At 39.6% G+C, this 232,859-nt stretch overlaps 11 protein-coding genes across 40 annotated transcripts; 5 read left to right on the top strand and 6 right to left on the bottom strand.

Moving 5' to 3' along the window:
* Window positions 1-1,624: 1,624 nt before the first annotated feature.
* ociad2 (OCIA domain containing 2) lies at window positions 1,625-7,323 on the top strand. 3 transcript variants are annotated; one of them, XM_079475595.1, is made up of 8 exons: window positions 1,625-1,697; window positions 3,153-3,418; window positions 3,842-3,935; window positions 4,444-4,497; window positions 4,656-4,703; window positions 5,260-5,413; window positions 5,501-5,586; window positions 5,780-7,323. In XM_079475595.1, the coding sequence occupies exons 2-7, from the start codon at window positions 3,332-3,334 to the stop codon at window positions 5,583-5,585; spliced, it is 522 nt and encodes a 173-aa protein (XP_079331721.1). In that variant the 5' UTR covers window positions 1,625-1,697; window positions 3,153-3,331; the 3' UTR covers window position 5,586; window positions 5,780-7,323. The 3 variants fall into 3 exon arrangements, with proteins under 3 accessions (XP_079331721.1, XP_079331719.1, XP_079331720.1); XM_079475593.1 differs by having other exon boundaries at window positions 1,631-1,697; window positions 3,309-3,418; window positions 5,780-5,861; XM_079475594.1 differs by having other exon boundaries at window positions 1,633-1,697; window positions 3,083-3,418.
* Window positions 7,083-10,980, bottom strand: ociad1 (OCIA domain containing 1). 2 transcript variants are annotated; one of them, XM_079475591.1, is made up of 8 exons: window positions 10,765-10,980; window positions 10,137-10,221; window positions 9,969-10,022; window positions 9,686-9,733; window positions 9,448-9,580; window positions 9,081-9,304; window positions 8,754-8,909; window positions 7,083-7,877 (listed from the first exon to the last, which is right to left on the bottom strand). In XM_079475591.1, the coding sequence occupies exons 1-8, from the start codon at window positions 10,822-10,824 to the stop codon at window positions 7,837-7,839; spliced, it is 801 nt and encodes a 266-aa protein (XP_079331717.1). In that variant the 5' UTR covers window positions 10,825-10,980; the 3' UTR covers window positions 7,083-7,836. The 2 variants fall into 2 exon arrangements, with proteins under 2 accessions (XP_079331717.1, XP_079331718.1); XM_079475592.1 differs by having other exon boundaries at window positions 7,195-7,877; window positions 8,754-8,894.
* Window positions 10,981-11,574: 594 nt separating this feature from the next.
* Window positions 11,575-94,086, top strand: fryl (furry homolog, like). Of its 10 annotated transcripts, XM_079474820.1 has the most exons (63): window positions 11,575-11,911; window positions 21,507-21,582; window positions 49,941-50,155; window positions 51,580-51,633; window positions 54,051-54,190; window positions 54,722-54,818; window positions 54,988-55,067; window positions 55,389-55,469; window positions 56,457-56,625; window positions 58,007-58,099; window positions 58,426-58,524; window positions 58,846-58,947; window positions 60,498-60,542; window positions 61,364-61,467; window positions 61,649-61,757; window positions 62,072-62,158; window positions 62,426-62,597; window positions 63,481-63,613; window positions 63,897-64,004; window positions 64,292-64,526; window positions 65,091-65,255; window positions 65,364-65,450; window positions 65,541-65,809; window positions 65,943-66,150; window positions 66,922-67,046; window positions 67,167-67,224; window positions 67,387-67,478; window positions 67,677-67,849; window positions 68,335-68,495; window positions 68,580-68,690; window positions 68,768-68,922; window positions 69,013-69,112; window positions 69,250-69,418; window positions 69,501-69,769; window positions 69,921-70,061; window positions 70,187-70,355; window positions 70,594-70,678; window positions 70,773-70,885; window positions 70,966-71,116; window positions 71,194-71,297; window positions 71,406-71,588; window positions 71,954-72,149; window positions 72,761-72,882; window positions 74,058-74,245; window positions 74,778-74,872; window positions 74,973-75,604; window positions 75,717-75,985; window positions 76,075-76,215; window positions 77,883-78,083; window positions 78,198-78,359; window positions 78,507-78,581; window positions 78,665-78,841; window positions 79,715-79,909; window positions 81,343-81,510; window positions 83,979-84,364; window positions 86,234-86,444; window positions 87,711-87,860; window positions 88,123-88,221; window positions 89,181-89,249; window positions 90,236-90,253; window positions 91,081-91,191; window positions 91,786-91,979; window positions 92,138-94,086. In XM_079474820.1, the coding sequence occupies exons 3-63, from the start codon at window positions 50,036-50,038 to the stop codon at window positions 92,433-92,435; spliced, it is 9,273 nt and encodes a 3,090-aa protein (XP_079330946.1). In that variant the 5' UTR covers window positions 11,575-11,911; window positions 21,507-21,582; window positions 49,941-50,035; the 3' UTR covers window positions 92,436-94,086. The 10 variants fall into 10 exon arrangements, 9 of the variants coding, with proteins under 9 accessions (XP_079330946.1, XP_079330941.1, XP_079330938.1 ...); XM_079474815.1 differs by lacking the exons at window positions 11,575-11,911; window positions 21,507-21,582 and adding an exon at window positions 31,186-31,862 and having other exon boundaries at window positions 79,715-79,870; XM_079474812.1 differs by lacking the exons at window positions 11,575-11,911; window positions 21,507-21,582 and adding an exon at window positions 31,186-31,862.
* Window positions 94,087-94,235: 149 nt separating this feature from the next.
* Window positions 94,236-96,590, bottom strand: zar1 (zygote arrest 1). The gene is made up of 4 exons (XM_079474821.1): window positions 95,895-96,590; window positions 95,667-95,759; window positions 95,514-95,588; window positions 94,236-95,402 (listed from the first exon to the last, which is right to left on the bottom strand). The coding sequence occupies exons 1-4, from the start codon at window positions 96,570-96,572 to the stop codon at window positions 95,259-95,261; spliced, it is 990 nt and encodes a 329-aa protein (XP_079330947.1). The 5' UTR covers window positions 96,573-96,590; the 3' UTR covers window positions 94,236-95,258.
* Window positions 96,591-96,767: 177 nt separating this feature from the next.
* On the bottom strand, window positions 96,768-100,810 carry slc10a4 (solute carrier family 10 member 4). Its single transcript, XM_079474339.1, has 4 exons — window positions 100,733-100,810; window positions 99,296-100,069; window positions 98,795-99,005; window positions 96,768-98,068 (listed from the first exon to the last, which is right to left on the bottom strand). The coding sequence occupies exons 2-4, from the start codon at window positions 99,829-99,831 to the stop codon at window positions 97,532-97,534; spliced, it is 1,284 nt and encodes a 427-aa protein (XP_079330465.1). The 5' UTR covers window positions 99,832-100,069; window positions 100,733-100,810; the 3' UTR covers window positions 96,768-97,531.
* An 83-nt stretch (window positions 100,811-100,893) lies between these two features.
* On the top strand, window positions 100,894-102,724 carry LOC306904441 (uncharacterized protein). Its single transcript, XM_079474338.1, has 3 exons — window positions 100,894-101,203; window positions 101,388-101,727; window positions 101,810-102,724. Exons 2-3 carry the CDS (start codon window positions 101,397-101,399, stop codon window positions 102,457-102,459), a joined length of 981 nt encoding a protein of 326 aa, XP_079330464.1. The 5' UTR covers window positions 100,894-101,203; window positions 101,388-101,396; the 3' UTR covers window positions 102,460-102,724.
* On the bottom strand, window positions 102,723-123,744 carry slain2 (SLAIN motif family, member 2). Of its 9 annotated transcripts, none has more exons than XM_079474329.1 (10): window positions 122,982-123,695; window positions 119,884-120,026; window positions 109,849-110,019; window positions 109,121-109,291; window positions 108,692-109,033; window positions 108,423-108,596; window positions 107,020-107,100; window positions 105,142-105,180; window positions 104,355-104,562; window positions 102,723-104,271 (listed from the first exon to the last, which is right to left on the bottom strand). In XM_079474329.1, the coding sequence occupies exons 1-10, from the start codon at window positions 123,437-123,439 to the stop codon at window positions 104,205-104,207; spliced, it is 1,854 nt and encodes a 617-aa protein (XP_079330455.1). In that variant the 5' UTR covers window positions 123,440-123,695; the 3' UTR covers window positions 102,723-104,204. The 9 variants fall into 9 exon arrangements, with proteins under 9 accessions (XP_079330455.1, XP_079330456.1, XP_079330458.1 ...); XM_079474330.1 differs by having other exon boundaries at window positions 108,456-108,596; window positions 122,982-123,675; XM_079474332.1 differs by lacking the exon at window positions 105,142-105,180 and having other exon boundaries at window positions 108,456-108,596; window positions 122,982-123,744.
* A 341-nt stretch (window positions 123,745-124,085) lies between these two features.
* Window positions 124,086-133,348, bottom strand: anapc4 (anaphase promoting complex subunit 4). Of its 3 annotated transcripts, none has more exons than XM_079474041.1 (29): window positions 133,167-133,348; window positions 132,929-133,046; window positions 132,699-132,804; window positions 132,416-132,548; window positions 132,252-132,326; window positions 132,064-132,090; window positions 131,862-131,906; window positions 131,431-131,515; window positions 131,206-131,313; window positions 129,601-129,684; window positions 129,425-129,511; window positions 129,139-129,203; window positions 128,869-128,911; window positions 128,707-128,783; window positions 128,512-128,612; window positions 128,319-128,370; window positions 128,180-128,235; window positions 128,047-128,093; window positions 127,840-127,896; window positions 127,699-127,755; window positions 127,529-127,622; window positions 127,323-127,420; window positions 126,844-126,905; window positions 126,599-126,637; window positions 126,353-126,454; window positions 126,176-126,256; window positions 125,920-126,087; window positions 125,658-125,781; window positions 124,086-124,834 (listed from the first exon to the last, which is right to left on the bottom strand). In XM_079474041.1, exons 2-29 carry the CDS (start codon window positions 133,034-133,036, stop codon window positions 124,598-124,600), a joined length of 2,418 nt encoding a protein of 805 aa, XP_079330167.1. In that variant the 5' UTR covers window positions 133,037-133,046; window positions 133,167-133,348; the 3' UTR covers window positions 124,086-124,597. The 3 variants fall into 3 exon arrangements, with proteins under 3 accessions (XP_079330167.1, XP_079330169.1, XP_079330168.1); XM_079474043.1 differs by having other exon boundaries at window positions 124,440-124,834; window positions 126,176-126,202; XM_079474042.1 differs by having other exon boundaries at window positions 124,440-124,834; window positions 132,064-132,084; window positions 133,167-133,345.
* A 28,346-nt stretch (window positions 133,349-161,694) lies between these two features.
* palld (palladin, cytoskeletal associated protein) lies at window positions 161,695-207,521 on the top strand. Of its 7 annotated transcripts, XM_079475078.1 has the most exons (20): window positions 161,695-161,760; window positions 162,521-162,587; window positions 163,812-163,929; window positions 164,085-164,153; window positions 165,199-165,340; window positions 165,446-165,469; window positions 166,831-166,950; window positions 168,037-168,424; window positions 193,356-194,012; window positions 195,514-195,652; window positions 197,261-197,362; window positions 197,835-197,873; window positions 199,203-199,424; window positions 199,951-200,100; window positions 200,786-200,874; window positions 201,831-201,963; window positions 203,317-203,524; window positions 203,900-204,065; window positions 204,608-204,741; window positions 205,390-207,521. In XM_079475078.1, exons 2-20 carry the CDS (start codon window positions 162,580-162,582, stop codon window positions 205,548-205,550), a joined length of 3,069 nt encoding a protein of 1,022 aa, XP_079331204.1. In that variant the 5' UTR covers window positions 161,695-161,760; window positions 162,521-162,579; the 3' UTR covers window positions 205,551-207,521. The 7 variants fall into 7 exon arrangements, 6 of the variants coding, with proteins under 6 accessions (XP_079331204.1, XP_079331205.1, XP_079331206.1 ...); XM_079475079.1 differs by lacking the exon at window positions 197,835-197,873; XM_079475080.1 differs by lacking the exons at window positions 161,695-161,760; window positions 162,521-162,587; window positions 163,812-163,929; ... (3 more) ...; window positions 166,831-166,950; window positions 168,037-168,424 and adding an exon at window positions 183,919-184,102.
* cbr4 (carbonyl reductase 4) lies at window positions 207,119-211,914 on the bottom strand. 2 transcript variants are annotated; one of them, XM_079475087.1, is made up of 8 exons: window positions 211,725-211,914; window positions 211,148-211,321; window positions 210,589-210,773; window positions 210,089-210,240; window positions 209,317-209,437; window positions 209,021-209,154; window positions 208,561-208,695; window positions 207,119-208,450 (listed from the first exon to the last, which is right to left on the bottom strand). In XM_079475087.1, exons 4-8 carry the CDS (start codon window positions 210,231-210,233, stop codon window positions 208,272-208,274), a joined length of 714 nt encoding a protein of 237 aa, XP_079331213.1. In that variant the 5' UTR covers window positions 210,234-210,240; window positions 210,589-210,773; window positions 211,148-211,321; window positions 211,725-211,914; the 3' UTR covers window positions 207,119-208,271. The 2 variants fall into 2 exon arrangements, with proteins under 2 accessions (XP_079331213.1, XP_079331212.1); XM_079475086.1 differs by lacking the exon at window positions 211,725-211,914 and adding an exon at window positions 211,416-211,692.
* Window positions 211,915-212,103: 189 nt separating this feature from the next.
* On the top strand, window positions 212,104-231,757 carry nek1 (NIMA-related kinase 1). The gene is made up of 33 exons (XM_079475077.1): window positions 212,104-212,240; window positions 212,377-212,473; window positions 213,027-213,124; window positions 213,340-213,423; window positions 213,512-213,579; window positions 213,683-213,769; window positions 214,247-214,301; window positions 214,874-215,074; window positions 215,210-215,282; window positions 215,362-215,516; window positions 216,773-216,835; window positions 217,010-217,057; window positions 217,158-217,238; window positions 217,325-217,524; window positions 217,598-217,717; window positions 217,835-217,937; window positions 218,754-218,837; window positions 219,081-219,158; window positions 219,247-219,342; window positions 219,424-219,606; window positions 219,810-219,875; window positions 219,997-220,240; window positions 220,372-220,512; window positions 220,936-221,097; window positions 221,217-221,426; window positions 221,542-221,647; window positions 221,795-221,871; window positions 222,088-222,296; window positions 227,179-227,318; window positions 227,414-227,760; window positions 228,058-228,191; window positions 230,183-230,315; window positions 231,643-231,757. Exons 1-33 carry the CDS (start codon window positions 212,124-212,126, stop codon window positions 231,654-231,656), a joined length of 4,074 nt encoding a protein of 1,357 aa, XP_079331203.1. The 5' UTR covers window positions 212,104-212,123; the 3' UTR covers window positions 231,657-231,757.
* The last annotated feature ends 1,102 nt before the right edge of the window (window positions 231,758-232,859 follow it).

The raw sequence follows: 232,859 nt of genomic DNA, 5'->3' as shown, positions 1-232,859 counted from the left end.
ATTCCATCATATTTTAATTTTGAACTCTTCCAAAAATGTAAAAACAATATTATGTTTTTTTTTTTATTAAGAACATGACCTTGTTTTCTTTGCAGTATTCAACGTCTGCAAACACATCATTTTTGTTATTTTAGCCAGTTTTGTCCGGTTAAAAAAGCATTTCAGTTGGTATTTAGGATAAATGTTGTTACTAGTTCACAGAATGAAAGAAAATTTATCATTTTATTGTAACACATAATAATTACAAATAGTAAATGAGAAAAACAAAAAATAAAAAAATTTCTGCAGCTGTATTTATTCAAGTACAATATTACTGCGTCATGTGTGCTTATAAGCATCTGATAAATGACTCAAATGCACACGTTAATGGATCAAAATGCTCCATCTTTTGTCAAGTTTGGAAGGACAGAATTCAGTCGCAGACAACCAATCAAACTAAATATTTTTTCCATGTTTTCCAAGAAGTACTAAATGCAGCAAACCAAAACACACCCACAAGCTGGATAAAACTATAATTACACAGTGTCACATGCTGCATACTGATTTTCACAGGGACAGACATCAGTCAATCTGACGATGTGCTTCTGTACACTGGCACTCAGATGTGCTGTATTTTTTCTCTCTAAATAATCAAGTTCAGTTCAATAATAATTCACATCACCCTTTCAACCGGAGATGTTACAGGCCTGTCGGAGGCGTTTCCAATTTGTATAACCTTCTCTTGTGAAAGTAAACTCTGTGTGTACCTCAGGAAATTGATTGCATGTTTTACAAAATATGGCATCGTATGTATTGCTATATTCAATCCATTTGTATTCTGGAACTCTTTTAAAGGGATCCTTACCTCTTAAGAGACAATATCTTTTCAGGGAAATATATATATTTATGATGAGCAAGGCACCTTACCCCTGATTGCTCTGCAGTAATGTGACACTGTAAAAAAACTACTTGTAAGTCGCTTTGGATAAAAGCGTCTGCCAAATGAATAAATGTAAATGTAAATAAATAGAACATTATAAACCAGTTTAACCACTGGATAGTAGTGTAACATTAGTTATATATTAGCATAGATATGTCACAAATCCATTCACAAACTACATGTTTAAAATATAAGAACCAAAAGATAAAGTACATACAAGTACTCTGAACCAAATAATAACATTTCAAATGTTTGTAAAATAAGGCACCAGCTATTATTCTTGGCATGAAAGATTTTATTTGCAACTTAAACGATGTTGCAGATTGCATGTAGCCTATATATGTCATAATGTACAGTTCCACCTTGTTCCAACAAAAAAACAAGTTTAAAAATGATGTACACAACCTCTCATTTATGCTGTAATCCAACAACATTTAATACAGTGTCATTTGATATTAATGCATAACTGAGCAGAAAACGATTTTTTTATATTTTGAAGAGCTCTTAAAAGTCTCTCCACTTATTTGAAATGTGAAGGCGGGGCAGGTAAAGATGATTGACGGGCAGCCAGTCGACTAGAGCTGTTAGAATGCTAGGGGAAATCTGCCAAATATGGTAAGAGGCGTTACATTTCCGTCACACGATTCGACCAATCGGTCAATCACATCGCTGGATAACTGGCCAATCGTAGCTCACCTCGCTTTCAGAGCGACGAGTATTGTAAATAATCCGCTCGTTTCAGAGAGGCGTAGCGAAAAGGAGATTACAAACATGAACGGTATGTGGAAAATACAGCGTTTTTAAAACCTTAATTCGAGTATACACGTTACATTTTAGTCGTGTCATATAACCCATTTAAATGTCCATATGTTAATTAAAGAAATAACCCATTTAATTTTACTTGCTTGATTCCTCATTATGGCCACCCTTATCGTTTTTGTTTTAAGGGGACACATTTTCCTTAATTATTCTTACAATAATGTTAAGTCTTAGCCAGATCCGATGGAAAACATATTAAAAAGGGGTTAACATATATAATTAGAGTGACGTAGAACATTAATATTTGTTCAGTAGAGGAAAAAAATCATGGTCGGTCTTCCGCATGGCACGTGTTTAAACACATATAGACGATACAAAGGCAAATTAAAAGTGACTGTAAAAACGTTTATGTTCTGCTTTCTGATTTCGTGTGAAGAGTAATAAATGGCTCAAAACAAACTGGTGGGGCGAGGCAGTTTTAAAGACAACCACGTGACTACCTAGGAAGTGCAGTCTCCCAGGATGCATTGCACGCTGAACTTTATTATCATCAGTCTTATAATGTGCTTAATTTTTATTATTCTAATATAAGTCCCGACTGCTTTAACGTTTAATGCGTGCTGGTTTAACAAACTTCATTCGAGAACGGATGTGTTAGTTACCGTCAATGGAGTTTGTGCTTTGGTTGGTGTGGTTGTCACTCTGGCCGTGTCTTCATCAGTACACTCATGTTTCACCTCATATCGCATAAATCTTTCGCCTTTTACTAAAGATTTCCGTGGGGAGGAACACATTGAGTATTAAGCAATTTTTGCCGCCCTGCTTCACTGTGGGGTTTCTATCATGGTTAAAGTAAGAACAATTGTTACAATATAGTGTTTCTTTGACTGATATCTGAATGCACAAATAACGTCAGTCAAAAAACATGCATGTAGACAAACACACAATGTTGCTGACTACAGACTATTCGGTAATAATTTATTTATGAAGACTATCTGGGTACATGGATAATGTAGTTCTGTATTTATATTTATTTCTTCGAACAATATAAACAGTCAAAAGCACAAAGTCTTCAATGTTTCGCGTAAACCATCAACTGGAAAAGTTCAGTGTTTGGATCTCACAATAATTCTCAAGCTTTTTACCTGCATTGATCGCACACCGCATGTGGTTGTGTGATAAAGCTTATCAGAGAAGGTCGAGAATGTCAGACAAGGGTGAGCTCAGATTAATTTGGCAAATAAAATAAAATGAACACACTCTTTCCTGACATATAATAGTTACTGTTGTCAAGGTAAATTTGTGGAGGATTTAATCCAGCTATATTTCTTAAGTGGTCATTTTTATGCCTTGTTCTATCCACGCATCGCTAATGACCACGTTTCCACCCCACGGGAAAAATAGGACTGTAATACGCCGGACAAGCATGACATTGCATTTTGCATTGTGATTAAAATCACTGCATCCCTTCCAGTCAAAACCAAGGTGAACCCAACCCCTGGTTAGTAGTACAGACCATCATGAGACTGCCCCTGATGGGAGGTGCACGTAAAGAGCCAACGACAGAAGGGTGGAGCTCCATTAAAGTTTAAAGACAAACAGCTAACCGAGAAAAGTTTGTATTTAAAAGGGAGCAGGCAAGAGAGTATAAAAATGAATGAAAAAGATACAACCACAGAAGGAAATCCGAGTACTGGAAGCGGAGCTGCGGATGGAAAATGCAACAAAGCTGATTGGAAGGTAAGAACATGCTTTGTTAATTCTTGGGAGAAATGCAAGCAATGCCATGGTTTGTCTCTTATAGAGACGGGGTTTCCATAATTGTATAACTTCATACAGCAGTTATTGAACGAAAGAAGGTGGCTTGTTCTCTGAGATTGAAATGTTAGTTTATACAAAAGTTACATTTGCTAGTAGGTAACCTTATATTGTCTTGTTTCTTGTGATACAGAGTAGATGAGTTTTGATGCTTGCATCAACTTTATGGCCAGTGTTTTTACACATAACACATTAACTGTTTGGGAGTCTGATCCTGTGTATGTTTGAGATGTTTGATACGTGTTCTTTCTCTGGTTTAAGCGTCGCATGGTCATTGTTTAACTCTGTTAAAACCGTATGTCTGTTAGATTATTCTGATGTTCTCTGACCTGCTTGTTGTTACAGAAATTTCAGTGTCCCATATCCGACACACAATTTCCCAAAGATGACTTTAAGCAGATATGGAAGGAAGGTCAGAATGAGAGCTTCTGGTATAGAGGTAAAAACGCACACACACGTACTGAACACTCTTGCGAACCGGGTTTACTATCTCCGTATAAAAATATAGCCAACGAATGTTTGGTGTTCTGTTTAAAATGTTTGCTGGGCTTTAACAGACTATATATTTGGAGGTAGTTGGTTTGTGTGTTTTAGCCCATCCCCCATTCAAACTTGGATCAGGAATGTTTTCAAGAAAAGGGGTAATGATGTAACTGAGGCCCAGTGCATATGTTTAACTGGTATTTGGTTTAGCATTAGCACTGTGTTTGTGTTGGAGGAAACATGAGGTATGTCTGGTAGTTATCTGCAGCTGCTAGTGATCTGTTCAAAGCCAGTGTCTGTAAGGCTCCTATAGTGCCCTAATCTTAGATGCCCCTGCATTCACAGCTCAATTTAGTACATCACATCTGAATCATTGAAATGTTCCTCAATTTTATTTAGTTAAAGTTTCTTTAGGTAAGGAGTTAAATTGTTTCTTTGTTTGACCTTGTGTTATGTCTCCACAGCTCTTCCTCTATCTGTCGCCAGTATGACTGTGACTGGTGGCCTTATGTACAATGGTAAGACTCTGATGCAAAGCCTCATTGAAAGCTCATATGCAGTACGTGTATTTTTGATTCAGGCGTTGCATCAAGTGGAACAAAACGAGTATGCTTTAAATGAAGGGAAATTTTTCAATTTTTTGTAATTTGCGGTTTTATGCTTGTCTTTTTAACAGGTGTGTGGAAAAAGTCTAAGCGATTTGGGTATTTCCCTAAACTGATTTGTAAGTATTCAGTCGAGCTTGAAAAGCTTTTGATAATGTGAATGTATCGCTTCATATCATGTATAATCCTTTATTGTTCCTATACTTAACAATCTATTGAAATACAATGGCTAAACTATCTATTATTGAAATACAATGCATAAACTGTTGACTTGAAGTGATTTAAAATTCTGATATTTCTGACAATTCTGAATTACTCTGGTAATTTCAAACCTGTTTGACTTCTGCAGAACACAAAATACATTTTAAAGATGAAAATGTTGGTAACCGAACAATGGCACGTCTATTTTGTAGTCCCAAAACCAATGCAAAGTCATTCGATTTTAACAATATATTCATATCTGCATAACGGTAAACAACATTTTATACTATTTTAAGTTTCCTTGTGCCTTTTTTATTTTTTTACCATGTTGTAAAGCACTTTAGTCAACCTCGGTTGTTTTTAAATCGTGCTATATAAAAGTCATACAGCTTTGAAATGACAAGAGGATGAGTAAAGGTTACTTTAATAATATTTATTTTATTTAATAGAACTATCTATCCCTTCACATTTCAGTGGCGGGTATTTTAGGTTATGCAGTAGGCAAAGCTTCTTATATCCCGACGTACAGAGAGAAGTTTAAAAAACTGGGACTAGAGTTCAACAAAGGGTTTGGTCCAGGGTTTGGACCTCCTGGATTTGGACCTGGTGGCTTTGGACCTGGACATAAGTAAGAAATTGTGCATGCGTTCGGGAAGCTCAACGTGTGTGTGGATTGTTTGCTTGCAGGCTTTTGTTAATGTTCCCCTTTAAACAGGCATTGCATCCATGTGTGTGAAAAATGCAAGCAACAGGGAGCGGAGGCCGGCACAACAGCGCCTGATGCGCCCACTCAGAGCTGAGGTAAAACAACACGACACGCCTAAACACGCCCTTAGTTACACAATAACCTAGAAACACCTATGGATCTGCACACTATCACCAGCCCCCGCTAATGTGTATATGCCTGAACACCATACCCACTGACACCTGTTGGCCTACATACTAAACCAAGTTATTCATGATGAAGGTAAATGTGTTCATGTTTTTGTTACAGGGTCATTGGAATCAGGAGGACATAGTTCATTTCTTAATGTAATTAAGTGTTTTTTAAATAAAGAAAAAATTCTGCTTTAAAAATATGATGCAACAGGTTTTTTTGTACAGCTCAAATGGTAAAAGCATTGCTTTACATTTACATTTAGAAGACACTTTTACCCAAAGCGACTTGCAAAGAATTCAGGGAGCAAAAAGCGATATGTCATACAAGAGCAATAGTACGATAGGTGCTAATACAAAGTTACTAGTTTCAACAAAAGCTAGACCACTACCTGATGAGAGAAGAGAGAGGGTTAGGGTACATTTTTTGTGTGTGTAGAGCATTCACAGAAGATAAAGGTTTTAAGTAGTTTTTTTGAAGGTTGTGAGAGATGTGGTTGACCGGACCGAGTTAGGTAGAATCTTCAACCAGGAAGGAGTTGTGAAAGAGAATGAGCACGAAAGTGATTTACTGACCTTCTGAGAAGGCAATTCAAGGCGCCCCTCGTTTGCTGAACGCAGTGTTCTTGATGGGGTGTAAGAGTGTAGTAGGGTGTGAAAGTATGACGGTGCAGATCCATTGAATCTGATACAAGCTTCAACTGCATTAGCAACACCAAAGGTCCTGGGTTTGATGACGTTGAAAAAACCATACTGAAGTGTTTATCTTGATGAAACTTCGGACATATAATGGCCTTATGATAATATTTAAAACAAGTTCATATGGAAAGGACTTTTGAAATGAAAAATCCACCAGGGGGCGCCAAGACACAAATAGTTTCTAAACCATGCAGGTACTCAAGGCCAAAGACTGGGGGCACTACCAAGGGAGCCTCAAATGACTTTTAAGCTATTTAAATTATTAAAGAAAACTAAGTTTTAAAATATTTCTTGTTTTTGTTTATTTTTATTATGCCAGGCTTGCTATAGGGTAGAAATTGTGAGGGGTGTTCCCCATATATTGTTGGCAAACTGTGGGGGCCTTGAGGTCAAAAAGGTTGCAGCTGTTGCTGAACTACGCAATGTTAATTAAATCAAATGACATGCCTTTAATACATTAATGATGAAACTATATGCGTCTCAGACAGCAGTGATGGTTAAGCAGTAATCGATGGATTTGAAGAAACAACACAATAAGAATAATACTTCTATTATCCTTTTGGACAAATTAAATAAATTATAGTCTAAAAGTTTATCCAAAAATAAAAATTCTGTCTTAATTTATTCACCCTACAGTTTTTCCAAATCTGCAAGAGAGACCCAAAACTGTTTGCTATCCTATATTATTAAATGCCTTTTGTTCAACAGAACAAAAAGGTTTATAAAGCAATTTTTCCTACTATGGTATCAATGGTTGCCAAGAACTGTTTGGTTACAAAGCATTCTCCCATATATACATATATCGTTCTGTGTTTATTTGGAACTCGAGGGTGAGTAAATGACAGAATTTTACGGAACTGTTCCTTTAATTGTATTTTTCCTTTACACACAAAGTGAATTAGAATAAAGTATGTACATGTCTATAATTTCTTGTCTAAGCTCAAGATTTCAATAAATGACTTTAAAGAATTCTAGCCTATGACCAAAGAAGCATATCTTTATCAAAGATACTGTAATATTTGTAACATCATAGATGTTTATAATACCATTGATCCAAGTCCATTTCTGTTTTCATAAGATAACGGCACTGTTTATTTAAGCAACATTTCCAGTAAAGAAACTTTATTTCTGAGCGTATGGTAAATAATCCAGATATCTATTTTCAAACACGTAGACAACATTTTGTAATTAATTAAAAAAACATACACCTGTTAAAAGGATTAACCTTCAATCAGTTTACAGCAAGAAGCATGTTTTTTTTATGCAATCAATGCCAAATAGGGTAAAGAGGTTTATTCCAACAAATTTGCATACACTTTCACAACTGAGACTTGCTTCTAATAGTACAATCATCTCCAGTGTGAATTGGATCGAAGCTTTGGGCCTGATCTGGCAGAATGAGGCATGAATCCACAAGAGTCCCCACATCCTCAGATGTTGTCAACTCATTGAAATCCTTCAAAAAGTGTATAAACCTTATTCATCCCAAGAATCTCCGTACTTGTTCTTTTTTACTGCTGTTGCAAGACAGGACACAAAAACAAACATAATTATACTGGGGTGATCTTATAAAATAGTTTTAAAATAACCAAGTTTGTATATGAATATGAAACACTTCATATTACGTTAAAGCATTACATACTACAGTATAACTTCGCACATGGCTTATCTGGAGATAGACTGCCCTTGGTCACCTAGGGCTGACAGTGGCAGCATGTTTTATCCCATATAAGGGCTATAAAGTTACTTTGATCCACCCATTCTTATTATCATCCCGGAGCTGGTTATATAACCCAAGAGGTGACCCTGAGACTGTCTGTGAATAACAGTACTGTAACCACATACAGCTGCAGAAGAAATCAAGGGACCATTTTAAAGACCATTTACAGTTTGTGACATTTTATAGGTACAGTTTTTTTACTATTTATAGGTATGTGTTTAGGTAAAAGGATCATTTTGTTTCATTCCATGAACCACTAACAATATTTTCAAATAAACATATTGTTTCCATTTGCAGAAATGAAGACTGGAGAAACAGCTCAAAATAACAGAAAAGATACTCTGTATTTTGTCAGACCTTATATACTGCAAAGAAGTTCATATACACACTTTAATGCAATACAACAGTAATATTTGTACATGTATTTAGGCATTTATTTTTTATGTGATAACCTCAACAGTTAAGGTGTTTTGTGTCTTGTCATGCTGTTGGAGACTGTCACTCCTGAGGTTTGATTTTGCTGAAATTCATCAGATACTGGACTGGAATGTCCACAATACCTTATGCGAACTTGAATGGTCCCTTAATTTTTTCACGGCTGCATAGATGACTGGTGTGAAAGTCTTTACATTTCATAAAAATCAGTTTAAATATGCAGATTGTAGAATCTCACCTTCTTTCTTAAGTGATGCTACCCCAGCTTGTGGTTTTAGCAGCGTTTCAGCTTTTTGCGTGAGAGTGACCTCATAATTCTCTCTGTTTTTACTACGCAGTTCCTCATACAACACAGGCTTCTTCTTGGGCATATCATCATCTGGATAGGGCAGAGCTTCATGACAGGTGTAAATTACGATTGAACATATTACCAAACAGAATAAATGTAAAAAAATGCATATCACATTACATGGTGAAATTACATGTAACTGAGTGCAAAGATATAAGAATAGACAGAAGTTAAGGTTATAGAACTTGAATTCTTAGTATATATAGGTGGTGGTACCTTGAAGGGAAACGTCATCCCTGATGCCCTCAGGACCAGAATCACTGAATCCAGAACTGAAGGGGGTGGTGTCGTAGGATTGTGAGGGGCTGCTGTAGGTATAATCACTGGTGTAACTGCTGTATGACTCAGACCCAGAGCTGAGTTCAGACTGGAACACTGACTTAGAACCAGGCTGTTGAGACTCTGATGGATTTGCATCTTCAAAGTCTGATTGGTTGAGACTTTAAAAAACGTATCAGGTACAAGAATGTTATTCAATACTAATAATGTTTTATTTCAATAGATATCGTCATGTTAAACAATGAAAATATATATATATATATATATATATGCAAGAAAAGTGCAAAAAAGACATTGTTCATACTCAGAAGGCAAGTGATGCAGACGTCCCTGTCGCAGCGCCTCTCCAAGAGGGGAGTTTTCCAATTTCATAAACTTTCCTTGACAGACCCTCACGTATGACATTTTTCCACTTATGTATCCAAATGTGCCAGCAACTGCAAACAAAAATCACATACATCCTGAGGCTCTCTGGCAAATATTGCCCCCCACCTTCTGATTTAAGATGCTGTTATATTAGTGACTTTGTTCTAAATACTTACTCGCAACTTTGGGAAGTGAGCCAAATCTAGGCGATGGAGATAGAACTCCTGGGGACAAATAATAGTACAAAAACATTTCAGGGGTGAAACTGGGCTACTACAGAAGCCAAAGCTAGACAAGAGGTATCAATTAAGAACAAAAATGACTTAGATGACAACAGATGAAACAAATACATAGAATATTGTACACTGACTGATCTTTGGTACAGCCCCCATAGTGTTCTTTACACATCCATAATGACACAGTAACTACATACAATTAATATTATATAGAGAAACACACCTCTAGATACTAATACCTGAGCGAATGCCATAGCAACTGCAGAAAAAGGCAAAGCTACGAATAACAAGAGAGATAATATGTTACACTAGAGATCTCATAGGAGGCATGCAACTTTGACAGAATAGAACTAAAGAGATCATAACTTGTCAATAAAATTGGAGCACCTACATCTGTACCAGAAGCTTTCAGAATTACACTCTCTGAAGACACGCCTCTCTTCATCATTAGGCATATAAGCAGCCCCTGCAGGACCCTGTTAAGAAAAGATTGTGTAGCAAAGCTCTCTGAATGTTCTCTGTTAAATATGCAAACACACCATTTTTTGTGGTGTATTTTTGGTATAAAGAGAAAGTTCACCCAAAAAAGAACAATCTGTCATCATCATTTTCTCACCCTCAGTTTGTTTCCAACCTGTATAAATCTTGTTGTTCCGATAAACACAAAGAAAATATGTGGAAGAATGTTAGCAATTTTCAGTTCTGCAACATGATGTACTGCCATAGTAGGATATATATATATATATATATATATTATGGCTCTGTTGAGCACAAAATAATATATTTTGAAGAATTTAGAAAAACAAGCCTAGAAACCTTTGCATTTAATTTTCCCTGCTATGATAGTAGTCAATGATGTCCCAGAACTGACTTACATTCTTCCAAATAGCTTTCTGTGTTTATGAGAACAAAGTAAAATGAAAAGAAAGGAAATGACATGAGGGTGAGTAAATGATGATATTATTTTCCCTTTTGGGTGAACTATCCCTTTAAGAATAAGCCGTTAAGTAAGACTTTACCTTCCCGGATCCATGTGGGAATTGAGCAGCCGGAGTAGATCCAGATGATGCTTGCGACATGACTATCGTTACTGTATACAGTGCGATTAGAAAATCAACAATGCGTTTGCACTATCCATTAGATTACGCAGTAGGTTTTACAACTCAAACGGCATGACCTCCAGTCGACTCTTATCAGAAAACAAACACTTAACCCGGAAGTAGAAGAGTTAAGACGGAAGTACCAGAGAAGCACAAAAGAAAAGTCCTCCAACGAGCTTGGATGATAATTTGTATTCTCTTTTGATTTTTATAGATGTATATGTTATTTTATTCATGTTTGTAAATTCATATTTATAAATTAGTAAGAAAAAGTTAAGGCTAAAAATGTCCCGTACCAGGTATTAACCAAATACCAACAAAACAAAAGAACAACTTATCTCTCGGTTCAGGCACATGTTAACTGCAAATAAAATCTATATGTATATTTGCTTATCATTTATTGGTTATATTATTTTTATGTTCAATTATTTGCTACCGTACAACGTGCGAATACCTGTGTGCATTTCTACACACATAACTACCAACCTTTTGAGAAAGTATGACTATAACTATGATTACTGATTTGCATATATGAAGTGTGCACTAAAAATGAAACCTCATAAACAACATGGTTTTAAAAACATTTTTATTTATTAATAATACGCTTTTAAACAACATCAAACTACCACAGAACAACGTCCTCTCACCCAATCCAGTAGCAGTCTGCGTTGACTGATGGCTAAATCAGCCGATAGAATGAGTTCTGCGTTTAGGGTGCGTGAGGAGGGCGGGGCTTAGTTCCGCAATCTTGACAACGCGACTCCCCTATCAGAGGATCCGGATTGTCAAAGCCGTTAGCCAGCGCTGCTCCAATCTGATGGACAGGGAGGTGGGCACGTTGTCATTCGTCGAGTTTTTAGGTGTTTTGCGAAAAAAACACCGAGTAGATAACGTTTAAGATCGCGAATGCGGAGACAGCGGGATGAACGGTAGAGATCAACGGATGTTAGAGTTGTAAAGCTCGCGGCCGTCTCATTTTGTGGAGAGAATAGTCAACGGGTTTTCAGCGTTAGCGCGAGCAGGCTAACGTTAACTGACGAGGAAAAGCGCAGCTGCTCTATAAAAGGTAAGAGAGGCCGATTTCTGTGGATTAAACCTCAAATCACGGACGTTTGGTGCAAGACTGAGAGAGCGAGCTTTCACTTTTAACGCTTATCTGTTGTCTTATCAGATGTACTTTTCCTTTTAGGTTATTAGCAAACAGTTGTTTTGACCTGCATTTGAAGATGAGCGCAGTTTAGTTAAGTGGCTGGTTCACATAATCTAAAGGGCTGTTTGGCGAGACATCATATCTTGAACGTACTTGGCGATCATGTGTGATATGTGATCTTAAAAGCGTTGACTACTCAACCAAGCTCAAGTCTACATATCAGCCATTATGTAACTTTTTTATTGAGTGTTGAGAGTTTGTAAAGCGAGCGTGGGGTTATTAAACCCGAAATATACCTCGTAGGGAACATACTTGGGGGAATACAGTCGCAAAGATATAACGTATAAACATTATTTATTGAATGGATGCACATGTACAGTATGAGTTGCAGGTACACTGTTACCAAAATGTGTTGAAAACAAGTTGATTCTCGGAGTTCGGAGGATCCTGAGGTCCTCTTCCTGGAAATCAAATGATTTTGTAAATGTACTTCTCAGGCTTTATTTCCTCCTTGTGGGAAGTGTTGTTGAGTTATTAATACACAGACATTGGTTATTGTTAATCCAGAAACCTCTTTTTTCTCCTCCGTGCCTAATAAAATCACTTGAAAGGTTCACTTTTGTTTATTAGGTGTCTTATGCAAACATGCCCATGAGTCATAAATGATGCTTACAGCCTCTCGGCATTTGGTGCGACAGCAGTGTATTCAATAGTGTGCAGTGAGGAGTTCACACTCCTGATGTGAGCTTTGAGAGAAGTGTGAACATTCTGCTCTTTGAGCGCAATGATCGTACTGTGTTTGTAGTAAACAAAGACAAATGCAAGGGATTATTGCACTGATGTTCACATTTGTGAACCTTATTCTCTGGAGGAGGGATTTAACTCCGATTTAACCCCAAATCTTAACTGAGAATACAGCAAGGTTAATAATTGAACAAGCCCGTTACACCAAGAATTGGGTTTAATTGTGTTATACGGACATGATTGTTTTGTGTGGTTACTTTTCTAAATGATTCAACTTCAGGCTCTGTTGACTTTGGTCAGTAGGTCACCCGGAACAACCTAGCAACCACACAGCAATGGGCTAAACAACAGTCAGAATTGTGTAATGACAACCCACTGTTGCAACCCCTTAAGATGCACTTATTTTCTTCAGTAAATGTTAAAATCTATACTTTTTTATTAAAGATACTCGCAATGAAAATACAGTGGGCCATAGAGTATTGCGATCTTCCAATGAAATCAGGCATCAGAAAGTGTTAAATACATTTGTATTATGCGCCCTGATATTGTTACTTTCTTATATCAGAATATTGTGAAATAAATCTCCACATTATATTATCCCCCTTTAACGCAAGTGGGATTTGTCGGTACCTTTCAAGGTTTATTTTTCCTAATAAATGTTGCAAAGCATCCTGGTGACCGTGTAGTGTGCTTTTTGGATCGATAGCCTTGTAAATGGTCCCTTTTTAAGATTTGTTCCCTGTAATTCGCTGGAACTAATGCCTCGTGGTAATTAGTCCCACATAAATGAGAGATACAGTGCAATATGGTTGTGATCCAGAGGGATCAGTTTGTTATTTACCTGGACGGGGGAATGCATGAATTGTTTTGTCATCACATGTCTAATCATGCATTATAATTTAAATCTAGATTTGCCTGAGGTTCAAGTGTTTTTAGACCGTCCTCTTGTTTAAAACATTGTTAAGGGCAAAACATTGTTATCTACAAGTTAAAATGAAGTGTGTGGCTCGCTGGCGCTCTCCTTTTTCCCTCCGAGAACCTCTTTACTTTGTCATGAAGGAATGAAAATACCCCAGATAGTGAGGACTTTTCTATTTTTTTATAAAGCTGTATGAAGCTGCTTGTACAAAGCGGGGCCAGTCAGTCTGGTGTAGGTGGCATATTAATGCTCATGTGGGCATTTTGGAACTCGGGCCATACAGAGCATTTTCTTTACTAGAAATAAAGAGGCCTTTTAAACTTTTTTTTACTAGATCCGACGTAATGGTGCCATTGGCTCCCTGTGCCCTTTAGGGATATTGCATAAGTACGCATTTACTGAGTGAAACAGAGTCATGTATGCATGTATTTTACTTATGTCTACTTTGCTGATATTTGTTGCTATGATCTTACGGCTATGCCGTCAGCTGGCTCTCTGATGGTCTCTTTACACAGCAAAGGTGGCAAAGAAACCGAATCTGAAGTGGCGTAAACCGCGAAAATGTGTATTTACACGGACTGTTAAAGCAGCTCTAAAGGGGCATACATGCATTTACACTGGAATGTTATCATCAGGCACCTCACCGCATATTGCAAGACACCAATAGTTGTTTTAAAGAGCTAGAATTTCAATCCTTTCCCGGTGAGACCCAAATAATTTGCAATCCTAGGGCCGGGCATCTGTGCAAAAACATTACTGTCCTCACTGCTACTGTCCCCACTGCTACTGTCTTACTGTCCCCGCTGCTACTGTCTTACTGTCCCCGCTGCTACTGTCCCCACTGCTGCTGCTACTGTCCCCGCTGCTACTGTCCCCGCTGCTACTGTCTTACTGTCCCCGCTGCTACTGTCTTACTGTCCCCGCTGCTACTGTCCCCACTGCTGCTGCTACTGTCCCCGCTGCTACTGTCCCCACTGCTACTGTCTTACTGTCCCCGCTGCTACTGTCTTACTGTCCCCGCTGCTACTGTCTTACTGTCCCCGCTGCTACTGTCCCCGCTGCTACTGTCTTACTGTCCCCGCTGCTACTGTCTTACTGTCCCCGCTGCTACTGTCTTACTGTCCCCGCTGCTACTGTCCCCGCTGCTACTGTCCCCACTGCTACTGTCTTACTGTCCCCACTGCTACTGTCTTACTGTCCCCGCTGCTACTGTCTTACTGTCCCCGCTGCTACTGTCCCCACTGCTGCTGCTACTGTCCCCGCTGCTACTGTCCCCGCTGCTACTGTCTTACTGTCCCCGCTGCTACTGTCCCCACTGCTACTGCTACTGTCCCCGCTGCTACTGTCTTACTGTCCCCGCTGCTACTGTCTTACTGTCCCCGCTGCTACTGTCCCCGCTGCTACTGTCCCCACTGCTACTGTCTTACTGTCCCCACTGCTACTGTCTTACTGTCCCCGCTGCTACTGTCTTACTGTCCCCGCTGCTACTGTCCCCACTGCTGCTGCTACTGTCCCCGCTGCTACTGTCCCCGCTGCTACTGTCTTACTGTCCCCGCTGCTACTGTCCCCACTGCTGCTGCTACTGTCCCCGCTGCTACTGTCTTACTGTCCCCGCTGCTACTGTCCCCGCTGCTACTGTCCCCACTGCTATTGTCCCCACTGCTACTGTCTTACTGTCCCCGCTGCTACTGTCCCCTCTCCTACTGTCCCCGCTGCTACTGTCCCCGCTGCTACTGTCCCCGCTGCTACTGTCCCCACTGCTATTGTCCCCACTGCTACTGTCTTACTGTCCCCGCTGCTACTGTCCTCTCTCCTACTGTCCCCGCTGCTACTGTCCCCGCTGCTACTGTCCCCACTGCTATTGTCCCCACTGCTACTGTCTTACTGTCCCCGCTGCTACTGTCCCCTCTCCTACTGTCCCCGCTGCTACTGTCCCCTCTCCTACTGTCCCCACTCCTAATTTCCCGCTACCGAAGACATGGCAATGAATGACGTAGTTAAGAGAAGCTTTAATGGGCCTTCATTTACACTAAACATTAGCCGCATCAGAGTCACCTTTGATACTAAGTTCTAAGCATATTTTTGATATCGGCTTTCATGCGGTATTGTGTCTTTACACAGAAATTGAATCCACCACAGAGATGCCTCAACTCGCCTGTGTAAAGACAGCATGAGATTGCCAAGAAAATTTACCCAGCATTCCTCTAGATAAAGGACTCATATATAGAATGGCTGGTGAAACAGAAAGAAGGCTTTAAAATTCCCTGCATTCATACATTTGGAGAAATTGACAACCTTGTTGTTTACATGCACATTACCATGTTGTTATGTGGGTTTTTGTGCATCTGAATATACTTTGCATGCATGTTTTGTTTGTGTTGCTTGTGTCATTGTGTGTGTTAAAGCGGCCATAACTCAGACTGGTTCTGCATATCTCATGTTAATCTTACAGAATAGTATCGTACCCTTCAAATATCCGTGGAGTCTTTAGTTTGATCACATTTATAACATATAAAATCTGTACGATTATTTTTGAAAACATGCAACACATGTGGGGGGAGGAGGCGGAACTAAAGCATGTGTGCACACCTTGCCAACAAAACACAGACATCAGTTTCACCTACGGTTCAAGTCTGGCGTCTTTTAGCTCTTGGACTGCCGCTCCATCTATTAGTTTCAAACCTTAATGACTGTGTGGGAGTGTATCGAGCACAGAAATACTTGACCATTTCAAACATGAGAAGACAACATGTTATTATACAATGCATGAAACACTGTTGCATGGCCCCTTTAAATTCTTGAGGGCTACAGAGACGTCAGTGAATTATGTGTAAGATAAGGGGAAAACACTATAGAGCATGAAATACAACATATTAACAAAAGAATACAACATAAAAATGCGTTCTATTGTTTCCCTGTAAATAAGCAAAAATATTTTAGTTGAAAATAGCTTGAACCAAACACAGGAGTATGTTGTGAATCGTGAATCATGAAGTCAATGCAACTCACTTCTCCAAATTATCAACTGAGCATCACTCATTTCCTCATTGAACTGCAGGTTATTTATCATATGTTACTCCAGCCCAGAAGCATTACTGTGTTAATCTGCTCTATATGCCATTTTCCCCTAAAATGTAAATGTATTGAAAGTTTCTGGGCTAAATCAGTCATTTTAATAATCTTATTTGATAAAAACAGAGTCGTGCAGGAGGCTGGGACTGCTGGTGTAAAGGACTGCAGCAGGGGACACTCTATTGCTCGGCGATCGGAGTGCATTATTAAAGCCCAGGCTGCAGGTTCTGTCCGACCCGGTCCGATTAACTTCCTTTCTGTCCAGAGCCCAACGTGGCGAGCATTGTTCCCCCATTATTCATCACTGTGGCTCAAGTTTTCATCTCACGCATGCCTGCATGAGTTAAGATGAGGGATTACCCTTAACTCCTGTCAGCATGCAAGAGAGAAGGAAAGAGATTTATAGAGGTCAGATAAAAGCAGTAAGGATAGTTTATTTTATTAATAAAGTCAGTAGCTGCTGTCAACCTATACCGTCACTGCTGATTTTATAGTGCTTATAAAAGATCTAGCACACCTACATAGGTTCTCTACTTAAGTGAAACTGTTCAATCTTGATATGGACTCAGGGTCAAAGGTCAGAGTGGTGACCTTGGTGTCCCATTTATTTCCGCTGCCAGTGTGACTTCAGGGAACATAGTCTTGTGTTTTGCATGCATGTGTCCACCCATTTTCTTATCAGCTCTAACGGAGTGTTTTATGTTCTCTCTAACTATTTTACATAGTTGTTAAAGATGGTATGTGGAAAGTAATGTGTATCAGCTCATTTCTGTGATCCACCTGTCAATAAGGTGTGACTTAAGAAAACAAACTCTTATGGATGTGTTAGGTCATAATAATAAATATACAGTGCATTTATTTAGCTGATTGTGACATGCCAGCCATTTTATGGTGGTACTACGGGTGAGTAAATATGTCTATTATGATAATATGGTGGAACGCAAATGTCTCCTTAATTGTTTGTCACACTTGTATCCGTTTGAAAATCAAAGGCCCAAATTAAAACAATTGTTTACTGCTGTAACACATTAGGAAATAAGGGAAATGCCTAGTATTTACATATCTGAAGCGAGACATTGATCCACACCTCTTTGTTCATTGTACATCACAACCAGCACTTCCTGATCTATCACCTCTAGATCAAAGAGATTTTTTTTGATTCGCTCATGAGACCTTGCTCTTCCCCATTCTTCTGCATGTATGGGCGGGAGCTCAAGATTTTCCCTTTAGGCACTTTAGATCTGATGTCCACATCAGTCAGTGGAACTCTTGGCATTCCTCAAACTCACCTGTAACCATAGCCCCAGTTACAGACTTCTGTGAGTTTACACCTGTGTCAAATAATCATGTTTTGATGTAAGCTGTCAATCTAAATAAATTCATATCCGTATATGCATATCTGATAAGAATCAAGTCTTATTCAGCAAGTGTAAACAGCAAAAAGTGTAAGATCTAATCTCCAAAGAAAGTGTAAGATTTAATAACTCGTATTTCTGTAAATCTGTTTTAGGCTTTTGCATAGTTTTTTTTGCCTGTATTCTCACATAAAACGTAAACACGTCAAATGTTGTTTTACAAACAAGGCTGCACATGCCAGCCTTCTGCATTTCTGACACGGCTTCATTAGATGTAGTAATCCATTGCCGTGGTTAATGCTATACATTGTCATACATCCATGCTGTCTTTGGTGAAAGAAATTCATTTTGGACTGAAAGTGATGTTTTCTGTTCTGATTGACCAAACCCCAAAAGTAGCATTTTGTGGTCATACCTTGTGGACCGAATTGCTGAAAATTCAATATGTATTAAAACCGTTTCTTATGACCCATTTTTGCATCTTAGACTAATATTCAATATGCTATGTCATGAATAATATTATCCTTTCAGAAACATCTATCCTATTTGAGATTATTTTAGATATTCCAGATTACAGAAATATTTAACAGATATATAAGTAAATATTCTAGATGCCCAGGGAAACGTAAAGTGTGGATGTGGATGACTTCTTTTTCTGTCTTTGCACACTGTACATGTTTTATTCCTTTCACTGTGTCCACACTGTACACGACAGAAATGATGCGACATGACAACCTGCTTGTTCTTAAAAAAAATTATTATAATGTGTTCTAATGTCTTTTGTAGTGTCGCGTGACTCGTGCGTCCATTGTAGACACGGTGTAAAACAGTTGATCAATGCCTGTGAGCAGTGTGTGTGGGTTCTTAGCTCAGCTCTGGGCAGCCGCGTTTTCCTCTTGTTACTGCTTGGCTTCAGCCTCCAGCCCTCGGCCTTGCCAAAGAAAACAAGCCCCTCCTTGTCCTGGGAAAGTAGCTCTTTGTGTGTTTTCTACGGTGTTAGTTTTGTTATCATTTGTTAAGACATTTTCTGAAGAAAATTGTAGGTGAGAGACTGTGAACGTTGATGTGTGAGAATGTTCAGGGGTCCCAGACGTCAGGCGCTGTGTAAATGTGACCGTTTATGAAAGATTGACAGCCAAGAGCTGTGTGTGTGTGAGAATATAATTTTGAAGGTGAAGCGGTGAGTGACTAGTTCATTTTTGTGGCTGTTTCGGTGTAACAGGAAGTTACTTAGAGGGAAGGCTGCTTGTGAATGTGTGTCATTTAACTCAAGCGACAGTTGCTGCTGCAGACTAACTTTTCTGAACTTTCTGTATCGTCAGCGTAATGGATAGGCATTTCAAGTTATTTCATAGTAGTGAACTTTAACAACAAATAAAGAGTATTAGATTACTCTGTTAAAATTGACAAATATAAAATTTTATGAACATTACATCACTTGATTTCACAATAATGTAACTTCTGCTTTTTGTTGGGGAAAAGAACAATATGATATACAAAAATTACCAAATTGTTGTTATTGTCTTAATATACAGACCAGTGACATTATATATAATATACATCAATTTGTGTTGAACACTCTCATAGCATTTTGGGTAAAATTGTTGAAAGTTCATATAACAATTTGTGTTTTATTAACACATTCTTAAAACATTTTGTTTAAAAAAAACATGACGGCCAATAGGTCATTGATTGAACCAAGGGATGTTTGTGAGAATTTTCTCAATCGTTTATTAGATGAATACCGATGAACAGACAGGTTTACTGAAAGTGCTTTAGCCGTTGCGTGTAATTTCACCACATGCTGGTGAAACTAGGTTCTACTCAATAGTATGTAATGTACGTATCACCTTCTTATTTGTCTCTAAAGTGTGACTTTCAGACCACTTTGTATTGTTGCTCTGTCAGTAGTGCAATGTAAATGCATCTGAAAATCTGCAAAGTTGCACTTCAAACCTTTGTGTTACTCATAAATGTTCTCATGTTTGGCTCTTTTGTTTGACGTTAAGTGTAAATATGCTAAATTTCCTGCCCCTGTGATAAAGCCACATTGTCATTGAAGCACAGCAGAAGCCTTGAGTAGTAATTCTAGCTAATGAGACAAATATAGTCTACCTAACACTTAACACTCCTATAAATAAGTATTTGGCAGCATGTTGTGTTTTAGCTGCGGCCGCTCTTTCTGTGCTTGTGTACAGCATGCAACAAAGTTTACGTAACCTCATCTTGGACAAATGGATGAATGACCGGTGGAAGGAGGGAGGCGGTAATCTCTAGTGTACTGCCTATGTAATCCTGGCTCAGGTTCAGTCAGACGGCACACCCAAAGTTTGTTAACAGGCCATCTGATGCATATTGCATAGGATACTAGTAAGCATCTTCTCCATCTGGCAAGCTCTAATCTGATGGGCTGATTTTATGCGCCTTTTTTTGTCTTGTCTTGCTGAAGGTTTACCAGGTTTGTATTTAATGTTTCGTTTGATGCAAATGAACCAGAAATGCATTAGTAGAATTAAATATTTAGCTCTTTCAAATGATGTGTGGGATGCAGTCTGTATGTATTAGGCTACTTTTGAATAGTTTTGTATTCACTACCGTCTTTCAGTTGTTTTCTGTGCAGCCGTGTGTGTTTAATGTAATTTGTTTTAGATAATATGATTCCAATAGGGAGCCTCAGAGATGATGTTTTTTTCTAGGCCAACCCGGAAGTTAGGGATGCAATGGTTCCCTCGACCGAAAGCCTATGCAGTTTCCCCAAAGACATTTGGAAGATCGCAAAAAATAAACATAAAGATTTGGTCTTTCAAGATAATCTTTACAAATTAACATTCAAAGCCAAAATACAATAAGCTTGAAGTAAAAAGCTAATCGATATCATCGTCACCACCACCTAGCCTCCGACAACTCTTTGTAACTTTATTAAAGGGAACCCGGTTTATAGAGAGAGATGTATGGCTTATTGCATTATAATATTCTTACACTACTAGCACACACTACTGCCGATTCTCTTATGGTGCTTCAGAACTATTGGTTGCTAACATTATTCCAAAATATCTCTCTTTGTGTTCAACCGAACAAAGAAGTTTATACATGTTTGGAACATCTAGAGGGTGACTAATTCATGACAGAATTTTGGGTGGAGTATCCCTTTAAGTGAAAGTCTGCTTGCATGGGACGAAATGCAGTCATACCTGGTTTTGTTGGCCCACCAGTATTGCAGAGCAACCTGAAATCATATATTTGTGTGCTAAGCATATATGTCTGTGAGCAAATAACTTGCATTTACACATAAATGGTAATATTAGACTTTTATGAGGGATTTTTTTGCTTGGTGCCGTTTGAATGATTTACTTGCTCATTGATGGATCTGTCTGATTTGCTGCCTAATGAACCAACGCCTTCTTTTTTTTCTCTCCATCAGATTGACGTGACCTGACCTTGCTGGCCTGCAGCTCAATTTGACACAATCCCCCCTCCCTAAGCTCTATGGCCCTCGGGTATGTCTACCACACCTTTTCTTATGCTTCTGGTTGCTTTAATGTATGTTTATAGTATTTGTGAGTAGGGCTGTGCAATTAATAGAGAATGAATCGTAATCGTCAATTTTGGCCTTCATCAATTACAAAAACAAAAGAATCGTGGTAAACGATTATTGTGCTGCATTCCATTTTGCAAGGATCCTCTCGCTTCTTGTAGTATAAATCCACAGCACACCCTTTTCTTTACAGTGGTTCAGCTGTGCTATTTCTTTACATTTATTTTTCAGTTAAATTCAGATTTTAAAAGGCAAGTTTTTTTTATTTTCTATGTTGTTTTAAAGGTAAACGAGTAATCGTGTTAAATAATCGGATCTCAATATTGGACTAAATAATCGCGATTATGATTTGTGTCATAATCGAGTGGCCCTATTTGTGAGCGTTTAATTCTAAAACTAAAAATGATATTTTTCACGTATTCATCTCCCTTGATTTTATTCACATTTTCTTATGTTGCTTCCTTATCTAAAACTACTTTAAAAAAATTTTTTTTAATTAAGCTACACTCAAAAATATGTACATGCACTATAATGTCAAAACATATATATTTGTGACTTAGAAATGTGCAAATTCGTTAAAAATGTAATAAGTTCATTATATAAGTATTAATACCCTTAACTCAGCAGTTGGTTATAGCACTTTTATCTACTCAAATCTTTTTGGGTATGATTTGACAAGTTTTACTCATTTGGATTTAGCTGTTTTTTGCCATTCTTCTCCTCAGATCTCATAAAACTCTGTCAGGTTGGATGGAGATCATCTGTAGGCAGACATTTTAAGGTTTATAAGACACTCTTGCATTGTTTTAGCTGTGTGCTTAGGATCATTGTCATGTTGGAGAATGAAACTTTCTGCCATATCCGATGTTCTGAATGTACTGGGCTAGGTTTTCATGATCATTATCTCTGTATTTTGTACCGTTGAGCTTTTCTTCTACTCTGACAAATGACTCTGACCAGTCCCTGCAGCTGAACCCCCCCTCCCTCATCATGATGCTGTTTCCACCACACTTTACTGTTGAGATGGTATTGTACAGGTGTTGAGCAGTGCCTGGTTTTCTCCAGACATGATGCATGAAACTGAGATTCATCAGACCAGACAATCTTGTTTCTGACAGTTTGAAAGATTCGTTTTTGCATATTTCATGTTTTCATGTGTCTTCACTGAGCAAAGGCTTGAGTCTGGCGATAATGTTGCAGCAATGTTTGTCCTTCTGTAAGTTTCTCCCATCTCCAAATATGATCATGGAGCTCAACCAGAGTGATCATCAGCTTCTTGGTCACCACTCTAACAAAGACCCTTCTCCATCAATGGCTAAATTTGGACAGGAGGTCAGCTCAAGTAAGAGATCTGGTGGTTCACTTGAAGTGTAGAAACATCAACAAGCAAAACTAATGCTTCTGAGCTAAATTTCAAGTGTCCCAGAAAAGGGTAGTAATACTTGTGCATTATACTTATTTCAGTGTACTTATAAGTTCTCACAAATCAGTTTTTTAGTTTTGTCATTATTGTGCATGGAGTGTAGTTTAATGTAATTTGTATTTATTTAAAGGAGTTTAAGATAAGGCAGTGACATCACAAAATGTGAATAAAATAAAGGGGGATGAAAGGCATAACTGAACCTGGATTACTCCACAGCAGAGTTTGAACGGCATGTGCTTCCCCCCCCACACTGGGGGTTTTGTGGATGCTGAGTTGCTGACTTGAGTCGAGCAGAACTGTGTTGTGTAAAATCAGAATTGCAGAATGAATGTTACATCATAGCCCTATACTAATTTCTTCATAAAAAGACACTGCTGCTTGACTCTGTGCACAAGGTCCCGCGTTGTGTAAAGAGCTGGAACGTGTATCTCTGCATGATCTACATGTTTGGTCTCACATTGCAGAGGTTCTGTAGACGTCAGGTACGTGAGCGTCTAGCATTGATGGTTGTTGCCTGAAGGTTGAGGCTTTGGTTGCTCCCATTAACATCTGGAGGTTTTGAACCCGGGTAGTGTGGTGACCCATGAACCGGAGAGGTAATAAGATTCAGAAATGAATCACTTTATAGCAAGCAATTACAGGTTTTTCTTGTCAACTGTCTGTTTTGGTTTACTAGGCCTAGATTGTGTCGGTTTGTTGATAACAAACAAGAGATGTTAATAAGATTAGGAAAATTATAATAATTAGGGTCCGTGATGCGACAGCAGCACACGGCCGATCAGCAGCAGAGCTGACTGTACCACTACTACGGTACAGCAATTGCAATTTCAGATTACGTTATTTTAAATACATTCACAGGCAAACCTCTTCAAAAACAGATTATCTGTCTCTTACATTTTCACTTTGCATATTTTTAGTGCAATTACTGCCTGTCAGTTGAGTTTGTGACAAAACATTTTGCAGTATTTACATATTGTTTATCACTGCATAATATAATTCATTAAAATAGGTATACATTTTCGCATTTTGTGTTTTAAGGTGAATTAAAGAAAAATGATTCCCTATATATTTTATCATTGAGGATTTCTTTAAAAAGTCTGAAAATCTTGTCTCGTTCTCGTGAACCCAGTCTCGTGTCTCGTCTTGTCTCATGGGAAAAGTGTCTCAAGGCTTCAAGTGTTGAAACCAGTGTTCAAGCAAGCAGATTGATGACACTTTCTGCACATACTGATTTAAATATAGACAAATTTACATCGCATCATTTGAATAATATGTTATTTATTATAAAGTTAGCGATAAGGGGGACATGATGCAAAATATGTATTTGTATAAAAGGATTAGCCTCTAATATCTCTTCAGTTCCATTCAGAATGGCAGGCTGGTGCAAGTTTAAATGTAAGACCTCTGTGTGATAGATCCACAGAAACTGAGTGGGCTGTTTCTACAACACATTAGCCCTGAGTCAGCCAGTGAGGTGAATGAGTTGAGTTTGTTTAGTGTGTTGACTAAAGACCCTGTGAAGAGGAATGCATTGTGTGGGAACAGCGTGTGGACGTTTGCTTTCGAATGGTAATCTTTTGCTGTATTTCTTGTTCATTTTAGGGACATTTTACAATTGTACTTTTCCCATTTCTGTAATCGTGATCCAAAATGTAATTTAAACCTGAAAATAAGTAGTTTTCAATATTGACTTTGACCTTTCCACTATATGTGCTGAACACTTTCAAGTTGAAGGGATGTGCCAGTCGAACAAGTTCAGCCCTTGACCTCATACACAGTATTTATTTCTCAACTGATGACAGCTCTGTCTCTTGAAAAAAATCAATCCTAACACCAATAGTACGGTGAAAAGCGATCTAACTATGACAGGGCACATTGTTAATACACTAAATATGCAAAAGATCTTTAGATAGGGTTGTGAGCATTTCTGACTGTTAAACACAACATCCTGTGAAAAACCAGGGCTATGCAAGACAGGAAGTATGAATCAGGAACAGTCTGAAATGAACCAGTATTTGAGCAAATGACCATTTCCTAAGAAAATAGATGGCGGGCGGAGATGTGTGACGATACAATGGTAGGACTCAATACGGTAGACGGCATCATTGTTCTGTTGGAGAACCGATCCTGAATCATTCAGTGTTTTGATATCCGAGCATGGGACCAGTTTCGTTCTCTGTTTAATATGTGAGCTGGTTTTCCTGTTTTGCCCATGCAGGTCTTTGTGTTGCTGTACGAAAGCCGTGTTAAGCATTGTTCCTTCTGCTTCCCCTCTGACATTCCTGTGCTGATTTCAGTTGGGGGCTTTACATCTCTCACTATCCCTTTCTACTTCTCACTCACTCACTCACTCACTCACTCACTCACTCACTCACTCACTCACTCACTCACTCACTCACTCACTCACTCACTCACTCACTCACTCACTCACTCACTCACTCACTAACACACTCACTCTTATTCACACACTCACTCTTATTCACACACTCACTCTTACTCACACACTCACTCTTACTCACACACTCACTCTTATTCACACACTCACTCTTACTCACACACTCACTCTTACTCACACACTCACTCTTATTCACACACTCACTCTTACTCACACACTCACTCTTACTCACACACTCACTCTTACTCACACACTCACTCTTATTCACACACTCACTCTTACTCACTCACTCTTACTCACTCACTCACTCACTCACTCACTCACTCACTAACACACTCACTCTTATTCACACACTCACTCTTACTCACTCACTGACTCTTACTCACTCACTCTTACTCACTCACTCTTACTCACTCACTCACTCACTCTTACTCACTCACTCTTACTCACTCACTCTTACTCACTCACTCTTACTCACTCACTCTTACTCACTCACTCACGTTTACTCACTCACGCTTACTCACTCACGCTTACTCACTCACGCTTACTCACTCACGCTTACTCACTCTTACTCTTACTCACTCTTACTCTTACTCACTCTTACTCTTACTCAACATTGACACTCACTCACTCACTCTTACTCACTCTTACTCTTAATCAACATTGACACTCACTCACTCACTCTTACTCACTCACGCTTACTCACTCACGCTTACTCACTCACTCTTACTCAGTCACGCTTACTCACTCACGCTTACTCACTCACGCTTACTCACTCACGCTTACTCACTCACGCTTACTCACTCTTACTCTTACTCACTCTTACTCTTACTCTTACTCACTCTTACTCTTACTCAACATTGACACTCACTCACTCACTCACTCTTACTCACTCACTCTTACTCACTCACTCACGCTTACTCACTCACGCTTACTCACTCACGCTTACTCACTCACTCTTACTCACTCTTACTTACTCACTCACGCTTACTCACTCACGCTTACTCACTCTTACTTACTCACTCACGCTTACTCACTCACGCTTACTCACTCACGCTTACTCACTCACGCTCACTCACTCTTACTCACTCACGCTTACTCACTCACGCTTACTCACTCACGCTTACTCACTCACGCTTACTCTCTCTTACTCACTCTTACTCACGCTTACTCTTACTCACTCTTACTCTTACTCACTCTTACTCTTACTCAACATTGACACTCACTCTTACTCACTCACTCTTACTCACATACTCTTACCACTTGTCAACCATTAAAGGTCCAGTCAGTAATATTTAGCGGCAATGTTGTGAGTTACAACCAACCGGTCACTCCACCCCTCCGCTTCCTTTCGAAACACTACGATGCCTGACAGAACACGCTCTTTATACACCTCTAAAGACATATTATATTGCCTTTCCATCAATAGATATTCCCCAAAATGACCTTTAAATACAACACAGGTTGCGGTGGGAAGTAACAATGTTGTCAGCTGCACTGAACTCACACTCTGATATAATGCTTATATCAGTCACGCATTGGCATTTTCTAGCCACATTAGCTTCTGTTTTTTTTTCCACAAGATCCAGCTTGTCGTAGATTAATACGTAAAATGCCCTGCCCCTCAATACTATTTTTCTATCGGCGAACCACAGGCGGCGATAAAAAGATCTGACTATTGAGAGTGTTTTTTGGGAGCGGTGAATTATCCCTTTAACGTTCTTTTTTATGGCTATAATAAAGTGGTTTTATATGCAGAGAAGTGTATAAAATATGTGATGAAAGATTATGCAAATATTATTTTCTCACTGTTTAAACAAAGGCTCTTTCTCATGCAACACGTTCTTTCTGCTTTCCAGAATCCAGACAAAACAAACATGCTTTCATATACTTTCACACAAAGTGTTAAAAATGTGTGATGTGAGATCAGATCGGGTGCACCAGGGAAGGATGGTTACAGATACTGACAGAACGACCCGCATTCCACCTGTGGACAAGGAGGCCTTGTTGTTGGAAGGTGTCACTTTGTGCCTGACAGGAAGGCATAGCCCCAAACCTTAACCATATTATATCTTTATGGCTGTACCGTGCATATATTGATACAAAGAGGAAAAACATTTATTTTTTTACCTTTGTTTATTTTTGTCTTCCTCATGTTGTCTTTTTTCCAGTTCCTTTACTTATCCTTTAAAATGTAGATGACATGACATACTTGAAACTGTTTTTTATTTTTGTTTTTAAATCATACACACAGATCTTTAAATTGCTTTAATCTGGAAACTAGAAGCTAAATGTAAGTAAGGGCTGAGGTCATGGTTTGTGCCGTTTCAGATCATCAGATACAAAACAGTCAGGTGTGTCTGACAGAGAAGTGAAATTTAAAAAAAGCAAGTCAATACATTTTCAGAGGAATGTGCCATTATCTAATAATGGCTATATCGTTCTCTGTGGTTAGCTCAGACATGTCGGATCACATTCTGCTATTACATAATGTTGTAAAATCCATTTTGTTTACTATTTTGGGGTAATATAATTGTGTACGTGTGGATTTGCTGTGGTAGATGGGGATGTTTATCTTGAACCCATTGTGCATCTAGTGTTGTGGCACCTTGTCCGGTGGTTTGTTAAAATAGCTTTTAGGCACCCCTAGAGGGCAGGCTTGTAAAGAGGTTTGATGTATACACACACACACACACACACACACACACACACACACACACACGTCTCAGTCTGAACTTATTATTCTCATTTCCTTGTTTCTTAAGACTTATGTAATGTTCTTGGTTGGACACTAAATCTAATTTCTATCTAACTGTATTAACATGGTAATAAGTAGCACGCTGTAGATTATTTTGGCCCACATATATTTAGTTTTCTCACACTGGAGGAACTGAAACTCTATCATGGTTGGTCTGACATGTTCACACAGAGTCTAAGGGTGTGTGCGTTTCCTGTGAATCACTTGTTCACTTTTCCATTCTGTCGCTCTATGTACAGTATGCGCTTCTGGGTCTTGAATGAAGTTATGTTGGGCCACAGTGGTAACTGTTCTGTCTGTATGTTGCTGAGGTCATTTCCTCTTGCAGGTGGTGCTGTGGACGCCAAATTGTCGTACAGCAACAAAAACTGCCTTGCTGTCCTTTTGCTGCTTCTGCAGAACACAAAATATATTTTGAAGAATCTTGGTAACCAAACAACATTGCCCCCTATTGAATTCCACGGAATGGACACAAAAGCACGAAGACATTTTTTAAAAATATCTTTGTGTTTCATGGAACACCTTACCCCTTAAGGTTTCATCGCATTGGCATTACAATGGTACTGCTTAGTACTTTTTTTTGTTATTGTTTGAGGTACTGTTGTCAAGTTTTATCAATTGTAATTAGTGTTGGGAATCAAAAATCAATTCCAATTCAGAAATGAAATGTTAAGAATGAAATGGTGCTGGGCGGTATGATCATAAATGATATATATTGGGGTTTTATAGGGTATATTTCAGATTTATACCAACTGCAAAGTTTAGACTTCTTTAACAACTGAATAGCATGCAGTGGTAAATTGCACACATAATATTTAAGCAAATAAATAGAGAACAGCGCTCTCAATTTTTTTCTTTGGTAGCACCATATCTATAGTTATCACTCCCAACTTCAAGAGTTAGGAGCACCCACCCGAAAATGAATACCACCCTGCAAACAAAGGCATGTCTAAAAGACGTCTTTTCTATGTCGTTTATGACGTTAGGAGCAAGAATGAACGTTTTTATGACGTCTTCTGAACAGCTGATATTGATGTCCAGGTGTACTCTATAGTTGCATAGAATGGATATCACTTTTGCACCCGCAATTTATGTTGAAATTTATTAAACCACCATTATTGTGATCATAGTTTGCTTTAGTTGGGCTCTTGCTATTTAACCTTTATTACATAAATTCCTTCCGTATAGACAATGATGTTTTGGAAAAAGCACTGGTTTGTCAATAAAGAAAAAGATGGTGAAGTGAGGTTAGAGATGCTTTTGTGGTAGTTGTTAAACCGTAATAAAGTATTCAAGTTTGGTTATTTAAATTGGGCCATTCATGGGTGATGTGTCTAGCAAATTCACGAACGTTCAATGAAAAATTCACTGCGTCTCTTCTTTGAAATCAACACCTGACAATCTGATTGGTCAGATGGTCTAGTCTGCTGTGATTGGTCTACCGTGAATGAGACTCACGAGCTACAGTGTCTTGGGGGGGAAGAGTGAAGTTCTCGCAAAATGTAGTTCTAGCAAAATGTAGGCGGGGACTATATTAAGTGACTTACATTTTTTTCTAAGCCAATAACTTTGTTATTCATTCATCTTCGGCTTTACAACTTGGCAGACTGCTTGCATTCACACACGGCAACATTACACAGAGCATGAAATGTTATTTACATGATCTCGTAATAGGTACTCTTGAAATATATACGCAGATTACTGAAACCACCCGCTCGGCTAAATAAATGAAATACACATTCACGTTAATAGTACAGAACACAGAATTGTTTTGAATTACGTTTTACTTTTACTTTGAGCAACAAAACATTGTAAATGTGCAACAGTGAAATCATAAGCAACTTGAAATTCATGAACAACGTGAAATTTTTATTAAATAAAACAGATTTCTAAATTAAACTCGTGTAATGGCACCATCCCCTGGACGAGAGGCAAAATACGGAATAAAATTATCTGAGGCACCTGCGTTAAGATCCCCAAGTCGATATTGTTCCGTTGAATTGAAGATAGATTCAAATCGGAGAATCTATATTTTTACCCCGCCCTAAAGGTTGAAATCCAAATGTTTTACTTCAACTATGGAATCGAAACATGGAATCGATAAAAATGGAAACGATCAAACAATACCCTAATGGTAATGCAGTATATCGAATGAAGGTTGTGGGAGTTTGTGCCATTATTACGATGTCCACTGTCAGCGAAAGCAAACGCTTCATTTGAATATGTTTCAGTGAGTCAGCACAGAAAGACCTGCTTCATGCAAAACAGAGAAAATTTCCATCAGTTTACCATAGGACACCTTTGTATTTTGTCCAGATACCTTGAAAACTTTTTATATTTAATATATATTTAATAATATTTAATATATTAAACTGCTGTGACCTTATCCACGTGGCAAATTTAGTTTTGAGCGTGTATTCTTGAATGCACTTTGATTCTGTATTGTTGATTCAGTGAGCTGTCAAACAGGACAAACATGCCACAAACTAATTCTCCCACCGCCTTACTTCAAAGTGGAAGTGAAACCAGAACTTAAGTCTACTTAGGTCAGAGACATGTTTTTCTTTTAATAGTCTGTTCGACAACATTACGTTATTTTTGGTCTTTGGGGTTTTTGAAGAAAAATAGAGGGGAAGTTAGAGTTCATATTTTGTGTGTCATAGCCTGCAATGTTGTGTGTGGTGGGAAGAGTGTGAGGAGTATCTCTAGTTTATTGCCTGATAAAACTTATCAGAGCGTGGCAGCATGCTGAAGACGCCACCCCTTCTTACTTTTTGTTATATACTCCCTCGCCATCACTGATGGATGAGCCTTTCTCCCTCCCACTTTTCTAAGCATGAAAGTCTGGGTGTAGTTACTAGCAGCTGTGTTTTGATTGGGCACTCTCTGGTGCGTACGTTATCTCCTGTTGGACACGTCCATGCTCAGCCCCGATAACGCTTTGCACTCAACCTGAAAAGCTCCGCCCACTGTCATCAAATCACCACATCTTGCATGAACAGACAGGTAGTAAGTTGGTGTTTTGTCGTGGTTAAAGCTAAAGGAGATAACAACATTTGGATACGTTTCTGAGGAGCATGTAGTAAACAAACAGGTGGAATAGTACTCAGAGAACTTTGGATCTACAGGTGCTTCATTCCATCAGAGAACGGCTGAATTCATCTCCTCGGATCTTAAAGGCGACATTACCACACCACGACTGAAGAGCTCACTGTGACAGATCATATGAACTTTATCTTTTTTATTCTTGGTTCACTGTCTACTAATAACTCTGACACAACAAAGAGGAACTTGTGGTGAAGTCAGTCCGTGGTTTTGCCTGGGTGGAGGAGTCGCTCATCTGTCCGGTTACAGACGAGACTGATTCTTGAGAGGTGATGGTGGGTGGTGGAGCGGTCACTTTGCGCCTGCACAGGCGCCTGGACTGAAAGTGTCACAGCGCAAACATGGAATTCCTCAAGAGCCTCGTTCCCACGGCCATCTCAGGGGACAACGGCATGCCGGCGACGGACGCGGGGGGAGTGTGGTTGCGGGATACGGGCCCTCGCTTGCTGAGGATCAAACGTTTGGGGATGCAGCCTGTCCCACAGGTCAATAAAGAGGAGCAAGATGCAACCACCCCGACTGGGCGTCCGGTCGTACGGCTTCAACGACACCGTGGCAAAGGTACTGACTGCAGACGGATTGAAATATAAACATCTTGTGAAGAATAGTGGAGAGACGACTGTTTGTTTAGGAGGTGTGTGTTTAAGGTGTATGCTTGCACCTTATTCCGATGGTCGTTGGGCTCTGATGTAAGGCTAGAGAAAAGAAGCATATGTATTACAGGGTTCCCAATAGGGCTGTGCAATTAATCGCAATCGCAAAAAAATTGCGATTTGAGCACATGCGATTTCTAAACCGCACAAAGCTGCGATTTTATTAATTAATTTATAACTCAGAATACTAAAACTGTGTTGTGCGCATGTTTAAGATGTTAACCTATCAGAGCTCACTCTGCGAACTGCGCAAAATACGCAAAATACGACAAAAGCTGAGAGGGACAAGAACAGAATAGGCGAACGGGAGGAATCGATATAAAATATGGATGCAGGTCAGAATAAAAATGATTTGCTGTCAAAAAGAAATTCAACATCAGTCGTATGGGAGTCTTTTGGATTTAGGAGAAAAGATGTGTCAGAGAGCAAGCTAATCTGCAAGACCTGTGAAATGATTATTGCAACGAATCGGGGCAATACAACAAACCTCTTCCAACACTTAAAACAGCGGCATAAAAAAAACGATATGATCAATGCATGTCAACAAAGTCTGTCGAACCTAACAAAAGCACACAACAAAGCCAGGCTGAACAAGTATCCATTGTTGAAGCATTTGCAGGCGTAACGCCTTATGAGAAAGGCTCAAAACGCCACAAAGAAATTTACCGAAGCGATCTCCTATCACATTTGCAAAGACATGATGCCTGCGTACATTGTCAGTAAAGACGGTTTCCGAAGATTAATACAAACACTCGACAAAATATACCAGCTGCCCTCGCGCACTCATTTCACACGAGTTATTATTCCCGAAATGTATGAGAACTGTAAGGCAGGCGTTGAATGCGAACTCAAGCAGGTAAATACGCCAATACCACAAATATGTGGTCCAGCAGAACGATGGAGCCGTATATGAGCTTAACGTTGCATTATATTAATGAAAACTTTGAAATGAAAAGTCGATGCTTGCAAACAGCATACTATCCCGAAGATCACACTTTTGTGACAAGTTTATTTTAGGAATTTAGGTAAGTTAACCAGAAGTTATTTTATGTTGTCTGTTTTAAAGACATTTATTTAAAATTGTATTACTGTTAATACTAAATTATTCCATTGTGGAATGTTTTGTTATGCACTTCTGGTACATTTAGAATGGTACATGCTTGAAAAAGTAAAACAATTACCAAAATCGCAATTGCAATATTCCTTATAAAAATCGCAATGTGATTATTTTGTCCATATTGCACAGCCCTAGTTCCCAAGGGTCATGACATCTCTGGAATAGCACAGAATTTTAAATGTTCTATTGCAGACATTGAAGTCAGTGAATTTTATATATTTATTTTTAAAGTCATGTAATATCAGGGATTTTTGTTTGTCACTTTAAAACCCCCGGCATGAGAAAGATTCGCACAAAGTATCAAGCTATTTAATGAAACAATATGAATGTCGACCGTAATAGTACACACAAACATCTGGCAGGCACAATCTATTTGTTGACTGCATTTACATATCTTCTAGATGTTTATATGTAATCTCAGTGGTCTTTAAGGTGTTTATGATTAAGAATGTTTCATACAGACACACCTGTGCAATCTGGGTATTAAACTGCCAAAAGAAAAAACTGCAAAAAAACTGTTAAGACTGAAATTGGCAGTCAGAACTGGGTAATTGTTATATACGAATTGTTTGTATTTCGTGATGCCAATTGTAAAATTAAATATTTATTTCTGGAAAATAGTTGCTTAAAGGATTTAGTTTCTTTACAATTGAGGTAACATTTTAATATTAACATTTGAGGCTATTTGTTGTGTTGTATTTGTCATTTGTCTGGTCAAACTTTAAATTCTTTATTTTGATTTAAATTAAAAATGTATTCCTTCGTTTTCGTCCTTGTCTGCTCAGTACTCAGCACAACAGCGGCCTGGTTTTCCATTTATTATAGGTCATGGAAATTCAACGTTTTAGTTAGTGAAAGTCAGTGAAGTTTTACCTTTGGCTCAGAGTGGGGACCCTGGTTTCATTAGAGTCTAACTTAACATCAGTCAACAGAAATACTGAAGCTCAAGTCAAGGACCTATCAAAAAGCTACAACTGGAGACCAGAGGAAAATAAAGTCTTGTTTTTAGCTGTAAATATTTACAGATAACCTTAGGAAGAGTTTTCATCAACTCCCTAGATGCCGGTGTTTAATTCTCACTGCCTTTTTAGGGTGTTGACTCTGAAGCGCACCTGGCAACTTTACTGACTAGTGGGCAAGATCTCATATCACAATCTGAGCAGAAATTTGTGTGTTTTTATATAGAGATGCATTTCCACCGGTAATTTTCTTTGTCATATGTAATAATCTTACAGATACTATGTACAGTACTTAAAGTGATAGCTCATCCAAAAATACAAATTCTGTCATCGTTAACTCGCCCTCATGTCATTTCAAACCTGTTTGCCTTTCTTTCGCAGAATATAATAGAAGATATTTTGAAGAATGTTGTTAACTGGCACCCATTCACTTGCATTTGGTTTTGTGTGCATACAATAGAAGTCAAAGGGGACTGATGTTGTTTGTTACCAATATTCTTAAGAATACCTTTTGTGTTCTGCTGAAGAAAGAAAGTCATACAGGTTGGACATGACAAGAAGATGATTAAATGATAATGTAGTTTTCATTTTTGGGTGAACTATAAGTTTAAGTGAATGCAAAAGAACTGCACAGTCTTTTTGAATAAGAAAGGATTTTTGGGAATAATCTGGGTTATACTAACGCGTCAGGTGGGTCTTTCCCTCATGCATTAAAACCCTTTAACGCACGGCTAGCTGTGGATAATCCCTTACGTAAAAATAAATTTAGCAGTGTTCTTTGTTGAAAGGAATTGTTCACTTTAAAATTAAACTTTGATCATTTTAAGTTCGACCTTAACCAACAGCCCCCCGTTTAAGTCCATTACATTGATAAGAACCCTGGAAAGCTTTCCTCAAAAGCCTCAATTTGTTTTTGACAGAATAAATATACACACGAATGGCTAGTATGACACGTGGGTGAGTGAATTGTCATACAATTTTAAAGTGAACTATTATGAATTTAAATTGAATGGAATTATTCATTTTTTGTTAGGTCCAGCAAATCGCCACAGATCAATATTTAAAAGAATTAATTGAAATGCCTTGTAAAACCAATTTAATTTTACTTGAAGCATTATTTACTTGAAGTCTTATTGTTCAACCCCTCCAACTATAAGTTAAAACTTTTTACTATGCAGTCAGTTCTTGATGGATGAATTCAATATTGTTTTATTTGTAATGTCTGATTAGAGAAAGATATTGAAAGGGCAATGTCAATAGTTGAGCCTTGACTGGACATAGACTTGACTGAAAGATAGACTCTTGGTTTGTTATGGCTGAGGAGGAAGACTCTGCCGTTGGAGTCTGCTGTTTGTTGTCAAGCTCGTGAGTCATACTGGGATAGTGATGCAGGGTCATATAGGGTAAAATGAGCACTTTTGTGCCTCATGTTGGGTTGATGCAGCTATGACCACTCTTCGTTGTAAGTAGCAAGCAGGCATGCAGTGAAGGGTGTGTGATCCCCTGAAAGTGACTTCATTCAAAAAGCAAATTGGCCACCACACATTCAAACATGACAGAAAAGAGCACAGCCAGATGAGGAGTATTGCATCCGTCGAGTTCTGTATCCTTCGAAGATTCAAGTCAAGCTATGTTTGTGGGTGTTTAAACTGCACCCGGACCACACCTCGCTCGCCCCAAATTGATGAGTTTTGTGTGTCGGTAATTCGTGTTTTAAAGGTTCTTGCCAGGACACGCTCATTCCGTGTCTGTGTAAACATCCATATCCCAGTGTTGGCCAAGTCACTCAAAAATGCATCCAGAATGTCTGTGACAAATAAGCAAAACTAGAATTGTATGTTCTCTTAAAGTAGCAAGATACACCAAGTTTATCAGCAAAGCTGCTGGCTACTGCCTGTCACTATATTCTCCATTTCGGAATATTATTTTTGAAATATCATCAAAATATTGTAATTATTGGAAGCTATTTTTCCCTTGAAGTAAGCAAGCAAAATAAACAAATGACTCTTTGATTTTTATTGTTGACTTTGTAATAATTCCCTGGAGCTCTGGAGTCATATATCTAGTTATTTGCTTTGATTTGTTTCTGAATGGATATTGACTCAGTGTTGACACTGAGGGGAAGCGCCCGTCCCCAGCTCAACCTGTTTCTTCAGCTGCAAGGCAGATTTACAGACAATCAGAAAGACCTGCCCTGCTCGGCAAGTTATATAGTGATGTTCTGATGGGCTCTCAGATCACTTGTTAATATTAGTGGTGTTTTGAAGGGTGTTATGTTTGTTCTGTCTTATTCTATATGTAGCCGAGCGCAGAACACACCCCATTCAGGAAGAGGAAGGATATGGCCACTGTACTGTCTGTTCTGATGTCTAATAATATTGGTCCCCTCGAGGGGTTTCCAGGGTTGCTGATCTGGAAACAGTGATCACAAAATCAAATAGAGACATTAGCAGCCCTGCCACACCCTCTCTTCCTCGCTTTCTCATTGCTGTAGTTGATTAAAGTGAATTGAAAATTTGTCTTAAGGAAAATGCATGCGTGTGATGTTTTCTTTCAGGCAGTATGTGATTCGTACACAACTTGAAGAGCAGAAATGCAGGTTTAGGATATGCCACAGAAGTTAAGATCGTACAGTTAAACACTGCCTTTGCCAAAGCTGTCAAAACAACAGTCTTACACCGTGTCTACACTGGACCCGACAGAACTGCATAAGAACCCTTTATATTACAAAATTTATCCACACTGGAATCCAGTATGGAGAAAATGTAAAATTATAATGAGTTCTAATGCGTTTCTAATGTCTTTTGTCGTGTCGCGTCACGCTAGTCGTGTCTGGTGTAGACACGGTGTAACAGTGATGGATTGTTCCTTTACATTAGCAATAGTACAGCCCTTTTATATTTCCCCAAATGTAATTCATTTATTTTTCCTAAATTTATTTTTATTTTCACATGACCATGGGAATTTTTTTGTCATAGCCAAAAATACATTGTGTGGGTCAAAATTATTGCTTTTTCTTTAATGGCAAAAATGATATTAAGTTAAGATCATGTTCCATGAATATTTCCTATGCCGTAGTTTACACAGGACTGTTTTGCAGATTCCAGAGTTTTAAATTCTTAGTTGTATCTGGGGCAAATGTCGTCCTATCCTAAAAAAAGCTTATTCAGTTTTAGGATGAGGTAAAAATCTAAAGGTAAAAAAAATGTACCCTTGTTGACCAGGATCACATACAAGTACAATGTTTACAGTAACAGTGTAGTTTGTAGTATTTACTATAAACTATATACAACAGCATTTACTATAGTAAAATTCCTAGATGTTGTAGTGTTTTTGAACCTTACTCTAGTACAACATTATCAGTCTACTGTAGTTAATACTACAGAATGCAATAGTATGGGTATAGTATAATTTATTTGGATTAACTGGACTTTTATTTTGGCGAATAGTCGCAAAGACCTTTGCATTTCAGTCTATAGTGTATATGATAGTACACACAGAAAAACTGGATAACATATTTAGCATATGTAGGGTTATTGATGCTAGTCCATCATGGTATGAATGTAATTTGCTGTTAAATGCTACTTTCTTATTCATGCAAAATTCTGGATTTCTCGATTCGTCACGGATATCATAGGACCTTACGATATTAAAATGTTTTTTGTCTTTCCCTCTTTCTTTGACTTTCTGTCTGTTCTCTCTCTCGTTCATGACTCAGCTTACTGTATTTTGCAGCATTTGGTCAGTTTTGGAGATCTGGGGGCTGATGTGTACTGTAACAGCATCTGTGCTGACTTAAGCAGTGCTGATCAGAGGACTTGTTAGGCTAGCACGCCCACTGTCCCTCTCTTCCCAACACACTGGGTTTCACCACTTTTTAATAGTGTCTCTCTCTGCAGAGCCTGTTTTGGTTGCATGGTGCTAAGAGATGCTTGTTCCCAGCAAGGTGTGCAGCATCCCAGCTTACACAATGTCTGACATAGCGTTATGATTTTAGCTTAAATGTCTCGATTCTGACACCCAAAGATTTTAATGTTAGTTCATCCACAGAATTACTGGTAATGTTTATCTCAAATGAAAATTCAGTTTTTTTTGCTCACCCTTATGCTGTTTCCAAACTTGTTTGACTTGCTGACTGTACACAAAAGGAGATAATATAATATAATTCTGTACAGGGAGGTTTGGAACCGCATGACGGTGAGTAAATTATGACCTCATTAATTTTTAAGTAAAAAAAGCCACACACTTTGTTGTAGTATTTCACCTATATGGCGCTCTTTGATCTTATTTGCACTTTTATAGCTTTGCATTGTGGGAGTTGCAGTTTTAATGTTGCTTTTACACAGGGGAACCTGCTTTGTGCAATTTGCTGAAGGTTTTAGCAGTCTCTGATAAAATTACTGTCCTTATCGATTAATCTCTTTTTCTCTACCTCTCTCTCTCATTCACTCTCCTCTTTCTTTCTTTTTTGGCTCTCCTTTTCCCTTTGCTGGGTGCTGTAATGCACAGTACAGGAAATGCACTCTCACCGTGGCCTCGTGGGATTGCAGGGCCTTCAACAGACTGCCTGTCTGTCAGTGTCTATTCCCTGCGCACTGTCCAAAAGCACTTACAGTATGTCTTCTCCTGCGACATCAGCAGCCGAGCTTGTTTCATCTTTTTGCCAAAACTTGTATTATGTTTGAATGAGTTTTCTTATGAGGATCAGAATCTGGTTTAGTTGCTCTAAAATGGGATGAATTTGATCTGGTTTAAACTAGATTGGGATTGAGTTTGTGTTTTTTGATTTGGATCAGAATCTGGTTTTAGTTATTGTAAAGCAGGAAAAAGTGGGTTAATTATTATTTCTTTTTAGCTGGATACCAGATTACTACTGTAAATTGGGAATGGGGGTTAAGTAATGTTTTTTCTAAAAAGGAAAAAGAGACCTGTCTTATTTTCTCTTGTATATTTAGTATTGTTCTTTAATAAAGAAAAAGTACTTTTTATTCGAATACTCGATTAATCGATGGAATAATTGGTAAAATAATCGATAGCTACAGCCCTAGATCAGAATCTGGTTTCATTACTGTAAATTGGGAATGAGGTTTGACTTAATCTGGATCAAAATCTGGTTTCGTTACTGTAAATCTGGAATTGAGTAGCTGCTGCGACCATATATATGTATGTTGTGACCGTGTTGACAATAGAGCAACATTCCTGCTGTGATGAACAGGATCCCACTGTTTACCCTAAACTGTGTGCTTTTGAGCGAGAGCGATGGGGAGATGGCAGTCTTTAGACCATCATGTGATTGTGGAGTAACTTTATTTTAATGGGTGTGGTGCATGCAGGAACAGCCAGTTCTCAGCCAGTTCTCAGCCCTGGCTCTGTATTTTGGCTCTATAATGCAGAAGGACAAAAATTGGCGTTTTGAGCTCACAGTAAGTCATCCTTCCTTCATTCACCTGATCAGCCCTTATTTTAGTACAATAAAGTCACATGTCATTCACAGGAAGTTTAAAGTAACATTTCATTCAGTTTTGACTGACAAAGCTGTCAGTATCAAGCTTGACAGAGCACCTACAGCACAGTATTTTCTAAATGTTTTCAGAAATGCATTTTGATTGTATATCGGTTATTTGGTCAGGAATGGTCAACCAGCAGCTCGTAGTACTGTATCCACTAATGTGTAACAAGCTCCATATAATGTGTTTGTTTGTGCATGTGCGTTTATTTATGTTTATGTGTGAGTGTGGGAGTTAAAGCCCCGTGCTGCAGTCCACACAATACAGGCTTTTGTGCCCAGTGTTTGTTTACAATGCTGCCTTTTCGCTTTGCATAACTCCAGCAGGGAGGGACAGTCAAGTGATGGAAAGAGAGAGAAAGATAGACGGGTGGAGGGAAAGAAAGAGAGATTGTGAGTGGTATCGGTGGAATCTGTTTGTGTGCACTCTTTTATCTGGTCTCAGGGCTCTGGTCAGATGATGTCAGGCGCTAATGTCTGTGATTGGAGGTGGCAGGGCACTGAAGATGGTGGAAGGTTATTTTTGGGTCTGGTATTGTGGATTACCATGTGCTGAGAGTTTGTTATGGTTCAATGCATCGGCGTGCATTATGATGGATGTTGATTTACGAAGTGCCAAACGTGATGTAGAGCCGGCGTGTATTAATTCCATATTTGTGGGTTTCCACTTCACACAGTTGCTCCTCTGTTGTCCTGTCTGGCACATCAGAGGAGCAGATTTGTCCGCACCTGAAAACATGATTGTTTTTTTCCCAAGTTCTTTATTAAATTAAACAATTGCATTGAGTTTTCAATCACTTCTCAAAATAACATGTTGTTATGTTGTATATTTAAGCATCTTCACAAACAGTAGCCTGCTTAGAATTTGCCAAAATGTGAAAAATTTGTCATTAGTAAAGCATGATTAGCTCATGCTGTGATTTATCAAATGATGTGTCAGATCAGGGGCGTGCGTCATTTTGTCTGATCTCACTGGGTTGCTTTTTCATTCTTCTGTTAATAACCCAGACTGCCGCACCCTCTTCTGCAAGCAGGCATTGGTTACCTCATAGGTCAAGCATCACTTACACCAGCTGTGCGTGTGGACGTCAGTGCGTCAATGTAAATTTGCAAGGATATGACTTTTCCAAACAGTCGCCGCTTGTGCAATGTATACGTTGCCAACTTGAGGAAAATGTTGGTATTTTTAGAAACATGGTTTCTTTTTTGAACTGGAACCAAGTGAAATGTGTGTATGTGTTTAAGGGAACAGTGCAGCCAGAAATAAAAATTCATTCATGTTATTCCAAGCTGAATGGCTTACACATAATGAAAGTGAATGATGGTGTATCAAAGTAAATGTTAAGGGGAATATAGCTCCGGCAGTCACGTGACCTATTCTGTTTACACCGCCATCCTGGCAGGCAAGGACAGCCGGGAGCGACTATGAAATGAATGGCGCCAGCATAAGTTTCAAGGCAACAGAGTTCACTGTGCACTTTAATTCAAAAGACATAGACCTGCGCATAGCAAAACTTAACATAACAGATCCATATAATGCCGCCGGGGTGCTTTTAACGTGTATCAATAAAGAAACAGATAAAGCATAGCTATATCACTTATCTTGCAGGTTAAACATTCCCCAGAAACGTAATGAGCCTCTATTGAAGCCGTGGGTGGTGGTCAGACACGATGGGGTTGTGTTAGGAGCCTTCTGCGATTTGCACAGCTGGAACAGGAGAGTATTGCTCTCATGTGTCTTGTTCAGGATTTGGCAGCATAACGACAGAGAGGGAGAGATAGCGGTGACGTGTTTGTTAGCATGTTTTATTGCAGTTTACCCCCGATAGGCCCTGTCTATCGGCGGATTCCGGCTCCTTACTAATATGATCAAATAGTTGTCCACCATATTAAAAAAGTACGATTTGTAAAGTCTATACAGCGTTTAAAATTATTGTTTGACCACTGTCAATACCAATGCTACAGCTGCTCTAGCGCTCTCCTGAAAGCCTGCCAAAATGGGAGAGTTCATATTGCGTGACGTCAACCTCCGGAGCTGTATAGTTCAGCTAAAATTATAATTCTCTCATAACACTCTCGTACCTTTTTTTTTTAGCTAAACTCAATTAAAACTAAATCCATCACTATATACTTATTAAATTATATTCAAACATTGTATGTGTTGAACCCTCAAGTGCTGTTAATTACAACTGCATTAATAGTGGACAAATTCGGGCACATTGTGATTCCATTGATATTTTACATAAATCTCATAACACAATCTTTTTTCATTTGTTTCATGTTAAAACGAGATATGCATTTATTTAGTTTTTTGGTAATGTTTAACAAACTTAACACCTTATGTTGTAGATGTTATCAGTGAAAATTGTATCATTTAAAAGAAAACATTGAGGTTGGTAAAACAGTGCAAAGATGCCAAATATGCTTACAAACTAATTTGACCAACCCATAAGAAAGAGAAAGTGGGAGACGGAGTTATAATTTATTTGTAACAATATACACAACATTTCCAAAATATCAAGGCTCTCTGCTATAATAATCCTCTTTGCCATTGTTTTACTACAGAATGAATTGAAAACGTCACTGTCCCAGAGGTAGCAGTAGCAATGCGATCTTGCAGTGGGACTTTTATCTCACATTGAAGTGTGTATGTGCGTGCGTGCATGTGTGTGTGCGTACGTACGTGCGCTGCACAGTTCTTTGTTTATGCATGTGTGTGAATGTCAATGTTATTTGACATAATTTGGGAAAAACACTGTTCTGTAGGCTTGTGAAATTTATATTTGTGGGTGATTTGTTGTATGTTTATTGAAAAAAAAATACAAATAAATAAAAAGAATTGCTGTGAAATTTACTCATTTGCCATTAATTTCATACGGGTGCCCACAACGATTTTTATTTTCACCAACTTAACATTGTCGAATAAAGTTAAACCCTTTTGGGTGTGCTTAGGTGGAAAAATAGCAGAGTTTTGTACCGATCAGATTAAGAGAAAATACGTTATAAGAAAAAACAAAATCATTTGTCGCCAACATCACTTTATGTTAATAATTGAAGTTTAAGTTAATTCTATTGACATCCCTTGTCTCCTAGATTCCACTCTTGTTTTATACTCTCTCTCTTTCTCGAACAATTTACTGCAGTTGCCGGTGACGCATCAGTTTTGGTACAGGAAGTGTGTGTTGTGCCCAGCCACTGACGCGTGGAATAGATAAAGTGAGGAGAGAGTGAAAACGGCAAAGCGGTAGCTGTAATGACATGTATTTGAAGCGCTGGAGAGAAGCCAGAGCAGGCTAACAGCGTGTTCATGACATCACCCTCCCCTCCTATTCTGCCATTGAAACAAACGCTCTCTTCACAGAATGAGAGAGGGTGGGCACGAGAGAACAAGTAGAACCAACCCATACCGAGTGAATGGGAGTACAGGAGGGGATAAGTGCGGGAGAGTTGATTTGGGGTGGGCTTTAGGACCCAGCGCAGACGAGTTACGCGAGCAAGAGCGCTGCCGCTCTCAGCTGGGAGTCCATCCTCACCATTCTCTCTCCCTCAGACGCTTACACATTCCCAGAACAAAGTTTCCCTGCACACTTCGAGAGCGGCATCCTGGACTGGATGGACTGGATAATACTCCCGCGTGCCTTTGGAATTCCCATCTGAGGACACAGCATAGTCTTTTCTTTGTTGATTTTCTTGGTTCGTCTTTTACTCTCTCGCTCCTTATGGGCCCCTCAGAGCCCCGCAGCTGATCTGAGAGAGCGTGAGAGCTGGTACGCGTGACAACACACGTGCATTTGTGTGCGTTCTGCAGCATGCGCTTCATCACAAGCCCGGGCAGAGGCTGAAACTTTGCCCTTCTGTAGACGGCACGGGATGAGCGGGTGAGCAGACGCTTGGAGTACAGGAGCCAGCCGGACTGGCCAGAGGATCCAGTGCCTTCTTTTTACCCACAGTCCTCTGCTGGCGTCATGCTGAGTCTGCAGGATTCGGTGTTCTTTGAGATCAGCATCAAGTCTCTGCTCAAGTCCTGGAGTGGGAACTGTGAGTAACTCTCAGCGTCAGCGTGCGCTTTATGAAGATGAAACGCCTAGCTCAGATTCAGCTTTCACAAATTCATTACAGCTCGGGAGTCAGTGCAAGTGTGCTGTGACAGCCCAGCATACACGCCGCCGTCTCTGCATAGCAAGGCTAGGGCTGTTTGATGTCTTTCCGGTGGCTCAGTGGTTAGAGAATGGTGCTAGCAATGCCAAGGTCATGGGTTCAATCCCAGGGGATTGCACATAGTCAGAATCAAATGTATAGGACAATGCAATGTAAGTCGCTTTGGATAAAAGCGTCTACCAAATGCGTAAATGTAATGTCTAGTTTAATTAATATAGCATGTTTGTGTCTGTTAGGAGGTGTTTGATCAGAGAGTAGTGTTCATTCTACACATACTCTGTCAGAGGCACATGTGTAACAACGTAAGCACAGCCAAAGGGATCTTTATTTGGGACAGGGTGACAAAGCACTTGCATGAACTTTCTTTTGAACCGTAGCTGTGCCACATGGTAATATTGTTCACATTCTCTCTGAAGTTTCACGGCTCTTTTTGCAGTTCAGGTGTATCTGACTGCTCCATACGATTCATCTCCTAGCCCCGCAGTGTCTCTCTTATCTCATCTGCTCCTCAGTATAACTAGCTTTGTTCTCTGTCCTCTTTCCGCCTGATGACCCCTTTGAAGATCTTGGGTTTCTCATGATGTTCGTCTGATATAGGAAGTGGTGTGGCCAGTGAAGAGGCCGATCAATAAAAGGAAACATTAGCAATCCCAACGGAGAAAAAGAGCTAAATGATAGCACGTCGCACACACATATAGATACAGTATGCGCACTCACACACACACACACAGCATGTACTTTTGTTCTAGGACATGTGTATTATATTACTGCCAGTGTGTGTTTTTTGGAATCCTGCAGTGGTTCACACATTCAGCTCCCTTAGGTTATAGTATATACGTGTAAAACTTGTAGAATTACAAGAATTGAAAAAAGTATATTTATGGGGATGTACTATTTTCTACATAAAATCTTTCTACGTAATGTAAAGAGCATTCTTTCAGAATTTGATCTGGATTTCTTAATATTGACTCAGTTCAGTTCAAAAATGTATATCTCAGTAAAATTATGACACTATAATAAGATTTTGAGGCTTCAGCCTACATTTCACAGACTGGGTCACACATGTGCAGTTTCAACTTGTGATATAATATGACTCTTGACACTTTTTTTACAAATGTTTTTTCAACATCTCACAGTGTTGCCTGAGCATTTCTTAGTTTTCTTACTTAAAGGGGACAGTTTACACAAAACTAAAAATTCTGTCATCATTTGCTCACCCTCAAGTGGTTCCCAATCTGTATACATTGCTTTGTTCTGATAAACACAGAAAGATATTTGGAGGAATGGTTGTAACCAAACAGTTCTTTGCCACCTTTGACTGTCATAGTAGGAAAGATAACTATGGTCGTCGAAACTGCTCCTGAACTGTTTGCTTTTCTACATTCTTCCAAATATCTTATTTTTTGTTCAACAGAACCCAGAAAATGTTCCTACTAGTCAATGGTGGCCAAGAACTGTTTGGTTACAAGCATTCTTCCAAATCTAAACAAAAAAAAGTTATTTTGTTGTGAATTCATCAGAACAAAGAACTTGACTTGGGGGTCAGTAAATGAAGACCGAATTTACATTTTTGGGTGAACTGTTTTTGTTAAGCACCAAGAATACTGGCTGGTTGTAGATTTATTTTTCAACAAGATCATGTTTTTGTATTTATAGAGAAAGAATCATGTCTCCGGCCCAGCTGTAGTTTTTTTATAACCCAAAACACTTATGTTAACTTTCTGAAAGTCACTGCTGTAATTGTAGAGATACTAACACACAAACTATTTTAGAAAAAGAACAAAACCAGATTTTTAGTTCAACGTTTAAGGACCTTCCCATTAAGCCTTGCCGACTGAAAGATGTTCTGCACATGAAACGGAGTTGGTCTTTGGGTAGCTTCCCAGGAATGTTACTAAAAGTGTTGTACACCTGCATTTGAATGGCTATCAATTGAAAAATATGCATTTTACCCCAGATTAAACCGTTACAACACCTACCGAAACCAATCAAGTTTTGGGATTTAGCATATTTGGTGATTTTAGTTGAAAATGGAGCAGCCCTGAGTGACTGTTGACCAACTGTTCCCTCTACAGCCAGTAACATCCAGTGCAGTCACTCTGGGAGAAATGTCACTTGTGGTTGGCATGCAATACTAAGTTTCTCCCGCTTTTTCTCCTTCCTTTCTCCAATCTTGTGTGTTGGTGCCAATTCTCTTGCTTTGGGCCTCTCCATTCAAACAATGAGGAGTGAGACCTAGTTTCAAGAGCTGGCAACATTCAACCTAGCCGGTAGATTCTCTTTCCTCCACTATCTTCCCACTGTGGTCGAAGGTCAAAGGCATAACTTTACTGAATGCGAAGTGAGGCTATGTAACTGAGATGAATCAGATAAGTGTGTGTATCTGTGAATTGCTTTTAGAGGGAGACTCCTGCTGGAATCTGGGCAAGTTGAGACACCGCTGATATAATGTTTACACTTTATTAGTGCCATAGCAGATTAATCTCTCTCTTTCAAACACACAAACACACTCCATCACGCATGAAGCACCACCACCTGTTTGAAACAGCTGTAATTTTTTTAAGAGAACAAAGGTGGTTATTATTTATTCATGGTGGCATTTACTTGGGGTTGGCCACTTCATATGTTTGTACTGATCGGATAGTGATGTAATGCATCGTTGCATTCTGGACAGTGCCACAAAGCATTCTGCATGGGGTATGATTAGCAGGCATTAGCGTAAAAAGGTGCCTTTTATGGTCTGTATTTTCATTAAGATCCACATCTGTTATGGTGGATCTACGGTTTGAAAAGAATCTTGCTGAGCAAGTTGGGTGAAGTTAGATATATTATAAACTATTGCCATTCTTATAGATAGCTACCACATTTGGTTAAAGGGATAGTTCACCCAAAAACAAAAAAATCTGTCATTGTTTATTCACTGATTCATGTCATGTCCTGTATTTTGAGAAATGTCGAAGTGGATTTTTGTGCCCATACAATAGAAGTCAATGGGGGTCAATGTTGTTTGGCTACCAACATTCTTTAAAATCTCTTTGTGTTGTGCAGAAGAACGTCATATAGGTTTGCAATGACATAAGGGTGAGTAAATGATCCAGACTGCTTTATTCACTTAATATATATTGGACAGGTTTAATATTTTGATCAGGTTCAGAATGTGTAAATGTTGTTGTTGTTGTTGTTTAGGGTAATCTGAATTTGAGCATTGAACAGACAATGTATAAACAGATTTGGGTGAGATGTCACACCCTCCCTGAAGCAGCTGTGATCGGGAAAACATTAAGATGATGATCGCCACTGTCTGTGTTGGGCTTTAAATAGCTGTGATAATGTAGATGATGATGATGATGATGTCACTTAGGTTATTTGATCTCTGTGTGCTCTCGCGTGACAAACCACATCCGCATCGCTCAGTAGTGGAAACCATCCTGAATGCACGTAGGCCTCTGTATGCTTATGGGTCTAAAGAACGGTCAGCCAATATGACATTATTTACTATCATGTTGTTCCATATGCTGTTATTATATTTGTTTACTTATTTTTGTGAAACATAAACGGAAGACTTCTTATCATTTAACAACAGTTCGGGATTATGTTGTTCTTTATGAACTGCTGTCTCATATTTTCCTGTTTTGTTCCTTATTGAAAAGAACAGCTTTAACAACAACATTTGTGAATGTGAATTATATGAATTTTATTTTGGGGTGTTGTCTTGCTAGGGCTGCATATCGAATCTGATGTTCCGTTTCGATTACGATTCACAAGCTCTCGATTACATTTCTCGATTCGTGTCAATGATTATAGATTTAATCCTTAAAGAAACAAATCCTATAGATATTTTTAAAGATGATCAATAAACATGCAGTCAAATCTAAAAATGAAATGAAGTGCCACTAACCTGTATATTAAACTTTCTGGTACACTTGGGTATATTGAACAAGAACAGTCGCATACCTTTATCAAACAGGATCAGATTATTTTACATAAAAGATACAGCACAAGTATAACCTACATGTACAATTATAAGTGGCAACTAGTGCAATGCTTGCGGAAATGTGAAAGAAGAAAATGTATTCACAACTTGTGAGAATCAATATCAAATCGACCGCATTTGATAAAACGATTAATTTACGATAAATTAACCAGCCCTATTATTTACAGCAGGTGACAGTGATGAGAAAGCACGTAGAGCCCTGCTGTGCGAGTTCACTTGTAGTCAGCGAATCGGGTTTTGGGACCATGTGGTGAAGTTCAGGGTATCAGGGTGTCCTAGAGAATACTGTTTCCAAACAGCCTCAGCGTTAATGGCCTCCGTGTTGTGACTTCATTTCATGTGACTCTCTGCCTCATTCTGAGGCACAAATGTGTGCTATGGGGTCAGCAATGCAGCCCAGTGTGTCACAAATTATATGGCATAAAGAGGAATGGAAGGAGGATGAAGAGAGAGAGAGAGATTGAGGGGATGCCACACATTTTTCCTCTGCAACTTTTTTTGCTCCCTTGTTTTGCCTCATTGAGTGGAAAAGTACAACGTTTGAATGCCCATTAACAGACCTGTCAGCCAGTCAGAAGACAGGCCAGGGACTCTGTTAGGATGCCGGCCAATGAGTCGACTGTGACATCATAGGGACTAGGGGGCGATGCTTAACAGGAAACAAAGAATGAGTGTTCTTACATAGACAAACAGCTTCTAGGATGGAGTCTTACATGTGTGTGAATGTTTATGTTTTAGTATTATGATGTGGGGGAGTTGCTAGGTGTGACCCTGCATTCTCCTCTGAAAAACTCATAAAATTTCACAAGGCCTTTTTTTATTCATCCTCCTATTATTGTTTGAGCTTCCCCGGCATCATCGTGGTTTCCTGGGCAACCTGTTGGAGGCAAGGGTTGGGATTTCCTGATTGAGGTTAGACATGTGACATATACAGTTTTTCCAGTATTTCTTCATTAAGGACTGAATCGGAAGGGTGTGTGATTATCTTAATGTGTGATTTTGGGAAAGAATATGTCAGTGCTGGTTTTTGAGCCGTGAAATAACAATGTACCTGACATCATAAATATGATTTGGAAGTTTTAAAGCTGTCATGTCACTGCTGGTCTTGCAAGATGAGGCATTTTAGCTGTAGGCACAGTTCTGACATGAAAGCTCAAAGGTAGACTTAAACTGATAGTTCATTAAAAAAAGTATGTCTTTATTTGTTTACCCTCTTGTGACCCTTTCTTCTGTGGAACACAAAATAAGTTATTTTGAGGAATGTGCCATAAGTCAATGGTGGCCATGTTTGGGGACCGGTGTTCTTCGAATATCACGTTCTGTGTTCTGCAGGTTTGGAATGACATGGGTGTGAGTAAATGATGAAAACATTTTCATTTTGGGTGAACTCATTCTTTAAGTATTCTGAGAACCTAGTTTTGTCCTAGTTTTAAAGCATTGTTGCATGTTTCCTTTGCGGAGGGTTCAATCCCAGAATGAATAGTCCTCAGAAAAAATGCACCAAGCTTGAGAAATATTAAGTACATTTATATCTCTCTATCCCAAAAAAGTAGTAGGCCTAAAAGATTATCGGAATTTAACGTAAGTCATATTTTATTGGCATATCTTCAGACTTTATTGAAAGATGATTGGAATTTCACTTTCAATGGCAAACATGATCGATGAGATGGCATTTGATTTATCACATGATACGTGAAAGCTGTTTGTTTAGCATACTGATGCATTTCCATTGAACAGCCCGACCTCTCCGTTGGGTTCCAGCCGTGTTATGCATTTTTTAGTTAACCTTTGCACTGACCCATATTTGAGCTTCGAAGAGGAGTTTGTTTTCACCGTTCCCCTAGAAACAAACAAGTTAGCACAATACATAAAACAAATGAATGCATTGTCAGTTTGAGAACTTTTCTGCCCAGGCAATTCTTCTGTTTTTGTGCAAAAATTTTGTATCAACGCGCATATAAATCGTTCTCAGTTTTAAACACATGTTTGTCTTTACCTGTTTTACAATTGAAATCGTGAATGTTCCCCCTTAATTTGATTTTGAACAATTTGATATTGTCTTTGCTGTGCTTCATGTTCTTGATTTTTTCATTGGCGTTTCTTTAAGAGCGATTAAACCTTTATTCCAGCTCATTTGCACCAATCCATGTAACTGATACTTGACTTGAACTTGTGCTCAGAGATGTTATGTGCTTCATAAGCATTCATAATGCATAATGCTGACCCTCTCTCTTTTCTTTCTCTCTTAATAGCCTCCGTCCCTGTAAGCAACAGCAGTGTGAGTAGGCGAGGAACCTCCCCCTCGGCCCCCCCAAGCTGGGAGAAGCGTAGCATCCACCCCGCCACCATGTCCAGCATCACCATCGACCCGGAGCTTAAGCCCGGGGAATTCGTCATCAAGAGCCTTTTCGCAGAGTTCGCTGTCCTTGCCGAAAAGAAGATCGAGGTGGTCATGGCTGAACCGCTGGTCAGTATCTTAGGATCTATTGCTTAGTGTCATATGTCGTCACACTTACTTTAACTTGCAGAAGGGTCATTTGGACATTATCATGGTGTTGATGTCAAAAATGAGTGTGTAGTACCAGATATATATAATGAATAGGATTGATGAATCCGAAGAGAAGATCCAATAATGCTGCAGTGACATAGTGGCCGTATTAACAAAAGTATTTAGGATATCACTTCAACTTTATTTTGTATTCTATTGCACTGCATTTAACAGTGTTTCTGTAGCTCAGTTGGTGGACTGTGGGGATTCTCGAGGAATACATGTACCTCAGATTGCTTCGAATAAATGTGTTTGCTGTTTACAGTAAAGTCATGTAAATGTGTGGAATATAAATTTTGTGTTGAGCTTTCTGTTAGCCGTCACGCCAGGGGACAGTCAGTATGCTGTATTCAGACAGTATGCTGTGAGGCCATGTTGACTTATTTAGGGGAAAAGAGGTGATCGTGAAGGTTGTGTAACACATAAACACATAAATCCAGTGTATTCCCAGAAACAGAAGGAGAGGTTTGCATTCTTGAAATGCTCTCTTCTGTTCAATTCTTCTCGCCTTGCAGAAAAGCACACACACATTCTTTGCAGATTTGCCCTTAAATGCTTCCTCTCCATGTTACTTCTCTCTTCTTTGTGTGTTTACACAGAGGTACACGGACCGCTCTCTCAGTCTATACAGAAAGAGAAACTGGTAATGTCTATATCAGAGGGCTGCAGAGAAGAGCTGCTTTTTCTCTTTAACTGTGTTGTCCACTCTTTTGCCCATCAGCTCTGACTTTAAACTTCTTACTCTTAAAGTGTTTGTTCCACTGTAAAATATATTTATATTCATTTTCAAAATAGAAACAAGGAGTCATTAGCTTCATTCGAGTTCCCTTTGTTAGTTTCTCTCTTTGTCCTGGAGCTAAGCAGCTCTGACTGCATTTGCTGCAATACATATCCTCAGCAATGGATGCAGAGATGCATGTGTGTGTCGATTATATTATTATATTCTTATTATATTCATCCGATTATTTTCTGATTATTCATATCCTATTTGAATTCAATTGTATTATCTACATTTGGTTAGTTTGGTTTTGTGTATTGTAGAATCGTGAGCTAAGTGTATCATTACACCCTCTGATCTACAGTTCTTCTGCCCGGTGCGTGTAAACTAAGAAACATTCTGTTCTGATGCTCATTTCGCAAGCAACGGTTTTTCTTAAAGGTTCAGCAGTTGCTTTGTAAACTGGTAATGAAAGATTCTAGTATAACTCTTTTTGATGCCAAAGCTTTCATAAATAAAAACCTCAAGGGAAAAATATGACACCTTTCAGGGACATGATCTCTGTCATATAAACGGGTTTGTGGTTTGTTGGAGTAATGCTGGAAGTGTGTTTGTGTTCTTACAGGAGAAGCCCCTGTCCCGCTCACTGCAAAGAGGAGAAGATGCACAATTTGATCAGGTTGGTTGTGTGTGTGAATGCAATGTCAAAAACATCTTGTAAAAGTGGAAATCAGCTTTTTTGCTTTAATGATTTATCCGCTATACCTGAAGTATAAAAGAGGCAACTGGTTTTCACACTTTATGATGTAATATGGTGAACCCTTTGTGAAGGACCCCCTTGCGAATATGCATATCCTTCTAGGCCTATATATTTGTATGAATAAAGAAACTTGTTCGATAAATACGTGTGATAATCTAAAAGCAAAATACCGTTATGATTGTCGAATGTATAACCCTGAAGAGAAACATTTTCTTTTCAAATTTCCTTTACTGTATTGATCTTCATAGTTAATTAATTTTCATGATAGCTTTATAAATACAATTCTGAATATGCATGAAGCAAATAAAGAACCCCTGAACACTTAGACAATACAAGGTAATTAAAGTTCAGTAGACCGTGTCTTTTTTCTCTGAAACGTTCTGGGGACCCCTTAGAATCTTCTGGGGGTCCCCGGACCCGAGTTTAAATCCCATCGATCACTCACTCATTTCTGATTGTGCAGAACTTTCAACAGTGGAGCTGCACCAAAATGCTTTGTTTAGCAAAACCCAAAGCAAATGAGACATCATCCTGCAATAGATCCAGCCAGCACTATAAGACCCTTCGTGTGTCAGAAAGAATGAGCCAATGGGAATGTGCTCTGTATGCAGAAAACCACAGCAAATGTGTTTGTGTGTCTCTATGCTTTAGTTTTTGGTGTCCGTGTTTGTGCTAATGTTGCCAAAAACAGAATCGCTGTGTCATCCGCAGCAGTAGATCAGCACATGCTGCCTGGTATGCTTGTGTGAATATATGAGTTCAGGGTGTTGTAGTGTGTTTTCCAAATGGCATGAGGGCAGGGAGAGCTGTTACATCACTCTCCTTAGCAACATATATCATCCTGTCCAACATACACTTTTCTTTCCTGAACGTACATAAACGCAGTGGGCTTCGTAGTATGAGACCACATTGAATATCTGAGAATCAAAGTCCAATTTTAAAGTCCCTGTGAACCAAAAGTTGCAATAGTTTTTACTTCCATATTTTGACACTTTTCAGAGTGATATGGTAATTTGGAATTAAAAAAATAGTCGACGTGGCTTTCGTCTTTCTCTGCGATTTATGTTGCATTTTGAAATGGAACTGGCAGCAGACGGACAGTTGAAGGGGAGGAGTTAACGGATCCTCTGCCCAAGCCGTCTAACATGGGTCATTTACATTAATGTTCATAGTATATAGCCATCTGTATATATTGTTCATAGTATATACCTACTGTCATATTTTCATAGAACATTCCTACTGCAAAATATTTTTATAGTCCAAGCCCACTGTATTATATTCTCTCATACTGTATTCTGTATTTATGCACACTATATATCCTGCACTTGCTAACTGCACTTCTGGTTAGACCTAAACTACATTTCGTTACACTGTACTTGTATATGTGTAATGACAATAAAGTTGAATCTAATCTAATCTTAAAATGGATAGTCATTACAGGATGGAAGTGTAATTTCAGATTTTCAAGTTTATGAGGGGACACGACTTTTAAAGAGTGAATGACCCCCATTGATGAACAATTTACAATAGAAACTGCAATATTTCATGAACAAATTGTCGTTGTAATTTTTTATTTCACTGGGACTTTAAAAACCTAGAAGGTTTTTAGAAAATTCTCACCAAGGAACAATGACATTCCTATTATGTAAATCGGCAATCAAATGTAAGCAATTTTTTGACATTGACCTTGTTAACAAAAGCACACACTTTTACCATTACTAACACACCGGTGCAGCGTCTGGAAGTATTCCGTAAGTGATGTGTACAGTGACTGCGGAGTGATGAGCTGTGTTGAACCACAGTCGGCTTACACACATCTCCTCCACTGCCGTAGCTCATAGATACTGCGTGTGTAACGGCTGGTGCCAGGTTACTGCAGTAAAAGGTTGAGTAGCCAGTGGACGTATCATCCTACACCCATCTTGCCCTTACGACAGAACAGATCAATACCAGAATGTGCTCAAAGATGCTGCAGGCGCTTCCCTATGTCTTTCTGCAGCTCTATTTGGAAATCAAATGATATCCAAGAGTGCATTTAAAGGAATAGTTTATTGAAAAATAAACATTCCTTACTTCCTTGATCAAAGTGACTTTCTTTCTTAAGCCGAACACAATTCGAGCTATATTAAATAAAAGCCTGGCAATGTAATGACTGGGGTCCAGAGTTTTGACGATTCAAAATGTGCATCCATCCAGGTAATCTATACAACTCCAGGGGGTTATTAACTGTCTTTTGAAGACAAAAACAATGTGCTTTCGTGAAAGTTGTTTCTGAGGTGTTCAGTTGAGTATTATATGCCACATTACTGAGCAGTATTGCTGTGTTTGTATTGCAGTTAATAAGCTCTATGAGCTCCATAGCAGAACACTGTTTGCCTTCGCTGTTGCGGACGTTGTTTGACTGGTACAGAAGACAGAGTGGAACAGAAGATGAGTCGTACGAGTACAGGCCTCGCTCCAGCACCAAGTCTAAAGGGTGAGGAAAGACACACAGCTTCTCTTTAGCATCTCTAGCTGTCTTGCGCTCATGAACCACTCGTGGCATCAGGCCGTGCCCAATTATCTTCCTTTCTCTGTTTTATCTTGTCTTTAAAACTTTACAGACAGGACTGGCATGCTAAAAGAAATTTTAGTAACATTTACTAACCATATTTTGTTACAATCTTCAAGAAAGGTCGACATTAATAGGAAGCAAAATATAACCACATACATTGCGGTCAAGATGGGATTTGATTTTCCTCAGCCGGAGTTTTTTTCAACGAGAGGCAAATTGCTTTGTAATTTTACTAGATTTGTTTAAGTAAAACACATGTTTGCGTTTTACAAGATCAACATCACATTTGCAAATTTGCCCAGTTTTTTCAGGTTACACTAGTCCCATCCAAATACTGGGTTTTTTCTACCTTTTAATAAATTAAAACAAATGTATTAATAATTTGGCTTGCTACAAATGTGTTGTTATTCTACCTTGTGTATTCCTGTACTCATTTAAAATCTCTCTCTATAGAGATGAACAACATCGGGACAAAGACTATCTCCTGGAGCGAAGGGACTTAGCCATAGACTTCATATTTTGTTTAGTTTCAGTGGAAGTTTTGAAACAGGTGAGGTTTGTGTGTGTGCTTCATAGCCTAGGTGTGGTGTTTTTAAAGTTACGAGAGAGAGCTGTGTCAAACATGCATGGACTTGCTAAAACAATATCCTGGTTCGTGAAGTAAAACGTTGACCCTCACGTTACAGATGTGCTAATGATGTTGGAACATTTTCTTATAGATTCCTCTTCATCCAGTGCCAGACACCTTAGTACAAGAAGTCCTTAACCTGGCATTCAAGCACTTTAAACACAAAGAGGGGTGAGTTCATGTACACAAACACACCTTTTTTTATGCAAAATATACATGGCCAGACTGCACAAATGCAAACCGCGCATGCAGCTGATTCTTGAAACTCCCTATAAAACAACCTACGAGTTTTATCTCCTACAAGTTTATGAGCTGTCCAAGTGTTACCCAGCCCTTCTTATGGCGAACACTGCAGACGTGTGTCAGCTACAGTTACACAATCACAGTTGTGCCACACACACGCAGTCATAATATGTTTTATCGGGTGTGTTACTTTCTTGGTCATGTGCATTGTTGTGTTATTAATCTTGGATATCTCTGTTTGCTTGACAGGTACTCGGGCCCAAACACTGGTAATGTGCATATCATTGCTGATCTGTACGCGGAGGTCATCGGAGTCCTCGCCCAATCAAAGTGAGTTCCTCTTAACAGCTCAATCAAGTCATGCGTACAATTTTTCTTGTGTTGCACATTTTTGAAAAAGTGTACTTTCTCTCTCTCTCTCTCTCTCTCTCTCTCTATCCACATGGACAGGTTGCTTAAGGTCACATGACCATTTTTGCTGTTTATTGAGGTTAAAAACTTCCTTTAACCAATCTAAATGTAACTTGATGATCTGCTTAACAAAACATCAATTATGACATGATGTGTGTAATAATGACTCAAGATATGTATTTAAAAGGTTATTTAATATCTCCATTACATGTAGCCACAGGGAATAGAACACGGGATACTTGTCATTGTTTAATGCATACCAAACAGCAGAAGGTTCTACGCCATCCATTGAGGTCTCCAGTAAAAGCACACTCAGATGTATTTATTATCCTTTCAGAATTCACAAAGCCATCGAGCTCTTCTCTTTCTGTCACACTGACTCGCCTCAAGCTGTATACAGAGCTCTGAATGATTTGTACGGGCTTTGGACACGTTTACTGTTTCTGTAATTCTCCCCATGCCACACGCTAAGACTCCCTCACGGCTACATGAAACTGTCTGTTTAAGCTGTAATGTAATTTAGCTCTTCGCTGTAATAGTGACAGCCTGAAATTGATTTACCACAGTGCTCAACCTCACCTCATGTTCATGATTTCCTGTGTTGAGCTGCTTTGCCTAAGGATTGTATTTGAAGAGCCATTTTACATAATGTGATAAAGACATGACGCAATGACACAGATTCTTGTTTGAATTCAGATGGTTTTCATTACTGTAACAAGCATTCATGGTTAGAATTGTATTTGGTTTTAAGCCATAACTGTGACAAACAAGACATTCTAAAGACTGTAATATTTAGTCTATGACTAGTTATTACCTGTTATGGTGAGTCGATGAAGTATGTGTGTTGCTGTAGTGTTAAGAATGCGAAAGAAGGATCTTGATGGGTTTTGTGTGTTCTGTGTGCAGGTTCCAGGCGGTGCGCAAGAAGTTCATCACTGAGCTGAAGGAACTGAGGCTGAAGGAGCAAAGTCCTCACGTGGTGCAGAGCATCATCAGCCTCATCATGGGCATGAAGTTCTTCAGGGTGAAGATGTACCCCGTGGAGGACTTTGAAGCTTCTTTCCAATTCATGCAGGTCAGCATGCATGCATACCAGTACAGACGTATCCACACCTCTCCGTTTGGTTTTCTTTAAAATGGATCGAAGGTTTGGTCTTTTTTATGTTTCTGAAGGCGTCCACGTAAATGCCAGGATCCCTAAAGCACATTTTCCAACCCTGTAGTTTCATTTACATAGTCGCTGAATAATCATGAAGACTTTTTCGGAAGGGTGTTAATAGCTCAGGTGACTCCCTGTTAAGTGTATTGCCCTATGGACCTTAATGACAAGATTCAGCTTGTTTAAAATGATCATTGGCAGATGCTGGTGTGGACTTGAATATTTAGCAGTGACCAGTGAGGTGCTCATGGTGGAGATCCACCCAGTTTGTTGCCCTGCTTTAATTTGATCTAAACTTACTCATGAATAAGTCTGAATATAGCAAATTCAAGTTGGCTAGTGAGATGGTGCCTTAAAGGGACAGTGCACCTAAAAATAAAACTTTCTGTCATCATTTACTCACCCTAGAGTTGTTTCAAATCTGTATAAATGTATTTGTTTTCTTGAACACAGAGAGAGAGATTTGGAAGAATGCTTGTAACCAAATAGTTCTTGGCCACCATTGACTACCGTAGTAGGTAAATATTATAATTTAAGTTGAAGGTGCCCCAGACCTGTTATAAAGTACCCCAGAACTTCTTTGCTTTCCTTCATTCTTCAAAATATCTTCTCAATTGTGGCCAAAAACTGTTTGGTTACAAACATTCTTCCGAATATTTTTCTCTGTGTTTATCAGAACCAAGAAATGTATACAGATTTGGAGAAAATTGGTGGAGATGACATCATTTCTATTTTTGGGTGAACCGTACCTTTAAGGGTTCTTTAACGTTACATCATCCCAGTGAAGAGATGTGCAAAACTCTCTCGAAGCTTAGTGTCTCTGAATGAATAACTGGCTAGTCAGACTTAACCAAATATAGAAACCTAGCTAGCTAGCCAGTTAAGTTTGAATAAACTGAGTCTTGTCTCGTCTATTGTCAGTTGGACAGGACTCATAAAATCTCTTGAGTAACAATGTTTCGGGGTGGCGAGTCGACCTTTGCCAGCAGGAGTGTGTGGAGAAATATCTTTACATTAAACCTATTACAAGCTGTTAAATCCTGCACTCAATGCGTTCAGTTTAAAAAGCATCGTAATCCGGAGATGTTTTTATTGAGCCAGCAGCCGCAAAGAGATGCTATATTTTGTGGGCACTCATAATAGTCGTACGAAGTGCTTAATATCGGTGCGTGTTCTTTTGAGCTTAGTTACTGATATCATACATTTACAAGTTTCGCCCAACTTGTTAGTACTGAGATTTGCAAGTAATTGATTAAATGTCTTGTTTTGTGTGTTTGTGATGGTGTTGGTGAGACAGGAATGTGCTCAATATTTCCTGGAGGTGAAGGATAAAGATATCAAACATGCACTGGCTGGACTGTTTGTGGAGATTCTTATCCCTGTAGCTGCTGTAAGTACCACGAAGAGCACCGTTCCTACCAGTCTACCATCATTTATACTTAATACTGCAGCAACATGATGTGCATTCAGGATAAAATACATTCGATAATGCATTTTCAACTAAATTCTGGTCCTCAATTGTAAAAAAAAAACAAAGCCTAGCATTGACTGTTCTTCAGTGTGCATGACTCTACATGTTTTAAGAGATCTGATGTGAATTGAAACCGAATTTGTATTAAAGACAAGATGAAGCACAGCTGTATAGCTTTAAGTCATTTGTGAGGTGTGTACCTCAGCTAAATGACTCATGTGTCCGATCTTGTGTGTGTTCGGTAGGCGGTGAAGAATGAAGTGAATGTGCCGTGCCTGAAGAACTTTGTTGAGATGCTCTACCAGACGACCTTTGACCTCAGCTCAAGAAAGAAGCACTCATTGGTACTTTGCACTTTCCCACAATCCTTTGTGGTCTACATCATACTCCGGCATCTCTTTGCCTGTATGTAAAGAAATAGGTCACCCAAATATTCTGTCATAATTTAATCGTTGCTTTCCAATCTTGTATAACTTTGTTTCTTGGGTGGAACACATTCAGAGATGTCTGCTGTTTTTTCATGTAATTACAATGAATGTTAAATCTTTTGAAGTCATAACTTTATTTTTGGTTGAGCTTTTCTTTTAATGACTTTATTAATTGCTCCTCTTTTTCATTTTTTGTATTTATTTTATAATACTTCTCTCGTGCTTTTGTCTCTCCAGGCGTTGTACCCCTTGGTGACGTGTCTGATGTGTGTTAGTCAGAAACAGTTCTTCCTCAATAACTGGCACATCTTTCTTCAGAACTGCCTTTCACACCTTAAGGTACGTGTGCTCACATTCGAGTGAACCCAACATAATGACTGCCTCAGCAATGTGACGTCCTATGAGAAATCCCCTGGAGCTGTATAATTAATTATCTTGGGTCTTGCTAAAGGTGTATAAAACAAACACCAGTATGAGATGGGATATGAAAAAGTATGTTAAAGTTCAACATTACGTGCATGACGTTTAGGTGCTTTTATATAATACATTTCTATCAAATTCAGTTTGGATGTAAACATAAGCTTTATATTTAGCTGCTGGAAAAAAACAATGCATGCTTTACACAGATTCTTGTGCCTGGAGGCATGTTGGGTGGTTCACATTTAAGAATAAATGCCTTGGTTCTGTTACATCATGTTGGTGAAGGGTGTGTTGACTGCTTTTGTCTTTAAAATATCTCATGCTTATAGTATTTAATAATTTTTTTCTGTGTCAACCACTTTTTAAATCAAACTCCGAAACCTGTGTGTGTGTCTTTTTCACTGTCAGTGATTCAACTCCCAAGATGATCGTTGATTCTTTATGGTCTTCCTAACTTCTTTTCCGAAGTGATTGGTTTTTCCCCTTCAACCTACCATACTGTAAATTGTCCAATCTGATCATGTGATTCTTGCTGGTGTGTCAGTGATGCTTTTGGGATAGATTCCTGATGATTTGTTGATGGCTTTTTTAATTCTGCCCTTAATTACTGTTAATCCAAATCAGATGTCGGACTGTAGTGTGAATCCACTTCACACTGGTCCGTTGCACTTAAATCAGTTGAGCTATTCAGGGGCAAGAGGGAAGTTTTCCCCTGCGGTCCGGTGTAGCCCATTTAGCCGAGTTTTATGGGATTTGTGCTGTAGGCTCAGTGGTGGATAATTCCTCTCCTCATTGATTGATCAATGGTCTTCCTTTACAGTTCTGCTTGTCATCCTGATTTCCTTTCTGGTCTGTTCTAACCCTGCTTTTGTTTGTCCTTTCTGACCAATAGTAAGTCATAGTAGATGCCATATTTGATGTCATTTCATTTTTTATGTAATCTTGCACCTCCACTATTTTGAATTAGACTTGCTATACCAAGTTCAACCGCTCGATGTCAGTGTCCCATACGTTTTTTCCAAATGCGAAAAAGTTTCACAACCCATTTAACAAATTGTTTATTTAATAAATGTAACATACAACAACATAAAAAAATTTATACTATTATTATTAATATACAATAAAATAATAATATTTTAATTTCACTTAATGAAATTACGTTTTTTTCCCTAGATGCATTCGTCTTAAAGCATATAATACAGTATATCCCTAGAAGTGTTTGTCTTGTAGGACATTATTATCATTTTTAATAGAGGTCTTTATTAACGTTTGAATACTTGCAAACTTCTCTAGTGAATCTGACACTGAAAGTATTATGTTCCATACGCCCTGCACTTTGTTTTGCATGTTGTAGCACAAGTGCTGTTTTAAGTTTGTCTCTTGTTCTTTTTCTAACCCGCATGTCTTTCCCACCACCATCACCCTGTCTTTTGTCATCTTTCTTTTTCTGGCACGTTTATTGGCTCCAGATGCCGTCAAACAACAGCATCCGTAAGCAGATTGAGACCTTACAGGTGAGTTACTGCGGTTGGTTTGAGGGAACTAGCTTTGGTCATGTGATTGACCCGTGTTCCACAGGGGAGATGTTTGGCTGATCTCCACTTCCTGAATCAACTCAGTTGATGTTACTGTAGTTGTAAACTATGCTATTGTATCACCCCCTGTGGTTAGTGTTGGTCATTACACCCTTTACTGCTTTGTGCTCTTTGGTGCAGTTTTTTTTGTGTTTGTATGAGAGAGAGGTAAGAGACAAGTGCTTTGTCAGTGAATGGATTTGCCAAGCTGTGATGAGTTAATCTCGGATTCATTAGCAGGGATTTTAGAAGTCATACGTTTGCTCAGTTGCATAGATTTATGAGTCATCTTTCTGTGCATCAATGCAGTTAAAGCACAAATTACAGCTCATATTGACTTTTCAACAGAGTTTGGTGCGTCATACCGCTCATTAGCTTTGTTGTGAGCAGCCAGCGAACTATTGATCACTTATGATGATACAGATGAAGCAGCAGATTTTTATGAATGAAGCAAGCACATCTTGCAGAATTCAAAGGCTCACGCACAAAAACTCAAAATTTCTACCCATTAAAATATTTTAGAGCTTCACGTATAAACTGAACTTGACATTAAATGTATTTCAATGCTCATTTTGCCTTATTTTAAAATATTAGTAATCTTTAGCCCTCCTTCAAAGTCAGCTGGGGTCCCCTTGTGTGCCACGGCCCCCCTGTTGAGAACCACTGTATTAAGTACATAGCTTGTTTCTAGGACTCATGGGTTTCTGATGTTTGAAGATTGTGTGCATGTTTCCTGAATTGTTTTGTGCCCCTTCTATCAGAACAAAGACCCCAAAATGTCTCGTGTAGCACTGGAGTCTCTGTACAGGCTGCTTTGGGTTTACATCATCAGGATCAAATGCGAGAGCAACACAGCCACACACAGGTACACAAACGCCACCCTCAATAACACACATTTATGCAAAATCCAGTCGTGCACACAATAATGCCTAACACACAGACATATAAAATACTTTTTTGATTATTTCTCACATCATTGTAAATGTCAACATCACACATCTATTAAAATTGTCTCTCACTTGACATCATGTGTTTTTCTCTCGCAGTCGTCTCCTCAGTATTGTAACAGCACTTTTCCCGAAGGGCTCTCGTAGCGTGGTGCCCAGGGACACACCCCTAAACATCTTTGTTAAGATCATTCAGTTTATTGCTCAGGTAAACCAAACAGTTCAGAACAGCTTGACCGATAAGAGTGGGTTAACATTCATATTACACCTGCACTGGGTTATTTCAGTGCATTTAGAATTGAAAAGAAGTGAAAAGAACATTTTAAAGGAGTTTTCCAAACACTGCTTATGGGGGCAGTGTCAGGGTCAATGGGGCAAAGAGAGCATACATTAAAAGCAAGCTTGATTTTTGGCTTTTTGCTCTTTAAATAATCGTAATATTAATAATATTAATCTTTTTTTTTTAATTAAAAGGTGTTTGGATTTAACAAATTTCTCCTTGCGCCATTTTTCTTTCTGAAGGAACGCCTTGACTTTGCCATGAAAGAGATCATCTATGACCTGCTGTGTGTAGGCAAGTCCCATAAGACATTCACCATCAATCCAGAGGTGAGTACACACACACACACACATACAGTACACTCACAGCTATGAATATTTCCCTTTCTTCTACATTGCATTACCCGGTCTTGTTCTTTATAACGTGAACTGAAGCGTCCATTTTTATCCGTGTAGTGAAAGACATGCATTAGTACAAAACAATACCGATGAACATGTAAATGATGCATATAATGACCGTGTTGAAGGATTGATGAAAAGATAAACTAAGAACTAATGATCTCTCTGACTTTCTCTATTTTACGCTCGCTCTCTCAGAGGATGAATATCGGTCTGCGGGCCTTCCTGGTGATAGCCGACAGCCTGCAGCAGAAAGATGGCGAGCCGCCCATGCCGACCACAGGAGCCATCTTACCTTCCGGCAACACGTTGAGGGTCAAAAAGATCTTCCTCAACACCACACTCACAGACGAGGAAGCCAAGGTCATCGGTACGGACCCTTAATACTTTTTTTTTTTATGTGCATGTGAGCGTACGCATACAGCCGAACGCACAGCCCTGCAAAGTATACAGCAGTAACACGGTTATTGACGAATGCGCATTGGCACATATTGCAATACCTCTTCGGGCCAACAGGGGTCCGGTTTTCTTCTACTGAATCTATGCTTACAGGACATGGTTGCTACCTGGTGGTTAAACTAATTACTGCAAGAAACGGAATGTGCATTCACAACCTGCACTTACTTTGTACGCAAGTTAACAATAGTACTAGCCTACTATTCGGATGACGAAATTTGCGTCACGCACACTGTACGTTGTCCCTCACGTATACGTAAAAAGGGTACAATAGCAAAGCATTTACAGTTCTCACACAGCTCTCCTGAATATATTCTTTATGGAAGCCCATTTAGCCGTTCTATGATTTGTGTCTTGATTTTGAAGTAAAATTTGACATTTTATTTGAATGTTTGAGTTCACCGCTTTTTGTTTGTTTTCCATATGCGGATTTTAAGCATTGTCAGATTTCTAAAAATACAGATATTTTCCTCATAGTTTCCAGCAAAATGTTTGTTCATACTTTGTTTTAATTTTTGAAGCGATGATGGGTGACTACGTCTGGAATTTTGTTTGTGAGGACAGTATTTGTCATAAAAGACAAAAACGATCAAATGTAGACTTCTAAAGTTTGGGATGACTCACTTTAGAGTTACTTTTATGTTAAACTGTCGTTTTGAGCTCAGTGTTATGCCAGAACCTTGTCATTTCTGCATAAGAGTAATAATACCGAAATGTATGGAAATTGAGCTCTGTATGTACACTGTTGTACCGATATCGAGTATTAAGCTATTCTCTCTGTGTGCTTGTCTGTGTAGGCATGTCACTGTATTACCCTCAAGTCAGGAAAGCTCTGGATAACATCCTCAGACACCTGGATAAAGAAGTGGGGAGGTCCATGAGCATGACCAGTGTTCAGATGTCCAACAAAGAACCAGAGGACATGATCACGTAAGTCTCATCACAGATCATTGACATCAGTACGTTCAATTTAAAGGGACCGTTAACTCAAATTCTTTCTCAAACCCCCCCCCCCCCATTCACTTTTATTACATAAACACAAATCCACAGGGACATTGGTCAAAATATATTTGTATATTTTGGTAATCTATCCCTTTTACACTCTTTCTGATCATACTGTGTGTGATAGATGAATTGCATAACCTGAATAGATTTCATCATCATATGTATTGCTTTATCTATGAATAGCATGTTTATGTTTGTTTACCACTAGTGGGGAGCGAAAACCGAAGATCGACCTGTTTCGGACGTGTGTAGCTGCCATTCCCAGACTGATTCCAGACGGCATGAGCAGACAGGATCTCATCGAGCTACTAGCCAAGTAATGATCTCTGACCCCAATCCATCAACTGAACAAAGCCCAGATTCACTAGTCCTGCTCTAGTATGCATATGCTTACATCTACACTCATTTAACATTCACGGTTCGACAGAGGCGACTAGATTAATGTTAGGGATTAAGATTAACTCACTAACTTCCGTACGCTGGCCACTTCCCGTGCATAACCGCCATCTGAGTCGGACTCCCGCAACGTTTTTATGATCTCTTGACCTCGCGTCTGTTATCACTCACTAATATTTATTAAATTTATATGCTCCACTCTTCAAGATTGACCATCCATATGGATGAAGAGCTACGTGGTCTAGCGTTCACCACTCTGCAGGCTCTGATGCTGGACTTCCCAGACTGGAGAGAGGACGTGCTGTCTGGCTTTGTGTATTTCATTGTGAGGGAGGTGACTGATGTTCATCCCACTCTACTGGACAACGCTGTCAAGATGCTTCTGCAGCTCATCATACAATGGAGGCAGGCGATGCAGAGCAACCGCAGTCATGATTCACAGGTGAGTGCATATGAGTCATCTCGGAGGGGTTTGTCATGTTGCGTGTGTGTGGCTGTTTTTACTTTGGCCCTTCTTTTATATTGTAAAGTTGTTTGGTTTGCAGTGTGTGCGCAAAAACATTCTATAATAGCTAACAAGTACAGTTTTAGTTTTGGCGTGACATTTCCTGTTGAAACAGGAAGTTGGAACATATAGAGGGGGCCTTGTTTATGTATTTTTTTATTAATGATAGCTTTAAAAGGCGGTAGTTGTGTAAATCATGGACTGTGATTTGCTTTTTTGCTAGTGAGTTATAGGTGGCGTCAGGGGGAGGGGCATTCTCGTTCAAAGGGCATTTCATTGGACAAAAATCTGTAGAGTTCATGTAGATTTTTGTTCCATTTTTCTGGAGAGAGAAAGTTGTAAATCTGCTAAAAGTTATTTTTCAAGGGTTTAGAGTATGTCAACATTGAGATAAGGATAAAGCATCAAAATATTTTCTTTTGTTTAAAAACAGTTGTAGTTCTTAATGGATGCAATTTATTTTAGGTTTGACATGCTTTTGTTTTTTCCTCTCGATGTCAGGGTCCATGTTTGCCGCTAGAGAGATCTCCTCTCTGGACAGTTTTACATGTGGTGGAGGGTCTGGCTCTTGTCGTTCTGTGTAGCTGTCGACCTGCAACACGGAGGCTTGCTGTCAATGTCCTCAAAGAGGTTCGATCGCTACATGCTGCCCTTGGCATCGCAAAGGTAACCATCCTCTTCAAACGTCTTTCCTATTCGACTACATGTAATCACCCTCTTTATTAATGAACTCCTCATACTCGTCGGTTTCTCTTGATGTTTTCTCTCTATCAGGGAGATGAGGAGTTGGCGATAGATGTGATGGACAGATTGAGCGCTTCGGTTCTCGAAAGCTTCATCCACCTTACTGGGGCCGATCAGGTAAGACAATGTGCTAATGATACTGCTATTATTAAATCCTAATTACCGTTGTTCACCAGAATTACAAAATTGCGCTTGTCTTTGCTGTAGACAAATCTGCTATACTGTCCCAGTGGAATAGACCTTCAGACTCTGGCCGAGTGGAGCTCCTCCCCTATCAGCCACCAGTTTGATGTGGTAAGCCCCTCCCACATTTGGGTCTTTGCACATGTGACGCAAGGTCAGGACCCCTGGGTGATCAGCCTGTCCAGTTACTTGCGGCAGGAGCACCTGCCCAAACACTGTCCCTCTGCACTGAGCTACGCCTGGGTCTTCGCTTCCACACGCCTCCAGCTGCTCTCTCCACAAGTCGACATCAAGTATGTTTTCTAATTCCGTGTATTTAGCTTCTTTATTATCCACACATTATTATACAGTCTTATTTATATCTATTTATCATTTGTATTTTATAAATTATCATTTGTATATTCTGTGCTGTCTTTGACCTTGCAGCAGCCCCATCAATGCTAAGAAGGTGAACAGCATGAGCAGTAGCAGCGACTCTTATGTAGGACTTTGGAGGAACTATCTAATCCTTTGCTGCAGTTCTGCCACTTCATCTTCCTCATCATCATCCTCATCGGCCCCCGGCTCTGTTCGCTGCTCCCCGCCTGAGACCCTAGCGTCCACGCCAGACAGCGGATATAGTTATGATTCAAAGGTCAGATCATTACACTTAAGTGCTTGCTAATGCATTAGCATTGTTTTTGATACTGCTTATTAGCAACTATTATGCTGGCAATATACAAATATACCAAAACTTAATAGCAGAGCGGGTTTTTTTAAGCCATATTTCTTTAATGTGTGTGTTAGATTTGTATTGTCTAATGTACAAAAAAGTAAAAGTGTCTCTGATTAACACTCAAGTTGAAAACTTGTTGGACTGTTGGTTTTAGTGAAACTATAATGCAGTTACTTGCTCACTGCCTGCCCATGACTTTTGAATTTTTAAGTTTTACTTGTATGAAACATCCAGAAAGCCAGAGAGTATTGGTCCTTTGAACACTTAAATCATTGTCCAATGTCTCAAAATATGTGTTTTGTAACTGTACCGCTTAGCCCATCATCATCTACTGTATAATGTTGAATTCAATAATTAACATTATAACATAATGCTTCATAACATCTTAACCAGCAATTCAAGTGAAGTATCATGGCAGGCCAGATTTAAAGTTAATGAATGTTCCGGCCAAGATGCCTAATTTACATTATTTAAGAAGGATTGTCATTTCAGGGGGAAGAGAATTTTCAGATTTAACTGAAGTTAACAGATCTAAATGAATTTAAAACAAATGACCCATATTGATAAGCTATTTACTATAAACGCTGCAATTCATGAAAGAATAAGAATTGTCATTTTTAATTTCACTGGGACTTTAAGGGCGAAACTTTTAATGAGATAAACATAAAACATTTATGTTTGTTTGTGCAGATCATAAGCGTTCCGTCCCCCTCCTCCTTGTTCAAGCATGTGGTTCCTATGATGCGTTCTGAGTGCATGGACATCACTGAGTCTCTTGTCCTGGGGCTTGGCAGGACCAACCCCATTGCCTTCAGGTGCGTCTGCGTGTCTCTTCATTTATTGTCTTTATGAACCCATTTTTTCCTCAGATGTTGTTAGCATAAATGCTTCTGATTCTGTGTGATGAAGCTTTAACCCAGTGGTATGTCTTACAGAGAGCTGTTGGATGAGTTAAACCCCATCATTAAAGAGGCGCTTGAAAGAAGGCCAGAGGTGAGTTGACCCTTGACATCCAAACATGAAACGATATTTTATGATTTCTTGGGTATACAGAAAGTACTTTACAATTCATTTTTGCAGAGCACCAGAACTGTTATGTCCACCAAGACGTTGTCTAATAAATTAACAAATCAAATCAATCTTTTTTCTATGCAGAACATGAAGCGACGACGCCGTCGCGATGTTCTCAGAGTCCAGCTGGTCCGGATTTTTGAGCTACTGGCCGATTCTGGGGTCATCAGTCAGACGTAAGTCAAACACATCTCTTCTCACTATCTCAAACCTTAAATGAACCATTCCAACCCACTTGAAGATCAAAAGCATTTCAAACATAATGAAGACCTAGTGATTTTACACAATATGCCACTAAGACTGTTCACATGAATGGTGAATATAATTGACAGTGCCCACATCTACATCTTAATGCTTGTGAATTGTGTGCGTAGTGCGAGCGGTGGTCTGGATGGCGAGTCTCACTCTTTGAACAGCACGCTGCTGGAGTACGTGGATCTGACCCGGCAGCTTCTTGAAGCAGAGAACGACAAAGACTCGGACACGTTAAGAGACATCCGTTGTCACTTCAGCGCTCTGGTGGCCAACATCATTCAGAATGTACCAGGTACATGCAGTACACGGCTCTTGGCATACTATAAAGTAGAAACGTTTAATTTATACACGACAAGTAGCACTTAATAGTTCTGAATGAAGGACGGCTATTTTCTGAACACATCATCTTACACAGATTGACCAAAAAGATAGTTCACCTCCTAACTGTTGCTTGAGCGAGCCAATGTTGCCGAGGCATGATTGTCAGGATGCCCAAAATGTTTAAGTGATAGTTCACCCAAATATAGAGATTCTGTCATCATTTCTCACCCTCTTGTCATTTCAAACCTGTATGACTTTCTTTCTTCTGCTGAACACAAAAGGAGATGTTTTGAAGAATGTCCGGTAACTGACTATCTTCAAAATATCTTAGAAAAGTCATACAGGTTTGAATTGACAAGAGGGTGAGTAAATAATTAGTAATTTTGGGGGAACTATCACTTTAACTTGGCGAGGCCATTAGACAAACAAAACAAAACCAAGTGCGTGTTCCCTCAGTGCATCAGAGAAGGAGCATCTTCCCACAGCAGTCTCTGAGACACAGTCTCTTCATGCTCTTCAGTCATTGGGCGGGACCCTTCAGCATCATGTTCACACCGCTGGACCGATACAGCGACCGTAACATGCAGATCAACAGACACCAGTACTGTGCGCTGAAGGTAGGAGAACACTATTGTGGCTCACTAAAACACACTCCCCTTTAGCGTGCTGATGCTTGACGTTTCTGAGGTTTGTTGCCACAGGCCATGTCTGCAGTGCTGTGTTGCGGCCCCGTGGCCGATAATGTTGGTCTGTCTTCTGATGGATACCTTTACAAGTGGCTGGACAACATTCTAGACTCCCAAGACCGCAAGGTGACCGCACACACAACACAATCGCTTTGTTTAACCGTGCTTCATTTATCATGACCTGTATGTATTTGTGTGTTTAGGTGCATCAGTTGGGTTGTGAGGCAGTCATGCTGTTGTTAGAACTGAACCCGGATCAGAGCAATCTGATGTTCTGGGCGGTGGATCGCTGCTACACAGGGTCCCGCAGGGTTGCCGCGGGCTGCTTCAGGGCCATCGCTAATGTATTTCACAACAGGTGCATAACAAAAGGTTCCTCTGATGAATGTCTACAAACCAACAATCGACTGAATTCAGCTGAATCTACTTCCTTTGTGTTTTCCTGCAGGGATTACCAGTTTGACACTGTGGTTCTGCTGAATCTCATCCTCTTTAAGGCCGCAGACTCTTCCAGAGATATCTACGAGGTCGCCATGCAGCTGCTACAGGTGACTTGTTCAGGTTTTTGCAAATATTTCACATTTATGCATGTCCTGTACCACTCACGTACACAGTTCAGTATCGAGTATCGAGGCAAAGACAAATGAAATCAAGCCCAGTAACTTTTGTTTTGTTTACGTGTTAGATTCTGGAACCAAAACTTTTCCGTTACGCCCATAAACTGGAGATCCAGCGTGCTGATGGCGTGTTATCTCCAGCCTGCTCCCTTCCCCACCTGTACTCAGTGTCCTACTACCAACTCAGCGAAGAACTTGCTAGAACATACCCCGAGCTCACCCTTCCCATCTTCTCAGGTACATGCGGCATACAAACACCCATATGTACATTTTTGGAACTTCAGATTGAAATTCAGACTGACACTGAGTTTTATTACAGAGGTGAGTCTGAGAATCCAGACAGCGCATCCCGGTGGTCGGCAGGTGATGCTGCATTACCTCCTACCCTGGATGAACAACGTGGAGCTGGTGGACTTCAAGCCTTCAACACGCCGTCAAGAGGAGCCGTCCACAACAGAGGACGAGGACAATGCCCGTGAGAGAGAGATGATGATGGTAAACAGCCGTCGCTGGCTAAGAGGAGAGGGCTGGGGGTCACCGCATGCTACCACCATGATCCTGAATAACCTGATGTTCATGACTGCAAAGGTAAAACATTAATCGTGAATATAACTTTTACTAGTTCTGTACCCACTATCAAATTAAACATAATTGTAATTGTGATAATAAATTGGTAATAGTAATAAAAATGAATTTGTCTTCTTAATTTCCTAAATGTTAATGTTTTCTGTTTCTCCAGTATGGCGATGAGTTTGCATGGTCCGAGATAGAGAACGTCTGGACTACTTTAGCGGACAGCTGGCCCAAAAATCTAAAGATCATCCTGCACTTCCTCATCAGCATGTCTGGAGTCAACAGCGAACCGAGTCTCCTGCCTTACGTGAGTGTGACCTCTCTCAACCAATCAGATGGCAGATACTTAATACCTGAGCAAAACCGGCTTGTATTTCTGACCCTCAGTTCTTGTGTATAGTTATTGTGTATGTTTCCCATGATGCTGTGCAGGTGAAGCGTGTGGTGGTGTATCTGGGCAGGGATAAGACAATGCAGTTGCTTGAAGAGTTAATGTATGAACTGGAGCTGACAGAGCCTGTGTGCTCAGCTGTCACTCACATGGATAATCCACCCTACTACCGCATCACTTCCTCTTACAAAATCCCCTCTGTAACATCAGGTATACACACCTCAGACAACATTTATTGTGTTTTGGTAATGTAAGGTTGCATCGATGGAAATGTCCTCATCGATGCCTTTTGAAAATGGTAGTCCAGGAAACTCATAGATCAGAGAAATCTGTGATGTTGAAGTGTTTTTTGTAAACCAACACTAGCTGGTATTAGATTAGGACACAAAAGGCGAAGCTGATATTTCAGGCTCGTAGCATCATCACACTTGCATGTTGTTCTTTTTAGGAACAACGTCCAGTAGCAACACCATGGTACCCGGACCTGAAGGACACCACGACAGCAAACATAAAGATTCCAACATGGAGGACAAGTACGCACACCTCTTTTAAGACCCTGTGCTCACTTCCATGACATGTTACCATCAAACACAGTACTAAATGGACGATTTCTGTCTGTCTGTGCAGTTACACTCATCTGGACATCTACAGCGGTCTGAACAGCAATCTGAACAGACAACATCATCGGCTGGAGTCCCGTTACAGCAGCAGCTCAGGAGGATCGTATGAGGAAGAGAAAAGTGAGAGCCTTCACATAAACAAATGAGCTGTGCATTTGAAGACCCCATGAAATCATATATATGAATATTTTTTTCTGTAGGTGACACTATGCCTGTTTACGCTAACTGGCGTCTGAAGGTGATGGATCATAATCGGCCCGAGCCCCTCCCATTTCCTCCCACTGGCGGCTGCTGGTCACCTCTGATCGATTACCTGCCAGAGACCACCACACCTGGTGTCTCCCTGCACAGGTGATGAACACACATTCACCCCGTGAATCAATGTTCTCCTAGACGGCTTGAAGCTCAACACTGTGAACTCTTTCCAGGTGTAACATTGCCGTGATCTTACTCACCGACCTCATCGTAGACCACGGTGTCAAAGTGGAATGGAGCTCGTACATTCACCTGCTTCTGCACTCCATCTTTATAGGTAACACGCACATCTGTACACACACAGCAGTACACACACAGCAATCGGATTCATCACCAATTTCTGTTCGCTCATTGTTTTTTATGCTCTGTAAATATTTGTGTGTAGGTTTCGACCACCAGCACCCAGAAGTCTATGAGCACTGCAAGCGCTTATTGCTCCACCTGCTGGTCGTCCAGGGAACCAACAGCAGCGTCCAATCGCTGGCCTCCGTGCTGCTGCGGAACAGAGAGCTTAATGAACCAAGAGTCCTGACTGTGAAACCAGCGCTTCAGGAGTTCAACCTCACAGGTGAATTGAAGAACATGCTTCAGATTTTATGTGCAAGGGTAATAACAAATTAATTGTTTTTTATTCGACACGCTTTCTTTGAAACGATCCAGGTGTGAATTAAACTTTTATTGCACAAAACATTAGTTAAGATTTATTGTTGAAGGTCGTGAATTAGTTACATAAGCATTACTTTAATGGTGTTGATTTTAGAGGGTATATTAAACACAGTTACTGTGTAAGTGCTTAAACTATTAATAATTTAAAGACCCTCTGCTCGTAGTATTAAGAATAATGTAATGTCTTTCTCTCTCTCTCTCTCTCTCTCTCTCTCTCTCTCTCTCTCTCTCTCTCTCTCTCTCTCTCTCTCTCTCTCTCTCTCTCAGGCACCACAGAGCTAATGCCTGAATACCAGCCATCTCCGATGACAGATTCTGGCCTGAGCTCCAGCTCCACATCATCCAGTATCAGTCTTGGATGCTCAGCCCTGCCTCATCTCACCCCCACTCTTCTTAATGAGGTTGACCTGTCTGCAGAACAGGACGAGAAGGTCAAAAACCTCATCGAGTTCATCAGCTCAAGGTGAGATCCGGAAAATCTTACATTATCAATTCATGAGGTTTTGTTTATGCTGATGAGGATTTTGCTAAATATTAATGTATTATTTGTTTAATGTAGCATAATGGTAACAAATCCAACCGATAGGTTGCTTGTTCGAATCCAGAAAGAGCAAAGTAGTAATAAACATTATTCTTATTTCATATATTTTGGTCAATATTCTTCTTCTGCATTTCATAAAAAGTGTTTTTCATTCTCCAACTTTAAATAATAGAATAGTTTATGCAATGTGTTGGATCCTTTAATAACAATGTGCACCTTTGAGCCTGTTACCATGTTTTTATCCGTCTAGTTTTTGTGGAAACATTTTGAAAGTGTATTTATTTTTGTGTTATGTTATTGTATTTTTTCCTCTGCCTGCAGCCATGTGTAACAGAAGAGGGTATTGTTGCCTTGCATGTGTGTGTGTGTGTGTGTGCACTCGGTCTCATTTCTGTGTGATTCTGAGTGTGTTCATACGTAGTCGTTTTAATCAACAATGGGAGCCCTGTGAGCCTGCTGTACCTTTGTTATGTGTTTGACATCTACTTTTGTGTCACTTCCTGTCTCTCAACCTACTCTAATTGGTTTTATAGGAAACGAGGTCCACTGTGGAACCATGAAGATGTCTCTCCTAAAAACCCAAATATCAAAAGCGCTGATCAACTTAGTGTCTTCCTACGCCATGTTGTCAACGTCTTTAAGCAGACGCCGTCCGGTAAGACACTGCAAACGCTGTTACAGTATTTTCTGCTCTGGAATCAAATCACCTTTATTGTAACACTACAAAACCAACTGAAGTGTTGTGAAAACCGAAGTTATCGATGAAAATCTTTGGTCTGTTCTACATATACATACAAAAAATACAAACAATATACAAGGTTTTCTATACCCCATTAAGTTTGGCGGGAAATATGGGAGAAACTTCCGGTTCACTGTTAACAAACGCATTTCTGCTGTATTTCAAGTCATTTGTTTATTGTATAGTGTAAACTTACACACTGACAGCACTTATAAACTACATAAGCATGCGGTCCACTACTTTAAATAGGAATAGATGGTGATTTTAAAACTTGAATATTTATCAACTTTATTGATTCTGTTGTTGTGACCGTAAACCAATGAGCAATCAGAAAATCATGGAGGACAATGTATTTACATGATGTCGATTGTGTACTATTTAAATCATACCTTTTTTGGTATGTTGAAGCAAACTCCAAAGGGTTGCACGGGGTCATATCATAAAGCTGGCCATTAATAAGATAAACATTATCTCTGAAATAACTATGAGCACATTCAGAGGCCGTCTACACGAGACCGTTTTCAACAAAAAACGCAAAGATATGTATGCATTTGGTTGTCCGTTTAGACAGAAACTGTGTTTTGGGGGACTGAATACGCAAACTTTTGACAACGCGTCTCAAAGTGCAACTTTTTGAAAACGCCACCATTTTTCCAGTCGTAGGCGTGTGACGTAAACTGGTGGCGCGAGATCCGATTAGACTGTTTTCCCTATATATTTTATCATTGAGGATTTCTTTAAAAAAATTACAAAATAACGTCTTGTTCTGGTGAACTCAGTCTCGTGGGATAAGTGTCTCGTCACACCCCTAGCATGTAGTGCACTATTTGACACAATGAACCAATCAGATCAATCTGGCGGAGGGACAAACCTCTTGCCCATATTAGGTGTGGTTGTGCATGTTTTCACTGATGTGTGTTAACGTGTTTTCAATTCAGTTTGGTTTCATTTTTTTCTTGTTTTTAACGCAAGCACACAAACTTGTCCTGTGTGAACAACACCTATTCTCAACCTGCTTGTTTTATGCAAGGAATTTTATGATATGAGGTTTTGTTGGCTTCTTAACATGTATGTGTATGTGTTTTTATCAGGCTATCAGCTGGAGCAGGAACTAAGTGAAGTCGCTCTGCAGACCGCTCTGTCCTGCTCTTCAAGACACTACGCCGGTCGCTCTTTCCAGATATTCAGAGCGCTTAAACAGCCCCTCACAGCCTCCACACTGTCAGATGTGCTCTCTCGTCTGGTCGAGACTGTTGGAGATCCAGGAGAAGAGGCTCAGGTATGCTAGAAATGTCCAGTGGATGCACAACAGTGTTCAAGTATACGGATTATTTTCTTAAATTGAACTATTAGTTTACATTTCACCCAGATATGAAAGTTCTGTCATCATTTACTCACTGTCTTGTCATTTCAAACCTGTATGATCTTCTGCAGAACACAAAAGAAGATATTTAGAAGAATGTTTCTAAACAAACAACGGCGGTACCCATTGACTCGGTTTGTTTTTGTGTCTATAAAGTAGAAGTGAATGGGTACCCCTATTGTTTGGTTACCAACATTCTTCAAAATATCTTCTTTTTTGTTCTGCAGAAGATAGAAAGTCATACAGGTTTTAAATGACAAGAGGGTGAGTAAATGATGACAGAATTTTCATTGTTGGGTGAATTATCCCTTGAACCAAAAACACATTTTTGGTCGAAGTAGTGGTAGAAGAGATTTCTTCTAGATTCTTCTGAGAGTATCAGTCAAAGTGTTCATAAAATTATCAAATACTTAAATCGCACAATTCAATACACTTCTCTCTTTTTTAGGGTTTTGTTATAGAGTTGCTGTTGACTCTAGAGGCTGGAATAGACACACTGGCTGAAACCATGAAAAACTACGACCTGCTTACTGCACTCTCTCAGTACGACACATTACGGCACTATACATTATTGACCTCTTTTGTACATAACATTCTACTCTCCCAAACTTTTGTGCTGACACGCTGTGTATTTGTCCTGTAGGGCCTCCCATGATCCTCTGCATGGCACCAAATTTGCCAATAACAGAAAGAGTACTGGTCAGCTTAATCTCAGCAGCGGAAGTTTCTTGCACGCCAACTACAGCCACACTCGCAGCAACTCTCTCCGGGCCAGTCTGATGGGTGAACGCCTCGGAGACCGGCGCCGTAGCAACACACTCGACGTGGCCGACCGCTTGGGCGGCAGCCACGGTAACCTCGCCCGTACACGGAGCTTATCGTCGTTACGAGAGGATGGCGGGCGAGGAGATGGAGGAGGGGGTGGCGCTGGAGTCGGGTCTACTGAGGTGGTGCCACCCACCGACCCCACCAACCTGATGGCCACGGTGTTCTGGATCGCCACGTCGCTTTTGGAGTCCGATTATGAGTTTGAGTACCTGCTGGCTCTCAGGCTGCTAAACCGACTGCTGGCCCAGATGCCCCTGGAGAAGGCCGACAGCAGGGAGAAACTGGAGAGGGTTCAGGCCAAGCTGAAGTGGTACAACTTCCCCGGGCTGCTCACGCTCTTCCTGAAGGGCTTTACTTCAGCTGCAACACAGGAGCTCACTATTCATCTCCTCAGTAAACTCATAACAGTGTCTCGACACACACTTATAGACCCCTCACAGGTAGCAGGTAAGCTAGCTTGCGAATGGGAACTATACATTTTAATTGAATAACTTACGTTTTATTTGTTCATGATTGTTGTTGTATGGGGTTAAAAGAGAATATTTGTTTTTCCTGTCAGGTTTTCCTCTGAATATCTTGTGCCTGCTGCCACATCTGGTCCAGCACTTTGACAATCCCACAGTGTTCTGTAAGGAGACCGCCGACCGCATCGCCAAAGTGTGCGCCGAGGAAAAGTCTGCTACGCTGGCCAACCTGGCACACATGATGAGCCTTTACTCCACGCACAGCTACTCAAGAGACAGCACCAACTGGATCAACGTGGTGTGCCGCTACTTGCACGACTCGTTCTCTGAAATCACTTTTAACCTGGTCACTTACCTCGCTGAGGTGAGATACATCTGGTTCAAGTTTTGTTCTGTTGCACGCTTTATCAGTTTCATAAAATATCTCTTAACCTGTGACCTCTTGTGTTGTAGTTGCTAGAGAAGGGTCTCAACAGCATGCAGCAGTCTTTACTGCAGATCATCTACAGTCTGCTGAGTCACATCGACCTGTCTGCAGCACCGGTCAAACAGTTCAACCTGGAAATCATGAAGATCATTGGCAAATATGTGCAGGTGTGTGACGGTTGTCTACAGTTTACTGCTTTTTACTATTTATTTGCCTGCCTGTCTTTTGGGTCCAATATTAACAATCGCCACATAGTTTATTCACTCATGTCGATTAAAACCTGTATTTTGTCCTGTTGAACACAAAAGAAGATATTTTGAGAAATGTCTCGGTGGTTTTGTGACCGTGCAATGGAAGTCAACGGGTCTTCAGTTACCATAATTTTTCAGAACATTTTTTGTGTACTGCAGAAGAAAGAAAGTCATACAGGTTTGAAATGACATGAGGGTGAATAAAAAGTGAACATTGCTAGAGAAATTACTACATGTCTTCACCGATACCGATAGCTGATTATTCAGAGTGATATCTGCCAATATCGATTCGGAATATTAAATTAAAATGGCTTAACTTTATGAATGATAATAATTCATATAAAGGCTATATGACTATTTCCTGTTGCTCAGTGGTTAGAGCATGGCGCTTGCAATGCCAAGGTCATGGGTTCAATCCCAGAGATAGCAAATACTCAAATACAAACGTTTTGGAGCATGAAAGTAGCATTCGGATAAAAGCGTGTATCATATGCATAAATGTAAGTTTATTTATATTGAAATTGTGATGTTTCTTAACCTTTTTTATATACACAGCACAAATTCATTGCTTTTTATCAGTCGATACGGATTATTGGCAGATGTATCTCTTGTTATTACACAGTTATTGTGCAACAATAAATAAAATACTACCCATTTTTGCCTGTTTTCTACCTTCCATGAAATTGTATTTTGTGTTATTCACTTTTTCATATTCACAATATTTTTTTCATTTTGTCCAATGAAAGTGCCGTTATTTTGCTGTACAGTGCAGCTTATAGTGTTATTCAGTATAAGCAGGTCTTCATCTAAGAAACTGTCACAAAAATGTAAAGACTTTAAAGGGATATAAAATGTGAAGTCATTTAAAGGAATAGTTCACCCAAAAATTTAAATTCTGTATATTCTTTTTTTTCATATTACATTGTTCTCATAAACACAGAGGAAGATATTTGGAAGAATGCAAGTCATTTTCAGTTCTGGAACATCATTGACTACTACCATAGCAGGAAAAATTTAATGGTAGTCAAAGGTGCCCCAGAACTGTAAGTTTTCCCAAATTCTTCAAAATAAAGCCAAAAAAAATGTTCCTACCACGGTAGTGAAAGTATTTCCAGAACAGAAAATTCCTTACATTCTTCCAAATATCTTTCTCTATGTTTATCGGAACAAACAAATGTATAGAGTTTGGAAACAACCTGATGGTGAGTAAATGAAGACCAAATTTTCATTTTTGGATGAAACGTCCCTTCAATTTCTCATGAAAAATTGTTTTTCCTTCCAATGCTTTTTTGGGTTTACCTTCTCTTTGTATGTTTACACAGAGTATTGTGTGTGTTCAAATGTCTTTATCCGTCTCCATGCGTGTGGCTGTGGGTGCAGGGATGTTTGTTTGTTTGTTTGTTTGTTTAAAAGCCTGCGGGCCGGCCGCTTTGTGAGCCACTTTGATGAAACCGTGACCTACATCCTTTCTTTCTTTCATTGTGATCTTTATTAAAGGTTTTTGTCTTTAAGCCCCTCCGGTTAATTGAGGAAAAAAACAAAGGGATGCTCAAGTATTTTGTTGTTTGTCTGTGTGTTTACAGAGCCCGTACTGGAAAGAGGCCCAGAACATTCTGAAATTGATCGTGTCTCGATCAGCCAGTCTGGTGGTTCCAGATGAAGTGCAGCGCTCCTATAGCACAGAGTCGACTGGCTCTCCGGAGATCGCGTTCACTCGCATTTTTAACAATTCATCGAAAGAGCTGCCAGGAAAAACGTTAGACTTCCACTTTGACATCTCAGAGGTGCTTCCTTTTTCCATCTAAGAATTTTTTTTCAGACACTTCTGTTTTTTCTTTATACTTAAATTGTTGCTTCTGTCTGGTGAATGTCTATTTTTTTGTTCTGTTGACCCACAGACACCTATCATAGGTCACACGTATGGCGACCAGCGAACTGCAGCAGGGCGTAATGGGAAACCACAGGTCATTGCTGTGACAAGAAGCACCTCTTCGACTTCCTCAGGGTCCAACTCCAACGGCCTGGTGCCAGTCAGCTGGAAGAGACCTCAGCTCTCACAAGTATTGCCAACTATTGTTCACAGTTTGCTTTTATTGTGTAACTATCGCATTGTTTAAAACCAAAATACTTCAGATGCAAACAAATATTACCAGGTTTGTAGTAGTCATTACAAGTTTATTTCTGATGATGATATGTCTGCTTTGCAGAGGAGAACCCGTGAGAAGCTCATGAATGTCTTGTCTCTGTGCGGCCCCGACACCGGCTTGCCCAAAAACCCCTCTGTATGTTTTTTCCACAAAGACGTAACATTTTTTTATTTGGTTTCATATTCTTGCAGATAACTAATTGCATTTATTTTCTATAGGTGATATTCTCATCAAACGAGGACTTGGATGCAGAAGACCAGCAGACCAGCCTGATCCCCACTGTAGAGGAAGTGACACGGGAGGAGGAGTCACAAGCGGAAGATGCAGGAAGTGAACAGCAGTTTGGTGTCTTCAAGGATTTTGACTTCTTAGATGTGGAGTTGGAGGATGCCGAGGTGAGTACTGGTGATTTAGGAATGTTACAGTAACATAATAAAACTAGTGAGGTTGTGTGTTATAAAATAGCCAGGGGTGGTTCTTATTGTATTTCTGTGGTTACAAACACTTTCAATTTCATAATTTCTTTAAATGAAGAGACTGTGGGTGTGTGTGTTTCTCTCTGACCGTACGTCACCTGTGTGTCTGTGTGCCTCCACATTATTTCAGTGTCCTAACTTTTCCTAACACTGTATTGTCTTTTTCCCCTCTTCTGCCTCCAGGAGCTTCAGGTAAGTTTTTCAAGCAGAACTCAGGGTCAGTAAGCGCTGTGAACCTCAACTTCTCAGCGTTTTATTTCTCAACAAATGATTGAGCACTCGTCGTTCATCTGAAAATGTATTCCTGTTAGCCGATCTAGCGAGTCCTTTAATATTTACAGCTAAAGCAAGCATGCATTTCATTCGAATGTGTTTGCATATAAATAAGATAAACGTGTTTATAGTCACCTTGATTGGACATTTACACAAATGTATTTTGTGTTAATATACCCTAAGTTGCTCTGAAAAATTCAAATTTAGCAGCGCTTACTGTTGACGGATGGTTGAGGTCTGTTGAGGACGTATAATCAGGAGTTAAACAGCTGTATGATACTGTATGATCAGGACATTTTCTAAAAGTTGAACATAAAGCATCTCTTTCATACATTTGTTTAGTCATTTTTGTGTCGTTTTCCATCACTCCACTGTGCGTATTGTGTGTTCTGTATTGTGAAGTAAAATCTTTTTCTTTCCCTTCTCTATAATTTTATTCACAAATAACAATATAAAAAAGCTCAGTGTTGCTCACTGTTTTCCTCCACTCATGTCGCATATCTCCCGTTTCACCTGCAGGGGGAGAGCATGGACAACTTTAACTGGGGTGTTCGACGCCGTTCTCTGGAAAGCATTGATAAGGGTGACACTCCCTCGCTGCAGGACTGTCAGTACACCGGCAGCACGCCCAGCCTCATCCAACCAGAGGACACAGACGAATCATCAGAGGAGGAGGTACTGAGCGCTAGCCAGATTCTCACCCGCTCCAATCTCGTAAGTCCCCTCTCCTCCGGGCCCCCCCTCGCGGGCGCCCCGGCATGGTGTGTCTGTGTGCCAGATTGGGCTTAGACTCTGCCGCGGCATACCTAGGCGGGGTTAGGCGCTTGCTTTCTGTTCATAACCCGCACTTTCAATGTCTTAGACACTCCTCCTTGAAGCCAAGCAAGCTCTTAGCCCTTTAGAGCCCTCCTCTGCCACTTTTTGCATTTTTTTCATCAGGGGTAAGTATGGTGATGGGGACTGGTCCTTTTTATTTCTATATTTTGGTGGAGTGGAGTTTTTCGATCTTTTGGCCAATCAAGAGTAAAGGGAACAGCTCTCTCGCATAATTTTCTGTACAAGTCCAATTTTGATGTAGGTTCTTGACAGCATGATCTCATTACCAGGCCCTTTCAGAATCTATGCGGAAAGTTTCCCAGGTTTCCGCAGAATTGAAATGACATTCATTTGTAAACTTCTACACAAGCCCTGCGTCTTTTAATACATTTATTATTTTCTTTTTAAGGATAGTTCACCCAAAAAGGGAAATTCTCTCATCATTTTCTCACCAATATGTTGTCGCAAAACTGTATACAATTCTTGGTTCTGTTAAACACAAAAGAAGATATTTAAAAAAATGTGGGTAACCAAACAGTTCTGGGGCACAATTTACTACCATGGTATTTTTTTCAGTACTGTGGAAGTCAATCGTGCCCCAGATCCGTTTGGTTACCCACATTTTTTAAAATATCTTCTTATGTCACAAACATTCTTCCAAAAATCTTTCCTAGTGTATCTCACAACTTGAGAGCGAGTAAATGATGACAAAATAAATGTAATGTACGTGGAATATAGTACTCACAGCTCTATTAAATACACTTCAACGTGTACAAATGTGATCCTCGTCATTTTAAAAGGTATTTTCCCCAAAAAGAAATTGTAAAATCATCTGTAAACTCCACCTGGGCCCGCTCTTTACTAATAGTTTTACTGCATGAATGTCTCAACACAGACTTTACAGTGTTTTAATTTCTAACCTCAAATAATGTGTTAAACCCTTTCGCTTGCTATGAGGCATGAGCTACTAAGCTTTGCTTAAAAAAACGGATCGTTTAGATGCTGTTGAGTGAGTCATCTTCCTTGTTCTGTTTTTGTTCTCTCTTTTTCTACTTTGTACCCTGTACGAATTAGACAGAGGCATCTACAGAAAGTTGAATGATATTGGTCTTGCCCCTATCACCTCTTTCTGCTGGCATGTCGCATGATATCATGAAGGAATTATATATTAAAGTACAGACATTGCAAACCTGTATTCCGTAACAAGTTCTGTGTGCATGTGATATAACAAATGTGGTTTCCGTTTAGTTCAGGAATTTCTCTTTTTTTAACCACAAGAGGATTTCTTATTCTTCTCTCTTTCTAAATACTCATTTGTTATCTTCACGCAGCTTAACAGCGATTCTGCTACCGATGACGCCATATCCAATCACATGGACTCCCTACAGCAGTCCCAAGAGTCTTCCAGTAGTGTCCTGACAGAAGAGGCCGCACCCACTCTTCCACTACCCCGCCCAGACACCGCCCACTCTGACAGCAATAGCAGCCAGCTGCCTGAGGTGGGATCAATCAGGAGTCTTAACAAATTATGGTGCTCGGGTGCTTTTTAGCCATTGCTTTACGCTGTTTGCTCTCATCACGAGTTATCTGGTACGGGTTTTCTGTCTGTCAAGTTCTCTGTCGTTCAGTTGTGAACAGCTGTTGTGGCTTTTTAAAAGCACACAAAATGCTGCTGTTGTGTTTTTGAATAGCAGGCGCTATCATGTCCCTTTGTCCTCCCATCGTTTCCTGCGCTAAAAAACTGGCACACGTACAGAACATCGCTTTTCTTTTTTCCTTGGACTGGGTGTTGCTTTTCAGATGCCTGCCATCATTGACATTAGATAATTGACTGCTTTGTGGGCGGGGCTTGCTTGCTTGCTTGCTTGCTTGTGTGATTGAAGGTGAGATTATCATCAGGAGAAAATATACACCTCAGGCCTGCTGTGCTTAAACTACCTCAAATTTGGTCCCAGAAATGTTAAAAAGATGTTAACATTCCTTAAGCTTTGGACCTGCAAACTTGCTATCGACGGATCTTGAAATTATTGTGAGTATTAGTTAAAACTATCCCACCACAGGGTTGCACGGGGTTCAAACCTCTCGAACATGCACATTGTCTTTATTTCGACTATAGTTACTGATGGTTTTTACATTGACCGATAGCTGCCATTGGTATTAAAATATGGAATTAGACACACGGCTGTCGGTTTAACTTCAAGCAGCATCTTTAATGACAACTAAAAATGTCAAATCGGGGTGAGGTTGAACCCAGTTTTCTAGTCGAAGATATGAATTAACATAAACTTGTAGTTTTAAATTGCCTATATAAAATAAATCATAGGCATCATATAGTTCTTAACACCCTAAAAAAACATCTCTCTCATTGCTTTATTTAAATATTTATTTATATAATATGGATTTTTAATTACGATTTACTTTAATCAAGTCTTGCACATCTTTATTATTATTGAAAAAGATTAAGCATGTTATTGTCACAAACATGTATTCTAGTAAAAGGGAACAAAAAATTTTGTTCGTAATAGTGTTTTTTCTCACTTTATTTCTGAAATATTAAATATTATTTTATTTTTTTAATTTTGCGTGTACAACCCTTTTGCATAGACCGACTGACAGGCTTTAACCAGCTTTGACATGCTACTAACATTGTAACCTTACTATATGTATACATATTTATCATTACTATATGATTGTTTTATTCCACAATCATATGATTGATATTTATATGCCAAAAACTTGACCACCTTGATCATGTATCACCTGCAGTACAGTATGTCATGAAGTTTCCACAGGTCAACCCTCACATAATATTACTCCAATGATTCTCATGAAAGTAAAAGCGATGCCTGTTTCCCAGTCGCCATTCATAGCACAACACCCCTCACAATGATATCAATGAATGAATATCTTTTGATAAATGCTTACTCAGTTCAGCCGAGACCAGTTTAGTCCAGTCCAGTCATACCTCAATAGCAGCTCAAGGGCATCTGCTCCGTCATTCTCCAGCTCTTAGCGTAATGAGTCCAGATAAAACCATCGATAGTCTTATTCATGTGCTTGACCACCTCAGCCAAGAATGACTAAAAGCTTTCTGTAATTCCGCCTCTACTTTGGCTCCGCGCCACTTTCCCTTCTTCTGTTAATGCATTAGATTCATAAATAGAAACCTGGAGAAGTAAAAAATCTAGTTTGTCCAATTAGATGTGTTTTATTTTTTTCTTGCTCGTCTCCCAGAGTTCCTTTGAATAAAACATGAGGCTAAGACAGAACAGTACGTTCTCAGAAATGTTTTATCGTCACTTGGACAAATCGGTCATTCAGTTCTTTATTTTTGTAGTTTGTGTTTGAGTTTCGTTGTCAATTGTTGCATCCTAAATTGTGTAGATATAAAAGACCGCTGCACAAATTATAGCTTTGCTTTTTACAAGATATTAAACATTGCGTTATGAAACGTAGCTTGAAATTGATTTATTTTATAGTCATTCGCTGTTTAACTCTGTGCTCTCACCTGATTTATGAATGGAGATGTATTGGTTCATTTAATATAGTTCCTATGATGTTAAAGGTTTATTCATCTACGGGTCACATTTGCATCATCAAGCGAATGGTGAAGGATTAGCCTTTTGCCATTATTGATTTCTTTATTCTTATAATAGAAGCACCGAGCACGTACACTGTTGAGGGGTCATTGTGAGAGTGGCGATGTTTAAGCGTCCCTTGGTGATGTTCAGTGTGCAAGTAAATCAGGTTTTTCATACCTTAGGGGCCCAAAACAGTTCCTGGTACCGTCAAATATGATGTTGTTTCGAAGGCAAAGTGTCTATTTGTTCGATTCGGGTGAACAACCATTTAGGAAACACCATTTCATTCGGATTTTGTTGCCACAGTTAAAGTATATTATGATAAAAATACATCTTTTGCTTTTGCTCCTGCTCCTGACCGCCCTTTGCCATGTTTCCATCTGCAGGATACCAGTGTAACTACCGGCGATGAATTAAGCAGCAGTGTCAGTGAGGATACGGGGTTTGGTAGTGCCCCTCCTCTACCTTCAGACCCCCCTGAGTTGTGTGACTTACCTGACTCACAGGACCCTACCGACGACCTGGATCCTGCCCCCCCTCCACCGCCAGAAGTGGACGGCCCACCTGGATCTCTCTTTGAGGAAGAGCCGGCACTGCCGCCACCTGTTAAAGACTCTGCACTGGGGTCCATGTCCGATGAGGAGACAGGCCTTGTGCTGCCCATTCTGAACTCAGCCGCGGTTTTGGTATGTGAGGAGGATGTGACGCTGGCTTTGAAAGAGCTTGATGAAAGATGTGAGGAAGAGGAAGCTGATTTTTCCAGCATGTCCAGGTTGGTTTGTGATTTGGTTTTGCCCTCCTCTTTTTAGGGGTAGCTGTTGGTAATCACCCAGATGTTATGACACGGCTCCTGTCCAAAACTTATGAATGTACCTTACTTTCTAATGCAGTGGTTTTCGAACTTTTCTGTCAGCCGAACCCCTTTGATGAGTGATTTTCACCCTGAGGAAGTAAATATTTCAATCTTGAACTTCATTATTATTCATCTATTTTGAGGTTAAGATTAGTAGTATTAGGTATTAGTTGTCTGCTTCCAGTTCAATTTCGAAATGCAACGCTGTTTTTATACATCCAATCAAATCGCAGAAAAAGACTAAAGCCACGCCCAGCGTTTTTCTCATTCAAAATTTAGTTTCCCTTGGAAATGCCTCAAAATACGGAAGAATGACCGGATGTGATTTATCAAAATTTGAATGACACGGTCACTGTTTTGTTCAACGCTTACCTGCTTCACTGTGGAATGTGTGCATGAACCATAATTTGCTGGATGCAGTTCACTTAATGGCCTCCGGTATCGCTAATAACAAGGATTTTTGAATTCTAACTACACCCCCTTCCCTTACATGTCATACTTGTATTGGATGACGTAAGCTAATGTACATAAAACAGTCTTCTCTTTACTCCATCTGGGATGAATGTCTTTAATGAGAAGTGCTAAGTTGGACTGCACACATCTGCACACATACAAGCCATGTGAGGTGTCCAAGATCTTAGAACTCAGCCTCATTCTGGTTACTATGTATTGAACAATTGTGAAGATTATAAACAATCAAAAAAATGTTTTGGCAATAAAATGATGCCGATCATCTTTGTCAAATGTAAGCTTGCAAATATATTTCCCTCATTAATAGACACAAATCTATGAGCTGCTTTTTCATAAGATTATTTACACAATTTGTTCTACTTTACATAAGATGAGTCCTGTGCTGTTTACATAGTCTAGACAGGACTGTTCCAGACACAGGTGGTATTTTTCAGATCAGTTATTTCCGAAATATCTGTCAGGTATTTGTCAGGACATGTTGCTGATGTTCTGCTGTGAATAAGGTCGAGGTGGATTAGAACACTGTTTGGTGATATTGTATTTGGCTTCAGTGCTACTTGTGCCCAGGGACAAGATCCTTGCCATAAAAGAATGTAACATCGATGAAGTGCAGACACTTCGACTGCAGGGTTGTAGACCATCCGTAAGTCAGGCCGTCCTATGATCCATTAATACCAATTTGAAGCTGTGATTCAACCTAGTGGCTTTAATTTGATTTTGCTCATGCCCTGCGCACAGTGGGCCTTCCCTTTCTTTCCCTGTACACTTTTTGCAGCGAGGATCCATTTAACAGTAAGAGAGCCTGCAGGAGCGTGTGTGGGAGCCGCTCGCATACTGTATCGCCGAGCTTTGCAGCGAGTGGGGGAGGGCAGGGGAGAGAAAAACACAGCGCGTCACTCGCGCAGCGGGAGAATTTAGGCTAGCACGTGAGACGGAGAGCTCAGACGGGAACAAAGCGTCAGAGCAGGAAAACATTGAAGGGGAGAATTCAAGCGAGGATGAAGATGAAGGCCATGCCCTCTCCGTCCTTCAGCAGCACTAGTCTCAGATTCTTCTACTCTGTGTGCTTTGTCAAGCTTTTCGGCCCTACAGGCCTGTAAGTGTTTGTTTTATGTCCGTGTTTATGCAGGAGTTGTATTTATGCGCCTCTGCAGTGGATTTAGACTGTAGCAAAACTGCAAGGTGGGGGATCTGCAGTGGGAGAGGGAGAGAACAGCATGTTTCTGTTTACGTTTGTCCTTCCCGGATGATGTAACGTTGTGTGCGGATCCTCGTCTCTGCGTGTGGCTGAGCTGTGCTTTTTTCGTTTGTTTACAGTCAAGATGAGGCTGAAGCCGATGGATTTCCTGAACTCCAGGCCTCTCCACCTCCATCGCCCTTTCTCTCTGCTATTCTGGCTGCGTTCCAGCCCGTAGCTTATGATGATGATGAGGAGGACGCTTGGCGTTGCCATGTCAACCAGATGTTGTCAGACTCGGATGGGTCTTGTGCTGTGTACACGTTCCACGTGTTCTCACGGCTCTTCAAGGTGAGAGTAAATGAGAGATGGGGTGTATGTGTTTATTGGCATATTTGCATCAATATTATGTTTTTCATTTTTAACAAATAGGTCAATGACAAAATATGTTTCGATAAAAGCATTTTAAAATCATTTAAATGGAGCTAATGCATACGTTTGAGGCAGAAATAGTGCGTTCAAGTTTTGTTTTCAATGCATGTAAATGCCATTTTCTGAGGTTTTTTTTCTTCCCCAAAATATGCATGTAATGTCATTTACCCAAATATATACATCCAGTCGCGGAGAAAATTAAGAGAGGATTCCAAAAATGTATTTAATCAGCATTTCTAGATGTATTGTGGCCATTCCAGTTCCATGTCTGGAACTTAATCGAACTTTAATTCATCCAACAGAAATGTGAAAGACTGACAGCATGAAAAGACACATTAAAACTGTGATAGAAATCGAGGTTATCCCATAAAAATCTGTTTTAAACTTTTTCAAATACATGCATGTACAAATATTACTGTTGTATTGCTTAAAATTCAATATGCATTTGTTTTCTTTGCTGTATTTTAGGCCTGGGAAAATACAGAGCATCTTATTTCGACCTGTTTCTCCAGTTTTCATTTTCTGGAAATAAATGCAAAAAATAGAAACAGTATTTTTATTTGACATTTGGGAGGAAATCTATAGTAGTTCACCAAATGAAACAAAATGATAATTTTACCTAAACACATACCTATAAATAGTAATTAGTTTATTTATAAAAAATAAATTACATGTTTATTCTTGGCTATGCTTTTTACAACCATTACATTATGACCCTTAATCTAATTTATTTCGGTTTCTAAATGCACTAAAATGTCAATGAAGCATGCATTTTTACAATACATTCATTTATTGTAAATTGCAGCACAAATTGTTTTTCTATGTGAATTGGTCACCCGTTGCAAAGTTCAAAATATGTATTTTTGAGGCAATTCATGTTGCTCTGTTATAGCTTTCAGAAAGCAGAGGTGGTAAACAGAATTTTCTTTTAAAGGCATATTTGTGTTCATTTTCTATTGATCAAGGAAGCAGTTGTCGAGACATATTTCCAAATGATGTAAATTAGAACTCATTCAGGTGATTGTAAAAAGTAATTTTCTAGATTTTAAGTGTGAACTATCATCATTGTAGCTCCAGATGGTTTCGGGTAACCGTCCTTGTAATAGTGTACTGTAAGTTACTGTGTGGCTGAAGCATCATAATTACAGTTTAGCAGTGCTGACTTCATTCTCTCTTTCTCTTTAGAACATCCAGAGAAAATTTGACTCGATTACCCACACCTCAGTGCGCTTCCTCGGGGAGGGATTCCAGCGAATGGGAAACCAGTTCCTGAGCTCTCTAGAGGTCATGACCTCTTGCTCCCAGTGCCCTACGGTTCTATTGGATGCTGAAACTGTGAGTTCTGAATTTACCCTTGTGCAGCGCATACCTGATTACTTGCTTTAAAAGCAAGATCCTTAAGGATTAAACTTCCTTGAAGATGTTTAGTTTAGCTTATTTGTCTGCTCACGTCATTGTTAACTTATCTATCTGTAAGTATGCTTATTCTAGAAATTCTACTAATATTCTAACAATATAAATGTTGGTTTAGTTTAAAAGATGTCAATGTAACAATATAGATAATACTGTAAAATGTAATGTATACTCTGTGTTGTAGCTGGTTTCCTGTGGGCTTTTGGAAACACTGAAGTTCAGTGTGTTGGAGTTACAGGAGCATCTCGACACCTACAACAGCAAGAGAGAAGCAGCTGCACAGGTGCGGTCACTGTCTTGACCTGTTACACACAGAAATCACAGACTGACATCCGTTATAGGACACCAATAACCATTAGTACACATGTCGGTTAAGACATACCCCCTATATTTGCAAGACCGTAACTAACAAGGAGAAACTTCACTGCCTGTGGCATGTGTTGTCAACTTGTAATGTTTAAATAAGCAGATATGAATAAGGGTATTAGGATGGTCTCCTTGACATTTTGCAAACCAACCGGTTTGAGTTTGTTTAATAAAAACAACAGGTCATCAGGCTACAAAAACGTAAGAACTGTTCTCCACAGGTTTTCTTTAAACAGCCCTTCCTGTTTTTGACGGGGTTAAACCGAACACGCTGACAGTGCAAGCTCATAAACTGCTCTTTGACGTCTCTGTGCTGTTATTATTATGGCTAGCTATTAAATCATATCAGGACATGAGCTGATTTAGCCAGCGTTAGCCTACGTTACCGCCTGTCTACAATCTACAGCAGCCAATTTCCGTCCATGCACAATCACTAAGAATGGTCTCACAGAGGCCTTAAATCATTTAGCTGGGTGGACAGGCTACATGAGAGGAGCTGAGGAGGGGCAGATGGAATAGTGGCTCACTAGAGGACAGTAATTGGATGAGACACAGGCGCTGCCTCCAAAGCATTATGTCATGATCCCCCTTACCAGCCCCCCTCCCGGTATTTAAGACCCTCTTTAATTTGCTAAATAGCAGCCTTATTAAATTTATTTCACGCATGCATAGACTCACTATTTGTCCAATTACATTTCACACTCAAAGAGATTTCATCTGTCTTTTATCCATAACGGCAACATTTACAGAGGTGATTTCCCATCTGGCTTACCACCTGCCATTTACACACAAACAAGCGCACACATTAGCACAGAGATTGATAATTCTCTGTTATTATGATTTGCTTAAGTGTATCTGCTCTTTCCTTCCCTGCAGTGGTTGAATAACTGCAGAAAGACGTTTGGTGATAAAGACAGCGACCAGCGACCCAACACTCAATCTCAGGTACAAAACACTCTATTGCCTTCACACAGAAAAACACACCTCGCTGGTCACGAGCGTTTTTCTGTTGAGTTATTAAAAATCTTTAGACTATTAAAGGAATGGTTCACCCAAAAATACAAATTCTGTCTTCATTTAGGCACCCTCAAGTTGTTCCAAATCTGTATAAATATCTTTGTTCTGATGAACACGGAGGAAGATATTTGGAAGAATGCTTGTCACATAGAAACCAGAACATAGAAGTGTATACAGATTTGGAACAATGTGAGTGTGAGTAAATGATGATCATTTTTGGATGAACTGTTCCTTTATAAATACTTTTAAATATGTTAAAGCTGAAATATCGCTCTATATGTGAACAAATTGTTCCTTTTGAGTGACTGAGTGCATAGAAATACATTTTAACATTAAATGAGAAGTAAGGGAATACAGGATCTTTCCACTGCCTATAACATTCACACTACAGGCTGTGTCAGGTTATGTGAGAATATAGAGCAGCAGAGGTTAAATGAGAACATGCAGGACCTTTATGCTTCTCTTTTTCTCCACATTTATCTCTAGTACATGTGTTGGTCACTGCTGTGTCAAAAATGTATCTTTAATGTAGAAGTGAATCTAAAGTCAGATGTTGGGATTTGAAGATGTCACAAAATCTTTGCTTCAGTCTCCTGCAAGGGATATTTCTGCCCTTACATTTCTCTGTTGCTAAAACTCATTTATTCCTGCCTCTCATACACTTCTCGGTTTTGCTTACAACTTCTTTTACAAAAGACGTTACATGCGTTTGAATATAGTTTCACTATTATGTAGATTCTTTTGCCAGAATGCATTGCATGAGACCGCTATCTCCATGTCATTGTGTATTATGGGTGCACTGCAGTATTTCTCTCTTTATGGTGCTCTTGGGGTGTTATGAGCTCACTAATGTTTGGTCTTTCTCATTTCCTTTTGTTTCCTCTCTGTCGTGACCTGCTGTCCTTCTTGCTTAGCACATGGAAATGCTAGCAGTAAGTGGTTTATCATATTTGAGTGCCTATTCGCCATCCTTTCCATTCAGCCACACACATCTTCATTGTGATTCATTCCTTTTGCACCACATTTTCTAGTCTGTTATTTTAAACAATCAGAATTCAGAACCACCCCTGCCGTTCGTCTCTTAACACTACTAAAAACTTATGATAATCCATGATCACAATATTACTTGAATGCTTCATTAACGCTTTTGGTTTCAATGAGTATCCTTATGCTTTTGATATTAACCCGTCTACCCAAGTGCTTATATGCTAATGTATTGTTAGCATTAGCTTTTAAAATGTTTGATGGACTATTTTATGCACCGTGTCCATGGACATCTGAGCGAGGACAGGAAACTTAGCTTCATGGGCATGTTTTTGGCATGCTCTCTCCTTTATTCCCCTCTGCTTTCTCATGGCTTCAAATTAAAGATCACCAGATTTGGCTTCATTGCAGATATGAATCTATATAAAGACTATATATAAAGAAGATTGTTCAAATAAAACAATTCTTCAGTAATTCTGTAAATTATGATTTTGGATGAGCTAAATTCCTAGCAGAATTTTGTTCAGATTAGGGAACCACACATGGTACACACTGCATCACCTGTGGCATATAGAAGTACACAACTGAAAGAAGAACACGTGTATTACTCTTCCTAGCCCTCCTCTCCATGCCAGGACATTCATCCATTCTTTCCTTCTTCCATTTATGCATTCGTCCGATTTATCTGATCATGCTGTTTTGCTTAATGTGCAGATTATTAGAGACTCAGGTTGTTTAGATGATGGTATAATGCTATTTCTCTCTCTCTCTGTAGGAACTGGAGTTGTGTAGAAGATTGTATAAGCTTCATTTCCAGCTCCTTCTGCTCTTTCAGGCCTACTGTAAACTCATCAGCAGGGTGGACACCATGAAGAGAGAGGCCGAGGTCAGTCTGCTTGCATAGCACATACATCACAATGAGTGTGTACATGTCACACGTGCCCAACAATAATTTTATCCTAAAGTGATCATTTATCCAAAAATAATACAAATTCTGTCATTTATTCACCCTCATGTTATTCAAAACCTGTATATGACTCTTTATTGTGTGAAACATAAAAGCTATTTTGAGAAATGTCTGTTTTGTGTTTATACAATGGAAGTCAACAGGGCCAGTTTTGGTAATTTCCAACGTTGTGTGTGTGCGTGCGTGCGTGCATGTGTGTGTCAGAATGGGGGGCGTAATGCCTTTAGTGCAGTGTAACTTCATTATGCTCACTGAGAGAGACTGATGCTGAACACAGACCAGAGAAAAGCCATTCCGCCTATCATCTATCAATACTAACTCGCTTTTACTCTATAGACTGCACACAGTCGGTGCTGTATGCACTAAAAAACATTTGTCTACATATATAATACTGGTTTAAATATAGTTTGGATTGATACGGTTGTGCTATTATATATTTGTGTATTGTCGATTTGGTTTGGTTTAATATGCTACAAAGCATAATCAAATCTATGATGCATTAATGGTTTTCAGGTGACTAACATGTCAGAGGAGCTGGCCGTATTAGAAAGCTGTCTGAAGGAGGCGGAGTCAGTCGGTGATGGACAGGGGGTAGTGCCCGAGTTTGAAGTGGACCAATCAAGCACAGAGACAGCCATCCACTCACTCATTGAAAGTCTTCGAGCACGTGACTTTAGCACAGCCATCGCCCAAGTTAAAGCTTTCAGGTAACCATACACACATCATTATTGACAGATCAACAGTACATCATTCCGCTTGATTTCTGTTTTGCACCATTCACTGGTAGCCCCGCCCACAGGGACATTTCAATGGTCCAAGCTCTTCAGATCTCCTAATTCTGATGTTTATGATTCTTCATTTCCAGGTGCCTGTGGCCCAATGACATATTCGGCAGTGAGAAGGATGATGCCGTGCAGACCCTGCTTCATATTTACTTCAGGCACCAGACTCTGGGTCAGACGGGCTGTTTGGCCGTGGTGGGTCCCAGCAGGGATCTTTCTCAGGCCAGCGCTCGCCTCATGGAGCTCAACCTTCAGATCCGCGAAGCTCTCTGCCATGCTCAGACATACCCACAACAGACGCACATTCTCTCCCCGACTCCTGCCCCCCACATCCAGACAGAAATCGACGCGCAGAACACGGTCCTCAGTACCGGACTGTGAGAGATTCAACAGGTCAAGACTGGGAGCTGGAGAGCAAGAAGTGAACTCTCTTCCTTGGCCTAGAAAGCGGAGAGGGCTAAAGGCGTGTCAGGAGTTGGGAGATTCATTTAGACTTCACCTCAAAGGGCTAAAGAATGTCACATTAGTGACTCAAAACTTTATGAATACGCACGTCCCTCATATTTCACTCCCGCAAATCCCCTTGAGTCTCCAAGATAATTTAAATTCTCCAAATGTATGCTGCAGTCATGAACCATATGAGGGACACCGGGCGATAATGATGCTAAATTTGAAGAGGTTTGGTGGAATGACCTATGACCTCTGGGCGGTGGTGTCCTTGGAACGATCAGCATCCGTCTGCCTCACTTTGCACTGGGGCAGATGGTTGGACTTGGAAAGTATTGTGGTGGATCGGCGACGCTTCATCTCCTTGTGCTCATTGTCCGTCACAAAGACAAAGTGTTCAAAAGCATGCTTGAAAGAGAAAAGCCTGCAGCAAATATTTTTTTGAGAAATGTATTTTTTAACAGTCTTAGGTTGTAAATGTTAGAGTATTTAACATGTAAGCTGGGAAGGGGTGGGTCTGTACCTTCTGTATAAAGAGAGGTTTATCTGTTTAACTTTATTGATCTGCGTTTGGGAGAACTTTCAGCTTTCACCGGGTCGCTCTTACAAAACCCTTAATCTATAACCAAATAAGTAGCTGCCTGTAGAAATCTGTAGACTCTCGTGTAAGTGTGTGAGCAGAAGTGTGGGTGTGTGTGCGCGAGTGTGTGACATGGACTGATATTTGCACACCCGTTCTCTCATACATGCACGTTAACAATCGAGACGCACCGTTGAAGTGCAAACTGGTTGCAACTCATGGAAAATCAATAACTTATTTTACTCTGTATATATTTCAGAAAAATGTATAGTGTAAAAGCAGTATTTTTCCCTTGTACATTTGTGTAATGCACTGTTCAATCAGAGCGCGCTCAGTAGAGGGCAAAAACTAATGCAAAAAATAGAAAACTGAATAGCGGTTGGATGTAAGTCTCAGACTTAATAATAATATATGCCACCTTAACCTTCAATATTTCCCAATGAGTGAGCATGGCTGAGGTCAGAGGTCAGTCGTCGATTCTTACCTCTCTGATGGTTTCCTTTGCGCTCAGCCGAGCTTCCCATATGCATTCCTTAAAACCCACTGTGATCTCCGTGTTGGCTCCAAGTCCCCCGCTGTGGGGAAACTGGGGCCGGTGTTTGTTCATGTTGGCGCGGTCTTAACTCTAGACTCAGGGCTGCACAGGTTTGTGAGCTCTGCGATGCTTCTGAAAGGCATGTTTTGCTTGACAAAGTGATGTCCGTAAAGCTGTCGGAGCAACGGTAACCGCAAACGTGAGGGGGGAGGGGTCATTTAACCTGTCATGGCACATTGAGAAATAAAACATTCACTGTAATCATTCCTCAGAGAGCTCTTCCGTTGCTTGTTTGGTACATTTTGAATGCTGTTCTTAATTATTTAATGGATATATTTACCTGGAAAAAATATATTTTTATCTAGAAGTCCATTGGCCCTTTTCCCCTCGCTCACATTTCTTTTTGGTTTGTCTCATCGGATTTACCTGCTTTTCCCCTGTACTGTTAAATAAAAACCTGATAAGCAAGACCGTGGTTTTGTCATTTCACTATTTGTAAAAAGCATCAGCTTTAAGACAACCCTAATAAAAATGCATTAAATTTTTTTGGTTTTATGTTGGATATCTTTCACGTACAGTTGTGAAAAAATAGACCGTTCCAAATCAGTTTCTAGATCTATTGTGGCCATTTCAGTTGTGTTCAATAAAATATTATTTGAGGTGTGACAGCAATGTGAAAATGTCAATACTGTTGAAACGTGATACAAAAATCGAGGTTAGAAATATTACTGTTAGATTGCTTAAGTGACTGTACTTGTTTTCTTTGCAGTATTTGAGGCCCTAACAGTTCTGCAAATGGAATTTGGTTGAAATACTGTTATTGGGTCACAAAATGTATAGGTATGTTTAACTAACACCTTATTCAAAGTCAAAGAATGTCTCGGAATTTCTTCCACAGCTGTATTTGGTGTTGAATAGCATCTGCAAAATGTCTCATTTGAACTTCTCTACACAGCCTAATGAATGTTTTACGTAGTATTGGTTTAGTGTTCATATTTCTGTGGCGGTCTAAAAATAAACATATCTAAAAAGAAACAACATTTTCAGTACTAATCCAGAGTACATTCTTAACCCAGTCTCGTTTAATGAACGACCTGAATGAGGACCCCACAGGACTAAGCCAAACTTTAGAAAGTAAAGAATCTTATTTTATCGAATAAACCACAAGTATCCCCCCATACGAGTCAAGAGCATAGGCCTGATCCAAAACAACAAGACCGTTTAGATTAAAGATTTCATTTACAATTATGAAGTCATAAAATAACCGACTATTAATGCCATATTCAATGTAAAGCTTTCACCTCAGTGGGCTGTTAACCCACAGCATCTGGATCTACAGAATTGAGTCAACTTGACAATTTGAACCCATGACTCAGAAAAACCAAGCGCTTCTAACTATCCACCACACATACATGATTGTCTTCCATCTACACCTCTTTTGAAAGAAGGCTTCAGATCTGCTAGTAATTGCCACTTTTATTTTCCAGATTTTGTACCTACAGTTACTGCAAGTGCACATTTTAACGCAAAACAAACGTAAAGAAAACCTTGGTGACAGTGGGCATCTCCCCAGTTCTGCTTTTAGGCAGTTGAGGTGCAGAAAGGCTCAAGTGGACAATCTCAACAGCCAGGTAAAGGTGCGCTAGATGATGTATTTGAAGCTGAAGGTGCTGTCGCAGGAGAGCCGCTTGCCTTTGCAGCGCCCGCACAGATCCTGCCGGTGTGGTCTCTTCGGGTCCACGTGACGTGAGGTTATAGTGCACGTGCAGCGGGTCTTCTTACAGGTCTGCAATACATGTTCAGGATTTGAAAGTCTGCGACACAAACTATCGTTCTAGCGAAACTTTGACGTCAAAAGCCAACGTGTCTGCGCAGCGCAGTCGAACAGGTAGTTTACCTTGCAAGCGATGTCCTCCACGCGGTAGGGATTGAATGACTTTTGACACGTTCTGCAAAACTGCTTGAAATACACCTTTAAAAGAGAAAGAGTGTTTGAAGGTCGTTTGTGCGAAAGGCGCTTGGCCTTCCAGGTGTATCGACGTCGGAATACCTTGTTTGTGCCTTGGACGCACCACACGTATGCGCTTTCCCATCGCATGTTGCAGTCTTTGCAGTGATAGAAGCCGTACTTCTGCTCCAAAAACTACATTAAACAAGAGTGCAGAAGGGAATGAACAAACTAAATCCTACAATGGTTTTAAATGTCTGAAAACAAACACTACTAGGTAGACTACTACTGCCATTTCCATTTAAACCAACGCAAGTCATGTCAACTCACCTGAAATCTAACTCGAGCTTTTGACTTTGGTTCGTCTTGTTCGGGCTTCGCCGACTCGGTTCGGTTTTCCTCGTTCGCATCTGCCACTGTGCTCTCATCTTTCTCGGGACCAAGCGTTTTGCTGGATTTGTCCGCGCTCTTGACGCGCGCACAGTCTTTGGGTTCGTTTCTATCAGCACTCTCGACGCCGTCCGCAGTCTCCTGGATAACCGACTCGGACTCCTCGTCCTCGTTGTCCTCCTTCAGGAAGGACACTAGTCTCCTGGATGCGACAGGAGAATATACGGCTTGAGTGCGTGGAAACCGGACGCCGCCGCTGATGGGGCTCCCGGGAGTCTGGACCTCCTGCCGCCTCCTGCGCACAGCATCGCGCTTCTGGGCCAAAAGAGTGCGCGGGCCCAGAGAGCACTGGATGGACGCGTCGGTCTTCGGGCTGACCTGGACACCGATGTCTTTAGTGTTGGCTTTTCTCAGACGCGGTGTGAGGTTCGGGTTGATCTGAGACAGAATGGATTTCAGGTGCGCCCTGTGGTAATTGTCAAAGTAAGCCTCACCCTCGCCGTAATTGGCAAAGTATGCTTTCTGTCTCCAGCTCTTGAATTTAGGATACTTATAGGAATAAGGGTTGTAATTTGAATAAATATAGTTGTCGACTGTCTCGTTACCATACGTAGCCATTTTTTTCGCTTAGCCGGTTGTGGAAATCGACTGTGGCAGCTTAAGTAGACGCAGTGACGCATTGAGGTCAGGTGCGTAATTGGGCCCAATTAAGAGGTAAAAGATGAATCTAGGAAAACAAAACATCACTTGTGTGGCTTTTTGGCCATCATAAGTGCATAGAATGTCAATAATGGGTTTCGTACCAATCTCGGCGTGCCAAAATGTTTTAATACTGCTGAAGAATATAATACAAATATAAAGATGCTTGTCGTAAACATTTATTCATCTCACAGGGGTATTTTGATAAACATACAATATTTTCATTTTGATTACAGAGAAGTGCTGTGTTTTTGTTGCCATAATATCCTATCAGATTTTCATTTTTCTCTTTATTGCACCTTATCACATTTGTTCTGATCAGACACCGACATGCTTTGAATACTTTGAAGGCAATATTAAACTCCACCACAGTCTTCTCAGTTTTGAGACGATAAAGAGATTGTAATGCTCACTGCATGGGATATGAATCAGTCCTCTCATTGTTGCACAAAATGTAATCGAATAAATCACATTATTTTATTTACTGGTGTCATTGCAGTTTTCATTTACCTGCAGTTGCATATTATCTTACAAGTAGTGTACGATTTGCATCATTCCGTGACACGTGTCTTCACTATAATTTATTGGAATGAACGCACATAGACTTAACTTAGAGGTAAACATGGATACACGTTGTTGCATCTTTATGGCACTTGTCGTAATAGCTTGCAATGTCCCTCATTTGTAAGTCACTTTGGATAAAAGTTTTTTCTTAAGTTTCCATTTTCACAATATTCACAATATCAATAACTTTTGGCAATCGTTTGTTAAAATGCTTTGCGTAATTAATTCAATAGTGACAGATGACACGAATACATTGATAGACATATTACACAGGTCCCTTGTTCATGGTGAAAACCAAGTCAGTTGTTTTTCTCTTATACAGGTGTTGGGCTTCCTACAACATCTCGTGACTCCAGCATGATGACGTTGGGATCGCTCGCCGTTACCGCTCCATAAGTAAAATCGGACGGCACATCTTCCTCCTTCATTCTTTTGTAGCCTACATTAGTATCATCATCATCCTCCATAAGGTCCTGTTTATGCAACACCTCCCTCCTATACATGCGGTAACCCAGGATGAATATACCTGCTTCTGCTGCTTGGAAGAGCGCGTAGAGCAGAGGGAACATATACATGCCTCCCATCAGCTGCGGGGGGAAGGCGAGCTTTAGGATGGCCGTGCACAGCTGGACGTTCTGACAGCCTGTCTCTAAAGACACAGTCCTTCGGCTGTTTGGGGGGAGATTAAAGAGCGTCGCCAGGCCGTATCCTGCAGCATAGCCGGCCATGGGCATGAGGACCGCCACCAGGTACACGGAGGCAGGGATGGTGGCCAGCAGCTCTGGGCCCAGCATCGTTCCAGTCATGATGAAGAGCATCAACAGAGTGACAAAGATAGACCATAAGGACACCTGGAATAGGAGCACAGGTAAACAAAGCAATCTTCTAAATATTGCCAGGGTCACATTTTACATGTTATATTGATCAATTAAGTCTAGTGTTGAACACAAGCATATTTAAATGAATTTTTTGATAAACGAACACACATAAGTTAGGAAATGAGCAGAGCAGAATTCTGCATGTTTCCAAACCCACTTATGATGGATGAAATATATTTATCTATGGCCTGGGAAATACATTCTGAAAGGGGCTCTGTGTATGCTAGAAGAGATGAAGTGCGGGACGTACCAGTGACAATTCAGTACACTTTAATCCACTCCACTTAATGTAAACCCGCCAGCTTCATTTAGTGTCGTTATAGCTCCTCCTTTATCGCTTTATCGCTTTCTGCCCCCCCCCCCCACCACCCCTCCCCACCTCCTCTATCGCACAGTCGCCACTGTGTCTTTACCAGACTGTTCTCAGATAAGCTTAACTGAAAGACGGAACCCAAGCGCGCCGCTGACATTATTTTGCTCTCGGTAGTCGGGTTTTTACTTGATGGCAATATTGTGGACAACGCACCATATGCACTCCAAACAGGATATTTATAGATGACAAATAAATATTTTATATATGTTGGTTTTGTATTAGGCCTATTAGTGAACTTAAATGTGTGTGTTCTTTCTTAAATACTATAGGCTACATTCAACAATGTATCAACACTTAAACACTTAAGTTTTGCGTTTTCGAGTCACCTTAAGGATGATGTCAGCCGCTCGGGGGTATCGGTGTCTTATCCAGACCCCGATCCCGATGGGAATGAGCGTGCTGCACAGGGTGAGAATGATCGCGCCGAAGGGCAGCAGGTTCACCACGGGCGTGTTGATCCACGCACGACTGTACATCCAAAGACACAGCGGCATGAGCACGAGCGCAAGGATAGTGGAGGAGATGGTCATGACTATGCTGCATAACAACCCAACAAAAAGCAGAATAGGCTATTAACAAAGAAAATCAAGAAAGATGTATACAGATTTCTAATTGCGCATATTTCAGTTTATATTTACCATTTTTACTTTATACAATTTGATGATTTTGTAATTAATCATACAAATTATAATGCGCACTCATGCGCAATTTAGAAAATCTAAGTATTACAAATATGTAGTAAATGTTGAACATGCAACAGGTTTAAGACATTTAAAAGTAAACCTTTATGGGAAACCACTAGCCAGACTGCAATCGATTTGCTTTACCTGAGGTTCATCTCCCCGTTGACCAGAAGCGATAGGATGTTGGAGAGGTTGCCTCCCGGGCAACACCCACACAGCAGCACTGCTATAGCGGCGACATCATTTAGAGAGAAAGCCAGGGCCAGAAGGAAAGCTATCAGAGGCATAATCACAAACTGGCACACCACTGCCAAGAGAACTCCTATGGGCTTGCGAATGTGCTCGCCCAGTTGACTGATCTCCACCGTGCATCCAAGCCCCATCATGGTGAAGCACAAGACAAATCCAACAAACACATTTATTCCGTGACTCAGGGGTGAATCCCAGAACGCCACTATTATGTGAGTGGGCTCTTTTGATGGGGAAAATGGATCGGCCAAGAGCCCCGCCGCACTCAATGCAGTCCTGAAGGTGCTGACCACAAGGGACAACGGTTCTTCTGTTGCGCGCAGCCCTACCATGGCCGGGTTCTCATAATCGGATACGTTAAGAGCATCCACTGTGAAGTTAAGAAGCGCGGTGGAAGGCGCGTCGACGTTTGGCACGCTGGAGGTCTCCATTGCGTCTCCAGGGTACTGGAGCTCTCCAAAGGTCCTTCTGTTTCAACTGGTGTCCCCTCCTTGAAATGAGGAGATAGTCGTGCTGCTGCACGGTCCCCTAGCGGCGTGAGATCATTTTGTGTCTGTCACTAGTGACTGCAGGGACACTGGAAGTTTCAGCGCTCTGAGCGCACGGTTGCACTGGGAGGGGTTTGCCATAACGCGTATCAGCAGGCATCAGAGCCGCCACGCGTATTTGCTTTAAATATAAAGACATGTAGTTTAGTTCGTATTTGTCACATACGGGTCAACGTCTACGAACGTTTAAGTCAACATTAGGTTGTAGGTTAGTATCTTAATGTTTGAGGGGAAGTGAATACTTTGGGTCTTGTTAATGATAAAATATATTTTTGTTTATTTTAGTCTCTAATAAGCCTGTACAATAATTATAGGCTACGAGAATTATAAAGCAAATGTTACAAAATAACCTGCGTCGAGCGGCTTGAAACATCATGAACTGTACATAAACGACCTACTTTGTCCTCTATTGACACAAATCAGAGTTTTTCTTATGGCATATAAATAAGAAATAACCACATTTAATATAATTTTCTGACACATCGTTTCTGTTCCACAATGCAGAACGTTACTTTAAAAAAAAAGTTGATTATATTTGGCATATGTTGCATGTTGTGCTAACATGTTTGCATTAAGGGATTTCATTATGTTGGTAATCCGTAATTATTATTATTATTTATTTATTTATTTCAGACACGTAAATAATGGTCCATATTACAAAGAGAGACAGATAAACAGAGGACACACATAAAAAATAATGCATTTATCTCCTGGATAGCCCAAAAACCACACAATGTCATAATAGCAAAGTTCAGAGAAGCAATAGATTTCACAATTAGCCTACCCGAAACAATCACAATGAACCCTGATGTTTTTTAAGTATTAATAGTCCTTTAACATGTACATTTGTTGTGCAAGTTATGCATTGCGCAAGACGTGAAAACCATGAATCATTGACATGTATTGATCCAATTCTAGATTGTTATGAACCGTTCGTCATAAATATTTGCCCGTTTTACATGCAGATATGATGTTTTTGGCCAAGATACATCATTTATCCAATTTTTCTCAAAAAGTCTTATACACAGGAAAGTTGTTATACATTATTTGATTTTGGGAAAAGTCTTTTGTACTTTCGCCCTCGATCATGTCCACAGATGTGATGTGCTTTTAATATTTACACAAGTGACTGCTTTCCCCTGACTGTCCCACTTTCATGTAAAGAGTGCTGGAGTCGGACACGACTAGACACTGACAGGATATATAAGCACAATTTGGGAATAATCGGAAATCTAAAAAGCCGATATACTTGAAGGTAAGGTGTTGTGTTTATTGCACCATTTAGGGATAGACACGTTTTATTTTCAATGGACTATCCATTTCTATAAAAGACAGATTAGTTTAATTCTCACTTTATTGTGTTTAATGCGTCAAAGAGATACAAATTGAAGATTAAACTATAGTTAAACATTCTTATTAAACTCAAACTTTTTTGAAAGCTCTCAAAGATGAATTCCTGGCTCGTACGCGCGCTCGCGCTGATGGTCATTTGTTGCCATGACGCCCTCTCGTGTCCGAAACGATGCACGTGCCACTACAGCACCAAAACCACTGAGGTCGTGTGTCCCGATGCTGGTCTCTCTCACTTTCCTGAAAATGGACTGCCACGCAACACCACCTCCCTAACCATCCAATTCACCAACCTGAGCGGGCTGACCTCTCAAGATCTGAAAGCCACCCCACTCCTAGAGGAGCTGCATCTACCTGGCAACAAACTGAGCAGCTTACCAGCTGATCTTCTGAAGGATGTTCCTAACCTCCACACCATAGACCTCACAGGTGAGTGTGCATAAACCCATTCAATTTGGGTTTCAGTGTGGTACGTAAGAAGTGTGGTTTCTGACTCTCCCCATCTGCTCAGATAATGAACTGCGAGAGCTTCCTTCACAAGTCTTCCATCACGCTCCACTTCTTAACCTGGTGCTTAAAGACAACCGCATCTCCAGTATCCACCCAGACTGGACACCCATCGACAGCAATCTCACATGGTTGGACTTGTCGGGAAACCATCTTACGAAATTTCCAATGGCTCAACTCCAAAAATTGAATCACCTCAAGGTTCTGCACCTCTCGCAGAACAAACTCGAAGAGCTTCCGGTTGGGTGCCTAGATGCTCATCCTGCTCTAGAGAGACTTCATTTGGACCAAAACAAAATCGCAAACCTGGATGTGAAGGCGTTTAGCCACACGGCAAACCTGACTCACATTTTCTTGCAGAAGAACAGACTGGAGGTTGTGCCTCCCACAGTTTTTCAAGGGCTCTACCGTTTGGAGTTTGTAGACCTCCATGATAACAGGCTGAAGTCTCTGTCCCCCGGCACATTAGATATTAACACCAGTTGGGTAGAGTTAACCTTTAACCCCTGGCACTGTGATGACACAATTGAGTACCTATGGAGGAAACTAACCATGGAATCACTACAATCGGAGCCAAAATGTGCTTCGCCAGAGAACCTGAAAGATCGCGCTGTTGCAACACTTACCCGCAAAGAAATGGGTCTGCCAGAGTAAGAAAAACAAGTTTAGAGGATACATAATGAGTGCTTTTTGGTTCAAAAGACAATGGAGACATTTGCAAGATATTATACAATACAAATATAAAATTTTCTCTCTATATGAAGAAAAATGTTAATACAATTCTCACGAAGAGTTCTTCTAAAATATAGAAATTGTTATTATAAATGTAAACTGTCAATGTGTTATTAGTAGCAGTGAAATTATAATTGTGCTCCGACACATCAATAAATTCTGGACAATAAAAGACAGACAACACACCATTTTCATCTTTTATTTGAAATGATTTAACGCAAGGGAAACCGAGCATTATGTTTGTGGAGATATAAAAGTCTTTACCAAAAACAATCCACAAAAATGGCATGTCATGTATTCATGACCATACTAGGCTCCAGCATTCATCTAACGATATCTCAGCACACAGAGGCATCGCATCATTTAATAAATAAGCCTCTTATCAGAGCATAGTATTTAGTCATAAATATCAAGGGGCTTTTATAACATACGTCTGTTACAAAAAGCAAATATAAATGTTATCAAAGCAAATACAAAAATGAAACGCTAAAGAAATGCAAAGAACCCTGAAGTAAATTATGTTGGCAAAATAAAAGCAATTGGCACAAAAAAATAATTTCATAAATTATAGGCACTCATTTGAAAACAAACTTGCGCAGTTTCGATAGTATGCTCTCATGTGCAGTATGATGTCATCACCGATGTTGATGTAGTGTGTAATGTACAGTCATCACCAATGTTAATGTAATGTCAATCATTCTCTGGTGAGCGCCATTTCACTTACCGGCACTCGGAGAATGACAACAAATTACATGATCAGGATTTTTATCTAAATTATTTGTGCAAAACCACTACACTTCACCCACACAACATCATTTTATGACCCCTGCCAATGAGACAATAACACTTAGATATCAACTGATGAACAAGGTTTGAGTTTGACGAAACAACATTTGACCCAATTAAATAGTCCCAGGCTTAGATTAAGTGACTCTCCCATGAGTTCCAATGAGGACTGACTTACCGTCTCTTCTAAATCATCAAAAAAAGCATCGATCCCGCTGTCTATCTAAAGGGCTCGAACGTAATGCAGTAGTTCACAAACTCTGAAATGCATCCGGTATCGTTCACACATAAAAATGCTTTGGAAACGTAGCTTTGCAGTTGAGGTTTAACATTCAGTAAGAAAAAAGCAAAGAGAAAACTATGATATTTAAACAAGCATATATTTATAAGACCAAATACTGTTTGGATACTCTTTGAAAGAAATCTTTTAAATAATAATTTCAAATAAATAATATACCACATTGATATGAAAGACATTCGGACTGAATGCGATTGCCACGGAGTTGTCTGTCGCCATACGAACAAATTCAACATGACTTTCAGAAGCCAAAGATTGAACTTGATTTGCAATATCACTAACCACTTATGTTGTCACAGACAAAAAAAGCTTTTCAATCGGCTCAATTCATCTACGGTGGTCAGGGTGGTGAGGGACGTAAAAGCAGGATTGTGTATTCTGTTTGCTAGGTGAGTGCGCCCCCAAGTGGCTAAATCCCAGTCTGATTCATTGGCATTCTATGACGTCCAGCCTGCCTTCCACATCAACTCAAAGTGGACATCATCAATTGTTTTGAAGAATAAGTCTTTTATTAGCGGGGATTAAAGATGTATTTCTATAAAGTGCCAGGTTGTACTGTTTGTGCTGCTGGTTCTGGGCATGCTCAGTAGCAGCCCTCTCTCCAGCTTTCATCTCTGATACCACTGTATGTCCTTGGAGCTGGCAGAGACCTGTGGTGCAAAGAACACACTAAGTATATACACTTCACATCTCAAACGCTGACATCATAACGAAGCGTGTCGATTATCGGTACCTGCGCACAGGCTGAACCAGTTTGCTGCGAGGAACAGGTATACCCCCACCAGTGCTGGGGGTGGGCCGGGGCAGGCCGCTGCGGGGCGGAACTATAGAGCGCGTGGGCGTGGCTGTCCCTGAGCCATGATTAGACACGACCTTCATAGGCTGCCGGAGAGCCAGAGGAGATGGGGCTGCGGGAGTCCTCAACTTACTAGAAGAGGGCACTGCAGAGCAGAGAAAAACACAAGATGAGAAGAAGGAACAGCAGATGTATTTTGAGAATAAATAAAATATGGATGCAGATATTTTTAAATGGTAGTGATGTAATGGACTGAATAAATAACCCATGAGTGCTTTTATTCAGTAGATCTGTATCTGAAACAAGCTGTTTACATTTTTTATAAAAATATAGTGCAAATAAAAAAAGTCTAAAACCTGAAAAACAAATCATTTTTTAAATCTACATCTTAAACATCACAAAAATGAAATAAACACACAAAGAGAAACGTTCACAGACCACAACAAAACATTCACTTGCAATGATCACGATCAACACAACGTTGATATAAAGAATCAAAAACACAGCTGGTTAGTATATAATTGAATGAATAATGAGTGGATGGATTAAAACAGCCTTAATTAACTTGTCTTGTTCACTTTCCACAAGAGTCAAGTCAAATACGGACGCCTGAATTTCGGAGAATATAAGAGTCGCAATACAAACAAATCAGCATTCACACACACCAGCACAACATGTACTGTATTATGACAGCAGTGAGAAAGCTGAATCGGTGGATACTCACTAAAATCTGCTTCCTCTCCAAAGCAACACGAGAGAGGTACTGGATGAGAGATGGAAAAGAGAAGTTGGGTTTGCATGCGCTCTTTGTGTGTGACTCACAGAGTTATTTAAAGAAATAGTGCAGCTGAAAATGTAAACTTCAGGAAAATTAAAGATCGTTCCAGCTTCTATTTTCAATACAACAACAGTTCTTGGGATTCACATTGATTGAGCTGCATAAAGTGCTGTAAATAAGTCCTTATACGGCTTCATTTTGTGAACTCATGTGGTCCAAATGAACTGCTGCTGTATGAATCAGTTCTCCTTTAACATTCTCCTTAACGTTCCTTTGACAAAATAACATCATGCAAGTTCAGAACGAGGATGAGTAAAACTAATGTAGTTTTTCATAATAAATGCAATCGCAGTTTAACTGCAAAGTAAAGCTTATTTGCTTGTTGACACGAATCTGTTTGGACTTGCATGACATGGTGTACATGCACCAGAAGGGGGCAGACAAAATCATCTCTGTCATTGCATAACACATCTTAACACTCATGCCAGTCAGACAACCACCGTCAATCAACAAATCCACAACTATTACAGCACTCAATCACATATTTCATGATACATTTGAGAGGTGCAGTAGGGGTTGAAATCGCCGCTTTGGAAGTATAAGGTTCGATCCGCATTCAGAGCAGTTTCGAGATATTGAGCTTTACATTTTTTGCATTCCATTTGACTTTGCAAATACAACGTTTTTGTTGTCTCAAAAAGACCCAAAGTGTAAACAACAAAGAAAAAAACGTGAGAATGTAAATAAGTAAGAGAATTTTTGACAGATAAAACCTTATCATTCCAAGGTGAAGAAATATGGAAGGATCTCTTATTCCAATATGCAATATACTGCCTTTTAAACATTCTTAAAGAATCTTTGAAGGTCTTAAGGTCCAAACAAGTGTTTTCGCTCCTCCTCGTGTTCTTATAGAGTCCATTTGTTACCATTCGTGGCAGCTCTGGAGTACATTTGCACATTGTAATGATTTGCTTACGAAGACATTTCTTGACAAAATAAAAAACTCCTCCTGTTAAACATAATATTCAAATTATGTCATGACTAGTGATTCACTTCCACAATTCATGCCAGACCGCTTTCAGGTTCTGAAATATATATTCATTTCAAGATCGAACCTAAACGTCGTAGAATGATATTTACATGCTTATGTAAAAAAACAAGTCACTTCCACCTTTAAGGGCTATTTCTCCGGCTAATCAAAATTCCCTCATGTTTTACTCACCCTCAAGGCATCCTATCTGAATATGGTTTTCTTGAAGAATAATGCAGTCGAAGTTATAATACCACATATCATTTGACTTCCAAGATAAGAAGTGCATCCATCGATTAAAGAACTGCTTTGACATGGCTCTGTGGTCTTCTTAAGCGAATCAATGCGTTTGTTTAACGCTTTTAATGTTGATGTCTAGCTTCCGGCTATACGTGAACCAGTGGCTTGTTTTTCCGGCAAATGACGAAAGTCATGTTAAGTAAGGATGCCTTGAGGGTGAGTAAAGCACGAGTCAACTTTGATTTGCCGGTGAAATAGCCTTTTAAGTTATTGTTGCATTCCACAGCAAAACATATACAAGTGCGCACAAATGTATCCTTTTGTTCAAACACAAGTATCTCAAACAGACCAAAATGTGACATCTCCCCTGAGTCAAGAAAACAGCTTTAGAATCAACCATACTACAACAAATAGTCCCAGCAAGGGACCATAAAATACTTTGACAAACGTGTTGTATTATCTTCCATTAATTCTCGTCTTTCTCAAGGTCACCGAGGCTTTATAATGCTTTGGCTGTGATTGGCTGTGTCCGGGTGACCCCATCAGTAAATTACCTCTTAGGGACGTTGGGCTCTGAAGTCTCTCTTTTGGTTTTGGAGAGGAGCGAGTAGGTGTAGAGAACCTTTGGTGTGACGCTGAGATGAGACAAGCAGAAATTATGTTTTGATTTGGCAAATAGGATCTTGCTGCCCAGTGCCCACCTCCACCTGCAGTACCAGTACCTAATTTTCAACCATAACTGATCCATAATCAGCATTAACTTCAGGATTGCCGGGAAGAGACAGCCAACCAGTGTTGGGGATTAATTAAAGGCAGTGAAAGCCACCGTGCATGGGTTAGACAGAACAATGCTTCTAACCAGCAGCCACCAGGGGGAGCCGTATCCAAGAGAAAAAATAGATCCCAGTGTAAAGGGAAAGGCAGCAGGGCAGCACTAAGAACAGAATAAATCTAAATTCTGTATATCCAGACAACCAGCACCTCAGCCAAAGACGCAGGGTGTGAGAAAGACAAAGCATGCTGAGCAGGAAGGATCTGTTATCAAGGAGAGGAGAGAAGCCTGTATCTTTATACTCAACTCTAAAATCACGGAAGTCTATGCAGATTCGCTATGTGCACTGTTTAAGAGATTAATGCTGTTCACTCTTGGCCACGGAATAGTTTATTATATTTAAACAATGAAAATACAACGATTGAAGAGGAAAATAACTCCAACCTCCACAGTTTTATGTGCAAGGACTTCCAGTCTCAAATTTATTTTGAATCCACAAAGTTCCATCTGCACTTGTGTGCTTGTGTGTGTTTGCATTTAAGGGCACCATTTCGGAAAGTCAGGCTTTTAGATGCAATACCAAGATGCTGATGAAACAGTGAATAAAGGCCGTTGAAAGATTAAAGAGCCCCATCCAGCAAGCCAAGACACCGAAGGTGAAGTTAGAGTCAAACGTGTGTACAGAAAGCAGAAAATCTAAAGCCAGATCATTCTCTGAACTGTTAGAAACTCTCACCAAATATCAACATAATGTACAAAATAACTTGTAAAACAATATTGCATGAATTTAACAAGCGTATTTTTTGCTTATTTAAATAGATAGTTGTGTTTTAAGTCAAATGTCATTTTTTCACCATTTGCTTTATGTCATTCCAAACCTGTATGATTATCTTTCTTCTTCAAAACACAAAAGAAGATATTTGTAACCAAATAACTTTGGCCCCCATTGACTTCCACTGACAAAACCACTGAGACATTTCTCATAATATTTTCTTTTGTGTTTAACAGAAGTCGTATACCGGTTTTACACAACATGAGGATGAAAAATATATGACAGAATTTTTCATCTTAAAGAGAGGGACAGAGTCTGAGATTGTAAAAAACTAAAACATACATGTTTGTGTGGATGTTGATTGGTTGATTTGATAGATGAGTGCATGTATGTATGTGATTGAGAATACTCACTGATGAACTGAGTGTGTGTGTTTGTACACTCACTAGCAGACTGACTCTGGTGTCTGGGTGACCCTCCATTTGGCACTTGCAGATTTGACTCGCAGCTCCTGCTGTTTTTGACCGGCTCTGCAGTCGGTCCAGAGCTGGATCGTGTGAGGTTGGGAAGACTCCGCCTCAATTTTTCTGCATGTGCACACACACAAGGACAGAGAAATCATTCGATTTTGTCTCATACATTATAGCCAAGTTTTTCTGAATCTGATTGGACAAACAGCTACCTTCATTCTTAATGGTGTTGGTTTGTGTGTCATGGCCCTGCAGAGAGTGGCGAGGCTGCTGAAGGCGGCTGATGATTGGTTGAGGAGACGCACGGCTGTACTCTAACGACCGGGCAGGCGAGCGGGAGCGGGGCGAGTTTCTGGGAGAGGCGCCTGGGGATTGCCGAGGGGAGGGGCTGAAGCGGTTGATGGGCGTGTGGTATGAATGGTGGACCGCCTCCTCGTCATCGTCCAGGCTCTGCGCGTCAAGCTCTTGGTCACTCAGGGTTCCGCGCCGTAACGACTGACATGAAGAACCGGAGCTGCGACGAGAAGCTGTTGCAGCGTATTCTTGCCTCAAACCTAGGGAGAAAAAATTGATCTAGGCTATAAAAGCATTCTATATGAAAGCCTCATCTCTATTCTCCAACATCACAAAACATCACTCACTCTCCTCCTGCATGCGGGCGAGTATCTGCACGTCTGTGACATCATTGAGTTTGTACGTGGTTGATGAACCGACGGAGTCTTCATCCATCTCTGATGTGCTTAACTCACTGTCTACTGAGGACTGTGGGCTTACGGCCTGTGTGCTTCTGTCGGACGATCCACGTTGGTGACCTACACACACATACACATACAAACAAACATGTACTGATGGACAAAAATGTAATGCCTTAACGCAATGAATAATGAAAAAGTGAATAAAAATGTTAAAGGTCCAATGTCAATTTTTGGAGGATGCATTGACAGAAATGCAATATAATATACATAGCTATGTCTTCAGAGGTGTATAAAGACCTAACATAATGAAGCGTTATTACCTTAGAATGAGCTATTTCTATCTACATACACCACAGGTCCTCTTTCATGAAATTCGGCAACATTCTACAGTAGCCTTAAACGAATAAACTGCTCTACAGAGCCTGTTTCGTAAATAAGTTATCTCCTTCAGCAAAGAAGTGAAAACCTTAACCCTGTGTCAGCCTCCGTAGTGCTTCGAAAGGGAGGGGTGGAGTGAGCCATTAGTTGCAATACGCAACAGAACAACTAGATCCAGCTAAATTGTAAACATTGGACCTTTAAATGCCATCTTATTTCAAGTTACTTTGGACTAATGTGTCTGCCAAATAAGTAAATGCAAACTTTAAACACATAGATCTCTAGGAGGCGTTTACCTGCGCTTCCAGGCGGAACAAGCTGTTTGACGATTGGCACTCTGGATGGCGTTGAGGAGGGGGAGTTAAAGCCGCTGCTGTATGGACTGTTTGCCGCGTTTGGGCTATACGGGCTTCCATAGCTCACTTGAGGACTGTAGGAACTGTTGTACAGACTCCTCCGCTTATTTGCTGTTGAAGAGAAAAGCAAAAACATTGTAAGTGAATTTTAAACCTCTTGTAGGACGTGAGTAAGTGTTTTATGAAATCTTGATGTTCCTTTAGACAACATTCATAAAAAAGGAACAAATGATTGACAAGACCAGTTCTGTACATGACAACATAATACAATATAGAGGATCACAACCCCCATTCGGCGCACCACCACCACCACAGATACATTTTAAAACATGAATTGTTTAGACAATATGGTTCAAACAGAGCATACGACATTGCTGACCCTAATACAGAGCATCATTCTAAAGCCTGGCGAAGTGCAGTTTATTGGAGACAATACAGTCTATTTAGACTAAGAGTACAAAAGTCCACACACACAAGAGCTTTCCTCATTCATTTGAATGGGTGGCAATATCATTAACTTCCAGTCATTTCTCTCAATGCATCCATTCAGTCTCTATTGAAGCATGAGGCTGCATATGTTTATGATGCAGTCATATAGTCGGGCTGCAGTTAAAGGGATATTACACCCCAAACTTTAAATTCCTTCATCATTTAGTCAACCTTATGTCAATCCAAACTTGTGCACAACATAAAAGAAGATATTTTGACGGATGTCAAATATATATATATATATATATATATATATATATTACACGGTATATGCTTTGAACTAATATGGCAAGTTGATTTTAAAACGGTAATAAATAACTTAAACAACAAAAAAATATGTTTTCTACAATTATTTTATATCAGTTTTATGTTGCCAGGAAAATACTGAAAGTATTCAATACATCGCCCTTCCTAGACTGTGTGCCACTGGATACTCAAGAGGTCATTACCGCACATTTCCCCAGGACTCCTACTCTTCCTTCCCTCTTTCCATGTATACACCCCCCACCCTCTCTATTTCAAGCACAACAACAACATCATGCCCTCTGCCCTCACTTCCTTACAGATTAACCACTGAAGTGTTTAACTCAACACCATCAGCTGTGTTTACACATATCCATACACAATGCTGAGAGCTCAGATGCAAAAAAGAAGGTGTGCACACAGCTGCATGACTTTTTTGGATAACCTTATCATTATCATTTGGCAAACTTTCCAATAAACAGTAAGTTCTAGTATTTTCTTAAGTGTTTTACTTTTTACTCCATTACATTTCATAAATAAATGGTGTTTTAACATTTTAATCCTTGATTACATTAAAATCACAATTTTATTTTAATTAAATATTTTTCATTTTAAAAGTCGACAAAGACTGGATTTTGAATGTACTAAAGTGCTGTATAAAAGGTAAAAAAAAACATTTAAAATTTAAATATTAAAGCTTGATATATGCTTCACAATGTAGCAAGGTTTTTCTCACCAAGAAACGTACATGAGTAAAAGTAAAAATTCTCTATCTCTGTTTATGGACCTTTATCACGGTTGGAAATTGAACACCGGAAGTGCTCGTTGAAGCAGTGTATCGATTTTTTCCAGTTACGTCTTTTACAATAGGTCACCCCCTCCCTACATCAATATAGAGAGATTTCCTTCTGAACCAGTGCAAGGAGGGAAGTGCTGGTGAAACACCTGACTCTGTAATCAAAGAACCCAGTTTTATGTTAAGTAACCCATCATTCTTTTTCAAACTTCGCTCAGTATTTCACTATGGGAGACATTGCCAACTCCCGGATTGCACCCATATCGCTGCTATAACTCCTAGCTCCCAATAGGTACAGATGCCCCAGCTCCCACCACTGCTTGTGGCAAGGAAGGCTTGGACATGTCCAGTCTATAGATCCGCACAAAAGTATGTGGTGTGGGCCAACTTGCTGCCAAGCAAATATCACCAACAGAAACCACAGAGTAAGGCCCACGACGTAGCCATACCCCATGTGGAGACGGCTCTCAAGTCCTTAGGTGGCTGAAGACCCCTGTAAACATAAGCCAAGGATATAGCCTCCACGACCAAATGAGACAGCCCTTTGACAAGATAACAGCTTCCCTATATGAGAAGTGGCCCACAACACAAACAGTTGGTCACAAGATCTGAAACCCGCTGTCCTATTCACATACATGTAAAGTGCCCATACCGGACACAATGAGTTCAGCTTAGATGGGCACCTATACGCTGAGTCCACCACCTTAGGCACAAAAGCAGGGTTAGGACAGTGAGCCCTGTAGTGAATTGAAAACAAGAATAAACACTAAGTGATAAAGCATGTAAATTGCTCACACGCTTGCCAGTTACCAACGCTACGAGCAGCACCGCTTTAACAGACAGATACTTAAGCCCCAATCCTTCCAATGGCTCCAAAGGGTGATTACAAAGGCTTCGAAGACAATAGTTAGATCCCATAACGGAACCAATTGCCTAGACGGCCCCTTTCATAAATCTGCTTATTAAAGGGTGCTCCTCTGTCCTTTCAAATTAAAGGCAAAAAGCCACTAAAATATATCTTTAAAAAAAAAAGGAGAAAGAAGGGCTGGGGAATAACTGTGCATCAGGCTGCACACTGCCTCTTCCTCTCCCTCTCCTCTGGGTTTGGTAGACGGTTCTTAGCCACAGACGCCACATATCAATGCTTCCCCCAAGGCCCAGAGCCATCTGGTCACGGTCGCTAGCCAGTCTGTTGTCTGTGGGTCTCAGACCTTTAGCACCCACCGGTCTTCCACTTGCTGCTGCAAAGCCTTGTCGCTGTTGAGAGGCTGGTGGCGGCACTTGCTTGCATGGCAAATAGAGGTTAAAGCGGCCATTCTTTGGCTGTTTTCAAAGCTTTTATTATGTGTTTTGGGTGTTTAACGATGGATGTTCATGTTTCTAGTTTCAGAAAAGGCTTTGTATTTGACATATTTCAAGTCTATTGTTCACCGCTTTCAGTCTTCTTACAAAACCATTGGCTTTTTCCGGTTTGCATAAAGTCCCTCTATCCGAAACAATCTCAGTCTGTCGTTATTGGTTCCGTGCTTACAGCGTGTGTCTGAAGACACCCCTATGGCACATACCATATCAGCAAGCTTCCTCTTCTCAAGCTGTTGTGATTGGTCGGTCCCCCTCGCAGTGCACATGTATTCATAAACTTTAGCTTTTAGCAAGAAACAGTAACAATGCCGTCAACTTCACTTCATCAGTTAAAAACATTTGGATCGATCAAAGGATAACGGAGGTCTGCTAGTGCATGTGCAAACGTCATTCTTTGTTAGAGATTGCAATTTATTTGACCGATTGGCGGCAGACCGGTTATATTAATTAACACTAATAACAGAAGCATTAGTTTTGCCTTTTTATATTGGACCAAAGTTGGATAATAAAACACGCAGATTGACAAGGAGACAATTGCTATCAGGACTTCAAAGGACGTTTCATAGAAGTGTTTTAAAGGTATGCAAACACACACAATATCAGAACAGAACAGCTTTCACAGCCGATGTTAAAATCATGGAAGCTGTTATTTGACTGTTGATTATCTTTGAATGTGCGTAGATGAATTGTTATTACCAGCTGTAGGACTGTGATGAAAGTGAAAGTAGTTTAGCGCGTAGCTAAGACAAGTGTTTACAATCTCTGATAACCAAACACTACTCCAGCGGCTCTTCCTCTTCTCGAAGGAAGGCTGTGCCCCTTTTTCATTGTATTCCTTTTTGCGGAGGTTATCCAAAAACTGTAGGATAGTGACATCATGTACCCAGGAAGTAAAGGGCTGTAGTCCGATTCCAGCCATTCTCTGAAGTCCTTGAAAAAGGGATATCTCGCTTGGATTTGAACTTTGAGCTTTATCATTTTGCAGATATTATTTATGCTCTCACAGAAACATTACACACTAGCTAGCGTTTGGAAATTGGCATCACAGGGAATGGTTCCTTTAAAAGCCTCATTCTATCTGCTTCCTGAGGGTGCTGGTTTCCCTCACCTCCTTAAGGGCTGGACCAAACAACTTAGGGTCGTAAGCTGCATCCATCAACTCTTTTTCTGCGCGTAGCCCAAGTCCGACAGGTTTAGCCATAACGCTCTCTCACCTGGCACAGCCAAGCCCATCACGCGGCCACAGCCCTGGACCGCACAGCGGGGAGAGTGCAGAATTAAATCACTCACTACGCAAATCTCTTGCCACAGTTCAGGGGTCGGCGTTCCCGAACCAAACTGACATTCCATGTCTTCCAAAATCTCTGCTTGATACGCTGACAGTAAAGTTACAGCGTTCAGCGAACACACTGACTGCCTTGCATATTTATTCATCCTCTGATAAATTGATGCGGTCAGCCAGTCCATCTTTCCCAGAAGCAAAATCTGAGAGGAGGCAGAGATAGACTGCAACTAGGATTGAGGTGATAGGCCACTGAAGAATATACCACTGGGGTCTGGCCAACCCCAGCTCCCCTATCGCCTTGATCTCTACCATGGAAAGCCCTTTTGTGAGGAGCTTGCTCTTAAAGGGGCTATCCCAATACCAGGACATTTCCTTCATGCAAGCCGGCACGGCGGGCAAGAGCTGACTCTCTGCAGGCCCGTCATAAAGGTCCCTCTCAGTCCCTTCGACATCTTTGGCTGCGGGCCAAGGAAGGCCTGGTTTAGCCACAGCTTGTTTGCAGACCTCATGCAGGTTGCTGTCTACCTACAAGGCTGACTTGTTCGTGCTAGGGGGCCTGGACTGTTGGGCGGGGAAGAGGGAATTTTATTCCTCCTCTTTGATGTTGATTCTGTTATCAAGTACTCACCCATCATGTGGTTCTCAACTCAAAACGGTTTCTTTTATGGAAACCAGTCATGGGGTTTGAGATAAAGATTTTCAATCAAACTATAACTTCTAGTTCACCAGAAATGCACTTTCACACTTTTTTGTGTGCACACAATGTGCAGACAAATCAGGGACGATGAGTAAGAGAGTGCTGATGTGAGATCAGCTCTTTCATATCATTGTAAATACACTATAAAGAAAGAAACTGATCAAAGCGACACTTGGGCTGTAGAGCTCTTCAGATCTAAAGGTCTAAATAATTTATATGAAAGATAAGAAGAAAGACACACACAATGAAGATGAATCATCATACTGACCATTTGATGAAAATGATATTCTTGTATTACTTTAAGCAGTTGTCTGTTGTTCAGCCAGCAACAGTTATTTCCCAGGATCACATTCTGTTCACTGAACTGGATGTCAACAACAGCTTTCCTTTACTTTCTCATTATACAAACCACTGCACGAGATGAACTTTGACCCTCAGCTGACTGACAGTTATGTGCATGTGTTAAAAAACAAGCCAAGAGGGAGTTCTGTCCTCATCTTGTAGGGACTAAACCAAATCAGGATTGACACAAAGAAGCCGGGATCAGTAATGTTTAGACGACTGAAAGCCACTAACACCAGGACATCATCATCAAGGACATTTAGCATCATACAGTGTGTCAACAAAGGACAAATAAATATACAACTAACTCAATACAGACTATATGTATGAGGTTAATACTCATTCAAAATCCCTAAATAACTAATATTTTACTTAAAATTGATGCAACGTGTGTCATGTGACTGGTTTGGAGTACTTTCGAGCAGTCAAAAATAGACTCTAAAATCTAGCCTGAAACAACCTAGTCTCGCAAATAAGCTTCAAGTCTGGTAAACATGACAGCTACTCTAGCCAAAAGTATGTACAGAACGACACTTTACTTTAGAATAAATATTTGATGGATTTGACAGTAACAGATGCATATGAGATAAATCAGACATAGTAACCTTTTGAACAAACTGTGAATATCTCTTGTATCCTTATTTTTTTCAACTGTATCACAAACCAATATCCATTGTAGCATTGACTCACCAAAAAAGAATAAATCTCATTTTAATCTGCAATATATATCACCTATTAGTGATCAACAGTACAACCGCTTGTTGTTCCAGCAACAAGTTTTACTGTGTATGTGTTGAAGAGGCTGGTTTACTTAAAGAACTTGAAAACTAAATATTCTGCAAAGGTCATTTTACTTCGCATACAAAGTTTTGCATGGACAATAATAAGACAGCGGATCTCATTACAAGATAAGGATAGCTGGGATGTCTGCTAACCTCTGTCTGTCATTCACAACCCATTTCATTCGGCATAATGAACACACAAGGCTGTGCATCTGCCCGTATGAAAGTTGTTTTATGGGGCGATGAAAGGTCACCAGAGCAACACGGGCTGTTTGAGACAAACACAGAATGCAAACTCACAGTAGTGCAATAACTGAAGAGAACGGCTCATGAATAACAGCAACAGCTGAGAGCATTAGGAGCCACAGATGACACAAACAATAAAGATACTGAGGGTGGGTGGAAGAGAAAGAGAGACATGAAGAGTAATGTTTAAAGTGAACAGGATGAGACGGATCTGCAGAGGAGTGAACACGGAGACAGACGGAAGGAAAAAAGAGAGAACTGGTGAACTCCAGCGTCATGGGCGATAGTGGATTTGATTGAAGGTGCATAGTTGAAGTTACAGAGAGAGACAGAGAGATTTAAAGCTACATGCCCGAAGAAAGATGATTGTGCAGAAATCTCAGCTGTAAACAACCATAAAGGTCTCTACAAAATAAGCTGAACCTGCTGACTCACTGCATAACAATACTGTTCGAGATGTATAAAAGGTTACGAATAGTGTATACTTCAGTCCTTTTCTTTAAGCCATTAGAGGCATACATCTCATGTTTTTTATTTATATAACATATGTTCCTTACAATTGTGGAAAACAATGTCTAATACCTTAACATCATTTGGACCCTTTCTACTGTGTGGTGGGAAAATATGAAACATTTTAATATATTCAATTGCTGACGAAGACTGAGTTTAAAGGAATAGGCTAATACTTTACAATAAGGTGCTATTGGTTTAGTAAAAGCATTAGCTAACATTAGATAACAATGAGCGATTTAGTTTTTCAGCATTTATTAATCCTTGTTAATGTTTGGACATCGGGTTAGAAGGACAGTGACGATATGCTTCTATCATAAAAGTAATCCATATGACTCCAATTTTAACTCTTCGAGTTAAAAGATGTCTTCTAAAGCAAAGCAATACATTTGTGAAATAAAACAATTATTACTTTGAGCTTATTTAGTGATTGTTACATCACATTTGAATGTTGAACTATCCTTTAAGATGTTGGATCCTATTAATGAAAAAATGTAATATGGTCAGATATACCAAAACACAAACAGCTAATTTACAAACATTTGATGCATTCTCTGAATATCATCATACACTGAAAATATTGACCAGTTTTAAATACATGTATTAACACCAGGCAGAAAACTATATTTGGATAAAACAAGCAGATGCTTATTTCCTCAGTGGAACATGTGATGCAGAGGAAATCTAACTCTTTTTTTCTGTATTCTCCTCATGTCCAGTGAGATTTGTGACTATGGTAATGACCGTAACTTCATGGAATTGTTTGCATTTCTGAATGAAGTGAGAAGCCCCGAGATGGGTTGCCATGGCTAGACAAACAGGCCAAACCAAACACCAGACTACACCAGCAGATCTGACATCCAAAAGTTTTACAGTGCAACTAGTTTGTTAAGTCTAATTCTTCTCAACTTTACCCGACTTAAAACACTATATCAGTATATTTATAACAAACCCTTCTTTACCAATGACAAGCCTCAATTTTAAAAACATTCACCCATAAGCTACTTTAGAAGGTACCATATACTGCTACCTAGTTTTTGCAAGTCTTCACTAGCTGTCGGTTTTAAAAGGCTTGTCCTACATATGCAGCGTACTAGGTTTTGCCCCATAGCCTCTATAAGTCAATAACTGAACCTTTCTTTGGACAAGCCTTGTGACATTCAGATGATCTTCAGAGACACATTTTCACTGTAATATTTTTATACCAAGATTTACTGTATTATGCGCTTTGCGTAGTAGCTTTCTGACAAAAAGTACAACAAACAAAGTTCGACTCTGACTTGAAACGCTAAGACTGCTGAATCAGAATGTAAGTTTAACAGACTTTTTATCTGGAACCACTTGATCTGTGCAAACATGTTTTCTCCTCTTTTACTTTCACACAGCCGCACGACCGTTTTGAAGACGACAAATAAGAAGCATGAAGAAAAGGAAATGATCTAGTTGCAAAGGCCTGAAAGGTGTGGACACTCGGAAGACGACTTCCCATGCTTCCCACATGTGACATGACTGAACTTGCTCTTATCACACGTCACAAAGGTCTAGGGAACTATGGATGACTCATGTAACCTGGTAAAAGCGACACACACCCTGCATAGTCAGCATGAGGTATATACCCACCAGCAATGGATTTATAAGCTTTATACAGTCAGAAGTGAACAAGTTTTCATTTACTGAGAAATCTCTGTCTGCTTCATTCATTCAACAGAACAATGATCATTTATCAAGACAATGAACATATTGATTTCTGTGAGCTTCTATATAAATGTAATGTGAATATCATAATAATTATATCTTAAACAAACAGCTTTTCCCCTTCATGTAACATGGATTACATTCTACCGTCTGCTCCATAATGATATTACTAGCCCATTTTCAACAATGACATCATACGCTTGTATGTCTCTCACAATGACAAGAGTGATTCACGCCTGGAGCCGTTCCAAATGTTAACCAAAGGCTGATGCTGCAGATTGGATCTTTTAATGGAAACCTGTGATATATGAGCTGGAACGACTCTACTGTTGCCCAAATTGATGCCAGTTTAGAAGGCAAACTGAATTATATCAGCTAGAAGTTGTCATTGGTAAAAGTAAGACACAAAGGTGAGGAAAATGCTAAATCTGGAGTGGAATATAATCTGCTCTAATCTTTGTGTTCTTAAAAAAACATATTTTAACCCATAAAAATGAGCAAATGGATCCAATTGTATTTAAAAAACAATATTATGTCTTGGTTTATAGAAGTCGTGTATAAAATCACTATCACAAGTGCTATTGTTATATCCACATTATTGTGATAACCTAATGACATCACCTTACTGTTTAATACGGTTTAAATGTCATTGGGTGTTGTGAAAGCCTCAGTTGGTCACGTTTCAGAATATTGGCCTGTAGACACTCCGTGCGCAACTATAAAGAGCTGCTCAATTTAAGCCATGTCACATGGGCATACCTGACTAAAAACAGCCACAGCCTTCCTGACTTCAACTAATACTAAAGTGAAAGCTGTCATAACTCTTCTCTGACTATATTTAGAGGAGAAATGGGCTGATGAACGTACATCATGTGCTTTCAAGATTAAGTTGAAATGCAAGGCAGGCCAACTGTTGAAAACACACATACACGTGTTGGTGACAGACTGATCACAGCGTGAAAGTGGGGATGTAAGAAAATCAGAGCCAGAATGGAGTTTAGTGAAAGGACGAAAGTAGAAATTGAGAGGACATGAAGAACAGAGAGTGAAAAAAGGAAGCTGTATGTCTTAAAATCAACATGAATAGTTTCATATATGTTACCATTTAGTTCAGATGTATCTTTTCTCCACCTTAAAGCAGATTCAGAATACGCCAAAGCATATAGTTTTAGTTTCTGACAAGCAATGCAAAGACTGGGAGTATGTGAGTGGAGTGAGTCGACAAGGTTCGGTAATCACTCTAGCTCCACTCCGGGCTTTTCTCTTCCACTCCAGAAACTCTGTTCGGACTGATCCTAGAGCGAAAGATGACACAGATGCTCTGACTTTGCCAAGAACCCGTTCCTTAATCCCAGAAACACAAATCAGACTCCCCACCGCTCACATACTCTGGTGTGAAATGCCGCAAACACAGACAAATATCGAAAACAGTGAAACATCAAAGTTACACGAAATATCAGAACTCCTTTAAGCTATTTTCCTAATAAATTGACAAGAGTTTCAAATGAAAACAATGTGTGTGTAGTACCTGACATGGTTAGGTCAAGTCTGTGTAAGAGAGAACGTTTGGCAGACTCCATCTCAGGACTGGGGTTATCCAAAGCTTGTCTACACCACACGATTGGACTCAAGGCTTTCTGCAGAGGACTGTTCAACTTCGCCTCATACAACCTGCGAAAACACAATCCAGAGGTCAATCACATGACATAAACATGTTCTCATAGCATATCCTGCGCATGAAAATTTTACAAAGAGACATGCTAAGAGTGGAAGTTTGAAGATGCTTTGACTAACAGTGACCCATTCGCTTAAAGAGATTGTATAAATCACATTTTATCCAGTGTGTAATGTTGCCTTGTGTGAATGTAAGCAGTGTGCCAAGTTGTAAAGCCGAAGGTGAATGAATAACAAGTTATTGGGTCGGAAAAAAGGGAGTTGAATCACGCAAACGAGTCAGGCTCTAATCCGATTCGTGAACCACCGCAGATTTACATCACTACATACAGTCCCCGCGTACGTTTTGCTAGGACTGCCTGTGAAAACTGCACTCTTCGCCCTCAAACACTGTAGCTCGTGAGCCTCATTCGCAGTAGACCAATCACAGCAGACTAGACTATCTGACCAATCAGATCAGAGCAGGCTGGCGGAAAGGAGAGGACTAGATGAAGGATTCGCCAAACGAATCATTTAAGAGTCAGTCAAGAAGTAATGTAAGAAAAACTGCCTATTATGACAAAATAATAGTGTTTTTACACCATGTTTGTATGAAAACTTGTTGGACACTAGAAAAACCTAAATCAGACCTTAAAAATCAAGGAATATTTACTCTTTAAAATAAATGACCCAATAAAAGTTTCTCTAATGGTGCTTTTCCACTGCATAGTACTACACGGTACAGCTCACTTTAGGGTTTGGAGCTTTGCTGCTGTGGAAAAGCAAAGTGAGCCAAAGTGAAGCTTTACCGAGCCGGGTCTTACTAAACCTGACAGTACCATGTAGTGGAAAAGCGCCATAATATTCAGGATGAGCTGTAAACTGGATTGTGCACGCAGCACTTTAATATTGTGCCACCCCAGCAGCTTTGCTTAGTCATTGAGACCTGAATTAACACGGCTATACGGCTTAATATGGCCTGGCAAAGTATTGTACAGGTGAGGAGATTGATTGTTTGTTTAATATATAGCAAATATGGGCTGAGACAACATTTGTTATCAATATTGTCAGTCAGGTGGTGGAATTTGAAGTGTTGTGTGTTTTGCTGATTTGTGTAAATAACTTCCCAAGCAGAATTGGGCATCTTATGGCATGACAGTGAACTTGGCTTTATAACATTAACAAATGGAAGGCCTGACACAAACACCTTTTAATATTTAGAAATAAAATGAAATCCTGAATTGGAAAATGGTGGAGAGAGGAAGCGAGAAATGGGGCAGAAACATTAAAGTGAGAGAGGAAATATAAGAAGAGGGAATAGAGAGAAATGCACTGCATTAGACTGAGCTATTGGCAGCAACTGGTCTGGATCACCTCCTTAACAAGTCATCCAAAACATCTCATTAAAAGGAATGTGTATCATCTTGTTAGTCTTAACCTTGAGGCCAAACAAACAATCAAAATATATTTGGGCGTATTTACATACAGTAAATAAACAATCATAACCAATTCAAACATTTCATGGGTGAGTGATTCGAAAACTATATGAATTCTGCACCAAAACAAGATAATGACTGTGATTTAATCGTTTGTCAAACGGGTTTTCACAAACCATTTGCTCAGTAAAACTGGAGTTTATAGTCATGGCACAGAACCAGAAATCCTTTTTAATCTGGATGGCGATGGTAACGGAAACTGGCACTCGAGATAATCCCTGATGGTGAGAGAGGGAGAGAGAAAACAAGCAATTCTCCTGGAAGTGAATGAAATGAATTGATCTCCTTCTATGAAAGCAGCATTCACACACACACACAACCGATTTTGCGGGACTTTTGGATTACCGTTTGATCCTAGTCTGCTCGTGTCACAGGTTCATCGATTCGACACAATTATAAACACATTATCTTCTTATCTTGATAGAGGATTTGTGTGACTTAAAATAACAAAAGTCAAAAAGACAAACAAAACATCTTATCTTATCCTTCCGTCACCACGACTAAAGTGATTAAATCAATCATGCGCCTCAACGCTGTAATTAATTCTGATCTGTTTGGTTTGATACCAACATTTTCTGCCCTATCGACCCCTAAGTAAATCTGAAGATATTTCAGTGGTATAACAGGTGTTTATTATAAGCTCAAGTTAAGCTTGATTTGCTAGACTCAAGCAGTGCAGGGATTTCCCAGCATTCAAACCGAACAGGATCGTGTCTATAATATACCTCTGTAAATGACACAGACACCGATTACCGCAACCACAAACAATGGATTACACACGGACACTGATCCAGATGAACCCGTCCAAGACAATGAAGCACAAGCAGAAATATAGTGATCAGGAACAAGACATTTTTCATACAGTATGTTAAGATTTATATCAGACTCGGAAAAGTATTAAAATGAAATAGAAGTGAAGTGCCCTGTCATGCCCGAGGCCTACACAGAGACACAAAACGTGTGACTTTAATGACATCATTGACACAGTCACAGTGTCTGTCATCCAGAGCACTTATTACCCAAAATCCACAACATTGGGTGATAAAGAAAAGAAAAACAACCGCAACACACAATGTCTCATTCCAGTATTCAATATGTTGCTTTCTGCAAGAAAGGCGAATTTACGAATGTTATCTAGCCAGGCGAATCATTAGATTTTGGGACACAGCCATCGAAGGAATGACATAAGGCAGCAAGCTCATTAAACACAGATGACAGCCGGGTGAACATCAATGACAGGCAAGCATTCAATGGTTTAAACCGAGACGATCCACAGGGACAGTGGGGCTTAGACGACGCATTTAACGCAAAAATGCATCACCCGCATTCCTCCGGACTCTCTGGTCATTTGCTGAGGCGTCAACAAACAGCTGCGCTCGCCTGTCAAACTGTTTAACACACGGAGGGTGTGTGTGAATGTTATTCCTCTGATGGGGTGTTAACCACCTCTCTCCCATAGACGGACAGTTGTACTCACCAGCTGTCTTCCTCTTCATTGAAGCAATCCATGTCCTCCAAGTCGAGAATCTCCACCTCGTCCAATACCGAAGTTTCCCCGGCCTCGATAAAATCCAGCGAGTCGTAATAAAACGTTGCGCTCGTGTTGGAAGTGGTCATACAAGAACCGATGTCACTGTCATATCCCCCTCCGTAACTACTGCCGTGATATGATCGTCTGGGGCTCAGTCTCGAGTTCTCCAAAACACCGCTGAAACCCCTCGATCCGCCGAACCCCACCCCAGTGAACCCGGCGAGCCCCGCCGCCGCAGCCTCGTACCCGGCGCTCAGGGGTCTGTTGCTTCCACCGGAAGAGGAGGAAGAGAGCAGGCTGGATCGGCTCCGGAGCTGCTCGTTCTGCTGCTCGAGTTTCTTCACCAAGTCTTGAAGCTTCCGCACCTCCAAGTCCGCGTTTATGTTTGAGTTGATATCCTCCATGGTTAAACGTCCGCGGAGGGTTGCGCGTGTCAGGTTTGATCAACTGCCACCGAAGCCAACAAGTTAGCGACGCTTCGTCTAAAGGTCGTTGAAGGAAGAGCTGTCAACACCGCGATTTCAAAGTTTCTAATCTTATCGTCGTCATCTTCTCCGAGCGTTAGTACACACTGTGAGCTCCGTCGCCATCTTTACTGTCCGCCAGTCGCTGACTGGAAAATCTTTGAGAAACTAGGTGTAAGACGTCATGACGTGCCTCAGCGGGGACGAGCACGTTTTGGGAGCGACCCTTTCCATGAACGCGCACCACTACTCCGAAAAACCATTCAGTAAATATTGTTGTTGGTGTTCTTACGGATTTAACAAAAAAATTACTTTTTTTCAATTCAAATTTGTAACGGTTTAAATCAATCATACAAGATAATTTTCTGTTTGTTCAAACTCTCTTTTCAGGCAGGATCAGCTTTCTTTCTTTTTTTAAATCAAATTAAGCCTTAAAGGTCCAACATCAAACAATTCAACTGACAGGGTCTTAACTACAACAACAAATATTAGCCTGTCATTTCAGCCGTACTTATCTCTAGAGATTTTGTATCTGTCACTTTCTGTGGAATAAAGTACTGATTCCCACCTTAAATGAACATCTGCACCAGACAAAAATAGCACTTTAGAAATATGAACTAAACGTCATTGAAAGCATTAAATGTACGTTTTTCATACACGCCAGAAAATGTTAAGACAAAATGTTGACTAGTTAAAGAAGCGAGTAAGAAAACCAAGAGATCGTCGTTTGCCCTGCCACGAGAGTTTATAACCGTTGCAGAGATAAGATTTTCATCAGACAGGCTGATTTTCAAAAAAACTAGATCCTCTCTTATATGATAAGACAATTTTAACTATTTAAATTAAAACTGTGTGTTGTATACATAATCTACAACGTAGTACTCCTGATTGAAAACTAATACATTGGAGTTTGAATAAGACTAAAAGAAAACACTTCCACAAACGTATTTAACAAGCTTGTATTACTGTATACCAAATTCATTTATTTACACATGACATTATGAATGTTCATTAGATTCCTTTATCAAAATATCGTTCGTAGTATATAAAACAAATATCCAGATCTGACAATCATGGCATTTTTCTGAGCTGTAGAGGTCAGAGTTCAGAATCTTCCAGAATGTCCCCTGACTTTTGATCTGTCACCTGAGCATCCATAGACACTCCCACCCCTCCATGTTGTCCGTCCCCTGCATCGCTCTGCTCATTCAGTGTATCCTCGAGTCTGTCCTGGTCCAAGCTCATTTCCTGTGACTCATCAGCACGTTCTTCCTCTTCTTCTTCCTCCTCTGCATCCATCTCAAACACACGCACATGCCTCAGATTGGCACTCAGCTGATAAGAAAGTGGACAGACGATAATTTTAATGTTATATGGCAGCATTATTGAATTCCTTATTTTGATAAGACGCTACAAAGTAGTTCCAGGTTTGATGATTTGATTTCATTACAGTTCCATTTAATTTGTAAACATTTCTTTCCTAATGAGTAAAGGTGGCTTGAGCTGTTTTTAAGACCCTGTAAACTGGAAATTGCAATCGTTTTTACTTCCGTATTGTGACGCATTTCCGAGTGCAATGGAATATGGAATGAGAAGAATTGTGGGTGTAGCTTGTGTTTTCCATTGCGTTTGATTGGATGTAAAAAACTGAAGTTGCATTATGTTACAAAACTATTAGTAGACTGACAGTTGAAGGGGAGGAGTTAACGTCTAGGCCCTGCCCAAGCCGTCTAGCTGATGTCAGCTGAGACGGATTGCCACTAGAGGGCGGAAGAGCATTTTCAGATGTTGATAAAAGACTATGAGAATACAACGCTTTGAGAAAGAAACTTGACGAAACTTGAGAAAGAAACTCGATTGTTTTTTATCCTTTTAGTAATTTTCCAAACATATCAATACAAATATTTGCTACTAATAATGTAACATATTAATTGGTTCTTACAACATAAACATGAGTTTTGTGTCTTTAACGCTTAAGAAAAAAGTAAAGGATTAGCAAAGTGCACCACATTTGAGAAAAAGCTTTTTTGCTAATATTGAATATCATTTTTTTAAAATATGAACAATAAAGATATGGATCCAAAATAAAATAAAACGTTATCAAATTATTTGAAAAAACAACAATGCATTTGCAAATATTAAAAGTTTTGGAGATTACCACACAGGCCACTTTCCGAATCCCATTAACAGCCACATACTGAGCCTTAATGTTCTCAAGCTCTCTGCTTTGGTTACCCCATGCCAAAGCCTGGACAGGGATCCCTTCAATCTGCTGCTCCAGTCTGAAACAAGGGACATCAAACATTACATGTCAAGTTCTATTTAGGACTTGCACATGATGCAGCGAGTGCCAATAACCTGCTGTAAAACACAGCTAATCATACTGTCATTTATAACAAATAATAAAAAAATTGTTGTACCTGAGTGTGAGGTCCCATATAAACTCCTCCTCCCATTTCAAAGCAGAATGTAAAGGAAGCTGAGCGAGGACACGCATTTTATTCTCATCATCTTCCAGACTTCGCAATACAACCGTCAATGTCTCATCGTCATAGAAACGGGCATCAAGACAACTGTACAAGGAGTCACTTAAATACACAATTTTAGTCACACACACACACTGACACATTTACATTTTAAATAATGGAGATAAATATACTACAAAGCTTAACTTACGCAGGGGCTGCTGTTTCATCATCTATACTGGAATTTAGAGGAGTGTTAAGGTTAACAGCCACTAGACCATTAGGAATAGACCTGAAACATACATACACAGCTCATTACATAGCTTAATCATCTTCTAATAAAAAAGGAGGATATAACAACAACCATAAAAATAAACGGCATTTATACCTGCTGAGGTCTGTTGCTCTCCTCATAATATAGATTTTAAAGGGAGAGACTTCTGGCATGCAGAAAACTACATAATGCATACTGGCTTTTTTATCGTTCCACCTGCATTTAAACAGAGAAGTCATCATTAAAACTTTCATTACAAACTTTCATTATTAAGATTATTTTCATTAGTTGTAAATGGTAATTCAAACATTTAGTAGCCAAAACCCTGTTTGTATTATAGAGATACAGCTGGTCACTTACAGTGAAGGAAGTTCAAACAGCCGAGGTGTATTTTCTGAGCTAGTAAAGCAAATATGGTAGTTTTAGTTGTTTTATTATAATAAACATGAAGGTTCTGCCAATAAACAATATAGCATTTATTTAATTTAAACCATTAACACTACAAAATGGCAACAGTTAAACATGCTTTGAGATGGTTCAGTTTCATGATTTACAGGTTCATATCTTTGATTTATCATACTGCATGTATTTGAAACCTGCTTTACCCCTCAGGAACAGTGTACAATCTTAAACACACAGCTTGTTTTATTGAACGTCCAATGACCTCCTGAAAAACAAACACACACACACACAAAGACAGGCAGATGATTAGGAGATGCATTAGTGCTAAAGGAAAAAGTGGCCAGCAAACAGGATGAAACACTGCACTTCATATAGTTAATTCTTCTGTTATATATGACTGATGTAAAACGAGACCATTAATAGACAGGGTATGTATGCGAGGGAGAGAACAGAAAAATGCCTATTTGTTGTGAACAAGGAAATATTTGATATATTTGGGAAATGTAGCATTTGTGTACACTAACTGATGCCACACCAAATTATAAGGCTTTAAAACAGAACAGGAGTAAAACTGTTCTGATGTTTATGCGTCCAACCCCATCTGATATTAGCCGTGTCAACACGTGTTATGCCGATGTGTTTTTATCATCATTGTTTAGGATTGTGCACGTTAAAAACTTACAGCTGGTTTCTGTAAGCACAGATCAATAGTGGCCTCCATCATTTTCTTGACAAAGTGGAGTGACTTCTGCGGGTAGGTTGGGAAGAGCAGTGTACTGTCTGCGACAAACCAACACATAGATAAACACACGTCACTGCATTTCTTATCTTCAAAATGTCTTCCCCAGATTCAAAGATTAAATCGGAAAAAGTTTTTGGTGTAATAACCTTTTAGGTGAGTGCTGTGCTTAACAAACGTCACCCATTGGTTGCCCTCCAAGTTAGGTGGAGACACCAAATCTTCATCTTCATCCTTTAAGTACTGCGAGACACAGACCAAACATATTACACATACTGTACAGAAAAGTACACACATTCACATTTCTGAAGGTCCTCACCTGTCCCACTCGCTCAACGTTGAAATACTTCCCTTTCCGATCAAACAGCTCTTTATTCTGCAAAAAGCAAAGAACATGAGGAGAGCTTTATATGTCAAGATATTTCCTAAACATTAAATGAGGAATTTCGTATGTACTTACAGCACTAAAATGCTCTGAAAGGAAGTCAGCCACAAAAGCCAGATCTTTCTGGGTCATCTGTATCCAACAAGACAAAAGCACACTAATATTACCCAAATCTCATTGGTTGTCTACTATCACAGATCTCCCAATCTTCCCACCTGACCATTTTCTGCATCCACAGCCTCTCACTCTTTTAGTCTCATGTATGATTTATGATTTTCTTACCTTGTTAAGTTCAGGAGGAACATGATCTTCTGACATTCGAAGCATTGCTGCAAAATATAAAAACAGTTACAATACGACAGACTGCCTCAACTTGAATGCTAATGCTCATAAAGACACAAAAATCAGATCTTACCAACATACAGCCATCGGAAAAAGGCTTTGAAATTCTTCATACTTTTATCAATAACTCTATAATCGAGACAAAAAATTGTTTGTGAATAACTGTACAGAATACACACTCAAACCCGCAAAGAGATCAAAATTAAACTCACTGTAAGAGTTCACTGGCCTTCAGGGTAAAAGAACCCACTGCTACAATGGCATCTGCAGCAGATACATAGAGAGTGTTTACCCTTTTATTCTAGCTACCAAAACAGGCATACAGTAGTTATAAACATATTTTAATTAACGCTAAAATCTCATCTGTTTCACTATCAAAGATAAATGAATTACAAACATAATGACCCTCAATGGCGGCAGGATCCAGACCGAGAGGTTGAAATTTCTGTTTCCAGAGGGCCATTCCTTTAACCTCGCTCAGATGATACAGCAAAGCCTCAGAGCCACTGCAAGAACAGCAAAACACGCAATGAGTGAAAAGTAAAGATACCTTAAATAAGCTCCATGTATCTGCTTAAACGTTTTGTGAATTATACGCACCTCTGCAGGTGACTAATAACAAGTTTCTGAATGCTGGAGTAGGAGGAATCAATAGACTGACCCAGCATCTTCAAGCCCTGGGTGTTAAAAAATACTATAAGAACAAATGAAGCAAGTAGCTGCTGTATATATAATTCAGTGAACCTGTCCAGATAGATTTACCTTGACTGTGAGTTGATTCATGAGAAGAGCCTGAAGTTCAGGGCTAAAATACAAACAGACCAGAAATAAACATTCAAACTTTAAGTCGAATGATGCCCCCTGTTGGGAATTTAGAGTAAACACAAGCAGATTTCATTAATACCAATTAGGAAATAAACTTTGTGATTTCACAAGAATTTAAGAAAGACTTTTAGCAACGCGAGTCATTTATGATCTATAAAGTTTGTGATGTGTGTCCGTGTATAGGGTTTTAAGTAGATTTATGTCTACCTTGCATGGCCCCAAAGCAGCAGCTCTAGAAACTCATCCTGTACCTGAGTGCTTGTATTTTTTTCCTGTGAAACAAGATCGATCTATTCAGCCAGAAAGAAACCACACACTGCCTGCCACTAAAGACTGTAAAAATGGCCAATTACAATAATTTACATTCATAACAAAGCATAATTGTTTTTATATTAGGGTTGCCAATATAAAAATAAATCTTCACAGGTGCTACAGCCACTCCATGCATATCATGTACTTGTTTGTGATTGGCTAGAATGTGATGACCTCTAACCTGGACAAATTTAGTGAGACGGAGGTCCATCTGCATAAGGATTTCCTCCCACGCTTCACACATACAAGTGAGGGAGAGACGAAGATACTACAAAACAGACAACGAAACGAACAGAACAAATGTTTTGTGCACCATAAGGCAAGACTTCTTCAAATATACAGCATACAGACACTCACCCGTAGCAGTGTGGCAATGTGTGTGAACTTGCGGGCCATTTTGGTCAACTCGGGCAGACATGAAGAAAGCAGCCCGGTGTCCAACTGCAACACAGACAATTCAATATATCCACACATTCCAAACAATGCAGAGATGCCACCAGTGACCTTACAGTCCCAGCTGTGAATGAACCTGTTTGGACTTTGTTTACCTCTACCACATGCGACTGAAACAACAATAACATTCACATAATAGCATAATATCATACAGTATACAATGGAACCTAATGTGTGTATGAAGAGTTGTTCCTGTAACTCAACTGGTGTGTATGGTGGTCAAAAATCTGTTTGATTTACAGTAAACACACAAACTGATTCAAATGTATAACCTTTGGCTAAAAGCATCTGATAAATGTCATGTAAATGTGATAAAGAGGGTTTCTGGGATTCAGTAGTGCTGTTTTAGCATGTATGGGACAAACTTTTGCATAGATCCAGGGCTCTAGATTCATTTTTCCCACTGGCCGCACTGGTGTGACCCACTTTCTCAGTTGGTCGCACCAACTTACAATTTGGTCGCACCATTTTTTAAAGAAATCATAATGATCTTGCATGATGATCTCAGTTGATGAATCATCTTTTAAAATAGTCAGCTACTGCTTCATACTTGTGCTTTAACACTTGCGAGCCAAAAAATGTATTTGTTATATTTCAATATTTGTTATTTTATACAGGTGTTATTATTTAGTTTTATATTCAAGTTATATATTGGCTATGAAATGATCTGACACAAATTAAACCAGTCACTCTTTTCAATCTTTCTTTATTGCCCTCTTTGCAAAAAGCTGGAATTTTGCCACCGGCCTTCTTTATTTTTCCAACATAACATTTTATCAAATAAGCTAGCTCAAAAGTAACTCCGAACTAAATTGTAACATATGTACTTTACTACACATTGTCATAAATAAACTTTAAATGCTTAATCTTACTAACCACTCTTGTTAAATGGTCTAAGCACGCTTGTGTTCTGATGGGTTTTGTGGTTTGATGGGTTCAGACAGTGAGTCTCGTGAGTTCAGTGTTTGACAGGAGAGTTGTTTCAACAAAATGATTCGATTCAAATTAGTCTTTACGTAGCGAATCGGACATTAGCAGACATTGACGTGCTGTTTGTTTTTCACAGCTGTAAGATAGGGGAAGGAAAACACTTCACTGGATAGGATTTTTCCTTTATGTGATCTGCATGTGCGGAACACTTGTCAGGGAAGAAAATGTTTTTGAGCACATTCCCACCCAGCTGTAATTTAGGTACAAATATTCACCGAATGGGGCACGTGAAACATGGAAAACATGAATGGGAGAGAGACAGTTCAGAAACCGACGTGTTTAAATCACATTAAGTGTTAAAATAAATCTTTGGTGGGGCAATAATGTGTTTGACGCACTCACACCAATGCGACCCTGTGAAATTTTACCTCGCACATTATAATATTGCATTTGCAAGCATTTTGGTCGCAGTCTAGAGCCCTGAGATCGGAGAAAATATAGGAAAGCACCAGAAGATGCACAATGCTGACAATGACAATTGTGGGATGACAATGGTAACTTGTGAATTTCTGGTTTTACCTGTATGTAATGGATTTCAGGCTTGCTTTCTGTGGATCTCATCTCTGTAATAACAGAAAGGGACTTGAGATCACTAGAAAGTCCAAGACTACGACAAGTCCCTGAAATCTGAAAGATAAATGAAAAATAAAGAATGAAAAAAAATGCATCTAGACACAAAGAAACACAAAGCAGTAAGAGGTTGTAAATGTCAACCGTATTCAAAAAACTGTTTTTATATCTTACCCCATTCAGCGTTGCAATCTTATACAGCCCATACGCATACAGTTCTACAAATCCAGAGGAACCACCCACCACCAGAATGTTGAGTCTGCAATGCACGTGTCACACATCAATCAAAATGGAAATGTTTCAAGGGACAGTTAACCCAAAAATGAAAATTGTTTCATCAGTTACTCTCTTGTCATTTCAAACCTGTATGACTTTCTACTGCAGAACAAAACAGAAGATATTTTGAAGAAAGTTGGTAAGCGAATAGCGCCAGCACCCATTCACTTCTATTGTATAGATACAAGACCAATGCAAGTTTGCAACGTTCTTCAAAATATCTTCTTCCATACAGGTTTGAAATGACAAGAGGCTGAGGAAATGATGACAGATTTTTCATTTTAACTATCACTTTAAGCCTGACCGATCAGGACAAAGACAACACTGACCTCACGTCCCCCAAAAGGTTTGTGACTTCATCTGATTTCTCTTCACTGCAAAATGAAAAATAACACATAAGAAGAAAACAGAGCAAAGACGCAATCCAATGGAAACGCCCCACAAGCAAATTAACCAATCAAAATGTGAGAAGCATGACAAAAGAAAAGACAAATAATCAGCATAACAAACAAATAAAATCTGCATTCTTACCTAAATATCTTTGATGTTGTGCTGTAGCTGAACACATACGAGGCAAAATGGAAAGGCCATAAAAATAATTGCAAAAATGTATAGTTTGTCAACAAAACAACATGCACTGAAATAAAGTGGCTCAAGCGACGATCATTAAGTCCCGTGTAGGATAAATCATTTCGTAATGTATGACGGAGAAGTGTCACCTTTTCGGAAGGGTTGGTAACTTTGGAAGGAAACGGCTGGACTCATCCTCTGACTCGCTAAATGAAGACAACGTGCTGAATAAAAAAATAAAACAGATCAAACGGATTCACAAGACAATAAAGAAGAAAGAACGCATCTTTCCCTATGTAAAATTCAGACCCACCTGCTATCATCCTGCCCCTCCATCCAGTGCATGCAGGACACGGGGTATTCCACAGAGAACAGGTGGAGGATCTCTGCCTTCTCTGCGTCACACAGCACCACCTGCTTTGTGTCTCCCACACTGAATGCCAGGACTGCAAACAACAATTCGGTGTTAATACTCACATTGCGCTGACGTTATGTCATACAGCTGGATTGTTTTGATCTACAGCTAATACGATTGTAAAAATATGCTCATCATTTCTAACTTCGCTTTATATGCGCATAATGTCATATGAATGTACTTTTCCCATCAGGTCTCCAAGCCAGCGCTGTAATCTCTTTTCCCGTGTTTTCATTAGGTTGTAAGCTCCACACACGCTGGAAGTTTGCAAGGCGATGCAGGAGAAGCTGTAACGACAGATCAGTCTAATGAAGCCCCGCTATATCTATCGTTACCTGGCTGATCATAAGGAACATTACACACGTGGACCCCTAACGTCTATAATCCTCTATTGACAATTAAAGCCCCAACCTCTCCTGAAGTGTTAGCTAGGGCTATCAGGTCTCTTTTGGGAGACCAGGCCATGAACAGAATGGGGTTTGGGAGCTGTTTCTCCCCGACCTGGCGAAAAGATGGCATTGCTGAAACTCTGCGGAAGGAACGAGAAACAAGCGATGACCATTTCTGTGTCACACTGTCTTCTGATGCTTAACACACGTTGAAACACAAGATCGCTGAAAAACGAGCGTTTAAGACGTCATATACTTACTGGGTAGATGACAACTAACGGTAAACTTTACAATGCGTATCTTCTTGTTACTGCCTTTCAGATGTGTTATTGACTTATTACATTATTCGATGATTATTTGTATCGTGGTACAGTAAACTGACCAATGAACAGAAGACTCTGACGCGCCAGTGACATGCGGCCTACGGAACCACCAATGTGCCAAAACACATTTTAAAAAGGCGGAAATATAGTTTAGGAGCCTCTTCATCAGGAATCAGTTGTGAACATTAAAGAGAGAAGGAATGTTATAAGCAGAATGAAAATAAAACATTTGAATGGTATATTAAGATTTAAATGCGAATACTTTATAAAAGGGCTTTTATTATTGTTTATTTGTGAAATTATTATTTTATACTTTTAAAAAAAATATATATATTTTGTAAATGCTTTATTGAACATTTTGCTATAACGAAACAATGTTACAACAGAAACTTAACAAAGAAACACTTAGATTAATGAAAAGAGAGGAAAAAAAACATTTCCATAGCTCGAAACAGACAAGACAAAAAAAAGAATAATAATAAAACAGATCAAGAAGAAATACAGGAGAGGGAGTTGCACAAATAATACAAATAAAAAAATGACACATTAAATAGGTTGAAAAGCTTATAAGCAGTGCAAATTTTACAAGTCCTTTGTGCTTTCATATTGGAAGAAAACATAATTGTTTTTATTTGTGAAATTAATCTCTTGAAAACGTGGGCAATGCGTGACGTAAAGGTGCAGTTACCTTCCTAGTGTCCAAAATCGTTTTCTCACGTTGGTTTATCCTAGTGTGATGGTTTGCTGCTTCACCGGCGGGCATACCAGCCATGCTATCAAACAAACAAAACTTCAACATTTGTGGTTATTTTTGGTAGGTTTGGACGTCTTGCTGGTGAATCTAAGAGGACACTTGCATACCAGCATCACATGTTTGAGACCAGTATGCAAACTACAGAATGCAGGTTATTCGGAGGCGGGTGTTCAATATAATGCTTCCTACATTCATTCATGCGTGTTTGTGAGAGGAGAGTAATGCTTTGAATCAGTCAGTGCTTTGCATGTTTGAGCTGCTGTCATTGAGGCTTAACTATAATCAGTGGATTGATTGTTGAGCAGCAGAAATAGCTGTGTGTCAGTGTTTATGAAGTGAATGCGATAAGGGTCCTGAAATAGACTCAGCCCGCCACTTATAGACAGACACAACTGCCCTATGTCTCACTCACCTCTCTTAAACCACCAAACTGCCTATCGTTTCTTTTCCCCGGTAAACATGAACTTAGTTTCAAGTTGGTTTTCTTCAAAGCGAGAGATGCGTTTGTTCATAATCAGAGGAGCTGGTAAACTGAAGTGTCATGAAGCTAAAGAGCATGAAGCAGCTAAACTTGGTAGATCATAGTAAGCAGTGAGCTAACTGTCTGCCAATGGGACTCCTGAGCCTGTAAACTCTGTGATAGGAGATTACAGTAGTAGGACATTCATCTGTTGGGTTATCATTCCTATATAAAGTATGTGTTAATGGCAGGCTGTCTTAATGGGATATTTAAGGATTCATATGAGGTTAAATTAAGAATCTTTGCGCACACACTGGATCTGAAACAGCCATGTCTTCATCTGTAACATTATTTCATGTGTCATAGTACTGTAGATATAAATTTGCATGAAAGAATTTGCTATGTAGCCTTATGTGAATCTACAGTCTTTGGGGATGCCATCAGAAAAATCAACTATTAAAGGTGAGGCTAAGCCGCAGTACACTTATACTTTAAAATGTAACATGTTTTATTTGCTAAATGTATTGAATATGCGGAATAACATAACAAAAATGAATTTAACACAAGTAAGTGATGAGAATCACTTATATTCTTCTTAAAATGATTAAACAGTGCTTTGGTTCACGTGGAAGAGTTCAAAAAGTCAGGTTTGGGGATGTCTGCAAAATGCATTTACTTGTCTTTGGACGTATGTGTGTTTGTTTGATGTGGCGTGGGCACATGGATGCAACACGTTCCTGCCTCTCTCTCTCTCTCTCTCTCTCTCTCTCTCTCTCTCTCCCTCCCTCTCTCTCTCTCTCTGTGTGTCTTTTTTGCTGTGAAACCTGATCTAGGGGACAAATTTAGCGATGCTCAGTAAGCGGTCAGGGCCCGAGACAGATGGGACAGCAGGCCACTTTGCAGCCAAAGTGTAGCACTCAAACCGGCTCACCTTAGAGCGCTCCGACAAAGAAAACAAGAAAGCGAAACGAGAAATAGAAAAGAAAAAGACTCTAAGTAAAAGAGGCACATATTTTTTCCATTATCTGGCATATAGATCAGAAAAACTGGAACCTTCAGACGAAGAACCATCAAACTGATTTAAGGTAAAATAAGGCCTTTATATGTGTTTGTCGTTGCTTGTCTGTAATATCTTGTGTGAAAATCTTATGCGTGTTATTTGCATTTTGGTCATACATTAGTAAAAACAACTAAATTGTATAATTACAATATTTAAGAAACTTGTGAAATTTGTTAAATTGTCAAATGAATGGTGTACTGCGCTCTTTAGCATCAGTGTATATTTCAGTATATCCTGTTTTTTGTACAGCACACGTAAAATATATCAATGTTTTCTGCTGATTCTAAATAAGTGAATTCAACTGTACTTACCTACAATAGAGATGGAATATCAAGCACATTAATCTGTCAGTCCTGGCTGTCACAATTGTTTGGCCTGTCAGTTATCTTAACATTCCATTATCTATAATTCATCAATATAGAATAGCGCTGCCATAATTTCCACATACATAATGTAGTAAGAGAGAGTGCGTGTGTTAAAAAGGACTGTTGGTTAGGAGGTGGTTGCTGCTGTGAAACGCAGCCCTTGAGGATTAAAAATAACAACAGCTGGCCTGCAGGGCGCCATGACGGAGAGAAAGTCATACTGTCACGTCCCTTCATAAACACACACGCTCGCACACCTTTACATACAGCACCTGGTCAATTTATACAAACATTGTGTAAACAAGGTCGACACTAACAATAATTGATACAGCAACAGTGTATGACTTTCAATGGATAGACTATAAATAATAAATCTATATGTACAAAAAAACGTTTTACAGTGGAAATGTTCTGCACTCATGAAGTAGTCATAAAGTTTACAGGAACACATAAATATGTCTCATACATGCATTTTCCGCATATAACCGAGTTGAGGGTTGTTTTCTCAGAGACCTGATCTGTTGGTCGATGGGCTTTGCTGTGTTTTAGAAACAGTCCGGTATTAATGTTACACTAGTGTGCGGTATGTCAGACCAAACACTTTCCCTGAATTATGGCGACGGATCCTTTCCACAGGTTATTGAGAACACAATCACTCACTGTCAAGTTCTTCATTTTTGTTTCTGCTAGTTAAAGTGAAATCCCTGAACGGGGTCATAAAATCATGAAGTAGCCTTTTATAAATGAACAATTCTGTGTCTACAAGTACTAAAACAAACAGTCCAGTAGCCAATGACCCAGAAGACCCTGGAAGATCATTACCAAATGGTTCCATTTGCTGTGTAATTAAAAAATTTATGTTAACATTTAGACATAACACAAAATTACACAGAACAACATTACATTAATATAGTGTAAAATATCTAACATTTCTGTCACAAAACGTTTCCTTTCTTGTGTAAATATAAGTTTAGAAACGGTTCAAGTGTAACTTACCTCAGAATTACTGTCACCAGCGGGAAGTGACCGTCTTCTCCCAGGCAAAAGGCGTTTTTTGACGAGCAGAGCACCAGCGATTTAAAGGGGAAGCACAATTTTAATTAATATTGACACAAAAGTAGTAAAGGGGAGTGCTACACATAATTTGTGTAATTTTTCTACACATTCGTATTAAGAGTGTTTGTCAATGCTGGACAGCTGTGTCCAAAGTTATGTTACCCTGAGTCATCGTACGACAACTGCCCACTAGCTGTTTCTATTGTGTGTTTACACTAGTTTGTTGTGTACTATGTTTTTTTTTAAATGAGATGTATTTATGAAATAAATTCATGAAGGTGTCAGCCCTTGCCTGTGTCAGTTTTGGGGCCGCTGTCTTAGCACAATATGAACTTGTGTACGATACATTTTCTCACCTTTGTGCATTTTGGTTGTATATTGGTGCAGGATGCAGGACGGAGGCTGGAATGACACACTCCCCCTCTCTCTGCTAATGAAAGAGGCGTGTCCTCCAGTCGGAGGGTCCCTGGAGGGAGCTGGGAGCGTGGCTTCTGGGACACCTTTTGACTGTCAGGCTTACTTTGACTCTATAGCCGAGCTGGAGAGCGGGGACGGGGACTTTCCAGAACTTTCTGCTTTCCTCAGCCAAGACGAGATGAACCTCAGTTTGGACTTGGCCCAAAAGGCCATGAGTGACGCAGGAGACCCAAATGACCTGGATGAACCCCCAGTTCCCACAGAACACCTTCCCCTGTACTCGGAAACCAAAGACCACACCCAATCAACATTAACCCAAACGCCACAGTCAGCCGATGCACCATCGTGTAAAGTCAGGCCTAATCAAGCAAGCGCTGCACCTGAATCACCCGAGAAGTTTGTCTGCCAAAAATCTATCAAACCAGTATACAAGCAAGACCGTCCCCGACTAGTCCATGGAGGTCTGGAGCTCAATGAGCGAGCTGCCTCAACTAGCGAGTTCTGTAGCCGAGCAGCCACCTTCATTGAGGAGCTCTCGTCCATCTTCAAAGGCTCCACACGTGTTGATCACCAAGGTGATGATGACTCCTCTTCGCCCGACAGCGGCTACTTGTCTCCGAGGAGCCACCGGCTGGCCATGCAACAGGCTCAGCTGCCTTCGTCATCTACCTTTTCTTTAGAGCTCCAGCAGGAAGCCATAAACCAAGATCATGCTGGTGTTGGGTCGGATGTGGCTGAGCATCAAGGGCAAGGGGTTAGTCTAGATGGACCCATGGCTCCTCCACGCTTCACCCAGAAACTGAAGAGTCAGGAGGTGGCGGAGGGTAGTCCAATCCGCTTGGAATGCCGGGTGACCGGGAACCCTCTTCCATTAGTCAGGTACAATTATTATGATTCTAATCAAATGCTTGTTTCTTTTAAACACGTGGTTTTCGTAAATGTCAACGCAAACATTGAGGGTTAGTGGTGGTTCGGTTTACTATTGCATTGACAAAAATACAAAAATGTAAAAAGGTACTTGCCGACCTTCTCATTCTTTGTTTTATTACCATGTTCCATCAAACCAAAAGAGAAAGAGAGATATGAAGTGAGAAAGAGAGAAACAATGTGTGTATTCTTTTTATAGACAATAAACGCCGTCAAAGTGCTGGTTATTAGTAGATGGCTTACCCGCTGTGTGGTTTACTGAAAGAATTAGATCACTTTTGGTGAGGAATGAGTCTTATGAGGCAACCGTTGCTTGATCATTCTGGAATTTAATATTCTTCTTTCCTCCCAATCGATGGTTAAGAAACAAACAGATGCTATTTTTAGAGAATCCGTTGCGAGCCAGTGCAACCTAGTTGGTGGGCTGCCAGACTCCTGCTGGTGCATTCTTTTGAATGGAAGTTGCTCAATGATCTCAATGATTCCTGTAAATGATTTGACATCAAAAGTGTTTTGTTTTTTAGAACACAAATATAGACTCTTATCAAATTCTTTGCTGGTTAAGAATTCAAGTTCACTTGCCAACTTGAAACCATTTACTTCTTGATGGTCTAAACAGGAAAATGAGCTATACATGTGTCTTTTAGCAGTGTGGAAGTGATTAATTCCTGTTTTTTTCTCGTGGGTTTTTGCAAGGTTTTAAATCCATCATTGTCTTTATAGTTTGTGGCTAAAGAATGCACATGAGGGGTTGACATTGGGACTGAGCAGTACAGACCTGTGAATTTGAGATGATAATTTTAGAGTGTGTATGTGTACATTTAGGATATTCTTGATGGGGCATCTGCCACCTGAGATAAATGTTCTACATCATGACATTTGTCAAAGCTCACAGACTTTCTGTGTGGTCTCATTACCTACCAAAAGAATTAGTGTACAGCTGTTGTTTGAGGACAAATGTTTTAATACTTGCTTTTAGTAAACTCTTTTTATGGCTTAATGCCACCCTGGATATACAGTAAATCCAATATCTTCTGTGTTTATAAAACTGACAGTCTAGGACAAGACAAGTTATATAAATATGCTCTATAGAAAGTTTTAATGAACAGTTTCCCCCAATATGAACATTTGTTAATTTACTCATCTGCATGTCGTTTCAAACCTGTATGACTTTCTTCTACAGAACACAAAAGAAGATATTTTGAAGAATGTTGGTAACCAAACAATACTGGCCATCTTACACACCCATGCTTCTTTTTCTTCTGTGGAACACATAACAAGATGTTAATGAGTCTCATTCCCAATTCATTGTATGGACAACAATATCATAATATCTCCTTTTAATCCAGAAAAGAAAGTCAATTAAATTTTTATGTATGGTAGACATAGGGGCAGTTTCCCGGACAGGGCTTAAGGCTAGTCCCAGACTAACTGAAATGTTAGAGGTGTCTTTAACGAAAATAATTTACAGTGCAATTGTTTTGTCTCAAGGTGCACACCAGTAATGTTTTTTGTAAACATAACTTAAATATCCTAATTTAACTAAGGCCTAGTCCTGGTTTAAACTAATCCTTGTTCGGGAAACCGGCCCATAGAGTCTAGTGTATGAACACAGTCAAAGGCAAGATCGACAGTTTGTCTGAAAACGCATCTCTTCCGTCAACACCTGACCGATCCGTTCTGACTTCTATTATTCAAAAAAATAAAAAATAACTTCCAACTTTGCTCTGTATACTGTGGTAGGCTATATGAGACCAGTGCACTTATTCTTTTTGTTGTCCTCATGTTGTCCCAATTGCTTCAATCGTTTACCGCATCTGTCGGTTACTTTGGATATAAGCGTCTGCTAAGTGACTAAATATAATGTAAATGTAAAATGTAAGGACCCAGCACACACAGTTTTCCAACCCAGCAACATGAGGTAGTCATGCAGAAGAGGTGGATTTCTGAACGAGGATCTCTGCCCATGCGGTGGGTTGCATAATGAAAGGAGGCTGAAACACATTTTGGCTCAATGGACGTGGTGATTCGCACTGGAGCTGCAAAATCTTTTCTTTCTCGCTCTCCACCGCAACCGGGCCTCATCCTGTCAATATAAATAGTCCTCAAGCCGGCATGGAGGAGCCAGGCTCTGGAATGCTGGCCATGCCATGACTTGACACTTTCCACACAGCGGTACTTTCTCCATCTTTCTACACCTTCTCAGGGAGTATGTAGGTGTTGGAAAGAGAGAGAGAACACTACGATAGAGAGATATACTGTAGAACTACATAACAGCTTTAACGGATAAGGTCCTGGTGCTGGTGACATTGGACAGTGCTGTCAGTGATATTTTACATTTATTCTAAAAAAGGCCAACTAGTAGTTTGACAATTGTGATTCATTTAGCATTTAATCTTTAATTTTTGTTTCGGATTTAAAGGACAATAAAGTTTAAGGGAGACATTTTGTTACTAGTGTTTTATGAAGGTCTTAATCCCAATTCATGAAAACAATCTTAAAGTTTAGTTCTAAGGAAAACAAAAGTTGTGTCCTCCACTGAGAACTAGTTATGGATACTGTATTGGAAAAGCCCACTTATGCCTATAGATTGTTTTCTGTAGGTGTAGGTTATAAAAAATAGATTATTGATTGTCGGCTACATCTTGTTGTATGTGATCTGTAACTGATCTATGAATGGCTGACGGTGTGATTTTCAGCCTGTAGATGGGAGTGTTGCTTTTCAAGTTCGATTCAGCTTGCGCAATCTCACATAGACTAGATTAAGTTTATTTTCTTAGAAACCTGCACCTCTCTGAACATAGCGAGATACACTTCGTGTAAATACTGCGGTGATTACATACAGGTGTTAAATAACCCAGGGTTATATTTATTGTCACATTTTTCTCATAGTTTGCATAGACTGACTGAAGATAGAACAGATAGCTTGAGGTTTCTGGAGACGTGAAGGCGAACGCACACATTTAGACTTAAAGTTTACAGATCAGGGAAAAGCAGTGGAAGAAACCAACACTACAGTCGTTGAAATAAAATACATACGGTATGAAGGACCAAGAAGGAATTGAATAGTACTTGTGCTTATTCTTTGTGAAATATTTGACAATTTATAGGGATATATTGATCTTTGAATAGTCTTGGTAATTTGAAATGGCAATTTTTTTTATCGCCTTTTCCCCTATCAAAACCTTCACTATACTCTCATGTTGTGCATCTTTTGCACACTGCTGAGAAAAGTTTAAACCGCGCATTATAGATCATGATCATTGTGTCCTAATACAGAGTGAGGATAGTCTGTGTGACTGTGTCACATCCAGATCTATGATCTCATTTGTGTTTCTGTACACATATTGAGTAAAAATGGAAATTGTAACAGAATAAACACAGCGTGGCTCTGGTCTTCCTCTTAAACAACGTTTATATAAACAGACTGATGCACTCAGAGATCTGAAGTATCTGTTGCAACCATTGCCGTATTGAGATACTGTACATTTATTTCTCTTTCTGATTTGCTGCTCTAAAACCAATACACTGATTTGAATCTAATTGAAAACATTTTAAAAACACGGTTCACTCAGTATCTTCAATTTTATCGTCATTTATTTCCAATCATGTCTTTGCCAAGCCAGTGTCAGTGTCTGTCCCTCTTTTATTGTATGGACAGTTTTTTCCATGAAATAATAAAAGTCTTACTGCTTTCAAAAGGTGTAGGTCAGTACATGATAACATAATAAAATATATTATATTATAATATCTTTTGGCTGGATTTGGGAATAAAAGTAAAGTTATCTGTGTAATCCATTAATATGTTGTGGAAAGACTATGAAGGTTTTACAGTATTTAGTTACATCAGATGCTCAAAAAGCACACTCACGTCTCATTCTACAGTGTTTCAGTTTTCCACTTTCCTCACTTTGACACAGCCATGGGTGTGAATACATTCTCACGCACCCTTTTGAAATCAAACCATGTGAAGAAACTGCTCCAATTTTTTGGCATCTTCTAAATCTGTAATGACATCATCAGCATGTGTCAGCCCGTTGTCTGCTCTCACATCATAGCTGACTGACATCATTTAAAGCAGTGAGTTTATGCAGCTACCAGACTTCTGTAGGGGTTGTTTATTTCAGATTCATCCTTTACTGTGCCACATCCTTTGCCCATGACGGACTGCTGTCTGATTGAATCTTCTGTGTGTCAATGGAGAAATCTCTTTGAGAGATTCTCGATGTTACTCAGCTTCCGAAACTTTAAAAAGGCTGTTGTAACATTTGAATGAAGTAAAATAAAGACCTAACGGTACTTGGTCTAAAATAGGTTTTGTTCTTTGGGGAATCACTTGATTTTTTTCCAATGATAACAGACATTTGACAGAGATTGACATTTGCATAGAATGTTGATAACTGCTTGTTTGACTCGTCCTTTGGTGATCCGTTCTTGCGATAGTGACCGGATGACATCATCTCTGTTAGAAGGCAGCACTTCTTCCTCTTTCACATTCTTCCACTTAAACCATTAGCCCCAATCATTTGCAGGTGTGTGGAGGAAAGGGGTTCTGTAAACATTGGCTTTGGCAAAGAGGCTTTGTAAGGTGATAGAGGCGCCTCTTTAGTTGTATGCATCTATGAAGCCCAGAGGGGTTTTGGAGGTAGTGAGCATGTGTGTGTGGGTAAAGGTGAGAAAAAATTCCAGAAATGTAGCTTTCCTGTAGCTCAGTGGTAAGAGCATTGCGTTAACAACACAAGGTTGTGGGTTCGATCCCAGGGGGCAGACACCTATGTAAGATGTATAGGATAATGCAATGTAAGTTTGGATAACAGCATGTTTGTAAATGTTATTTGTACATTTTTAGTTACTGTCCTGTACTTTTAAACATATTTGTTATTAGTCTATATCATTGGCGCAACACCGGTGCACACTTTATAACCATAAGGTAGCTGAGAGATAATATATTGTTGCCGCTGTCTATAGCTAGCATGCTGTCGTGTCTCGTCATGAATGTGCTTAGTGCTTGTAAATGAAGACTAAAAACACGGACCACTTTACCTGATCGGTAGACATTGTTTGAACGACTTATCTGAGTCCGCTTTGTAAACAAACTCATTTGTATTTAGCTGCCAGAGGGAAATCTTTGCTACAGTTTTTATAAACGGACAATTCAGCTTATCAGCCACGTGGGGCAACAATGAGCAGGAGTTGCTTGTTGTCGCTTAAAAGATTTTCGTAACACCACCTTACAACAATAAGGTTGTATTTCATAACAGTTAATGCCTTAGCTCTCACAAACTTACAATGAGCAATATAATTTTTAGAATGTTTTAATCTTTGTTTATGTTAGTTAATGTCAAAACAATTATTAATGTTAGTTCATTAACTAATGTTAGCAGTTACGACCTTTGATTTAAAAAAAATGTATTAGTAAATGATGAAATTAACTCAAAATTAAAATTTATAAATATTGTTGAATTATTGTTCATGTTAGCTAATACGTTAACTCATTGTCAACAAAATCAACTTTATTATAAAGTGTAACCAAGATTGTGAATTGAGATTTTTTTCTATCAAATTTAACCCAATCCACATTATTTAACCTATGCACTTTTCATTCATTTACAGCTCTAAACGTTCATTGAATTTTAACAATTGTGTTGTATGTTTTTTATTTTTTTAAAGCAACTTTTGACTTTAAGTTGTTACTTAAATCAAACACAAATGAAAACTATTAATACTGAGCATTAAAAGGGCAACCCCTAAGCAAAACAATAAATTAAAAAAACACGACAAATTATCTTTCTTTATTTTTATATAATATGATTAAAAACTAATTTGTTTGATTTGTCATTCCTCTTATATCTGTGATATGATGTTATCTTTTGTAATAGATAATAAATCTTTATATTTCACTGGATGACAACAGTGGGATTACATTTTATCAGTCGAAAAGAATGTCCTGCTAATGTTTGGTAAGCTTATAGCTGCCAACTGCCTGCGTGTTTATCTGGACCCGTCATAAACAAACATAGCTCATCCGTGAACACATGTACACAAGCTTAGTTTGTACTCTGGTTTTCTGAGAGACTTGTGTGCGCACACACACACACCCTACACACAGCAGGAGGACTTGGTTCTCATTATAATAAAACTAATTGGAAACAAAGTGATGTGGAAGTTTTGTTCACCCATGGGAGCACCTTCGCAATGCGTGTGTAGCATATGCGCGTATTCATTACTTCTCCAGTAATGGCTTTTTCCCAGTTTATCACTTGTTTCCCTTGGGCATGGACTTTGATGAGGTGGCCAGGTCTTAGCAGGAGATCCTCCTTCGTACTTCTAAAAATGCCCCTTGCAGTCGCTAGCTTGGGTTTCCGTGCCAACATTCTCCCCTTCTTTCCCCCCTCTGGAGGACGATGTTGTAGTTTTCCTCAGTGCTTTTCGTGAATGAAGAGAAAGTTATTTAACTTTTCATCGAAAACCATATAAACTGAAAAAATGGTCATGCATGGAATACAGAAAAAGTCAAACCATGAAGTCAATTTTTTGCAGATGAGACCCTGATGGATTGTGTTTTGTAATCAAATCTGTATGCTGTTCCACTTCATAGAAGCGTAACACTACAAGCAATCCCATCATGTGACCACAGTTTGCTGTCACTCCAATGGGTCCTTCACACGACACCCACAAACATTTTCAACGAGAGTTGGTGCTTTTCTAAGGGATCACAAAATTAGCAAAGTTCAACTTTATCCAGCGGCAAAATGTAATGCCTTGTCATTTGTTACATGGAAGAAATACCTTTTACCGCTTTGTTGCTTTAGTTAACACCGGTAAGCACACAGCGTTCACTTTATGAGAGAATGTTTCATAGTTTATCCCTTTGCCATAAAAGCTGCCAGGGATAATTTTCATCCTTCTTTGGTCTTATGCTATGTGCTGTGGTTGAACAACCCTTTAATTGGGTGATCCATTTGTGTTAAACCTTGAACACCTGGTGATCTTCTTGTTTACTTGTTTCTTCAATGTCCTCAAAAGGGAGGATCATTGCTTTGTTTTTGTAAAATATCAAAACATACCTCAGCTGAAGTATCCTTGATGCCTGCTGCTTTTACAGAAGAGAGACCAGCTCGAGAGTGAAAGAGGATGTTTTTCTCTGTAACATTCTTGGAGTGAACCACAAAAAGCCTTGTCATGCAAATGGAGCATTTTCCATTTAGAATTGGAATTTGAAAGGGGCAGAAAAAGTGGGACGGGAGGAGAGAGATGGAGAAGCGTGGATATGTATGGAAGCATTCTGCTCGGGGAAAAGGTCAAATGCGAATAGTGAGAAGCTCAGAAAAAACGGGGGTGAAAGCAAAAAGGAATTCTTGGAAACATTTTGCTTGGCAGCGATGTGAACCACAACTGTCACTGTGCTAAGCCGCACTAACATGTGAGCCATGCTCTGAGGTTTGCAATCCGAAAAACACGTATATTCTTACATGCACTCGTCGTTGTTAAATGGGGTGAGGTTATAGAGGGCGGTTTTGTGCCAATTAAGAGTGATTATTTCACTTTAAAAGTATCACCAAAGTTACTGTTTGCTCTGTGGGAAAACATCTCTGTTGTATTTCATACCTGCTCTTGTTGGTTAACACTAGCGTGTAATTATGATGTCATCTCGTAAACATGAAACTAAAACTAAAGTGGGATATTCAAGTGTGTATGAGATTTGAATTGAATCACTGATGAAGTCCTACATCCCAATAATGGAAGTGCTGACCGAAATCCCAGCCCATGATAATTCACATTGTTGTATAGATATACGGTAACCAACAATCTGATTTGTGTGAACCATGTGACGTGCTTATGATGTCAATGCTTGTACTTGGTTTCTTAGGGATATTCTACATATGCAGATATTTTTATAATACAATTATAATCTGCTGTAAACTGATAGGCAGCAGTCAGCAGCCTGAGCATGACTGATAAGTCAGTACTGGAGAATCGCAGTCACAATACTGTTCAACACAGAGAGTAGAGGGGAAAGAGAGGATAATGATGGCATGAGACAGTCCATAAGGACAGTCATGATAATGACAAAAATTTTGCTTATCAGCGAGAGAGATATACCTAAAGACACACATATTAGGAATTGCAAGAACTTCCTTTTCCTTTAGTTATATTTTTCCACCTTAAATAATATAAGTTCTTTCATTAAATTAAATTAATTTAAACTGTAGATTAAAACACAATTATAACTTCTTTGGGAATTATGTTGCAAATAAAAGTATCTCAAATAAATCTAAACTGTTAAATGCCAACCTTTGACTAGAGTTTGCTGTTCTCGTGGCATTTTTTCATTCAACTTCTGGAAGTCTCAACCTGGGAATTTCCATCTATTCATGGCTCTTATTGGCAGTCTATTTTCTTCATTTTTTGGTCCAAGTTATCCATTTCAAAAAGATATTTTTTATAACATTTTTGTTTTCTAATAAAATATATTTTTTATTTTTTTAAATATTTATATTTAGGCGTACACATCGATATCATTTATTTGATTATTAGAAACATTTCCAAACTTTTGAGAAGGTAGTGTATATGCATATTTTATAATATTATATATGATATACATTTTTATTAATTTTAATATTCAAATTTGTATGATTTGTAATTAGAATGAATACCTATTATGTACCGTTGTTTTTTTAAATAACCCTAATTTTAAAATAATAACTTTAATAATAAGATCATTTGTTTTGTCAGTCACAAAAGCAACACAGACATAATAATGCTTGGCCTTTGTGGCCTTCTTTATAATGAATGTCACTATTTAACATTCAGATTCATCCTAAATAAATAGACTCTTAAACCCTCTTTTGCCCTCTAGGCCATGCATAAGTAGCGAAGAGGTCACATAGCGGCCGGTGTGAATGAGAGGAAGACGTGGAGAAAGGTACCTATGTATAAATGTATAGGATAATGCAATGGAAGTTGCTTTGGATAAAAGCGTCTACCAAATGCATAAATGTAAAGGTCATAGGTGGTAACCGGACAGAAAATACACCGAAACGTTCCAAACTCACAGAACTGTGGGAAACAGCACAGACACGTTAACTTCACACACTTGGTTCTGGTTCACATTCAGACTCACACACACTCATCCCGATGACAGAAGATGACGTAAAAAACACAAAGGTGTTAACAAAGTCTCTGTCACTTTGGCATGCTAAAGTCTGTTTGCTAACGCACAATTATGCACACTGACGTCCATTTGCTGCTGGAAAACATGCCGATGTTCAGGACATGTGGACCATGTATGGAATAGACAGACACACATTCACCAATCACGAGATGCAACGTTTGTGATACAACGTTTGATACGGCTGTTAGATTTGAGTGTTCCCGCATTCTTGCGTGCTGGCCAAACATTTACAGCTGTTGAACCTTAACCTGTTATCAGTTATGTAGCTTTTATCTCTCATATCTAAATACTGAACTTAAGCTTTGTTTGGATTTGTGGTATCAGTGCTGGGTGTTACTAGTTACTAAGTTATTAGTTACTGTAATTTAAATACTTTTCCATTGAAAATGTAAAGTAACGGATTACTTTATTATTTCTGTTATTTAATTACAGTTTCTTCTGATGTAATTAAACTAAACACTTTGATTGATATATGTGTGAACAATAGTGGAATTTGGTCTGTTAATAATATTACTTTAAGTAGTTTTATATCATTTATTGCAATGAAGTAAAAGAGCCGTTTCATGTCTATCCTTGAATCACTTAACTAATCTAGGTTGATATAGGACATAGAAAGTAATAAGTAATTAAATACTTTTTGGAGAGAGTAATTTGCACAGTAATCTAATTACACTTTCAATATGTAATAAGTAACTAGTAATACTAACTTTTTTAGAGAAACCTGCCCAACACTGTGTGGTATAATTATGTTGTGACTCTGCCATTGAAATTCGTTGATGTAAAAATCAGGTGTCTGTTACTGGGATATTGTATTTTTATGTGCTTTTGGGTGTCTGTGCATGCATGTGACTGCATGCAGGTGAACGTGGGTGTGTGTGGGAGCGAATGTGTTTTGCACTTATGTGAAAGAATGAAAGAAAGCATTAAATATGTCCAATGACATCATGGTAATGATGAAAACTGGCATATGCAGCAAGAGCAATATATTCAAGGGTGTGATGGGGTCCAAAAAGCTCATAGAATCACTCAAATTGCATTTTTACGGTATGCTTTACTACAGTACTGTGCAAAAGAAATTGATAAACAGCGTAGTCAGACAGTTATTTACAACTTTTGTTGTAGTGTGTCAGTAGTAAATAACAGTTAACATTTGAAAACTTTTCTTTTGCCATTATTTGGTATGCACAAGGAGTGTAACAAAAGCCGGTGCTACACATGGAGATCTGATCTCCCCATCATGAAGTCCATCTATTATTACACAAAGGAGGAGGAAAAGAAGAAACTACAGGTGTACCTAGCACAAAATCTGCTTTAAACGCAAAGGGTGTTGACTTGATTTAGTCAATAGTTGGATGAATAAAATTTATTTTTATACAATAAATATTTTTCGAAAGCATCAAAATTTCACAAAAGTTTTACACAAGTGCCTAAAACCTTTCACAGAACTGTAGCTTTGCAGGCAAGGAGTGCTGTTCATAGCTCTGACCACAGTGCGTTTTTAGTGTACATGGGATACATCTCAAATAAAAGTAAGCGATCTCCTACTCACATGTCAATCAATTATTGCATGAAACAAGAGAATTTGCCAGTTAGTAACACGCAGCGACACATCATGCAAAGCCTAGTCAAACAATAAGCTTAACTGAAATAGAAAATAGCATTAAACCATCACATTTATGAGATAATAAAGTGCATTTGAAAGAGACAGTGGGCCAATTGTATTTTACACCTGCACTTTATCAACATTTACAGTAGTAACTTATTGCCCCAGCTGTTGAAGATGAGTATACGGAAAGACTTCATGAATATTTGTGAGTTTCCATTTTATGTCTAAATGTTTTAATCCCCGATCAGATCTTTGCTACGAAACACTTTATGACATGATTACAGTCTGTTTATTAAACTGTCTAATGACACAGACCGCTTCATACATCCAACTCCACATTTGGTCATTTCATTTTATTTTATTCTGTCTCCGCTTCTTTTTTATCTATTACGCACGCACACACTACACAATTTAAAACCCCTCCATATTCCTCTTAATCGCTTTCTCTTATCACATCATCTCTTCCTTGTTTTATTTGTTTCTTAAGAAAATTCTTTCCACACTGCACATCCTTCTCCCCTCTATCTTTTAATCCTCCTCCTCATCTCCATCCATCTCTCTTTGCCTTTGAGTTCGCTGGGGTTTGACCGTAAGGCGCCCGGTGATGATGTCACAGTGGCAGGGAGTTTGTCTAAGAGTGTTCGGTTTCATCTGTAATGCAGGCTGTTAAACTGACCCCTCTGATACAATGACTTCCCCTCCTAAATCCCATCCCAATAAAACAGAGCATTATGGGACATTTGTTGATGGTCTGCCCAGGCAGGGGTCAAGGGTCAAGGGTCAGCTGAATCATTCAAGGCTATAACTGCTTAAGTCATTGTGCAAGAACTCACCGGAGTGAAAAGTAGGGCAGTACAGGAACAGACTGTATTGGAAGTGGTCAGATTACGACAGTTCAACGTGTTCATAGAGTTGAATGTGTTTTGGCTTGAGAAATAGTGTTTGCCCGGTTTTCATCGAGTGGTCTCGTGTTTAATAACATAACTGTAGGCGAGTCTACAATGAGTTCATTCATAAAACTGAGTCTTATTTTAAAGGGATGTGATCTGATATTAAAATAAAGCTATTTAATATAAAGTTGATGCATGTAAGGAGTATGTCATGTCAAACAGTTTACAGGACGTGTCCAACACAAACCAACAGTACCACCACATACTGAAATTCCTCATAAATTGTTCACAGAGAATGTTTTTTTGTCTATTTTCTTTGATTTACAGCAATGTAATTCTTATATATGTTTTCACAATTTATTAACATCAATTATGTTTTAATATTAGAACTACTTGAAGACAGGGAAAGTGAATTTAATAACAATTTGTTTTTAATGTAGTCTATGGGCAAAGGACATAGAGGCAGACATCTTAGTGCTTTGATATTTAGAAAACAATTACTTTGCAAAGTGTGTAACCATTATTTTCCTTGACATTCCTGCCAACATATACATTACATTTAGTAAATTAATATTAAAAAAAGTTATCTTTAGCATGCTGATTCTCTGTTTTGAGGTGAGTAAATGATGATATAATTTTGATTTTGGGGGTGAATCAATCCCTTTAAGATTATGTGAGTTTGTGAACACAATAATAAGGCAATGGTTAGAGGATATTCTAGAAAGTGCTGAATGTTCAGATAGATACAGTTTAACAGAAAAAGGTAAAGTCAGCCAAGCATGATTTTTGTAGATGTGTACCGTATGTGTGTTTCTATCTTTGAAGGGTTCTGCTTAACAGTAGATAGAGGAAATCTGTTAGATTTGGATCCGTCAGCTTTGTGGCTCATATACAGCCCATCTGTGTGTTTAACAACCTCGGGTGCCTTCATGCATACATTGATTTGCATGCGTGTTTGTTTAAGTCTTTGCTTTGGAAGGCTTAGTTGTTTCTAAAGCCAAATAAAACGAGTGTGCGTCCATATCTTCTCACAATGGAAACCAGCAGAAGGATAATATAATGTGTGTGTGTGTGTGTGTGTGCTGTTGTGGTAGGCAGATGTGAAAGAAAGTTTGTGTGTGCAGCAGAGCTACAGTTTTTTCCAGCTTATGATTTACAAACAAATGGGATCCATATTTCAGCCTCCACCCCCCACATACAGAACAGGAATTGGAATAAACGTTTGGTTTGCAACACTATAAAACAGGTAATAAAGACTGAGAGGAGAATTTAAACTATATTGTGTATCCACTATAACCTGTTGTAACACAAACAACTACATGCAGTTTACACAAAGAATCAATTCATTCGCTCAAAATCCAGATAAAGCTTGATCTCTAGTGCTGGTCTGTAGAAGCACAGTCTGCTTTTTCTCTTTCTCAGAGTTTTGCTACACTCGTGTATTTCACCATCATTCACTTATGTGTATAGTCGCTAGTCCTCATTAATCCTCATGCCTAGCTCTGTCTTATGTTTGTTTGACAGATTAATGGTTTGTTTGTTTGAGTACATGTTGTTTGTTTAACTTACCTTCAAGCATTTTAAAGGTTAGGGGAAATAGAGCTTGTTTTAGCTTGTGTTGTCTTGTCTCCATGATGAAATCTAGAAGTTGCCATGGTGATTGACAAAGCATCTTGAGATGATGCTGAGATGACTGCATGCAAGATGAGACACAGTCAAGAGAGAGACATCAACTAAATCATAATATGCAATATTATATGCATTTCATTTGTGCTCTAATGTGTTCTGAATGAGCTAATGTCCAGGGACTCCCAGGGTGCCTCGAGAATGTTACAAGGGGTCCCAAGAATGTTCTATCTATAATTGATTGGTCGTGAAACATGAGCACCTGACTGGTCGGATAAATAATAAACAAAGGAACGCTTTTGAGATGTGGGCTACAGAGAGTGCCTGCGAAAGGCACAGTGTGTGTCTGGGTGTGAGACTTGTGGGCGTGTTTGTAGGGTTGTCCAAAAACGTTGTGGTAATTTGTGCTAGATTTTATTTTCGAAGTATGGGTGTAGATGCCCCTGTGCCATGCCATACCTATGCCCATATGAACCAATTTGTGCTGGTTTTCAAAGATTAGGATGCTCTTATGTGTGTTTCTGTTTACTGTGTATGTGTGAGTGTGTGAGAGAGAGAATACACATTTGGAGCTCTGTGTAACAAGCTCCATAAATACCCTGCCTAAATGTTCCACCTGTTTATGGACTGAAAGACAGAGAGTCACTCAGTTGGAGTTTCACTAACTAACTGCGATGTTCTGTGCTGTTATAATCTCAATATGCCACAACATGTCAAAACCTCACCCTAAATACAGGATTAACTGTACTGTATACAACTCAATTGTGTTATTGTGCAAATGCAACATGCCTGTGCCGGTTTCAACTAAAGTTATTAGTGATAAGGTGGCATATACCACTATCTTGTATCGTTGTCCCAGGATGCATTGCTGGAACAGGTGCGAGACATTTGTTTGAGTGAAACCAGGTGCTGTTAGCTCTGGGCTAAGTGGGCTATTTTAACCCAGAAGAAGGTGCTATTTTGGTCCTGGACTGAAGAATGAAATACTGAATGTGGTGCATGTATGTATATGTGAGGTTCAGATCTCTGAAAAACACAAGTTTAGAAATGATTTTCAGAGCCACTTAACACATCGAAATGCTCAACGTTTTATATCTACAAGGGAATAATGTAGTCAATATATTAATTGTATTAAAAACGTATAAAAAGTTGTGACATCTTGTGATCAGGTTGGCATTAATGCCTGTGTTTGTAAATAGAGTTAATGTGGTAATATGTGTGTGTGTGTGTGTGTGTGTGTGTGTGTGTGTGTGTGTGTGTGTGTTTTTGTCTATTGTGTTTACTCAATATGGAGATTTTTGAAATAATACCCAAAATCTTTTCTATTGTACTTTTCAAAAGCTTCTTGTGCAGGACAGCTGCCTCAACCCTCGCCTTGCTCCTTGTTTGTTGAAGCAAAATTACGTTACTGTTCCTTTAAGAAATGTCCCGCGGTCACCTCTTGAAGCCACAACTTGAAAATTGAGTTGAAAATTGTCTCTACAATTGGAAAAATATCTAAGAAATCTTTAATTGACGCAAAGTGGAAGCGACATTGGAATTTTAATTTGAAGCGATGTTGAATGTAGCCAACATCAAAGATTGAAATGTTTTGAAGAAGAGAGAATGAAGAGAGAAAAAAGACAGTGGGCTACCTGGACACATGCCAAAAGGTTAGAGTGCCATTGAGTCTTTGTTCCCAGTTACAGTCTCTCTCTCTCTCTCTCTCTCTCTCTCTCTCTCTCTCTCTCTCTCTCTATCTCTCTCTCTCTCTCTCTCTCTCTCACTCACTCACTCACTCACTCGCTCTCTCTTTCTCCTCATGTAGCCTTCAGTGCCTTCCCTCCCTCTCCTCAAGCCGTGTGTGTTTCAATCAGTTCTGTGGCAGAGTGTGTACATGTGTGAATGACTGAAGGATCTGTCAGACGTGTACAGGCGTTTGGAACGTGTGTGAGCATTTCCTGCTCTCAAAATTTGCCTGTTTAGTTAACGTTTTTGGATACTTCAAAGCAAGAGAAGAGCTCAGGTATGTTTAACTGAACCTTGAACTTTATAAAGTGACAGTACAGTCAGTTATCCTTTACCGTGTAGTTTCATCAGTAATCTTACTACATTTAAGCATGTCAGGTTACAAACTGCTTTTCAAGTTTTTTTTATGAACGTTGTTTGGTTTGTTGCAGTTCAATATATTTGTTGAAGTCATATTTAAAATGTATGTTTAACCCAACAAGTGCCAACATCTTCTATAAATTCATTATATTCTGTGTCATTGTTCTTATCAGAATTTTTGTCTGTCTCAGTAAATATATACATTTATCAGAGGAGATAGATGTGATTTGTTTAGTTGTCTTTAAACCATAAACTGTATGAAAACATTATGACGTGTGTACACGATAAGATATCTAGATAATCTTATACTTTTTGATCTGTCGTGATCCGACTGTATTATATTACTATATAAACAGTTTTAAACGAACCTTATATTTAGTGTGTGTGTGTGAACAGAGAACATGTGCTTTGAGGCCTGAGATGTTTTGACTCTGAAGAGAGTTTGAGGGGGTTTGAGAACTTCTGTTTTATATTAGAGGATGTAGTGACAGTTCTGTACCTTTTTACTGAATCTCTGGAATACATGTTTATGTCTCCATCAGTATATTAGATTAAATGTTATTCTTTATAATACTTTAAACGGCTAACCTACAAATAAAATTTAACTATTAGCTAAACCATATTAATTTTAATTGTATATTTATTATTTTTAAATGTTTTATTCATTTATTAATTGTTTTCATTTCATATCTATAAATTATATGTGTCAATTAATCAGAAAATATTCCAGTTGTTTCTTCATATTTTCTTTTCTATAAAGGTTTTAAACAAAACATGCTTGGGTACATTAGACTATTGAAACCTGGTAATTTCATATATGTTGTGTTTTAGATGACAATTTTAGCACAGAATATATTTTCGTACAGTATTTCATCTTATATTATTATTTCAAAAAGTAGTGCATTATATAACAGGAATGACCCAGTATGACAAATACCTTCAGCTTCAGACATTGTTTTTAACAGTGTGAGTGTGTGTGGATTTCCCGTCGGACACTGGCTGTTAAATATCATTTGGACTAAGGATTGTTGGCATAGTAGTAATCAACTGTGTGTGTGTGTGTGTGTGTGTGTGTGTCAGTGTCTGTGTGTGTGTTTGCAACACTTTTCAGCACAATTCAGCTGCTGTGGATGCATCCATCACTTTTTCTATTTGGGACATCTCTCTCTTGCGATCTGGTGGTTAGTCATTCCAGTTGGCTATGCTCTGTTGTATATTTGCTCACTGACCTCTCACCTTTAACCTCTGAGCTGTGATGTAAACTATTACCAAACTGACTCTTCTACTGACTGCATGCAGAAGGACTTCATCATTTATAAGGAACGTTCATTCGCATCAGACATGTATCCAACTCCCTATGACCTTACCTCACCCCGTCTGTATCCCCCTTTCCTGGTCAGTGTTTAATTCTGTCTTCAGACTTTGTTTCCTGTGTTTCTAAAGTGTGTCTGGACTGATGTCAGTGACATGAAACATCACCAGTATACATTCACTTACACTAACAGATATGCTTGTATGTCAGCTCTGGGGAAGCAGATTGGGGGAAGACAGATTATTTCGGGTCATAATGCATTAAGAAAGAATTAAGAAAGATACAGAAAGAGACCAGATAACACAGAAAGTGAATGTGAGACACATTAAAGTGCAATAGATGAACAGAATCACACACATCATACATACATAATTTGGTCATTTAGTCTTGAAAGAAAGCGATGATGTAATTGAGTCATGCAATTTGTGACAAATCGCAGATATTTTTTAACTAATTTTGGGAATAGGCATGAGACTACTTGTTGTCCAGAGGAAACAGTTAATGCATTGAAAATATCTAATTGTTTATATTTTTATAAACCACAAACATGATTAATTTAAGCAGGGATATTTAAGTCTAATGACGGGCAGTGTACATCAAATGATCACATCTACACTGTTTATACCTCCATAAATGTATTTTAGTATAGCAAACCCAGCAATTTTTGTCAGAAAGCTCCTACTTTTGAGAATAAATCCAGTACTGGTTTCTTTTAAAAACCTCACCAGTGTGTTTAGCCCTGACCATCAAACTCAGCCTCCGGCTTCACTCTTGGCTTTTCTTGCGTGTTTGACTCTTTCCAGAAAGTCAGTGTGCCCTGGTTTTGATGATGCTTTATAATTATCCATGAAAGCACCTAGTGGCATTTTCATTTTTCTATCCAAGTCCCTTCTTTTTCTCTATTCCTGTGGTCACATCCCTAAGTGCACACAAATAAGTGCAGGGAAGTTTCCATTGACATTATAGGGTGAGGTTGCACACTGGTGAAAGTGAAAGAGCGAGGAGACAATTTTGACACATCTGTGTTCTCTAAGAGATGCAGGACAGTAAGCTTCAGTGTACTCAATGACAATAGACGTATGTGAAAGATGGAGAGAGAGCGAATGAGTGCAGCATGCACACTTACACAAACACACAAACTTGACAAATGTGACTTGTTGTTATTTGCTGTGTAGATGGAAAGTTCAAATATGGAGTTTTGTGTTACACTGGGCACATCACGGCCAAACCACAGAGGCTTGGGAGTATAAAAGTTTGTAGAATTCTCTCTTACTTCTCCTTTCTCTCACAGTCACTTATGGCGTTTGGTTGTGATATGATTGCTTCTGAATTAGTTTATAGGGTTCAATAAATGCCCATACTATATGTTCATTAGGTCTAGTTTGTGGATAGGACTTAGAGTGTTTCTATGGTGACATTCTTTCTGTCCGCAAAACTTTCACCAACCATAATGCTTTGCGAAATGTGCACTTGTCTACAATAAAACAAATGTAAACAGAGGTAAAAGGAAAACACATGAAGTTTAAGACAATTTCTATGGAGCTTCAGTTGGTGTTATGCATGATATAGTACATGCATTAGATTATTTTAATACATTTAATTTGCTATTTTGAATATGTATTGTATTGTAAATATGTATAATATTGTGCTGTATAAATTTTATATGTTTAAAAAAGCTTTAGGTAAATAAATTTAATATTTATATGAACATCAACGTTTTTAAAAGCTTGCTCTCTCGCCGCTCTCATCTACCATAAAGTCATCTAAGCCTTTAACCCAAATCCACCCACATTTAATTTATGTGAAGCATGCAATGAAGCAACTCCAGTGGAAAAGTACACAAAGATCCTTAAACAGTGTAAATATCTGAGAGGCAAATAAAGCAAATATTGTTTGTTTAGTTCTATTATGACAGGAGTCCCCCATTTGTCAATTGCTTTTTTTATTATATTGAAGTGTTCAATGGCAATGATAAATGTATTTAGAGATTATTAGTATAGTGCTAAGGCTGCAGTTTTATTAAAGCAATGAGCCAGTTGAATCTGTTTGTTATTTTGGTTACAAACAAGTTGTATAATGTGCCACGTTTGTCATCCTTTTGTTCATGGCAAGAAATGATGTATACAAATTCCTTCTTGGAGGAAAATTTCATGGGCTCCTTGAGTCTCTGTGAGTTGTGGTTGGGAATCTAGACAGACACATTTACAGTAAGTCGTCATGAAGCAATGCAGAGAGGCCTTTCTTTCAGGACCTACAGTATTTCATTTATGAGACAGTAATTGTTAAATAAATTAGATATAAATATAACTGAATAGTGTCAGGGCTGGGCGATTACCATTTCTACATGGCGTTTCGGTGCAAAAATCTGGCCAGCCTCAAATTAATTTTATTGCGTTGAGTTGTTTTTGTCAACCCGTTCTCAAGAGCCGGGACTGAGAATGTGTTGTTTGTGTACATTTCTATTGATCAGGCAGAAGAGGAATAATTAGATGGATCATCACATCTTGGTAAACTTGTTTTTTCACTCTAAAACGTTTGTGTTGTTTCAACCCAACCGTTGGGTTATAAATTAACCTATCGTTGAACCGAAAATGCTGAGTTGTTTTAACCCATTGCATTTTCTTGGTTGATTCAACGGAGCAGTTGTCCATTTTTGACCCAACACTGGATTGTTACAACAGAGCATTTTTAGAGTCTAGTATTTTACAGATATGATTTGGGTGTCTGGATCACAGCATATGTTATGCAAGATCCCCGCTCTTAGAAGCATCCTGTAGGTCTGGGAATTGCCAGGTAAATGTTTGCAATGTTGGGCAAATTCCTACGTGAAACGGTTACTTAACATCATAAAAATAGAAAACAAGCACAATTGGGTAAATGTGTTTAAGAAACAGGGTGGCAGAGACTTGAAGGTGGTCCATGCACAGGGCACACCAGAAGCTACTTAAATTTGATCCTAAAGCGACTTGAGATTGAGTCCCCTTACATATGTGTGATCATTACAGGCAGTTTATCAAAAGACTTTCACAGCAAACCACAGATCTTGAAGTTTGCTTACGAAGTGGTAACTTGAGAAAAGAAAGGAACGAATTAATAATGAAGACAAATGAGCAAAAACCTCCACAGAAAAGAAGCGACAGGGATGACAAATCTGGACCTGATTTCACCACACTTGCGGTAAAGCAGACAAACGCCTTCGCATAGGATCTCGACCACATGGACATGCTGCTTTAGTCAAGCGATTAGAACCCGCTCCATCTGAATGTGATCACAAAGACACATTCACAAGCTGAGACACATTTCACTCTGCTTCCTCGCTGATAGTGATGTTTTATGAGCAGAATGTCCTACACTGAGAATGGACTGATTTCACCAAACATCAAACACAACATGTTTCCTAGTCTGTGTAATTGACATAATATATTCCAGCTGAGTGTAGACCCAGGCTTGTTGTGGGCTTTCATAAGTTTAAACCCGGCCTCCACACATGGGCCATATTCATTTATATTTATTCATTTAGATCCTTTCGTCCAACGTGATTTTAAATGAGGAGAAACACAAGCAGTTTGTACATATTGGAGCCACCAATATTACACTTTAAACCCGAAGTTTACTTAATTTTTTAAGGCAACTGGTCTCCTCAAAATGTTTAGATAAAGTGTATTAAAGGAACAGTTTACCCAGAAATGAAAATTTACCTCTTGTCATTTCAAACCTGTATGACTCACTCTACTCCACAGAACACAAAAGAAGATGTTTTGAAGAAGGTTGGTAACCGAACAACAGTGGTATTAACCTGCATTGGTTTTGTGTCCACACAATAGAAGTGAATGGGTACCGACATTGTTCGGTAACCAACATCACCAAGATTACAATATGAACATTTGAACAAGATCTAGTCTTTTCTTTTAACATTCATTGTATAGATATTTGTGTATTTTATTTATTTAATATAAACATCTGATAACGTAACTTTAAATGAAATAAATGAAAACTGTGCTTTCAAATACTGTAGTTATCGTCCTCATACCTTAAAGAAACAGTTCACCCAAAAATACTCGTCCTTGAGTTATTTCAAATCTGTACAATTGTCTTTTTTTTCTGATGAACACGAAGAAAGATATTTGGAATAATGCTTGTAACCAAACAGTTTTTGACCACCACCACAAAAAAAGTAGACACGGTAGACACGGCCCATCCGGTCGCCAACGGTTGCTACTGCTCGTGTGGCCACAAGACGGGCACTCTCAATTGATATGAATGGGATCATGTCGATTTGTCGCTTGTTATTTGAACGAAGGGTAAGACTTTAATTTTTTTTGTCAAATTAATTCTGATATTGGAATTTACTCATAGACCACCACTAATCTCCCTCACTCAGATCCCCTGCCTGTAGTTTGAGACTCTGGTGAATCAGACGCACACCTGTGAAGGCACCAGATTCATCCTTTAGCTCTTTCTCTGGGATGAATCAGAGCATTAGGCCTGCGTGAGCTTGCAGGAAGGTATGCAGATATAAATAGAAAATAGACCATCAAAGAGCTTGTGAACAATATTGAAAGATACAGGATATGTTGATAAGAAGTGAACATGAATGCAGTGAATTTATAAATGAACGAATCGGAGAGCAGCTCAGCTGAGTGACGTGTCAGTGGTGGGTTGTCTGAGGCATCTGAATGGCAGAGGGGTGTGAATCTGAGGTGGCAAATCTTGGAATGTCTAGGAATCTTTTAAGGGTTCACAAAGATGTACTAAATGATTTAGACGGTTCTAACATTTCCACCACTTACAAAAGCACACAGAAGATATATTTTGTATGGAGTGTTACAGACATATTTCAATTTTATAGCCTTTCGAGATTTAACACTGTTAGCTGGTGTGTGGTGAGCGAGCGGACTGGCTCTATGGCAGCTGGTGGTGGATGTTTTAAAGTGACAAGACACTAAAAAAGTCTGTAATCTTTCATGCTCTCTCATGTAATGTAGCCTGCATGGCTCTTTGTTTTGACAAACAAAGAATAAGATATTTTAAGAAATGTCATAGTTGTTTTGTGTCTATACAATCAAAGTCAATTGGGGCCAGAGTTGTTGGGTGGCCAGCGTTATTCAAAATATCTGCTTTGGTTTTCTGCAGAAGAAAGAAGGTCATACAGCTTCTTATCAACATGAGAATGAACAAAGAAAGATGTCGCAGTTTCTCACATCTGAACAGAATGGAAACCAAACGTGAAAAGGAACTTAATAGGGCATTAAGTATAAAGCAGAGAGTGGATAAAGCGTCCAAGTGCCAGGATGGAATGAAATAGACTCAGCGGGACCCGGAATTTGGGGATTCTTTATAGAAGTCTTAATGATGTCCGGGAGTATTTTAAGATCCGGAGATGAGCAGAAGGAACAGCTGTGGGCTTAAAGCAGGACTCGGTCCAGACGTCTTTAGGAAACACATTTTAAACTGTGGGTGTATGTGTGTGAGGGTAGATGAATGGATAACAGTGGCGAAGTACACTTAAACTACAAAGAAAGTTTGAAGTAACCTCACAGTATGATACGTATATTAGGGAGGTCTGGTTAAGTTTTTACTGTATGAAAAAAAAGTGTCTGTGTGTGTGCGCAGATATGAGTTGTGCTTCTCGGAATACACTCATGGCTGTCTGAAACAGGTATACTATCTCACTTTCATATTTTATGCCTCAAGGGATGAGAGCACCCATATTGCTGACAGCATCTCACGTAACTGATTAATAGCATTGAAATTGTATTTTGTGTGTGTGTGGAATGAGTGGTTTCCCTGTAGACGCTGTGATTCCCAGACCTATGTGTCACACTGTGTGTGTCCCTATTGTAGCCGTGTTTGATGCGTCATGTTCTACCAGCTGCTCTCACACACACACACATGAATCTAAGCATTCCTCTTTGTCTGACGATCTCATGACTGATCCACAAAACCCTGCACTGCAATAAATAAAATTTTAATTATTAAAATATTATTTTCCATTTAAAACATACACAAAATTGTACATCCTAAAAGAAAATAGTTATGTTTAAGAAATAACATGGGGTGAATACAGACACAAGAGTGTATAATCTGGTCTGAAGAGCACTGGTATGGTTTGAGTACAGTGTTGATAAATTGGGAAATATTGCTGAAATGAGGGAAATCCTCTCTCAGGCGCTCTGTTGACTCACTCGCGTATGAGAGATTTGGCTGGGATTAGTGATACCACACTGATACACACAAACAGAGGCTGTAAAATCAAATAATTGCTGTAAACTGAGGAAATTTGACTGTAAACATGACCTCAGTGTTTTATATTCACTTTCTTTCTCTCACACTTTACTTTAAAATGATCTCCAGCTTGAGAGCTTCAGTCACCACAGCTATAATTCATTTGTTTCAAATGTATTATTTGCCGAAACTTGCATCAACATTTGTTTGTTACTTTTGACCTGCGCTCAATCTCACTTTATTGATTTAATCTCATTTTATTTCATGGCAAAATCAGAGCATTTGATCTGGTATTCAAATAAAACAAAACAAAAATGCTGAAAAGAAAAAGTTGATCACAAATAATTTGCTGTTCCACTGATTGACATGTCATCCTCTCTGTTCCATTGGACAGGTGGTTTTGTGAGGGGCGGGAGCTGCATCATTGTCCTGACATTCAGATCTGTCGTGATGGTGACCTGCACACTCTTGTGATCACTGAAGCGTTTGAGGACGACACTGGCAGGTACACCTGCGTAGCCTCCAACGCACTGGGAGCAGACAACACATCTGCAGAGGTTTATATTGAAGGTGAGGTACAGCTACAGTCCAAACAAATCACACTCTTATTCAATATTGTGGATTTGGTTACCAGTGAACCTTAATAAAACACTTTTTATTTCGCACCTTTACAAAATATGATCTTTAGCGATTTCTCTTTGTAAATAAATATGAAAAAGCATTAGCGAGGTGCTCATGTTTACAGCAAGAAACATATCTTTATGAGTAAATCTTACAACATCTTGTTTTAAAGGAATAAAAAAATATACTCATCGTCATGTCATTTCAAACCAGTGTATCTTTCTTCTGTAGAACACAGAAAAATAATTTAGAAGATATTCTGGTAACATTGGACCACATTGACTTCCATAAGAAATTTCTCAAAATATCATCTTTTGAATTCCACAGAAGAAACAGTCATATACAGGTTTGAACAACATGTGGGTGAATAAATGAAACCCTTATTTATGTTTTTGGGTGAACTATTACTTTAAGGACGTTTGGACATTTATTAAAATGTGGAGAATAGAATATAGAAAATAACAAATTGAACTGACAAATGAAGTAATTAAGGTTGAGAACAACCAGTACAATAAACAAAGAAAAACAAACAAGTTATTATACAAATGACATTATACAGTAAGTGTTTGTTTTTCCACAATGTGACTTCAGTAATTATAAACCCGGTTAAACTGTGAAAGAAAGTACAATTATAACATGTGACACAGTAACCTCTCAAACAAAAGTTCAATACTTTCTTGCTTTCTTATTCTGTTTTGTTCTGTTAAAGGTGCTTCCTCCTCAGATTCAGAAGGTGAAGGATCCGTGTTGAAGTCTAGGTCTGGAGTCATGCCACAGTATGTGTGTGTTTCAGCATGTTCTTCCTAATATGACCTTTGACCCGCTGACAGGCCCCATCCATGTATTACTTAATAGCCCCCAATTCACCAAGTGTCATAAAAGTTCCAAATACTCCTTTTAAGGTTGTTTACGAATAAACTGACCTAACATAGCAACAAGTCCTTGAGGTAAATAGAGTTTAAACCAATTGCACATGACAAACTTTGTGCCATTGTGTTTTTATCTTGCTGCGTTTGACCTTCTTTCGCCTGAACTCTTTCCTCACCTCTGAACTCATCCTTCCACTTCTCTTCTTCTCCTCTCGTCCACTGGCGTATAATTTGTTCCCATCTGTTTAGTCAACGTATTAAGTGCTTGGCTTTGGTTACTAGTGACATCATCGCACCCATTAAAGATTGAACTCCAATTGGCTCCAAAGTCATTTATAAGGTGCAAACTGCATAGTGAAAATTCAGACAGTGTGGAACGCAAATTTCTTCTCTGAGTGTGTATTTGTGTGTGTATTAATGCGTGTTAGAAAGTAATTACCCCTCACAGCGTGCATGTAAACAATTTACTACATGAAATCATTTACTTAAGTTACGTTTCTACAGGTATATGTTTGCTGTTGGACACGCTACATTAATGAATGACATTTATGTTTAAAAAGTCTGTAAGATTTATTTAAATAAACCTTTAATGCCGCATTAGAAGTGGAAATTGCATAAATGCATTTGGCAGACACTTTTATACAAAGCGACTTACAGTGCTTTGGATGAAAGCGAAGATGAGAATAACGAATAGACATGTGTTTTACCAGGACGGAGACCAATTCTGACCACCAACCAATTCTAGAGCAAAATAGAATCCAGCTGGAGGATTAAAAAGGCCAAATTGGGTCTCTGTGGCTAATGTCTCCTCAGCTAGGTCGCACATAATGAACGCATTCATTTGGTTGTTCTAAAGATGAAATTTTAGTGGACTGTGATCGACCAACAGATTAATTCAGCTGTCACCACTCTAGAGCAATTCTTTAACTTTTGACCGTGATGACTCACAATACCCATCTCTTTTTTTGTTTAATGCACACGGAGCTTGTAAGATGTGGGAGGTGTACAACATGTTCTATGTTTATTCTACATCATTCGGTTGAAATGTTTCCTGAAAGCCTGCTGATGATGTGTTTTTGTAGCTCTGCGTGGGGTTTGTTTTAGTTATGGTGATACTGTATGTTTATTCAGGGCTCAGAAGAAGACCACCTCAGTTTCCTTGACGATACACACAGCATCACCAAAGAGCCCTGAGATCCAGGCTCATCGCTCCACGCTGGTCCAGCCTCTTTCTATTACACCACAGAGAGTAAGAAACACACATACACACACACACACACACACACACACATACACACACACTTGTTTTTTTACTGTCAATCTGTGTACTGTTTCTCTTAAGAAAAACATTCATATTAATACAAAAACACACAGTAATACATAAACTCTCTGTCTCTCTCACAGGTTCAGAGTCCTGTTTCCTCTATCTATGCTGGTGATGCTCTACTCAAAGCGCCCCCTACCTTCACTAAAGTAATAACAAAGGCATACACAAGCTTTCAAAACGACTATATGAATCAGGCTGTGAACTCTTCAGTTCTGCTGAAATGATTCAAACCTTCATCTCTGTGTGTGTCATGTGTGATAAGTCCTGTGACTCAGATCTCTAAGCAGGTCAAGACAGAGCTTCAAACTCCAATGCCAAATTCTGTGTTTGCTCGCTACACTAAATCATTTTCCACCTCCTTAAATAGAAATAAGCTTTGTTTTTCTAAACCCCTATTTTCCCTCCCATCATCCCACGATATCTTTCTTCTAAAAGACTTTAATCTTGAAAATAAGAGGATGTACCTTTTTCCTCATACGTGGTTTTATGTCTTCGGACGCCAAAGAAAACATATACATGAAGGCACAGGCACAAAAAGGATTTAGATGGAGCGGATGAAGCCATACCACTTGGCTTGAATTTTAAATAAATCTGCAACATCACATGTATAGTAAAACATACGAGAGCACATTGAGCGCACTTCACAGAATACTTGACATAGTTTCAACATCTCACACGCACACATGTAAACAAATTGAAGGCTTTGTTTCTTTTAATCAAACGCTGACAGCTTTTTAGTTTTTTTGTCTTCAGTCTGACAGAATATGTGCTTAAAAAGGTGTTGAAAGAAAGCGGAATTAGACTGTGTCATCTTTCATCGTAGACTATTTCTTTTTTTTTCATTCACCTGTATACCATATGACTTTTCCTCTGTTAACCATTTTATTTTTGTGCTTGCATTTCCATCTGCTCTTGTTTTAAATAATGCGCAAAACTTTTTTCTTCTCTGTGCTAAACCTGGTCTTCCAAGCTGATCAAGATGGTCTTGTTTGTAGGTACTAGTTTGTTAACAATCCATCTTACCAGCTAAAATTTGGCGAAGCTGGAAGACCATCTACGCTTTCAAATCCACTTGGTCAGCCAGGAAGACTAACTAGACCATCTGAAACCATATAAGACCAGACATCCCGTTTAGATTGGTTTAATTTGTTTTCTCATTGATTTTTTACTACCCTTCAATGTTCTATGTAGACGTTGCAGGACGCACAAGCATCTGAAGGTCAGGTGGTGGTTTTGGAGTGCCGGGTTAGAGGAAGTCTTCCTTTGCTGGTCCAGTGGTTTCGGGAGGGCCTGGAGATCCAGGACTCCCCCGATTTCCGCATTCTGCAGAAGAGTAAGAGGAACTATTTAAACTGATTGTGAAACTAAATGTTAGGTTTATTAGCACACCGATCGATTCATTCCTTTCACTCCGAATTCCCATATCCTTCTTTTTCAGAGCCAAGATCCATGGCTGAACCCGGTGAGTATTTTTCCATGTATTCCCGCTCCCAACTTTCTCTCACCACTCCTCGTTTTCATAAAAACACATTCCTCATAGGGATTTCAAGATAATACTGCCAACACTCTTGTTGTGGCAATAGTTTTTGTGTATGATGTAATTGGCTGTGACATCATTAGTGTGCAGTTTGGCCCAGTTGTGACTCCAAGAGCCAAAGGCAATGAAAATGTACAATCTCAGCACAGTACGCATGCATTGTGAAGGTGACATACTTGTCAGCACTTGAGCTGAGACATCCGTTGAGTCACACACTTTCATACATCTGTATATGAGTGTGGCTCACCTGCTCTCTTTTAGGAAAGTGACTGTAAACTGTATCTGAGTCTCTGACAGCAGCCGTCTCTCAAGTACTGAATCACCTCTGTAACCTTCACTTACCTGTCTGGATTCACCACACCTGTCTGTCTAAGTGTCTTTCATCTGTCTATGCAGTCAATATCTAACATTTAACGTCTACTATGGCAATGGCTTTGGTCTAGGGGTGTACCGATAGACTTGGCTCATGATCTCATACAATCCATGATACTAATATCACAATATTCAGGATGTCACAATGTTCTAGGACTGACGTAAACCGTGATTGTTAGTATTTGTTAGTATTGCAAGTCGTTGCTGTCTTTCTGAAATCTCCATGTTTTGTGATTTATTATTTGTCACCCTAAATGTTTGTCTCTGTGTTTCTTGCAAATATAAAACCAATAAAAAGTTTTAAAAAGTGCTTGTCAACTTTGACAACACATTATTTAGTTATTTGAAAAGTACAGTGTATCTACCATTTCCGGATTTAGACATCCAAGGTTTTCGAAGGACAGTGGCAATATGATAATATATGATAAAGAAAATCTACACCTGAATAATAGTTAAAAAACACGGTAATGGTATTGCATCCATTTAGAATGTTGAGCCATTGGTTGAAACTCCCTCTATCTGAGATTTATGGGCCAAATGAGAAAAACACAATATAACAAAATGAGAGATACATTTTACCGATACCCTTTTTTTCGATAAATATCACAGTAATATCATGAATATTCGTTATCATGAATGTGTTTGGACTACAATAATCATGCGGCAAAAATCTAATAAAGTGACAGCTGGACTGGACAAAAGAAAAAAGAAACTGAAATTTAAATAACAGATTTCCTCCTAAAAAACAATTTTCAGTAATTCACTTTTATTTGTATCACCTGTGGATGCAGGATGTTATATTTTATCAAATAGACTGTTGATGCATTTTTACATTGACTCTTTTCACAATGCATTTCATACTTGTCTTGTATTGCCTGTGAAATTCATGACTCAATATGTGACTTATCCTGCAGAGGAAATCTGCACTTTGGTGATTGCGGAAGCCTTCCCTGAAGACGGAGGACTGTTCTGCTGCACTGCAACTAACCAGTACGGTTCAGTTAAAAGCACCGCGCAACTGACTGTCCCTCCAGGTGTGTTTACACTACATTTACAATAACTGTATGCTACGTCAACAATCATATCAATATTTAAATACGTTGGTGTAAAGGAACAAGTTAATCAGCAATCAAACAGATTATCATATACTGTATATTATTCCAAGTGTTTCAGACACGAATGTGTTCTGTCTGTGATCAGAAACAAGTTCTCCTTTGTTTGCGCATCTACGTTGGATGAAAGAAAGCTAAGGGATAAACAACGTACAACAAAATGAAATGATGTAAACAGTCAAGCGACCACTTAACGGTTTCATCATAAGAGCATCCATAAATATAAGTGATGTAAGACTTAAACTAATGACTTCACATGTATATAAAATCGAAATAAAAACTCCTCTCCGGGATCATATTTTATAAAGCTCTTCTTGAAAACATGACAGTTGGAGGAGACCAGCCACATTCGGTCCTTATCACTTCAGTCTGTTAGTATGACGTGAGCAGAGAGGATGCAGTATGTATTGATAGCTGCGTCTGTGTCACATGGCAAAGACAAGAGAGGAATGAATGTTTAGACCATGTGATAGTATGTGTACTTATAGGGCCATTAATGCAGAGTACAAACCCAAACAAACAAGAATTGCATACACTCTGGTTTAGACACAGTCCAGAAGGCCGGGAGCATCCGTTGAACAAAATATAAGATTCAAAGAATCCATTTCAATGAATCTTAGAGAATCTTAGTCAGATTTGTCCTTAAATAAATCCCACAATTCCCTTCCTTCTGGAAACGTTAAGGCTGTATGGGCATTCTTACTATGCAGTAAAATTTATGTTTAAACAAATATCCTGAGAACTAACATATATAAATGCTTGAAATTCTAAAACATTGTAAAAAGGTTGCCCTGATTATAGTGTATACAGTACAATAAGTAAAAAAACTATAATCGGATACTTTTTTCATTCCATTTTACCAAGCCTTTGGGTAATTCAGTTTTTACAATGACTCAATGTATTCTGATTGGCTGAAGGATTACAGTTTTATAATGAACCCAGGAACTGATTTGGAAAAAAAAACGGCTTGAAGCAGAACTGAAATCTACTATAATCTTTGTTGTCTAGTTGGTGAAGAGATGCCCAGCAATGGCGTTTCAAGGGACGATAGTGTGTTTGAAGACAGCCAGCCATTCCCACCACCACCTCCTTCTCCTCCACCAACTGAGATCAGTTTGTTGGTAGTCCCACCCAAAACTCCGCCCAGTGCCGAGGCCTTCCAGATCAACGAACTGGACATCTGGCCCAGTGTCATGGCGTTACCCGTTCAGGTCTCCGCTGATAAAGGCCAACACGAAAGCCAAACCACCCAACCTTTACAAAATGGTCAGGCTTCAAACAAGACATCAGAAGACGGTCCACCATCACCTCCAAGTGTGAATAAAACAGCTCCTCCACCACCATCACCTTCACTAGTTAAGGGTCCTCCTCTCCCAACCAAACCCAAACCTAAACTGTGAGTACTGCAGCAAAGTTTTGTTCCACCATCATCATCGCAACATCATATTAAAAACCCATGCAATACAAATTGTGAAGCCATCTATATAATTTAACTGCTGCAAGAAAGGGGTAGTTCACCCATATGACTATATGACCGACTATTTAGAGGAATGTTGGTAACTAAACAAAAAGGCTACATTGACCTTCATTGCATAGACGAAAAACCACAAAGACAATTCTCAAAATATCTTCTTTTGTGCTTCACAAAAGAAAGAGTCATATATTGGTTTTGAAGGATATATTTAATTATTAAAAATTAACATAATTAATAATGACAGAAATGGGCGAACTATCCCTTTAATATCCCTTTAAATTTGTATTTGAAGCAATCAGATGATGTCTAAAAATGCATGAAAACAACTATACGCATCTACACAAAGAGTTTGACTGACATTTTCGTCCTAAACATTTCTCCACTGTTGTTTTTTACTGCTAATGGCCATCAACAATGAGAATGGTACCTTTTATCAGTGTTTCTCATTGATGTGCTGTTCCCAGCTGTTTGTGTATGTCTGTAGGTGGGTTAATGGAAAAGCCCCACTTAAAAAAAAAAATGCATTCCATGCCTTTATCACCATGTGAGTTGCAGGTCATTGCTGCCTACCATAAATCTGTGGGACATGTGTGCGGTCTGTGTTTGCATAGACGGAAGGTTGGCCGGCATATCGGACGTATATCATATTATACTATTATTGAGTCATCGGATATAAAGAGATGTTTTCTGTCAGCACTTTTTTTGAAGTCGATTTAGGTGTGCTGCCTCAAGGTTGTTGGCTTTACATTACTCAATAGAGGTGCAATTTGACTCCTACAATTTTTTTTTGTTGATAGCCTACTTACATTTAGGGTCGATTAAAGGTTAAGCACACTGCCGTCACATGCAGGCCGTGCCAGAGCATGCGGGCCAATTCATACCTGGGATTAAACCTAATAACCCTCTGGTTTTAAGGTTTAGTCTTGTGTAACTCATTCACTACATATAAATCAATAGAGTTCGCGTTCACACCAAAGTAAATCAGCATTGTTAGATGAGTTTGTATTCTGGCTTAGATCTAAGAATGACGGAACAGCGATCTATCAATAACTTGGCTAGTAAATGCTAAGGCATGTAAGTACAAAGGGAGGGATGAGCTAATGAACAGGTCAAAGTGGATGTTGATTTTAGTGTTTTATATTATAGGCCTACAGAAGTATCATATCTGGAATATATGTCACATGAAAGTAAACTGTATGTTTATGTTGTTTAGTTACTGTATATGCATGTGGCATTAAAGGGATAGTTCACCCAAAAGTCGTCATTTCAAACCAGTATGACTTGCTTTCTTCTGGAGAGCACAAAAGAAGATATTTTGAAGAATGTTGGTAAGCCCAACATCGGCGGTACCTACTGACTTGCATTGTTTTTGTGGCCATACATCAAAGTCAAATTGTTCGGTTACCAACATTCTTCAAAATATCTTCTTTTGTGTTTTCCAGCAGAAAGAAAGTCGTACAGGTTTGAAATAACAAGAGGATGAGTAAATTATGACAGAATTTTCTTTTTTAGGTGAACTATATGTTTATGGCCTTGGAATATGGGGGTTTCCTTTCACAGTTTATAAGCTTAAATTATGTTAACGGTTTGTTCAGTCTTTTTGTCTTTCAAGTTATGCTCAGGTGCCCTGGAAAAGCAGTATGTGTATGTAATTGGTGTTTTTCTGGAAGAAAGTGAATCAATCGTGAGTGTATTCACAATGGGAAACACGCTTTACTGAGAGAACAAGGGATGGCTCTACAAATAGTTTACATTGCAATGTTCAGTCCCCCTGCATGTTTGTTCTGTGATCTTCAATCTTCCTCCACCCATCACCCCATCCGTTCTGTGATTCCAGATCAAATGAGCAAGCAGACGACTTTGCAAATGAAAGGTAAAACAAAGAATAGGTTGATGAAGCCTGAGAGTGACTGGAGTGTATGCGCGTGACTGGAGTGTATGCGCGTGGGTTTGGCGGGCATGTGTTAGCAATGAAAGGGAAATTGTCTCTCTTGCTGGACCGGGTCCAGGCTGGGTTTTAAATGGCATGCTGTTTGGCAAAACCCCGTCTTTGCTTGAGCTTCTGCAAATCGCAGCATTGCCATAAAAAGCCCCAAGAGTTTTTCCAGCATGACGTCACAAATGGACTGCCAAGAACGGTGGGGTGCAGGTAGCTTCTCCCCCTTCAAAAACCACACACACAAACATCACCCCATTGCTCTCAACGCAGCTCACTTTACCTTGTAATTTGGTTGTAAAAACAGGATTCTTATAATTGTGGAATCACCCAGAGGTCAGCACTGCACGACGGGTGGTGGGTTATCAGCTCTCCGCATCCTTCTGTTACCGGCCTGATTTCATGGCTGTTAAGCCCCCAGGTACAACCAGACCTGAACTTTGCCTTCTGACCCCACAATTCCGGTTTACAGATTCCAGCTGATTTCCCCTGGATATTCCCATAACTTGCTGTTCACATCAGTACTTTCAGCAGAACGATGGTGTGGCTAGCAGAAGGCATGTTGGAACTGTTGACATTTATTTTTTACATGTCCCTTGTGAGGCGAGTTCTCTTTTTGTTCAGCTTTATTTTAGTGCTACAGTGATTTATCAATTATGGCTGTGATTAAGTTGTTTGCTGAATTTCGACGAGTGGAAAGTATGAGTTTTTAGCTCCGGTCATGTTGTGTGGGTAAACAAGAAAAAGGGGGGTCTCATGACATTTGCAGACTCAAACGCCTTGCTTTGATATAATGCACATCATATTAAGAGCTGGTCTGTTTGCTATATAGTAATTGAGCTTTGTTCCGAAGCGTTTGTGTTTGTTTGCTTGCAAATTCATTTGGTTTGCGTTTCTTCTTCATAAATCTAGTTTACTTTCAACTTTTATTTGATGAAAACACAAACGTAAAGCAATCTGAATTGTGCTTTATTATTATGTTTGTGTTTTACTAAGTAAAGGGATAGTTCACCCTAAAATACAATTTGACATTATTTTTGATTATTTCTGATTTATAGTCATTTAAAACCTGTACATGACCTTCATTTGTGGTACACAACAGAAAATATTTGAGAAATGTTTTTGTGCGCCACTGCAATACAATGGATGTCAATGTGGGCCAATGTTGATTGGTTACCGACATTCTTCAAAATATTGTCTTTTCTGTTCTGCAGAAGAAACAATGTCATACAGGTTTGGAATGACATAAGGGTGAGTAAATAATGGAAACTTATGAATTCCTTAAACAGTTGTTGACTGGTATTTCCTGATTTGGATGATATTATGATTTCTGTATTCAGTATTCAGTATATTTAGATTTGACAGCCTAGAGAAGGTAAAAGTGGCTGTTGTGAAGGTCATGTGCTGTGGATACAAGCATCACAAAACCCATTGAAATGCTTAACATTATAACAATATTATAATGACATTATAAAAAAATATAACATGATGTACATTTAACTTGGGATGGGACAGCAATACTTATTGTTATTTTACTCAGAATGTTGGCAAAAAGATCAAAACCCAATTACAAATGTGCACCTGGAACCACAATGAGACATTTAACTTTAGTTGCGCTTTTAAGGTCAAAATAAATTAGAAGCATTGCAGAGAAATAATATACACCAATCAGGCTTTGCTTTGTGTATAGATTTAGATTCTCAGAGGACCTCAGTTAGCCGAAAAACAGCAGGTAATTCGTTTCCAAGGTTGTGTGAGGAAAACACAGACGTTTTCGATTTGGACCAGAATAAATTCACAATTTACCCGATCTACTCTGGGAAAACAAGTCCCATCCGAATACATTTAAGTCATTAAATATAACTACATTACATTTGAAGACATTTAAGTGTGAGTGGTTTGCTTTCTGTTGGTGTGTGCTTGTTTAAGAGAAGGCGTTGAGTTAGCATCCATCAACCTTCAACACCTTTGTGCTGTGCAGTTTGATTAACATTCAGATCTCTTCACACTTGATCTTTCGTTGCTTCTCCTGGTCTGTGACGCTACAATCTGCGGTCAAACACAGCATGCAGGAAACTGTGCAGTGTGTTTTGGCAGACTCTGGTGACAGCAGGAGGGCCCATGTGAGATAGACGGGGCCCAATGTCCTTCAGCACAGGAAGGGAAAGAGAGATAAAGAGGCGAAAAGAGGAAGGTGTGAAAGAACATGGAGTTTGGTGGATGTATGCCTGAAGTGGACCCAAAGGAAAGGCTTTGTGGAACTGGAGAAGTTAGGAGGCCACCGTGGCATATAGGAATTAAGTGTATTAATGGGGGTCAATCATGACATACATTTGAGACATTTATCTGAACAACTGAATCACTGCTGAGGTATTATATTGAGGAGCTACAAGCATCTGTGTAGGAAGACGGACGTTGCTTGTGGACCTTTGATTTATGACCTTGGTGGGCTGAAATCACAGGGGTTTTACGGGAACATGCTTCACAGTGTGTAAAGTCCATGCCACACTGGAATGATAACACCCGGAGCTTGTAAAGAGTCAGAAGACTCTCTACATTGTGCTGTAGGGTCTATATGCTGTCTGTATGTATCTGTTTGTGTTTGTGTACGATGGATCAAATACAACAGGTAGTTTCTGATATCAGTTTGTAAAGTACAGGTTGATGAATGATCTAATGGAGTTTTCTTGTCTTTTGATATGTGTTATCTCACCCTAAAATTTACATGACAGTTACTAAAACTTTGGTTAATGCATTAGCTAAAAAACTAATACTTTTACAGCATTTATTCATTTTAGTTTATGTTAATTTCAGCATTTACTAATGATTTTTTTAAATCAAACGTTGTACCTGTTAACATTAGTTGATGCATTGTGAACTAACATGAATAAATGTATTCACATTAACAAGAAGTAATACTGTCATGATCCTGCCTCTCCTTGTCGTGGTTTTCGAGTCTTGTGGCAGGATCATGTCAGTCCCATGTGTTTTGTGTGGAGAAAGAGCATTGTTTTGGTTTAAGAAGCCATGCTCTCTCTCCAGTGTCTCGTCCTTTAGTCCCGCCCCCTTGTTTCCCCGGTTAGCGGTCCATTAGTGTTAGTCTTGTCTCCAGCCCTGATCCATCCTTCCCTTAGTGTTTCAGTCCCCTCACCTGCCTCGTGCAATCCTCCTGTTAGCTTTCCCTTAGTGTTTCATCCTTGTCACCTGTGGCCACTCTCCCTGTGTCATCAGTCCTTGTTAGTGTTTTCCCTTTATCAAGCCCCAGTTTTCCCTCTGTCCCTTGTCGGTTCATTGTCATTTTGTCATTATCGTACCTCCTCACGTCACCTTGTTGGATTATTCCTGTCTATGGATTATCGTGTTTGTGCCTGTTCTAAGTTTGTGGATTTTGTTGCTTTATTATTCAAAGGACTTTGTTTGTTTTGTTCCCCTTGTGGAAAGTTTTAGTTTACATTTTTGTCTTGTTTTAGATCATGTTCTCCCCATCGAGGGTCTTTTGTTTAAATAAAGTTTTTGTTATTTAACTCTGCTGCCTGCGTTTGGGTTCTGTCCACACCCCGTGACAGAATGAACCGACCACAGAGAACCCAGCAGGCAGCCAGGGACCGTGAGCAGTCCTCTGCCAGCCAGGACCACCAGCATTGGTGGCAGTCGACTGCTGACTTAATTCAGCGGGGCGATGGTCCTTTCCAGGCTCAGGGAGATAGATCCCTTAGTGAGTATGCTCAAGCGTCTGTGGCAAGACGGGGTTTTCTGCTAGAGACTCTCATGAATGCCTACTTCCTGGCGGGCCTCGTTAAGCCTCCACCGTTGGAGGAACGGGAGAGGCTGATCCGGGGGTCCTTTCAGCAACTGGTCAGCAGTCTTGCCTCCAGCTGCCCCTCGGCTGCACGCTCTCTCCTGCCTTCGATCCCAGAGAGTCGTTCCCTGAGGATTGGGGTTTTGGGCGTCACCACACACTCTGCTCCACCACCAGCTAGCCTCCGTGGTAGGCGTGGACGGCGGGAGTCGTGGGACTCCCCGTCCGACTCATCCAGCACAGAGATAGTGGGGTCCCCCACCGCTACTTTGCAGCCGGCCACACGTCCTGTGAGCCGTTCAAAGAGGAAGAGGCAGAGGAGAGTGGCACCATCCTCTCCAGCCCAGCAGCCGGTATCCAGCCCTGCCCAGGCGTCCAGTCCGGTGGTCCCGTCAAGTCCGGTGGTCCCGTCCAGTCCGGTGGTCCCGTCCAGTCCGGTGGTCCCGTCAAGTCCGGTGGTCCCGTCCAGTCCGGTGGTCCCGTCCAGTCCGGTGGTCCCGTCCAGTCCGGTGGTCCCGTCCAGTCCGGTGGTCCTTCCTGCACCCAGTCCGTCTCAGCCGGCCCTCCAGCCTACAACCCAGTCAGCCTTGCCCCAGCCGTTCCCAACTACGGCCGTCCTGTCATGCCCTACCCCTTCTAGTTCCTCCCACTCCAAGAGAGGTATCCCTTCCATGCCCAGACCTTCCTACCCCACCCCTCCGCCCAGCTCTAGGAAGCAGGGTCCTGTCCCTCCTAAGTCCCCACCCAGTTATGTTCCCAAGTTTTTCCCACCAATTCCGCCTCCCCCCTTCCCATTGATATTTATTTTATTGTCCAACCCCAATCCCTTTCTAGTCATGTCAGCCCTGCCCCTAGTGTGTTCTGTTCTGTGTTTGTGGTGTCTGTCCTCCTGTCTGTCAGTCTTGTCATGTTTAGGGTGATCTTGAAGAACTCCTGGAGGAGTTCTTTAAGGCGGGCGCTCTGTCATGATCCTGCCTCTCCTTGTCGTGGTTTTCGAGTCTTGTGGCAGGATCATGTCAGTCCCATGTGTTTTGTGTGGAGAAAGAGCATTGTTTTGGTTTAAGAAGCCATGCTCTCTCTCCAGTGTCTCGTCCTTTAGTCCCGCCCCCTTGTTTCCCCGGTTAGCGGTCCATTAGTGTTAGTCTTGTCTCCAGCCCTGATCCATCCTTCCCTTAGTGTTTCAGTCCCCTCACCTGCCTCGTGCAATCCTCCTGTTAGCTTTCCCTTAGTGTTTCATCCTTGTCACCTGTGGCCACTCTCCCTGTGTCATCAGTCCTTGTTAGTGTTTTCCCTTTATCAAGCCCCAGTTTTCCCTCTGTCCCTTGTCGGTTCATTGTCATTTTGTCATTATCGTACCTCCTCACGTCACCTTGTTGGATTATTCCTGTCTATGGATTATCGTGTTTGTGCCTGTTCTAAGTTTGTGGATTTTGTTGCTTTATTATTCAAAGGACTTTGTTTGTTTTGTTCCCCTTGTGGAAAGTTTTAGTTTACATTTTTGTCTTGTTTTAGATCATGTTCTCCCCATCGAGGGTCTTTTGTTTAAATAAAGTTTTTGTTATTTAACTCTGCTGCCTGCGTTTGGGTTCTGTCCACACCCCGTGACAAATACATGCTGAAAAACTATAGAGTACTTTGCAAGATGTAAACACTGCTCCAGAGGCACTTTCGGTTTCATTTTTATAAATTTGATTTTTAAATCTTAAATCTCAAATGTATTCATTTAACATTTTAATTTGGTTATAAATGTTCTGTTGGTATGTTGTTCAAACGTTTGTGGACTGCTAAAAAATGTAAATAAGAAGTTCTTCTGGACCAGTGTTGAACCAGCATTGTTTACACTATTTGAAGTGGTCTATATTGTCCATTGCTAATTCATTTTAACTCATTTAATTAGCTTTATTTTGATTGTAAAGTGTTAGCAAAAAGGTTTTTGCTACGAAAATTTGCTACGAATTTGAAAACAGTCATTCATTTCAACAATATTAACTTACATTTTCTTTTGGCTATGTATCTCTTGAGATTTTGTTTAACCTGATTATTTTAACAGTTTTCTCGATTAGCAATGCTGTTGTGAATGTTCAGTGGTGTGTTAGTACAGTGGTGATTTGATGGGTCATATATTTGTACACTATATATGTTCTGCCAGGAAGCAAAAGGTGTTGTATCCTGTCGGAGCCACACCAGAGACAGACAGTAAGACAATAATAATAGACTTCCTGTGACAAAAGGACCAGCGTTTTGTGTAAATGCAGCACAAGCTCAGGGGTGAGACTTGGGTCATGGCCCGAGGAGCAAGAAATCCCTTCTACACTCTGATTCATCATGTCTGTGTCAATCACACACAGATTGTGTCACGGGATGTGGACAGAACCCAAACGCAGGCAGCAGAGTTAAATAACAAAAACTTTATTTAAACAAAAGACCCTCGATGGGGAGAACATGATCTAAAACAAGACAAAACTGTAAACTAAAACTTTCCACAAGGGGAACAAAACAAACAAAGTCCTTTGAATAATAAATCAACAAAATCCACAAACTTAGAACAGGAACAAACACGATAATCCATAGACAGGAATAATCCAACAAGGTGACGTGAGGAGGTACGATAATGACAAAATGACAATGAACCGACAAGGGACAGAGGGAAAACTGGGGCTTAATAAAGGGAAAACACTAACAAGGACTGATGACACAGGGAGAGTGGCCACAGGTGACAAGGATGAAACACTAAGGGAAAGCTAACAGGAGGATTGCACGAGGCAGGTGAGGGGACTGAAACACTAAGGGAAGGATGGATCAGGGCTGGAGACAAGACTAACACTAATGGACCGCTAACCGGGGAAACAAGGGGGCGGGACTAAAGGACGCGACACTGGAGAGAGAGCATGGCTTCTTAAACCAAAACAATGCTCTTTCTCCACACAAAACACATGGGACTGACATGATCCTGCCACAAGACTCGAAAACCAAGACAAGGAGAGGCAGGATCATGACAGAGCGCCCGCCTTAAAGAACTCCTCCAGGAGTTCTTCAAGATCACACTAAACATGACAAGACTGACAGACAGGAGGACAGACACCACAAACACAGAACAGAACACACTAGGGGCAGGGCTGACATGACTAGAAAGGGATTGGGGTTGGACAATAAAATAAACATCAATGGGAAGGGGGGAGGCGGAATTGGTGGGAAAAACTTGGGAACATAACTGGGTGGGGACTTAGGAGGGACAGGACACTGCTTCCTAGAGCTGGGCGGAGGGATGGGATAGGAAGGCCTGGGCATGGTAGGGATACCTTTCACGGAGTGGGAGGAACTAGAAGGGGTAGGGCATGACAGGACGGCCGTAGTAGGGAACGGCTGGGGCAAGGCTGACTGGGTTGTAGGTTGGAGGACCGGCTGTGACGCCGGCTGAGAAGGACTGGGTGCAGGACGGACCACCGGACTTGACGGGACCACCGGACTTGACGGGACCACCGGACTTGACGGGACCACCGGACTTGACGGGACCACCGGACTTGACACCTGGGCAGGGCTGAATACCGGCTGCTGGGCAGGACAGGATGGTTCCACTCTCCTCTGCCTCTTCCTCTTTGACCGGCTCAGAGGACGTGTGGCCGGCTGCAGAGTAGCGGTGGGGGACCCCACTATCTCCGTGCTGGAAGAGTCGGACGGGGAGTCCCACGACTCCCTCCGTCCACGCCTACCACGGAGGCTAGCTGGTGGTGGAGCAGAGGCTGGTGGCGCGGCGGTTGTCAACACCCCTAGCTTCAGGGCAAGACCCTCAGGGATGGGGCCCAACGGAGATGCAAAACATGGAGCAGTTGAGACCCTGGGCTCCGGTCGGCTCATGACAAACCTGAGCACACCCTCGAAGTCCAGCGGTCTCAGCCTCCTCGTCTCCGCTGGAGATAGGGGAACCCTGAGGCCGTGGATGAATGCTGCGGTCACCTCCTCCTCTCCGAGGACCAGCTCTCCTGCAGCTTCCAGAAACCTATCAAGGTAGTCCACCAGGTCTGAGTTATCCTGGCGAACGCTGCAGAGGGGACGAGGCTGGCAGGACCTTGCAGCAAACACTGCTGCCTGCTGGGTTCTTCTTGGTCGGTTCATTCTGTCACGGGATGTGGACAGAACCCAAACGCAGGCAGCAGAGTTAAATAACAAAAACTTTATTTAAACAAAAGACCCTCGATGGGGAGAACATGATCTAAAACAAGACAAAACTGTAAACTAAAACTTTCCACAAGGGGAACAAAACAAACAAAGTCCTTTGAATAATAAATCAACAAAATCCACAAATTTAGAACAGGAACAAACACGATAATCCATAGACAGGAATAATCCAACAAGGTGACGTGAGGAGGTACGATAATGACAAAATGACAATGAACCGACAAGGGACAGAGGGAAAACTGGGGCTTAATAAAGGGAAAACACTAACAAGGACTGATGACACAGGGAGAGTGGCCACAGGTGACAAGGATGAAACACTAAGGGAAAGCTAACAGGAGGATTGCACGAGGCAGGTGAGGGGACTGAAACACTAAGGGAAGGATGGATCAGGGCTGGAGACAAGACTAACACTAATGGACCGCTAACCGGGGAAACAAGGGGGCGGGACTAAAGGACGCGACACTGGAGAGAGAGCATGGCTTCTTAAACCAAAACAATGCTCTTTCTCCACACAAAACACATGGGACTGACATGATCCTGCCACAAGACTCGAAAACCAAGACAAGGAGAGGCAGGATCATGACAGATTGTCTTCTAGAAAATCTCTTTGGCAGCAAATTAAGCAATCATTACCTTCTTATTCATTATGTATTTATATTTAAACTTTTACCCCGCATTCTGGATTTTTGCTTATTTTGGATTTGTGGATGGCCGTGTTGGAAATGAGACAGAAAATGAAAGAGAATAAGACAGACGGAGAATCAGAGAGAGAGAATAACAGATGATAAAGGAAGTCTTTAATCGTTGCTAAGTGCTGTGTATTGCTATCTTTATGCGGACTGCATTGCTGCCATACCACACAGATCAAACCCTACCGCCCACCGCAAACTTTGGTGAACCGCAGTGGGGTGGTCGTCATGGACACTAAAGACAACTGCAGCAAACTGAGGCACGGTCTCAAGGAATCTGGTCACATTTCAGTGAGCCTGCTTCTTCTAGACCACAACCACACCAGCTTTCTTTTTAACTCTTGTTTCACGAGTTCGCCTTGCAAATACAGTAATAAGGTGGGAGGGATAGTATGAGTATTTGGCGTGCTGTCCCGGGGCGAGGGCTCCGAGCTCGGTGAATTTTTTGTATTAAATTCTGTTGTGTTTATGAATTATTTATTAGGATTGTGGAAAAAATACAAATGTTGTTTAATAGAAGTATTACTGCCCCGAAATGTCCTACTATAAGATTAAAATTAGAAGTTTATAATATAAAATATTTTTCAATGGCAGTGGCAATCACCTGAGCCATAATTGACATGTGACTTCTGTATGGTATTACCAATGATCTATATAAATGTCTGGATTGCGCCTAGAACGCTAAACCAACAGCAGGAGGTTAAGCCACCGAAAGCGATCGTGCCGCCATCTTGGTATGCCCACCTTGGTACTGACACAGACGCCATTGACTTACAGTCAAAATTCCAATCTAAAATAACCAGTTGTTCAGCTTATTAGGCATGTGATACGTTTTTAGTTCACTTGTGTGTTTACATTTATTGTTACCTCTGATGGTTTTTTTCAATATTTTTGTTTATTTTGGGCAAAAAAGCGACCTATAGAAATCAATATAGAAGGTGAGTGTGTATTACACACTGTTGTAATAGCACATGTGTAAATGTTTAGAAATATTACTTCATGACTTAAAGAACATAAACAGCATGTATTTATCTGTATTTAGATTTTGTCATTTGTTGAGGTGTCTCATTAATCTGCTGATCTGATATTTATGGTAATAAAAAACACACTACAAGACTTTTGCTCAGATTTTGCCCAGATTTTCAGTCTGGACTTGTTGTAGAAAACCTATGCCAGACTTCAGAGATGATCAGCTAGAGTGTTTCTATCTGAAACTTTCCAAAAGTCTGCAAGTGTATGATGTATAGTTTAAAAAAAAATTTGTTCAGATTTTCAAAGTCTTGTAGTGTATTCCAGTATTCCAGCCATTTGACAGGAAAATTCCCGACTTTAAATAATTAACCATTTGCATGCTTAAGACATTTGCGTTGTAAGAATGTACTGTGAGACTTTAGATTTATAACTGTTTTATTAATAATATGTGATTATTATTAGTTGAATAGAACGTTTGGGCATACCAACATGGCGGTGTGGTAGCTTCAGTGTAATGACGTCATGAGCAATCCATTCATTTATATAGATCAGTGGGAATAACACACATTCACTGCTACGTTAACAGTTTTTGTTCCTTTGACACAAGTTTAGCCAAAAATGTGATAAAATGTGTCAATTTTATCATTGAGGCTGCTGCATGATTTTAGGTCACAAGGGTGAGTATTTCACTTAATCGTTTCAGTAGTTTCTTTCTGGTCAGTCCATTCAAGTGGTGTTCATTTTGGTAGTGAACACAGACAAAGCTATCACATGGGGAGCAGCATTAAAACCCTCTTGAGTTATGGGTAAATCCGTGGCACACAGATCAGCTGGTTGCATTTCTGGCGTGTGACTCAGTGCTGTTTCTCAAAGCCTTTTTGTTTATGAGGTGTTGCTCGTAAAGACCCAAATGGTATATTAACAATCATTTTCTTACATAGGCGTTGCGTGTGGTTTAAAAGCGAATCCAAAAGAAAACACACTTATAGAGGCCACATTCAACAGGGAAATGCAGTTTTAACACGGGGCGCCACCAAAAAATATAATCGCAGTCGGATTGTTGAGTGACACAGCTCCCCAAATATTTTCATATCATTCTTGCACCTCTAAAAGTTAATTGAGCAAATCAAATTTTTCTTGTGAACTTCATTTGAGAAAATAAAACAACTTCAGGGGTTTCCTCTGTGGACTGACTCTTATTTTGTGTTTACATTCAATATAGCATGAAAAACATAAAAAGAGGCTCGTTTATGCTACAAATATTGGCTACACAGTTTTTTTTTAAGTTGCCAGACATATCACTTATGACTTATTGAGTAAAATCATCAGCTTTGTAATGGATAAGTTCAGACAGTTTGCTTTGGAATGACTGAGAAGTACAATGTCTACAGGAACAGAAGCCAAGACGGCTAGAATGAGACTAAAAACACCATTGACCTCTGTTGTCCTTATAAGGAGATGGGGGATACAGGATTAGCTGGAGGATTGGAGGCTCAGCACTGTATTGGTTGGCAGTGCAAAAGTGACACAGTGGGAATTGAGACGCTTTCCAAATATGGAAGAGAGAGTCCAGAATAGGCCATCTCAATAGAAAATCTGTTTCTGGAAACTAGAAAGAAAGAAGGCAGAGAAAAGTGAATGTTGCTTATGAGAAGTGAAACTGGTAAAAGGGGTCATCAAGATGTTTATTTAATTCGTTTCTGGATAAAAGTGTTTAAATGCTCTGTGAAATGCTGTTTTTCATATCTAACTTTTATTACTAACTTTACTACTAAACTTGTCGCTTCGTTTAATAAAGTAGCTGTAATAAATTGTATTCAGTTATTCAAGTCATAAGATTAACTGTTACACGCTTACAATGAAAGTTAATGTGGCTGATATATAAAAGTTAAAAATGCAACATTAACACAACAGCACTGTGACTGAATATTTAAATCCTCCGAATTGCTTTATCAGATCTCTTACTTTTATTATTGTGATATAATAATCAGCCATTATACTGTATATGTGATCTGGACAGAATTGAAAGAATTGTGAATATGATGGGGGTGGGTGTGAGGCGTTGTGGAATGACAGCACGCACTTGTGTGTTGACAGAATGGAAAGTTAAAACCCCAACTGATCTCCTGTTTAAAGGTCTCTAGATCTAGAGGGATATTTGTGGCATACTAACTATGATACTCTCTGAGAATCGCATTGTGTCCGTTTGGGGTTATTGGGGTGATATGAAATACAACACATTTTTTAATATGTGATGTTTAATATAATGTAGTTTTGAATCACTCACTTAATAAAAGTACAGTATGACACCAGTAAAACAAAAAGATACTGTATTCAACACGAGAGCAAGTGTACTAGCGGTAATGATACCCACTTTGTCATTAAAAACAGTGTCTTGATGTACATTGTTGTGATTGACACTATAGCAAACATGGTCTCGCTCTTTACTGGCGGTCATGACTCACTTCTGAGGATTAGAATGGGTGTTGAATAGACTGCTTACTCCCTGCCTGCTCTTGCTCATAGGGGCGACTCATCTGCACCCCTGACAACCAAATGAGCCAAGAGAGGAGCACAGAGAGATTCAGAACAATTTTAAAAATAGACATTACAGAACAACAGAGAAATGATAACTACATACTCCCATTTGCCTAGAAATCAGATTGCACACACTCAATGATTCAGGAGGACATCTCATAGACATTTATTGTTTCCATACCAGGCTAATTATGTTTTTGTTTAATTTAACCTTCAAGCACCACACAAACCTATGAAATAATTTTATTAAAGTAAAAACAATTGTTTTAGTGGGGGAAAAAATAAAATGAGTGTTTCATTATATTTATGAGGGCATTGTCAAAGTCTTGTCCCTCACAGATACAGTCAAACTATATTTTGTAGGTGAACTGGGATGAGAACGAGAAAACTTGCTCCAGAACATTTAATCGACAGCAGATGTAGAAACCCAAAATTCTCAGTCTCTGTGTACGCTGAGCAAAGTAGATACATTTATGTCACTAAACATCTCCGATTAAAGTATCTCTTACTCTTACAAGCACAAACCGACTGAAGGACGACAAAATAAATACAATGTTTAGATAAAGCTGTAAACATTGATTCATTTGTTTAAAGTGGAGAAAATTGTGGAAATATGAAAAATTTGAGTTGAGTAAAATCGCGTGTATTCAGTTTACATACTGAAGAGGGTGTTTTTAAAACAGGCTTATCATTTTTAAGAGTGAGATGTTATCTAATGTTTAGATTGGAAGACGTAAACAACAGGATAACATAAGGTAAGCACATGGATTATAAATGATGCATGAAGACATTTATTTGTAATGCATTGTGACAAAACAAATCTGGTTTTATAAATTTACATTTACATTTAGTCATTTAGCCGACGCTTTTATCCAAAGCGACTTACAGATGAGGAAACATTTGAAGCAATTATAACAGCATAGGCAACAAAATACGTAAGTGCATCAAAACTAGTCCATAAAAGCACCAGTATACAAAGCTAAGAATAGTGGGGTTAGTATATGTTTTAATTTCTTATTTTGAATAAGAAGAAAGAAAGGGAAAATAATGAGGTTAAATATAAATATAAATGTCAACCTGTACAGTATTATTCACTGTGATGTCCAATGTATGGACTGCTGTAAAATAAGTCCTAGCTCAAATATTGTCTTACAACGTCAAACTATATCTGTTCTTTCAGATATATATCTGAAAAAGGTAAGCACAGAGTAACTCCTTAACACATAAAAACGCCCCGTGATAGTTGACAGTGGGGACTTTTATTGCTGAAGTTGTCGTGTTGTAGGACTTTTATTGTGACAGGCGTGCGGCAGACTGCAGTCAGTAGTGAGTCAGAGCGCTGGATGTAGACACCGCCGTCTGCGCGTCTAATATAAAGACAAGAGCACCTGACAGAGCGCACAGTTGTCTTCTGTACACACACACTCACACACACCTGTAAGGACTTACTTACATGCAACGGGAATAACTTGAACAAGGTGGAGAAAAAGGTACAAACTTCTTAAACTATCTGTTAAATAACTTGATAGCTGATCTGTTAAACCAAGCAACTTTTTCTTCATTAATTGTTTAACATGTTAAGATGGACCATACCGTTTATAATTCATTAAAAAGCCATTTATGTGTTTTGTTGTTTTCTTATTCGTTTTTTATTGCATGCAAAATGATTTCTCGTAGTTTTAGTTCAGAGTCATTGCACACATCCATTGGAAAACAGCTTAAGACTTGTATTTAAGTTTAGGACAGTAGAAGAAAACAACAGAAGTGTTTTTCATACTCGCTTGACTTGATATTGCAAATCTTTAATAGATGTATATTTGCATTGATTCACGTAATAGAGGCTTTTTATCCAAAGTGACATACACATGAGAGATACACAAGCAGGAGATGAAAGAAAAAAGCAGATGTGGCATTCAGATACAGAATACTGTTAGTCAGCACAGGGGAGCCGGACTTGGCAAAAGAAGTGGGTTATATAAACTCAAAGCTTCCAAAATATCTGGAAAAATGTTAGTTAGTGGCTTTGTCTTTTGCACAGTTGAAGGATTAGCACTTTAATGTTTGTATGGGTTGGCACTTAGCTGAAGGCAGCAATACCTAATAGATGGTTTAGCAGAGTCTCGGTTCATAAAGGCTCTACCGCTCTTTGTTGCTTTGCTTGCCTTGTTTAGTGCCGTTTCCTCCTGTTCTTACTCCTCCCTCTCTCTCACTTTCTCTCAACTTTTCCTGCTGTTAATCCCATTTGATGGTGATGGGTGATGTCTTCTCAGCCAATCCGGAGAGGAATGTCTTCAGCTCGCATTCCTACAATTCAGACATATACACACTTTCAGAGTGAGAGAGAGAGCGAGATGCATTGGGACATTCGGTGTGAAAAGAAAACAGTCTGGTTTTATTTTATGTGCTGTGCATTCAATTAGAGGAGAAAGCCGTGGGGGAGGAGAGAGAAACCGGAATAATGGACTGTGCAGGTCAAGACGTTTAGATCGCAGATAACTCGAGTGGAAACGTAAGAAACGAGTGAATGAGACCTAAAACGAAGTGATGTAATGTTAAACACATTTACTGTTCTTGCTGTGACTGAAGGTTACATTCATGCCTTTGGAACAGGGGAGGACAGGAGAGATGGAGATAGTTTAAATCTGAGAGAGAGACAATGCAAGACTGTGAAATTAGAGAATATAAAAGCGCAGGCAAGAAAGTGAGTGAGGGAGCTGGAGAAGAGAATGAGCCTTTTTATTTTGGCCTGACATCTTTATGGAAAGTTGGACATTTCCTCTACGGGTCTGGTGGGGAGTGTGGAGTGCATGGAGCCGTTTGGCTTGGGCGGGAGCCGCATTGTGAGATCAGATCTGGGTCAAGCAGCCCCAAAGCAGGAACACGCTCTGCCAATGCCTGTAATCCGAGAGAGCGCTCAAAATCAGCATTTCCAGCCCATTTGTGTGTGCCAAGATGTATTCGAGATGGTTCTCCATAGTTTGACGAGTCAGTCAGGTCGTATTCCTTAAAATCATTTTGGAGGTGGTGCTTTACTGTTTCTCTCTTAAACAGCACCAATGCCGATGAGCATCAGTCAAATTAAAAAGGACAAAACCAATGTCCTCTATGACTAACCTGACAAGTTAGTCGAAGAGTACTTTATGCAACAACTAAAAAAAGTATTGCTTTGGGCATATTCAAGAACATGTTAGGTCCTCTTTCTGTTCTCTGTTGACCTCTTTACACTCAACGGCCAAAATCGGAAGATTCCTGAAATCATTGCTCACAGTAAAGTGGCGAGCATCCAAATGATTTAATGCATGTTAGTGGCTGTGCTGGCGTAAGAATGCATCCGGTTCAGCTTTTCTGTGATCGACAGCACTTTTATTACATTCAGAACTAATGGAAGGATCAGACTTGGTATCCTGCTCTCATTCTCTTTCTGTGGCATGAACACTGTGTCTCGATGGGTGAGTGTGTATGTAGAGCCTATGTATCTGCAGGGAATCAGAGACACGTCTGATCCCACAGTTGGCCTTGGATACTTTGCACGATTGTTTTTGCAATCCAAGAACTTAGGGCGAGAGTCTGTGCTGATTGTAAAGAAATGCTTATTGAATTTGGTCGTTTGATGGTGTATAGATTATGCATTTGGATCTTGATGAAGTGGATCCTTCAAAAGGACTCTATGCTATATAAAAAGTGAATGAGCTGGCAGTGGCAGGGTTTGGGTGTGGTAGCATTTTGGAGCTTAATGGGCATTAGAGAAACATCCACTAAGTTTAAGGAATGACTGATTTAACAAATGCTTAGGCTGAATAACTATACCACATCATTGGACGATGTTGTAAATGCAAAAAACATTGAAAATCATTTACATCAAAGCACCACCCCCATTCTGACTCAAGTTTTCCAGCTTGCAACTGTAAATGACTGTGTACTGTGATCATATACAGTACGTGTCCAGGCATTTGAACCTGATCTGATAAATCACTTCTTAATATTAAATCAAATGATTAATTATGATTAATCACCAGTTTAGCGGCATGCTGATGCAATAGTGATGTCACAAAGGGTTTGGTTACAAGTCAATCATGGTGAGCATAGTGTGAATGTGCTACACAATAGTGTGTATGTTTTTGGGATATCTCAGCTTCCTCCATCATACTCCTTTGTCTCGGTTTGTCTACTGTACATTGTTTCATAAACGCATTCCATGCAGTGCATTGTCATGTCCGACATGAAGCAGATTTTGTTACCCCAGTAGCAAAAACAATTTTTGTGTTTGTTTTGGCCATGTGGCTTCACTTCAGTTCAGCTGTTCAGATAAATGTTGTAATATTTGACATGACTGTGTTCTTTCACAGCCTGATACACAAACACAGGCTGTGAAAGCCTTTTGTAATGTTTTGTGTCCATGACACACAAAACATTACAACGCTTATTTTTATTTGTTAGTTTTCAAACGTGACTTTATTTCATTTCAACACATGCACGCACACACAATTCAGGAGGTGCTCTGTAAACACGGAGTCCTCTATTAAGTCTTTAAACTCAACAACTTCCTGTCTTGTTGAAACTGCTTCCTGTGATTGCAGCCTGTTAACAGTTGAGCTTATGTACACGCATAGGAAACATTCACACAAAAGGCACGTTTTTTCTCTGAAATCATGTATGTATTTGTATGTATGTATTTGAGCCCCAAGCACAATAATGACGCCTATAGTATAAGCACATCTGCAGGTTTGAATTCAGTTTTTATACGTTTTAAGCAGCGATTCGAGTCATGGTGTAAACACAATCATTAAATGTGATCTGAGATGTTTAATTAAAGGGGTAGACACAAGAATTTAGCGTGAGAAGACCAAATGAAGGAGATGAAAGGGAAGAGTAAGAGGATAAAGAGAAGGTAGTATTTGAAGTATAAGAAACTTTACAAAAAAGCCTTATTTTCATTCTCATCCAATTAAATGTGCGCTTATTTAGGTCCATTAATCTAAATCGCGACTGCCTGCTTTGGTGACATCCAAATCAATTCTGTCATGTCATTGGTTCGCTCTGCAAGAAAGAATTTGATTGGTGGACTAATAAGGCAATGTGCACTGACCCGCGTCTTTCCATTTTTTTTTAAGGGCATGCATTTTGCATTATTTTCCAATTACAGTGCCACTGTGTTTTATAGTGGAACAAATGTCACTGCCTCAAAGCTAATAAGTGTATGTCTGACTCCATGTCACGACTCACACGTGGTTTAGTGTACTGTACATCATTCCAGCATATGCCTGTAGTTAGCCGCTCTGGTAAGACGAGAAGACTAATGCAACAGTTTAGCTCCCTGTCTGCATTTGATTCAGATACAGCACGACAGACTTCATAGGAAGATAAGAGGATCACAGAAGTGAGTATGACGAGGGAGGAAGAAGAAAACTAAATAAGAAAAGGACTGACAGGGAAGATAATATAGACTTCCAGAATCCTTTGAGTAGGCCGGATGTGAGTAGAATGGTGTGACAAATTTTCATTTTGTCAACATTCAACAAATAGTTTTTTAAATAAAATGAACGTACATCAAAATTCAACAAATCGTTTATTTAATACAATTATTATAGAGTAAAATAATAATATAAATGAATATTAACATAAATTAAATTAAATCAGAATAGTTATTATTAGACACTAGCCAAACACAAACCGGAAGCTACTGTCAGATTTGATCACATGCAACATGACAATGTGGCCAAAACCATCCTGCAGTTTGGTTTGTAAACTTTGAATGCAGTGTTAAAAAAATGTAAGAAAAGTGTAAGCGAAGCTGTTTAAGTGAGCTGTACTCGGCTGAACAATTTATGATTTAAAACAGACTTCTTCTGTTTCTGTGTGTGTGTGTGTGTGTGTGTGTGTGTGTGTGTGTGCTTTAAGCAAGGTCAAGCATTTCTCTGGGGTTTCAATAAAACAGTAGGAGCTGAATTTGTGTGCATTCAGTACACATGTACCTAAATGAAACTGGAATGTGTGTAAGTGCAGGAATGTGAAGTATATATTTTGTATCTGTGTAAGAGGGTCTGCTATATCTCTACTTGTAACAAACCTTGTAATTTGTTAGAAAAGTGGGTTACTTTGTGGTCTTTGACTGAAAGCTGTTATTTAAGAAGTGCTTCATGCTATCGTCATATGGAACCATTATGCATCTTTCCATTAGTAACCCACTGGAATCTAAAGTAGCGCCCCTTATTGTTTCATCAGGATACAATGCTGGTCCCAAAAACTGGGAGGTTTGTACATGTGTTTAAAGGGATAGTTCTCCCAAAAATGAAAATTCTGTCATCATTATTTACATCTACTCACCCTCTTTTCATTTTAAACCTGCATGAGTTTCTTTCTGTATAACACAAAATAAGATATTTTGAAGAATGTTTGTATCCAAACAACAGCAGTACCCATTGAGTTGATTTTGTGCCAATACAATAATATTGAATGGGTACCACCGTTGCCCGGTTAGATTATTCAGAAGATCTTCTTTTGTGTTCTTTGTAAGAAAGAAAGCAGGTTAAAAATTAAAAGTGTGATTAATGTCAGAATTTTTGGGTGAACTATCAATTTAAATTAGATGTTCTGGTGGTCATGCGGTTCAAATCTGGCTCTCAATATGCTTAGATATTATTTATTCGCCAACATTTCCTGTGCTCTCACTATGGCTCTCTCACAAAATACGACACATGGAATACCCTCCCAGCCTCTGTGTGGAGGATCTCAAATCCTAAGCAAGGGCCCCTCGAACATTACGAGCTGGTTTAATTTTCCTATACAGAGCTGTTGGTGCACTTCATAGAAGCCACATCTAAGCTGAAAATATACCGTGTCTGAATGCTGGGTAATAAATAATCTGAATTTAAGGCCGTACATAATACTACCTATTTATGGTCACTGTGCCTTTTAAGGCAAACTGATTATGTCAGTACTGGCTGAGCACCCTACATCAATTCAGGTTAGAATTCCACAAATGCAACAGGGAAAGTAAGCAAAGAAACCTGCACAACTATTTTTAGAAAGCGGGTCTGCGATCGTACATTGTGATATTTCTTGAATGCTGGAAACTATTAGGTGGGATATTAAGAGCAGGAGCAGTGGTTGGAGGGGGATATTTCTGGAGGGACTTGTAATGCCAGACCTCCACCGACCATTAACCGGCAACTCTTACTCAGAAGAGAGAGAGAAGCAAGATGTAGAGGGGAAAAAAGCATTTCTGAGGTAAAAATGTGGTTACAAGAGCAAGATTGAAGTTCTTGTATTAAAAGAAATGAGGAGACAGAATTTAGAGACGTGGGGTTTGCAAGAATGGATTTTGACGAAGTTAGCCTGAACGCTTCAGACTCAAAACAGAGCCAAAAAAGGAATGAAAGCACAACAGCCCAAGATCTCGAGTCCAAGAGCCTTTCACCAGCTGCCAAAATATTCCTGTAAAAGACTCCAATGTACAGGCGGTTCAAAAAACAGAAAGATGTTGAGGAGACAAAAGAAGAAGATGGTCTTAGATGGGTATTTATTTGTTTGATGTGGTGAAAAACACAGTCGGGATTGCCAAAAAAATGCCTTATCATTTAGGCCAACAGGTCCGAGCTTGAGGCACTTTCGCAGCCTTCAGGTTTGGCTTTGTTTAACCAATCAAACTTTTTTAATTAAAAATATATAGGTTTTCAATGCATTTTAAATAATCACAATTAGCATCATAGTTGTTAGTATCAAGTTGTATACATGACATGTGGAATATATGTGCATGTGGTCTCTATACAGTAGATGATGGAACTAAAGTGTTATTTCCTTTAAATAACCTTTTTGATTGTTGATATTTATTGATTTTGTGCTTTAGGTTTTGTGTTACACCTTGGCATCTTACTGACACGCATTGCATGTTGCCCATTTTTCTCATTCTCAACACAAACTCCAAGGATTTCTCAGCTCACTCAAACTTGGATAGAGCGTCTTCCACATCCATTTTAACAAAAAGAGAAGCAGGGAAAACACAGTGACTCATTAGTTGACATCTGGAAATAATCAGGTTGAACAGGGTTTGGAATATGACAGGACTACACCCCCAATCCCCTCACAAAACACTCTGAGAAATTACAACAACTCCGTTTCAGGAGATTCAGGAGGACTGGCAGAAAAGCACAAAGCCATATTACCATATTTATAGCTGCACGGTAAATTGTCAATGGCGCGCTGTTTATTTATACTGAAGGTGTTGGTATTGGGATGAGAATGTTGGTAACCAAACTGCACCAGCACCCATTCACATCTACACAAAACCAATGCAAGTGAATGGGTGCCGGTTTACAATTCTTCAAAATATCTTCTTTTGTGTTCTACGAAAGAAAGAAAGTCTTACTGGTTTGAAGTAAATGATGACAGAATTTAAATTTTTGGATGAACTATCAGTTTGTGCAAAAAATATCAGAGGAGCAGGTTGGGATTTGTGTACATTTGGCTAGAAGTGACTAGAAAGTTTTTCAGATGATGGAAAACTGTAGGCAGCAAATATCTGGTGTGTAGAAAAGCAAATGACAGTGTGGGGGTCAGTCCTGTGTTTGTATAAGTGAGGGAACCATGACTTAAGCCATGGGTTTGACACACATACTGTAATGCTCAATCATCCACCCACATTAACACGACTCACACGATCTATGTCTCTGTTTCACTTTTTTTTCCCCGTTTACATGCGGTTGACATCGTAATTTTAACTTTACCAAAGATAGCATATCACTCTCTTTTCAGTGGACTTTCATTTCACAACACAACTACACTCGAACAGAACAACCAGACCACCAGAGCTATGGACATTTCATTGTTTCTTAACATAACATTTTGCAAGATGACGTCTCTTGCATGTGAATTTGTAGAAATACATTTTGCCAAACTGGACATCATTTTTTCTTGTGTGATAGGCCATATATTCTGCGATGGAGGATAAACCTCTTGTGTTTTACCCTAATGTGTTTTTATTATATCACTCACTGTTCTTTGTTAATTTATTTCAAATAAAAAGCCACATTCAAAGACAATATTACATGTTCATTTTGTAGTTTAATAGCTTTAGCTTCTTTGTTTTACATAAGCGATAAGATACTACTGGAAGGCAGGACTTCTATGTCACAGTGGCCATATTGAGCGTTGCATTCCTCGCCAGTCATTGTAACGGCAGTGGCACATCTTGTTAATATTAATATCTTTGCTAATACACAGAAATGTAATGATTTTGGCTGTGACTATATTCATACATTCATATGTTATATAGCATGTTCTTGCCTTATTGCTCTAAAAATGGTTTTGTTTCATAGCTGTTTGGATAAAAGCGTCTGCTTAATGACTAAATGTTAATGTAGCTGTTACCATATAACATGAATACTGTATGCCTTAGGCCAAGGGTGTAACTTTTTGTTTTGAGAAGTGGGGGGACACGAAATGGGGGGAAATGTTTTTGATTTGAATCCCATTTACTACATTTAAATGCGTATAGGCATGGTAATGCAAAATCCATGAAATAATGTGGCAGAATTCACTATCACAAACTCAAAATACCTATGTTTTGCATGATTGATTAAACCATGAAACCTTTTATTGCTTAGCAAAAGTTTATGCTTATGAAGGGGGAAAATGCGAGTATTGACTGAGAAAATGGCTTATAAACCTGAATCTACGGTCGGGAGGAGACAAGCCAGATGACTTTCTAAAACGCTTAACAAGGTTTAAGAGATTTTTTACTTTATCTGTTTCATAAGGCCTTGTTCTTTTAACAAAAGTTAGTGTTCATTACAGGTAAGGTTTGACAGAAATTTGGGCTTACCTGGTCGTTGAACATAAGTACTTTGAGTTTGTCATAGTGAATTCCTATGGAGAAAATCACTTGCTGCCGTCCACGTGATTGAAAACAACCTTTCAGTAAGCTATTTTTAGAGCGTGCACAACGCCCGCATCGACACAGGCAGATTGCTCGGTCCTACTTCTCCGTGGTGATGACGCCGTATGGTTCAAAAATCATCATAATAAACTAATTTGAAAGTGGGGGGGACACAAACAGGATTTTGAAAAGTGGAGGGGAAATTACGCCCCTGCTTTAGGCTACTAATGGTTGCGGGGTGACATGCAAAAGCTGCCCCATATTACAATATTACAACACAACAAGACAAAGGCATTTGCTGTGCTGACGTGACATTGCAAAATATCCTGTAAAAACTAATATTGAGTCAATATCAAAACAGAAAACATTTTAACAAGTGAAAGGCTATCCCGTAAGCTGTGCAATATTGTGGCATCTTTGTCAAAGTCATTGATTTATTATTACTTAGTGATTACAGCAACAAAATTGTGTACACATCATCGTATATGGAACAGTAATAGTTGACATCTATGTATACTGTACATGTCTGTGTACAATGTAGCCTAAACTCAAAAAATTTGTGTTGGTTTCAAATAATGTTCAGTTTTATCAGTTTTTGACCCAGCCATGTTTGTTGTCTTTCTCATTATTAGTTTATTGTATAGTTATATTTCGTCACAACTTTTTATTTGAAAAAAGCTGTTGGGTTCATCATACATATTTTACCCAACGTTGGTTTAATACAACACAGCAGTATTCTTTAAGTTGTTTTGTGCAACTGAAAAGCTAGTTGGTTCTATTAACTCCCAGTTTTTTGACGCATGTTGTGTACAGATATATTCATGAAAAGTTCATTCTAAGAATTTCTCATTTTAATTATTCCTCAACAGAAACGCTGCACAGCTGAAGCAGCTTCAAGACCAGATCCTCCTAGAGCAGCAACAACAGCTAAATCAGGGGGTTCCTCCTCATCAGCAACCTTCACAGGAAGTCCCGCCTCCATCTCCTCCTCTCCCACCTCCTCCCTCCTTCCAGGAGCTGGAGAGCAGCACCATGCAGACCAGCACCTTCAACTACGCCCGACCCAAGCAGTTCATCGCTGCCCAGAGCCCCACAACAAGCGGGGGGCCGATGGGATACAGCACCCAGTCCTCTACCTCCTCAAGCTCCAGCATCACCTCCCCCATATCCCCCACTACGGTCCAAAAACCATTCAGCCGCATCACTCTTCCACCCTTCCAACAACAGCCGCTGCTGTCTAAAGGAAGCAGTGTGGAGTCCCCTAACTCTCCCTCTTTCCCTCCACCACCTCCACCGTTCCTCAGCTCCTGCAATCCGTCATCTCCCTCTGGCTCGGCACAGGATTTCCCTCCTCCTCCTCCACCGCCCCCTCCACCTGTCACATCAAGCCCCGCCCGCTCAGAAAGCTCCTCCCCCTTTACATCCACACCCCCATCACCAGCCGGGTATTTGGTATCGGTGCTTCCGGTTTCACCTCCTCCACCGCCAGTGAATGCACTGGGACTGCCCAAGGGTAATGGCACAGTGTGAGTACCCACAATTCTTTGCTACAGTTCACCACCTGATTAAATGATTAGTTTATCCATATTAATAACATATAACATATTAATATTGTTATCATTTACTCATGTTTTTACTCGTTCCAAATCAATATTGTTTCTCTTATTTTTCTCTATATTTTCCACCATGTTCCTATTTCAGAATATTTTGGGGGGGCTGGAAATTATTGTACTTGTCTAGGTGGGTCCCTTTTGGGAACTCCTGCTCTAGACCACTGTGCATGACATTCAAAGTAAACTCTTGGGAGAATGAGTAATCTGGAGTGCTGCCCCTGTTTTCCTGTTGCTGTGTAGATGATATATTTGCATTCTTACGTGGCATGTTTATGGAGACACAGGGACCAGTGAGAGCTGAGGAACCTTTAGAGTCAGCCGGGCCCGGGTGTTTGAGAACATTTCTAGAAACCACCTCAGATAATATGAGAATGATCCTTCTTGAAGGAATTCTTCACCTAGCAATGTAACTTTACAAAGTGCCCAAGTTGTTCCATTATAAAAGTCCTTTCTGCTTACAGATTCAACTAGAATCTTTCGTTTTCCCACATCAATATCCTTTTATATTCTCACATTCTTTTTTTCTCCTGCAAGTGATGTACTGTTGATAAAAAATGAAGTACTGGAGAGCACAGGGCTTGAAAGGTCGTTTCTCATGATCTGAGATGTGAAACTGTTGTGAAGTTGATCCTGCATGCAAGACACTGAAATAGGAGTTTAAAGCCCGCTCATCCATCAGCGATTAAGAAAGAGGAAGAGCGCTACCCTGATTCAAAACTGAAGCTTCACCTCTTCGTCTTTATTATCTCCCACTACTAGTTCATCTCTTACATCCCCTCCTCCATCGCTCTCGCTCTCTTCCTGGCATTCCAGAGCCAGAGGGGAAAAGATAAGAGGCCGCGGTGAAATTCTGAAGAGAGCACATATACACACACAGAAAAAGTGATTCACGCATCCCAGAGAACACGCAATAATATTTTTCCACTCTCCTCTCAGAAATGTCAGAAATTGCAGTTTATTATTTATTGGGGTTGAGTTCAGTTGTTTTGTTTGTGTTTGTCAGGATTTAATGGGCAGTTACTTATTGGATGCTAGAGTTTATATAATCAATATCGACCAGTCATTTAAAGCTGTTTCTATTTTCTGTAGTCAACACGATGAGATCTAAACCTGGTTTATAATTTACAAATCAATCAAAATATGCATTGAAATGAATTATTCTTTGTATCAAGTGTTGAACAGTCCTGATGGTTCCTTCAGCAGTTTTCTCAATTAACATGTTTGTACATTTAGTAAACTGATATTCGTACATGCTATTCTACGACATTGGCATGCTAGAGAAACTGGATTTTATTAGTCTTTTCAACACCTGCTTTATTAAACACAGCTGTTTCTGTACCTGAACGAATGGAAAGTCTATTATTTGTTGAAATTTTAAAGTATTTTCACTCTTATTACGAATGTATTTTAACAGGGCACTGCCTCGTAAAACCACACCCCGTACACCACGCCTCATCTCGGATTCGGATATCCAGGGCTCCAAAGATGCAGTCATACAAGACCTGGAGAGAAAACTGCGTTTCAAAGAGGAGCGACTCAGCAATGGCCAACAGGTTTGTGATTGTACGCTTGTGACTAAAATTATGTTTGCAACACTAAAGAATTATGATATAGTTGTACTAGACAAAATGTATACAAATTAACACGTTACTAGCATTTCCACATCAGTAATCATACATTCAATAATACAGGTGGCTGTTTGACTTATAAAAAATCTGATTTACCACATAAAGGATTTCACCAAGAAGTTACATTTATGTAATTGTTGTGCATCTTCCAACTTAAAGGAACAGTTCACCCAAAAATACAGATTCTGTAATTATTATCCTATTGTCATTTCAAAGCTGTTTGATTTTTTTTTTCTTCGGCAGAAGAAAGATATTTTGAAAAATGTTGTTAACTGGTACCAATTCACTTGCATTGGTTTCATGTTCATACAATAGAAGTGAATAGGTGCCGGCACTTTTCGGTTGCCAACTTTCTTCAAAATATCTTCTTTTGTGTTCTGCGGAAGAAAGTCATACAGATTTGAAATGAGAAGAGGGTAAATAAATGATGACATAATTTTCATTTTTGGGTGAACTTTAACAATATGATTTAAGAAAGTGAGTCGCAATTCGATATATTTTGCCTTAAAGGTCCAGTGTGACATTTTTGGGATGGTCTATTGATAGAAATGCAATATAATAGAGGTGTATAAAAAGCTTACACAATGAAGAGTTGTGTTTGTATTAACTCGGAATGAGCTATTTCTATCTACAAAAACCACGGGTCTCCTTGCATGTAATTCGCAATGCTCTGTCAGTCGTAGAAGTGTTTCGAGGAGGAGGGCTACAGTGAGCGGTTGGTTGCAATTCGCAACCTTGCCACTAGATAATACTGACTGGACCTTTAAAGCGTACCTCTGCCGAAAAATGAAAAAAAAACATCATAAATGACTCACCCTAAAGTAGTTCGTCATCCCTAGGACCTCTGTTTATCTCCAGAACGCAAATTCTGAGCCTGGGAGCTTTCTGACTCCTTCATAGACTGCAACGTAAACAAATTTCAAACAGCTGAAATTAAGTGAACATACCGTTTAAAGAGCCCATACGACAAGGATGCGTTTGTGCGCAAACAAACAAAAATACAGACTATATTCGATAATTTGAAGGTGAAATCTTTCCATCTCGATATGAAAAATGTGCGTTCCGCCTGTGCAACCTTTGTGTACGCGCCTGCCATGCGTAAACATTTATAATAATGTATATGCACGCGAAAAAAACGCAAAATGTGAAGTGCTCTCTTTACCTTACCCCGATTCACAACAGTAATTTTATAATTACTATGATTTAATATGATCTACAAGTTGAGTTGTCATTTACAAAATTGACTTCATTTGACTTATTATTTGGCACATTTTAATGAGAATTGGCAAATACAAAGTGTAATTTTGACAATATTCAGCCATAAATTGTAGTAAATTTCCTTCAATTACAAATGCAACTAAGATGAATCCCTACAAAGGGTCTACTATTTACCCAGAATGCACAGCAAAACCCACCTCATATTTAACATCCCAAATTACTGTAACCAGCATCCAAGTACACTAAATGCTGTCGCGTGTGCGTGTTCTCACACACTAACCCAGGCTCTGACAGATTAATCCTGCTTGCTTTCAGAGGTTAACCTATGAGGAGAAGATGGCTCGCAGGCTGCTGGGTGCTGACAATGCTGCCACAGTGTTTAATACACAACAGGTGGAGGAGGAGCCAGTTACACAGGTACAGTATATACAGAAATACATGCGTTCATATGCACAAACACATTATTCCCACCTATCGACACAACATACCACTGTGTCACATTGTAAAAAAAAATCTTATTTAAATACCTTATAAACAAAATGTTTACACACTTTCCTAAAGTGTAATGCTTGTGTTGCTAAGCTGTTGGAAGTCACGTAGAGCTTTGTGGTTTGCCTGCGTGCTTGTAAATGATATTTTAATTCAGCTAATAGCTCCGAGCTCCTGCATGTGCCTGCACATATGCATTTGGTAGATAGTGATGTCATTTTGGCAATAAGTGTGCAGGAAGCATTTTGGAGGTGTGCGAAAGGGTACATTCATAAGCACACACAGACACACTGTAATGTGTGTGACTGTGCACATTTGTGTAATAGGTATGTAATCAATGCACATGGTGTGACATCATCAACCCCCCACACCCCCTGCCTGTTTTCTGATCTCTTTACAGGAAGGGATCTCAGCTGATTCAGATTCTGTACCTCAAAAGGTTGTTCATACGGGTCTTATATAACCAACACAGCAGCATTGTTGTCTTTCTTTACTAAGCATCCAAGTCTGTCTGACCACACCATAGACCCCCCCTTTAGCTCTCTGTGTGGTAACATCCAAGTTTTGTCCATTCACTCCTTTATGTGACTAAACACAGCATGTTTATCTATACAGTGCACTACTTTTATAGAGTCCTTGATGCTAGGTGATGTGAGAGAATATATTCTTTGGAAAGATCATACAATTAGAAGAAGTCAAAATTCTTTATGCTGTTGGGTTTAGAGCTATGGCTACAAAGTGTTTTGAAACAATAGGCTTTTGATGAAAGTAAATTGTAGTGTTTATAGTGAAAGAAATTGATGGCAGCAAGCTTCATTTTATAATTTCGATGTAATATAAAGAGTTTTGATAATTAAATCTTGAATTACAAAAAAAATTCTACAAAAAATAGTTTTGCCTTATCAGTCATTTAATAATGGGCTTACCGGGCACTGAAGAGACTGAGTCTGCTTTACACATTTCCTACCCTTGGTTGCAGATACTCAAATGCACATGCTTGTCTTCTGAACCGTGAAAAGTTGAAATGCTGTGTCATAAATGTAAAGTTTGTTTAGGGTTCCACACATGTCCTTGAGTTCTGCTTGAAGAAATTCTGCTTGTCTGTGTGTTTATGTTAGTAATGTGCATGTGTGTGTGCTGTTCGTCAAAGAGAACTAAATGGAGAGGAGGCATCCTCGGCATGTGCAGTTTCAGTTGCGTGTGCATTTTTCTCGCTGCAGCTGCATCTTAAACCTGCGATTGTTGTGATGTTATGAGGGCACACCATTCTCCAGATGTTTCTTATGAGCGGCAGAGAAAAAACAGATGGAGAGAAAAAAGAGAATATGTAATAAAAGAAGTAATATGCAGGGAATATGAATAAAAATGTGTAGACTGAATACAGCATATCTGCCAAATGCATTCATTTAAAAGTTGGACAAAACAACATGGCAAAAATCACAACATATAATGGCTGTTTCAAGGAGGTTGTCTTTTTACAACACCATGCCATCAAACACATCAAAGGTCCCGCCTTAAAATGATCTGGCTGGTATCTATGCTTAAATAAACTGAGCAGTGTTTTGACAGACTAACTTTTTAGAAAATTGTGAACAGAGAAGCTCTGGGAGTGAGATCTCTTCGAATAGTTGACTGTAAAGTATTTTAGCATTGGGAAAATTACCGTTTAAAGATTTTGTGTGCCCTTCCTACAGTATTTTCTGTTTTCACTCACTATATTACCCAGCATGCATTGCTCCCCTAACATCAGTTCCTGCGTGTGTGACAGGAGTATAAAGTATCCAGCTTCGAGCAGCGGTTGATCAGCGAGATTGAGTACCGCCTGGAGCGCTCGCCTGTGGAGGAATCTGACGATGATGTTGAGCATGATGAAGATGCACCGGGAGAGACAGTCGCGCCATTCTTGGATCAGAAGCTTAAGCACTACAAGGTGTTCGAAGGCATGCCTGTGACCTTCAGCTGCAAGGTCATCGGAGATCCAAAGCCAAAGGTGAGGGGTGCCATGCAATCCAGCTCTCCTTATATTCTTACATTCATGTTGCTTGTTAGTGACTTTGGTTGAAAAAGTTTAAAATGTCCAAGCATTATGACTAAAATATAGGTAAAGATCTAAACAGAGATGGAGATTTACAGATTGCAGCTTTTATATTATATATGGACGTTTTCAAATGTCAACATCTATAGTGGATAGGAGTGGTTATAATTATATGCTCCGGACATTTCTAACATTCCAGAGCTTTATAATGTTTAGAGATGCGCTAGTTGCTATAGAAATGTTTGTTTTACAGTTTATGGTGTTTTGCAAAGAGGCATGTATTTTATAAAGGGGATTGAGGTAGAGGACACTGCTATGAGATTCCTGCTATATATAATCTGACTTTTTCACTCGAATGACTGTGATGACAGAATTCTTTGTAATATCACGAACAAAGAGGAAGACAGAAGGAAAAAGCAAAGGCGTCGGGGTGAAAAACATGTTGCGTCATTGCATCTATTATACCTGTGTGTGTTTGCAGGTATACTGGTTTAAGGATGGAAAGCAGATATCGAAGCGCAGTGAGCATTACCGTATCAGCCGCGAGCCGGATGGCACATGCCTCCTGCACACGGCCGCTGCCTCACTAGATGATGATGGAAACTACACTATTATGGCCAGCAACCCAGCGGTGAGACACAAAAGCACAACACTTTAAATGTATCCTAGTTAGAACGTTTATTATTGTGATAGAGAATGAAGCATATTAGTGTTTCATTTTATTGACTTAGTTTGTCATCACCCTTTCACACAAACGCACAAACACAATTAAATGGCTAGTTGTCTTGACCCGTGTTGTGTGATTCAGACGGATAAACATCAGCAGTCGGTCCACTCGCACAAACAGATTCTGAAATGTTCCAGATCCGTTCAATGAATCAAACAGTCTAAATGAGCAATCAATCACAAACTCGCAATGACAAACAAGGAGGTCACGTAGTCACGCAAGTTTATGTGGTCACAGGCCTCTTATTCTCTCTCCCTCTCTGTTTTAGTTTTAAAATGCCTTCTTGGCGTGACAAATGTTTGTACAGTAATATTGGTGAAGCTGGTTGCGGATAAACAGAAAAGATCAAAACAAAAAATGCTGCGAAACGGCATTGTTAAATTAACAGAAGATTAAAAAGCATATACATCATGCGCTCCGCTCATTCCTCAAAAAAGCTTGCTTTTATTGAATTCAATAGATGGCATGTGAACAGATCTAAACACTGCGGTCTGATTTCTATTCTTTGTTTATCTCTTCTTTTTTACTTGTATGTTTCTGTTTATTTATTTTTTACAGAATGAAATAAAACGTGTTTTTTTCTGCTTAGGGGAGAGTTAGCTGTACTGGCAGAATGATGGTCCAAGCTGTAAACCAACGAGGAAGAAGTCAGCGCTCCACACCTGGACACATTCGCAGGTAAGCAGGCATCGCCGCTTCTTTACAAAGCAAGAGCTTTATTCTGGTCTCGACAGGTCCAAGATCAGGTTTAACCTTAATCACTGTGATTTCGAGGAAAACACTATAATCTGTTCCCAGACCCGTTGAATTTAATGTAGATCATTGTCAACCGCCAATGACTTGAGTTGATTTATGGGATTAGCAGTAAAAGAGGGCGTGTCCTGTGTAAAAGACACCTGTATGTTTTGAACAGTGATGTAAAGACCATTTAACAAAGTCTTTTGTGAAGAGTAGAGAATGTGTGTTTGGGAATGGCTTTCATGGGTGGGGTTTCCTCCTGATAAGATGTTATATTATATTGGGCCTTTCTGCCCTTTGAGTTCTTTACGTATTTGATTGACAGAGTCAATAGTGTCTGAAGGTACCGCACAATGTACATGCCTATTATTCATGACGTATGTTTAAAATTCCCTACGCACAAAAGTAATCTGAGCCTCGTCTAAGATTGATTCTATTCTCATTGTTAAAAATGAGTTTTTTGGGAAACTACATTTTTCGCACTGAATGCTAATCATTTTAAAATTTGGTATGATGAATTTTCTGCTAGCACTTATAGATATAACGAAATTACTTAAACTGTAAAGTTAATTATTGCTGTGTTTAAACCAGTGTATACAACATGCTAACATTACATTTCGTGTTATTTGATCACATATCTAAATGAAGGGTTCATTTGCAAACACAGAACTCTTTAAAAATGTAAATTTTTATTGTACATTCCAAATAATCTCAATCTAACTGCAGTTGCGTTGTCTTGATCAAATCATTAAATTAATCAAAATTGAAATGAAAACAGAGTTTTTGCAATCTAACCCTTTAAATATAGAAATAAACTGATGTACAAAGTTGTTTTTATCTGTTTGGTACATGCATGGCAATATCAGGTGTAAACGGTGTCATTTTCTTTCTCCCAGACCTCGCTCAAGGTCCAGAGACAGTGGTGATGAGAACGAGAACATTCAGGAACGTCACTTTCGCCCTCACTTCCTGCAGGCCCCTGGTGACCTTATTGTGCAGGAGGGCAAACTCTGTCGCATGGACTGCAAGGTGACCAGCTCTGTCCACAGCAGTTCTGATATCAGCCATAAGACCTCAAAGCTTTTCACACACTGGAGCTCAGCACATATTTTATCAATGTGACATAACCTAAACAAATATGAACCTGAACTTGAAAAGAAAGTTCTACATACAAGTCGAGCTGTAATGACTAAATCTGTGGGATGCCCTTTAAAATCAGTGACAAAACAAATGTGTTGACAGTTATGATTTTACAATGGAAGTTACACGCAGACACAATAACAACTGACGCATAAGCAACATTTTGTTCAACACACAAGTTTTTGACAGTTGTTTTTATTGGAAAAAAACAACAGATCGCTACAAACCAGACACATAGAAAACATTTAGAAATTCTAGCACCAAATGATTGAATCTGAACTGCAGCATTAAGAGAAATACTAAATTACCTTTAGTGAAAAGCAGGAATTATCTATTTTTTCTCTCTTATGTTATTTAGTTTATTTTTCTCAGAAGTTTCCATCTTATATTTCTTTAATTGAATCACATTGCATTCACTTCAGACATTATTTGTCTTTCGGCTGTTCATGTCTAGGCTATAATAATTGAAACATTGAGCTGTCACAATAAAACCTTATACTGTGGTATAGAAGGATTCACATGCTTAAAAAAGATCAGTGACTCTCACATACACTAAGCCCTTAATGTCAGAGGTATTTATAAATCAGATTTATTTCCACTGGCTTTCAGGCTTTTTATACTTTCCAAGCAATATACGTCCCTAGTTGTTCGCAAGGTCAAAGAATAAAATTAAAACGTTTTGTTCCTTTTTCAGTTAATCTGCTTTTTCACTTACAAAGTCATTATGGGAAATTTTTTTTAGTTTCTATGAAAGTCACAAATGCACTCAAGTTGGCTGTAGCGATTGATGTGATGGACGTTTTAAGCATCACACAGGGAATATTCGCACCCCGGGGGAATAGCACTCGAACAGAGAGCTCACAGACGGGAACGTTCTCAGGAACAGCACAACAAACACGAACAGATAAACAAGCATTGTAAACATCTGAATCCACCCATCTCGGTCCCTTGCGTAAACAAGCGTGAGCACACAGACACGTTAACTGGTGGTCTGGTGCTGGCACACCTCAGGGTGTGGCAGGTGTTGTGTTTCTCAGGAATGTGAGAGATGGTGAAAACAGAGCCCGGGCATTGTGCGCAGACCCATTTCTCATGAGAACCGCATGCATAGTAGATACCTACCAAACAGTCCAGTACACATTACACTGGGATAAAATACTTAATGCATTACATTAAATTCGAATCACATGGAGTTATGTTTTCCATACTGAAAGCATACGGTTGACATTTATTGTTCTTTAGGTAAGCGGGTTGCCGACCCCTGACCTTATCTGGCAGCTGAATAGCCAGCCCATACGTCCAGACTCATCCCACAAGATGCTGGTGAGGGAGAACGGAGTTCACTCATTGGTCATCGAGCCCGTCACTAGCAGAGATGCCGGCGTGTACACGTGCATTGCCAGCAACAGGGCTGGACAGAACTCTTTTAACCTAGAGCTCATTGTTGCAGGTATGTAAGCATGTACATAACCATCATCTTCTGGTCACGGCATTCAAACAGTAATGATAAATCGCATCCAGAATAAAAGTTTGTGTTACATAATGTCTGTGTACTGTGCGTACTAATTTAATGTTTAAAATAACATGCACATACATGTATATATATAAGAAATATATAAAAATGTATCATTTAAATTATTGATAAGTATAAATAAATGCATGTAAATATTTTCTATTATGTGTTTATAAATACAAAAATAATGTGCAAAGTACACAGACATATATTATGTGGACACAAACTTTTATTCTGGATGCTATTCATCGCGATTAATCGTTTGACAGCCCTAATTTTCATATATTTATTGTATTTACATTTTCATCTTAGCCAAAGAGATGCATAAAGCCCCATGCTTCATTGAGAAACTCCAAAACACAAGCGTGGCTGAGGGTCACCCCGTCCGTTTGGAGTGTCGTGTGTCTGGAGTGCCGTTCCCACAGATATTCTGGAAGAAAGAGAACGAGTCTTTTACTCACAACACGGACAGAATAAGGTATAAGACCTCCGCCAATCACAGCTCTCCTACAGTCGTTCACCAATCAACCTGTTTATGTTCCTCTTATCCATAAACAGATGACATGAAAACTACAACCACTGATCAGTTAAACTTTCCTATTAAATAGTTAACCTTTAAATGTTATTGAGAGGATTTAGTTTTGAACACAATATTCCACTCCCTTACTTCATGTGCACTGTTCATCTATATATGGCTGCTGAAGCGAAGCCGATTTTAAGCTGTTACTGTGTGTTTATACACAAAGAGTGACGACAGGCCTTATAAAAGAAACATGCACTGTAACTCTACCGTAGGCGCTACCATCTATGCCACCTCAGAGAGGCGAGAGCAGTTAGTCACAAGCTGTAAAATGTGCAATAACTTTGTTTGTGAACGCGGTTTATTAATCTAGATTCAAATTAAAGTGATATGTTTATGGAGTATGAATATACAACATGTTGTTTCTCTTAAATGCCACCGATCTCTTAAAAAGGCATAAAACTTGCTCATTCTAATGCGTCTTGCATTGGATTTCCCAGCATGCACCAGGACAACTTCGGGTACCTCTGTATGATCATCCAGCCTGCCCTAAAGGAAGACGCAGGGTGGTACACGGTTTCAGCTAAGAATGAAGCTGGCATCATCTCCAGTACAGCACGTCTCGACGTTCATAGTGAGTATAACAAAGCATGCAGGCAACGACGCCAGGTACAGTATATCTGGGATAACGGGTTATGATTGGTAACGTTCCAAATTGGAAACGAAGTAGTTTTAAGTGGTTTATCTGATCAACTTGTCATGCACTTGCATAAGGTACTTCAGACAAAGAACAAATCCGTATTTAATCTGTCCAATAAAAGCATACTCCCTTCCTCCGCCCAGTAACGTTTCCATAGCAGTCCTGTCAGCCAGTGTTGTGTGTTTGCCGTCCACAACATGTTTAACAATACAGATGCTTTACCTAAGGTTAAACAAACACTGGCCTGGCAGTCTGTGTACTGTGAACTATATGAAAGTGTTTTTTAAAAACGGAATGGGTGTAGTTTTATGCTGAATGGTATAATCAGTCATACCATGACTAAAGTTAAGTGCTACCAGTCTGAAACAAAATGGAACTTTGGGTTGGCTCAAACCAATGTTTTTTTTTGTATCAATACTTAATCGATGCCTTGACACAAACAGATAGGAGGTACATGTTTAAATGTGCATGATAGTTGCATATCATGTAATCTAATTGTAAACCTATAACTCAAATATAAACAAAGCAGGGTCCTAAAACAGTACTATGGGGCACTACATCCATTATGTTTCCTTTTTTCAGCCCAGTGGCAGCAGACTCACACTCCAAAGCCCAAGAAGGTGCGTCCATCAACAAGCCGCTACGCCGCTCTCACAGAACGAGGTCTGGACGTGAAGGCTGCCTTCTTCCCTGATTCCAATTCTCTTCCTCCTGGCACCCTGGTGGAGAGCGATGACCTGTAGACACTAGCACTGACCTTTGAACCCTGATCCCTTAAATTCATTGCCAATATCAAGTGTACTTAATAATCCCCACCAATTTCCCGACATGAACCTCTTGCTGTTTTCTTAATGAGGTTGGATTGAAGGAGGAAAGTGGATGACTCTAAAAGCCCTTCAGTCTTTGTGAAGGGGAGGGAGGAAGCTGCTCGGCATCCCAGAGATTTTGGTGTGTGATATTTAACATCAGTTCTCCATCTGAGAAAGAGAGGAGAAAAGAGCATTTACTATACTATGCTTTGTTTTTTTAAGAGGAAGTGACGCGGGGGGTTAAGTGAGGTCATGTCCTGCTTGTAAACAGATGTATTGGTTCGCTGGCGCACTTAATATTGACATACCTGCTATCAGACACTAATACAAGCGCACACACACACCAGCACATGCTTTGAGGAAGGAGGTAGTAAGCCGATGATCATCTTGTTGAGTCATCTCTTGATTTTCACAAGTGCCTAATGTTAATTATATTAAAAAGACAAAAAAATAAGATTAATAGCATCTAGCGCTGCATGTCACTACGGTGCCAACATGTAACACTTTTTTAATGTATTTAGTTATTATGCTTTAGATTAGATATATTTATGAAATGCTGGAGAAGGGGTTTTCCATCCAGCACAGGAGGTAGGACTTTTGGGGAGGAGGGGATTTTGAAGGTAAAGCTGAGTACAAGAACACACCTTAAGCTGCACGGACCTGATCGTCCCTGGAGCTTCAGGGTTTTAAAATGACAAAGAAATCCTTAATTATAGTAATCAGCCTTATTTCAGTCATCCACAGATGTACACCGCCATAGATCTGCTGTGTCTGGATCTCAACACAAGTCCAGAGATGTTGCACAAGGCCGGGCCTTAATGTTTTTTTCCCACCCCGTCTTTTGTTCGTTTTTTAGCAGCGATTAAGAGGAAGCTGACATGTCATTAACGTAAGTGGCAAAATTGCAGAGAGTTTTAACCGAATGACAGGTTTGGATAAATGCAGATGTTTGTTGTGTTTCTATGGAAATGAGGATGATGGAAGTGCAGGATGCAGGATGGGCTTGTGCGTGTTTGTGGGCTGTAGAGTGGAGAAGGGCTAAGTTGTGGATTAAAGTGATAATTCACCCAAAAATTAAAATCCTGTCATCGTTTACTCACCCTCGTGCCATTGCAAACCTTTATGACTTTCTTACTTAAAACACAAAAGACGATTTTTGAAGAACGTTAGTAACCGGACAGTAATGGCCCCCTTTCACTTCTTTTGTATGGACACAAAACCAATGCAAGTGAACGGGGGCCAGTTAACAATTTTCGAAATATCTTCTTTAGGTTTCGAAATGACGAGGTTGAGAAAACGGTGAAAGAATTTGCATTTTTGCGTGAACTCTCGCTTAAAGAAAGGTTTTTAGAAGTATGATTAAGTAAAACTGATTGTAATGGTGGCGGTGCATGAAATGAACAGACAGTGATGCTTTGCTCAGTGTTCAGGTTCCAGATTACAGAAATGCACATAAAATGTGATTTTTTTTATAATTTAATGATTTACATTTGATCTTTTTTGGGGGAAAATAAAGCAGTATGTATTGTCGTATTCACACATTCACAAATAATTGGTTGTACTTTGTCAATCAGGAACCAAATGCTCAATTGAATTACAATCTCAATCATCTCACAGACAGACACTTAAAAAACATATATAAATATCATAAAATATATACATATAAGCCTTTAATTACATATTGCCTTTCTTACACCACTGTTTTATCCTCAAAATAAACAAAACCGATATTATGGGGCTCTTATTCTGTAATATTTTACCTGTGCCTGTATACAGACTGTTTTCCTTATTCTGTTTTGGGTTATGTATAGTAACGTAAATAAAAGTCTCTGAAAGTATAAGGTCTGGGTTGAGTCCAATTGCTCTTGATGAAAACGTTTCCCAATAAAGTTAAACAAGCTTTTTAGTGGTCTGCGTTTAATATGTAAAATATGCCAGATTTTAATCTTTGATCTTTCAATTGGTCCACCAGTTTCTGTAGACATAAATGTGATTGTGACATTTTGATGAATCTGGGTTGATTTTTGGAGTTCGGCAAAGTAAGATACTGAAGCATAAAATATAACCATGACATCACAAAGCGAATCATATCCACCACGCATTGACCTGTGACCTCTGTCATTCCAAGCACGGAATGTGGGGGTGTAAACCCAAAAGCCAGTCAACTAAAAATAACCTGAACCTTTCTTAATCTAATCCAGCTGGGCTCATACTAGTCTTACACAATTCTGTTTGAAACAGAACTCCAGATACATCAAGCCTGACTATAAATATAACTACCAGCACATAAATACATGCACGTAAACAGCTAAATAAAGTTCATCCATGAAGCAATAAAATCCCTTTATTTTCTTTATATACAATCACATCTTGCACAAGTTAAGATAATGTTTCGTACTAAGACATTGATTGAGCAAAGGTGAAATGGTTGCATGGCCTCCATTTCTCCTCCTCGTATTACTGCCAGGTGATAATTTATGTTCGCCACACACAAGTGTCAAATGATTGGTTAAAGCCAGAGACTGATCTCTCACACCTCAGAGAGACCTTACAGCTATAACTCACTTGCAGACAACACTGCTTCTTCATACAAGTGGTGTTTTCAGGTGGACCATCCCATACATAAAACTCCCTGTGGGTTAATGTTAGGAATCATTACATGGCCAGCTGTAGACCTCCATCAACTATCACAAGCTGTCCTGTGATATAAGGGGACTCCAGGAGGAAAAGGACAGCCTGCGCAACCTCTGTTGGCTCCCCAAACCGGCCCAGTGGAATTCTCTTCACCAATTCTTCCTTCTCCAGCCCTGCTGTCATATCTGTCTGGATGAATCCTGAAAAGTCAAGAATAGCATTTATTCCTTACTGATTCATTCGCAAATGAATATGAAAGGAAACATGCTGGTTAAAAGGCAACCGAAGCAGGACAAGTGAGAACAACAACCTGGAGCCACCAAGTTCACTCGTATATTACGGGCAGCCACTTCTTTGGCTAGGGAGCGTGTGAATCCCTCCAGGCCTGCTTTACTGGCACTGTACACACACTGACCAGCGTTACCTTTCACACCCACCAAGGAGCCTGAGAATACATCAATGACATTCATGTTGTATTCACAAAACATTCTATAAACCCGCGTGAGGCTTATACATACAGTAGTCTAAGCAATCGAATACATATTTCTAACTAATTCTTCTTTCAAATGTGTCTGTAAATTACAATCTGATTAGATACATTAAGATTTATTATTGTACATAACCAAGTAATTCAGAATATTCAAATATTTTCATTTGAGATGTAAGAACTGATATCTGGAGCTATGCGCCATCTAGTGGTGCCCAAGTGAACACAGATGGAGAGGAGATGCCGTTTTCCTCATTATGGTGTATGCTAAAAGATGTCTTACCCATGTTGACAATAGCTCCTCCGTGGCTGAGCATGCTCCGTAAAGCCGCTCTGCATGTGAGCATTGAGCCCAGCAAGTTGGTGTGCAGAACAGACACCATATGTTCAGATTTACTCCTTAATAACAATGCATCTCTAGGACATACAAAACATTACATTAAATAAAGTAAAGCTGCATTACTGAATATAAGCACCTTTCACACTGGCTAGTATGCAGAATTTGAAACTATCTTTCGAAACGAGGCTATACCGACACAACAACACATTATTCTTCAGCATTCCTTTGTGACCTCTAACCTGTTGATGCCAGCCGCATTAACCAGGAATCCAACTGTGCCGCATGTCTTACCGATGACCTCAAATGTTCTCTGAACTTCCTCTTCTTGAGATACATCACAACTAAGGCCCAAGTGCTCCCCTGCAATGGAAATAAGGGGTGGTTCTTCAATTCTTGTCTACTTCTGCCTACTTGACAGAAAGCTTGGACCTAGAATAAAGATCCGATCGTGGCAGTGATTAGCCATCATACAGATTTTTTATTGTGCGTCATGACATGCAATTCAACTCATGAAATATCAAATAAAATTGATCAATTTTCATTCATGCTCATGTTTTGTAGATCCAACTGTTCTCAAGCTGCCTTTAATATAATTAAAGAGGCTTAAAATTGTTAAAACTATCACAAATCATCCTTGAAATTGTTATATTTTTATAAAACTAGTTATTTACACTAGAAGATGTCTTATAGATGTTCTTAAGATGTTAAAGAGACATGTTGTTTTCCTTTATTTCTTACGTTTCTACACAGAAAGACTACAATGATTTATCTTTTAACACCCTTGTAGTTCACCCCAAATAACAAAATGCTGCTATAGGACTTTTTTCCTGTGGAACACAAAAGAAGATATTTTGAGAAATGGTTTTGAGTCCATACAATGGAAGTCAAGGGATTGCCAGTGTCGTTTGGATACCAAACGTCTACAAACTATCTTCTTTTGCGTTCTGTAGAATAAAGGGCGAATAAATAATGACATAATTTTCATTTGTGGGTGAACCATGCATCATTCACCTCCAGGGAGAGATGCAGCAGCAGCCTGTGCTGCTTCCTTATTCCTACACACCACTACAACCCTGTGACCCCTCTGTGCTAACAGCTGAGTAACTGCTCGCCCAATGCCACGAGAACCCCCAAACACTACGCCAAGTCCAGACATCACAACCCTACAAGAGAAAAAGGGTCTATAAATAAAGGAGTCATATGCACATGCATGTCTATAAGCAGAATCTTTCAATACACTTAAACCAAGGGGCAGGTTTGGATTTTATTGGGTTTAAGAAGATGCTTTTGCTGTTGCCATCTTCTGTACAATGCTCGCATGTTTTTAGTTAGTACCAATGTAATGGGTAAACTTTATATTCCTTGCTGTGTTCCAGGAGGTTTATTGTGGTAATGGTGACAGCAGTTTCCCTATCATTTCAGCAATAGCAATATCCTTAAATAGCCTTCCAAGCTCCAAAATTACAGCATCAAATGATTTCAATGTTTAGACCACGACATGTCCAACTCACCTTAGTTCGATAATACCATCGACTGCCAGAGTACTTTTTAATTCACTTCAAACATGGCTTGTCGTTCAATCCCACCCCTATTCGAAGCTGATGTTGATAAGAACGGGTGCCGCCATGTTGCCTGAGCTGCAGATGCACAGTGCGCTTGAGCCAGTAGGCGGAGCCAAACGCACAGGTTGGCGTCTCTGCAATTCGCGTTATAATTAAGTTAAATGCCTTCGTTTAAATTAAATAATGTCAGTGGAAGAAGAAAACAGCCAGACCAACAAACAAACAAAGTATCCGGGCGCGTTAAGTATCCCTATTAACTATAGCCCCAATGTAATTTGCATAAAAACACTTTTGCAGCAGGTTATTCATCAATATAAAATTGTAAAAATGAGATAATCGTTTCAGAATAGCAATATACGTCATTTGCGAATGCGTATGCTCTTTCATTTCAGTTCAAAAGCTCTTCAGTTAGGGGCCATGAAAGCGGATAGTGGCTCAATGACCGTGTACCAACCGGCGACGGTTGCTAGGGGGAAATGTGCACCAAACATCGGGCAGACAAACTTACGGTTTGAGGTTTTGACTGAAGTTGTTTCCACCCTATTAACGAAAAGCAAACACGTCAGAGAACCAATCAAGTCGCTCCGTTCGGTCGGCTTGTCCCGCCTTTCGTCTTCGGACCGCCCGGAGTAACAAATATTCACGTGAGCTGAACTGGCGCTGCCGATGCTCGAGCTGTATTCTGAATACAGAAGGTAAGAACACGTTTTGTTAGCCAAATTGTGTTCGTTTCGTGTTGCATTACAGTATTTTTCTCAAAAGTGGTTTATAGTTACGATTCGCTGGATGTCAGGGATGAATTCGTCCTCAGTTTAAATTAGCACGCGTTAAGTACAGTATTAACATCAGTTTGGCTAGCGAGTGTCCGGGCCCGCGATATTAGAAATCCGTCTGATGCTTATAAAACTTTGACTAGCTGTGTTTATGTGACGATCTTTTATCGGCGGTGCATGTCTATTGTAACGACTTGCTGTAGACGATTGTCTTGAGCTTGTAAGTTTCTAACCTGATTTGTCCGCCTTCTGTTTTACTAACATTGGACATACGCTTTGCATTGTAAAATGCACGTTCTTCTTTTTTTATACCTTTGGTGTGCCCTGCTCTCTCTAATGCCAGGTGGCAGCTGTAGTGATTCCCGGCATGCATCTGGATTCTGTGTGGAAGTAAAATCAACCTTTTACTCATCAGGGGGTGCTCTGCTTGAGATGGTTGCATAATTCCTGATGGCACTTTGAATGAATGACCCATCTGGAGCTGAATGTGACTTAAAATATTTCTAGAAATGTGTGTAGATGTCATATGGTCGCTTTAATTCTTCAGTCAGAGAATGAATTAGGTTGAATCTAATGGTGTTGTAGAGATGATGAACCCGGTTTGTCTGTTTCTTTTTGCGCACATTTATGTTATACATAAAGGTGTTTAGCACATAATGTTATTTTGTTGATGCTCTATTTTCAGCATGAGAAGTGTTGTCCTCCACAGACATGGAAAAGTATGAAAGGTTGAAGAAGATTGGGGAGGGATCCTTTGGGAAAGCCATCCTGGTCAAGTCAAGAGAAGATGGACGACAATATGTTATCAAGGAGATTGGCATCTCCAGGGTAGAACATTTCATTATTATGTGTTTGATGTCTGTATATGTAAATAACAATAATATACTAGTTTTTAAGGACCATATATGAAGAGTTAAAACAATATAATGTACAGTATATTTTTGTACTGTTTTTCATTCACCAGATGTCCAACAAAGAAAGACAGGAATCACGTAAAGAGGTGGCAGTTCTGGCTAACATGAGCCATCCCAACATTGTCCAGTACAAGGAATCCTTTGAAGGTAAGACGCTGTATTGCAAGACATCTATTTTCAGAAAACTCCATTAAAGTATTATCGAAATGTTATACCTCATTACCCATCTCTGCCATTTTCCTGGCAGGCATGTTTTTTATGACTAATGCATGTCAGAGGGTGAGCAATGTTTAGTTGCCAAGTGTTGATTAATTTAAGAACATTTGTTCCGGCAAAAACTCGACCTAATCCTTTTCTGTCTGTTAAGGACGGTCTGTGATTGATAGCCAGCGGAGATCCGCATGATCTTGCAAAGGCCCAACCTCGTGAATTAAATTATAAAGAGGATGTTGTGGATTCATTCAGCATCTCTTGCATCCAACTACAGTGTTGTGACATCGAGCTTGGGTTTATGGCTGTTAATAAAATTTAATGTAGAGGCCACAATGTCTGCTTCATTCTGCTCTAAATAACAGACATTCAAAACAAATACAGTGTTTAGATTTTTTTACAAACTGTTCAAATGTCAAGGAGCCACTTAAGTTGTGAACCGAACCATTGCTGTCAGTTTGTCATTGACAGAATGTTAATTGTTTTCTAGAGAGTGGTTGTTTGTACATAGTAATGGATTACTGTGAGGGAGGGGACCTGTTTAAGAAGATCAATAACCAGAAAGGGATTCTGTTTCCTGAAGAACAGGTGAGAATAATGAGTGCACTTTAACCTTCTGTATTTTGAAAGTGCCTCCATTATTGAAAAATGCATATCACAATATAGAAATTCTATCTGGTATATTAGGATCCAAAAAGTCATTTTTAATAGTAAGCTTGCTGCAGATCAGTAACAGACATTAAACTGAAAACAAAGAAAAACCTCAAGATGCTTTTGTTTATCAATCTGTTGTTTTCTGGTAGATTCTTGACTGGTTTGTTCAGATCTGCTTGGCTCTTAAACACGTGCATGACCGCAAAATCCTACACAGGGACATCAAGTCACAGGTACAGTTTAGATTTACAAACACTGGTGTTGAAATGAATCCGATGCACTATGCTTAATGCAAAGTTACTGCTTTTGTTTTCCATCAAGAACATTTTTCTGACCAAAGATGGTACCGTACAGCTGGGAGATTTTGGAATCGCCAGGGTTTTAAACAGGCAAGATGTTGTCCCATTTACATTCTATTTTTAATTGATTTCACAAACATCAAAATAAATCTGACGAGAAGCTTCCTTATGGACTGTGTGGTTATGTTTGCAGTACTGTGGAGTTGGCGAGGACCTGTATTGGCACACCATACTACCTGTCACCAGAGATATGTGAAAATAAACCATATAATAACAAAAGGTAACCAACTTCCTGTTTTGAGCCAAATGGGTATATAAGAGCAGGACAGGAAAAACAGTTCACAGTGTTTCTGATGCCAGCAGCTACGTATTGATCCCTTCAAAGAATTGCACTATATGTAATTTAATCAGTCTGAATATTCTCAGGCACTATTGATGAACACAGGCTATAAGTTTACATTTACATTCATGCGTTTGGCATATGCTTTTATCTAAAGCGACTTTCATTCAAGATGGACACTTGAATATATGCGTATGTATATTCAGAAAGATACATTTCACAGCATCTTATAGCTTAGTTTCATTTTAAACGGGGGTTTGCTCAAGATCAACTTATGATGTTGTGTTTGCGTGTACATATTTCCATGTGTACATGTGAGCGAGGCACATGTTCAATCCCGTATTTACCCATTTGTCCTACTTTCTTCCTGTTGCTCTGTTGTTTGTTTCTCCCTCATTCTGTCGGGTTTCACCCTAGTGATATCTGGGCCCTGGGATGTGTCCTGTATGAAATGTGCACGCTTAAGCATGCTGTAAGTACCTTGTGTTCTCTGTACTAGTTTGAGTGGGAGCTTTTTTGTCTAAAAGTGCCTTTTCAATGGGAAGGATCAAAAAGAATTAGCTTTTTTATTTCTCATGAATCTCTGAATATGATTTTTGGTCTCAGCTCTTTCCTCATTCCCTCTTTTCCCTTGTTTAATTATTTACTTTCTGTAAAGTTTGAGGAGAGTAATATTTTATAGTCTGACAGTCGAGAGGCGAAACTGCAGTGGAATTAAAGTTAAAGTGATAGTTCACCCAAAAATGTAAATCCCTTCATTTACTCCTCTTGTCATTGCAAACCTTCCTGACTTTCTTTCTTCCGGCAGAACACAATATTTTGAAGAAAGTTGGTAACCTAACAGCACTGGCCCCCATTCACTTCTATTGTATGGATTCAAAACCAATGCAAGTGAATGGGGGCCAGTTAACAACATTATTCAAAATATCATCTTTTGTGCTCTTCGGAAGAAAGAAAGTCATACAGAATATTTTTTATAATATTGTACGTGTGTGAGATTTGGTGAATGTTATTTTTAGCTTGATCTTGACGTCTTTCTTTCAGTTTGAGGCAGGTAATATGAAGAACCTGGTGCTGAAAATCATCCGCGGTTCGTACCCGCCTGTTTCAATGCATTATTCCCAGGATCTGCGCCTTCTCCTGGCCCAGCTGTTTAAGCGCAACCCACGGGAGAGACCCTCAGTCTCGACCACTCTGGACAAGCCTTTTCTTACACGAAGGATTCACAAGTTTCTCACTCCTCAGGTGACACATGCACCCAAAAATGCTTATTTAGCATCATGATGACTCAGATGTGTTGTATAACGCTCAAGTCTAATTTCGGACCCACACCAGAATGTGATGCAGAATTACTTAAATAAGTCCTCTTGTGTGTTATAGCTTATTGCACAAGAATTCTGTCACACACCTCACCTTCATCAGCCTAAAACAAGTGTGGCCCAGGGAGCACCAGGTAAACATGTTTTATTTGTTGTAGATCAGCAGTAAACACTTAGACTGAACGAGTAACTAATTTCTTCTTCACTCACCAGCCAAACGTCCTGCCCCCGGCCCCGCCTCCATCTCTCCAGCTCAGAAAATCACCAAACCAGCTGCCAAATATGGAGTGCCTTTAACAGTACGGAGACCACCGGAAGCTCTCAGGAAAGTCCCGGACGCAGCAAAGAAACCAATTAAACTTAAGCAGGTAAGAGCCCGGAGCCTGACAGCGAATAGGGAGCGTCATGAATTCCATTGGCTAATCCATCTCTGTGTCCACCCAGTATGTGTGTATCTTATGTCAGGGGTGGTAAGGTTTTTGTTCAAGGATAGCAATACTGTGTTTGTATCATATGGATATTTGTCAATGTTTTCCGGCTCTGCAACATATGAGAGCGAGAGACTTCTGATCCTCGCTCCTGGTGTCATGTTGTTGTCCAGGCCCCCCCCCCTGTGCCAGCTCAGAGGAGAGTGAGTCGAGTGGTGGAGGAGAGGAGGAAGCATGAGGTACATCAGAGAGCGCCCCCTATCTCCAACTCCCTGTTCTAACACCCAGCCCTCCTCCTTTAATTCACCCACCCCTGCACCAACCCACTCTGTACTGCATCAGTTCATTCTCTGCCCTATCGTTTTTTACCTAAATCACTGTGGGTCGCTGATAAAACCAATTGAGAACAGGCTTATATATTGATGGAGTATACAGGTAAAGATTTGTGATGTTGCAGAGTTAACCCCAACGGTGAGGATTTTGAAATTGATAAAGGAACTGTTGTGATTGTCAGTTAAACTATTTAGTTGATAAGTTTAGATACTGGTTTGGGTATTGTTAGTGTCAAAAAGTCTGGGTTTTTTTAAACCGACCTGTTTCATGTTTTCTATTTTCTCTCTCTTTTCTTGGTAGCTTCTTGCCATCACCTGAATGGTGGGCATCTACATTACCTACTCTTCCTCCTTTCTATTAAGCTGTTCACCATCTCACTGTTCTTAACACCTGCTGTACCTTCTGAATTTTAAATTCTAGACCTTTATTCCCTTTTTTATTATGTCTGTTGAGCAGATGTTCATAGTATACATGCAATGACTCCAAAATCCTGAATATCATGTCACATGTGGTGGCATTTCATTTTAATGGTTAAATGCACATATGCACTTCTGCAACCAATTGTTTAATAAAATAAACGGTTAGGTTTCAAGTTAATACATCCAGTTTAATAGTCACCTTGGAACCACATGCTTAAAAGTAACTGCAAAGATATCTCTGATGAAGCATTTGTTTGCAGATCTCACTTGATGTGATTTTTTGTTGAAAAATGATTGTTTTCGGGCCACTGTATATGGGAATCAGAGTTAATTTTACATTAAAAATTTCATCCCTGTGAAGTTCATTTAGAAAAGATTTTTTGGGGTTCAGAAAATGCTCCTTAGCGTTTACTGTTTAAGCATTACATGTACGTTTTCTTCCAGGAAGGAGTGAGGAAGAAACGCATGGAGATGATGGAGAGAGAGCGGAAACAAAGAGAACAACAGGTGAGCTTTTGAACAGCAGTTCACTTGAAGTACAACAGATGGCCTTATTGCTTTTATTCGAGTGATTGATGCTATTTGAGAGCTGCATCTCTTGGGTTAGAAGCCATTTAAATGCCTCTTTGAAAGCCTTTTTATTGAGTCAACGAGCATCAGTAATTATGTTTCTCTCTGTAGATGTTGTTACTGAAGGCTTCTCAGATGAAGAGATTTGAAAGGGAAAAGGTAAACTGATCAATGCCCATGATTATTTAAATCAATTAATGCATGTGTTGTTGGGTGTTTTCAAATTCTTTGACCTCTTTGACAAACTTTGTCATCTTAGCTGAACCGCATAAACCGGGCTCGAGAACAGGGCTGGAGACATGTACTAAGTTCTAGTGGAGGCAGCAGTCCTGAGCGGAAGGTACAATACTTTTCAGGATAGGTAAAATATCTTATAATCTAAGTGTTTTATTATTTCTCATTTTATGTTTGGACTCATTCACATAGTTCTATGGGGGTGGTGGCATTGGAGCACCTGGAATAGTCCCCGCCCCTCTGCCTGGCCCCACCCATGCCACGCCCCATGTTCCTGGCCCCTTCCATGCTCCTCCCAGCCGAGTTCTTTTAGACCATGCCCACTTAGCAGCTGATAAACCGGCACCCAAAGATGCTGCCGTAGGAGACAAGGCTTCAGGGGACAACAACAGGTGGGATATTTGTTTGTTACATTATTGAGGATTGATTGGTCATATTAATATTTTTATGTTACTGTGTTTAAAGGACCCCTGCAGACTCAGGGAAGCTGAATGGCCATGCCTGCATTCCTGGTAAGGATGTCATTAGAAGAGAACCACGGAAAGCAAGCCTCCAAAATGAGCAGATTTTAAAGAACGACTGTAGGTCAGTTCACTGGGTTTCATCAGGTTATAGATGCTATAAATATGCTTGGGTGTTTCAAATTGAAAGTCCTTTAAAAAAAAGAGTTATGCATTCATTTTTTTTGTATATTGTCTTTAGGTTACGAGGTCAGCTGGCATCAGAAAGGGCTAAGCAGGTGGAAGAGTTTCATCAGCGGAAAAGAGAAGCCATGCTGAATAAAGTCCGAGCTGAGGGACAGCTGGTATGAATTGTTTATATCTACCTCTTCTAGTTCAAGGAATGCTCCAAGTTCAATATGGGTTCATCTTTATTGATGGCATGTGTGGCATTATTTGTAAGACAAAGGGCATACACGGTGCCAGTCAATAAACACTATGTACATTTACACACATTTCAAAATCAAGATTTATTTGAACAAGGCAGTGTTTGGGGTTTGGAGTCAGTGATGTGTTTAAAAATCTGGCTTTAATAAAATCGATTTAACCAATGGGTGAATAGGGGGCCCGGCAAAACCTGGCCGCCATCATTGCAAGCTGGACAAACTCCTCTCGATGCAGGAGACCCCGGGTCAACAAAGAGGAGGAGGTAGGAGTCCAGATTGGAATGGAACAATATTGCTCAGTTCATCGCCCCTCAACCCCTATCATCCATATGCTTTCTGTTGAACTGCCATCTTCATTTGATGTCCGGTCCCTGCACAATGAGCAACATGTACTTCCAGTGCATCATTTCAGTTTACCCAAAAACCGTCCCTATTCAATTTACATGGATATTTTTTCCTTATTTTATCCTGCTTTTTGGATCCTTCCTTTATTTGCATTTTTATAAGGCATGAACATAACAGACCTTCTGCTGTATTCCAGAACATCTTACTCCTCCTCATATGGTCCTCCTGAATGAATGTTGCTGTGATCGCTCGCCTCTTGTCTTGCTCATCCAGTTCACAAAATGTTGTATCTGTTTGTGTTTTGGCCATTTTCACGTTTGTTGGAGAGAGGTGGTGAGGTTAGAATAAAGATTGTGATACTGGGGAGAATAAAGACTTTCTATTCTTTAGGAGTACTTGGCGAGGCTACGACAGATCAGACTGCAGAACTTTAATGAACGTCAGCAGATCAAAGCTCGCCTCAGAGGAGATAAGGTACAGTTGAAACTCCCACATTCATGCCCTAAATTTAACAAGGATTTTAGCTTTTGATTTTAAATTGAAGAAACTTGTCAGCCATTTCAAAACAGGCATTTCATATTTCTAACAAAATCTAATATTTAATAAATGTATTTAACGTTTTCTCACACCATTATTCCAGAATGTATTGTTTCTTTTTTGGAAAGATGTTATGTAGAATGTTATGTTTTACCGTTTCCTTTGCACGGTATCTCTTAGTATGACAGTGATGGATCAGACAGTCAGGAATCATGTGAAGAGGCAGTTCTCCGGAGAAAGAAGATTGAGGCATTGAAGGTAAGACTTATAAATAAGTGTTCTCGCTGACATATATTTGAAACAATTGTCTTTTGTATAGCTGTATGTGTTTGTGTCTGTTTTTGAGGCCCAATCAAAGGCTCGTGCCGCCGTACTCAGGGAACAGCTCGAAAAGAAGAGGAGAGAAGCATATGAGCGAGAGAAGAAAGCATGGGAGGATCATGTATGTCAAACTTGATCACACCCTTCTAACTTAGTCGTTCATCTCTTAGTTTTGTATCACTTATGTTTTGCCCTTGTCCAGCTTGTAGCACGAGGTGTAAAGGTTGCCGTTGGACCTGCGGGTGGAGCTCCAACTCCTGTACTCCCTCCCACTCAACAGTCTGAACCCACCCCTCAGGAAGCTGTCTCCAAAGCCGCCACGCCCTCTTCTAGACCCGCCACTCCAGCCATTTCCATGACCGCTGCTTTAAAGGATGTGGGCGCGGTTAGGCACCAAATACATTCACTTATATATTCCAGGAATTTCTGTTCACATAACCAATAATCTTTTGTTGGACCAATGTAAACAGATTTGTTTTAGTTTTAAAGCTTTAATTCCACTCTATTACCGATAATATTTAAATTATCCCAATTTCCTGCGCATGCTACGCTGGCTACCGAAATATCACAAAGATAAATTTTTTGTAGATCTCATCTGGGCAGAGTTCACCCATGAAAGAGGACTCTCTCAGAGCAGAATCTTCCGATGTACAGGTGAGAATTGCATTTATAAATCATCACTAATACGTATAACAACACTGTCTTGAATAATCACTACTGAAAACATTCATTTTGATCATGTACAGTACCAGTAATGATCATCTTTTTTGTCAAGATTGAAAAGAAGGAGATTCTCAAGAGGTTAAATCAGAAGGTCCAGACTCCGGAGGAAGATGGAGAGAAAGATTCAACATCTTGTAGCAGTGAACCATGCCCGCCTCCTCCTCAACCAATCCAACATCCCATCACAGAGGAAAGACCGCCGACGGGTGGTGATAGGAAGAAATGGGAGGCTGTACCTCCACCCATACTCTCTGTAGCTGAACAAACTCTGGAGGAAACCTGTGCGACTCTGGCAGGTGTGAACAATTCATCAATTTATTTTCTTGAGTAATGCTTCAGTATTAAAATGTAAGGTTCAATTATCACAATTCATTTGATGTGAGCACCACACACAAAATCTGTTTGATTTTCACTTCGCTTTGTTCAGCATCTCAGGCAGCATCTCCAGAGGCGAGTGCTCCCTCTGGTGGAGACAGGAAGAAATGGGAGACAGATGGTGCTCATCTGCTGTCTGTGGCTCAACAGACACTGGAAGAAACCGGTCTTGCTACAGCAGGTCAACTAACAGGTGTTCTTGCTTATTTTGGCATCTTCTAGTTCTTACAATGAAACTGATTTGGCATAATCTGAATCAAACTGTTATTAGACACTTGAATAAAATGGGCAGGATTATCCCAAATATATGTAGATTTTATTTCGTATTGTTTTTTTATATTTACCTAAACTAGGAAGTAAATGCTTTTTAGATAGCCTTAGGGTGAATAAGTTACGTATTGATGTGTTTTGCTTTGTATCCATGGAGGGTGTGTTTATGCTTTAAGACTCCAGAGCATCCTATAGCAACCATCTTGACAACAAATTCAAACAGAGCTTTAGTGTACAATTATAACTTTCTTAGAAAGTGAGAAGACATGTTTTTGTGTGACTATGCTGTATTTCACAGTATGTGTCTTGGTATTATGCATTAATGTCTGTTCGTTTTAACCCACAGTAGGTGAAGTCATTCGCATGGATGATGTAAAGGAGGAGGAGCCAAGAAAAGCTTGGGGGCAGAGCCCAGATGCAGAGGTTCTGAAGGTGTTGGAAAAAGCAGAACTGCAATCCCTTACCCAACAACTAGGTCATACCAGCATCAGTGACAACACACAAACTGGTGAGTCATTTGATTTTGGTCGTTTCAATTATCTGTGTAATGTTCAATTATCTGTGTAATGTGACTGTGTGACCCACAACCAATTGCTGTTAATGGTTTTGTGTATGTGTCTTCAATAGAAAGCCTTAATCCCATTGAAGAGTCTTCAGATGCCACAAAAGCCAATCAAGTGCCTCTCCCTCAACCATGCCAGCCTCCTGAACATTCCAAACAGGAAGTGACATGTCAAGCCACAGTGCCAATCACAACAGAGGTTAAAAGTCAGGAATTAATCTCACCAACAAAGGAGGAGGTGCAAAACACAGATTCTGGTGAAAGTGAGACAGAAGGTGAGAATACTGAATTGAATTTAATGTGTAATATGATGAGAAATCTGATTTCTTAGTTTTTTCAGCGTTTGAAATTTAAATGTTTACAAAGAAAACCTTTTTTCTTTCCATCTAGTGGTTGATGATATGGAGTCGATCATTTTGGAGGAAGCCGCTTCACAAACTACAAAGCCCCCAGAGGAAGTTCTGCAGGCCTGGACCAATGATACCCAAATATCTGCGTAAGTACAGATGGACATCTTAATCCTAAATTTTCATAACACATGTAAAAATAATTCGATTTGATCAACAATAATCGTGTTTCAATATGTAGATTCATAAATTAAATTTCATAGCCTAATATGTGTATCATTGCAATGTCACTTTAGGCCAGCAGGTGGCAGGCTAATTCAGGAAGAGTGCACAGAGACACCTCAAAGGGAGGAGAAACAGCCTGAACCAACAGGTAGTCTCAAGTGTATTGCTAAGAACCCTTATCTCTCTCTCACACACAAACCTGTCTCATTATGCACCAAACAAAGCGTTGCAAGGTTTCCCTTTACACCTAATTTTTCTCTCAAGCTTCACTAAACCCCAGAAGCTCCAGAACATCGGTCTGAATTACGCTTCAGACTCAAAGAGACCAAATCAAGGAAACTGTTGACATTTTCTTTCCCTGTAGTTGATGAGTCTCTGTTTGTGAAGCTGAGCAGCAGTCCGGCTCACAGACGCGCTGTAGCGTTGGCCCTCCTGTCTGCTCAGTCCTCGGCAGAGGACTCCTCCTCCATCACCTCACGTTCTCGGTCGGTCTCTCCGCAGCGGTCCCACCACCATGACGATACGCTTCTCATCGGCCTCTCCACCGGCCTTTTTGACACAAACAACCCAAAAGTGAGTATGTCGCCATCATGGGAACCCAAATGGGACACAGGGTGGAAAACGTGTTTTGTTTGGTATTCAGTGATGTTTTAGAAGGTTGCCGTGAATAAACAGAGACTTAAATTCTTAGGTGCCCTGTTGGTTATTTGACATTAGACACCTCTCCCATCCATAACATTTGAAAGAATATCCCTGTGTGACCTGAAGTTGTACCGGCAGAATGTAGTTCCTCTGATGCCCAGGGTGGAAAAGACAGACAGAAGGATTTGATGGTCGTGAAGTGTAGAAAGCAGCAGAGAAGTCCAGGAGAATGAAGATGGATTATGTTGAAGATACTCTCGACAGCTGCAGAGCCTCAGTGAGGGATGGTGAGGTGGTCTCTGTTGAATGCCCACTTCTAAAGTCTGACTGATTACTGTCAAGCAGACTCTGAAAGGAAGGAAGGGACCTTACTGAAAATAACCTGCTCGAGTGTTTTCATCCTGAACAGGAGGAGAGATTGTTCTGTGCTAGCAAGGTGGATAAATGTTTTTTTTTTAACCCAAGCCTGTTTTGTGGTGGAAAAAGTGATGGTGCGGAACGATTTGTTGATGCAGATAGAAGTGTAGGAGTGATGGGAATAGCTTGTAGAAAGTGGGAGAGAATAGTAGCAGAAGTTTTGAGACCTCAGCCTCTGTGAGAGGTGAGTAAAGAGGTGCATGTGGGTGTTTGTGCTGTTGACGAATGACTGCTTCGGAACTGTGAAAAGAATAGCAATACTGTGTAAGTCCCCGTTTACACAATGATGTAGTTCAAACGGAAAAGGTCTCCCTTTGTGTTTTTAAAACGTTTTACGTACACACAACGGTGTATTCAGAATTTTCTGCATTTAAATAGATTTACATAGATGTACTGGAAGCCAGTAAAAATGCTGTGCATTATGCATGCCAGGCCAGTAGTTGGCAATGTCACTTTGTAAAGAAACACTTTCGTGCATGTCCACAGACTGACCATGTTATGTGCATACGCTTGTGGACAGCGTTTCACAGTTTTGCCTTTTCCCAATTTGCCTTCATGCTTTAAAACTGAAACCAAAATGTCAGATGCGCAAGCGCTTTGCTTCCGATGGACACGCACGCATCCTTTGTATTAGAAAATACCATAGGCTCCTCTCACAAAATGTAGACAAATTAAGATCATTTTAGATGTTAAATTACATCTTGGAGCATTGGGCTCGCGAGATGAGGGCAATGGTTTAATTTTTCATGAAAATCTCAAATTACATATATACATATTTTTCACTCAAAATTACTGTCATTTGATTAGCTGCTACTCCATAAGTGCCATGGGGTGCACTTAACTTGTGCAGGCCAAAAGACTGAAGAAAATGACAATCACAACAAATGGCTGTCACCTTTTTCACCTCTTCAGAGTTTTCAGGTCCATCTATTTTCGAATACTAATTAGGACAGACAGGAAAGTATGCCAATTGGGACGCAGAAACAGTTTACACAGAGACGATAACGGCAACTTTTTCAAAACCGCTTTCAGTCCCCTTGTGCCGTTTTCTTGTAAACGGACAGCCAAAACAAAAAAACATTTTAGGGATTGAAGACCCTTTTATGCATATGGCCCATTAATCAGAACAGCTGAGTGAAGGGAAAGCTATTAAAGTTTGTTAATGTTCCTAAATGATACATTTAAATGGAAGTGAGCCTTTGCTTATTACAAACATGCGTACAACCTTTACATTGAAAGTAGTAAAGGAGTAATTCATGCGTTCCATGTGCATGAATTACTTTTTCAATTACTTCTTCAAGCCTAAATTTAAGGTACAAATAGTTTTGTCATCCAATTGCATATTTGTGGAACGTGCAAGCATGTACAAAACATGTGTTTACAATATAGTACAGCATTTTGTTTTCCGGAGAGTTTTGTGCATTATGCAGCACAAATAAGCCTTGCAGCTGCACTGCGCTTACACGGGCGGCATGAGTCTTTCAATTGGCTTGCCAAAATAAATAAGTACATCTTGCGCACTGTGCGAAACAGCCCTTAGGCACATAATTCTGCCATTTAAGTGTGCAGGTAATGTCCAGAGGACTGTGGAAGAAGGTGCGTGTTCTTATAAAGATATTACAGCCAATACAGAACATAGTAATGAGAACCCCACTGCTACCATACATCACATCCATTACACTAGATGGAGAAAGCGAGAGAGAGAGAGAAGGACTGGAAACAAAAGTAAGATGGAAGATAAGATGCCATTTATTGCAGGAGAAACAGATGGCAGTCTCTGATAATGTGTAACACTTAGAGAATCAAGGGGCTTCGACTTAAATCACTGCTTACAAAACAGGGTGACGTATGTTTTCCCCAGACTCCAGTTTTGTGTTCACACGCACATAATGGTGGAAATATGTGTGTTTGGATGTGCCGTCGGCCATTGCAGTGCAGGACCGCTGTGTGTGTGTTTGAGCTCCTGAGTGAAGCGTTATTAATGCGATTCTTCCACATCCTTGATATGCCAGTAAACCAAAAGGCTTTGCTCTGCCCTGTGTACTTTTTCACCCACCCTGCAGGGACACACACACTTCGCCCTCACTAAAGCACATTAACATTCACACCCGTGCCTACACTTTCACAAACAAACGCACATTTGGCCTTTTGGATTGCTTACACCCGACCGTGCTGGACAACTTGACTAGATGCACACACTCGCGCACACACAAACTTTGGACTTTCTCGGAGCAGACTAAGTGTTTAATCAGTAGTTTAACACGCCTCTCTACTGCGCAAGTGAGAGAACAGACTGCTGCTCTGAACCATCGGCAGTGTTAGAGAGGGATGACTGCACTGATATTACCCTCCTCTACTCTGTGGAGAGAATGTTAAGTCCCCGCTGAGTGTTTAATAGTTAGGGCTTTTATTCTCACGCACGATTCTGATTGAACAACCTCATACCGCAGCACGGAGAGTGTGCTTGTGCATTTGTGGGGTCGTATTTAACATTAACAAGTCAACTTGGTGTATGTTAGCCAAGGTTTCTTGCAAAGTTCACAACTAGCTTGTTGCAGCAAGGGCATGAGATTGGGGCAAAACTGTATTTTTCCCACCATTGAAAAATTGAGATTTTACTTACTAATAAAAATTACACAAATGCTCATCCCCTAGTTGTTCTAAACCTGTGTAAATGTCTTTGTCCTGCAACACAAGAAATGTATTAAGAAGAATGTTTGTATCCAAACCCTTCTGGGGGCACTATTGACTTCCACAGTAGGGAAAAATCTATTAAGTTTTCCATATTCCTCAAAAGAAATCTACTTTTGTGTTCAACAGAACAAAGAATCTTATATGGAACATCTTGAGGGTGAGTAAATCGTGACAGAATTATCATTTTTGGGTGAAGTACCCCTTTAAATTATATTTAATACGGAAAATTATACATCCAACAATCTCTTTCAGTAGGGTTGCATGACATTTAATTTTTTTTATTATATGATAATTTACAAAAAAATGATATGAGAAGGCTATAAGCCTTTAATTTCAAATTATTTTATGTTAATTTCAACTATGTTAAAGTGATACTTCACCCAAGAATAAAAATTCTGTCATTATTCACCCAAAGATTGTTCCAAACTGTCGTTGTTCTGCTGAACACACAGGAAAATATCTGGAAGATTGTCAAATCTCATCCCCCGTTGACTCCCATTGTATTTATTTTCCCTACTATGCTAGTAAATGGTGTATGAGAACTGACGTCCTTCCAAATTTCTTCCTGTGTGTTCTGCAAAACAATGAAATGTATACAGGTTTGGAACTATCTGAGGGTGAGTAAATGATGACAGAATTTTTGGGTGAAGTATCGCTTTAAAATATATGATATACGGAAAATTATACAACCAACAACGTTTTACATACTTTCTGATTATTGGACATCTTCCACACGAGGCACAGCCGGTCGGCTACCTGCATGAACTTGAAACTTTGATTAAACGTAACTTTGTACATTTTTTACAATTATTTAGTTATTGCAAACCATTGCGATATCCATATTTGTGATATTTCGATCATTCTTTTTTTTTTACGGTGCAGCCCTACACGTCAGCTTTTATCAGGCTGTTTCTTGCCGCTGTGATGGTTGTCACTGCAGCATCCTCTGCTGCATTGCACTGTGACAGGTTCCCAAAACAATCTGTGCCGAAATGTGCCATAGAAACTTTGAAGGTTGGAATGAAATGAACAGAGACCATGTTAAAAATAAACTTCATCCACTCGTTTCTAAAATTGGGATACTCAGAAGGCTGTGCAGACACAAAGTACTACGGTACTGTACCTTAGCAGAGATTCCAAATGCGGTGTTTTGATACTTATTTTTGATATTTTGGTGATCATACGTTAATGTACTGTACTTTGTGTGTGGGTCATGAGATTTGTGCCATCTTTGCACTTGCAGCTTCGTTTACAGAAAGTATCAATTTATCACAATTCATATTTTAAACTGCACTGGAGATCTAAAGGAGATATAGTAACATGAACAGTAGTTTCGGTTTTCCACCCAGAGTGAAATGTTGTACCCGGGATAAAAGATGGGTTTAATTTAAAAATAATTCAGGGTTAAACACTCTGTGAAAATTCCCTAATGTCATTCCTGCAAAAACCGGTTCAACGGGTTTTGAAAAGCAGGTGTCACTACTTACAGAAATTGTCCGCTGCCAATTTAGGTTTTCACCTTAAATTTACTGAAATGTTTGACACATTCAATGCTAGCTTCACTGTCAATCCCGTGAGTACAGAGAATGAACTAAAACACCCACTCACGTCTGTTGTAGTACATTCATACAGTTAAATATTGTTCCCTCAGCATGTTGAAGTCTTTAATTTCACTAATCATTAATGTTTTGCATGTTGTCAGATGCTGAGGACGTGCTCCCTACCAGACCTCAGTAAGGTCTTCAGCGATGCTGTTGAAGGCGAAGGCTCTGTCGCTCCTGAAAACAACCTTGAGGTCGAGGATCTGGAGGACAAAGGAGATGAACCGTCTGAAACTGAAGAGTAAGATACACACTGACATATGCTCTCACACAAACACACACACACACACACACTCCCACGCAATATCTAACACACTCGCTCTTTCATTCTCACAGTGTGTATGATGATGATGACTTGAGAGAGCTCAGAGCATCTATGGAGAGGCTTCTCCAAGAACAGCGTAGTGACGACGATGACAATGATGAAGAGGAAGATGACGTTGGAGGATCCAACGGAAGTCCTGCTGAAGAAGAGTCAGCTGGTGTTAATGGGCTGCCCGGGGCTGGTGAGAATGCCAGTCCTGAGCCTCCTCTTGTGGTTTACAATGGGACGGCTGAGGAACATGATGATGTAAGTCACGATGAAGAAGAGCCTGGAGAACTGGTTACTGATGGAATGGAAGTTGAGGAAGATGAAGAGCAGAACAGCAGTGAAGGGCAGCTCAATGAGGAGTGGCATTCAGGTAACCACAACCTAAATGCATCAGAAACAAATTGGTCAAGACTTTGTTGCCCAAATCATAATAGGAAATAAAGGCCTCTTTAAAGAGCTAAATAAATTGTTGTGGCTTTAATTAAATCTGTCGATCGATCAGCTTTAAATGACTATTGTGTTTATTGATATATAACACTTTAAATGCTAACACGGAGGAGCATTCTATTGGCCAATATTTCTCAGTAATACAATCACATTGAACTGTGTTGTAGTTAAAAGCATTTAAATTGATTGTGTAATGTGCCGTGGATGGATCTGAATGCAGATGACAGTGAGGAAGAGGATGATGAAGAACTAGAGCAGCAAGACAGCATCTTTAGTCGTCTGGAGGAGCTGCGGTTTCATCTGGAGCAGGCTATGGGATTCGAGAATTTCATCCAAGCGTACAACAAAATCAAGGTCTGTATTGGTCATTGTTTCACCTGGGGCCTGTACCATGAATGTAGCTGAACAAACTCAGGGTAATTGGATCAGTTTTGGGTTGACAAAACCAAACCAACGTGATCAAGCTTTGTTGGTACCATGAAGCAGCTCGTGGAGTTTCTTTGTCAACTCAAGCTTTGATCCTGAAGCTGAGATTAGTTTGCGCGCGTGCACATGAACGAGTGACGTCAGCATGGCTAAACCAATCGCATTATAAATGGATAAAGCGATTTCCACAACATGAACACAAAAATGAATTTCAGCCATGGAGTGATATGTTTCTGCTGTCTACGCAAGAGAGATGTGTTTCAGAAACACTGCTGATTGCGTTAATGCGCAAGTTAAAAGACTATAGGCCACACATTTACTGTAGTGCAAACAGGATCCGCGGGGTCCTCGGTGGAACTACAAGGGGTCCGTGTCCTTGCGGGAAACTTTTTTATGTAAGGCACGGGTACAGAAATATTACAACAAATGTTAATTGAAGCTCCCGCATATTGCAATTTTAAACCCCGTGCGGACAGAAAACATCCATTCAGACAGCAGAAGCAGTTAACCTTACATCTGCTTCATCATTTCCCTTCCGAGTACACATGAGAGGAGCTGCGTGCAAATAAAGTTAATTCTCATATATTCTGAACTTCTGTACAAATTTGTTAAAGCTGTAAACGGCTAATTTGACAGGCAAATGACACCACAACGTTTCTGCATTGTAAACTCTGACATCTTACGTGTTTAAAATCAATGAATGCGTGTCAAACAAGTTGCCCAAAAAATAACGCGGACTGGTGCATGTTGGTCTCCTTTTAGTCTGATATGATGCTCTGCAGGAAAAAAAACTAGTTTATTTTTTTGCAGAAAGACAGCGGAGCTCAGAATTATAAATAGCGGTGTGTTCTGCAACACAGAGAAGCGGAAGAAAATATAAGAATAACACTTAATAAAACGGCCTGCTTTTACAACAGAATGCATAAGCCTTTACCTTTAATAGACTAGTCTTTGCGCCATTAACCAGGGTCAGTCATTTCACTGAAGCCTTAATAAAAACTACGGTTCAGAAAAATGTCCTAATACAGTGAAACTGAAAGTGTTTCTATGTTCTGCACCACAGACAAGAATGTAAAAACTGCAATGCAAATACACGTGATACAATAAAAGTGGAATATAAGTAAGTAAATTGAATTTCATGTGAGTGTAAGGGAAAGCCAGCAAATCTGTAAAATCTGATTTTACCTATATAGTAAACAATATTTTATTTTATATTTGTAATATATATTTTTTTATTAGTATTTTTATTTTATTAAACAGTATAAAAAATAACTAGCCATTCTAACACGCACTGTGAGTCAGTTACGTCACCTATGTTTCTTTGCTCACAGCTGATTGGTCAAACTTCAGTCTGAGATCTCGAATCTAGAACATAGCCTGCCCCGGAGCAGGTTAGCCGTGCAGAGTAAGATACCATGGCGACGAACACCGAATAAAGCCGAGCTACTCTCATGGTACCTAAAACCCAAGGTTGGCACAAACTAAACTGAAACATAGCTGGCTAGCCACCTAAACCAGCTTCATGGTACAGGCCCCTGGTCCAAAACCGGATTTGCATGAGATGTCAACCGTTATGTGACTCCAGAGAGAATCGGTGCAGTGCATTGTGGAAATACTGCATATCTTGGAGGTCTTTCGTGTCCACACTCCACCAATAACAATGAAGTCTATTACTTGTAAACGCGAGCATATATATTTAGTTTTTTAGTTTATTCTGGAAACGTACTGGTTCATTAGATACAAATGTGCTTCCTCTGTTTGTTTTTTTTGGCTTTAGTTTGTCAGAATGGAGCTACAGTTAACATATGAATCTTTGTCACCTTATTATGTGAAATAAAGTTAAAGAACTTTGGGCATAGTTTCATCCAGAGTTCGATTGCTATCTTCATGCAAGTTTCTTTGTATGTTTTATCTGTTAGGCCATCCACGAAGATGAAGATGAGAACATTGAAATAGGCTCCAGCATGGTGCAAAGCATTTTGGGAACCCAGCATCAGCACCTATATTCAAAAATTCTCAATTTGGTGATGGCGGATGGAGCTTACCAAGAAGGTATAGTAGGAAGTATATAGGAGGAATGTCCATTCAACATGATACAGTGATTCATTATTTTGTGGCAAGCAGGGCGGGACGAGAGCCGTGAGGGAAAGGCGCGAAGTCGGGGACGTGAGTGATACCGAGCGTCAGCTGTGCGTGCACCGGTCTTGCATAGCTCCTCCGTGAGAGCTGACCCTCGTTATCACTCACATGCCCGGCCTCGCGCCTTTCCCTCAGGGCTCTCGTCCCGCCCTGCTGACCACAATTATATATAAAGAAAAATGCAATGGGTCACCTGGGTCCTGCTATTACAGGAATTCAAGCTAAAACTGTGTGCATCAATACTTGTATTTGTTAAAAGGGATCGTTCACAAGAAATAAAGTTACCATTACAGGTTTGGAATGATGAAAGAATTTTATTCTTGTGCACACTATCACTTTAATTTGTACTTTTTAGTTTTAGTTTGTACATTTTCCAAAATAATGTAATGTCTTAAAGGGATCGTTCACCCCAAACTAAATGTTGGAATGTTAGCAACTAACATTTGCAACTGATCTCAGTAGCTAACATTCTTCCAACTATCTTTCTTTGTGTTCAACCAAAGGAATGTATACTGGTTTGCATTGGTGTACATATATGTACTGGTATACATTTTTGGGTGAACTGTCCCTTTAATATAATCTTCATTTAGAGACTTCATTCATTAAATATTTATATTTAATTCAATTTAAATAATTTAATGAACCGCATATAACCACATTCTGTTCCGTTCATGCACTATTCTGCGGAAAGCCATTTGATGTTCGTCTCACACAATCCTGTGAGGACAAGTTCATTCACAGCCTGATCTCTGTTGAAGTAGATAAATGAAAGCTAGAGGAGGAGTGGGTGTATAAGAGAGCAGCAATTTCATCCAATGGAGTATATCAAGCACTTAGAAGAAAACACACACATTCATAAAGAGATAAATGAATACTCTAGTCTGGTTTTATCTTTCTTTGGGCATAGCTCAAATTTGTCCTCCTGTTACACGATCAATATCCCTTATATCTCTTTATGTGTGCATGTGCGTCTTAACTCCCCCAGAGTTATTTTTCTCCTGTTTTTACTTTACAAACTCTTATATAAGACTTATGCTGCATTGCTCTGAGCAGTTCCAGGGCAGTGACGTGAGGGTATTCCTGGCATTTTACAGTGTGTGTTCAGAACGCCTCGCTGTGGATTTTAACATGACCTCTGACATCAGGAATATAGCCTGGAAGTTTTCTTCAGATCTCAAGAAGTCTGTTGCTTTTTCTAACGCTTGTGTTTCTTTTTCCTCTGTCTCTCTCTCTTTCTCAGATAATGATGAATAGGAGTTATTCATCCGTGCCAGCGGCAGCCTCGGACAATCTGCTGGCAGGCTGAAGTGTTCCCATGATGCACTCTGACAGACCGACGAGGTGCACGTAGGGGAAGGGGGGGTGGGTGGGTGGTTGTGGGGAAGGGTGGGGGGGGTGGGTGGTTGTGAGAAAGGGGGAAATGGGCCACTCAGGCACGGGCAGTTTAACGTCCACGGTTCGACTGCAGTTCTGCTTCCATATCCTGAGTTACTAAGCAGTACTTTGTAAATTTTGTGTATAGAAATGTGCCGTGGGTGATAATATTTAACCAAAGCGTAGCAGAGCGTTCGCACATGAGGCAAAAAATTAGACTCGTGTGTCCCCTTAGCTGTTGACAGATTGTATGTTAAAGTGCTGCTCTCTGCTATATTAACTAACAGCTGAAGCTATAAAAACTGCTTTTTAAGGTTTTGGACCGGCCAGGGAGGTCTAGTTCAGGGGTCAGAGGTCACATTTCTACCGAGTTTCAGGTGCTTGCACACAACGGGCAGCAGGTTGGGTGCAGCTGTCTACCTCAGACAACAACAGACCCTGCTAAACTTAGTCTCGAAATTCCTTCTCAAACACATTTTCCGAATCCTCTTTTTGTACTTTTTACACAAGTGACGTTTACATAACGCGTTCTAACATGATTTTGCCTCTTTAGTCTAGTTTGAAGCATTTAAGCATCGTTTTAAGAGTTGACAGAACTGTTATTGAGAGAGATGCAGGGAGTTACTATGCATATAAAGAGCAACTAAACAGTAGCGTGCACAAGCACACTTGCCGTGGTGTTATTTTGGGTTTACGACGGGCATTTATGAAATGCTGTGGGGATGCTTTGTGCATGTTATTCGCTGCACTTCCAGCTGGATGTGTTCAGACGGTTTCCTCATTTTAGCTGGTACTTGAAAGTGTACAGAAAAATTGTATAGCATTCCAAAGCAATTGTTAAATAATTTATGAGTGTTGTTACTGTGTGATTGCATGTCATGTATATCTTTGTACTGAGAAATAAAAGTACTTTTTTAAGAGAATGCGCATGCTTGCGTGTTGGTATTTGGAAATGACAGACTCTGGTTTTGGATGCGAAACAGCTGAGCTGTAATCGGTTGCCAAAATCTATTATAAGCTACCTATGATTTTCTTTTTCTTTCCTCATTCTGATTGGTCATGTGAGCTGTCAGTCAAGAAGCA

Source organism: Barbatula barbatula, assembly GCF_947034865.1.
Source record: "Barbatula barbatula genome assembly, chromosome: 15".
NCBI classification, from domain to species: Eukaryota; Metazoa; Chordata; class Actinopteri; order Cypriniformes; family Nemacheilidae; genus Barbatula; species Barbatula barbatula.
The sequence above is the reverse complement of the archived record's forward strand: the minus strand, read 5'-3'. Positions and strand labels throughout refer to the sequence as shown.

Coding starts and splice junctions, on each gene's coding strand:
- palld (XM_079475078.1), top strand. Junction 194,013..195,513: donor CCCAAGGGTAATGGCACAGT/GTGAGTACCCAC, acceptor GTATTTTAACAG/GGCACTGCCTCGTAAAACCA. Junction 195,653..197,260: donor GACTCAGCAATGGCCAACAG/GTTTGTGATTGT, acceptor GCTTGCTTTCAG/AGGTTAACCTATGAGGAGAA.
- cbr4 (XM_079475087.1), bottom strand. CDS start 210,233: ATGTCTGGACTTGGCGTAGTGTTTGGGGGTTCTCGTGGCATTGGGCGA. Junction 209,438..210,088: donor TGCTGCATCTCTCCCTGGAG/GTGAATGATGCA, acceptor TTTCCATTGCAG/GGGAGCACTTGGGCCTTAGT. Junction 209,155..209,316: donor AATGCGGCTGGCATCAACAG/GTTAGAGGTCAC, acceptor TGTATGTCCTAG/AGATGCATTGTTATTAAGGA.
- ociad1 (XM_079475591.1), bottom strand. CDS start 10,824: ATGTCGCAAGCATCATCTGGATCTACTCCGGCTGCTCAATTCCCACAT. Junction 10,222..10,764: donor TCCCACATGGATCCGGGAAG/GTAAAGTCTTAC, acceptor TTTTCTTAACAG/GGTCCTGCAGGGGCTGCTTA. Junction 7,878..8,753: donor AGCATCACTTAAGAAAGAAG/GTGAGATTCTAC, acceptor GTCTTGCAACAG/CAGTAAAAAAGAACAAGTAC.
- nek1 (XM_079475077.1), top strand. CDS start 212,124: ATGGAAAAGTATGAAAGGTTGAAGAAGATTGGGGAGGGATCCTTTGGG. Junction 217,239..217,324: donor GCAGCAGTCCTGAGCGGAAG/GTACAATACTTT, acceptor TCATTCACATAG/TTCTATGGGGGTGGTGGCAT. Junction 228,192..230,182: donor AAGCGTACAACAAAATCAAG/GTCTGTATTGGT, acceptor TTTATCTGTTAG/GCCATCCACGAAGATGAAGA.
- zar1 (XM_079474821.1), bottom strand. CDS start 96,572: ATGGCTACGTATGGTAACGAGACAGTCGACAACTATATTTATTCAAAT. Junction 95,760..95,894: donor AAGCTCGAGTTAGATTTCAG/GTGAGTTGACAT, acceptor TGTTTAATGTAG/TTTTTGGAGCAGAAGTACGG. Junction 95,403..95,513: donor TGGAGGACATCGCTTGCAAG/GTAAACTACCTG, acceptor CATGTATTGCAG/ACCTGTAAGAAGACCCGCTG.
- fryl (XM_079474812.1), top strand. CDS start 31,643: ATGGAATTCCTCAAGAGCCTCGTTCCCACGGCCATCTCAGGGGACAAC. Junction 67,479..67,676: donor TCTGGGGTCATCAGTCAGAC/GTAAGTCAAACA, acceptor TTGTGTGCGTAG/TGCGAGCGGTGGTCTGGATG. Junction 69,770..69,920: donor TGATGTTCATGACTGCAAAG/GTAAAACATTAA, acceptor CTGTTTCTCCAG/TATGGCGATGAGTTTGCATG.
- slain2 (XM_079474329.1), bottom strand. CDS start 123,439: ATGGAGGATATCAACTCAAACATAAACGCGGACTTGGAGGTGCGGAAG. Junction 120,027..122,981: donor AATGAAGAGGAAGACAGCTG/GTGAGTACAACT, acceptor GTGTTTTCGCAG/GTTGTATGAGGCGAAGTTGA. Junction 104,272..104,354: donor CTGGTTCAGCCTGTGCGCAG/GTACCGATAATC, acceptor TTTGCACCACAG/GTCTCTGCCAGCTCCAAGGA.
- ociad2 (XM_079475593.1), top strand. Junction 4,498..4,655: donor TGGTGGCCTTATGTACAATG/GTAAGACTCTGA, acceptor TCTTTTTAACAG/GTGTGTGGAAAAAGTCTAAG. Junction 4,704..5,259: donor GTATTTCCCTAAACTGATTT/GTAAGTATTCAG, acceptor TTCACATTTCAG/TGGCGGGTATTTTAGGTTAT.
- LOC306904441 (XM_079474338.1), top strand. CDS start 101,397: ATGAATTCCTGGCTCGTACGCGCGCTCGCGCTGATGGTCATTTGTTGC. Junction 101,728..101,809: donor CCACACCATAGACCTCACAG/GTGAGTGTGCAT, acceptor CCATCTGCTCAG/ATAATGAACTGCGAGAGCTT.
- anapc4 (XM_079474041.1), bottom strand. CDS start 133,036: ATGCCATCTTTTCGCCAGGTCGGGGAGAAACAGCTCCCAAACCCCATT. Junction 131,907..132,063: donor ACAACATCAAAGATATTTAG/GTAAGAATGCAG, acceptor TTCATTTTGCAG/TGAAGAGAAATCAGATGAAG. Junction 126,455..126,598: donor CTGTTTGAACTTCCTTCACT/GTAAGTGACCAG, acceptor GTTTAAATGCAG/GTGGAACGATAAAAAAGCCA.
- slc10a4 (XM_079474339.1), bottom strand. CDS start 99,831: ATGGAGACCTCCAGCGTGCCAAACGTCGACGCGCCTTCCACCGCGCTT. Junction 99,006..99,295: donor AACGGGGAGATGAACCTCAG/GTAAAGCAAATC, acceptor GTTGTTATGCAG/CATAGTCATGACCATCTCCT. Junction 98,069..98,794: donor CGGCTGACATCATCCTTAAG/GTGACTCGAAAA, acceptor CTCCTATTCCAG/GTGTCCTTATGGTCTATCTT.